The sequence below is a fragment of the Scyliorhinus torazame genome, chromosome 1 (assembly GCF_047496885.1).
Source record: "Scyliorhinus torazame isolate Kashiwa2021f chromosome 1, sScyTor2.1, whole genome shotgun sequence".
In the NCBI taxonomy this organism is placed as follows: domain Eukaryota; kingdom Metazoa; phylum Chordata; class Chondrichthyes; order Carcharhiniformes; family Scyliorhinidae; genus Scyliorhinus; species Scyliorhinus torazame.
In genome coordinates this window covers 423,909,996-424,180,062 of record NC_092707.1, presented here as the reverse complement: position 1 = coordinate 424,180,062, position 270,067 = coordinate 423,909,996, and the positions used below count along the sequence as shown (strand labels likewise).

General features: G+C 55.5%; 2 protein-coding genes across 3 annotated transcripts; one reads left to right on the top strand and one right to left on the bottom strand.

Moving 5' to 3' along the window:
* Window positions 1–43,700: 43,700 nt before the first annotated feature.
* Window positions 43,701–160,741, top strand: fdft1 (farnesyl-diphosphate farnesyltransferase 1). Of its 2 annotated transcripts, none has more exons than XM_072515516.1 (8): window positions 43,701–43,903; window positions 47,961–48,058; window positions 81,317–81,500; window positions 97,894–98,022; window positions 98,761–98,952; window positions 99,317–99,493; window positions 99,648–99,800; window positions 157,573–160,741. In XM_072515516.1, exons 1-8 carry the CDS (start codon window positions 43,823–43,825, stop codon window positions 157,786–157,788), a joined length of 1,230 nt encoding a protein of 409 aa, XP_072371617.1. In that variant the 5' UTR covers window positions 43,701–43,822; the 3' UTR covers window positions 157,789–160,741. The 2 variants fall into 2 exon arrangements, with proteins under 2 accessions (XP_072371617.1, XP_072371610.1); XM_072515509.1 differs by lacking the exon at window positions 43,701–43,903 and adding an exon at window positions 46,085–46,602.
* Window positions 160,742–206,160: 45,419 nt separating this feature from the next.
* On the bottom strand, window positions 206,161–269,013 carry LOC140428841 (cathepsin B-like). Its single transcript, XM_072515501.1, has 7 exons — window positions 268,902–269,013; window positions 254,335–254,453; window positions 215,428–215,513; window positions 213,491–213,634; window positions 212,524–212,640; window positions 212,228–212,356; window positions 206,161–206,765 (listed from the first exon to the last, which is right to left on the bottom strand). Exons 1-7 carry the CDS (start codon window positions 269,007–269,009, stop codon window positions 206,671–206,673), a joined length of 798 nt encoding a protein of 265 aa, XP_072371602.1. The 5' UTR covers window positions 269,010–269,013; the 3' UTR covers window positions 206,161–206,670.
* Between the last annotated feature and the right edge of the window lie 1,054 nt (window positions 269,014–270,067).

Here is a 270,067-nt window from a genome sequence, read left to right as displayed (position 1 = left end):
CCTGATCGGGGACCACATCGATGCTCCCATTGCACCCCGGTGCCGTCTCCACTGGCCCCAGATCCTTAGCGTTGCCGCCACCACCGGGCTCGTGGTATACTTTGTCGGCGAGAGCGGTAGCGGTGCCGTCACCAACGCCCCCAGGCTCGTTCCTTTACAGGACGCCATCTCCATCCTCTTCCATGCCGCCCCCTCTCCCTCCATAACCCACTTGCGGATCATCGCCACATTTGCTGCCCAGTAGTAGCTCCCCAGGTTTGGCAGCGCTAACCCTCCTCGGTCCCTACTGCGTTCCAGGAACCCTCTCCTTACTCTCGGGGTCTTATTCGCCCACACAAACCCCATAATACTCCTGCCTACTCTCTTAAAAAAGACCTTAGTGATCACGATGGGAAGGCACTGAAACACAAACAGAAACCTCGGAAGGACCACCATTTTGACCGACTGCACTCTACCCGCCAGCGAGAGCAGTAACATGTCCCATCTTTTTAAATCCTCCTCCATTTGCTCCACCAACCTCGTCAGATTCAGTTTATGTATGGTCCCCCAACTCCTGGCTATCTGGATCCCCAGATACCGAAAGCTCCCCTCCGCCCTCCTCAGCGGTAGGTCCCCTATCCCTCTTTCTTGGTCCCCCGCCTGTAATACAAAGAGCTCACTCTTCCCTACATTGAGCTTACAGCCCGAAAACTACCCAAACTCCCTTAGCGTCTGCATGACCTCCACCAACCCCTCCATTGGATCCGCCACGTACAGCAACAGGTCATCCGCATATAGCGACACCCGATGCTCTTCTTCCCCTCGGACCACCCCCCTCCATTTATTAGACTCCCTCAATGATATGGCCAATGGTTCGATCGCCAATGCGAACAGCAGGGGGGACAGGGGACACCCCTGCCTTGTCCCTCGGTACAGTCGAAAGTACTCCGACCTCCGCCGGTTCATCACTACACTCGCCATCGGGGCTCTGTAAAGGAGCTTAACCCAATTGATAAACCCTACCCCGAACCCAAACCTACGCAGCACCTCCCAGAGGTACTCCCACTCTACTCGGTCAAAGGCCTTCTCCGCATCCATAGCTGCCACTATCTCCGCCTCTCCCTCCTCCGATGGCATCATTATCACGTTTAAGAGCCGCCGCACATTGGTGTTTAGTTGCCTGCCCTTTACAAATCCCGTCTGGTCCTCATGGATTACCCCCGGGACACAGTCCTCGATCCTCGTGGCCAGCACTTTTGCCAGCAACTTTGCATCCACATTGAGGAGCGAGATCGGCCTGTACGATCCACATTGCAGTGGGTCCTTGTCCCGCTTTAGGATCAAAGAAATTGTCGCTTCTGACATTGTCGGGGGCAGGGTCCCCTCCTCTCTTGCCTCATTAAAGGTCCTCACCAGTAGCGGGGCCAACAGGTCTGCATACTTCCTGTAGAACTCCACCGGGAATCTGTCCGGTCCCGGGGCCTTCCCCCCCTGCATGCTCCCCAAACCCTTGCACAGCTCCTCCAACGCAATTGGTGCCCCCAAACCAGCCACCTCTTGCTCCTCCACCCTCGGGAATCTCAGCTGATCTAGGAATCGTCTCATCCCCTCTTCCCCCGCTGGGGGCTAGGTGGCATCAGACATTAAAGACAATGCTGAGGGTGTATTGTCAAGATTATCCAGAGGATTGGGATAAAGGAATCCCATTCGTATTGTTTGCATAGAACATAGAACGATACAGCGCAGTACAGGCCCTTCGGCCCACGATGTTGCACCGAAACAAAAGCCATCTAACCTACACTATACCATTATCATCCATATGTTTATCCAATAAACTTTTAAATGCCCTCAATGTTGGCGAGTTCACTACTGTAGCAGGTAGGGCATTCCACGGCCTCACTACTCTTTGCGTAAAGAACCTACCTCTGACCTCTGTCCTATATCTATTACCCCTCAGTTTAAAGCTATGTCCCCTCATGCCAGCCATTTCCATCCGCAGGAGAAGGCTCTCACTGTCCACCCTATCCAACCCCCTGATCATTTTGTATGCCTCTATTAAGTCTCCTCTTAACCTTCTTCTCTCCAAAGAAAACAACCTCAAGTCCATCAGCCTTTCCTCATAAGATTTTCCCTCCATACCAGGCAACATCCTGGTAAATCTCCTCTGTACCCGCTCCAAAGCCTCCACGTCCATCCTATAATGCGGTGACCAGAACTGTACGCAATACTCCAAATGCGGCCGTACCAGAGTTCTGTACAGCTGCAACATGACCTCCTGACTCCGGAACTCAATCCCTCTACCAATAAAGGCCAACACTCCATAGGCCTTCGATTAGGGATGCACCTAATGAGTCCACCAAATGTAGTCCTTTTCAACTAATTTTTGGTCACGAGGTAAGAGGACCACTTAAATTGATTTAGGAAAAATTGGTGGGTGGGAAATTGGAAATTACATTATTGGATTACGTGTCAAATTTTAGGGAACGATTAAATAGAGCAGGGGAATTGGCGAGACAACATTTGAAAGTTGCACAAAATGTGATGAAACGGGTAGCGGACAAGAAATCCAAAGTTCGTAGTTTTGCCAGTGGGGATAAAGTTTTAGTGTTGTTACCAGTGGTAGGGGAGCCTTTAAAAGCTAGGTTTTGTGGACCGTATCAGATTGAAAGTGAGCTTAAATTCGGTAGTAGGGAAGATGCTGGAATCTATCATCAAGGAAGAAATAGCGAGGCACCTGGATGGAAATTGTCCCATTGGACAGACGCAGCATGGGATCATAAAGGGCAGGTCGTGCCGAACTAATTTAGTGGAATTGTTTGAGGACATTAACAGTGCGGTAGATAATGGGGAGCCAATGGATGTGGTATATCTGGATTTCCAGAAAGTCTTTGACAAGGTGCCACACAAAAGGTTGCTGCATAAGATAACGATGCATGTGCGCCTGATGTCTAACTGTGGCAAAGAAGTGGTGGGGGTCTGCGGCGGGGAGGAACGGTGTGATCTTCTCGCACGCATCCCGTAATTGGGTCACTGTTAAGGGGCTGGAATATAGAAATTCCGCATCGTCCGGTGTGGCTGTGCGGTGGGTGGTTACAGGGTTCATTGGAGCCTGAACTATCTGCTGTGTGGGGGGTTGGGGTGCTTTTCTCTTTTGGGGCTTTCCCTGCGCACATGTTCCCTGAACATATCTCTGCGCTGTTTTGTGTAACTCTTCCCAATCAGGGTCGTCTTCCTGGTCTAACTTTTCCCCAAAGGTTTCCTGAAATCCTTTCTGAACAGAAAGCAGTGATTGCAGCTCTGCAATCTGCTTCCGGCACTTTGCATGATCTATGGTGCTCTGTCTTTGTTCTGTGGTGGCAGCGTGGAGCGCTCTCAAGGCTGCCTTGAGATCACTACACTGTTTCTGTAGCATCTCTACCTGTTTCTCTGTCTCTTTTCTTACCAGGACTGCACGTTGCGTGTCCTGATAGGCCTTTTCATACTGTGATTGGAAACTGCTTAAATGCGCCAGACAAGACTGGTGACCCCGTTTGGCGTCAGCCACCTCTTCATCCTTTGCTGCCAATTTCCTCCTTAATTCTAAATTCTCTTTTTCAACTTCGCTCACATCGACTTTACTCATCCGATGTATGCCCTCAACTTCTTTGCGGAGCGTCTTGACGACCTCCTCTGTGCCTCGCAATTGTGCCAAACAGGACACGATTGCCATCGGCTTGCGAGCTTTTCCCAAGCTCTTTTTGTGGATCTCGCTCAGGTTCGCCCACCAAGTATGCCCTATACTTCCGGGACCTGATTCCTCATTATCGCAGAAATCATTCCACAGGGGCCATCCTTTGCCCTTGAGATATTTCCGGATTTCCTCCTCCCAAATGGGACACTGTCCCACTCTACTGCTGCTGGTCGCTGCGACTGCAAATTCCTCAGTGTTCATGAGGCGCTGCATTGCCTGCATGGCCATCTTTCCTATCCGACTGCTTCTTCTAAATTTGGAACAGGGGCTAAAGCGGTGTTGTAAATGCGGGTACGGCTTTCGCTACTTTCCGAAAATACAGACTTCCGACAGTTTTGATGCAACAAAGATCTCTCAGTTTTACCTTATAGCCCTGTTAGTTACACATGCATACACACACTTCCGAATTATGACTATTGATCAGAACTGCTTGAACATTTGTGGTTTTCTGTTTCCAATTGGGTTTCTAATTCAAATTTCTTGGGTTCTCTCGGAGTGGTTTTCCACTTCTAGATCGGGTCCCGGCGGAGTCGCCAAAATGTTGCTCGTTTTAGCCTTAGTTTAATTGCTTTTATTCTGTCATCTTTGCTCTTGAGTCGCCAGGTATCTTTCTGATACCGCCACGTGATGCTGCCAGTCCGAGTAATGATCAATGATCCAACACACCGCTTAGTAAGAGTTAAATCAACGCACATTTATTATATACAGCAATCAATACTTCTACATTAATTCTACTTCTAAGCTACTTCCTACAACTAACAGGCCAATACTTAACTTTGGAAATGGCCCACCAGGTCAGGGAAACGAATGGCCTTTCGTATGGGTTCTGAACCTGCGGGATTCAAAGCTGGTACAGGTCGACAGTCAGGAGCGCCTATCTCGTAGCGAGCGTTGGAGTAAGACTTACGTTTTCAGCAGAAGGGTCTCCAAGGGTGCGAAGAGGAGGCGAAGGGAAGAGGGCAAGCGGGCAAGAGAGAGAGAGAGATCGATTTGACCTTGAACTCTATTCTTATAGTCCCCAGGGGCTTCCCGCCTCTCGGGGCGGACCTCGTACCTGGTTCCAAGTGATTGGACTTGGTCCCAATCACTGGGTTCGATATTCTCCAATGCTGGAGCGATCCCTTGATCGAGGGGCGGTCGTTTACCTCTCTTTGTGTCAGCTCCTGCTGGCGCCGAAAGGTCTGGGTCGGCTTTGTGGGTCTATTTTGTATCAATTGTTCCCGGGGATTGCTGCTTACTATGCAGATGGCTGGTGTGTTGTTGGGTTGATAGTTGCAGGTATCGATTCGGTCTGGCTTCCCCAGAGGCGAATCCACTGTTTTACCTGCAGCTGTCTGTTTGAGTCCTGTTGGCTGATTTTCCCATCAGCCTCTTCCGTTCGCCATTTTAAATCGGGGTTTGGCCATTCTAATCCGGAGTCAGCCATTTTACATGGCTACACTGCCAGTGCATTTTCAATTTAATTGTTAGATATATGTAATTATGCCTTTTCCCTAATTTCTTTCAATATCTGTGAATCCAATATCTGTGAATCCAATAGGTTTGGTGCACAAAAACCTATCAAATGTCAGATTTAGAATCATCAAATCATAGAATTTACAGTGCAGAAGGCCATTCAGCCCATCAAGTCGGCACCGACCCTTGGAAAGAGCACCCCACCAAGATACATGCCCACTCTATCCCCGTGACCCAGTAACCCCGCCTGACCTTTTGGACACTGAGGGCAATTTATCACGGCCAATCCACCCAACCTGCACATCTTTGGACTGTGGGAGGAAACCGGAGCACCCGGAGGAAACCCACGCAGACACGGGGAGAACGTGCAGACTCCGCACTGTTGTGGGCCAGGGTTTAGAGAACCCCAAAGTGTATCATGGAGTTTAGCTGACCCACAACTTTTACTAGATTGTGGTATGGGGAGAACACGGCCCACTCTACAGTAGAAATGGAAAAGTATTTTTTCAAGCAACACAATGTTTATTCTATGAATTCAAGTTAACCTTTTTAAAACAAACAGTTAACATCTTAGCAACCATCAATTCAAATACAACCCACAAAGCATACAACACTAAGTAATGCTTACGCTGTGCTGTCCTTTTAACATCCAGAAGACTTACAAAAAACATAACCTTTAACAGAAGCACATCAGGTTAAAGTCACTACTGAAAATATTTATAATTCTGAATTCACCAAATGATCAAGAGACAGTCTTTTCATGGCAGAGAGAACAGCAGTACACCTGCTCTGTCTGGCTTCAGCTCTAACATTGAAAACAAAACTAAAACAAACCCTGCAGCAGGCAGCCCAAAACGAAAGTAAAACACTGACAGACAGCCCAGTTCCACACACTCTCTGACATCACTGCAGTAATAAACACCCATTTCTTAAAGGTACTCTCACTACAGATATTTATATACACACCCATTTATAAACACCCATTTCTTAAAGGTACTCTCACATGACACCTCCCCCCAAGAAAAAAAATAAACCATCAACTTTAAGATGGTTTCATTTTTCACCTTTTCACTATCCTTTAAGAAATGCACACAGTAAATATACTTTTTCATTTTAAAAAAAAACACACGCCAACAGATACAACAATATAGTCCATTTTTTGTTTTTCCTCCAACTGGAAACATAGAATTTGAATTTAACATAGAATTTACAGTGCAGAAGGAGACCATTCAGCCCATCGAGTCTGCACCGGCTCTTGGAAAGAGCACCCCACCCAAGGTCAACACCTCCACCCCATCCCCATAACCCAGTAACCCCACCCAACACTAAGGGCAATTTTGGACACTAAGGGCAATTTATCATGGCCAATCCACCTAACCTGCACATCTTTGGACTGTGGGAGGAAACCGGAGCACCCGGAGGAAACCCACGCAGACACGGGGAGGATGTGCAGACTCCGCACAGACAATGACCCAAGCCGGAATCGAACCTGGGACCCTGGAGCTGTGAAGCAACAGTGCTAACCACAATGCTACCGTGCTGCCCTTCCCGATTGACTGTCTCTTTGAACAAGAAGGTCTCTGCACGATCTGTCCATTTCTCGCCGCCTCGGCATTTCTCGTTAAAGTCAGATACTTCAGTTCAATCTGATCACAGAGTCCTTTGTAATTCTCCAACATTGGTGATCACAGCTTTCAGGCAGTCAAATGCCTGTTGAAAGTCCGCTGTCCACTGAAATTTTCGATGTTTCTTCAGCAAGTCCATCAGAGGAGCAATCACGCTACAAACATTTTTCACAAATCTTCGATCAAATCCACTCATGCCAAGAAATCGCATTATTTCCCTTTGTAATGAGGGTATTGGAAACTCCTCAGTAACTGTTGTCTTCACATCCCGTGGGACCAGTCGACCCTGTCCGATTGTATGGCCAAGGAAAGTGACTTGGGCTTTTCCAAATTCACTTTTGGCCAGGTTTATCACCAGACCCGCCTCCTGAAGTCGATCGAATAACTCCATCAGATGCTTTAAATGTTCTGTCCATGTCTGGCTGAAAATTACCAGATTGTCGATGTATACCGCACAATTGGGTAATCCTGAAACAACTTTGTCAGTTAACCGTTGAAATGTGGCTGGGGCGTTTTTCATGCCAAATGGCATAACTTTGAATTGGTATATACCATCTGGAGTCACAAAAGCGGAAATCTCCTTTGCCCTTTCGGATAAAGGTACCTGCCAGTAACCTTTAAGTAAATCCAGTTTGGAAATAAAAGCTGATTGTCCCACTTTCTCAATGCAATCCTCCAAACGTGGGATAGGATAAGAGTCCGTTCTTGTAACTGCATTAACCTTTCTATGGTCCACACACAACCGTTGGGTACCGTCTGGTTTAGGTACCATCACTATGGGTGAGCTCCATTGGCTGCAACCCACTTCAATTATGCCATTTTTAAGCATACTCTCAATCTCTCTGTTAACCTGCGCCAATTTTAAAGGGTTAAGTCTATATGGGTGTTGTTTGATAGGAACAGCATTTCTCACATCTACATCATGTATAGCCATTTTAGTACTTACCAATTTATCTCTACAAACTTGCCCATGTGGTATCAATAACTCTTTCAGGTCAGTTCGTTTTTCCTCTGGAAGGTAACTCAACAATTTATCCCAATTGTTAAGAACATCCTCATTTTCCAATTTAATTTGAGGTATGTCAAATTCACAGTCATCTGGATTTGGTTCGTCACTTTGAGTTAGAATCATTAAAACCTCCTTTCTCTCTCCTTCCCTTTCAAAGTACCTTTTAAGCATATTCACATGACACACTCGGTGAGTCTTCCTTCTATCTGGTGTTTTTACCACATAATTCACCTCATTTAATTTCCTTTCAATCTGATAACGTCCACAAAACCTAGCTTTTAAAGGTTCACCTACCACTGGTAACAACACTAAAACTTAGTGTGGGCAGCACGGTAGCATAGTGGTTAGCACAATTGCTTCACAGATCCAGGGTCCCAGGTTCGATTCCCAGCTTCAGTCACTGTCTGTGCGGAGTCTGCACGTTCTCCCCGTGTGTGTGTGGGTTTCCTCCGGGTGCTCCGGTCCCACAGTCCAAAGATGTGCAGGTTAGGTGGATTGGCCAGGATAAATTGCCCATAGTGTCCAAAATTGCCCTTAGTGTTGGGTGGGGTTACTGGGTTATGGGGATAGGGTGGAGGTGTGGACCTTGGGTAGGGTGCTCTTTCAAAGGGCCGGTGCCGACTCGATGGGCCGAATGGTCTCCTTCTGCACCATAAATTCTATGATTCTATGATCCCCACTGGCAAAACAACGAACTTTGGATTTCTTGTCCGCTACCCGTTTCATCACATTTTGTGCAACTTTTATAATGTTGTCTCGCCAATTCACCTGCTCTATTTAATCGTTCCCTAAAATGTGACACGTAATCCAATAGTATAATTTCCGATTTCTCACTCACTAATTAATTTTTCCTGAATCAATTTAAGTGGTCCTCCTACCTCATGACCAAAAATTTGTTCAAAAGGACTCATTAGGTGCATCCCTAATTGCGAACAGTACAAATAGAATTCCTTTATCCCAATCCTCTGGATAATCTTGACAATAAGCCCTCAACATTGTCTTTAATGTCTGATGCCACCTTTCTAACGCTCCCTGCGATTCTGGATGGTACGCAGTTGTTTTAAATTGTTTTATTCCTAAGCTATCCATAACGTCTTTGAATAACCTTGAGGTAAAATTTGATCCTTGATCCGACTCTATTTCTGTGGGTAGTCCATATCTAGTACAGAATTTAAGTAACTCCTCCACAATCCTTTTAGCTGTAATATTACGTACTGGAATGGCCTCTGGAAACCTAGTAGACACATCCATTATAGTCAAAAGATATTGATTCTCACTTTTTGTTTTAGGAAGCAGTCCTACACAATCAATTAGGACCCTTGTAAAAGGTTCCTCAAATGCTGGAATGGGTATCAAGGGCGCTGATTTTATCGCTGCTTGAGGTTTCCCTATCGCTTGACATGTGTGACATGATTGACAAAATTTAACTACATCTTTATATAGTCCAGGCCAATAAAAATGTTTTGTATTTTAGCTTGAGTTTTCCTTAGAACAGAGAACATTACAGCGCAGTACAGGCCCTTCAGCCCTCAATGTTGCGCTGACCTGTGAAACCACTCTGAAGCCCATCTACACTATTCCCTTATCGTCCATATGTCTATCCAATGACCATTTGAATGCCCTCAGTGTTGGCAAGTCCACTACTGTTGCAGGCAGGGCATTCCACGCCGTTACTACTCTCTGAGTAAAGAACCTACCTCTGACATCTGTCTTATATCTATCTCCCCTCAATTTAAAGCTATGTCCCCTCGTGCTAGACATCACCATCCGAGGAAAAAGGCTCTCACTGTCCACCCTATCCAATCCTCTGATCATCTTGTATGCCTCAATTAAGTCACCTCTTAACCTTCTTCTCTCGAACGAAAACAGTCTCAAGTCCCTCAGCCTTTCCTCATAAGATCTTCCCTCCATACCAGGCAACATTCTGGTAAATCTCCTCTGCACCCGCTCCAATGCTTCCACATCCTTCCTATAATGCGGCGACCAGAATGCGGCCGCACCAGAGTTTTGGCCAGCTGCAACATGACCTCATGTCTCCGATACTCAATCCCTCTACCAATAAAAGCTAACACAGCGTACACCTTCTTAACAACCCTCTCAACCTGGGTGGCAACTTTCAGGGATCTATGTACATGGACACCGAGATCTCTCTGCTCATCCACACTGCCAAGAATCTTACCATTAGCCCAGTACTCTGTATTCCTGTTATTCCTTCCAAAATGAATCACCTCACACTTTTCTCCATTAAACTCCATTTGCCACCTCCCAGCCCAGCACTGAATCTTATCTATGTCCCTCTGTAACTTGTAACATCCTTCCACACTGTCCACAACTCCACCGACTTTAGTGTCATCTGCAAATTTACTCACCCATCCTTCTACGCCCTCCTCCAGGTCATTTATAAAAATGACAAACAGCAGTGGCCCCAAAGCAGATCCTTGTGGTACACCACTAGTAACTGGACTCCAGTCTGAACATTTCCCATCAACCACCACCCTTTGTCTTCTTCCAGCTAGCCAATTTCTGATCCAAACTGCTAAATCACCCTGAATCCCATGCCTCCGTATTTTCTGCAGTAGCCTACCGTGGGGAACCTTATCAAACGCTTTACTGAAATCCATATACACCACATCAACTGCTTTACCCTCATCCACCTGTTTGGTCACCTTCTCAAAGAACTCAATAAGGTTTGTGAGGCACGATCTACCCTTCACAAAACCGTGTTGATTATCTCTAATCAAATTATTCCTTTCCAGATGATTATACATCCTATCTCTTATAAACCTTGCCAAGATTTTTCCCACAACAGAAGTAAGGCTCACTGGTCTAGCGTTTGATAAGGTTCCCCACGGTAGGCTATTGCAAAACATACGGAGGCTGGGGATTGAGGGTGATTTAGAGATGTGGATCAGAAATTGGCTAGCTGAAAGAAGACAGAGGGTGGTGGTTGATGGGAAATGTTCAGAATGGAGTACAGTCACAAGTGGAGTACCACAAGGATCTGTTCTGGGGCCGTTGCTGTTTGTCATTTTTATCAATGACCTAGAGGAAGGCGCAGAAGGGTGGGTGAGTAAATTTGCAGGCGATACTAAAGTCGGTGGTGTTGTCGATAGTGTGGAAGGATGTAGCAGGTTACAGAGGGATATAGATAAGCTGCAGAGCTGGGCTGAGAGGTGGCAAATGGAGTTTAATGTAGAGAAGTGTGAGGTGATTCACTTTGGAAGGAATAACAGGAATGCGGAATATTTGGCTAATGGTAAAGTTCTTGAAAGTGTGGATGAGCAGAGGGATCTAGGTGTCCATGTACATAGATCCCTGAAAGTTGCCACCCAGGTTGATAGGGTTGTGAAGAAGGCCTATGGAGTGTTGGCCTTTATTGGTAGAGGGATTGAGTTCCGGAGTCGGGAGGTCATGTTGCAGCTGTACAGAACTCTGGTCCGGCCGCATTTGGAGTATTGCGTACAGTTCTGGTCACCGCATTATAGGAAGGACGTGGAGGCTTTGGAGCGGGTGCAGAGGAGATTTACCAGGATGTTGCCTGGTATGGAGGGAAAATCTTATGAGGAAAGGCTGATGGACTTGAGGTTGTTTTCGTTGGAGAGAAGAAGGTTAAGAGGAGACTTAATAGAGGCATACAAAATGATCAGGGGGTTAGATAGGGTGGACAGTGAGAGCCTTCTCCCGCGGATGGATATGGCTGGCACGAGGGGACATAGCTTTAAACTGAGGGGTAATAGATATAGGACAGAGGTCAGAGGTAGGTTCTTTACGCAAAGAGTAGTGAGGCCGTGGAATGCCCTACCTGCTACAGTAGTGAACTCGCCAACATTGAGGGCATTTAAAAGTTTATTGGATAAACATATGGATGATAATGGCATAGTGTAGGTTGGATGGCTTTTGTTTCGGTGCAACATCGTGGACCGAAGGGCCTGTACTGCGCTGTATTGTTCTATGTTCTATGTTCTATGTTACCGGGGTTGTCTCTACTCTTCTTCTTGAACAAGGGGACAACATTTGCTATCCTCCAGTCTTCAGGCACTATTGACCTCCCACTGGTACCTCATGCAACTCGCTACACCTCCTTTCTATACCCTACCGGCAACACTACTTGATGAACTTCTGCCCACTTTTCATCCGCCTGCATATGTACAGGTCTCCATTTTCTCATCAAGACATCACTTTTTCGGTAATAACACTCTGGTATACACTCAGATTCCTCTTCCGCGTTTGCTTTCTGATACATCTGATTCCTTTCCACATCTTTTTGTTGTAACTCTGCCAATTTTCCTGAACTAAAAATATCTGCCACATCCGCCAATTTTTCTTGTCCAACCACCTGATCAAAAATCGTTTCTGATAATTGCACTTCAACTTCATCTTCACTCTTTGATTTCTCCTCTTGTCTTAACCTGTGATTTTGCGACCTTGTTACTACACAATCCGGAAAAATCCCAGGATATTCGTCCTTCAACACTTCAGTTGTCTGAGTTTCCACTGGCTTATCAACCACAGTAGGCATCACTCCCTCCTGCGATCCAGCTATATCAATACCCAAGATAAACTGTATTCCTGGACAAGATAGTTTATCTATTACTCCTACTACCACTTCACCACTCTTCACTGGACTTTCCAACCTCACCTTATACAATGGAACACTACTCCTCTCACCCGGAATTACACATATCACCACCTTTTCTGGCAACATTCTTCCCAAACTACGTAACTCCTCATCTCTTACCATTAAAGATTGACTAGCCCCTGCATCTCTTAAAATTGTGACTTCTTTACCTGCTCCTCCTGATACACATGAGTAAACTTTACCCACACAAGTAAATTCTTTAAAGAGATCTGGCACCTTCTTATCAATCACCTCTTGAACAGGCTGTACAATCTTTTGCACCTCCTTCGCTTCCCTTGGACTTTCCTTTACCGCTCTTACAAACCCCACTGTCTTATCCTGTTTTACCACATCAGCCTTCCCAGTGCTTTTCTTCAACCACCAACACTGTGACTTTACATGGCCTAGTTTATTGCAGTGAAAACATCTGAAACTTTTCACTGCTTTTCCACCCTCCTGGATTTATTTTTTAATCTGAGGGACACTCTCTTTATTATCTCCCATCAGATCACCTTGACCTTTACCACTTGAGTATTTCTCATGTCCCCAGTTTCTCTCCCTCACCGGCTGAAACTTTTTTTTCTTTTTTGAAAATCTTTTTAGAAAATCTTTTTATTGGCTTTTCTCATTTATAAACAGTTGTTACTTATAAACATTACATCTTTCTTGCCCGCGCTAATTTGCTTTATTTTACAGAGAGGTTTGTTTTGTCCTTCATTTGACCAACTGTACGTACATTTTCCTGCCGCCTGGATCGGTCTATGTTATCCCCCCTTCCTCCTCCCCTCCCCAGTGGTTTCAGCACCCTTCCTCTTCTCTTTCCCCATTTTCTACCCCCCCCCCCCCCCCGCCCCCGGGTTGCGCAGTCCTTTGGTTCTTCATCTTTTTGGTTCCCTGCCTTACTCCTCGTTGTTGGCCTCGAACAGGTTTTTGAACAGGCCGACAAACTGCCCCCCAGTATCCAGGAAGCTTTCCTCTGACCCCCGGGTGGCGAACTTAATCTTCTCCAGGTGGAGAAATTCCGAGAGGTCAGCGAGCCAGTCTGCAGCTGTGGGTGGTGCTGCCGATCGCCAGCCGAGCGGGATTCTCCGGCGTGCGATTAGGGAAGCGAAAGCAAGGGCGTTGGCCCCTTCCCCATGTGTAACTCTGGCTGCTCCGATACTCCGGCTGAAACTGATGTCGGAAACCAAGTTTTGATTTATGAACTAATACATAATCATCTGCCATTTCTGCTGCTAATCTCGCAGTTTTAACCCTCTGCTCTTTAACATGAGTTTTCACTACATCAGGAATTGAATTTTTAAACTCCTCCAAAAGTATAACTTCTCTGAGAGATTCATATGTTTGGTCTATTTTCAAAGCCCTGATCCAACTATCAAAATTACTCTGTATGAGCCTTTCAAAATCCATGTATGTTTGACCAAATTCTTTCCTTAAATTTCTAAACCATTGTCTGTAGGCTTCAGGCACTCGTTCATATGCACCTAAGATGGATTTTTTCACCTCCTCATACGACCCAGATACCTCCTCCGGTAGTGACGCGAACACTTCACTAGCCCTACCTATCAGCTTTGTTTGAATCAGTAATACCCACACGTCCTGTGGCCATTTCATTTGTTTAGCTACCTTCTCAAATGAAATGAAAAAGGCTTCTACCTCCTTCTCATCAAACCTTGGCAATGCTTGGACATATTTAAATAGGTCCCCACCAAGCCTTCGACTACAAAGAACAAAGGAAAGTACAGCACAGGAACAGGCCCTTCGGCCCTCCAAGCCTGTGCCGACCATGCTGCCCGTCTAAACTAAAATTTTCCACACTTCCTGGGTCCGTATCCCTCTATTCCCATCCTATTGGGGAAGTTGACTTCTCCCATCACAACAACCCTGTTGCTTTTACTCCTTTCCAAAATCTGTCTACCTATCTGCTCCTCTATCTCCCGCTGGCTGTTGGGAGGCCTGTAGTAAACCCCCAACATTGTGACTGCAGCCTTCTTATTCCTGATCTCTAACCATATAGCCTCACTGCCCTCTGAGGTGTCCTCCCGTAGTACAGCTGTGATATCCTCCCGAACAAGTAGCGCAACTCCGCCTCCCCTTTTACATCCCCCTCTATCCCGCCTGAAACATCTAAATCCTGGAACGTTTAGCTGCCAATCCTGTCCTTCCCTCAACCAGGTCTCTGTAATGGCAACAACATCATAGTTCCAAGTACTAATCCAAGCTCTAAGTTCATCTGCCTTACCCGTAATACTTCTTGCATTATAACATATGCACTTCAGGCCACCAGACCCGCTGTGTTCAGCAACTTCTCCCTGTCTGCTCTGCCTCAGAGCCCCACTGTCCCTATTCCCTAGTTCTCCCTCAATGCTCTCACCTTCTGACCTATTGCTCCCGTGCCCACCCCCCGCCATACTAGTTTAAACCCTCCCGTGTGACACTAGCAAACCTCGCGGCCAGGATATTTATGCCTCTCTGGTATAGATGCAACCCGTCCATCTTATACAGGTCACACCTGCCCCGGAAGAGCTCCCAGTGGTCCAGATAACGGAAACCCTCCCTCCTACACCAGCTGTTTAGCCACGTGTTTAGCTGCTCTATCTTCCTATTTCGAGCCTCACTGGCACATGGCACAGGGAGTAATAGAACATAGAACATAGAACAATACAGCGCAGTACAGGCCCTTCGGCCCACGATGTTGCACCGAAACAAAAGCCATCTAACCTTCACTATGCCATTATCATCCATATGTTTATCCAATAAACTTTTAAATGCCCTCAATGTTGGCGAGTTCACTACTGTAGCAGGTAGGGCATTCCACGGCCTCACTACTCTTTGCGTAAAGAACCTACCTCTGACCTCTGTCCTATATCTATTACCCCTCAGTTTAAAGTTATGTCCCCTCATGCCAGCCATTTCCATCCGCGGGAGAAGGCTCTCACTGTCCACCCTATCCAACCCCCTGATCATTTTGTATGCCTCTATTAAGTCTCCTCTTAACCTTCTTCTCTCCAACGAAAACAACCTCAAGTCCATCAGCCTTTCCTCATAAGATTTTCCCTCCATACCAGGCAACATCCTGGTAAATCTCCTCTGCACCCGCTCCAAAGCCTCCACGTCCTTCCTATAATGCGGTGACCAGAACTGTACACAATACTCCAAATGCGGCCGTACCAGAGTTCTGTACAGCTGCAACATGACCTCCCGACTCCGGAACTCAATCCCTCTACCAATAAAGGCCAACACTCCATAGGCCTTCTTCACAACCCTATCAACCTTGGTGGCAACTTTCAGGGATCTATGTACATGGACATCTAGATCTCTCTGCTCATCCACACTTTCAAGAACTTTACCATTAGCCAAATATTCCGCATTCCTGTTATTCCTTCCAAAGTGAATAACCTCACACTTCTCTACATTAAACTCCATTTGCCACCTCTCAGCCCAGCTCTGCAGCTTATCTATATCCCTCTGTAACCTGCTACATCCTTCCACACAAATCGGCAACACCACCGACTTTAGTATCGTCTGCAAATTTACTCACCCACCCTTCTGCGCCTTCCTCTAGGTCATTGATAAAAATGACAAACAGCAACGGCCCCAGAACAGATCCTTGTGGTACTCCACTTGTGACTGTACTCCATTCTGAACATTTCCCATCAACCACCACCCTCTGTCTTCTTTCAGCTAGGCAATTTCTGATCCACATCTCTAAATCACCCTCAATCCCCAGCCTCCGTATTTTCTGCAATAGCCTACCGTGGGGAACCTTATCAAACGCTTTGCTGAAATCCATATACACCACATCAACTGCTCTACCCTCATCTACCTGTTCAGTCACCTTCTCAAAGAACTGAATAAGGTTTGTGAGGCATGACCTACCCTTCACAAAGCCATGCTGACTATCCCTGATCATATTATTCCTATCTAGATGATTATAAATCTTGTCTCTTATAATCCCCTCCAAGACTTTACCCACTACAGACGTGAGGCTCACTGGTCTATAGTTGCCGGGGTTGTCTCTGCTCCCCTTTTTGAACAAAGAGAGCACATTTGCTATCCTCCAGTCCTCTGGCACTATTCCTGTAGCCAATGATGACATAAAAATCAAAGCCAAAGGTCCAGCAATCTCTTCCCTGGCCTCCCAGAGAATCCTAGGATAAATCCCATCAGGTCCCGGGGACTTATCTATTTTCAGCCTGTCCAGAATTGCCAACACCTCTTCCCTACGTACCTCAATGCCATCTATTCTATTAGCCTGGGGCTCAGCATTCTCCTCCACAACATTATCTTTTTCATGAGTGAATACTGACGAAAAATATTCATTTAGTATCTCGCCTATCTCTTCAGACTCTACACACAACTTCCCATCCCTGTCCTTGACTGGTCCTACTCTTTCCCTAGTCATTCGGTTATTCCTGACATACCTATAGAAAGCTTTTGGGTTTTCCTTGATCCTTCCTGCCAAATACTTCTCATGTCCCCTCCTTGCTCGTCTTAGCTCTCTCTTTAGATCCTTCCTCGCTACCTTGTAACTATCCATCGCCCCAACTGAAACTTCACACCTCATCTTCACATAGGCCTCCTTCTTCCTCTTAACAAGAGATTCCACTTCCTTGGTAAACCACGGTTCCCTCGCTCGACGCCTTCCCCCCTGCCTGACCGGTACATACTTATCAAGAACACGCAGTAGCTGATCCTTGAACAAGCCCCACTTATCCAGTGTGCCCAACACTTGCAGCCTACTTCTCCACCTTATCCCCCCCAAGTCACGTCTAATGGCATCATAATTGTCCTTCCCCCAGCTATAACTCTTGCCCTGCGGTGTATACTTATCCCTTTCCATCATTAACGTAAATGTCACCGAATTGTGGTCACTGTCCCCAAAGTGCTCTCCTACCTCCAAATCCAACACCTGGCCTGGTTCATTACCCAAAACCAAATCCAACGTGGCCTCGCCTCTTGTTGGCCTGTCAACATATTGTTTCAGGAAACCCTCCTGCACACACTGTACAAAAAACGACCCATCTATTGTACTCGAACTATATCTTTTCCAGTCAATATTTGGAAAGTTAAAGTCTCCCATAATAACTACCCTGTTACTTTCGCTCTTATCCAGAATCATCTTCGCCATCCTTTCCTCTACATCCCGAGAACTATTAGGAGGCCTATAAAAAACTCCCAACAGGGTGACCTCTCCTTTCCTGTTTCTAACTTCAGCCCATACTACCTCGGAAGAAGAGTCCCCATCTAGCATCCTCTCCGCCACCGTAATATTGCTCTTGACTAGCAGCGCCACACCTCCCCCTCTTTTGCCTCCTTCTCTGAGCTTACTAAAACACCTAAACCCCGGAACCTGCAACATCCATTCCTGTCCCTGCTCTATCCATGTCTCCGAAATGGCCACAACATCGAAGTCCCAGGTACCAACCCATGCTGCCAGTTCCCCTACCTTGTTTCGTATACTCCTGGCATTGAAGTAGACACACTTCAAACCACCTACCTGAACACTGGCCCCCTCCTGCGACGTCAAATCTGTGCTCCTGAACTCTATACTCTCATTCTCCCTTACCCTAAAACTACAATCCAGGTTCCCATGCCCCTGCTGCATTAGTTTAAACCCCCCCCAAAGAGCACTAACAAATCTCCCCCCCAGGATATTTGTGCTCCTCAGGTTCAGATGTAGACCATCCTGTCTGTAGAGGTCCCACCTTCCCCAGAAAGAGCCCCAGTTATCCAGAAATCTGAATCCCTCCCGCCTGCACCATCCCTGTAGCCACGTGTTTAAATGCTCTCTCTCCCTATTCCTCATCTCACTATCACGTGGCACGGGCAACAACCCAGAGATAACAACTCTGTTTGTTCTAGTTCTGAGCTTCCATCCTAGCTCCCTGAAAGCCTGCCTGACATCCTTGTCCCCTTTCCTACCTATGTCGTTAGTGCCAATGTGGACCACGACTTGGGGCTGCTCCCCCTCCCCCTAAGGACCCGGAAAACACGATCCGAGGCATCACGTACCCTTGCACCTGGGAGGCAACATACCAAACGTGAGTCTCTCACGCTCCCACAAAATCTCCTATCTGTGCCCCTGACTATAGAGTCCCCAATTACTAATGCTCTGCTCCTCTCCCCCCTTCCCTTCTGAGCAACAGGGACAGACTCCGTGCCAGAGGCCCGTACCCCATGGCTTACCCCTGGTAAGTCGTCCCCCCCACAAGTATCCAAAGCGGTATACTTGTTTCTCAGGGGAACGACCGCAGGGGATCCCTGCACTGACTGCTTTTTCCCAGTCCCTCTTACAGTTACCCACCTATCTCCAATCTTTGGTGTAACTAATTCCCTGAAGCTGCTACCTATGACCCCTTCTGCCTCCCGAATGATCTGAAGTTCTTCCAACTCCAGCTCCAGTTCCCTAACTCGGTCTTGGAGGAGCTGGAGATGGCAGCACTTCCTGCAGGTAAAATCAGCAGGGACACTAACTGCATCCCTCACCTCAAACATCCTGCAGGAGGAACATTGCACTCCCTTCCCTGCCATTCCTCTAACTTTCTACCAAGATATTATTATAAAAAATAATAATAATATAATAAAATATGGTACTTACCTCAGACCAAAGGGTTTTATTATTAGGTTAGAGGAGGAGGGCGGGTGGGAGACACTACACGTGTAGTGTCTCGGGTTTCCTCTCCACCAGAATTTATTGGTGAGGGTCTTCCCAGATGTCCGCGGGTCGACTTCCTGTTCCCGCCTAAAACACTAATTTTAAAAAAAAATTCTCAGCTCCTGCTGAAATTGACTAACCAGCCAGCTCCACTCCCGCCGAAATCGACTGGCCTGCCCCTGCAAAGACAAGTGCTTTTAAAGGACAGACTTACCTCCCAGCAGCCACTTCCGCACTGCTCCCGTTGAAACTGACTCACCAGCTGTTCTCCCGCCGAAATCGAGATTACAACCCTAGAGGTCCTGTCTTTTAACTTTCTGCCTAGTTCCCTGAACTCCTGCTGCAGGACCTCATGCCCCTTCCTGCCTATGTCGTTAGTACCAATATGTACCACGACCTCTGCCTGTTTGCCCTCCCCCTTCAGGATGCCCGCTACCCGTTCGGAGACATCCTGGACCCTGGCACCAGGGAGGCAACATACCATCCTGGAGTCTCTTTCACGTCCACAGAAGCGCCTATCTGTGCCCCTGACAATAGAGTCCCCTATTACTATTGCTCTTCTGCACTTTGACCCTCCTTGCTGAACATCAGAGCCAGCCGTGGTGCTGCTCTGGCTGCTGCTGTTTTCCCCTGATAGGCTTTCCCACCCCCGACAGTATCCAAAGGGGTATACCTGTTCGAGAGGGGGACAACCACAGGGGATTCCTGCACTGACTGCCTGCCCTTTCTGGTGGTCACCCATTTCTCTGCCTGCACCTTGGGTGTGACCACATTTATATAACTGCGATCTATGACGCTTTCCGCCACCTGCATGCTCCTAAGTGCATCCAATTGCTGCTCCAACCGAACCATGCGGTCTGTGAGGAGCTGCCATTGGTTACGCTTACTGCAGATGTAGTCGACTGGAGCGCTGGAAGCCTCACGGATCTGCCACATCTCACATTTGGAGCACTGCACCCCTCTGTGTGACATTTAAGCACTAATTAATTAATTTAAAATAAACACTTGAATTATTGTTAGATTGAGTTACAATTAACTATATGGCCCTGACGAGAGATGACGAGAAATGCTAAATACCGATCTCTGCCCTCCGGTTTAGTTACTCCACTATCTAGTTAATCAATTAGATTCGTTTTGCAATGTTATTTTGTTTTCAAATTTAACAGATTCCCAACCAGCCAATCAGGTCACAGCTTTACTGGGATGTCACTTCAGTTTCCCCCCCTTCACAATTTGAAAAGGTAATAAAAATAAATACAAATCACTTACCTTCCCATGTTCTCAGATGCTCTCTGGTTCTCTCCCTGCAGATTAACAGTTACAGGCCAGACGAAAGGGAACAAAACGGTAGGGAAAAAGCACCTTCTCCCACTCTGCACCAAATTACTTCACTGCACCAACTTACCAAGTTCCAATTCCCACTCTGGATGTGTCTCACTCAGGCTGTGTCCCCTTGACCTGCGCAAAGCTTACAGAGTGCGCTTTCTGTCTGTCTTTTATACAGACCTCAGCTGACCAGGGTGACTCACACTACTTCAGCTTCAAAGAGAAGAATACAATGTACACCCTTGTGCCACTAAACAGGCCTCAGGTGACTGACAGATAATTGCCTCTCAGCAATTAGGGTGGGGGCAGCTACAGCTACAGCCAATCAGACACTAAGCTACACACTGCACTTTTAACTGAAAAACAGCAAAATTAGATTTACCACTTACCTTTCCTGATTACCTCACTGCACCAACTTACCAAGTTCCAGTTCCCACTCTGGATGTGTCTCACTCAGGATGTGTCTCATTCACCTGCGCAAAGCTATGACTATGACGCACTTTCTCACTATCCTCATCACTATCATCCAACTGTGTGTTTCCCTTTACGTCTGCCAATTTCAACTGACTGTCATGTTTCATGGCCACTTTCTGAAGTTCAAACTCTCTCTCTTTATCTTTTTCCCTGATCTGTATCTCTCTCTCTCTTTCTTTTTCCTCTCTATCTCATTCATATTCAAGCTGCTTTAATTCTTTCTCATGTTCCATTTGTTTAATTTGTGACTGAATTTTTGCCATTTCCAATGAGTGAAACTGTATCTCAGGCAACTTTAAATGCTTAACCACCGCCATAATTACCTCATCTTTTCTCATTTTTTCAGGTAATGTTCACTGCAAAGTTTTTGCCAAATCTAACAATCTTCTTTTAGTCTCTGTCCAGAAGGTACTGCGTGTGACCGCCTCCACCTCCAAAAGATTCAGAGCCTCTGAAAGAGCCATTGTCCACAACACACTCCCCACTTAAACTGGAATACCACACCTGAAAAGCAACCACAACATGCTCACCTCTCACTGTCTTTAAGTTCACTCAGCCAATCCAATAGATAGATTTTTATCCCCCTCGAGCCCCCAATTTGTTATGGGCCAGGGTTTAGAGAACCCCAAAGTGTATCATGGAGTTCACCTGACCCACAACTTTTACTAGATTGTGGTATGGGGAGCACGTGGCCCACTCTACAGGTGTGGCACAGCAGAAATGGAAAAGTATTTTTTAAAGCAAAACAATGTTTATTCTATCAACTCAAGTTAACCTTTTTAAAACAAACAGTTAACATCTTAGCAACCATCAATTCAAATACAACCCACAAAGCATACAACACTAAGTAATGCTTACGCTGTGCTGTCCTTTTAACATCCAGAAGACTTACAAAAAACATAACCTTTAACAGAAGCACATCAGGTTAAAGTCACTACTGAAAACATTTATAATTCTGAATTCACCAAATGATCAAAAGATAGTCTTTTCATGGCAGAGAGAACAGCAGTACACCTGCTCTGTCTGGCTTCAGCTCCAACACTGAAAACAAAACTAAAACAAACCCTGCAGCAAACAGCCTAAAACAAAAGTAAAAAACTGACAGACAGCCCAGCTCCACCCACTCTCTGACATCACTGCAGTAATAAACACCCATTTCTTAAAGGTACTCTCACTACAGATATTTATGTACACACCCATTTATAAACACACATTTCTTCGAGGTACTCTCACATGACAGCACAGACAGTGACCCAAGCTGGGAATCGAACCTGGGACCCTGTAACTGTGAGGCAGGAGTGCTAACCACTGTGCTACCCTGCCCCCACAAAAATTAATTAATTCAAAATTTATAATCAAACTACTATTGCTCCAATCTCCAGCATGGGACAGAACTGCTTTGAATTGAGCAATTAAACTAAATCAAAGGAACTGAGGACACAGTATAAGGGCAGCTCCTTAAAGAGATGTCAGGAACTATAACAAATCAGCATGGGAATGACATTTAAAACATCAAAGTGAAATGTGATTCAAATGGTCAATAAGGCACCCCAGCCCCTCTGCTCCCCAGTGACCATTGACACCCTCAACGGTAACAGTGGACAGCACATACTACCTTCCCCAGGGATGGGGGATGGGGTGGGTTTGGGGATGGGCTCAGTATGAGGGGTGGATGATAGGATGGGCTGGGGTTTGGGGGTGGGTTAGGTGTTAGGGGTTGGGGATTTGGGGTTGGGGGTTTGGGGTTGGGGGTTGGCGTTTGGGGTTTTGGGGGTGGGTTTGGGGTTGGGCTTTTGGGGGTGGGTTAGGGGTTGGGGGTTTTGGGGGTGGGTTAGGGATTGGTGGTTTAGGGACTGGGGGCTGGGGGTTGGGGGTGGGTTAGGGGTTGGGGTTAGGGTTTTGGGGTTGGGGTTAGGTGTTGGGGGTTGGGATTGGGGATTGGGGTTGCGGTTAGGGGTGGGTTTGGAGTTGGGGGTGGGTTTGGGGTGAGGTTGGGGGTGGTTTTGGGGCTGGGGTTAGGGTTTTGGGGTTGGGGTTGGGGGTTAAGGTTTGGGGTTTTTTGGGTGAGTTTGGGGGTTAGGGTTTTGGGGTTAGGTGTGGGTTTGGGGTTGGGGGTGGGTTTGGGGTTAGGGGTTGGGGGTGGGTTTGGGGTTGGTGGTGAGGTTGGGGGTTAGGGGTTGGGGGTTAGGGGTTGGGGGTTAGGGGTTTGGGGTGGGTTAGGGGTTGGGGGGTTAGGGGTTGAGGGTGGGATGGGGCTGAGGGTTGGGGGTGGGTTAGGGGTTAAGGGTTGGGGGTGGGTTAGGGGTTGGGGGTTAGGGGTGGGTTAGGGGTTGAGGGTGGGATGGGGCTGGGGGTTAGGGGTTGGGGGTGGGTTAGGGGTTAAGGGTTGGGGGTGGGTTAGGGGTTAGGGGTTAGGGGTTGGGGGTTGGGGGTTAGGGGTTTGGGGTTGGGGTTAGGGGGTTGCGGTTAGGGTGAGGGGGTTGGGGGTGGGTTGGGGTTGGGGTATGGGGGTTGGGGGGGTGTTTGGGGTATGGGGGTGGGTTTGGGGTATGGGGGTTGGGGTTTGGGCTGCTGGTGGGTTTGAGGTTGGGGGTTAGGTTAGGGGGTTGGGGTTAGGGGTTGGGGGTTGGGGTTAGGGGGTTGGGGGTGGGGTTGGGGGTGGGGTTGGGGGTGGGGTTAGGGGTTGGGGGTGGGGTTAGGGGTTGGGGGGTTAGGGTGGGTGTTTGAGGGTTAGGTGTTGGGGGGGTTGGGGGTTTAGGGGTTGGGGTTAGGCGTTGGGGTTAGGGGTGGATTTGGGGTTAGGGGTGAGGTTGGGGGTTAGGGTTTTGGGGTTGGGGGTTAGGTGTTGGGGGTTGGGGTTAGGGTTTTGGGGTTAGGTGTTGGGGGTGAGTTTGGGGGTTAGGGGTTTGGTGTTGGGGGTTGGGGTTAGGGTTCTGGGGTTGGGGTTAGGGTTTTGGGGTTGGAGTTAGGTGTTGGGGGTTGTGGTTAGGGTTGGGGGTGAGTTTGGGGTTGGGGTTAGGTGTTGGGGGTGGGTTTGGGGTTAGGGGTTGGGATTGGGGGTTGGGGTTGGTGGTTTGCGGTGGGTTTGGGGTTGGGGTTAGGTGTTGGGGTGGGTTTGGGGTTAGGGTTTGGGGGTTAGGGTTTTGGGGTTGGGGGTTAGGGGTGGGTTTGGGGTTAGGGGTTGTGGTGGGTTTGGGGTTGGTGGTGAGGTTGGGGGTTAGGGGTTTGGGGTTAGGGGTTGGGGGTTAGGGGTTAGGGGTTGGGGTTAGGGGTGAGTTTGGGGGTTGGGAGTGGGGTTGGGTGTTGGTTTGGGGTTAGTGGTGAGTTTGGGGGTTGGGGGTGGGTTAGGGGTTGGGGGTGGGTTGGGGGTTAGGGGGTGGGGTTGGGTTTGGGGGTGAGGTTGGGGGTCAGGGGGTGGGTTGGGGGTTAGGGGTGGGGGTTGGTTAGGGGTTGGGTGTTGGGGGTTAGGGTTAGGGGGTTGGGGTTTAGACTGTGGGTGTTGGGGGGTTTGGGGTTGGGGTGGGTTTAGGGTTTTAGGGTTGGGGGGTTGGGGTTGGGTTTGGTGGTGAGGTTGGGGGTTTGGGGTTAGGGGTTGGAGGTTAGGGGTTGGGGGTTAGGGGTTTGGGGTTGGGGTTAGTTTGGGGGTTAGGGGTTGGGGGTTAGGGTTTGGGGGGTTTGGGGTTGCGGGTTAGGGGGTTGAGTTTGGGGTTGGGGTGTTGGGGGTGAGTTTGGGGGTGGGGTTGGGGGTTGGGGTTGGGGGTGGGTTTGGGGGTTGGGGTGGGGTTGGGGGTGGGGTTGGCGGTTGGGGGTTGGGTTGGGGATTAGGGGTTGGGGTGGGGTTGGGGGTTGGGTCAGGGGTGAGTTTGGGGGTTGGGGGTGGGTTTGGGGGTTGGGGGTGGGTTTGGGGTTAGGGGTGAGGTTCGGGGTGGGTTTGGGGTTAGGGTTTTGGGGTTGGGGTTTGGGGTGAGTTTGGAGGTTAGGGATTTGGGGTTGGGGATTAGGGGTTGGGGGTGGGTTTGGGGTTGGTGGTGAGGTTGGGGGTTAGGGGTTTGAGGTTGGGGGTTTGGGGTTGGGGTTAGGGTGGAGTTTGGGGGTTGGGGCTGGGGGTTAGGGGGTGTGTTAGGGGTTAGGGGTGGGTTAGGGGGTGGGGTTGGGGGTGGGTTTGGGGTTGGGGGTGAGGTTGGGGGTTAGGGGTTGGGGGTGGGTTTGGGATTAGGGGTGGCGTTAGGGGTTGGGGTGGGGGTTGGTTTAGGGTTAGGGGTTGGGGTTGGGGGTTAAGGGGTGGAGGTTGGTTGTTTGGGGGTTGGGGTTTAGGGGGTTTGACTGTGGGGGTTGGGGGTTTTGGGGTTGGAGGTGGGTTTAGGGGTTGGGGGGGTATGGGGTTGGTGGTGAGGTTGGGGGTTTGGGGTTAGGGTTGAGTTTGGGGGTTAGGGGTTGGGGGTTAGGGGTTGGGGTGGTGGTTGGGGGATGGGGGTTAGGGCTTGCGGGTTTAGGGTTGGGGGTTAGGTGTTGGGGGTTGGGTTGGGGGGGTTGGGGGTAAGGGGGTTGGGGTGAGTTTGAGGGTTGGGGGTGAGTTTGGGGGTTGGGGGTGGAGTTGGGGGTGAGTCTGGGGGTTGGGGGTGGGGGTTGGGGGTGAGTTTGGGGGTTGGGGTGAGTTTGGGGGTTGGGGGTGGAGTTGGGGGTTGGGGGTGAGTTTGGGGGTTGGGGGTGAGTTTGGGGGTTGGGGGTGAGGTTGGGGGTTAGGGGTTGGGGTTGAGTTTGGGGGTTGGGGGTGGGTTTGGGGGTTGGGGTGAGTTTGGGGGTTGGGTTGGGGGTGAGTTTCGGGGTTGGGGGTGGGGGTGAGTTTGGGGGTTGGGGTTGGGAGTCAGTTTGGGGGTTGGGGTTGGGGGCGAGTTTGGGGGTTGGGGGTGAGTTTGGGGGTTGGGGGTGAGTTTGGGGTGGGGGTGAGTTTGGGGGTTGGGGGTGAGTTTGGGGTGGGGGTGAGTTTGGGGGTTGGGGGTGAGTTTGGGGGTTGGTGGTGAGTTTGGTTGTTGGGAGGAGTTTGGGGGTTGGGGTGAGTTTGGGGGTTGGGGGTTAGGGGGTTGGGGTGTTGGGGGTTGGGGGTGGTTTGGGGGTGGGGTTGGGGTTTGTGTTTGGGGGTGGGGTTGGGGGTGAGTTTGGGGGTTGGGGTGGGGTTGGGGGTTCGTGTTGGGGTGGGGTTGGCGGTTGGGTTGGGGATTAGGGGTTGGGGGTGGAGTTCGGGGTTGGGTCGGGGTGAGTTTGGGGGTTGGGGGTGGGTTTGGGGATTGGGGTTGGGGTTAGGGTTTTGGGGTTGGGGGTTGGGGTGAGTTTGGAGGTTCGGGTTTTGGGGTTGGGGATTAGGGGTTGGGGTGGGTTTGGGGTTGGTGGTGAGGTTGGGGGTTAGGGGTTTGGGGTTGGGGTTAGGGTGGAGTTTGGGGGTTGGGGGTGGGTTTGGGGATTGGGGTTGGGGTTAGGGGTGGGTTTGGGGTTGGGGGTTGGGGTTAGGGTTTTGGGGTTGGGGTGAGTTTGGAGGTTCGGGTTTTGGGGTTGGGGATTGGGGGTTGGGGGTGGGTTTGGGGTTTTGGGTTAGGGGTGGGTTTGGGGTTAGGGGTGGCGTTAGGGGTTGGGGTTGGTTTAGGGTTAGGGGTTGGGTTTGGTGGTTAGGGTTGGGGGTTGGGTGTTTGGGGGTTGGGGTTTAGGGGGTCTGACTGTGGGGGTTGGGGGTTTTGGGGTTGGAGGTGGGTTTAGGGTTTTGGGGTTGGTGTTGAGGTTGGGGGTTTGGGGTTAGGGGTGAGTTTGGGGGTTAGGGGTTGGGGGTTAGGGGTTGTGGGTTTAGGGTTGTGGGTTAGGGGTTGCGGGTTAGGGGTTGGGGGTTGGGTTGGGAGGGTTGGGGGTTAGGGTGAGTTTGAGGGTTGGGGGTGAGTTTGGGGGTTGGGGTGGAGTTGGGGGTGAGTCTGGGGGTTGGGGGTGAGTTTGGGGGTGGGGGTGAGTTTGGGGGTTGGGGTGAGTTTCGGGGTTGGTGTTGGGGGTGGAGTTGGGGGGGAGTTTGGGGGTTGGGGTGAGTTTGGGGGTTGGGGGTGAGGTTGGGGGTGAGTTTGGAGGTTAGGGATTTGGGGTTGGGGATTTGGGGTTGGGGGTGGGTTTGGGGTTGGTGGTGAGGTTGGGGGTTAGGGGTTTGTGGTTAGGGGTTGGGGGTTTGGGGTTGGGGTTAGGGTGGGGGTTGGGGGTTCGGGGGTGGGTTAGGGGGTGGGGTTGGGGGTGGGTTTGGGGGTGAGGTTGGGGGTTGGGGTGGGTTTGGGTTAGGGCTGGCGTTAGGGGTTCGGGGTGGGGGTTGGTTTAGGGTTAGGGGTTAGGGTTAGGGGGTGGAGGTTGGTTGTTTGGGGGTTGGGGTTTAAGGGGTTTGACTGTGGGGGTTGGGTGTTTTGTGGTTGGAGGTGGGTTTAGGGTTTTGGGGTTGGGGGGGGGTTGGGGTTGGTGGTGAGGTTGGGGGTTTGGGGTTAGGGGTGAGTTTGGGGGTTAGGGGTTGGGGGTTAGGGGTTGGGGATGGGGGTTGGGGGTTAGGGGTTGCGGGTTTAGGGTTGTGGGTTAGGGTTTGGGTGTTAGGGGTTGGGGGTTGGGTTGGGGGGGTTGGGGGTGAGTTTGAGGGTTGGGTTGGGGGTGAGTTTGGGGGTTTGGGGTGGAGTTGGGGGTGAGTCTGGGGGTTGGGGGTGGGGGTTGGGGGTGAGTTTGGGGGTTGGGGTGAGTTTGGGGGTTGGGGTTAGGGGTGGAGTTGGGGGTTGGGGGTGAGTTTGGGGGTTGGGGTGAGTTTGGGGGTTGGGGGTGAGGTTGGGGGTGAGTTTGGGGGTTGGGGGTGAGTTTGGGGGTTAGGGGTTGGGGGTGAGTTTAGGGGTTGGGGTGAGTTTGGGGGTTGGGGTTGGGGGTCAGTTTGGGGGTTGGGGGTGAGATTGGGGGTTGGGGTTGGGGGTGAGTTTGGGGGTTGGGGTTGGGGGTCAGTTTGGGGGTTGGGGGTGAGATTGGGGGTTGGGGTTGGGGGTGAGTTTGGGGGTTGGGGTGAGTTTGGGGGTTGGGGTGAGTTTGGGGGTTGGGTGTTAGGGGGTTGGGGTGTTGGGGGTTGGGGGTGAGTTTGGGGGTGGGGTTGGGGTGGGGTTGGGGTGGGGTTGGGGGTGGGTTTGGGGTTAGGGGTGGGTTTGGGGTTAGGGGTTGGGGTTCGGGTTTTGGGGTTGGGGTTGGGGTGAGTTTGGAGGTTAGGGTTTGGGGGTTGGGGATTAGGGGTTGGGGGTGAGTTTGGGGTTGGTGGTGAGGTTGGGGGTTTGGGGTTAGGGGTTGGGGTTAGGGTGGAGTTTGGGGGTTGGGGGATGGTGTTTGGGGTTAGGGGGTGGGTTAGGGGTTAGGGGTGGGTTAGGGGGTGGGGTTGGGGGTAGGTTTGGGGTTGGGGGTGAGGTTGGGAGTTAGGGGTTGGGGGTTGGTTTGGGGTTAGGTGTGGCGTTAGGGGTTGGGGTGGGGGTTGGTTTTGGGTTATGGGTTGGGTTTGGGGGTTAGGGTTAGGGGGTGGGGGTTGGGTGTTTGGGGGTTGGGGTTTGGGGGGTTTGACTGGGGGGGTTGGGGGTTTGGGGGTTGGAGGTGGGTTTAGGGTTTTGGGGTTGGGGGGGTTTGTGGTTGGTGGTGAGTTTGGGGGGTTGGGGTTAGGGGTGAGTTTGGGGGTTAGGGGTTAAGGGTTTGGGGATGGGGGTTGTGGGTTTAGGGTTGGGGGTTAGGGGTTGGGGGTTGGGTTGGGGGGGTTGGGGGTTAGGAGTGAGTGTGAGGGTTGGGGGTGAGTTTGGGGGTTGGGGTGGAGTTGGGGGTGAGTCTGGGGGTTGGGGGTGAGTTTGGGGGTTGGTGTTGGGGGTGGAGTTGGGGGTGAGTTTGGGGGTTGGGGTGAGTTTGGGGGTTGGGGGTGAGGTTGGGGGTGAGTTTGGAGGTTAGGGATTTGGGGTTGGGGATTAGGGGTTGGGGTGGGTTTGGGGTTGGTGGTGAGGTTGGGGGTTAGGGGTTTGTGGTTAGGGGTTGGGGGTTTGGGTTAGGGTGGAGTTTGGGGGTTGGGGGGTGGGGTTGGGGGTTCGGGGGTGGGTTAGGGGTTAGGGGTGGGTTAGGGGGTGGGGTTGGGGGTGGGTTTGGGGTTGGTGGTGAGGTTGGGGGTTGGGGTGGGTTTGGGCTAGGGCTGGCGTTAGGGGTTGGGGGTGGTGGTTGGTTTAGGGTTAGGGGTTGGGGGTTAGGGTTAGGGGCTGGAGGTTGGTTGTTTGGGGGTTGGGGTTTAGGGGGTTTGACTGTGGGGGTTGGGGGTTTTGGGGTTGGAGGTGGGTTTAGGGTTTTGGGGTTGGGGGGGTTTGGGGTTGGTAGCGAGGTTGGGGGTTTGGGGTTAGGGGTGAGTTTGGGGGTTAGGTGTTGGGGGTTAGGGGTTGGGGGATGGGGGTTAGGGGTTGCGGGTTTAGGGTTGTGGGTTAGGGTTTGGGGGTTAGGGGCTGGGGGTTGGGTTGGGGGGGTTGGGGGTTAGGGGGTTGGTGGTGAGTTTGAGGGTTGGGGCTGGGGTGAGTTTGGGGGTTGGGGTGGAGTTGGGGGTGAGTCTGGGGGTTGGGGGTGAGTTTGGGGGTTGGGGTGAGTTTGGGGGTTGGGGTTGGGGGTGGAGTTGGGGGTGAGTTTGGGGGTTGGGGGTGAGTTTGGGGGTTGGGGGTGAGGTTGGGGGTGAGTTTGGGGGTTGGGGTGAGTTTGGGGGTTGGGGGTGAGTTTGGGGGTTAGGGGTTGGGGTTGAGTTTGGGGGTTGGGGGTGAGTTTGGGGATTTGGGTGAGTTTGGGGGTTGAGAGTGCGGGTGAGTTTGGGGGTTGGGGGGAGTTTGGGGGTTGGGGGTCAGTTTGGGGGTTGGGGTTGGGGGTGAGTTTGGGGGTTGGGGTTGGGGGTGAGTTTGGGGGTTGGGGGTGAGTTTGGGGGTTGGGGGTGGGGGTGAGTTTGGGGGTTGGGGTGAGTTTGGGGGCTGGGAGGAGTTTGTCGGTTGGGGTGAGTTCGGGGGTTGGGGGTTAGGGGGTTGGGGTGTTGGGAGTTGGGGGTGGGGTTGGGGGTGGGGTTGGCGGTTGGGAGTGGGGTTGTGGGTTGGATTGGGGATTAGAGGTTGGGGGTGGAGTTGGGGGTTGGGTCGGGGGTGAGTTTGGGGGTTGGGGGTGGGTTTGGGGATTGGGGGTGGGTTTGGGGTTCGGGGTGAGGTTGGGGGTGGGTTTGGGGTTAGGGGTTGGGGTTAGGGTTTTGGGGTTGGGGTTGGGGTGAGTTTGGAGGTTAGGGTTTTGGGGTTGGGGATTAGGGGTTGGGGGTGGGTTTGGGGTTGGTGGTGAGGTTGGGGGTTAGGGGTCTGGGGTTGGGGTTAGGGTGGAGTTTGGGGGTTGGGGGGGTGGGGTTAGGGGATGGGTTAGGGGGTGGGGTTGGGGGTGGGTTTGGAGTTGGGGGTGAGGTTGGGGGTTAGGGGTGGGTTTGGGGTTAGGGGTGGCGTTAGGGGTTGGGGGTGGGGGTTGGTTTCGGGTTAGGGGTTGGGTTTGGGGGTTAGGGTTAGGGGGTTGGGTGTTTGGGGGTTGGGGTTTAGGGGGTTTGACTGTGGGGGTTGGGGGTTTTGGGGTTGGAGGTGGGTTTAGGGTTTTGGGGTTGGGGGGGTTTGTGGTTGGTGGTGAGGTTGGGGGTTTGGGGTTAGGGGTGAGTTTGGGGGTTAGGGGTTGGTGTTGGGGGTTAGGGGTTGGGGGATGGGGTTTGGGGTTGTGGGTTTAGGGTTGGGGGTTAGGGGTTGGGGGGTTGGGGGTTAGGGGTTGGGGGTTGGGTTAGGGGGTTGGGGGTGAGTTTGAGGGTTGGGGGTGAGTTTAGGGGTTGGGGGTAGAGTTGGGGGTGAGTCTGGGGGTTGGGGGTGGGGGTGAGTTTCGGGGTTGGGGTGAGTTTGGGGGTTGGGGTTGGGGGTGGAGTTGGGGGTTGGGGGTGAGTTTGGGGGTTGGGGTGAGTTTGGGGGTTGGGGGTTTGGGGGTGGGGGGTAGTTTGGGGGCTGGGGGTGAGTTTGGGGGTTGGGGGTGAGTTTGGGGGTTGGGGTGAAGTTAGGGGTTAGGGGTTGGGGGGTTGGGGTGCGTTTGAGGGTTGGGGGTGAGTTTAGGGGTTGGGGGTAGAGTTGGGGGTGAGTCTGGGGGTTGGGGGTGAGTTTCGGGGTTGGGGTGAGTTTGGGGGTTGGGGTTGGGGGTGGAGTTGGGGGTTGGGGGTTAGTTTGTGGGCTGGGGGTGAGTTTGGGGGTTGGGGGTGAGTTTGGCGGTTGGGGTGAAGTTTGGGGTTAGGGGTTGGGGGTGAGTTTGGGGGTTGGGGTTGAGTTTGGGGGTTGGGGTGGTGAGTTTGGGGGTTCGGGGGTGGGTGTGAGTTTGGGGGTTGGGGGGGTGGGGGTGAGTTTGGGGGTTGGGGTGAGTTTGGTGGTTGGGGGTGAGTTTGGGGGCTGGGAGGAGTTTGGTGGTTGGGGTGAGTTCGGGGGTTGGGGGTTATGGGGGGTTAGTGGTTGGGGGTTGGGGTGTTGGGAGTTGGGGTGAGTTTGGGGGTGGGGGTTGGGGGTTGGGGGTGAGTTTGGGGGTTGGGGTGAGTTTGGGGGTTGGGGTGAGTTTGGGGGTTGGGGGTTATGGGGGGGTTAGGGGTTGGGGGTTAGGGGTTGGGGGTTAGGTGTTGGGGGTGAGTTTGTGGGTTGGGGTGAGTTTGGGGGTTGGGGTGAGGTTAGGGGTTGGGGGTTAGGGGTTGGGGGTTGGGTTAGGGGGTTGGGGGTGAGTTTGAGGGTTGGGGGTGAGTTTAGGGGTTGGGGGTAGAGTTGGGGGTGAGTCTGGGGGTTGGGGGTGGGGGTGAGTTTCGGGGTTGGGGTGAGTTTGGGGGTTGGGGTTGGGGGTGGAGTTGGGGGTTGGGGGTGAGTTTGGGGGTTGGGGTGAGTTTGGGGGTTGGGGGTTTGGGGGTGGGGGTTAGTTTGGGGGCTGGGGGTGAGTTTGGGGGTTGGGGGTGAGTTTGGGGGTTGGGGTGAAGTTAGGGGTTAGGGGTTGGGGGGTTGGGGTGCGTTTGAGGGTTGGGGGTGAGTTTAGGGGTTGGGGGTAGAGTTGGGGGTGAGTCTGGGGGTTGGGGGTTGGGGGTGAGTTTCGGGGTTGGGGTGAGTTTGGGGGTTGGGGTTGGGGGTGGAGTTGGGGGTTGGGGGTTAGTTTGTGGGCTGGGGGTGAGTTTGGGGGTTGGGGGTGAGTTTGGCGGTTGGGGTGAAGTTTGGGGTTAGGGGTTGGGGGTGAGTTTGGGGGTTGGGGTTGAGTTTGGGGGTTGGGGTGGTGAGTTTGGGGGTTCGGGGGTGGGTGTGAGTTTGGGGGTTGGGGGGGTGGGGGTGAGTTTGGGGGTTGGGGTGAGTTTGGTGGTTGGGGGTGAGTTTGGGGGCTGGGAGGAGTTTGGTGGTTGGGGTGAGTTCGGGGGTTGGGGGTTATGGGGGGTTAGTGGTTGGGGGTTGGGGTGTTGGGAGTTGGGGTGAGTTTGGGGGTGGGGGTTGGGGGTTGGGGGTGAGTTTGGGGGTTGGGGGGAGTTTGGGGGTTGGGGTGAGTTTGGGGGTTGGGGGTTATGGGGGGGGTTAGGGGTTGGGGGTTAGGGGTTGGGGGTTAGGTGTTGGGGGTGAGTTTGTGGGTTGGGGTGAGTTTGGGGGTTGGGGTGAGGTTAGGGGTTGGGGTGAGTTTGGGGGTTGGGGTTGGGGGTGAGTTTGGGGGTTGGGGGTCAGGGTTAGTTTGGGGGTTGGGGTTGGGGGTGAGTTTGGGGGTTGGGGGGGTGGGGGTGAGTTTGGGGGTTGGGGTTGAGTTTGGGGGTTGGGGTGGTGGGGGTGAGTTTGGGGGTTGGGGTTGAGTCTGGGGGTTGGGGGTCTGGGTGAGTTTGGGGGCTGGGGGTGAGGTTGGGGGAGTGGGGGTGAGTTTGGGGGTTGGGGTTGAGTTTGGGGGTTGTGGTGGTGAGTTTGGGGGTTCGGGGGTGGGTGTGAGTTTGGGGGTTGGGGGGGTGGGGGTGAGTTTGGGGGTTGGGGTGAGTTTGGGGGTTGGGGGTGAGTTTGGGGGCTGGGAGGAGTTTGGTGGTTGGGGTGAGTTCGGGGGTTGGGGGTTGGGGTGTTGAGGTGTTGGGAGTTGGGGGTGAGTTTGGTGGTGGGGGTGGGGGTTGGGGGTGAGTTTGAGGGTGAGTTTGGGGGTTGGGGGGAGTTTGGGGGTTGGGGGGAGTTTGGGGGTTGGGGGGAGTTTGGGGGTTGGGGTGAGTTTGGGGGTTGGGGGTTATGGGGTGGTTGGGGGGTTAGGTGTTGGGGGTGAGTTTGGGGGTTGGGGGTGAGTTTGGGGGTTGGGGTGAAGTTAGGGGGTTGGGGTGAAGTTAGGGGTTGGGGGTGAGTTTGGGGGTTGGGGTTGGGGGTGAGTTTGGGGTCAGGGTGAGTTTGGCGGTTGGGGTTGGGGGTGAGTTTGGGGGTTGGGGGTGAGTTTGGGGGTTGGGGTTGAGTTTGGGGGTTGGGGTGGTGGGGTGAGTTTGGGGGTTCGGGGTGGGGGTGAGTTTGGGGGTTGGGGTGAGTTTGGGGGTTGGGGGGGTGGGGGTGAGTTTTGGGGTTGGGGGTGAGTTTGGGGGTTAGGGGTTGGTGGTGAGTTTGGGGTTTGGGGTGGAGTTGGGGGTGAGTTTGGGGGTTGGGGTTGGGGGTGAGTTTGGGGGTTGGGGTTGGGGGTGAGTTTGGGGGTTGGGGTGAGTTTGGGGGTTGGGTGTGGGGGGAGTTTGGGGGTTGGGGTGGGGGTGAGTTTGGGGGTTGGGGTGAGTTGGGGGGTTGGGGGTGAGTTTGGGGGTTGGGGGTGAGTTTGGGGGTTGGGGGGAGTTTGGGGGTTGGGGTGAGTTTGGGGGTTGGGGGTTATGGGGGGATAGGGGTTAGGGGTTGGGAGTTAGGGGTTAGGGGGTTAGGGGTTGGGGTGAGTTTGAGGGTTGGGGGTGAGTTTGGGGGTTGGGGTGAAGTTAGGGGTTGGGGGTGAGTTTGGGGGTTGGGGTGAAGTTAGGGGTTGGGGTGAGTTTGGGGGTTGGGGTTGGGGGTGAGTTTGGGGGTTGGGAGTTTGGGGGTTGGGGGTGAGTTTGGGGGTTGGGGGGTGGGGGTGAGTTTGGGGGTGGGGTTGGGGGTTAGGGTTGGGGGTTAGGGGGGGGTTGGGGTGAGTTTGGGGGTTAGGGGTTGGGGGTGAGTTTGGGGGTGGGGTTGGGGGTTGGGGATGGGGGTTGGGGGTTAGGGGTTGTGTGGTTAGGGGTTGGGGAGTTGGGGGTTAGGGGTTGGGTTGGGGGGGTTGGGGTTAGGGGGTTGGGGGTGAGTTTGAGGGTTGGGGGTGAGTTTGGGGGTTGGGGGTGGAGTTGGGGGTGAGTCTGGGGGTTGGGGATGGGGGTTGGGGTGAGTTTGGGAATTGTGGTTGGGGATGGAGTTAGGGGTTGGGGGTGAGTTTGGGGGTTGGGGTGAGTTTGGGTGTTGGGGGTGAGGTTGGGGGTGAGTTTGGGGGTTGGGGGTGAGTTTGGGGGTTCGGGGTTAGTTTGGGGGTTGGGGGTGAGTTTGGGGGTTGGGGTGAGTTTGGGGGTTGGGGTGAAGTTAGGGGTTGGGGGTTGGGGGTGAGATTGGGGGTTGGGGTTGGAGGTGAGTTTGGGGTCTGGGTGAGTTTGGTGGTTGGGGTTGGGAGTGAGCTTGGGGGTTGGGGGGGCGGGGTGAGTTTGGGGGTTGGGGTTGAGTTTGGGGGTTGGTGTGGTGAGTTTGGGGGTTCAGGGGTGGGGGTGAGTTTGGGGGTTGTGGGGGTGGGGGTGAGTTTGGGGGTGAGTTTGGGGGGTGGGGTGGAGTTGGGGGTGAGTTTGGGGGTGAGTTTGGGGGTTGGGGTTGTGGGTGAGTTTGGGGGTTGGGGTGAGTTTGGGGGTGGGGGTGAGTTTGGGGGTTGGGGTGGGGGTGAGTTTGGGGGTTGGGGGTGAGTTTGGGGGTTGGGGGTGAGTTTGGGGGTTGGGGTGAAGTTAGGGGTTAGGGGGTTGGGGGTGAGTTTGGGGGTTGGGTTTGGGGGTGAGTTTGGGGGTTGGGGGTCGGGGTGAGTTTGGGGGTTGGGGTTGGGGTTGGGGTTGGGGGTTAGTTCGGGGGTTGGGGGTGCGTTTGGGGGTTGGGGTTGTGTTTGGGGGTTCGGGTGGTGGGGGTGAGTTTGGGGGTTCGGGGGTGGGGGTGAGTTTGGGGGTTGGGGGGTGGGGGTGAGTTTGGGGGTTGGGGGGTGGGGGTGAGTTTGGGGTGAGTTTGGGGGTTGGGGTGGAGTTGGGGATGAGTTTGGGGGTTGGGGTGAGTTTGGGGGTTGGGGTTGGGGGTGGAGTTGGGGGTGAGTTTGGGGGTTGGGGTGAGTTTCGGGGTTGGGGGTTTGGGGTTAGGGGGTGGGGGTTAGTTTGGGGGCTGGGGTTGAGTTTGGGGGTTGGGGGTGAGTTTGGGGGTTGGGGTGAAGTTAGGGGTTAGGGGTTGGGGGTTGGGGGTGAGTTTGGGGGTTCAGGTTGAGCTTGCGGGTTGGGGTGAATTTGGGGGCTGGGGGTGAGGTTGGGGGAGTGGGGGTGAGTTTTGAGGTTGGGGTTGAGTTTGGGGGTTGGGGTGGTGAGTTTGGGCGTTCGGGGGTGGGGGTGAGTTTGGGGGCTGGGAGGAGTTTGGTGGTTGGGGTGAGTTCGGGGGTTGGGGGTTAGGGGGTTGGGGTGTTGAGGAGTTGGTGGTGAGTTTGGGGGTGAGTTTGGGGGTTGGGTGTCAGTTTGGGGGTTGGGGGTGAGTTTGGGGGTGAGTTTGGGGGTGGGGGTGAGTTTGGGGGTTGGGGGTGAGTTTGGGGGTTGGGGTGAGTTTGGGGGTTATGGGGGGGTTAGGGGTTAGGTGTTGGGGGTGAGTTTGGGGGTTGGGGTGAAGTTAGGGGTTAGGGATTGGGGGTGAGTTTGGGGGTTGGGGGTGAGTTTGGGGGTTGGGGGTCAGGATGAGTTTGGGGGTTGGGGGTGAGTTTGGGGGGTGGGGGTGAGTTTGGGGGTTGGGGTTGAGTTTGGGGGTTGGGGTCGTGGGGGTGAGTTTGGGGGTTCGGGGGTGGGGGTGAGTTTGGGGGTTGGGGGGGTGGGGGTGAGTTTGGGGGTTGGGGGGGTAGGGGTGAGTTTGGGGGTTGGGGGGGTGAGTTTGGGGGTTGGGGGTGAGTTTGGGGGTTAGGGGTTGGGGGTGAGTTTGGGGGTTGGGGTGGAGTTGGGGGTGAGTTTGGGGGTTGGGGTTGGGGGTGAGTTTGGGGGTTGGGGTTGGGGGTGAGTTTGGGGGTTGGGGTTGGGGGTGAGTTTGGGGGTTGGGGTGAGTTTGGGGGTTGGGTGTGGGGGTGAGTTTGGGGGTTGGGGGTGAGTTTGGGGGTTGGGGGTGAGTTTGGGGGTTGGGGGTGAGTTTGGGGGTTGGGGTGAGTTTGGGGGTTGGGGGTGAGTTAGGGGGTTGGGGCGAGTTTGGGGGTTGGGGTGAGTTTGGGGGTTGGGGGTTATGGGGGTGAGTTTGGGGGTTGGGGGTGAGTTTGGGGGTTGGGAGTTGGGTGAGTTTGGGGGTTCGGGTTGGGGGTGAGTTTGGAGGTTGGGGGGTGGGGGTGAGTTTGGGGGTGGGGTTGGGGGTTAGGGTTGGGGGTTAGGGGTTGGGGGTTAGGGGTTGGGGGGGTTGGGGGTGAGTTTGGGGGTTAGGGGTTGAGTTTGGGGGTGGGGTTGGGGGTTAGGGTTGGGGTTAGGGGTTGGGGTTGGGGGTTAGGGTTGGGGGTTGGGGTTAGGGTTGGGGGTGGGGGTTAGGGGTGGTGTGGGGGTTGGGGGCTGGGGGTTAGGGGTTGTGGGTTTAGGGTTGGGGGTTAGGGGTTGGGGGTTGGGGAGTTGGGGGTTAGGGGTTGGGGGTTGGGTTGGGGGTGAGTTTAAGGGTTGGGGGTGAGTTTGGGGGTTGGGGGTGGAGTTGGGGGTGAGTCTGGGGGTTGGGGGTGGGGGTTGGGGGTGAGTTTGTGGGTTGGGGTGAGTTTGGGGGTTGGGGTGGAGTTGGGGGTTGGGGGTGAGTTTGGGGGTTGGGGTGGAGTTGGGGGTGAGTTTGGGGGTGAGTTTGGGGGTTGGGGTCAGTTTGGGGGTTAGGGGTTTGGGGTTGGGGGTGGGGGTTAGTTTGGGGTTTGGGGGTGAGTTTGGGGGTTGGGGTGAAGTTAGGGGTTGGGGGTGAGATTGGGGGTTGGGGTTGGGGGTGAGTTTGGGGGTTCGGGGTCTGGGTGAGTTTGGTGGTTGGGTTTTGGGGTGAGTTTGGGGGTTGGGGGGGTGAGGGTGAATTTGGGGGTTGGGGTTGAGTTTGGGGGTTGGGGTGGTGAGTTTGGGGGTTCGGGGGTGGGGGTGAGTTTGGGGGTTGGGGTGGAGTTGGGGGTGAGTTTGGGGGTTGGGGGTGAGTTTGGGGGTTGGGGATGGGGTGAGTTTGGGGGTTGGGGTGAGTTTGGGGGTTGAGGGTGGGGGTGAGTTTGGGGGTTGGGGGTGGGGGTGAGTTTGGGGGTTGGGGGTCAGTTTGGGGGTTGGGGGTGAGTTTGGGGGTTGGGGGTGAGTTTGGGGGTGAGTTTGGGGGTTAGTTTGGGGGTTGGGGGTTAGTTTGGGGGTTGGGGGAGTTTGGGGGTCGGGGGGAGTTTGGGTTGGGGTGAGTTTGGGGGTTGGGGGTTATGGGGGGTTAGGGGTTGTGGGTTAGGGGTTGGGGATTAGGGGGGTTAGGGGTTGGGGGTGAGTTTGGGGGTTGGGGTGAGTTTGGGGGTTGGGGTGAAGTTAGGGGTTAGGGGGTTGGGGGTGAGTTTGGGGGTTGGGGTTGCTGGTGAGTTTGGGGGTTGGGGATCGGGGTGAGTTTGGGGGTTGGGGGTGAGTTTGGGGATTGGGGGGGTGGGGGTGAGTTTGGGGGTTGGGGTTGAGTTTGGGGGTTGGGGTGGTGGGGGTGAGTTTGGGGGTTCGGGGGTGGGGTGAGTTTGGGGGTTGGGGGGGTGGGGGTGAGTTTGGGGGTTGGGAGGGTGGGGGTGAGTTTGGGGGTTGGGGTGAGTTTGGGGGTTAGGGGTTGGGGGTGAGTTTGGGGTTTGGGGGTGAGTTTGGGGGTTGGGGGTGAGTTTGGGGGTTGGGGTGAGTTTGGGGGTTGGGTGTGGGGGTGAGTTTGGGGGTTGGGGGTGGGTTTGAGTTTTGGGGTTGGGGGTGAGTTTGGGGGTTGGGGTGAGTTTGGGGGTTGGGGGCAGTTTGGGGGTTGGGGGGAGTTTGGGGGTTGGGGGGAGTTTGGGGGTTGGGGGGAGTTTGGGGGTTGGGGGTTATGGGGCGGTTAGGGGTTGGGGGTTAGGGGTTGGGGTGAGTTTGGGGGTTGGGGGTTATGAGGGGGTTAGCGGTTGGGGGTTAGGGATTGGGGGTTAGGGGTTAGGGGGGGTTAGGGGTTGGGGGTGAGTTTGGGGGTTGGGGGTGAGTTTGGGGTTGGGTTGAAGTGAGGGGTTAGGGGTTGGGGGTGAGTTTGGGGGTTGGGATGAAGTTACGGGTTAGGGTTTGGGGTTTGGGGGTGAGTTTGGGGGTTGGGGGGTGAGTTTGGGGGTTGGGGTCGGGGTGAGTTTGGGGGTTGGGGGTGAGTTTGGGGGTTGGGGGTCGGGGTGAGTTTGGGGGTTGGGGGTGAGGTTGGGGGTTGGGGGGTGGGGTGAGTTTGGGGGTGGGGTTGGGGGTTAGGGTTGGGGGTTAGGGGGGGTTTGGGGTTGGGGTGAGTTTGGGGTTTGGGGTTGAGTTTGGGGGTGGGGTTGGGGATTTGGGTTGGGGGTTCGGGGTTTGGGGGTGGGTTTGGGGGTGAGTTTGGGGGTGGGGTTGGGGGTGAGGGGTTGGGGGTGGGGTTAGGGGTTGGGGGGTTTAGGGGTTGGGGTGGGGGTGAGGGGTTATGGGGGTTGGGGGTGGGGTTAGGGGTTGGGGGTGGGGTTAGGGGTGAGTTTGGGGGTTGGGGGTGAGGGGTTATGGGGGTTGGGGTGGGGTTTGGGGTTGGGGTGAGTTTGGGGGTTGGGGGTGAGGGGTTATGGGGGTTGGGGTGGGGTTAGGGGTTGGGGGTGGGGTTGGGGTGAGTTTGGGGGTTGGGGGTGAGGGGTTATGGGGGTTGGGGTTAGGGGTTGGGGGTGAGGGTTTGGGGGTGGCGTTGGGGGTGAGGTTGGGGGTTGGGGGTGAGGTTGGGGGTGGGGTTTGGGGTTGGGGGTGAGGTTGGGGGTTGTGGGTGAGGTTGGGGGTTGTGGGTGAGGTTGGGGGTTGGGGTGAGTTTGGGGGTTGGGGTGAGTTTGGGGGTTGGGGGTGAGTTTGGGGGTGAGTTTGGGGGTTGGGGGTTAGTTTGGGGGTTGGGGGGAGTTTGGGGGTTGGGGTGAGTTTGGGGGTTGGGGGTTATGGGGGGGTTAGGGGTTGGGGATTAGGGGTTAGGGGGGTTAGGGGGTGAGTTTGGGGGTTGGGGTGAAGTTAGGGGTTCGGGGGTTGGGGGTGAGTTTGGGGGTTGGGGTTGGGGGTGAGTTTGGGGGTTGGGGGTCGGGGTGAGTTTGGGGGTTGGGGTGAGTTTGGGGGTTGGGGTTGAGTTTGGGGGTTGGGGTGGTGGGGGTGAGTTTGGGGGTTCGGGGTGGGGGTGAGTTTGGGGATTGGGGGGGTGGGGGTGAGTTTGGGGGTTGGGAGGGTGGGGGTGAGTTTGGGGGTTGGGGGTGAGTTTGGGGGTTAGGGGTGAGTTTGGGGTTGGGGGTGAGTTTGGGGGTTGGGGGTGAGTTTGGGGGTTGGGGTGAGTTTGGGGGTTGGGTGTGGGGGTGAGTTTGGGGGTTGGGGTGAGTTTTGGGGTTGGGGGTGAGTTTGGGGGTTGGGGTTGGGGTGAGTTTGGGGGTTGGGGGGAGTTTGGGGGTTATGGGGGGGTTAGGGGTTGGGGGGTTAGGGGTTGGGGTGAGTTTGGGGGTTGGGGGTTATGAGGGGGTTAGGGGATGGGGTTAGGGGGGTTAGGGTTTGGGGGTGAGTTTGGGGGTTGGGGTGAAGTTACGGGTTAGGGTTTGGGGGTGAGTTTGGGGGTTGGGGTTGGGGCTGAGTTTGGGGGTTGGGGGTCGGGGTGAGTTTGGGGGTTGTGGTTGGGGGTGAGTTTGGGGGTCGGGGTGAGTTTGGGGGTTGGGTTTGGGGTGAGTTTGGGGGTTGAGTTTGGGGGTGGGGTTGGGGGTTAGGGTTGGGGGTTAGGGGGGCTTTGGGGTTGGGGGTGAGTTTGGGGGTTGGGGTTGAGTTTGGGGGTGGGGTTGGGGGTTTGGGTTGGGGGTTAGGGGGGGTTTGGGGGTGAGTTTGGAGGTGGGGTTGGGGTTGGGGGTGATGGGTTGGGGGTGGGGTTAGGGGTGAGGGGTTGGGGGGGTTAGGGGTGAGGGGTTGGGGGTGGGGTTGGGGGTGAGGGGTTATGTGGGTTGGGGGTGGGGTTAGGGGTTGGGGGTGGGGTTAGGGGTTGGGGGTGAGGGGTTATGGGGGTTGGGGGTGGGGTTAGGGGTTGGGGGTGGAGTTAGGGGTTGGGGGTGAGCTTGGGGGTAGGGGGTGAGGGGTTATGGGGGTTAGGGGTGGGGTTAGGGGTTGGGGGTGGGGTTAGGGGTTGGGGGTGGGGTTGGGGGTGAGGTTGGGGGTGGGGTTGGGGGTGAGGTTGGGGGTTGGGGGTGAGGTTGGGAGTGAGGTTGGGGTTGGGGTGAATTTGGGGGTTGGGGTGAGTTTAGGGGTTGGGGGTGAGTTTGGGGGTGAGTTTTGGGGTGGGGGTGAGTTTGGGGGTTGGGGGGAGTTTGGGGGTTGGGGGGAGTTTGGGGGTTGGGGTGAGTTTGGGGGTTGGGGTGAGTTTGGGGGTTGGGGTGAGTTTGGGCGTTGGGGGTTATGGGGGGGTTCGGGGTTGGGGGTTAGGGGGGTTAGGGATTGGGGTGAGTTTGCGGGTTGGGGTGAAGTTAGGGGTTAGGGGGTTGGGGGTGAGTTTGGGGGTTGGGGGTGAGTTTGGGGGTTGGGGGTCGGGGTGAGTTTGGGGGTTGGGGGTGAGTTCGGAGGTTGGGGGGGGTGGGGGTGAGTTTGGGGGTTGGGGTTGAGTTTGGGGGTGGGGTTGGGGGTTTGGGTTGGGGGTTAGGGGGGGTTTGGGGGTGGGGGTGGGGGTAAGGGGTTGGGGGTGGGGTTAGGGGTTGGGGGGGTTAGGGGTTGGGGGTGAGGGGTTGGGGGTGGGGGTGAGGGGTTATGGGGGTTGGGGGTGGGGTTAGGGGTGAGTTTGGGGGTTGGGGGTGAGGGGTTATGGGGGTGGGGTTAGGGGTTGGGGGTGGGGTTAGGGGTGAGTTTGGGTGTTGGGGGTGAGGGGTTATGGGGGTTGGGGGTGGGGTTAGGGGTTGGGGTTGAGTTTGGGGGTTGGGGGTGAGGGGTTATGGGGGTTGGGGTGGGGTTAGTGGTTGGGGGTGAGGGGTTGGGGGTGGGGTTGGGGGTGAGGTTGGGGGTGGGGGTGAGGTTGGGGGTTGGGGGTGAGGTTGGGGTTGGGGTGAGTTTGGGGGTTGGGGTGAGTTTGGGGGTTGGGGGTGAGTTTGGGGGTTGGGGGTGAGTTTGGGGGTTGGGGGTGAGTTTGGGGGTGAGTTTTGGGGTGGGGGTGAGTTTGGGGGTTAGTTTGGGGGTTGGGGGGAGTTTGGGGGTTGGGGGGAGTTTGGGGGTTGGGGTGAGTTTGGGGGTTATGGGGGGTTAGGGGTTGGGGGTTGGGGATGAGGGGTTAGGGGGGTTAGGGGTTGTGGGTGAGTTTGGGGGTTGGGGTGAAGTTAGGGGTTAGGGGGTTGGGGGTGAGTTTGGGGGTTGGGGTTGGGAGTGAGTTTGGGGTTGGGGGTCGGGGTGAGTTTGGGGGTTGGGGGTGAGTTCGGGGGTTGGGGGGGTGGGGGTGAGTTTGGGGGTTGGGGTTGAGTTTGGGGGTTGGGGTGGTGGGGGTGAGTTTGGGGGTGGGGGTGAGTTTGGGGGTTGGGGGTGAGTTCGGGGGTTGGGGGGGTGGGGGTGAGTTTGGGGGTTGGGGTTGAGTTTGGGGGTTGGGGTGGTGGGGGTGAGTTTGGGGGTGGGGGTGAGTTTGGGGGTTGGGGGTGCGTTTGGGGTTTGGGAGGGTGAGGGTGAGTTTGGGGGTTGGGGGTGAGTTTGGGGGTCAGGGGTGAGTTTGGGGTTGGGGTGGAGTTGGGGGTGAGTTTGGGGGTTGAGGGTGAGTTTCGGGGTTGGGGGTGAGTTTGGGGGTTGGGGTGAGTTTGGGGGTTGCGTGTGGGGGTGAGTTTGGGGGTTGGGGGTGGGGGTGAGTTTTGTAGTTGGGGGTGAGTTTGGGGGTTGGGGGTTGGGGTGAGTTTGGGGGTGAGTTTGGGGGTTGGGGGGGTGGGGTAGGTTTGGGGGTGGGGTTGGGGGTTTGGGGTTGGGGTTGAGTTTGGGGGTGGGGTTGGGGGTTTGGGTTGGGGGTTAGGGGGGGTTTGGGGGTTAGGGGGTGAGTTTGGGGGTGGGGGTTGGGGGTAGGGTTAGGGGTTGGGGGGGTTGGGGGCGAGGGGTTGGGGGTGGGGGTGAGGGGTTATGGGGGTTGGGGTTAGGGGTGAGTTTGGGGGTTGGTGGTCGGGGTGAGTTTGGGGGTGAGTTTGGGGGTTGGGGGGGTGGGGTAGGTTTGGGGGTGGGGTTGGGGGTTTGGGGTTGGGGTTGAGTTTGGGGGTTGGGGTTGAGTTTGGGGGTTGGTGGTGAGGGGTTATGGGGGTTGGGGGTGAGGTTGGGGGGTGAGGTTGGGGGTGAGGTTGGGGGTGAGGTTGGGGGTGGGGGGTGGGTGTTGGGGGTGAAGGGTTGGGGGTTAGGGGGTGGGTGTTGGGGGTTATGGGGGTGGGGTTGGGGGTGAGGGGTTGGGGGTGAGGGGTTATGGGGGTTGGGGTTGGGGGTGAGGGTTTGGGGGTTAGGGGGTGAGTTTGGGGTTGGGGGTTAGGGGTTAGGGGTGAGGGGTTGGGGGTTAGGGGTGAGGGGTTGGGGGTTAGGGGTGAGGGGTTGGGGGTGAGCGGTTGGGGGTTAGGGGTGAGGGGTTGGGGGTTGGGGGTGAGGGGTTGGGGGTTGGGGGTTGGGGGTGAGGGGTTGGGGGTTATGGGGGTGGGGTTGGGGGTGAGGGGTGAGGGGGGTTATGGGGGTGGGGTTGGGGGTGAGGGGTGAGGGGGGTTATGGGGGTGGGGGTGGGGTTGGGGGTGAGGGGTTGGGGGTTGGGGGTGAGGGGGTGGGGTTGGGGGTGAGGGGTTGGGGGTTGGGGGTTAGGGGTGAGGGGTTGGGGGTTGGGGGTGAGGGGTTGGGGGTGAGGGGTGAGGGGTTGGGGGGTGGGTGTTGGGGGTGAAGGGTTGGGGGTTAGGGGGTGGGTGTTGGGGGTTATGGGGGTGGGGTTGGGGGTTAGGGGGTGGGTGTTGGGGGTTAGGGGGGTGGGGTTGGGGGTGAGGGGTTGGGGGTTAGGGGGTAGGTGTTGGGGGTTATGGGGGTGGGGTTGGGGGTTAGGGGGTGGGTGTTGGGGGTTAGGGGGGTGGGGTTGGGGGTGAGGGGTTGGGGGTTGGGGGTGAGGGGTTGGGGGTTGGGGGTGAGGGTTTGGGGGTTATGGGGGTGGGGTTGGGGGTGAGGGGTTAGGGGTTGGGGGTTGGGGGTTATGGGGGTGGGGTTGGGGGTGAGGGGTGAGGGGTTGGGGGTTGGGGGTGAGGGGGGTTGTGACGGGAGCTGCGCTGCTCCAGCGGTGTTGACGGGGCCGGTCTCTGATTGGCCGGTTGCTGACTGGCGGCTCCGCGTCACCGCCGCCCGGCGCCCTGATTGGGCGGCGCTGCTGGTCCGAGACACACACACAGCGGGACACACACCCTCACACAGACCCTCACACACAGGGACAGAGACCCTCACAGAGACCCGCACACAGACCGGCACACAGGGACAGTCTCTCTGGCGATGGATTGGCTCCGACACCCGGACGAGCTGCTCAATTTAATCAAATTCAAACTCGGAGCCCGGAACCGGCACAGCCCCCAGGTAGGGGGGGGGGGGGGTGAGGGACAGAGAGTGAGGGACGGAGGGTGAGGGACGGAGGGTGAGGGACGGAGGGTGAGGGACGGAGGGTGAGGGACGGAGGGTGAGGGACGGAGGGTGAGGGACGGAGGGTGAGGGACGGAGGGTGAGGGACGGAGGGTGAGGGACGGAGGGTGAGGGACGGAGGGTGAGGGACGGAGGGTGAGGGACGGAGGGTGAGGGACGGAGGGTGAGGGTCGGGGGGGTGTGGGGGTGAGGGACAGAGTGTGAGGGACAGAGTGTGAGGGACGGAGGGTGAGGGACGGAGGGTGAGGGTCGGGGGGGTGTGGGGGTGAGGGACGGAGGGTGAGGGTCGGGGGGTGCGGGGGTGAGGGACAGAGTGTGAGGGACAGAGTGTGAGGGACGGAGGGTGAGGGACGGAGGGTGAGGGTCGGGGGGGTGTGGGGGTGAGGGACGGAGGGTGAGGGTCGGGGGGTGCGGGGGTGAGGGACAGAGTGTGAGGGACAGAGTGTGAGGGACGGAGGGTGAGGGACGGAGGGTGAGGGTCGGGGGGGTGTGGGGGTGAGGGACGGAGGGTGAGGGTCGGGGGGTGCGGGGGTGAGGGACAGAGTGTGAGGGACAGAGTGTGAGGGACGGAGGGTGAGGGACGGAGGGTGAGGGTCGGGGGGGGTGTGGGGGTGAGGGACAGAGTGTGAGGGACGGAGGGTGAGGGACGGAGGGTGCGGGGGTGAGGGACAGAGTGTGAGGGACAGAGAGTGAGGAACGGAGGGTGAGGGTCGGGGGGTGAGGGTCGGGGGGTGCGGGGGTGAGGGACAGAGTGTGAGGGACAGAGTGTGAGGGACGGAGGGTGAGGGACGGAGGGTGAGGGTCGGGGGGTGCGGGGGTGAGGGACAGAGTGTGAGGGACAGAGAGTGAGGGACGGAGGGTGCGGGGGTGAGGGACGGGGGGTGAGGGACGGAGGGTGCAGGGGTGAGGGACAGAGTGTGAGGGACGGAGGGTGAGGGACGGAGGGTGAGGGTCGGGGGGGTGTGGGGGTGAGGGACAGAGTGTGAGGGACAGAGTGTGAGGGACGGAGGGTGAGGGACGGAGGGTGAGGGACGGGGGGTGAGGGACCGGAGGGTGAGGGACGGAGGGTGAGGGACGGGGGGTGAGGGACGGAGGGTGCGGGGTTGAGGGACGGGGGGTGAGGGACGGAGGGTGCGGGGGTGAGGGACGGGGGGTGAGGGACGGAGGGTGCGGGGGTGAGGGTCGGAGGGTGCAGGGGTGAGGGACAGAGTGTGAGGGACAGAGTGTGAGGGACGGAGGGTGAGGGACGGAGGGTGAGGGACGGAGGGTGAGGGTCGGGGGGGTGTGGGGGTGAGGGACAGAGTGTGAGGGACAGAGTGTGAGGGACGGAGGGTGAGGGACGGGGGGTGAGGGACCGGAGGGTGAGGGACGGAGGGTGAGGGACGGGGGGTGAGGGACGGAGGGTGAGGGACGGGGGGTGAGGGACGGAGGGTGAGGGACAGAGGGTGCGGGGGTTACCCCCCCGCATTCCCCCCCCCCCATCACTCCCACCCCCTGTCGTCACTCGCCCTCCCCTCCTCAGTCCCCCCTCACGTCACTGTCCCCCATCCTCATCCCCCCCCCCCGTATCCTGCCCTCACTCCACCCTCCCCTTCAGTGGGCAGCATGGTAGCACAGTGGTTAGCACTGCTGCCTCACAGCTCCAGGGTCCCAGGTTCGATCCCCGGCTTGGGTGACTGTGCGGAGTCTGCACGTTCTCCCCGTGTCCGGGGGCTCCGGTTTCCTCCGGGGGCTCCGGTTTCCTCTGGGCGCTCCGGTTTCCTCCGGGCGCTCCGGTTTCCTCCGGGCGCTCCGGTTTCCTCCCACAGTTAGGTGGATTGTCCGTGATAAATTCGGCCAGACCTATTCCCCTATTCCAGCTCCTGCCCTGTGTCCTGTCGCTCGCAGCACATTCCGCTCCTGTTTCGATCAGTTTGATTGTCCAAGAATTATTGAAGCTGCACAATGAATGTCTAATCGTACAAAGAGTTAATACTGTGTGGGCTATCTGATTGGCTCTGCCCTCTGGGCTGTCTGATTGGCTCTGCCCTCTGGGCTATCTGATTGGCTCTGCCCTCTGGGCTGTCTGATTGGCTCTGCCCTCTGGGCTGTCTGATTGGCTCTGCCCTCTGGGCTGTCTGATTGGCTCTGCCCTCTGGGCTGTCTGATTGGCTCTGCCCTCTGGGCTGTCTGATTGGCTCTGCCCTCTGGGCTGTCTGATTGGCTCTGCCCTCTGGGCTGTCTGATTGGCAGGGCTCCTGTTTCTGGTGTTGACTCCAGGCTGTGTGGTGGGTGTGACCGACCTCTGGTTAAAGTTTCTGTGGAATGAGCGAGACGATTCCTACTGTACAGGCTGAGAGCTGAACTGATTACAAGGCCTGTGTGGGCAGCTCGGCTTTCCTCCCAACATGTACTGTGTAGCCAGAAGTGCCTGGCCCTTGGCGGTCCGGGCCATGCAGTGTGATTCGCGGCGCAGTGCTCTCCTCTGCACTGTCTGCCCGTGCCACCAAGCAGCTCGCTGCAGGCAATCCTGCTCACCGTGCCTGGCCTGTTGGGTGCGACGCGACCCATCCAGTGGGCACTTCTTGCATGTGGCACTTGCAGATGTTGAAAAGACGGCAACTCCGAGAAAGTTATTCCTCAAAACAGCCTCCCTGGTACGTGAAGTAAGAGCAGGAGTCTGTGTCTCCGGGTTGTTCAAGTTTGTATCTTTGTCTCCTGGCCACGATCTGAGGCCAAACCAGCTGTTTGCAGCTTACCCATGCTGTCTCTACAGCCGCCTTTGTTCACTGACTCGATCCCTGAGCTTTAACTCAGATGTTGCTGAAACCTTCAATCAGCCTGTTTCTGTTAACTCGGTATTTGCTCATACCGAGGTTTCCCTGGCCAGCCAATCACCACCTACTCTGCATCATCCTAAACTCTCCGATCACCCACCACGTGCCGTTCATCCACCCTCGTGTGTGCTTGCCGATCTAGACTGGCAGCTGCTCCACCACCCCTCCATGCTCTCACCTACTCCCTATCTCTGTAACCTCTTCCAGCCTTGCATCCCGCCAATTCCGACCTCCTGTCCTTCTCCGGTTTTAATCCCACCATTTTACAGTTGTTACTTCAGCTTCAGATAAGCTAAGCTCTGGAATTCACACTTTAAACTCCTCTACACCTTTATCTCTCTCTCTTTCTCTCCTCCTTTAAGATGCTCCTTCAAACATATTCCTTTGACCAACCTTTTGGAAACCAGCCCTAACCTACCTGACGTAGCTCAGTGTCCGGTCCTGTGAAGCATTTTGGAATGTTTCACTCTTTTCCGGGTGCAACATGAAAGCAATTTGTGGGGTTTGCAGAGCAAATGTCAGGGTCTCTTGGCCTGGAGGGTGTGAGGAGTGATTGGGTGAACTCGGTGTGGGGAGGGTCAGAGTGCAGTCAGTGATCTGGAGGGTGTGAGGAGTGATTGGGTGAACTCGGTGTGGGGAGGGTCAGAGTGCAGTCAGTGATCTGGAGGGTGTGAGGAGTGATTGGGTGAACTCGGTGTGGGGAGGGTCAGAGTGCAGTCAGTGATCTGGAGGGTGTGAGGAGTGATTGGGTGAACTCGGTGTGGGGAGGGTCAGAGTGCAGTCAGTGATCTGGAGGGTGTGAGGAGTGATTGGGTGAACTCGGTGTGGGGAGGGTCAGAGTGCAGTCAGTGATCTGGAGGGTGTGAGGAGTGATTGGGTGAACTCGGTGTGGGGAGGGTCAGAGTGCAGTCAGTGATCTGGAGGGTGTGAGGAGTGATTGGGTGAACTCGGTGTGGGGAGGGTCAGAGTGCAGTCAGTGATCTGGAGGGTGTGAGGAGTGATTGGGTGAACTCGGTGTGGGGAGGGTCAGAGTGCAGTCAGTGATCTGGAGGGTGTGAGGAGTGATTGGGTGAACTCGGTGTGGGGAGGGTCAGAGTGCAGTCAGTGATCTGGAGAGTGTGAGGAGTGATTGGGTGAAGTCCGTGTGCAGTCGGTGATCTGATGCCCCTGTTTTTCAGGACGCGATGAGTGAAAGCTTGAAGAAATGCTACATTTATCTGAACCAGACAAGCCGCAGTTTTGCTGCTGTGATTCAGGCGCTGGACGGTGACCTACGGTAAGAGAGCCTCTGTCTTCTGGAGGATGAGTGGGGCACCACGTAAACGTTAAAATACTGGGGAGTGGAGGGAATGGTTCTGGGGGGTGGGGAAGGACCGGCTGAGGGAAGGTGTGTTGCGGGCGGGTGGTGCGGCAGGACAGTGGTTAGCACTACTGCCTCACAGCACCAGGGACCTGGGTTCGATTCCAGCCTTGGGTGACTTTGTATGTTTGTTATTTACAGCACAGAAGGAGGCCATTCGGCCCATCGTGTCTGCACCGGCTCCAAAAAGAGCCTCCCAGCTGGTCCCATTCCCAGCTGGTCCCATTCCCAGCTGGTCCCATTCCCAGCTGGTCCCATTCCCAGCTAGTCCCATTCCACAGCCCTGGGCGGGATGTTCCGTTTTGCCGGCAGCCCGGGGGTTTCTCGACGGCGTGGGGCTGCCCCACAATGGGGAAACCCCATTGACCGGCCAGCGTAACGGAGAATCCCGCTGGCGGGGTGAAACGGAATGTGGGGCGGAGAATCCCGCTGACTGGGTGAAACGGGAATGTGGGGCGGCGGAGAATCCCGCTGACTGGGTGAAACGGGAATGTGGGGCGGCGGAGAATCCCGCTGGCGGGGTGAAACGGGAATGTGGGGCAGAATCCAGCTGGCAGGGTGAAACGGGAATGTGGGCCGGCGGAGAATCCCGCTGACTGGGTGAAACGGGAATGTGGGGTGGCGGAGAATCCCGCTGGCGGGGTGAAACGGGAATGTGGGGCGGCGGAGAATCCCGCTGGCGGGGTGAAACGGGAATGTGGGGCAGAATCCCGCTGGCAGGGTGATACGGGAATGTGGGCCGTCGGAGAATCCCGCTGACTGGGTGAAACGGGAATGTGGGGCGGTGGAGAAGCCCGCTGACTGGGTGAAACGGGAATGTGGGGTGGAGAATCCCGCTGACTGGGTGAAACGGGAATGTGGGGAAGAATCCCGCTGACTGGGTGAAACGGGAATGTGGGCCGGCGGAGAATCGCGCTGACTGGGTGAAACGGGAATGTGGGGAAGAATCCCGCTGGCAGGGTGAAACGGGAATGTGGGGCGGTGGAGAATCCCGCTGACTGGGTGAAACGGGAATGTGGGGAAGAATCCCGCTGGCAGGGTGAAACGGGAATGTGGGCCGGCGGAGAATCCCGCTGACTGGGTGAAACGGGAATGTGGGGTGGAGAATCCCGCTGACTGGGTGAAACGGGAATGTGGGGTGGAGAATCCCGCTGACTGGGTGAAACGGGAATGTGGGCCGGCGGAGAATCGCGCTGACGGGGTGAAACGGGAATGTGGGGCGGCGGAGAATCCCGCTGACTGGGTGAAACGGGAATGTGGGGCAGAATCCCGCTGGCGGGGTGTAACAGGAATGTGGGGCGGAGAATCCCGCTGGCGGGGCGAAACGGGAATGTGGGGCGGCGGAGAATCCCGCTGACTGGGTGAAACGGGAATGTGGGGCGGAGAATCCCGCTGGCGGGGTGAAACGGGAATGTGAGGCGGAGAATCCCGCTGACTGGGTGAAACGGGAATGTGGGGCGGCGGAGAATCCCGCTGGCGGGGTGAAACGGGAATGTGGGGCGGCGGAGAATCCCGCTGACTGGGTGAAACGGGAATGTGGGGCGGCGGAGAATCCCGCTGGCGGGGTGAAACGGGAATGTGGGGCGGAGAATCCCGCTGGCGGGGTGAAACGGGAATGTGGGACGGAGAATCCCGCTGGCGGGGTGCAACGGGAATGTGGGACGGAGAATCCCGCTGGCGGGGTGAACCGGGAATGTGGGGCGGCGGAGAATCCCGCTGGCGGGGTGAAACGGGAATGTGGGGCAGAATCCCGCTGACGGGGTGAAACGGGAATGTGGGGGGGCGGAGAATCCCGCTGACTGGGTGAAACGGGAATGTGGGGCGGCGGAGAATCCCGCTGACTGGGTGAAACGGGAATGTGGGGCGGCGGAGAATCCCGCTGACTGGGTGAAACGGGAATGTGGGGTGGCGGAGAATCCCGCTGACTGGGTGAAACGGGAATGTGGGGCGGAGAATCCCGCTGGCGGGGTGAAACGGGAATGTGGGGCGGAGAATCCAGCTGGCGGGTGAAACGGGAATGTGGGGCGGAGAATCCCGCTGACTGGGTGAAACGGGAATGTGGGGCGGAGAATCCCGCTGACTGGGTGAAACGGGAATGTGGGGAAGAATCCCGCTGGCAGGGTGAAACGGGAATGTGGGCCGGCGGAGAATCCCGCTGACTGGGTGAAACGGGAATGTGGGGCGGTGGAGAATCCCGCTGACTGGGTGAAACGGGAATGTGGGGTGGAGAATCCCGCTGACTGGGTGAAACGGGAATGTGGGCCGGTGGAGAATCCCGCTGGTGGGGTGAAACGGGAATGTGGGACGGAGAATCCCGCTGACTGGGTGAAACGGGAATGTGGGACGGAGAATCCCGCTGACTGGGTGAAACGGGAATGTGGGACGGAGAATCCCGCTGGCGGGGTGAAACGGGAATGTGGGGCGGAGAATCCCGCTGGCGGGGTGAAACGGGAATGTGGGGCGGCGGAGAATCCCGCTGACTGGGTGAAACGGGAATGTGGGGCGGAGAATCCCGCTGACTGGGTGAAACGGGAATGTGGGGCGGAGAATCCCGCTGACTGGGTGAAACGGGAATGTGGGCCGGCGGAGAATCCCGCTGACTGGGTGAAACGGGAATGTGGGGGGGGCGGAGCATCCGGCTGACTGGGTGAAACGGGAATGTGGGGCGGAGAATCCCGCTGACTGGGTGAAACAGGAATGTGGGGCGGCGGAGCATCCGGCTGACTGGGTGAAACGGGAATGTGGGGCGGAGAATCCCGCTGGCGGGGTGAACCGGGAATGTGGGCCGGCGGAGAATCCCGCTGACTGGGTGAAACGGGAATGTGGGCCGGCGGAGAATCCCGCTGACTGGGTGAAACGGGAATGTGGGGGGGGCGGAGCATCCGGCTGACTGGGTGAAACGGGAATGTGGGGCGGAGAATCCCGCTGACTGGGTGAAACAGGAATGTGGGGCGGCGGAGCATCCGGCTGACTGGGTGAACCGGGAATGTGGGGCGGTGGAGAATCCCGCTGGCGGGGTGAAACGGGAATGTGGGGCAGAATCCCGCTGGCGGGGTGAAACGGAAATGTGGGGCGGCGGAGAATCCCGCTGACTGGTTGAAACGGGAATGTGGGGCGGCGGAGAATCCCGCTGACTGGGTGAAACGGGAATGTGGGGTGGAGAATCCCGCTGACTGGGTGAAACGGGAATGTGGGGCGGAGAATCCCGCTGGCGGGTTGAAACGGGAATGTGGGGGGGCGGAGCATCCCGCTGGCGGGGTGAAACGGGAATGTGGGGTGGCGGAGAATCCCGTTGACTGGGTGAAACGGGAATGTGGGGCGGCGGAGAATCCCGCTGACTGGGTGAAACGGGAATGTGGGGCGGAGAATCCCGCTGGCGGGGTGAAACGGGAATGTGGGGCGGAGAATCCCGCTGACTGGGTGAAACGGGAATGTGGGGCGGAGAATCCCGCTGGCGGGGTGAAACGGGAATGTGGGGCGGAGAATCCCGCTGACTGGGTGAAACGGGAATGTGGGGCGGCGGAGAATCCCGCTGACTGGGTGAAACGGGAATGTGGGGCGGAGAATCCCACTGGCGGGGTGAAACGGGAATGTGGGGCGGCGGGGCGCAGAATCCAGCCCCCCATCTCATCAGCCCTTTAAATTCATCCCTTTCAAATATCTATCCAGCTCTTTTGAAACCTCCTATGGAATCCGCCTCCACCACTCCCCCAGGCAGCGAGTTCCAAATCCCAACAACTCTCTAAGTAAGTGAGTTTCTCCTCATCTCACTCCAGCTCTCTTGCTGACCATCTTGAAATTGTGACCCCTCGTCACTGACATGCCAACCAGTGGAAACAGAATATCCTTCTTTACCCTGTCAAAGTTGTTCAGAATTTTGAACACCTCAATAAGGTCACTTAAGAACAAAGAAATGTACAGCACAGGAACAGGCCCTTCGGCCCTCCAAGCCCGTGCCGACCATGCTGCCCGACTAAACTAAAATCTTCTACACTTCCTGGGTCCGTATCCCTCTATTCCCATCCTATTCATGTATTTGTCAAGATGCCCCTTAAATGTCACTATCGTCCCTGCTTCCACCACCTCCTCCGGTAGCGAGTTCCAGGCACCCACTACCCTCTGTGTAAAATAAGGTGCCCAGAACTGAACACAATACTCCAAATGTGGGCTGACCAATGATTTGTGGAGGTGTGGCATCACTTCTTTGTTTTTATACTCTATGCCTTTATTTATAAACTCAAGGATGCTATAAGCCTTCTTAACAACTGTTTGAACTTGTCTGGCCACCTTCAGAGAATGATGCACTTGAACCCCGAGGTCCCTCTGCCCCTGTACCCATTCTCAAAGTTGTACCATTGAGCCTGTATTGTCTCCCCGTGTTTCCTCTACCAAAATGCATTACCTCACATTTCACTGCATTGACGTTTATCTGCCAGGTGGCTGCCCATTTGGCCAACTTGTCAATGTCCCTCTGAAGTCGCTCAGCGTCATCCTCACAATTCACTATTCTCCCTCGCTTAGTATCATCTGCAAATTTAGAGATTTTGCCCTCAACACTCACTTCTAAATCATTCAAAAATATGAAAAAGCAAGGGTCCCAACACTGAGCCCTGGGGAACACCACATTGAACTGGTCTCCAGTCTGAGAAATGCCCGTCTATACCTATCCTCCGATTCCTATCAGGCAACTTCTAATCAATGCTGCCAAGGACCCAGCAATCCCAAATATTTTTAATTTGCTAACCAGCCTGTATCAAATACTTTCCGAAAGTCCAAATATACAACATCCACGGCACTATCCTCATCCATTACTTCTGTCACCTCGTCAAAGAACTCAATTAAATTTGTCAGACGTGACCTGCCCTTGACAAAGCCATGTTAAGGTTAACGTGCAGGTTCAGTCGGCAGTTAGGAAGGCCAATGCAATGTTAGCATTCATGTCAAGAGGGCTAGAATACAAGATGAGGGATGTACTTCTGAGGTTGTACAAGGCTTTGGTCAGACCCCATTTGGAGTATTGTGAGCAGTTTTAGGCCCCGTATCTAAGGAAGGATGTGCTGGCCTTGGAAAGGGTCCAGAGGAGGTTCACAAGAATGATCCCTGGAATGAACAGTTTATCGTATGAGGAACGGTTGAGGACTCTGGGTCTGTACTCACTGGAGTTTAGAAAGATGAGGGGGGATCTTATTGAAACTTACAGGATACTGCGAGGCCTGGATAGAGTGGACGTGGAGAGGATGTTTCCACTTGTGGGAAAAACTAGAAGCAGAGGACACAATCTCAGACTAAAGGGACGATCCTTTAAAACAGAGATGAGGAGGAATTTCTTCAGCCAGAGGGTGGTGAATCTGTGGAACTCTTTGCCGCAGAAGGCTGTGGCGGCCAAATCACTGAGTGTCTTTAAGACAGAGATAGATAGGTTCCTGATTAATAAGGGGATCAGGGGTTATAGGGGGAATGAGGATGAGAAAATATCAGCCATGATTGAATGGCGGAGCAGACTCGATGGGCCGAGTGGCCTAATTCTGCTCCTATGTCTTATGGTCTTAGGTTGACTGTCTAGTATTAACTTATTTTTCTCCAAGTGTATCTAATCCCGTATTCTGGCCTCCATCAGTTTTCCCACTGTTGATGTCAAGCTGACAGGTCTGTAGTTTCCTGGGTTAACCTTTGCCCCTTTCTAATGGCGTCACGTTTACAATCTTCCAGTCCCCCGGGACTAATCCTGTGTTCAGAGACCCCTGGAGAATCCCTGTCAACGGCTCCGAAATATGCTTCTTACCTCTCTCAGCAATCTTAAGATGCATCCCATCCGGGCCTGGCGACTTCTCTACCTGGAGTGCTGCCAGCCTTTTTAGCACCTTTTCTTTATCTATCACTTTTCCTGCTCAGTTGCTCAACACCCACATTTTCAACTGGGCCAAAGTACTAATTTAGTACCTCAGCCATACCCTCTGCTTCAGTGAGCAGTAAGTTTTAAAGTACTGGTGGACAAGGATAAGAGTGGTCCTAGGATGAATGTGCTAAATTGGGGGAAGGCTAATTATAACAATATTAGGCGGGAACTGAAGAACATAGATTGGGGGCGGATGTTTGAGGGCAAATCAACATCTGACATGTGGGAGGCTTTCAAGTGGCAGTTGAAAGGAATTCAGGACCGGCATGTTCCTGTGAGGAAGAAGGATAAATAGGGCAATTTTCGGGAACCTTGGGTGACGAGAGATATTGTAGGCCTCGTCAAAAAGAAAAAGGAGGCATTTATCAGGGCTAAAAGGCTGGGAACAGACGAAGCCTGCGTGGAATATAAGGAAAGTAGGAAGGAACTTAAGCAAGGAGTCAGGAGGGCTAGAAGGGGTCACGAAAAGTCATTGGCAAATAGGGTTAAGGAAAATCCCAAGGCTTTTTACACGTACATAAAAAGCAAAAGGGTAGCCAGGGAAAGGGTTGGCCCACTGAAGGATAGGCAAGGGAATCTATGTGTGGAGCCAGAGGAAATGGGCGAGGTACTAAATGAATACTTTGCATCAGTATTCACCAAAGAGAAGGAATTGGTAGATGTTGAGTCTGGAGAAGGGGGTGTAGATAGCCTGGGTCACATTGAGATCCAAAAAGAAGAGGTGTTGGGTGTCTTAAAAAATATTAAGGTAGATAAGTCCCCAGGGCCTGATGGGATCTACCCCAGAATACTGAAGGAGGCTGGAGAGGAAATTGCTGAGGCCTTGACGGAAATCTTTGGATCCTCGCTGTCTTCGGGGGATGTCCCGGAGGACTGGAGAATAGCCAATGTTGTTCCTCTGTTTAAGAAGGGTAGCAAGGATAATCCCGGGAAAGTAAGTGAGCCTTACTTTAGTGGTAGGGAAATTACTGGAGAGAATTCTTCGAGACAGGATCTACTCCCATTTGGAAGCAAATGGACGTATTAGTGAGAGGCAGCACGGTTTTGTGAAGGGGAGGTCGTGTCTCACTAACTTGATAGAGTTTTTCGAGAAGGTCACTAAGATGATTGATGCAGGTAGGGCAGTGGATGTTGTCTATATGGACTTCAGTAAGGCCTTTGACAAGGTCCCTCATGGTAGACTAGTACAAAAGGTGAAGTCACACGGGATCAGGGGTGAGCTGGCAAGGTGGATACAGAACTGGCTAGGCCATAGAAGGCAGAGGGTAGCAATGGAAGGATGCTTTTCTAATTGGAGGGCTGTGACCAGTGGTGTTCCACAGGGATCAGTGCTGGGGCCTTTGCTCTTTGTAGTATATATAAATGATTTGGAGGAAAATGTAACTGGTCTGATTAGTAAGTTTGCAGACAACACAAAGGTTGGTGGAATTGCGGATAGCGATGAGGACTGTCGGAGGATACAGCAGGATTTAGATTGTTTGGAGACTTGGGCGGAGAGATGGCAGATGGAGTTTAATCCGGACAAATGTGAGGTAAATCATTTTGGAAGGTCCAATGCAGGTAGGGAATATACGGTGAATGGTAGAACCCTCAAGAGTATTGAAAGTCAAAGAGATCTAGGAGTACAGGTCCACAGGTCACTGAAAGGGGCAACACAGGTGGAGAAGGTAGTCAAGAAGGCATACGGCATGCTTGCCTTCATTGGCCGGGGCATTGAGTATAAGAATTGGCAAGTCATGTTGCAGCTGTATAGAACCTTAGTTAGGCCACACTTGGAGTATAGTGTTCAATTCTGGTCGCCACACTACCAGAAGGATGTGGAGGCTTTAGAGAGGGTGCAGAAGAGATTTACCAGAATGTTGCCTGGTATGGAGGGCATTAGCTATGAGGAGCGGTTGAATAAACTCGGTTTGTTCTCACTGGAACGAAGGAGGTTGAGGGGAGACCTGATAGAGGTATACAAAATTATGAGGGGCATAGACAGAGTGGATAGTCAGAGGCTTTTCCCCAGGGTAGAGGGGTCACTTACTAGGGGGCATAGGTTTAAGGTGAGAGGGGCAAGGTTTAGAGGAGATGTACGAGGCAAGTTTTTTACACAGAGGGTAGTGGGTGCCTGGAACTCGCTACCGGAGGAGGTGGTGGAAGCAGGGACGATAGTGACATTTAAGGGGCATCTTGACAAATACATGAATAGGATGGGAATAGAGGGATACGGACCCAGGAAGTGTAGAAGATTGTAATTTAGTCGGGCAGCATGGTCGGCACGGGCTTGGAGGGCCGAAGGGCCTGTTCCTGTGCTGTACATTTCTTTGTTCTTTACCCTGCCTGTCCCTATAGGCCCCACTCTATCCTTCACTAATCTTTTACCATTAATATGTTTGAAGAACATTTTGCCCTTCCTGCCATCCTTTCCTCTGCTTCCTCTTCGCCTTCCTTATTCCAGCCTTAGCCTCGCTGCTGCATTGAGATACTCTTCCTGATTTTACATCAATATTCTTTGTCCTCCAAGATACTCTGTCTTTGGACACTGTTATAACCTGCCTGCTTACCATTGGCTGGGGACTAATGACAATCACACAATCCTGTGGGAGTATGAGCTTCCCCCATGAGGGGGGTCGGAGAAATCATTAGCAGACTCCCTATATAAATAAAGCTGGCCAGTTTAGGAACCAGAGGAAGGAGTAAGCAGCAAGCGAAGTTGCTGCTGCTGTTATGTATATATGTTATTGTAAATAAATGTTATTTCTTTGTATCCTTAAAACTCGTGCTGGATTCTTTGGGGCCCTCACAAAACTGGCGACGAGGGTTAAAGTGAATAGCTGTCTACACTGCTGAAGCCACCTCCCTGGATTTTTGTTGGATACAGGTTGGAAGTTGTTTTCTATTACACCATGCCTCTGTACGGACGTTTGGATGTTTTTGATGCTGCGCTGGAAAGCAGGAACCAGTACACACAACGGATGCGTTACTATTTCCGGGCAAACAACATCACTGAAAACGAGCGCCAGGTGGTCATATTGCTCACCGCCTGCGGCCCGCATACGTTTGGGGTGATTAGGAGCCTTACGTACCCAGCTGCGCCGGACACCAAAATGTTTGATGAACTTGTGAACTTAGTGGGGCAACATTTTAACCCAACCCCGTCCACGATAGTCCAGCGTTACCGGTTTAATACCGCTGAGAGGACCCCTGGAGAATCCCTTGCCGATTTTCTATCCAGGCTACGCAGGATTGCAGAGTGACTATGGTGAGACCTTGTCAGAAATGTTACGCGACCGTTTGGTTTGTGGTATTAACAATGCGGCCACCCAGTGAAAGTTGTTAGCGGAGCCAACATTGACTTTTCAACAGGCCATTCAAATAGTCTTGTCCCGAGAGAGCGCAGAACGAGGAGTACAGGAGCTACAGGGAATGGAGGTGCACGCCTTGGGGCACAACCCCTTCCGTCCAAAAGCGTCTCCCCGCGCTCCTGCGGTACCTCAGGCGGGGCGACGCCCGGATCGATGCCAGTGGCCGTCGGACATTCCTCCCCGAAGGGAGCCTTCTCCAGAGCCAATGGATGAGGAGCCATGTCCGTGTCAGACTTGTGGGCGCCGACCCCGTCGCGGATGCCGGTCCTGGGGGCGCCAGAGGCACCGTCGTTCCGACCGAAACTGGGACCAGCCCAGGGGCCGTACCTTCCATGTGGATGAACCTGCGGCGACTACTCCTGAGGACGTGGAGACGGAGGACGACTGCCTGCAGCTGCATTGTGTGGCAGCTCCCCGTGTGGCCCCCATTAAGGTGACAGTACGGGTCAATGGTCACCCGCTTGAGATGGAGTTGGACACTGGCTCAGCGGTCTCCGTGATCGCCCAGAGGACATTCGACCGCATCAAGCAGGGTATACAGACCCTTACATTAACCGACACACAGGCCAGGTTGGCCACCTACACGGTGGAACCATTGGACATTGCAGGAACTACGATGACCCCTGTTGTTTATGGACGCCAGGAGGGGCGTTTCCCACTTATCGTGGTGCGCGGCCACGGGCCCAGCCTGTTGGGTCGGGACTGGTTGCGCCATTTGCGGTTGCAGTGGCAGCACGTCCTCTAAACAGTTTCTGGAGGGTTGACAGGTGCCAGGACGGTACCCAGATGTATTCCAGTCCGGTTTGGGGAAAATAAAAGGGGCTGTAACCCGTATCCAAGTAGAACCAGGAGCCACGCCGCGCTACTTCCGGGCGCGCCCGGTGCCTTACGCCTTGCTCGAGAAGGCAGAAGGGGAGCTCACTCGTTTGGAGACTTTGGGTATTATCAGACTTGTCCGTTTCGCTAACTGGGCAGCACCAATTGTACCTGTAATGAAGCCAGATGCCACAGTTCGCTTGTGCGACGACTATAAACCTACAGTGAATACGGCTTCCTGACTCGACCGATATCCAATGCCTCGCATAGAGGATCTCTACGTGAAGCTTGCAGGCGGACTCTCGTTATCAAAATTAGATATGAGTCACGCCTACCTGCAGTTGGAGCTGGACCCTGCCTCCCGACCATATGTAACGATTAATACACACCGGGGCCTGCATGAATATACACGGTTGCTGTTCGGAGTATCCTCTGCCTGCGCTATTTTTCAACGTGTTATGGAGGGCATTTTGAGAGGTTTACCGCGTGTCGCTGTCTACTTAGATGACATGTTGATCACAGGGACGTCGGAGCAGGAACATTTGGAAAATCTGGAGGCTGTCCTTAGACGCTTTTCGGAGGCTGGAGTCCGTTTACGTCGCACAAAGTGCGTCTTTCAGGCGAAGGAAGTAGTCTACCTGGGTTATCGGGTGGACCCCGTCGCAGAGAAGGTGCGCGCGATCCAACAGGCCCCCGCCCCGAATGACACTCCGCATTTTCGTTCTTTTCTCAGCCTCGTAAACTATTACCTCCCCAATCTGGCAACTACGCTGGCTCCGTTGCACCTTCTGCTAAAGAAAAATCACACCTGGGTTTGGGGTCAGCCGCAAGAAACCGCTTTCCGGCGGGTAAAGCAACAATTGTCGTCGTCTGGGTTACTAACCCACTCTGATCCGGGAAAGCCTTTGCTCGTCACATGTGATGCATCCCCGTATGGTATTGGGGCCGTCCTGTTGTCCCACAAGATGGAGAACGGGGCCGAGCGGCCGATAGCTTTCGCCTCCCGCACATTGACTGCAGCGGAGAAAAAGTATGCGCAGATCGAGAAGGAGGGCCTGGCAGTGGTTTTCGCGGTGAAACGCTTCCACCAGTACGTGTACGGCCGCCACTTCACTATCGTGACTGATCATAAGCTCCTGCTGGGACTTTTCAGAGAGGATAAGCCAATACCGCCCATTGCTTCTGCACGGATCCAGCGCTGGGCTTTGTTGCTTGCTGCCTACGAGTATTCTCTGGAGCACAAACCAGGAATGCAGATAGCGAATGCCGACGCACTGAGCTGATTGCCTTTATCGACCGGCCCCATGTCGACCCCCACGACCGGTGAGGTGGTTGAAACCCTAGATTTTATGGACTCCTTGCCTGTCACGGCATCACAGATCCGAGAGTGGACCCGGACGGAGCCAGTCTTGTCAAAGGTTCGGCACATAGTCCTGTATGGTGGGCAGCATAGACAGCTCCCAGGCGAGTTGCGGGCATTTTCCTCCAAGCTGTCAGAATTCAGCGTGGAAGACGGCATCCTCTTGTGGGGGACGCGTATGATTGTCCCAGAAAAAAAACAGGAGCTGATACGAAGAGACTTGCACAATGGGCATCCAGGTGTGACCAAAATGAAAATGTTGGCCCGGAGTTCTGTCTGGTGGCCAGGCCTCGACGCCGACATTGAGAAGGTGGCCCAAAACTGCTCTATTTGCCAGGAGCATCAGAAGCTTCCGCCGGCCGCGCCCCTACATCACTGGGAATGGCCAGGGCGGCCTTGGGCACGCTTACATGCGGATTTCGCCGGCCCTTTTCAAAGATCCATGTTCCTTCTATTAATCGATGCCCAGTCTAAATGGCTAGAGGTGCATAAGATGGTAGGCACAACATCCTGCGCAACAATTGAGAAGATGCGTTTGTCTTTCAGTACTCATGGCCTCCCCGAGGTGCTGGTCACAGATAACGGCACTCCATTCACAAGTGAGGAGTTTGCGAGGTTCATGAAGATGAACGGCATACGCCATATCCGCACTGCCCCATACCACCTGGCTTCAAATGGGTTGGCGGAGCGCGCAGTGCAGACATTCAAACGGGGCCTAAAGAAGCAGTCTTCTGGGTCAATGGACACGAGACTGGCTCACTTTTATTTCCATATAGGACCACCCTCCATGCGGTGACTGGGGTAGCTCCCGCAGAACTCCTAATGGGCCGGAGACTTAGCACCCGCCTTCGCATGGTTTTCCCGGACATTGGCGCAAAAGTACGCCGCCCACAAGAACGGCAGGGACAGGGATTGTCTCGGCATCGTCCGATTCGGCAGTTTGCGCCCGGTGACCCAGTGTTCGTTCGGAATTTTGCTGGTGGTGCCCAATGGGTATCTGGTGTAATCTTTCGCCAAACGGGCCCTATATTTTACCAAGTGCAAGCCGAGGGCCGTCTCCAGCGCGAACATGTAGACCACGTTCGGTCCAGAAGACTATCCCTTCCAAAGATTCCCGGCCCCCGGAGCTCATTTATATAACCGCAGAGACCAGAGACAAGGGAAGGTAGTCCTCACAATCTTCCTCTGGTGCCTCACTCAAAGCCTGCGCAGGTCGTTACGGAACCGAATGGAGATAGAGACGCTGACCTGACGGAGGCAGCAGACTCTGACTCCGAGATGGAGACACAGGATGAATCAGAGGGGGAATCCTCGGGTCCACGGGCCGTGGATGTACAACCTCGCCGTTCATCACGGAAGCGCCGGTCTCCGTCACTTTACACGCCGCCTGATCCAGCGCCTCGTGCAAGTGGTGTCCAGCCTGCGGTAAAACAAGTCCGACGCCCTCCTTCGCCAGGGTCTTCGGTGGATTCTTTGGACTTTGGAGGGGAGGGATGTTATAACCTGCCTACTTACCATTGGCTGGGGACAAATGACAATCCCACAATCCTGTGGGAGTATGAGCTTCCCCAGTGAGGGGGGCGGAGAAACCATTCGCAGATTCCCTGTATAAATAAAGCTGGCCAGTTTGGAACCAGCAGGAAGGAGTGTGCAGCAAGGGAAGTTGCTGCTGCTGTTATATATATATGTTATTGTAAATAAATGTTATTACTTTGTATCCTTAAGACTCGTGCTGGATTCTTCGGGGCCCTCACAAAAGATACCCTGTTTCTGTTTCTCATGCGTACGTACCTAGATTGCACCCTATTCCTCTCTCCTTTGAAAGCCTCATTTTTCATCCACTGTTTTATCCACCAAAATGCACGTTCTCCCTGTGTGTGCGTGGGTTTCCTCCGGGTGCTCCGGTTTCCTCCCACAGCCCAAAGATGTGCAGGTTAGGTGGATTGGCCATGATCAATGTGTGCGGTTATGGGGATAGGCCGAGGGAATGGACCTCGGTGAAATGCTCTTTCGGAGGGTCAGTGCAGTCTTGATGGGCCGAATGGCCTATTCCTGCACTGTCGGGATTCTATGATTATTGGGACAGGGGCTGCGAGAGAGTGTGGGGTATGAAGCAGGGGCTGCGGGAGAGTGTGCGGTATGAGGCAGGGGCTGCGAGAGAGTGTGGGGTATGAAGCAGGGGCTGCGGGAGAGTGTGGGGTATGAAGCAGGGGCTGCGAGAGAGTGTGGGGTATGAAGCAGGGGCTGCGAGAGAGTGTGGGGTATGAGGCAGGGGCTGCGGGAGAGTGTGGGGTATGAAGCAGGGGCTGCGGGAGAGTGTGGGGTATGAAGCAGGGCTGCGAGAGAGTGTGGGGTATGAAGCAGGGGCTGCGAGAGAGTGTGGGGTTTGAGGCAGGGGCTGCGAGAGAGTGGGGTATGAAGCAGGGCTGCGAGAGAGTGTGCGGTATGGAGCAGGGGCTGCGAGAGAGTGTGGGGTATGAAGCAGGGGCTGCGGGAGAGTGTGGGGTATGAAGCAGGGGCTGCGAGAGAGTGTGGGGTATGAAACGGGCTGCGGGAGAGTGTGGGGTATGAAGCAGGGGCTGCGAGAGAGTGTGGGGTATGAAGCAGGGGCTGCGAGAGAGTGGGGTATGGAGCAGGGGCTGCGAGAGAGTGTGGGGTATGAAGCAGGGGCTGCGGGAGAGTGTGGGGTATGAAGCAGGGGCTGCGAGAGAGTGTGGGGTATGAAGCAGGGGCTGCGAGAGAGTGTGGGGTATGAAGCAGAGGCTGCGGGAGAGTGTGGGGTATGAAGCAGGGGCTGCGAGAGAGTGTGGGGTATGAAGCAGGGGCTGCGGGAGAGTGTGGGGTATGAAGCAGGGGCTGCGAGAGAGTGTGGGGTATGAAGCAGGGGCTGCGAGAGAGTGTGGGGTATGAAGCAGGGGCTGCGAGAGAGTGTGGGGTATGAAACGGCCTGCGAGAGAGTTTGGGGTATGAAGCAGGGGCTGCGGGAGAGTGTGGGATATGAAACGGGCTGCGAGAGAGTATGGGGTATGAAGCAGGGGCTGCGGGTGAGTGTGGGGTATGAAGCAGGGGCTGCGAGAGAGTGTGGGGTATGAGGCTGGGGCTGCGGGAGAGTGTGGGGTATGAAGCAGGGGCTGCGAGAGAGTGTGGGGTATGAAATGGGCTGCGAGAGAGTGTGGGGTATGAAGCAGGGGCTGCGAGAGAGTGTGGGGTATGAAGCAGGGGCTGGGAGAGAGTGTGGGGTATGAAATGGGCTGCGAGAGAGAGTGGGGTATGAAGCAGGGGCTGCGAGAGAGTGTGGGGTATGAAATGGGCTGCGAGAGAGAGTGGGGTATGAAGCAGGGGCTGCGAGAGAGTGTGGGGTATGAAGCAGAGGCAGCGAGAGAGTGTGGGGTATGAAGCAGGGGCTGGGAGAGAGTGTGGGGTATGAAATGGGCTGCGAGAGAGAGTGGGGTATGAAGCAGGGGCTGCGGGAGAGTGTGGGGTATGAAGCAGGGGCTGCGGGAGAGTGTGGGGTATGAAATGGGCTGCGAGAGAGTGTGGGGTATGAAGCAGGGGCTGCGAGAGAGTGTGGGGTATGGAGCAGGGGCTGCGAGAGAGTGTGGGGCTGCGGGAGAGTGTGGGGTATGAAGCAGGGGCTGCGGGAGAGTGTGGGGTATGAAGCAGGGGCTGCGAGAGAGTGTGGGGTATGGAGCAGGGGCTGCGAGAGAGTGTGGGGCTGCGGGAGAGTGTGGGGTATGAAGCAGGGGCTGCGGGAGAGTGTGGGGTATGAAGCAGGGGCTGCGGGAGAGTGTGGGGTATGAAGCAGGGGCTGCGGGAGAGTGTGGGGCTGCGGGAGAGTGTGGGGCTGCGAGAGTGGGGTATGAAGCAGGGGCTGCGGGAGAGTGTGGGGTATGAAGCAGGGGCTGCGGGAGAGTGTGGGGTATGAAGCAGGGGCTGCGAGAGAGTGTGGGGCTGCGGGAGAGTGTGGGGTATGAAGCAGGGGCTGCGGGAGAGTGTGGGGTATGAAGCAGGGGCTGCGGGAGAGTGTGGGGTATGGAGCAGGGGCTGCGAGAGAGTGTGGGGTATGAAGCAGGGGCTGCGAGAGAGTGTGGGGTATGAAGCAGGGGCTGCGGGAGAGTGTGGGGTATGAAGCAGGGGCTGCGGGAGAGTGTGGGGTATGAAGCAGGGGCTGCGGGAGAGTGTGGGGTATGGAGCAGGGGCTGCGAGAGAGTGTGGGGTATGGAGCAGGGGCTGCGAGAGAGTGTGGGGCTGCGGGAGAGTGTGGGGCTGCGAGAGTGGGGTATGAAGCAGGGGCTGCGGGAGAGTGTGGGGTATGAAGCAGGGGCTGCGAGAGAGTGTGGGGTATGAAGCAGGGGCTGCGGGAGAGTGTGGGGTATGGAGCAGGGGCTGCGAGAGAGTGTGGGGTATGAAGCAGGGGCTGCGAGAGAGTGTGGGGTATGAAGCAGGGGCTGCGGGAGTGTGGGGTATGAAGCAGGGGCTGCGAGAGAGTGTGGGGTATGAAGCAGGGGCTGCGGGAGAGTGTGGGGTATGAAGCAGGGGCTGCGAGAGAGTGTGGGATATGAAACAGGGGCTGCGAGAGAGTGTGGGGTATGAAGCAGGGGCTGCGAGAGAGTGTGGGGTATGAAGCAGGGGCTGCGAGAGAGTGTGGGGTATGAAGCAGGGGCTGCGGGAGAGTGGGGCTGCGAGAGAGTGTGGGGTATGAAGCAGGGGCTGCGAGAGAGTGTGGGGTATGAAGCAGGGGCTGCGGGAGAGTGTGGGGTATGAAGCAGGGGCTGCGAGAGACTGTGGGGTATGAGGCAGGGGCTGCGGGAGAGTGTGGGATATGAAGCAGGGGCTGCGAGAGAGTGTGGGGTATGAAGCAGGGGCTGCGGGAGAGTGTGGGGTATGAAGCAGGGGCTGCGGGAGAGTGTGGGGTATGAAGCAGGGGCTGCGGGAGAGTGTGGGGTATGAAGCAGGGGCTGCGGGAGAGTGTGGGGTATGAAGCAGGGGCTGCGGGAGAGTGTGGGGTATGAGGCAGGGGCTGCGGGAGAGTGTGGGGTATGAAGCAGGGGCTGCGAGAGAGTGTGGGGTATGAAGCAGGGGCTGCGGGAGAGTGGGGCTGCGAGAGAGTGTGGGGCTGCGGGAGAGTGTGGGGTATGAAGCAGGGGCTGCGGGAGAGTGTGGGGTATGAAGCAGGGGCTGCGGGAGAGTGTGGGGTATGAAGCAGGGGCTGCGGGAGAGTGTGGGGCTGCGAGAGAGTGTGGGGTATGAAGCGGGCTGCGAGAGAGTGTGGGGTATGAAGCAGGGGCTGCGGGAGAGTGGGGCTGCGAGAGAGTGTGGGGCTGCGGGAGAGTGTGGGGTATGAAGCAGGGGCTGCGGGAGAGTGTGGGGTATGAAGCAGGGGCTGCGAGAGAGTGTGGGTTATGAAGCAGGGGCTGCGGGAGAGTGTGGGGCTGCGAGAGAGTGTGGGGTATGAAGCGGGCTGCGGGAGAGTGTGGGGTATGAAGCAGGGGCTGCGGGTGAGTGTGGGGTATGAAGCAGGGGCTGCGGGAGAGTGTGGGGTATGAAGCAGGGGCTGCGGGAGAGTGTGGGGTATGAAGCAGGGGCTGCGAGAGACTGTGGGGTATGAAGCAGGGGCTGCGGGAGAGTGTGGGGTATGAAGCAGGGGCTGCGGGAGAGTGGGGCTGCGAGAGAGTGTGGGGTATGAAGCAGGGGCTGCGAGAGACTGTGGGGTATGAAGCAGGGGCTGCGGGAGAGTGTGGGGTATGAAGCAGGGGCTGCGGGAGAGTGTGGGGTATGAAGCAGGGGCTGCGGGAGAGTGTGGGGCTGCGGGAGAGTGTGGGGTATGAAGCAGGGGCTGCGGGAGAGTGTGGGGCTGCGGGAGAGTGTGGGGTATGAAGCAGGGGCTGCGGGAGAGTGTGGGGTATGAAGCAGGGGCTGCGGGAGAGTGTGGGGCTGCGAGAGAGTGTGGGGTATGAAGCAGGGGCTGCGGGAGAGTGTGGGGTATGGAGCAGGGGCTGCGAGAGAGTGTGGGGTATGAAGCAGGGGATGCGAGAGAGTGTGGGGTATGAAGCAGGGGCTGCGAGAGACTGTGGGGTATGAAGCAGGGGCTGCGGGAGTGTGGGGCTGCGAGAGAGTGTGGGGTATGAAGCAGGGGCTGCGAGAGACTGTGGGGTATGAAGCAGGGGCTGCGAGAGTGTGGGGTATGAAGCAGGGGCTGCGGGAGAGTGTGGGGTATGAAGCAGGGGCTGCGGGAGAGTGTGGGGTATGAAGCAGGGGCTGCGAGAGAGTGTGGGGTATGAAGCAGGGGCTGCGGGAGAGTGTGGGGTATGAAGCAGGGGCAGCGAGAGAGTGTGGGGTATGAAGCAGGGGCTGCGAGAGAGTGTGGGGTATGAAGCAGGGGCTGCGGGAGAGTGTGGGGTATGAAGCAGGGGCTGCGAGAGAGTGTGGGGTATGAAGCAGGGGCTGCGGGAGAGTGTGGGGTATGAAGCAGGGGCAGCGAGAGAGTGTGGGGTATGAAGCAGGGGCTGCGAGAGAGTGTGGGGTATGAAGCAGGGGCTGCGGGAGAGTGTGGGGTATGAAGCGGGCTGCGAGAGAGTGGGGTATGAAGCAGGGGCTGCGGGTGAGTGTGGGGTATGAAGCAGGGGCTGCGAGAGAGTGTGGGGTATGAAACAGGGGCTGCGGGAGAGTGTGGGGTATGAAGCAGGGGCTGCGGGTGAGTGTGGGGTATGAGGCAGGGGCTGCGGGAGAGTGTGGGGAATGAAGCAGGGGCTGCGAGAGAGTGTGGGGTATGAAACGGGCTGCGGGAGAGTGTGGGGTATGAAGCAGGGGCTGCGGGAGAGTGTGGGGTATGAAGCAGGGGCTGCGAGAGAGTGGGGTATGAAGCAGGGGCTGCGGGAGAGTGTGGGGTATGAAGCAGGGGCTGCGGGAGAGTGGGGTATGAAGCAGGGGCTGCGAGAGAGTGTGGGGTATGAAGCGGGCTGCGGGAGAGTGTGGGGTATGAAGCAGGGGCTGCGAGAGAGTGTGGGATATGAAGCAGGGGCTGCGGGAGAGTGTGGGGTATGAAGCAGGGGCTGCGGGAGAGTGTGGGATATGAAGCAGGGGCTGCGAGAGAGTGTGGGGTATGAAGCAGGGGCTGCGGGAGAGTGTGGGATATGAAGCAGGGGCTGCGGGAGAGTGTGGGGTATGAAGCAGGGGCTGCGGGAGAGTGTGGGATATGAAGCAGGGGCTGCGGGAGAGTGTGGGAGAGTGTGGGGTATGAAGCAGGGGCTGCGAGAGAGTGTGGGGTATGAAGCAGGGGCTGCGAGAGAGTGTGGGGTATGAAGCAGGGGCTGCGGGAGAGTGTGGGATATGAAGCAGGGGCTGCGGGAGAGTGTGGGATATGAAGCAGGGGCTGCGGGAGAGAGTGGGGTATGAAGCAGGGGCTGCGGGAGAGTGTGGGGTATGAAGCAGGGGCTGCGAGAGAGTGTGGGGTATGAAGCAGGGGCTGCGGGAGAGTGGGGCTGCGAGAGAGTGTGGGGTATGAAGCAGGGGCTGCGGGAGAGTGTGGGGTATGAAGCAGGGGCTGCGGGAGAGTGGGGCTGCGAGAGAGTGTGGGGTATGAAGCAGGGGCTGCGAGAGAGTGGGGTATGAAGCAGGGGCTGCGGGAGAGTGTGGGGCTGCGGGAGAGTGTGGGGTATGAAGCAGGGGCTGCGGGAGAGTGTGGGGTATGAAGCAGGGGCTGCGGGAGAGTGTGGGGCTGCGAGAGAGTGTGGGGCTGCGGGAGAGTGTGGGGTATGAAGCAGGGGCTGCGGGAGAGTGTGGGGTATGAAGCAGGGGCTGCGGGAGAGTGTGGGATATGAAGCAGGGGCTGCGGGAGAGTGTGGGATATGAAGCAGGGGCTGCGGGAGAGAGTGGGGTATGAAGCAGGGGCTGCGGGAGAGTGTGGGGTATGAAGCAGGGGCTGCGAGAGAGTGTGGGGTATGAAGCAGGGGCTGCGGGAGAGTGGGGCTGCGAGAGAGTGTGGGGTATGAAGCAGGGGCTGCGGGAGAGTGTGGGGTATGAAGCAGGGGCTGCGGGAGAGTGGGGCTGCGAGAGAGTGTGGGGTATGAAGCAGGGGCTGCGAGAGAGTGGGGTATGAAGCAGGGGCTGCGGGAGAGTGTGGGGCTGCGGGAGAGTGTGGGGTATGAAGCAGGGGCTGCGGGAGAGTGTGGGGTATGAAGCAGGGGCTGCGGGAGAGTGTGGGGCTGCGAGAGAGTGTGGGGCTGCGGGAGAGTGTGGGGTATGAAGCAGGGGCTGCGGGAGAGTGTGGGGTATGAAGCAGGGGCTGCGGGAGAGTGTGGGGTATGAAGTAGGGGCTGCGAGAGAGTGTGGGGTATGAAGCAGGGGCTGCGAGAGAGTGTGGGGTATGAAGCGGGGGCTGCGAGAGAGTGTGGGGTATGATGCAGGGGCTGCGGGAGAGTGTGGTGTATGAAGCAGGGGCTGCGGGAGAGTGTGGGGTATGAAGCAGGGGCTGCGAGAGAGTGTGGGGTATGAAGCAGGGGCTGCGGGAGAGTGTGGGGTATGAAGCAGGGGCTGCGGGAGAGTGTGGTGTATGAAGCAGGGGCTGCGGGAGAGTGTGGGGTATGAAGCAGGGGCTGCGGGAGAGTGTGGGGTATGAAGCGGGGGCTGCGAGAGAGTGTGGGGTATGAAGCGGGCTGCGGGAGAGTGTGGGGCTGCGAGAGAGTGTGGTGTATGAAGCAGGGGCTGCGAGAGAGTGTGGGGTATGAAGCAGGGGCTGCGAGAGAGAGTGGGGTATGAAGCAGGGGCTGCGAGAGAGTGTGAGGTATGAAGCAGGGGCTGCGGGAGAGTGTGGGATATGAAGCAGGGGCTGCGGGAGAGTGTGGGAGAGTGTGGGGTATGAAGCAGGGGCTGCGAGAGAGTGTGGGGTATGAAGCAGGGGCTGCGAGAGAGTGTGGGGTATGAAGCAGGGGCTGCGGGAGAGTGGGATATGAAGCAGGGGCTGCGGGAGAGTGTGGGATATGAAGCAGGGGCTGCGGGAGAGAGTGGGGTATGAAGCAGGGGCTGCGGGAGAGTGTGGGGTATGAAGCAGGGGCTGCGAGAGAGTGTGGGGTATGAAGCAGGGGCTGCGGGAGAGTGGGGCTGCGAGAGAGTGTGGGGTATGAAGCAGGGGCTGCGGGAGAGTGTGGGGTATGAAGCAGGGGCTGCGGGAGAGTGGGGCTGCGAGAGAGTGTGGGGTATGAAGCAGGGGCTGCGGGAGAGTGGGGCTGCGAGAGAGTGTGGGGTATGAAGCAGGGGCTGCGGGAGAGTGTGGGGTATGAAGCAGGGGCTGCGGGAGAGTGTGGGGCTGCGAGAGAGTGTGGGGCTGCGGGAGAGTGTGGGGTATGAAGCAGGGGCTGCGGGAGAGTGTGGGGTATGAAGCAGGGGCTGCGGGAGAGTGTGGGGTATGAAGTAGGGGCTGCGAGAGAGTGTGGGGTATGAAGCAGGGGCTGCGAGAGAGTGTGGGGTATGAAGCGGGGGCTGCGAGAGAGTGTGGGGTATGAAGCAGGGGCTGCGGGAGAGTGTGGGGTATGAAGCAGGGGCTGCGGGAGAGTGTGGTGTATGAAGCAGGGGCTGCGGGAGAGTGTGGGGTATGAAGCAGGGGCTGCGGGAGAGTGTGGGGTATGAAGCGGGGGCTGCGTGAGAGTGTGGGGTATGAAGCGGGCTGCGGGAGAGTGTGGGGCTGCGAGAGAGTGTGGTGTATGAAGCAGGGGCTGCGAGAGAGTGTGGGGTATGAAGCAGGGGCTGCGAGAGAGAGTGGGGTATGAAGCAGGGGCTGCGAGAGAGTGTGGGGTATGAAGCAGGGGCTGCGGGAGAGTGTGGTGTATGAGGCAGGGGCTGCAAGAGTGTGGGGTATGAAGCAGGGGCTGCGGGAGAGTGTGGGGTATGAAGCAGGGGCTGCGGGAGAGTGTGGGGCTGCGAGTGTGTGGGGTATGAAGCAGGGGCTGCGGGAGAGTGTGGGGTATGAAGCAGGGGCTGCGGGAGAGTGTGGGTATGATGCAGGGGCTGCGGGAGAGTGTGGGGTATGAAGCAGGGGCTGCGAGAGAGTGTGGGGTATGAAGCAGGGGCTGCGGGAGAGTGTGGGGTATGATACAGGGGCTGCGGGAGAGTGTGGGGTATGAAGCAGGGGCTGCGGGAGAGTGTGGGGCTGCGGGAGAGTGGGGTATGAAGCAGGGGCTGCGAGAGAGTGTGGGGTATGAAGCAGGGGCTGCGGGAGAGTGTGGGGTATGAAGCGGGCTGCGGGAGAGTGTGGGGTATGAAGCAGGGGCTGCGAGAGAGTGTGGGGTATGAAGCAGGGGCTGCGGGAGAGTGTGGGGCTGCGAGAGAGTGTGGGGTATGAAGCAGGGGCTGCGAGAGAGTGGGGTATGAAGCAGGGGCTGCGAGAGAGAGTGGAGTATGAAGCAGGGGCTGCGAGAGAGTGTGGGGTATGAAGTAGGGCCTGCGAGAGAGTGTGGGGTATGAAGCAGGGGCTGCGAGAGAGAGTGGGGTATGAAGCAGGGGCTGCGGGAGAGTGTGGGGTATGAAGCAGGGGCTGCGGGAGAGTGTGGGGTATGAAGCAGGGGCTGCGGGAGAGTGTGCGGTATGAAGCAGGGGCTGCGAGAGAGTGTGGGGTATGAAGCAGGGGCTGCGGGAGAGTGTGGGGTATGAAGCAGGGGCTGCGAGAGAGTGTGGGGTATGAAGCAGGGGCTGCGGGAGAGTGTGGGGTATGAAGCAGGGGCTGCGGGAGAGTGTGGGGTATGAAGCAGGGGCTGCGAGAGAGTGTGGGGTATGAAGCAGGGGCTGCGGGAGAGTGTGGGGTATGAAGCAGGGGCTGCGAGAGAGTGTGGGGTATGAGGCAGGGGCTGCGAGAGAGTGTGGGGTATGAAGCAGGGGCTGCGAGAGTGTGGGGTATGAAGCAGGGGCTGCGGGAGAGTGTGGGGCTGCGAGAGAGTGTGGGGTATGAAGCAGGGGCTGCGAGAGAGTGTGGGGTATGAAGCAGGGGCTGCGAGAGAGTGTGGGGTATGAAGCAGGGGCTGCGTGAGAGTGTGGGGTATGAAGCAGGGGCTGCGAGAGAGAGTGGGGTATGAAGCAGGGGCTGCGAGAGAGTGTGGGGTATGAAGCAGGGGCTGCGAGAGAGTGTGGGGTATGAAGCAGGGGCTGCGGGAGAGTGTGGGGTATGAAGCAGGGGCTGCGGGAGAGTGTGGGGTATGAAGCAGGGGCTGCGAGAGAGAGTGGGGTATGAAGCAGGGGCTGCGAGAGAGTGTGGGGTATGAAGCAGGGGCTGCGAGAGAGTGTGGGGTATGAAGCAGGGGCTGCGAGAGAGAGTGGGGTATGAAGCAGGGGCTGTGGGAGAGTGTGGGATATGAAGCAGGGGCTGCGGGAGAGTGTGGGGTATGAAGCAGGGGCAGCGAGAGAGTGTGGGGTATGAAGCAGGGGCTGCGGGAGAGTGTGGGGTATGAAGCAGGGGCTGCGGGAGAGTGTGGGGTATGAAGCAGGGGCTGCGGGAGAGTGTGGGGTATGAAGCAGGGGCTGCGAGAGAGTGTGGGGTATGAAGCAGGGGCTGCGGGAGAGTGTGGGGTATGAAGCAGGGGCTGCGAGAGAGAGTGGGGTATGAAGCAGGGGCTGCGGGAGAGTGGGGGGTATGAAGCAGGGGCTGCGAGAGAGAGTGGGGTATGAAGCAGGGGCTGCGGGAGAGTGTGGGGTATGAAGCAGGGGCTGCGGGAGAGTGGGGGGTATGAGGCAGGGGCTGCGGGAGAGTGTGGGGTATGAAGCAGGGGCTGCGAGAGAGTGTGGGGTATGAAGCAGGGGCTGCGGGAGAGTGTGCGGTATGAAGCAGGGGCTGCGGGAGAGTGGGGTATGAAGCAGGGGCTGCGGGAGAGTGGGGGGTATGGAGCAGGGGCTGCGAGAGAGAGTGGGGTATGAAGCAGGGGCTGCGAGAGAGAGTGGGGTATGAAGCAGGGGCTGCGGGAGAGTGTGGGGTATGAGGCAGGGGCTGCGGGAGAGTGTGGGGTATGAAGCAGGGGCTGCGGGAGAGTGTGGGGTATGAAGCAGGGGCTGCGAGAGTGTGGGGTATGAAGCAGGGGCTGCGGGAGAGTGTGGGGTATGAAGCAGGGGCTGCGAGAGAGTGGGGTATGAAGCAGGGGCTGCGAGAGAGTGTGGGGTATGAAGCAGGGGCTGCGAGAGAGTGTGGGGGTATGAAGCGGGCTGCGAGAGAGTGTGGGGTATGAAGCAGGGGCTGCGGGAGAGTGTGGGGTATGAGGCAGGGGCTGCGGGAGAGTGTGGGGTATGAGGCAGGGGCTGCGGGAGAGTGTGGGGTATGAAGCAGGGGCTGCGGGAGAGTGTGGGGTATGAAGCAGGGGCTGCGGGAGAGTGTGGGGTATGAAGCAGGGGCTGCGGGAGAGAGTGTGGGGTATGAAGCAGGGGCTGCGGGAGAGTGTGGGGTATGGAGCAGGGGCTGCGGGAGAGTGTGGGGCTGCGAGAGAGTGGGTGGTATGAAGCAGGGGCTGCGGGAGAGAGTGGGGTATGAAGCAGGGGCTGCGGGAGAGTGTGGGGTATGAAGCAGGGGCTGCGGGAGAGTGTGGGGTATGGAGCAGGGGCTGCGGGAGAGTGTGGGGCTGCGAGAGAGTGGGTGGTATGAAGCAGGGGCTGCGGGAGAGAGTGGGGTATGAAGCAGGGGCTGCGGGAGAGTGTGGGGTATGGAGCAGGGGCTGCGGGAGAGTGTGGGGCTGCGAGAGAGTGTGGGGTATGAAGCAGGGGCTGCGGGAGAGAGTGGGGTATGAAGCAGGGGCTGCGAGAGAGTGTGGGGTATGAAGCAGGGGCTGCGGGAGAGTGTGGGGTATGAAGCAGGGGCTGCGGGAGAGTGTGGGGTATGAAGCAGGGGCTGCGGGAGAGTGTGGGGCTGCGAGAGAGTGGGTGGTATGAAGCAGGGGCTGCGGGAGAGTGTGGGGTATGAAGCAGGGGCTGCGGGAGAGTGTGGGGTATGAAGCAGGGGCTGCGAGAGAGTGTGGGGTATGAAGCAGGGGCTGCGGGAGAGTGTGGGGTATGAAGCAGGGGCTGCGAGAGAGTGTGGGGTATGAGGCAGGGGCTGCGATAGAGTGTGGGGTATGAAGCAGGGGCTGCGAGAGTGTGGGGTATGAAGCAGGGGCTGCGGGAGAGTGTGGGGCTGCGAGAGAGTGTGGGGTATGAAGCAGGGGCTGCGAGAGAGTGTGGGGTATGAAGCAGGGGCTGCGAGAGAGTGTGGGGTATGAAGCAGGGGCTGCGGGAGAGTGTGGGGTATGAAGCAGGGGCTGCGAGAGAGAGTGGGGTATGAAGCAGGGGCTGCGAGAGAGTGTGGGGTATGAAGCAGGGGCTGCGAGAGAGTGTGGGGTATGAAGCAGGGGCTGCGGGAGAGTGTGGGGTATGAAGCAGGGGCTGCGGGAGAGTGTGGGGTATGAAGCAGGGGCTGCGAGAGAGAGTGGGGTATGAAGCAGGGGCTGCGAGAGAGTGTGGGGTATGAAGCAGGGGCTGCGAGAGAGTGTGGGGTATGAAGCAGGGGCTGCGAGAGAGAGTGGGGTATGAAGCAGGGGCTGTGGGAGAGTGTGGGATATGAAGCAGGGGCTGCGGGAGAGTGTGGGGTATGAAGCAGGGGCAGCGAGAGAGTGTGGGGTATGAAGCAGGGGCTGCGGGAGAGTGTGGGGTATGAAGCAGGGGCTGCGGGAGAGTGTGGGGTATGAAGCAGGGGCTGCGGGAGAGTGTGGGGTATGAAGCAGGGGCTGCGAGAGAGTGTGGGGTATGAAGCAGGGGCTGCGGGAGAGTGTGGGGTATGAAGCAGGGGCTGCGAGAGAGAGTGGGGTATGAAGCAGGGGCTGCGGGAGAGTGGGGGGTATGAAGCAGGGGCTGCGAGAGAGAGTGGGGTATGAAGCAGGGGCTGCGGGAGAGTGTGGGGTATGAAGCAGGGGCTGCGGGAGAGTGGGGGGTATGAGGCAGGGGCTGCGGGAGAGTGTGGGGTATGAAGCAGGGGCTGCGAGAGAGTGTGGGGTATGAAGCAGGGGCTGCGGGAGAGTGTGCGGTATGAAGCAGGGGCTGCGGGAGAGTGGGGTATGAAGCAGGGGCTGCGGGAGAGTGGGGGGTATGGAGCAGGGGCTGCGAGAGAGAGTGGGGTATGAAGCAGGGGCTGCGAGAGAGAGTGGGGTATGAAGCAGGGGCTGCGGGAGAGTGTGGGGTATGAGGCAGGGGCTGCGGGAGAGTGTGGGGTATGAAGCAGGGGCTGCGGGAGAGTGTGGGGTATGAAGCAGGGGCTGCGAGAGTGTGGGGTATGAAGCAGGGGCTGCGGGAGAGTGTGGGGTATGAAGCAGGGGCTGCGAGAGAGTGGGGTATGAAGCAGGGGCTGCGAGAGAGTGTGGGGTATGAAGCAGGGGCTGCGAGAGAGTGTGGGGGTATGAAGCGGGCTGCGAGAGAGTGTGGGGTATGAAGCAGGGGCTGCGGGAGAGTGTGGGGTATGAGGCAGGGGCTGCGGGAGAGTGTGGGGTATGAGGCAGTGGCTGCGGGAGAGTGTGGGGTATGAAGCGGGCTGCGGGAGAGTGTGGGGTATGAAGCAGGGGCTGCGGGAGAGTGTGGGGTATGAAGCAGGGGCTGCGGGAGAGAGTGTGGGGTATGAAGCAGGGGCTGCGGGAGAGTGTGGGGTATGGAGCAGGGGCTGCGGGAGAGTGTGGGGCTGCGAGAGAGTGGGTGGTATGAAGCAGGGGCTGCGGGAGAGAGTGGGGTATGAAGCAGGGGCTGCGGGAGAGTGTGGGGTATGAAGCAGGGGCTGCGGGAGAGTGTGGGGTATGGAGCAGGGGCTGCGGGAGAGTGTGGGGCTGCGAGAGAGTGGGTGGTATGAAGCAGGGGCTGCGGGAGAGAGTGGGGTATGAAGCAGGGGCTGCGGGAGAGTGTGGGGTATGGAGCAGGGGCTGCGGGAGAGTGTGGGGCTGCGAGAGAGTGTGGGGTATGAAGCAGGGGCTGCGGGAGAGAGTGGGGTATGAAGCAGGGGCTGCGAGAGAGTGTGGGGTATGAAGCAGGGGCTGCGGGAGAGTGTGGGGTATGAAGCAGGGGCTGCGGGAGAGTGTGGGGTATGAAGCAGGGGCTGCGGGAGAGTGTGGGGCTGCGAGAGAGTGGGTGGTATGAAGCAGGGGCTGCGGGAGAGTGTGGGGTATGAAGCAGGGGCTGCGGGAGAGTGTGGGGTATGAAGCAGGGGCTGCGGGAGAGTGGGGCTGCGAGAGAGTGTGGGGTATGAAGCAGGGGCTGCGAGAGACTGTGGGGTATGAAGCAGGGGCTGCGGGAGAGTGGGGCTGCGAGAGAGTCTGGGGTATGAAGCAGGGGCTGCGGGAGAGTGTGGGGTATGAAGCAGGGGCTGCGAGAGACTGTGGGGTATGAAGCAGGGGCTGCGAGAGTGTGGGATATGAAGCAGGGGCTGCGGGAGAGTGTGGGGTATGAAGCAGGGGCTGCGGGAGAGTCTGGGGTATGAAGCAGGGGCAGCGAGAGAGTGTGGGGTATGAAGCAGGGGCTGCGAGAGAGTGTGGGGTATGAAGCAGGGGCTGCGGGAGAGTGTGGGGTATGAAGCAGGGGCAGCGAGAGAGTGTGGGGTATGAAGCAGGGGCTGCGGGAGAGTGGGGTATGAAGCAGGGGCAGCGAGAGAGTGTGGGGTATGAAGCAGGGGCTGCGGGAGAGTGTGGGGTATGAAGCAGGGGCTGCGGGAGAGTGTGGGGTGTGAAGCAGGGGCAGCGAGAGAGTGTGGGGTATGAAGCAGGGGCTGCGAGAGAGTGGGGTATGAAGCAGGGGCTGCGGGAGAGTGTGGGGTATGAAGCGGGCTGCGAGAGAGTGGGGTATGAAGCAGGGGCTGCGGGTGAGTGTGGGGTATGAAGCAGGGGCTGCGAGAGAGTGTGGGGTATGAAACAGGGGCTGCGGGAGAGTGTGGGGTATGAAGCAGGGGCTGCGGGTGAGTGTGGGGTATGAAGCAGGGGCTGCGAGAGAGTGTGGGGTATGAAGCGGGCTGCGAGAGAGTGTGGGGTATGAGGCAGGGGCTGCGGGAGAGTGTGGGGTATGAAGCAGGGGCTGCGAGAGAGTGTGGGGTATGAAACAGGGGCTGCGGGAGAGTGTGGGGTATGAAGCAGGGGCTGCGGGAGAGTGTGGGGTATGAAGCAGGGGCTGCGAGAGAGTGTGGGGTATGAAGCAGGGGCTGCGGGATAGTGTGGGGTATGAAGCAGGGGCTGCGGGAGAGTGTGGGGTATGAAGCAGGGGCTGCGGGAGAGTGGGGTATGAAGCAGGGCTGCGAGAGAGTGTGCGGTATGAAGCGGGCTGCGGGAGAGTGTGGGGTATGAAGCAGGGGCTGCGAGAGAGTGTGGGATATGAAGCAGGGGCTGCGGGAGAGTGTGGGGTATGAAGCAGGGGCTGCGAGAGAGTGTGGGGTATGAAGCAGGGGCTGCGGGAGAGTGTGGGATATGAAGCAGGGGCTGCGGGAGAGTGTGGGAGAGTGTGGGGTATGAAGCAGGGGCTGCGAGAGAGTGTGGGGTATGAAGCAGAGGCTGCGGGAGAGTGTGGGATATGAAGCAGGGGCTGCGGGAGAGAGTGGGGTATGAAGCAGGGGCTGCGGGAGAGTGTGGGGTATGAAGCAGGGGCTGCGGGAGAGTGGGGCTGCGAGAGAGTGTGGGGTATGAAGCAGGGGCTGCGGGAGAGAGTGGGGTATGAAGCAGGGGCTGCGGGAGAGTGTGGGGTATGAAGCAGGGGCTGCGGGAGAGTGGGGCTGCGAGAGAGTGTGGGGTATGAAGCAGGGGCTGCGGGAGAGTGTGGGGTATGAAGCAGGGGCTGCGGGAGAGTGTGGGGCTGCGGGAGAGTGTGGGGTATGAAGCAGGGGCTGCGGGAGAGTGTGGGGTATGAAGCAGGGGCTGCGGGAGAGTGTGGGGTATGAAGTAGGGGCTGCGAGAGAGTGTGGGGTATGAAGCAGGGGCTGCGAGAGAGTGTGGGGTATGAAGCGGGGGCTGCGAGAGAGTGTGGGGTATGAAGCAGGGGCTGCGGGAGAGTGTGGGGTATGAAGCAGGGGCTGCGGGAGAGTGTGGGGTATGAAGCGGGGGCTGCGAGAGAGTGTGGGGTATGAAGCGGGCTGCGGGAGAGTGTGGGGCTGCGAGAGAGTGGTGTATGAAGCAGGGGCTGCGAGAGAGTGTGGGGTATGAAGCAGGGGCTGCGAGAGTGTGGGGTATGAAGCAGGGGCTGCGAGAGACTGTGGGGTATGAAGCAGGGGCTGCGAGAGAGTGTGGTGTATGAGGCAGGGGCTGCAAGAGTGTGGGGTATGAAGCAGGGGCTGCGGGAGAGTGTGGGGTATGAAGCAGGGGCTGCGGGAGAGTGTGGGTATGATGCAGGGGCTGCGGGAGAGTGTGGGGCTGCGAGTGTGTGGGGTATGAAGCAGGGGCTGCGGGAGAGTGTGGGATATGAAGCAGGGGCTGCGGGAGAGTGTGGGTATGATGCAGGGGCTGCGGGAGAGTGTGGGTATGATGCAGGGGCTGCGGGAGAGTGTGGGGTATGAAGCAGGGGCTGCAAGAGTGTGGGGTATGAAGCAGGGGCTGCGGGAGAGTGTGGGATATGAAGCAGGGGCTGCGGGAGAGTGTGGGTATGATGCAGGGGCTGCGGGAGAGTGTGGGGTATGAAGCAGGGGCTGCGGGAGAGTGTGGGGTATGAAGCAGGGGCTGCGAGAGAGTGTGGGGTATGAAGCAGGGGCTGCGGGAGAGAGTGGGGTATGAAGCAGGGGCTGCGGGAGAGTGTGGGGTATGAAGCAGGGGCTGCGGGAGAGTGGGGCTGCGAGAGAGTGTGGGGTATGAAGCAGGGGCTGCGGGAGAGTGTGGGGTATGAAGCAGGGGCTGCGGGAGAGTGTGGGGCTGCGAGAGAGTGTGGGGCTGCGGGAGAGTGTGGGGTATGAAGCAGGGGCTGCGGGAGAGTGTGGGGTATGAAGCAGGGGCTGCGGGAGAGTGTGGGGTATGAAGTAGGGGCTGCGAGAGAGTGTGGGGTATGAAGCAGGGTCTGCGAGAGAGTGTGGGGTATGAAGCGGGGGCTGCGAGAGAGTGTGGGGTATGAAGCAGGGGCTGCGGGAGAGTGTGGGGTATGAAGCAGGGGCTGCGGGAGAGTGTGGGGTATGAAGCGGGGGCTGCGAGAGAGTGTGGGGTATGAAGCGGGCTGCGGGAGAGTGTGGGGCTGCGAGAGAGTGTGGTGTATGAAGCAGGGGCTGCGAGAGAGTGTGGGGTATGAAGCAGGGGCTGCGAGAGTGTGGGGTATGAAGCAGGGGCTGCGAGAGACTGTGGGGTATGAAGCAGGGGCTGCGAGAGAGTGTGGTGTATGAGGCAGGGGCTGCAAGAGTGGGGTATGAAGCAGGGGCTGCGGGAGAGTGTGGGGTATGAAGCAGGGGCTGCGGGAGAGTGTGGGTATGATGCAGGGGCTGCGGGAGAGTGTGGGGCTGCGAATGTGTGGGGTATGAAGCAGGGGCTGCGGGAGAGTGTGGGATATGAAGCAGGGGCTGCGGGAGAGTGTGGGTATGATGCAGGGGCTGCGGGAGAGTGTGGGTATGATGCAGGGGCTGCGGGAGAGTGTGGGGTATGAAGCAGGGGCTGCAAGAGTGTGGGGTATGAAGCAGGGGCTGCGGGAGAGTGTGGGATATGAAGCAGGGGCTGCGGGAGAGTGTGGGTATGATGCAGGGGCTGCGGGAGAGTGTGGGGTATGAAGCAGGGGCTGCGGGAGAGTGTGGGGTATGAAGCAGGGGCTGCGAGAGAGTGTGGGGTATGAAGCAGGGGCTGCGGGAGAGTGTGGGTATGATGCAGGGGCTGCGGGAGAGTGTGGGGTATGAAGCAGGGGCTGCGGGAGAGTGTGGGGTATGAAGCAGGGGCTGCGAGAGAGTGTGGGGTATGAAGCGGGCTGCGGGAGAGTGTGGGGTATGAAGCAGGGGCTGCGAGAGAGTGTGGGGTATGAAGCAGGGGCTGCGAGAGAGAGTGGAGTATGAAGCAGGGGCTGCGAGAGAGTGTGGGGTATGAAGTAGGGCCTGCGAGAGAGTGTGGGGCTGCGAGAGAGTGTGGGGTATGAAGCAGGGGCTGCGAGAGAGTGTGGGGTATGAAGCAGGGGCTGCGGGAGAGTGTGGGGTATGAAGCAGGGGCTGCGAGAGAGTGTGGGGTATGAAGCAGGGGCTGCGAGAGAGAGTGGAGTATGAAGCAGGGGCTGCGAGAGAGTGTGGGGTATGAAGCAGGGGCTGCGAGAGAGTGTGGGGTATGAAGCAGGGGCTGCGGGAGAGTGTGGGGTATGAAGCAGGGGCTGCGGGAGAGTGTGGGGTATGAAGCAGGGGCTGCGGGAGAGTGTGGGGTATGAAGCAGGGGCTGCGAGAGAGTGTGGGGTATGAAGCAGGGGCTGCGAGAGAGTGTGGGGTATGAAGCAGGGGCTGCGAGAGAGTGTGGGGTATGAAGCAGGGGCTGCGAGAGAGTGTGGGGTATGAAGCAGGGGCTGCGGGAGAGTGTGGGGTATGAAGCAGGGGCTGCGGGAGAGTGTGGGGTATGAAGCAGGGGCTGCGAGAGAGTGTGGGGTATGAAGCAGGGGCTGCGAGAGAGTGTGGGGTATGAAGCAGGGGCTGCGAGAGAGTGTGGGGTATGAAGCAGGGGCTGCGAGAGAGTGTGGGGTATGAAGCAGGGGCTGCGGGAGAGTGTGGGGTATGAAGCAGGGGCTGCGGGAGAGTGTGGGGTATGAAGCAGGGGCTGCGAGAGAGTGTGGGGTATGAAGCAGGGGCTGCGAGAGTGGGGTATGGAGCAGGGGCTGCGGGAGAGTGGGGTATGAAGCAGGGGCTGCGAGAGAGTGTGGGGTATGAAGCAGGGGCTGCGAGAGAGTGTGGGGTATGAAGCAGGGGCTGCGGGAGAGTGTGGGGTATGAAGCAGGGGCTGCGAGAGTGTGGGGTATGAAGCAGGGGCTGCGGGAGAGTGTGGGGTATGAAGCAGGGGCTGCGGGAGAGTGTGGGGTATGAAGCAGGGGCTGCGAGAGAGTGTCGTGTATGAAGCAGGGGCTGCGGGAGAGTGTGGGGTATGGAGCAGGGGCTGCGAGAGAGTGTGGGGTATGAAGCAGGGGCTGCGAGAGAGTGTGGGGTATGGAGCAGGGGCTGCGAGAGAGTGTCGTGTATGAAGCAGAGGCTGCGGGAGAGTGTGGGGTATGAAGCAGGGGCTGCGAGAGAGTGTGGGGTATGAAGCAGGGGCTGCGAGAGAGTGGGGTATGAAGCAGGGGCTGCGGGAGAGTGTGGGGTATGAAGCAGGGGCTGCGAGAGAGTGGGGTATGAAGCAGGGGCTGCGGGAGAGTGTGGGGTATGAAGCAGGGGCTGCGGGAGAGTGTGGGGTATGAAGCAGGGGCTGCGGGAGAGTGTGGGGTATGAAGCAGGGGCTGCGAGAGAGTGGGGTATGAAGCAGGGGCTGCGAGAGAGTGTGGGGTATGAAGCAGGGGCTGCGGGAGAGTGTGGGGTATGGAGCAGGGGCTGCGAGAGAGTGTCGTGTATGAAGCAGAGGCTGCGGGAGAGTGTGGGGTATGAAGCAGGGGCTGCGGGAGAGTGTGGGGCTGCGAGAGAGTGTGGGGTATGAAGCAGGGGCTGCGAGAGAGTGTGGGGTATGAGGCAGGGGCTGCGGGAGAGTGTGGGGTATGAAGCAGGGGCTGCGAGAGAGTGTGGGGTATGAGGCAGGGGCTGCGGGAGAGTGTGGAGTATGAAGCAGGGGCTGCGGGAGAGTGTGGGTTATGAGGCAGGGGCTGCGAGAGAGTGTGGGGTATGAAGCAGGGGCTGCGGGAGAGCGTGGGGTATGAAGCAGGGGCTGCGAGAGAGTGGGGTATGAAGCAGGGGCTGCGAGAGAGTGGGGTATGAAGCAGGGGCTGCGAGAGAGTGTGGGGTATGAAGCAGGGGCTGCGGGAGAGTGTGGGGTATGGAGCAGGGGCTGCGGGAGAGTGTGGGGTATGAAGCAGGGGCTGGGAGAGAGTGTGGGGTATGAAGCAGGGGCTGCGGGAGAGTGTGGGGTATGGAGCAGGGGCTGCGGGAGAGTGTGGGGTATGAAGCAGGGGCTGGGAGAGAGTGTGGGGTATGAAGCAGGGGCTGCGAGAGAGTGTGGGGTATGAAGCAGGGGCTGCGGGAGAGTGTGGGGTATGAAGCAGGGGCTGTGGGAGAGTGTGGGGTATGAAGCAGGGGCTGCGGGAGAGTGGGGTATGAAGCAGGGGCTGCGGGAAAGTGTGGGGTATGAAGCAGGGGCTGCGGGAGAGTGTGGGGTATGGAGCAGGGGCTGCGGGAGAGTGTGGGGTATGAAGCAGTTGCAATGGGCGGGGGAGCCTTGGTTAGGTCGCAGTTGATAGGAAAGGGACAGCACGGTGGCACAGTGGTTAGCACAGCAGCCTCAGCTCCAGGGTCCCGGGTTAAATTCCATCCTTGGGTGCCCGGCTGTTGCGAGTGTGCACGTTCTCCCCGTGTGTGTGTGGGTTTCCTCCGGGTGCTCCGGTTTCTTCCCACAGTCCAAAGACGTGCAGGTTAGCTGGATTGGCCATGATAAATTGCCCATTAGTGTCCAAATGGTTATGTGGGGTTGCGGGGATAGGGCGGAGGTGTGGATTTAAGTGGGGTGCTCTTTCCAAGGGCCGGTGCAAACTCGATGGCTGAATGGCCTCCTCCTGCGCTGTAAATTATCTGATTCGATGAAGGGCAGTGTTGCTGGAGTTGAGGGAGGAGAAACCAGGACGGGACACAGCCTGTGGCCCAGACTGATGCTGTGCTTTCACTACAGCCAGGCCGTGTGCATCTTCTACCTGGTGTTGCGGGCTCTGGACACAGTGGAAGATGACATGTCCATTCCTTTGGATGTGAAGATCCCGATGTTGCAGAATTTCCACACCTACCTGTATCAGCCTGAGTGGAGGTACGACCAGAGTCAGGAGAAGGATCGTCAGGTACTACAGGATTTCCCATCGGTACGTATCCTCATGTCAGGCGTGTGGGGGAGGATATAATTCCAATTCTCAGTGGGGTACAGGCCCCACACTGACTTTCACTGGGGTACGGGTCCCACACACACTGACTTTCACTGGGGTACGGGTCCCACACACACTGACTCTCACTGGGATACGGGTCCCACACACACTGACTCTCACTGGGGTACGGGTCCCACACACACTGACTCTCACTGGGATACAGCTCCACACACACGGACTCTCACTGGGGTACGGGTCCCACACACACTGACTCTCACTGGAGTACGGGTCCCACACACACTTACTCTCACTGGAGTACAGGTTCCACACACACTGACTCTCACTGGGGTACGGGTCCCACACACACTGACTCTCACTGGGGTACGGGTCAACAAACAAGAACAAAGAACAAAGAAATGTACAGCACAGGAACAGGCCCTTCGGCCCTCCAAGCCCGTGCCGACCATACTGCCCGACTAAACTACAATCTTCTACACTTCCTGGGTCCGTATCCTTCTATTCCCATCCTATTCATGTATTTGTCAAGATGCCCCTTAAATGTCCCTATCGTCCCTGCTTCCACTACCTCCTCCGGTAGCGAGTTCCAGGCACCCACTACCCTCTGCGTAAAAAACTTGCCTCGTACATCTACTCTAAACCTTGCCCCTCTCACCTTAAACCTATGCCCCCTAGTAATTGACCCCTCTACCCTGGGGAAAAGCCTCTGACTATCCACTCTGTCTATGCCCCTCATAATTTTGTATACCTCTATCAGGTCGCCCCTCAACCTCCTTCGTTCCAGTGAGAACAAACCGAGTTTATTCAATCGCTCCTCATAGCTTATGCCCTCCATACCAGGCAACATTCTGGTAAATCTCTTCTGCACCCTCTCTAAAGCCTCCACATCCTTCTGGTAGTGTGGCGACCAGAATTGAACACTATACTCCAAGTGTGGCCTAACTAAGGTTCTATACAGCTGCAACATGACTTGCCAATTCTTATACTCAATGCCCCGGCCAATGAAGGCAAGCATGCCGTATGCCTTCTTGACTACCTTCTCCACCTGTGTTGCCCCTTTCAATGACCTGTGGACCTGTGCTCCTAGATCTCTTTGACTTTCAATACTCTTGAGGGTTCTACCATTCACTGTATATTCCCTACCTGCATTAGCCCTTCCAAAATGCATTACCTCACATTTGTCCGGATTAAACTCCATCTGCCATCTCTCCGCCCAAGTCTCCAGACAATCTAAATCCTGCTGTATCCTCAGACAGTCCTCATCGCTATCCGCAATTCCACCAACCTTTGTGTCGTCTGCAAACTTACTAATCAGACTAGTTACATTTTCCTCCAAATCATTTATATATACTACAAACAGCAAAGGTCCCAACATTGATCCCTGTGGAACACCACTGGTCACAGCCCTCCAATTAGAAAAGCATCCCTCCATTGCTACCCTCTGCCTTCTATGGCCTAGCCAGTTCTGTATCCACCTTGCCAGTTCACCCCTGATCCCGTGTGACTTCACCTTTTGTACTAGTCTACCATGAGGGACCTTGTCAAAGGCCTTACTGAAGTCCATATAGACAACATCTACTGCCCTACCTGCATCAATCATCTTAGTGACCTCCTCGAAAAACTCTATCAAGTTAGTGAGACACGACCTCCCCTTCACAAAACCGTGCTGCCTCTCACTAATACGTCCATTTGCTTCCAAATGGGAGTAGATCCTGTCTCGAAGAATTCTCTCCAGTAATTTCCCTACCACTGAAGTAAGGCTCACCGGCCTGTAGTTCCCGGGATTATCCTTGCTACCCTTCTTAAACAGAGGAACAACATTGGCTATTCTCCAGTCCTCCGGGACATCCCCTGAAGACAGCGAGGATCCAAAGATTTCTGTCAAGGCCTCAGCAATTTCCTCTCCAGCCTCCTTCAGTATTCTGGGGTAGATCCCATCAGGCCCTGGGGACTTATCTACCTTAATATTTTTTAAGACACCCAACACCTCGTCTTTTTGGATCACAATGTGACCCAGGCTATCTACACCCCCTTCTCCAGACTCAACATCTACCAATTCCTTCTCTTTGGTGAATACTGATGCAAAGTATTCATTTAGTACCTCGCCCATTTCCTCTGGCTCCGCACATAGATTCCCTTGCCTATCCTTCAGTGGGCCAACCCTTTCCCTGGCTACCCTCTTGCTTTTTATGTACGTGTAAAAAGCCTTGGGATTTTCCTTAACCCTATTTGCCAATGACTTTTCGTGACCCCTTCTAGCCCTCCTGACTCCTTGCTTAAGTTCCTTCCTACTTTCCTTATATGCCACACAGGCTTCGTCTGTTCCCAGCCTTTTAACCGTGACAAATGCATCCTTTTTCTTTTTGACGAGGCCTACAATATCACTCGTCATCCAAGGTTCCCGAAAATTGCCGTATTTATCTTTCTTCCTCACAGGAACATGCCTGTCCTGTATTCCTTTCAACTGACACTTGAAAGCCTCCCACATGTCAGATGTTGATTTGCCCTCAAACATCCGCCCCCAATCTATGTTCTTCAGTTCCCGCCTAATATTGTTATAATTAGCCTTCCCCCAATTTAGCACATTCATCCTCGGACCACTCTTATCCTTGTCCACCAGTACTTTAAAACTTACTGAATTGTGGTCACTGTTACCAAAATGCTCCCCTACTGAAACATCTACCACCTGGCCGGGCTCATTCCCCAATACCAGGTCCAGTACCGCCCCTTCCCTAGTTGGACTGTTTACATATTGTTTTAAGAAGCCCTCCTGGATGCTCCTTACAAACTCCGCCCCGTCTAAGCCCCTGGCACTAAGTGAGTCCCAGTCAATATTGGGGAAGTTGAAGTCTCCCATCACCACAACCCTGTTGTTTTTACTCTTTTCCAAAATCTGTCTACCTATCTGCTCCTCTATCTCCCGCTGGCTGTTGGGAGGCCTGTAGTATACCCCCAACATTGTGACTGCACCCTTCTTATTCCTGATCTCTACCCATATAGCCTCACTGCCCTCTGAGGTGTCCTCTCGCAGTATAGCTGTGATATTCTCCCGAACAAGTAGCGCAACTCCGCCTCCCCTTTTACATCCCCCTCTATCCCGCCTGAAACATCTAAATCCTGGAACGTTTAGCTGCCAATCCTGCCCTTCCCTCAACCAGGTCTCTGTAATGGCAACAACATCATAGTTCCAAGTAGTAATCCAAGCTCTAAGTTCATCTGCCTTACCCGTAATGCTCCTTGCATTAAAACATATGCACTTCAGGCCACCAGACCCGCTGTGTTCAGCAACTTCTCCCCGTCTGCTCTGCCTCAGAGCCACACTCTCCCTATTCCCTAGTTCTCCCTCAATGCTCTCACCTTCTGACCTATTGCTCCCGTGCCCACCCCCCTGCCATACTAGTTTAAACCCTCCCGTGTGACACTAGCAAACCTCGCGGCCAGGATATTTATGCCTCTCCGGTTTAGATGCAACCCGTCCATCTTATACAGGTCACACCTGCCCCGGAAGAGCTCCCAGTGGTCCAGATAACGGAAACCCTCCCTCCTACACCAGCTGTTTAGCCACGTGTTCGTCTGCTCTATCTTCCTATTTCTAGCCTCACTGGCACGTGGCACAGGGAGTAATCCCGAGATTACAACCCTCGAGGTCCTGTCTTTTAACTTTCTGCCTAGCTCCCTGAACTCCTGCTGCAGGACCTCATGCCCCTTCCTGCCTATGTCGTTAGTACCAATATGTACAACGACCTCTGCCTGTTTGCCCTCCCCCTTCAGGATTCCCTCTACCCGTTCGGAGACATCCTGGACCCTGGCACCAGGGAGGCAACATACCATCCTGGAGTCTCTTTCACATCCACAGAAGCGCCTATCTGTGCCCCTGACTATAGAGTCCCCTATTACTATTACTCTTCTGCGCTTTGACCCTCCCTTCTGAACATCAGAGCCAGCCGTGGTGCCACTGCTCTGGCTGCTGCTGTTTTCCCCTGATAGGCTATCCCCCCCGACAGTATCCAAAGGGGTATATCTGTTCGAGAGGGGGACAACCACAGGGGATTCCTGCACTGACTGCCTGCCCTTTCTGGTGGTCACCCATTTCTCTGCCTGCACCTTGGGTGTGACCACATTTATATAACTGCGATCTATGACGCTTTCCGCTACCTGCATGCTCCTAAGTGCATCCAATTGCTGCTCCAACCGAACCATGCGGTCTGTGAGGAGCTGCAGTTGGGTGCACTTTCTGCAGATGAAGCCATCCGGGACGCTGGAAGCCTCCCGGACCTGCCACATCTCACAGTCAGAGCACAGCACCCCTCTAACTGACATTGCGTCAATTAATTAAAATTAAAATTTGTCTTTTTTTTTTTAAATACTTTTTTTTTAAATTGCAAAGTTACTGTCAACTATCTGTTTGCTAGCACTAGATTTCTAATAGAAATGCGATAGCTAACTATAATATTCTCCGATCTCTGGCTTAGATATCCTCTAAATTATAATTAAGTTATTATGTTTAATTAGTTCCCAAATACTCAAATTTTTTTTTTTAAATTTAGGTTAGAATCCCAACCAGCCACTCTGGCCACAGCTTTTCTGTGATGTCACTTCAGTTTCCCCCCGACACACACAATTTGATAAAAGGTATAAAAGTAAAAATAAGTAAAAATCACTTACTTACCTTCTTACCTTCTGAGTGTCTGAGATGTTCTCAGGTTCTCTCGCTGACAGAGACTGCTCCTCCACCTCCGATCCTTGACCTGCACAATGCTAATAATATAATAATATAATATGGCACTTACCTTACACCAATGGGTCTTATTATTAGGTTAGAGGAGGAGGGCGGGTGGGAGACACTACACGTGTAGTGTCTCGGGTTTCCTCTCCACCAGAATTTATTGGTTGGGGGGGGGCGGGGACTTGCCAGAGGTCGAACTTCCGGTTCCCGCCTTATATAAAAACAAATAAAACAGAAAAGAAGAACAGACACGGGACCAGGCAAGGCTTTTAAATACACTACTCACCTCCCAGAAGGCTCCTGCGCACCGCTGCCGCCGAAATCCAAAGGGCTGCTCCTGTAAAGGTAAGAGCTTTTAAACTCACTACTCACCTCCCAGAAGGCCCCTGCGCACCGCTGCCGCCGAAATCCAAAGGGCTGCTCCTGTAAAGGTAAGAGCTTTTAAACTCACTACTCACCTCCCAGAAGGCCCCTGCGCACCGCTGCCGCCGAAATCCAAAGGGCTGCTCCTGTAAAGGTAAGGTTTTTAAATACACTACTCACCTCCCAGAAGGCCCCTGCGCACCGCTGCCGCCGAAATCCAAAGGGCTGCTCCTGTAAAGGTAAGAGCTTTTAAACTCACTACTCACCTCCCAGAAGGCCCCTGCGCACCGCTGCCGCCGAAATCCAAAGGGCTGCTCCTGTAAAGGTAAGAGCTTTTAAACTCACTACTCACCTCCCAGAAGGCCCCTGTGCACTGCTGCCGCCGAAATCCAAAGGACTGCTCCTGTAAAGGTAAGGTTTTTAAATACACTACTCACCTCCCAGAAGGCCCCTGCGCACTGCTGCCGCCGAAATCCAAAGGGCTGCTCCTGTAAAGGTAAGAGCTTTTAAACTCACTACTCACCTCCCAGAAGGCCCCTGCGCACCGCTGCCGCCGAAATCCAAAGGGCTGCTCCTGTAAAGGTAAGAGCTTTTAAATACACTACTCACCTCCCAGAAGGCCCCTGCGCACCGCTGCCGCCGAAATCCAAAGGGCTGCTCCTGTAAAACTCTCACTGGGGTACGGGTCCCACACACACTGACTCTCACTGGGGTACGGGTCCCACACACACTGACTCTCACTGGGGTACAGGTCCCACACACACTGACTCTCACTGGGGTACGGGTTCCACACACACTGACTCTCACTGGGGTACGGGTCCCACACACACTGACTCTCACTGGGGTACGGGTCCCACACACACTGACTCTCACTGGGGTACGGGTCCCACACACACTGACTCTCACTGGGGTACGGGTCCCACACACACTGACTCTCACTGGGGTACAGTCCCACACACACTGACTCTCACTGGGGTATGGGTCCCACACACACTGACTGCCACTGGGGTACGGGTTCCACACACACTGACTCACTGGGGCACTGGTTCCACACACACTGACTCTCACTGGGGTCCGGGTTCCACACACACTGACTCTCACTGGCGTACAGGTTCCACACACACTGACTCTCACTGTGGTACGGGTTCCAAACACACTGACTCTCACTGGGGTACGGGACCCACACACACTGACTCTCACTGGGGTATGGGTCCCACACACACTGACTCTCACTGGGGTACGGGTCCCACACACACTGACTCTCACTGGAGTACCGGTTCCACACACACTGACTCTCACTGGGGTACGGGTCCCACACACACTGACTCTCACTGGGGTACGGGTCCCACACACACTGACTCTCACTGGGGTACGGGTCCCACACACACTGACTCTCACTGGGGTACAGTCCCACACACACTGACTCTCACTGGGGTATGGGACCCACACACACTGACTGCCACTGGGGTACGGGTTCCACACACACTGACTCACTGGGGCACTGGTTCCACACACACTGACTCTCACTGGGGTCCGGGTTCCACACACACTGACTCTCACTGGGGTACAGGTTCCACACACACTGACTCTCACTGTGGTACGGGTTCCAAACACACTGACTCTCACTGGAGTACGGGTCCCACACACACTGACTCTCACTGGGGTACGGGTCCCACACACACTGACTCTCACTGGGGTACAGGTCCCACACATACTGACTCTCACTCGGGTACGTGTCCCACACACACTGACTCTCACTGGGGTACGGGCCCCACACACACTGACTCTCACTCGGGTATGTGTCCCACACACACTGACTCTCACTGGGGTACGGGTCCCACACACACTGACTCTCACTGGGGTACGGGTCCCACACACACTGACTCTCACTGGGGTACGGGTCCCACACACACTGACTCTCACTGGGGTACGGGTCCCACACACACTGACTCTCACTGGGGTACGGGTCCCACACACACTGACTCTCACTGGGGTACAGTCCCACACACACTGACTCTCACTGGGGTATGGGTCCCACACACACTGACTGCCACTGGGGTACGGGTTCCACACACACTGACTCACTGGGGCACTGGTTCCACACACACTGACTCTCACTGGGGTCCGGGTTCCACACACACTGACTCTCACTGGCGTACAGGTTCCACACACACTGACTCTCACTGTGGTACGGGTTCCAAACACACTGACTCTCACTGGGGTACGGGACCCACACACACTGACTCTCACTGGGGTACGGGTCCCACACACACTGACTCTCACTGGGGTACGGGTCCCACACACACTGACTCTCACTGGGGTACATTCCCACACACACTGACTCTCACTCGGGTATGGGTCCCAGACACACTGACTGCCACTGGGGTACGGGTTCCACACACACTGACTCACTGGGGCACTGGTTCCACACACACTGACTCTCACTGGGGTCCGGGTTCCACACACACTGACTCTCACTGGGGTACAGGTTCCACACACACTGACTCTCACTGTGGTACGGGTTCCAAACACACTGACTCTCACTGGGGTACGGGTCCCACACACACTGACTCTCACTGGGGTACGGGTCCCACACACACTGACTCTCACTGGGGTACAGGTCCCACACATACTGACTCTCACTCGGGTACGTGTCCCACACACACTGACTCTCACTGGGGTACGGGTCCCACACACACTGACTCTCACTGGGGTACGGGTCCCACACACACTGACTCTCACTGGGGTACGGGTCCCACACACACTGACTCTCACTGGAGTACGGGTTCCACACACACTGACTCTCACTGGGGTACGGGTCCCACACACACTGACTCTCACTGGGGTACGGGTCCCACACACACTGACTCTCACTGGGGTACGGGTCCCACACACACTGACTCTCACTGGGGTACGTGTCCCACACACACTGACTCTCACTGGGGTACAGTCCCACACACACTGACTCTCACTGGGGTACGGGTCCCACACACACTGACTCTCACTGGGGTACGGGTTCCACACACACTGACTCTCACTGGGGTATGGGTCCCACACACCGACTCTCACTGGGGTCCGGGTCCCACACACACTGACTCTCACTGGGGTACGGGTCCCACACACACTGACTCTCGCTGGGGTACAGGTTCCACACACACTGACTCTCACTGGGGTACGGGTCCGACACACACTGACTCTCACTGGGGTATGGGTCCCGCACACACTGACTCTCACTGGGGTACGGGGTCCCACACACACTGACTCTCACTGGGGTACGGGGTCCCACACACACCGACTCTCACTGGGGTACGGGTTCCACACACACTGACTCTCACTGGGGTCGGGTCCCACACACACTGACTCTCACTGGGGTACGGGTCCCACACACACTGACTCTCACTGGGGTACGGGTCCCACACACACTGACTCTCACTGGGGTACGGGTCCCACACTCTGACTCTCACTGGAGTACGGGTCCCACACACACTGACTCTCACTGGGGTACGGGTCCCACACACACTGACTCTCACTGGGGTACAGGTCCCACACATACTGACTCTCACTCGGGTACGTGTCCCACACACACTGACTCTCACTGGGGTACGGGTCCCACACACACTGACTCTCACTGGGGTACGGGTCCCACACACACTGACTCTCACTGGAGTACGGGTTCCACACACACTGACTCTCACTGGGGTACGGGTCCCACACACACTGACTCTCACTGGGGTACGGGTCCCACACACACTGACTCTCACTGGGGTACGGGTCCCACACACACTGACTCTCACTGGGGTACGGGTCCCACACACACTGACTCTCACTGGGATACAGTCCCACACACACTGACTCTCACTGGGGTACGGGTCCCACACACACTGACTCTCACTGGGGTACGGGTCCCACACACACTGACTCTCACTGGAGTACGGGTTCCACACACACTGACTCTCACTGGGGTACGGGTCCCACACACACTGACTCTCACTGGGGTACGGGTCCCACACACACTGACTCTCACTGGGGTACGGGTCCCACACACACTGACTCTCACTGGGGTACGTGTCCCACACACACTGACTCTCACTGGGGTACAGTCCCACACACACTGACTCTCACTGGGGTACGGGTCCCACACACACTGACTCTCACTGGGGTACGGGTTCCACACACACTGACTCTCACTGGGGTATGGGTCCCACACACCGACTCTCACTGGGGTCCGGGTCCCACACACACTGACTCTCACTGGGGTACGGGTCCCACACACACTGACTCTCGCTGGGGTACAGGTTCCACACACACTGACTCTCACTGGGGTACGGGTCCGACACACACTGACTCTCACTGGGGTATGGGTCCCGCACACACTGACTCTCACTGGGGTACGGGGTCCCACACACACTGACTCTCACTGGGGTACGGGGTCCCACACACACCGACTCTCACTGGGGTACGGGTTCCACACACACTGACTCTCACTGGGGTCGGGTCCCACACACACTGACTCTCACTGGGGTACGGGTCCCACACACACTGACTCTCACTGGGGTACGGGTCCCACACACACTGACTCTCACTGGGGTACGGGTCCCACACTCTGACTCTCACTGGAGTACGGGTCCCACACACACTGACTCTCACTGGGGTACGGGTCCCACACACACTGACTCTCACTGGGGTACAGGTCCCACACATACTGACTCTCACTCGGGTACGTGTCCCACACACACTGACTCTCACTGGGGTACGGGTCCCACACACACTGACTCTCACTGGGGTACGGGTCCCACACACACTGACTCTCACTGGAGTACGGGTTCCACACACACTGACTCTCACTGGGGTACGGGTCCCACACACACTGACTCTCACTGGGGTACGGGTCCCACACACACTGACTCTCACTGGGGTACGGGTCCCACACACACTGACTCTCACTGGGGTACGGGTCCCACACACACTGACTCTCACTGGGATACAGTCCCACACACACTGACTCTCACTGGGGTACGGGTCCCACACACACTGACTCTCACTGGGGTACAGGTTCCACACACACTGACTCTCACTGGGGTACGGGTCCCACACACCGACTCTCACTGGGGTACGGGCCCCACACACACTGACTCTCACTGGGGTCCGGGTTCCACACACACCGACTCTCACTGGGGTACGGGCCCCACACACACTGACTCTCACTGGGGTACGGGTTCCACACACACTGACTCTCACTGGGGCACTGGTTCCACACACTGACTCTCACTGGGGTCCGGGTTCCACACACACTGACTCTCACTGCGGCACTGGTTCCACACACTGACTCTCACTGGGGTCCGGGTTCCACACACACTGACTCTCACTGGGGTACTGGTCCCACACACACTGACTCTCACTGGGGTACAGGTTCCACACACACTGACTCTCACTGGGGTACGGGTTCCACACACACTGACTCTCACTGGGGTACGGGTCCCACACACAGTGACTCTCACTGGGGTATGGGTCCCGCACACACTGACTCTCACTGGGGTACGGGGTCCCACACACACTGACTCTCACTGGGGTATGGGTCCCACACACACCGACTCTCACTGGGGTACGGGTTCCACACACACTGACTCTCACTGGGGTCGGGTCCCACACACACTGACTCTCACTGGGGTACGGGTCCCACACACACTGACTCTCACTGGGGTACGGGTCCCACACACACTGACTCTCACTGGGGTACGGGTCCCACACTCTGACTCTCACTGAGGTACGGGTTCCTCACACACTGACTCTCACTGGGGTACGGGTTCCACACACACTGACTCTCACTGGGGTACGGGTCCCACACACACTGACTCTCACTGGGGTACGGGTCCCACACACACTGACTCTCACTGGGGTACGGGTCCCACACACACTGACTCTCACTGGGGGACGGGTTCCACACACACTGACTCTCACTGGGGTACGGGTCCCACACACACTGACTCTCACTGGGGTACGGGGCCCACACACACTGACTCTCACTGGGGTACGGGTCCCACACACACTGACTCTCACTGGGGTACGGGGCCCACACACACTGACTCTCACTGGTGCACGGGTTTCACACACACTGACTCTCACTGGGGTACGGGTCCCACACACACTGACTCTCACTGGGTTACGGGGTCCACACACACTGACTCTCACTGGGGTACGGGGTCCACACACACTGACTCTCACTGGGGTACGGGTTCCACACACACTGACTCTCACTGGAGTACGGGTTCCACACACACTGACTCTCACTGGAGTACGGGTTCCACACACACTGACTCTCACTGGGGTACGGATCCCACACACACTGACTCTCACTGGGATACGGGTCCCATACACACTGACTCTCACTGGGGTACGGGTTCCACACACACTGACTCTCACTGGAGTACGGGTTCCACACACACTGACTCTCACTGGGGTACGGGTCCCACACAAACTGACTCTCACTGGGGTACGGGTCCCACACACACTGACTCTCACTGGGGTACGTGTCCCCGCACACTGACTCTCACTGGGGTACGAGTCCCCACACACTGACTCTCACTGGTGTACGGGTCCCACACACACTGACTCTCACTGGGGTACGGGATACACAGACATTGACTCTCCCTGGGGTACGGGTCCCACACACACTGACTCTCACTGGGGTACGGGTCCCACACACACTGACTCTCACTGGGGTACGGGTCCCACACACACTGACTCTCACTGGGGTACGGGTCCCACACACACTGAATCCCACTGGGGTACGGGTCCCACACACACTGACTCTCACTGGGGTACGGGTCCCACACACACTGACTCTCACTGGGGTACGGGTTCCACACACACTGACTCTCACTGCGGTACGGGTTCCACACACACTGACTCTCACTGGGGCACGGGTTCCCCACACACTGACTCTCACTGGGGTACGGGTCCCACACACTCTGACTCTCACTGGGGTACGGGTCCCACACAAACTGACTCTCACTGGGGTATGGGTCCCACACACTCTGACTCTCACTGGGGTACGGGTCCCACACAAACTGACTCTCACTGGGGTACGGGTCCCACACACACTGACTCTCACTGGGGTACGGGTCCCACACACACTGACTCTCACTGGGGTACAGTCCCACACACACTGACTCTCACTGGGGTACGGGTCCCACACACACTGACTCTCACTGGGGTACAGGTTCCACACACACTGACTCTCACTGGGGTACGGGTCCCACACACCCACTCTCACTGGGGTACGGGCCCCACACACACTGACTCTCAATGGGGTCCGGGTTCCACACACACCGACTCTCACTGGGGTACGGGCCCCACACACACTGACTCTCACTGGGGTACGGGTTCCACACACACTGACTCTCACTGGGGCACTGGTTCCACACACTGACTCTCACTGGGGTCCGGGTTCCACACACACTGACTCTCACTGGGGTCCGGGGTCCACACACACTGACTCTCACTGGGGTACTGGCCCCACACACACTGACTCTCACTGGGGTACAGGTTCCACACACACTGACTCTCACTGGGGTACGGGTTCCACACACACTGACTCTCACTGGGGTACGGGTCCCACACACACTGACTCTCACTGGGGTATGGGTCCCGCACACACTGACTCTCACTGGGGTACGGGGTCCCACACACACTGACTCTCACTGGGGTATGGGTCCCACACACACCGACTCTCACTGGGGTACGGGTTCCACACACACTGACTCTCACTGGGGTCGGGTCCCACACACACTGACTCTCACTGGGGTACGGGTCCCACACACACTGACTCTCACTGGGGTACGGGTCCCACACTCTGACTCTCACTGAGGTACGGGTTCCACACACACTGACTCTCACTGGGGTACGGGTTCCCCACACACTGACTCTCACTGGGGTCCGGGTTCCACACACACTGACTCTCACTGGGGTACGGGTTCCACACACACTGACTCTCACTGGGGTACGGGTTCCACACACACTGACTCTCACTGTGGTACGGGTCCCACACACACTGACTCTCACTGGGGCACGGGTCCCACTCACACTGACTCTCACTGGGGTACGGGTCCCACACACACTGACTCTCACTGGGGTACGGGGCCCACACACACTGACTCTCACTGGGGTACGGGGCCCACACACACTGACTCTCACTGGTGCACGGGTTTCACACACACTGACTCTCACTGGGGTACGGGACCCACACACACTGACTCTCACTGGGTTACGGGGTCCACACACACTGACTCTCACTGGGGTACGGGGTCCACACACACTGACTCTCACTGGGGTACGGGGTCCACACACACTGACTCTCACTGGGGTACGGGTTCCACACACACTGACTCTCACTGGAGTACGGGTTCCACACACACTGACTCTCACTGGAGTACGGGTTCCACACACACTGACTCTCACTGGGGTACGGGTTCCACACACACTGACTCTCACTGGAGTACGGGTTCCACACACACTGACTCTCACTGGGGTACGGGTCCCACACAAACTGACTCTCACTGGGGTACGTGTCCCCGCACACTGACTCTCACTGGGGTACGGGTCCCCACACACTGACTCTCACTGGGGTACGGGTCCCACACACACTGACTCTCACTGGGGTACGGGATACACAGACATTGACTCTCCCTGGGGTACGGGTCCCACATACACTGACTCTCACTGGGGTACGGGTCCCACACACACTGACTCTCACTGGGGTACGGGTCCCACACACACTGACTCTCACTGGGGTACGGGTCCCACACACACTGACTCTGACTGGTGCACGGGTTTCACACACACTGACTCTCACTGGGGTACGGGGCCCACACACACTGACTCTGACTGGTGCACGGGTTTCACACACACTGACTCTCACTGGGGTACGGGTCCCACACACACTGACTCCCACTGGAGTACGGGTTCCCCACACACTGTCTCTCACTGGGGTACGGGTTCCACACACACTGACTCTCACTGGGGTACGGGTCTCACACACACTGAATCTCACTGGGGTACGGGTCCCACACACACTGACTCTCACTTGGGTATGGGTCCCACACACACCGACTCTCACTGGGGTACGGGTTCCACACACACTGACTCTCACTGGGGTCGGGTCCCACACACACTGACTCTCACTGGGGTACGGGTCCCACACACACTGACTCTCACTGGGGTACGGGTCCCACACTCTGACTCTCACTGAGGTACGGGTTCCACACACACTGACTCTCACTGGGGTACGGGTTCCCCACACACTGACTCTCACTGGGGTCCGGGTTCCACACACACTGACTCTCACTGGGGTACGGGTTCCACACACACTGACTCTCACTGGGGTACGGGTTCCACACACACTGACTCTCACTGTGGTACGGGTCCCACACACACTGACTCTCACTGGGGCACGGGTCCCACTCACACTGACTCTCACTGGGGTACGGGTCCCACACACACTGACTCTCACTGGGGTACGGGGCCCACACACACTGACTCTCACTGGGGTACGGGGCCCACACACACTGACTCTCACTGGTGCACGGGTTTCACACACACTGACTCTCACTGGGGTACGGGTCCCACACACACTGACTCTCACTGGGTTACGGGGTCCACACACACTGACTCTCACTGGGGTACGGGGTCCACACACACTGACTCTCACTGGGGTACGGGGTCCACACACACTGACTCTCACTGGGGTACGGGTTCCACACACACTGACTCTCACTGGAGTACGGGTTCCACACACACTGACTCTCACTGGAGTACGGGTTCCACACACACTGACTCTCACTGGGGTACGGGTTCCACACACACTGACTCTCACTGGAGTACGGGTTCCACACACACTGACTCTCACTGGGGTACGGGTCCCACACAAACTGACTCTCACTGGGGTACGTGTCCCCGCACACTGACTCTCACTGGGGTACGGGTCCCCACACACTGACTCTCACTGGGGTACGGGTCCCACACACACTGACTCTCACTGGGGTACGGGATACACAGACATTGACTCTCCCTGGGGTACGGGTCCCACATACACTGACTCTCACTGGGGTACGGGTCCCACACACACTGACTCTCACTGGGGTACGGGTCCCACACACACTGACTCTCACTGGGGTACGGGTCCCACACACACTGACTCTGACTGGTGCACGGGTTTCACACACACTGACTCTCACTGGGGTACGGGGCCCACACACACTGACTCTGACTGGTGCACGGGTTTCACACACACTGACTCTCACTGGGGTACGGGTCCCACACACACTGACTCCCACTGGAGTACGGGTTCCCCACACACTGTCTCTCACTGGGGTACGGGTTCCACACACACTGACTCTCACTGGGGTACGGGTCTCACACACACTGAATCTCACTGGGGTACGGGTCCCACACACACTGACTCTCACTTGGGTACGGGTCCCCCACACACCGACTCTCACTGGGGTACGGGTCCCACACACACTGACTCTCACTGGGGTACGGGTCCCACACACACTGACTCTCACTGGGGTACCGGTTCCACACACACTGACTCTCACTGGGGTACGGGTCCCACACACTCTGACTCTCACTGGGGTACGGGTTCCACACACACTGACTCTCACTGGGGTACGGGTCCCACACACACTGACTCTCACTGGGGTACGGGTCCCACACACACTGACTCTCACTGGGGTACGGGTCCCACACACACTGACTCTCACTGGGGTACGGGTCCCACACACACTGACTCTCACTGGGGTACGGGTCCCACACACACTGACTCTCACTGGGGTACGGGTTCCACACACACTGACTCTCAGTGGGGTACGGGTCCCACACACACTGACACTCACTGGGGTACGGGTTCCACACACACTGACTCTCACTGGGGTACGGGTCCCACACACACTGACTCTCACTGGGGTACGGGTTCCACACACACTGACTCTCACTGGGGTACGGGTCCCACACATACTGACTCTCACTGGGGTACGGGTCCCACACACACTGACTCTCACTGGGGTACGGGTCCCACACACACTGACTCTCACTGGGGTACGGGTCCCACACACACTGACTCTCACTGGGGTACGGGTTCCACACACACTGACTCTCACTGGAGTACGGGTCCCACACACACTGACTCTCACTGGGGTACGGGTACCACACACACTGGCTCTCACTGGGGCACGGGTTCTGTCTTTGGCCTATTTCTGATCTGGTTTCCACTATTTCTCTCTGACCCAGATATCCTTGGAGTTCCGCTCCCTGGCGAAGGTCTATCAGGATGTGATTGCAAATATCTGCCACAAAATGGGAGCTGGAATGGCTGAATTTTTGGAAAAGAAAGTTGGATCTATCAAAGACTGGGACACGGTAAGGGGGTCGCAGACTGGCTGTTGGTGAGTGTTGTGTGCGTCATGTGGAGTTACAGACAGTTGTGATGGGTGGAGAGTTGGGTGCGGTGAGTGAGGGTGGTTTGACGTTTCAATGAAGTTTGTGTTGAGGAAAGTGTTGAAAATTATGTCATTGATTGTGGGTGTGACTGGCGAGACCAGAATCTGGTGCCCAGCCCTAATTATCCTGGAACTGACGGGCGTGCCCACCATTCCCGAGGACATGAAGAGTTGACCACGACTCTATGGGTCCAGAGTCTCAGTAAGTCAGACGAGGTAAAGACGACAAATTTCCTTCCCTATCGGGCATTGGTGAACCCGTGGCGGGTTTCGAACCCTTGCACCAGAGCACGAGCCTCGCCTTCTGGTGTACTGGTCCACATTACCAGTACCCCACCATCTCCTGGCAGGTAGAGTACAGGCTGTGACAGGTATGTGTGCGTGACAGAAGAATGCAGGAACGTGAATATGAGGTGGAATATTAGCCTTATTGAAAGGTAGAAGAAGCTCAAAGGGCCAAATGTCCTCCTCCTCAGTTTGATAAGTTCCTGCACCTTGGGATAGCTTGACTGATTGTTGCAGACGGTAAGAGTGTTTGAAGATGGACGGTGATATGGTCCAGTAATGAGTAACTGAACCGTGTGCTGGATAATGGAATCAGAATGTTTCACTGTCCTGTGAACCTTCACTGATGTTCCTTCTGCTCCTTTGTTTTTAGTACTGTCACTATGTGGCAGGCCTGGTGGGGATCGGCTTGTCCCGTCTGTTCTCCGCCTCTGAGCTGGAGGACCCGGTTGTTGGGCACGACACTGAGCTGGCGAACTCCATGGGCCTCTTCCTGCAGAAAACCAACATCATTCGAGATTACTTGGAGGACCAGCAAGAAGGCCGTGAGTTCTGGCCGCAGGAGGTGAGTGTGTAGTCGGAGGGTGGGGGGCAGTTACAAGTAAGAATTGCAACTCAAATGCCGATCTGGTTTACCCTGCCTACACCACTCCCTCTGGATGTGGGGTCGGCAAAATCCTGTTTTGCTTTTCTCTCCTGTAGCCGATCTGCTCAAGTTCCGCCCTCCCAACTCTGCAAATTCTGAACCATTACCTCCTGAATTCTTTCACTGCCTGAGCTCCCCAATTCCCCCTTTCCCTCAGACTTTATCTTTCAAACTATTCCCCCAATCTTTTTTAAAAGCTGTGCTAGATCCTTGAAGATTCCTCCTTTTGTTCGGGCACAGTGTCACTGGTCCAGCTGCCGATTGTTGCCCCTGTGTGTTTCAGGTCTGGAGCAAGTATGCAGAGAAACTGTCTGACTTCACCAAACCCCAAAATATTCAGGCAGCGCTGCACTGCTTGAATGAGCTGGTAACCAACGCACTGCAGCATGTCCCAGATGTTATTAAGTACTTATCTCGCCTCCACAATCAGAGTGTCTTCAACTTCTGTGCTATACCACAGGTAGGGGTTCTCCAATCAAATACAGGTTGGTGTTTGGAGAGAGTTCTGCAGGCAAGGTCTACCTGACTCTCATCTTTCTGCTCATTTGTGTGCATTGTATCCCCATCACTCTGTACCTCGGCTATGTGTCTGACACTCTGCTTGTATATTCCAGGTGATGGCAATCGCTACGTTGGCTGCCTGTTATAACAACCCGCAGGTTTTCCGTGGTGTGGTGAAGATTCGGAAGGGTCAGGCTGTGACACTGATGTTGGAGGCGACTAATATGGAGGCTGTGAAAGGGATGATTCGGCAGTATACTCAAGTGGTGAGGATCTGACCAAACATTCTGATTTCTACTGGAGGTTGCTGTGGAATATTTTGAATCTGCCTCTAATTACAATACAGGAAGCCCCACCCCCCCTCCCAATCCCCGTCGCCCCGTCCCCATCGCAGTGTCCCCCCCTCCCCTAATCGCCCCCCCGTCCCCATCGCAGTGTCTCCCACCCTCCCCATCGCCGCTTCCCCATCGCAGTGTCCTCCCCCCCCCCCTCCCAATCCCCGTCGCCCCGTCCCCATCGCAGTGTCCTCCCCCCCCCTCCCAATCGCCCCCCCCATCCCCGTCCCCATCGCAGGGTCCCCCCCCCCCAATCGCCCCCCCGTCCCCGTCCCCATCGCAGTGTCTCCCACCCTCCCCGTCGCCGCGTCCCCGTCGCCGTGTCCCGTCCCCCCCCGTTGCCCCGTCCCCATCGCAGTGTCCTCCCCCCCCCTCCCAATCGCCCCCCCCTCCCCGTCGCCATGTTCCCCCCCCGTTGCCCTATCCCCGTTGCCGTGACCCCCCCTCCTCATCGCCCCGTCCCCATCGCCGTGTCCCCCCCCTCCCAATCGCCCCCCCATCCCCGTCCCCATCGCAGTGTCTCCCCCCTTCCCCGTCGCCGTGTCCCCCCCCCCCCTGTTGCCCTGTCCCCATCACCGTGTCACCCATCACCGTGTCACCCATCACCGTGTCCCCCCCTCCACGTCGCCACCCCTCCCCGTCGCCCCCCCTTCCCGTCGCCCCCCCTCCCCGTCGCCCCCGTCTCCCCCTCCCCCTCCTCCCGCCCCCCCCTCCCCGTCTCCCCATCGCAGTGCCCCCCCCATCCCCATCGCAGTGCCCCCCCCTCCCCATCGCAGTGTCTCCCCGTCGCCCCCTCTCCCTGTCGACCCCCCTCCCCGCACCCCCCCCATCTTCCCCCCCTCCCCGTCGCCCTCCCCCCTCCCCCTCCCCCCTCACCCTCCCCGCCCCCCCCCCGTCCCCATCGCAGTGCCCCCCGTCGCCCACTCCCCGCCCCCCCTCTCCCCGTCGCCCCGTCCCCATCACAGTGTCCCCCCCCCATCCCCGTCCCCATCGCAGTGCCCCCGTCGCCCAGTCCCCATCGCAGTGTCCCCCCCTCATCGCAGTGTCCCCACCCCCCCCTCCCCGTCGCCACGTCCCCATCGCAGTGTCCCCCCCCTCATCGCAGTGTATCCACCCCCCCCTCCCCGTCGCCGCGTCCCCATCGCAGTGTCCCCCGTCGCCACGTCCCCATCGCAGTGTCCCCCCCTCCCCGTCGTCGCGCCCCCATCGCAGTGTCCCCCCTCCCCGTCGCCGCGTCTCCATCGCAGTGCCCCCCCTCCCTGTCGCCGCGTCCCCATCGCAGTGCCCCCCCGTCGCCGTGTCCCCATCGCAGTGTCCCCCCCTCCCCGTCGCCGCGCCCCCATCGCAGTGTCCCCCCCCTCCCCGTCGCCGCGTCCCCATCGCAGTGTCCCCCCTCCCCGTCGCCGCGTCCCCATCGCAGTGCCCCCCCCCCCCCGTCGCCGCGTCCCCATCGCAGTGCCCCCCCGTCGCCGTGTCCCCATCGCAGTGTTCCCTCCCCGTCGCCGCGTCCCCATCGCAGTGTGCCCCCCTCCCCGTCACCCCGTCCCCATCGCAGTGTTCCCCCCCCTCCCCATCGCCGCGTCCCCATCGCAGTGTCCCCCCCCCTCCACGTCGCCTCGCACCCATCACAGTGTCCGACCCTCCCCCTCCCCCCTCCCCCCTCCTCCCCGCCCCCCCCTCCCCGTCCCCATCGCAGTGCCCCCTGTCGCCCACTCCCCGCCCCCCCCTCCCCGTCGCTCCGTCCCCATCGCAGTGGCCCCCCCCATCCCCGTCCCCATCGCAGTGCCCCCGTCGACCCGTCCCCATCGCAGTGTCCCCCCCCTCCCCGTCCCCATCGCAGTGTCCCTCCCCGTCCCTATCGCAGTGTTCCCCACTCCATGTCGCCCCCTCCCCGTCGCCCCGTCCCCATCGCAGTGTCCCCCCCTCCCCGTCGCCACGTCCCCATCGCAGTGTCCCCCCCTCATCGCAGTGTGTCCACCCCCCCCTCCCCGTCGCCGCGTCCCCATCGCAGTGTCCCCCCCTCCCCGTCGCCGCGTCCCCATCGCAGTGTCCCCCCCTCATCGCAGTGTGTCCACCCCCCCCTCCCCGTCGCCGCGTCCCCATCGCAGTGTCCCCCCCTCATCGCAGTGTGTCCACTCCCCGTCGCCGCGTCCCCATCGCAGTGTCCCTTCCTCCCCGTCGCCGCGTCCCCATCGCAGTGTCCCCCCCCTCCCCGTCGCCCCGTCCCCATCGCAGTGTCCCCCCCTCCCCGTCGCCACGTCCCCATCGCAGTGTCCCCCCCTCATCGCAGTGTGTCCACCCCCCCTCCCCGTCGCCGCGTCCCCATCGCAGTGTCCCCCCCTCCCCGTCGCCGCGTCCCCATCGCAGTGTCCCCCCCCTCCCCGTCGCCGCGCCCCCATCGCAGTGCCCCCCCCTCCCCATCGCCGCATCCCCATCGCAGTGTCCCCCCCTCCCCGTCGCCGCGTCCCCATCGCAGTGCCCCCCCCTCCCCGTCGCCGCGTCCCCATCGCAGTGCCCCCCCGTCGCCGCGTCCCCATCGCAGTGTTTCCCACCCCTCCCCGTCGCCGTGTCCCCATCGCAGTGTTCCCCCCCTCCCCGTCGCCCCGTCCCCATCGCAGTGTTCCCCCCCCTCCCCGTCGCCGCGTCCCCATCGCAGTGTCCCCCCCTCCCCGTCGCCTCGCCCCCATCACAGTGTCCGCCCCCTCCCCCTCCCGCACCCTCCTCCCCGCCCCTCCCCTCCCTGTCCCCATCGCAGTGCCCCCCGTCGCCCACCTCCCCGCCCCCCCCTCCCCGTCGCCCCGTCCCCATCGCAGTGTCCCCCCCCATCCCCGTCCCCATCGCAGTGCCCCCGTCGCCCCGTCTCCATCGCAGTGTCCCCCCTCCTCCCCGTCCCCATCGCAGTGTCTCCCCCTCCCCGTCCCCATCGCAGTGTTCCCCCCTCTCCCCGTCGCCACGTCCCCATCGCAGTGTCCCCCCCCTCCCCGTCGCCACGTCCCCATCGCAGTGTCCCCCCCCCTCCCCGTCGCCGCGTCCCCATCGCAGTGTCCCCCCCCTCCCCGTCGCCGCGTCCCCATCGCAGTGCCCCCCCTTCCCCGTCGCCGCGTCCCCATCGCAGTGCCCCCCCCGTCGCCGCGTCCCCATCGCAGTGTTCCCCCCCTCCCCGTCGCCCCGTCCCCATCGCAGTGTTCCCCCCCTCCCCGTCGCCGCGTCCCCATCGCAGTGTCCCCCCCCCTCCCCGTCGCCCCGTCCCCATCGCAGTGTTCCCCCCCCCCCGTCGCCGCGTCCCCATCGCAGTGTTCCCCCCCCTCCCCCGTCGCCCCGTCCCCATCGCAGTGTTCCCTCCCCGTCGCCGCGTCCCCATCGCAGTGTCCCCCCCCTCCCCGTCGCCCCGTCCCCATCGCAGTGTTCCCTCCCCGTCGCCGCGTCCCCATCGCAGTGTCCCCCCCCTCCCCGTCGCCGCGTCCCCATCGCAGTGCCCCCCCCGTCGCCACGTCCCCATCGCAGTGTTCCCACCCTTCCCCGTCGCCGCGTCCCCATCGCAGTGTTCCCCCCCCTCCCCGTCGCCCCGTCCCCATCGCAGTGTTCCCCCCCCGTTGGCGTGCCCCCATCGCAGTGTCCCCCCCCCATCGCAGTGTTCCGCCCCCCCCCTCCCCGTCGTCCCGTCCCCATCGCCGCGCCCCCATCGCAGTGTCCCCGTCCCCCCCGTCGCCGCGCCCCCATCGCAGTGTCCCCCCGCCATCGCAGTGTCCCCCCCCCCTCCCCGTCGCCGCGCCCCCATCACAGTGTCCGCCCCCTCCCCATCGCCCCGTCCCCCATCGCAGTGTCTCCCCCCCCCCCTCCCCGTCGCCATGTCCCCATCACAGTGTCCCCCCCTCCCCGTTATCGCGCCCCCATCGCAATGGCCCCCCCCCCATCCCCGTCCCCATCGCAGTGCCCCCGTCGACCCGTCCCCATCGCAGTGTCCCCCCCCTCCCCGTCCCCATCGCAGTGTCCCTCCCCGTCCCTATCGCAGTGTTCCCCCCTCCATGTCGCCCCCTCCCCGTCGCCCCGTCCCCATCGTAGTGTCCCCCCCTCCCCGTCGCCCCGTCCCCATCGCAGTGTTCCCTCCCCGTCGCCGCATCCCCATCGCAGTGTCCCCCCCTCATCGCAGTGTGTCCACTCACCGTCGCCCGCGTCCCCATCGCAGTGTCCCCCCCTCCCCGTCGCCGCGTCCCCATCGCAGTGTCCCCCCCCCTCCCCGTCGCCGCGCCCCCATCGCAGTGCCCCCCCCTCCCCGTCGCCGCATCCCCATCGCAGTGTCCCCCCTCCCCGTCGCCGCGTCCCCATCGCAGTGCCCCCCCCTCCCCGTCGCCGCGTCCCCTTCGCAGTGCCCCCCCCGTCGCCGCGTCCCATCGCACTGTTCCCACCCCTCCCCGTCGCCGTGTCCCCATCGCAGTGTTCCCCCCCTCCCGTCGCCCCGTCCCCATCGCAGTGTTCCCCCCCTCCCCGTCGCCGCGTCCCCATCGCAGTGTCCCCCCCTCCCCGTCGCCTCGCCCCCATCACAGTGTCCGCCCCCTCCCCTCCCCCCCCCCCCCCTCCTCCCCGCCCATCCCGCCCTCCCTGTCCCCCATCGCAGTGCCCCCCGTCGCCCACTCCCCGCCCCCCCCTCCCCGTCGCCCCGTCCCATCGCAGTGTCCCCCCCCATCCCCGTCCCAATCGCAGTGCCCCCGTCGCCCCGTCCCCATCGCAGTGTCCCCCCCCTCCCCGTCCCCATCGCAGTGTCTCCCCCTCCCCCGTCCCCATCGCAGTGTTCCCCCCCTCCCCGTCGCCACGTCCCCATCGCAGTGTCCCCCCCTCCCCGTCGCCACGTCCCCATCGCAGTGTCCCCCCCCCTCCCCGTCGCCGCGTCCCCATCGCAGTGTCCCCCCCCTCCCCGTCGCCGCGTCCCCATCGCAGTGCCCCCCCTCCCCGTCGCCGCGTCCCCATCGCAGTGCCCCCCCTCCCCGTCGCCCCGTCCCCATCGCAGTGCCCCCCCCCGTCGCCGCGTCCCCATCGCAGTGTTCCCCCCCTCCCCGTCGCCGCATCCCCATCGCAGTGTTCCCCCCCCGTTGGCGCGACCCCATCGCAGTGTCCCCCCCCCATCGCAGTGTTCCACCCCCCCCCTCCCCGTCGTCCCGTCCCCATCGCCGCGCCCCCCATCGCAGTGTCCCCGTCCCCCCCGCCGCCGCGCCCCCATCGCAGTGTCCCCCCGCCATCGCAGTGTCCCCCCCCCTCCCCGCCGCCGCGCCCCCATCACAGTGCCCGCCCCCTCCCCGTCGCCGCGTCCCCATCGCAGTGCCCCCCCTCCCCGTCGCCGCGTCCCCATCGCAGTGCCCCCCCCCGTCGCCGCGTCCCCATCGCAGTGTTCCCCCCCCTCCCCGTCGCCGCATCCCCATCGCAGTGTTCCCCCCCCGTTGGCGCGACCCCATCGCAGTGTCCCCCCCCCCATCGCAGTGTTCCGCCCCCCCCCTCCCCGTCGTCCCGTCCCCATCGCCGCGCCCCCATCGCAGTGTCCCCGTCCTCCCGTCGCCGCGCCCCCATCGCAGTGTCCCCCCGCCATCGCAGTGTCCCCCCCCTCCCCGTCGCCGCGCCCCCATCACAGTGCCCGCCCCCTCCCATCGCCCCGTCCCCATCGCAGTGTCTCCCCCCCCCTCCCCGTCGCCATGTCCCCATCACAGTGTCCCCCCCTCTCAGTTATCGCGCCCCCATCGCAGTGTCCCCCCTCCTCCCCATCGCAGTGTCGCCCCCCCCGTTGCTGCGTCCCCATCGCAGTGTTCCCTCCCCGTCGCCGCGTCCCCATCGCAGTGCCCCCCCTCCCCGTCGCCGCGTCCCCATCGCAGTGCCCCCCCCCTCCCCATCGCCGCGCCCCCCATCACAGTGTCCGCCCCCTCCCCATCGCCCCGTCCCCATCGCAGTGTCTCCCCCCCCCCCCTCCCCGTCGCCATGTCCCCATCACAGTGTTCCCCCCCTCCCCGTTATCGCGCCCCCATCGCAGTGTCCCCCCCCCGTTGCTGCGTCCCCATCGGAGTGTTCCGCCCCCCCCTCCCTGTCGTCCCGTCCCCATCGCCGCGCCCCCACCGCAGTGTCGTCGTCCCTCCCGTCGCCGCGCCCCCATCGCAGTGTCCCCCCCCCCCCCCATCGCAGTGTTCTGCCCCCCTCCCAGTCGTCCCGTCCCCATCGCCGCGCCCCCCATCGCAGTGTCGTCCCCCCCCCCGTTGCCGCGTCCCCATCGCAGTGTCCCCCCCCCCCCGTTGGCGCACCCCATCGCAGTGTCCCCCCCATCGCAGTATTCCGCGCCCCCCTCCCCGTCGTCCCGTCCCCATCGCCGCGCCCCCATCGCAGTGTCCCCCCCCCGCCATCGCAGTGTTCCGCCCCCCGTCGTCCCGTCCCATCGCCGCGCCCCCATCGCAGTGTTCCCCCCCCCCCCGCCGCCGCGCCCCCATCGCAATGTCCCCCCCCCCTTCCCATCACAGTGTTCCGCCTCCGTCGCCCCGTCCCTGTCGCCGCGCCCCATCGCAGTGTTCCCTCCCCCGCCCCGTCGCCCCGTCCCCGTCGCCGCGCCCCCATCGCAGTGTTCCCCCCTCCCCGTCGCTGCGGTCCCCATCGCAGTGTTCCCCCCCCTCCCCGTCGCCGCGCCCCCATCGCAGTGTCCCCCCCTCCCCATCGCAGTGTTCCGCCCCCCCCTCCCCGTCGCCCCGTCCCCATCGCCGCGTCCCCATCGCCGTGTTCCCCCCCTCCCCGTCGCTGCGTCCCCATCGCAGTGTTCCCCCCCTCCCCGTCGCCGCGCCCCCATCGCAGTGTCCCCCCCTCCCCATCGCAGTGTTCCGCCCCCCCTCCCCGTCGCCCCGTCCCATCGCCGCGCCCCCATCGCAGTGTTCCCCCCTGTCGCCGCGCCCCCATCGCAGTGTTCCCTCCCCGTCGCCGCGCTCCCATCGCAGTGTCCCCCCCCTTCCCATCACAGTGTTCCGCCCCCCCCCCCCCGTCGCCCCGTCCCCATCGCCGCGCCCCCCATCGCATTGTTCCCCCCTGTCGCCGCGCCCCCATCGCAGTGTTCCCTCCCCGTCGCTGCGCCCCCATCGCAGTGACCCCCCCCTTCCCATCACAGTGTTCCGCTCCCCCCTCCCCGTCGCCCCGTCCCCATCGCCGTGCCCCCATCGCAGTGTTCCCTCCCGCTCCCCATCCCCATCGCCGCGCCCCCATCGCAGTGTTCCCCCCCCTCCCCGTCGCCCCGTCCCCGTCGCCGCGCCCCCATCGCAGTGTTCCCCCCCTCCCCATCGCCGTGCCCCCATCGCAGTGTCCCCCCCTTCCCATCACAGTGTTCCACCCCCCCTCACCGTCGCCGCCCCCTCACCCCGTCGCCGCGCCCCCATCGCGGAACAAAGCCGCCTGGTGTCGCCGTGTGGAACAAAGCCGCCCGGTGTCGGCACGTGGAACAAAGCCGCCCGGTGTCGCCGTGTGGAACAAAGCCGCCCGGTGTCGCCGTGTGGAACAAAGCCGCCCGGTGTCGCCGTGTGGAACAAAGCCGCCCGGTGTCGCCGTGCGGAACGAAGCCGCCCGGTGTCGCCGTGTGGAACAAAGCCGCCCGGTGTCGCCGTGTGGAACAAAGCCGCCCGGTGTCGCCGTGTGGAACAAAGCCGCCCGGTGTCGCCGTGTGGAACAAAGCCGCCCGGTGTCGCCGTGTGGAACAAAGCCGCCCGGTGTCGCCGTGTGGAACAAAGCCGCCCGGTGTCGCCGTGTGGAACAAAGCCGCCCGGTGTCGCCGTGTGGAACAAAGCCGCCCGGTGTCGCCGTGTGGAACAAAGCCGCCCGGTGTCGCCGTGTGGAACAAAGCCGCCCGGTGTCGCCGTGTGGAACAAAGCCGCCCGGTGTTGCCGCGTGGAACAAAGCCGCCCGGTGTCGCCGTGTGGAACAAAGCCGCCCGGTGTCGGTGCGTGGAACAAAGCCGCCCGGAGTCGCCGTGTGGAACAAAGCCGCCCGGTGTCGCCGTGTGGAACAAAGCCGCCCGGTGTCGGCGCGTGGAACAAAGCCGCCCGGTGTCGCCGTGTGGAACAAACCCGCCCGGCGACGCCGTGTGGAACAAAGCCGCCCGGAGTCGCCGTGTGGAACAAAGCCGCCCGGTGTCGCCGTGTGGAACAAAGCCGCCCGGTGTCGGCGCGTGGAACAAAGCCGCCCGGTGTCGCCGTGTGGAACAAACCCGCCCGGCGACGCCGTGTGGAACAAAGCCGCCCGGTGTCGGCACGTGGAACAAAGCCGCCCGGTGTCGGCACGTGGAACAAAGCCGCCCGGCGTCGGCGTGTGGAACAAAGCCGCCCGGTGTCGGCGTGTGGAACAAAGCCGCCCGGCGTCGGCGTGTGGAACAAAGCCGCCCGGCGTCGGCGTGTGGAACAAAGCCGCCCGGCGTCGGCACGTGGAACAAAGCCGCCCGGTGTCGGTGTGTGGAACAAAGCCGCCCGGTGTCGGCGTGTGGAACAAAGCCGCCCGGTGTCGCCGTGTGGAACAAAGCCGCCCGGTGTCGGCACGTGGAACAAAGCCGCCCGGTGTCGGCACGTGGAACAAAGCCGCCCGGCGTCGGCGTGTGGAACAAAGCCGCCCGGCGTCGGCGTGTGGAACAAAGCCGCCCGGCGTCGGCGTGTGGAACAAAGCCGCCCGGCGACGCCGTGTGGAACAAAGCCGCCCGGTGTCGGCGTGTGGAACAAAGCCGCCCGGTGTCGCCGTGTGGAACAAAGCCGCCCGGTGTCGGCGTGTGGAACAAAGCCGCCCGGCGACGCCGTGTGGAACAAAGCCGCCCGGTGTCGGCACGTGGAACAAAGCCGCCCGGTGTCGCTGTGTGGAACAAAGCCGCCCGGTGTCGGCGTGTGGAACAAAGCCGCCCGGTGTCGGCACGTGGAACAAAGCCGCCCGGTGTCGCTGTGTGGAACAAAGCCGCCCGGTGTCGGCACGTGGAACAAAGCCGCCCGGTGTCGCTGTGTGGAACAAAGCCGCCCGGTGTCGGCGTGTGGAACAAAGCCGCCCGGTGTCGGCGTGTGGAACAAAGCCGCCCGGTGTCGCCGTGTGGAACAAAGCCGCCCGGTGTCGGCACGTGTGGAACAAAGCCGCCCGGTGTCGCCGTGTGGAACAAAGCCGCCCGGTGTCGCCGTGTGGAACAAAGCCGCCCGGTGTCGCCGTGTGGAACAAAGCCGCCCGGTGTCGGCACGTGTGGAACAAAGCCGCCCGGTGTCGCCGTGTGGAACAAAGCCGCCCGGTGTCGCCGTGTGGAACAAAGCCGCCCGGTGTCGCCGTGTGGAACAAAGCCGCCCGGTGTCGCCGTGTGGAACAAAGCCGCCCGGTGTCGCCGTGTGGAACAAAGCCGCCCGGTGTCGGCACGTGGAACAAAGCCGCCCGGCGTCGGCGTGTGGAACAAAGCCGCCCGGTGTCGCCGTGTGGAACAAAGCCGCCCGGTGTCGGCGCGTGGAACAAAGCCGCCCGGTGTCGCCGTGTGGAACAAAGCCGCCCGGTGTCGCCGTGTGGAACAAAGCCGCTCGGTGTCGCCGTGTGGAACAAAGCCGCCCGGTGTCGCCGTGTTGTACAAAGCCGCTCGGTGTCGGCGTGTGGAACAAAGCCGCCCGGTGTCGCCGTGTGGAACAAAGCCGCTCGGTGTCGGCGTGTGGAACAAAGCCGCCCGGTGTCGCCGTGTGGAACAAAGCCGCCCGGTGTCGGCGTGTGGAACAAAGCCGCTCGGTGTCGGCACGTGGAACAAAGCCGCCCGGTGTCGCCGTGTGGAACAAAGCCGCTCGGTGTCGGCGTGTGGAACAAAGCCGCCCGGTGTCGCCGTGTGGAACAAAGCCGCCCGGTGTCGGCACGTGGAACAAAGCCGCCCGGTGTCGCCGTGTGGAACAAAGCCGCCCGGTGTCGCCGTGTGGAACAAACCCGCCCGGCGACGCCATGTGGAACAAAGCCGCCCGGTGTCGGCACGTGGAACAAAGCCGCCCGGTGTCGCCGTGTGGAACAAAGCCGCCCGGTGTCGCCGTGTGGAACAAACCCGCCCGGCGACGCCATGTGGAACAAAGCCGCCCGGTGTCGCCGTGTGGAACAAACCCGCCCGGCGACGCCATGTGGAACAAAGCCGCCCGGTGTCGGCACGTGGAACAAAGCCGCCCGGTGTCGCCGTGTGGAACAAAGCCGCCCGGTGTCGCCGTGTGGAACAAAGCCGCCCGGTGTCGCCGTGTGGAACAAAGCCGCCCGGTGTCGGCGCGTGGAACAAAGCCGCCCGGTGTCGCCGTGTTGTACAAAGCCGCCCGGTGTCGGCACGTGGAACAAAGCCGCCCGGTGTCGCCGTGTTGTACAAAGCCGTTCTCTGGGTGGAGCATCGCCGTCGCAGAGAAGCTGGCCCGAGGTGGTGGCCGTGGAATTCGCTAACCACATGGAGGTGATGAGGAAGGAGATGACGGCGGTGATGAAGGTGCTGGTGGAGGAGGCGATTGCCCCGGTGAGGGCAGTGGTGTCGAGGGCATCGCCTGAGGTGCGGGAGCAAGGTGAGACATTGAAGGGAGTGGAAGAGGCCTTGTCACAACACAGCGATCAGATCACCTCGATGGGTGAGGAGCTGCGGAGGGTGGTGGAGACCAACAAGGGTCTGCGAGGCAAAGTGGAGGAAAACAGATCCAGGTGGCAGAATCTGAGGATCGTGGGTATGCCCGGCGGGCCCGTGGCCGACGGAGTATTTTGCCGCGATGTTGGTGGAGCTGTTGAGGGAGGGAGAAGATCCCTCTCAGTACGAACTGGATCGGGCTCATCGGTCGCTGAGGTCTAAACCGAAGGCAAATGAGCCACCAAGGGCGGCAATAATTTGTTTTCACAGGCTCCACGTGAAGGAGAAGGTCCTGAGTTGGGTGAAGAAGAAGCAGGAGGTGCAGTGGGCTGGAGCTGGTGTACGTATTTACCAGGGCGTAACCGTGGAGTTGGCGAGGAGGCGGGCGGCCTTCGGCTGTATAACAGCGGGGTGAGGTGCAGCATAGTGCACCCAGATACGTTGAGGGAGACCTACAACTCCAAAGACTTTTATTTTGAGACGGTGGAAGCAGCGGAGGCGTTTGTGACGGTAGAAGGACTGGGGCAGAAGTGAGAAATGGGACTGAGGGTAGGGGAGAGGGTGCAAGAGTGTATGTAGTTCTTTTTTTAAAAAAATTCATGTTGTTAATTGTGATTTAAGGGTGTGAAGTGGCCTGTTTGGGAAGGGCAGGAGTTGGGATTTTCGTACTAGGTTTGTTTGTTTGAAGGGAATTAGGATGAAGCAGGGATTCTCCAATTCATGGGATTGGTTGCCATTGAGCACGGTGGGGCAGGGGGGAGGGGCCATTGAGCACGGTGGGGCAGGGGGGAGGGGCCATTGAGCACGGTGGGGCAGGGGGGAGGGGCCATTGAGCACGGTGGGGCAGGGGGGAGGGGCCATTGTGCACGGTGGGGGAGGGGCCATTGACCACGGGGGGGCTGGGGCTATTGTGCACGGTGGGGAGGGGCCATTGAGCGCGGTAGGGTGGGGGAGGGGCTATTGTGCACGGTGGGGCAGGGGGAGGGGCCATTGAGCACGGCGGGGTGGGGGAGGGGCTCTTGTGCACGGTGGTGCAGGGGGAGGGGCCATTGACCACGGGGGGGTGGGGCTATTGTGCACGGTGGGGAGGGGCCATTGAGCACGACTGGGTGGGGGAGGGGCTATTGTGCACGGTGGTGCAGGGGGAGGGGCCATTGAGCGCGGTGGGGCAGGGGGTGGAGCCATTGAGCACAGTGGGGCAGGGGGAGGGGCCATTGAGCACGGTGGGGCGGGGGAGGGGCCATTGAGCACGGTGGGGCAGGGGGGAGGGGCCATTGAGCACGGTGGGGCAGGGGGGAGGGGCCATTGAGCACGGTGGGGCAGGGGGGAGGGGCCATTGAGCACGGTGGGGCAGGGGGGAGGGGCCATTGTGCACGGTGGGGCAGGGGGGAGGGGCCATTGACCACGGGGGGGCTGGGGCTATTGTGCACGGTGGGGAGGGGCCATTGAGCGCGGTAGGGTGGGGGAGGGGCTATTGTGCACGGTGGGGCAGGGGGAGGGGCCATTGAGCACGGCGGGGTGGGGGAGGGGCTCTTGTGCACGGTGGTGCAGGGGGAGGGGCCATTGACCACGGGGGGGTGGGGCTATTGTGCACGGTGGGGAGGGGCCATTGAGCACGACGGGGTGGGGGAGGGGCTATTGTGCACGGTGGTGCAGGGGGAGGGGCCATTGAGCGCGGTGGGGCAGGGGGTGGAGCCATTGAGCACGGTGGGGCAGGGGGAGGGGTCATTGAGCACAGTGGGGTGGGGGGAGGGGGCCATTGACCATGACGGAGTGGGGGGGAGGGGCCATTGAGCACGATGGGGTGGGGGGAGGGGCCATTGAGCACGGTGGGGCATGGAGGAGGGGCCATTGAGCATGGTGGGGTGGGGGAGGGGCCATTGAGCACGGTGGGAGGGGCTATTGTGCGGGGTGTGGTGGGGAGGGTCCATTGAGCACAACGGGGCGGGGGGAAGGGCCATTGAGCACAGTGGGGGGAGGGGCCATTGAGCACGGTGGGGTGGGGGAGGGGCCATTGAGCACGGTGGGGCGGGGGGAGGGGCCATTGCGCACGGTGGGGCGGGGGGAGGGGCCATTGAGCTCAATGGGGCGGGGGAGGGGCCATTGAGCTCGATGGGGCAGGGAGGGGCCATTGAGCACGGTGGGGCAGAGGGGAGGGGCCATTGAGCACGGTGGGGCGGGGGAGGGGCCATTGAGCTCGATGGGGCGGGGGAGGGGCCATTGAGCTCGATGGGGCAGGGAGGGGCCATTGCGCACGGTGGGGCGGGGGAGGGGCCATTGAGCACGGTGGGGCAGAGGGGAGGGGCCATTGAGCACGGTGGGGCGGGGGAGGGGCTATTGCGCACGGTGGGGCGGGGGGAGGGGCCATTGAGCTCGATGGGGCGGGGGAGGGGCCATTGCGCACGGTGGGGCGGGGGAGGGGCCATTGAGCAGGGTGGGGCGGGGGAGGGGCCATTGCGCACGGTGGGGCGGGGGAGGGGCCATTGAGCTCGATGGGGCGGGGAGGGGCCATTGCGCACGGTGGGGCGGGGGAGGGGCCATTGAGCACGGTGGGGCGGGGGAGGGGCCATTGCGCACGGTGGGGCGGGGGAGGGGCCATTGAGCACGGTGGGGCGGGGAGGAGCCATTGCGCACGGTGGGGCAGGGAGGGGCCATTGCGCACGGTGGGGCGGGGGAGGGGCCATTGCGCACGGTGGGGCGGGGGAGGGGCCATTGCGCACGGTGGGGCGGGGGAGGGGCCATTGCGCACGGTGGGGCGGGGGAGGGGCCATTGCGCACAGTGGGGCGGGGGAGGGGCCATTGCGCACGGTGGGGCGGGGAGGGGCCATTGAGCTGGATGGGGCGGGGAGGGGCCATTGCGCACGGTGGGGCGGGGGAGGGGCCATTGCGCACGGTGGGGCGGGGGAGGGGCCATTGCGCACAGTGGGGCGGGGGAGGGGCCATTGAGCTCGATGGGGCAGGGAGGGGCCATTGCGCACGGTGGGGCGGGGGAGGGGCCATTGCGCACAGTGGGGCGGGGAGGGGCCATTGCGCACGGTGGGGCGGGGAGGGGCCATTGCGCACGGTGGGGCGGGGGAGGGGCCATTGCGCACGGTGGGGCGTGGGAGGGGCCATTGCGCACAGTGGGGCGGGGGGAGGGGCCATTGAGCACGGTGGGGCGGGGAGGGGCCATTGAGCACGGTGGGGCGGGGGAGGGGCCATTGCGCACAGTGGGGCGGGGAGGGGCCATTGAGCACGGTGGGGCGGGGGAGGGGCCATTGCGCACGGTGGGGCGGGGGAGGGGCCATTGAGCTCGATGGGGCGGGGAGGGGCCATTGCGCACAGTGGGGCGGGGGAGGGGCCATTGCGCACGGTGGGGCGGGGGAGAGGCCATTGCGCACGGTGGGGCGGGGAGGGGCCATTGCGCACAGTGGGGGGAGGGGCCATTGCGCACAGTGGGGGAGGGGCCATTGCGCACAGTGGGGCGGGGAGGGGCCATTGCGCACGGTGGGGCGGGGGAGGGGCCATTGCGCACGGTGGGGCGGGGAGGGGCCATTGCGCACAGTGGGGCGGGGGAGGGGCCATTGAGCTCGATGTGGCAGGGAGGGGCCATTGCGCACGGTGGGGCGGGGGAGGGGCCATTGCGCACAGTGGGGTGGGGAGGGGCCATTGCGCACGGTGGGGCGGGGGAGGGGCCATTGCGCACGGTGGGGCGGGGAGGGGCCATTGCGCACGGTGGGGCGGGGAGGGGCCATTGCGCACGGTGGGGCGGGGGAGGGGCCATTGCGCACGGTGGGGCGGGGAGGGGCCATTGCGCACAGTGGGGCGGGGGAGGGGCCATTGAGCTCGATGTGGCAGGGAGGGGCCATTGCGCACGGTGGGGCGGGGGAGGGGCCATTGCGCACAGTGGGGTGGGGAGGGGCCATTGCGCACGGTGGGGCGGGGGAGGGGCCATTGCGCACGGTGGGGCGGGGAGGGGCCATTGCGCACGGTGGGGCGGGGAGGGGCCATTGCGCACAGTGGGGCGGGGGAGGGGCCATTGCGCACGGTGGGGCGGGGGGAGGGGCCATTGCGCACGGTGGGGCGGGGGAGGGGCCATTGAGCACGGTGGGGCGGGGAGGGGCCATTGAGCACGGTGGGGCGGGGAGGGGCCATTGAGCACGGTGGGGCGGGGAGGGGCCATTGAGCATGGTGGGGCGGGGGAGGGGCCATTGAGCACGGTGGGGCGGGGAGGGGCCATTGAGCATGGTGGGGCGGGGGAGGGGCCATTGAGCACGGTGGGGCGGGGAGGGGCCATTGAGCACGGTGGGGCGGGGAGGGGCCATTGAGCACGGTGGGGCGGGGAGGGGCCATTGAGCACGGTGGGGCGGGGCGGGGCCATTGAGCACGGTGGGGCGGGGAGGGGCCATTGAGCACGGTGGGGCGGGGCGGGGCCATTGAGCACGGTGGGGCAGGGGGGAGGGGCCATTGAGCACGGTGGGGCAGGGGGGAGGGGCCATTGAGCACGGTGGGGCGGGGAGGGGCCATTGAGCACGGTGGGGCGGGGAGGGGCCATTGAGCACGGTGGGGCGGGGCGGGGCCATTGAGCACGGTGGGGCAGGGGGGGAGGGGCCATTGAGCACGGTGGGGCAGGGGGGAGGGGCCATTGAGCACGGTGGGGCGGGGGAGGGGCCGGCAGATTAGAAATGAGCAAACGTGACACCACTGTTTAAAAAAGGAGGTAGGCAGAAAGCGGGTAATTATAGGCCAGTGAGCTTAACTTCGGTAGTAGGGAAGATGCTGGAATCTATCATCAAGGAAGAAATAGCGAGGCACCTGGATGGAAATTGTCCCATTGGACAGACAAACAAAGAACAAAGAAATGTACAGCACAGGAACAGGCCCTTCGGCCCTCCAAGCCCGTGCCGACCATACTGCCCGACTAAACTACAATCTTCTACACTTCCTGGGTCCGTATCCTTCTATTCCCATCCTATTCATATATTTGTCAAGATGCCCCTTAAATGTCCCTATCGTCCCTGCTTCCACTACCTCCCCCGGTAGCGAGTTCCAGGCACCCACTACCCTCTGCGTAAAAAACTTGCCTCGTACATCTACTCTAAACCTTGCCCCTCTCACCTTAAACCTATGCCCCCTAGTAATTGACCCCTCTACCCTGCGGAAAAGCCTCTGACTATCCACTCTGTCTATGCCCCTCATAATTTTGTATACCTCTATCAGGTCGCCCCTCAACCTCCTTCGTTCCAGTGAGAACAAACCGAGTTTATTCAATCGCTCCTCATAGCTTATGCCCTCCATACCAGGCAACATTCTGGTAAATCTCTTCTGCACCCTCTCTAAAGCTTCCACATCCTTCTGGTAGTGTGGCGACCAGAATTGAACACTATACTCCAAGTGTGGCCTAACTAAGGTTCTATACAGCTGCAACATGACTTGCCAATTCTTATACTCAATGCCCCGGCCAATGAAGGCAAGCATGCCGTATGCCTTCTTGACTACCTTCTCCACCTGTGTTGCCCCTTTCAATGACCTGTGGACCTGTACTCCTAGATTTCTTTGACTTTCAATATTCTTGAGGGTTCTACCATTCACTGTATATTCCCTACCTGCATTAGCCCTTCCAAAATGCATTACCTCACATTTGTCCGGATTAAACTCCATCTGCCATCTCTCCGCCCAAGTCTCCAGACAATCTAAATCCTGCTGTATCCTCAGACAGTCCTCATCGCTATCCGCAATTCCACCAACCTTTGTGTCGTCTGCAAACTTACTAATCAGACCAGTTACATTTTCCTCCAAATCATTTATATGTACTACAAATAGCAAAGGTCCCAACACTGATCCCTGTGGAACACCACTGGTCACAGCCCTCCAATTAGAAAAGCATCCCTCCATTGCTACCCTCTGACTTCTATGGCCTAGCCAGTTCTGTATCCACCTTGCCAGTTCACCCCTGATCCCGTGTGACTTCACCTTTTGTACTAGTCTACCATGAGGGACCTTGTCAAAGGCCTTACTGAAGTCCATTAAGACAACATCTACTGCCCTACCTGCATCAATCATCTTAGTGACCTCCTCGAAAAACTCTATCAAGTTAGTGAGACACGACCTCCCCTTCACAAAACCGTGCTGCCTCTCACTAATACGTCCATTTGCTTCCAAATGGGAGTCGATCCTGTCTCGAAGAATTCTCTCCAGTAATTTCCCTACCACTGAAGTAAGGCTCACCGGCCTGTAGTTCCCGGGATTATCCTTGCTACCCTTCTTAAACAGAGGAACAACATTGGCTATTCTCCAGTCCTCCGGGACATCCCCTGAAGACAGCGAGGATCCAAAGATTTCTGTCAAGGCCTCAGCAATTTCCTCTCCAGCCTCCTTCAGTATTCTGGGGTAGATCCCATCAGGCCCTGGGGACTTATCTACCTTAATATTTTTTAAGACACCCAACACCTCGTCTTTTTGGATCACAATGTGACCCAGGCTATCTACACCCCCTTCTCCAGACTCAACATCTACCAATTCCTTCTCTTTGGTGAATACTGATGCAAAGTATTCATTTAGTACCTCGCCCATTTCCTCTGGCTCCGCACATAGATTCCCTTGCCTATCCTTCAGTGGGCCAACCCTTTCCCTGGCTACCCTCTTGCTTTTTATGTACGTGTAAAAAGCCTTGGGATTTTCCTTAACCCTATTTGCCAATGACTTTTCATGACCCCTTCTAGCCCTCCTGACTCCTTTCTTAAGTTCCTTCCTACTTTCCTTATATGCCACACAGGCTTTGTCTGTTCCCAGCCTTTTAGCCCTGACAAATGCCTCCTTTTTCTTTTTGACGAGGCCTACAATATCACTCGTCATCCAAGGTTCCCGAAAATTGCCGTATTTATCTTTCTTCCTCACAGGAACATGCCTGTCCTGTATTCCTTTCAACTGACACTTGAAAGCCTCCCACATGTCAGATGTTGATTTGCCCTCAAACATCCGCCCCCAAACTATGTTCTTCAGTTCTCGCCTAATCTTGTTATAATTAGCCTTCCCCCAATTTAGCACATTCATCCTCGGACCACTCTTATCCTTGTCCACCAGTACTTTAAAACTTACTGAATTGTGGTCACTGTTACCAAAATGCTCCCCTACTGAAACATCTACCACCTGGCCGGGCTCATTCCCCAATACCAGGTCCAGTACCGCCCCTTCCCTAGTTGGACTGTTTACATATTGTTTTAAGAAGCCCTCCTCGATGTTCCTTACAAACTCCGCCCCGTCTAAGCCCCTGGCACTAAGTGAGTCCCAGTCAATATTGGGGAAGTTGAAGTCTCCCATCACCACAACCCTGTTGTTTTTACTCTTTTCCAAAATCTGTCTAACTATCTGCTCCTCTATCTCCCGCTGGCTGTTGGGAGGCCTGTAGTATACCCCCAACATTGTGACTGCACCCTTCTTATTCCTGATCTCTACCCATATAGCCTCACTGCCCTCTGAGGTGTCCTCTCGCAGTATAGCTGTGATATTCTCCCGAACAAGTAGCGCAACTCCGCCTCCCCTTTTACATCCCCCTCTATCCCGCCTGAAACATCTAAATCCTGGAACGTTTAGCTGCCAATCCTGCCCTTCCCTCAACCAGGTCTCTGTAATGGCAACAACATCATAGTTCCAAGTAGTAATCCAAGCTCTAAGTTCATCTGCCTTACCCGTAATGCTCCTTGCATTAAAACATATGCACTTCAGGCCACCAGACCCGCTGTGTTCAGCAACTTCTCCCCGTCTGCTCTGCCTCAGAGCCACACTGTCCCTATTCCCTAGTTCTCCCTCAATGCTCTCACCTTCTGACCTATTGCTCCCGTGCCCACCCCCCTGCCATACTAGTTTAAACCCTCCCGTGTGACACTAGCAAACCTCGCGGCCAGGATATTTATGCCTCTCCGGTTTAGATGCAACCCGTCCATCTTATACAGGTCACACCTGCCCCGGAAGAGCTCCCAGTGGTCCAGATAACGGAAACCCTCCCTCCTACACCAGCTGTTTAGCCACGTGTTTGTCTGCTCTATCTTCCTATTTCTAGCCTCACTGGCACGTGGCACAGGGAGTAATCCCGAGATTACAACCCTCGAGGTCCTGTCTTTTAACTTTCTGCCTAGCTCCCTGAACTCCTGCTGCAGGACCTCATGCCCCTTCCTGCCTATGTCGTTAGTACCAATATGTACAACGACCTCTGCCTGTTTACCCTCCCCCTTCAGGATTCCCTCTACCCGTTCGGAGACATCCTGGTCCCTGGCACCAGGGAGGCAACATACCATCCTGGAGTCTCTTTCACGTCCACAGAAGCGCCTATCTGTGCTCCTGACTATAGAGTCCCCTATTACTATTACTCTTCTGCGCTTTGACCCTCCCTTCTGAACATCAGAGCCAGCCGTGGTGCCACTGCTCTGGCTGCTGCTGTTTTCCCCTGATAGGCTATCCCCCCCGACAGTATCCAAAGGGGTATATCTGTTCGAGAGGGGGACAACCACAGGGGATTCCTGCACTGACTGCCTGCCCTTTCTGGTGGTCACCCATTTCTCTGCCTGCACATTGGGTGTGACCACATTTACATAACTGCGATCTATGACGCTTTCCGCCACCTGCATGCTCCTAAGTGCATCCAATTGCTGCTCCAACCGAACCATGCGGTCTGTGAGGAGCTGCAGTTGGGTACACTTTCTGCAGATGAAGCCATCCGGGATGCTGGAAGCCTCCCGGACCTGCCACATCTCACAGTCAGAGCACAACACCCCTCTAACTGACATTGCGTCAATTAATTAAAATTAAAATTTGTCTTTTTTTTTAACACTTTTTTTTTTTAAATTGCAAAGTTACTGTCAACTATCTGTTTCCTAGCACTAGATTTCTAATAGAAATGCGATAGCTAACTATAATATTCTCCGATCTCTGGCTTAGATATCCTCTAAATTATAATTAAGTTATTATGTTTAATTAGTTCCCAAATACTCAAATTTTTATTTTTTTTAATTTAGGTTAGAATCCCAACCAGCCACTCAGGTCACAGCTTTTCTGTGATGTCACTTCAGTTTCCCCCGACACACAATTTGAAAAAAGGTATAAAAGTAAAAATCACTTACTTACCTTCTTACCTTCTGAGTGTCTGAGATGTTCTCAGGTTCTCTCGCTGACAGAGACTGCTCCTCCACCTCCGAACCTTGACCTGCACAATGCTAATAATATAATAATATAATATGGCACTTACCTTACACCAATGGGTCTTATTATTAGGTTAGAGGAGGAGGGCGGGTGGGAGACACTACACGTGTAGTGTCTCGGGTTTCCTCTCCACCAGAATTTATTGGTTGGGGGGGGGGGGGGGGGGGGACTTGCCAGAGGTCGAACTTCCGGTTCCCGCCTTATATAAAAACAAATAAAACAGAAAAGAAGAACAGACACGGGACCAGGTAAGGCTTTTTAAATTCACTACTCACCTCCCAGAAGGCCCCTGCGCACCGCTGCCGCCGAAATCCAAAGGGCTGCTCCTGTAAAGGTAAGGTTTTTAAATACACTACTCACCTCCCAGAGGGCCCCTGCGCACCGCTGCCGCCGAAATCCAAAAATGCAGCATGGGTTCATAAAGGGCAGGTCGTGCCGAACTAATTTAGTGGAATTGTTTGAGGACATTACCAGAGGTGGTATATCTGGATTTCCAGAGAGCTTTTGACAAGGTGCCACACAAGGTTGCTACACAAGATAAAGATGCATGGCAGTACGGGTCAAGTACTAGCATGAATAGAGAATTTGTTAATTAATAGAAAGCAAAGAGTGGGGATTGATGGGTGTTTCTCTGGTTGGCAATCAGTAGCTAGTGGTGTCCCTCCGGGATCAGTGTGGGGAAGACAAGGAAACGTTCGTGGGGTGTCTGGTTGGTGGTCATACACAGCAGTGACCGGATGGAATGGAGGGCATCCGGGAGGACTTCCTGCCAGCGGGAGACTGGGAGATTCCTGGACCGTAGGGCCAGTAGGACGGTCTTCCAGACCGTTCCGTTCTCCCTCTCTACCTGTCCGTTACCCCGGGGGTTGTAACTGGTCGTCCTGCTCGATGCCCTTGCTGAGCAGGAATTGACGCAGTTCGTCGCTCATAAAGGAGGACCCCCTATCACTATGTATGTAAGCGGGGAACCCGAACAGTGCAAAGATGCTATGGAGGGCCTTGATGACGGTGGTTGCGGTCATGTCGGGGCAGGGGATGGCGAATGGGAACCGGGAGTACTCGTCAATCACGTTCAGGAAGTACGTGTTGCAGTCGGTGGAGGGGAGGGGGCCTTTGAAGTCCATGCTGAGGCGTTCAAAGGGACGGGAAGCCTTTATCAGGTGCGCTTTCTCTGGCCGGTAGAAGTGCGGTTTGCACTCCGCGCAGATTTGGCAGTCCCTGGTGGCTGTCCTGACCTCCTCGATGGAGTCGGGCAGGTTGCAGGTCTTGACAAAATGGAAAAACCGAGTGACCCCCGGGTGGCAGAGGTTCTCGTGGAGGGCTCGGAGGCGGTCCACTTGTGCGTTGGCACATGTGCCGCGGGACAGGGCGTCAGGAGGCTCGTTTAGCTTCCCGGGACAATACAAGATCTCGTAGTTGTAGGTGGAGAGTTCGATCCTCCACTGCAAGATCTTGTTGTTTTTGTATCTTGCCCCGCTGTGCATTATCGAACATGAAAGCTACCGACCGTTGGTCCGTGAGGAGAGTGAATCTCCTGCCGGCCAGGTAATGCCTCCAATGTCGCACAGCTTCTCCTGTGGCCTGGGCCTCCTTTTCGACTGAGGAGTGGCGGATTTCGGAAGTATGGAGGGTACGGGAGAAGAAGGCCACGGGCCTGCCCGCTTGGTTGAGGGTGGCCGCCAGAGCTACGTCGGACGCATCGCTCTCGACCTGGAAGGGGAGGGACACATCGATGGCGTGCATCGTGGCCTTTGCAATGTCTGCTTTGATGCGGCTGTAGGCCTGGCGGGCCTCTATCGACAGGGGAAAAACTGTGGATTGGATCAGAGGACGGGCCTTGTCCGTGTAGTTGGCGACCCACTGGGCGTAGTAGCTAAAAAACCCTAGGCAACGTTTCAGGGCCTTGGAGCAGTGAGGGAGGGGGAACTCCATAAGGGGGCGCATGCGTTCATGGTCGGGGCCTATAACTCCATTTCGCACTACGTAGCCGAGGATGGCTAGGCGGTCGGTGCTAAACACGCATTTATCCTTGTTGTATGTAAGGTTAAGGATTTTAGCGGTCTGGAGAAATTTTCGGAGGTTGGTGTCGTGGTCCTGCTGGTCATGGCCGCAGATGGTGACATTATCGAGAAAAGGGAATGTTGCCCGTAAACCGTATCGGTCAACCATTTGGTCCATCTCGCGCTGCAAGACCGAGATCCCGTTGGTGACACCGAAGGGAACCCTTAAGAAGTGATAGAGCCGCCCATCTGCCTCGAAGGCAGTGTATTTGCGGTCACTAGTACGGATGGGGAGCTGGTGGTAGGCTGACTTGAGATCCATCGTGGAGAAGACCTTGTAATGCGCGATCCTGTTTACCAGGTCGGATATGCGGGGGAGAGGGTACGCGTCTAGCTGCGTAAACCTGTTGATGGTCTGACTGTAGGCGATGACCATCCTATGCTTCTCCCCGGTCTTTACCACCACTACTTGAGCTCTCCAGGGGCTGTTACTGGCTTCAATGATTCCTTCCCTCAGTAGCCTTTAGACCTCTGACCTAATAAAGGTCCGGTCCTGGGCACTGTACCGTCTGCTCCTGGTGGCGACGGGTTTGCAATCCGGGGTGAGGTTCGCAAACAGGGAAAGCGGGTCGGCCTTAAGGGTCGCGAGGCCGCAGACAGTGAGGGGAGGTATAGGGCCGCCGAATTTGAAGGTCAGACTTTGAAGGTTACACTGGAAGTCTAAACCCAGGAGTGTAGCCGCGCAGAGGTGGGGAAGGACGTAGACGGAAATTTGTGAACTCCCTTCCCTGGACTGTGGGGTTTGCTACACAAAACCCCTTTATCTCTACTGAGTGGGAACTGGAGGCCAGGGAGATATTTTGATTAACAGGGTGGGTGAGGAGGGAACAGCGCCTTACCGTGTCGGGGTGTATGAAGCTCTCCGTGCTCCCAGAGTCGATTAGGCAGGACGTCTCGTGCCCATTGATGAATACAGTCGTCGTTGCGGTTGAGAGTGTTCGAGGCCGAGACTGATCCAGAGTCCCCGAGGCTAATCGCAGCAGTTGAGAGTTCTCTTCGGGCAGTGTGTGGTCAGCCGAGCTGGGGTCCTGGGGGTTCATCCAAGATGGCGGCTCCCTGTGGTCGCACATGGCTGGGGGTGCACGAAATGGCGACGCCCATCCCTCCAACGTGGCGTCCGCGGAACAAGATGGCGGCGCCCGGGGTCCGCACGTGGCCCTGGAATATGAAGATGGCAGCGACCGCTGGACGCACGGGGCCCGTGGAGAAGTTTGTTGTTGCGGTCCGCATTCGCCGCCGGAGACAGCGGCAACCGCACGGGCCTGGCATACCCCCACGAAATGGCCCTTTTTGCCGCATCTCTTGCGGGTGGATCGCGGGCCGGGCAGCGCTGCCGGGGGTGCTTGGCCTGCCCGCAAAAGTTGCAGCGGAGCCCCTCGGGGTTGCCAGGCCGCCTTGCAGCGCAGGCCTGTGGGGGAATGGGGGAAGTCTCGGGGTCGGCCGCGGAGGGGTTCCACGCTGCCCAGGGGGCTGCCGCGCGGTCGGGAACGTAAGCACGGGTGTTCCTGGAGGCCACGTCCAGGGAGCCTGCAAGGGCCCGTGCTTCCCTGAGACCCAGGGTGTCCTTTCCTAACAGACGCTGGCGGATTTGTGAAGATAGCATACCTGCCACAAAAGCGTCCCGGACTAAGAGTTCTGTGTGTTCGCTCGCCGAAACCTGCGGGCAGCCGCAGCTTCTTCCCAACACCAGGAGTGCACGGTAGAATTCCTCCAGCGATTCCCCAGGGGTTTGTCGCCTTGTTGCAAGCAGGTGCCAGGCGTAGACCTGGTTTACCGGGCGAATATAGTGTCCTTTTAGCAGCTCAATTGCTGCATCGAAGTCTTCCGCTTCCTCGATGAGGGTGCAAATCTCCGGGCTCACCCTTGAGTGCAGGACGTGCAGTTTCTGCTCTCCCGTGGGTGTGTTTTCGGCCATCCCGAGATACCCTTTAAAGCACGCCAGATAGTGCTTAAAGATTGCCGCTGAGTTCGCCGCGTGGGGGCTGAGTTCGCCGCGTGGGGGCTGAGTTCGCCGCGTGGGGGCTGAGTTCGCCGCGTGGGGGCTGAGTTCGCCGCGTGGGGGCTGAGTTCGCCGCGTGGGGGCTGAGTTGCAGACACTCCGGCTTGATTCGGAGCTCCATCCTTTCTTCTTAAAAAACTAGCTTATTAAACTGATGCACAATCAATGACCACTAAAGCGAGGTTGTCGTCCAACTGAAGGCTTTAATAAGCTAGATGTTTCTTCCAGCAGCTCGGGTACAGAATGAGGGCTGCTGGGGAGGCACGGGTTCTTATACCCCGCCTAGCAGGGCGGAGCTATCATACATTCTAACCAATAGAAAGCATACAGTTTCCACCAATGGTGCTTTAGCCTATCAGGTACCGTAATACCTATAATACCCCACTAAGTTTAAGGAAGAAATGAAAGTGTATGATCTGGATTAACCCTTAGTGGATTCCCAGCTACTGTTGCACTCCAGTAATGCTTAATATGATTATAGTTAATTATTCTCAATGAGTTCTCATTTAACCCTTTCACCTCTTATCGTCCTCCCTCACTCTCCTGGTTATAGCTGACTAGAAAAGTCAATTTCTATCATGTGGGTTGCCTCACATCCTTTTAAAAAGTACCTGGATGAGTAAGTACTTGGCACATCATAACATGAAGGCTATGGGCCAAGTGAAGACAAATGGGATTAGGTTGGCAGGTCAGCTGTTTTTCAGGTGGTCAGTGCACTCGATGGGCAGATGACAGCACAATGTTCAGCACCATTCGCGACTCCTCAGATAATGAATCAGTCCCTGTCCAAATGCAGCAAGACCCGGACAATATCCAGGCTCGGGCTGACAAGTGGCAAGTTACATTCGCACCACACAAGTGCCAGGCAATGACCATCTCCTACAAGAGAGGATCTAACCATCGCCCCTTGACATTCAATGGCATCACCATCGCTGAATCCCCCACAATCAACATCCTGGGGGTTACCATTGATCAGAAACTGAACTGGACTAGTCGGTACCAGAACAGGTCAAAGGCTGGAATCCTGCGGAGAGTAACTCACCTCCTGACTCCCCAAAGCCTGTCCACCATCTACAAGGCACAAGTCAGGAGTGGGATGGAATACTCCCCACTTGCCTGGATGAGCGCAGCTCCAACAACACTCGAGAAGCTCGACACCATCCAGGACAAAGCAGCCCCGCTTGATTGGCACCCCTTCCACAAACATTCAAACCCTCCACCAACACACTATTTACAAGATGCACTGCAGTAACTCACGAAGGTTCCTCAGACAGCACCTTCCAAACCCACGGCCACTACCATCTAGAAGGACAGCAGATACCTGGGAACCCCACCGCCTGGAGGTTCCCCTCCAAGTCACTCACCACCCTGACTGGGAAATATATCGCCGTTCCTTCATTGTTGCAGAGTCAAAATTCTAACATCACGGTGGGTGTACCTACACCATACACAGTTCAGGAATGTGGCTCCCCACATTCTCGGCCAATCACTGCTGGCCCAGCGACACCCACAAAACAGCGACACCCACAAAATTCTAACATCACGGTGGGTGTACCTACACCATACACAGTTCAGGAACGTGGCTCCCCACATTCTCAGCCAATCACTGCTGGCCCAGCAGTTCTTAGAATTAATTTTTTTTAAAATTTATAGTCATAGAGGTTTACAGCATAGAAACCGGCCATTCGGCCCAGCTTGTCCATGCTGCCCTGTTTTTACCACTAAGCTAGTCCCAATTGCCCACATTTGGCCCATACCCCTCTGTACCCAGCTTCCCAAACATTGGCATCCTGTATTTGCTGCTCACCGAGTGCTCTCCTGTACCCTGGGGAGACCAAACACAGATTGGGCAACACCTCTTCGGTCCACAAGCTTCCCAAAACCTGTCATTTTAATTTTCCACCTTGATCTCGCACGCTCACCGCTCTCCTTGTTCCATCCAAGCTGGAGGAGCAGCACCTCGCCTTTCAATTCGGCACTTTACATCTCCCTGGACTCAACATTGTGTTCGCAACAACCTCCGAGTGTAAATTCATCCCCACGATTTAGTCTCCTTTTCTCTATATGCTTTGGTTGTACCTGCTCGAGCACATCCTATCTCTCTTGCCCCATCTCCTTTCTCTCTTGCCCCATCTCCTTTCTCTCTTGCCCCATCTCCTTTCTCTCTTGCCCTCTCTTGGCGTCCACCCAATTTCTAATCGTTCTTTTATTCTTTTTTTCACTTGCTCAAAACCTTTTACATTTTTAACTTTTCCCAGTTGCGATGAAATGTGATCAATCTAAAACATGGGATGAGGAAGGACTTCCTCTCTCAGAGAGTTGTGACCATGTGGGATTCTCTCCCACAGAAAGCTGCTGGGGCCGGTTTGTTGGTTATCTTCCAGAGGGAGCTGGACGTGGCCCTTGTGGCGAAAGGGATCAAGGGGATAGGGGGAGTGGGATACTGAATTTGCACGATCAGCCATGACCATATTGAATGGTGGTGCAGGCTCGATGGGCCGAATGGCCTCCTGTTACTATTTTCTATGTTAACTCTCTCTCTCCACAGATGCTGCCAGACCTGCTCAGTATTTCCAGCATTTTCTGTTTTTGTTCCTTGTTTATAAAGGCCAGGATCCCATTGGAATTGCTTTCTCGACCTGTCCCGTCACCTTCAGTTCTTGTGAATATATACCCTGGATTCCTCTGCTCTCGCGCCTTTAGAATTAACCCCTTCATTTTATATCGACTCTTCTCGTTCTTCCTATCAAAATGTATCACTTCACATTTCTTTAACATCTGCCACATTTCTTCCTCCGCCATCAACATCTCACATTCACCACCATCCTCCCCACACTCCACATCTCCTCACATTCACCACCGTCCTCCCCACACTCCACATCTCCTCACATTCACCACCGTCCTCCCCACACTCCACATCTCACATTCACCACCGTCCTCCCCACACTCCACATCTCACATTCACCACCGTCCTCCCCACACTCCACATCTCACATTCACCACCATCCTCCCCACACTCCACATCTCCTCACATTCACCACCGTCCTCCCCACACTCCACATCTCCTCACATTCAGCACCATCCTCCCCACACTCCACATCTCACATTCACCACCGTCCTCCCCACACTCCACATCTCACATTCCCCACCGTCCTCCCCACACTCCACATCTCCTCACATTCACCACCGTCCTCCCCACACTCCACATCTCACATTCACCACCATCCTCCCCACACTCCACATCTCCTCACATTCACCACCGTCCTCCCCACACTCCACATCTCCTCACATTCACCACCGTCCTCCCCACACTCCACATCTCACATTCAGCACCGTCCTCCCCACACTCCACATCTACTCACATTCACCACCATCCTCCCCACACTCCACATCTCCTCACATTCACCACCGTCCTCCCCACGCTCCACATCTCCTCACATTCACCACCTTCCTCCCCACACTCCACATCTCACATTCCCCACCGTCCTCCCCACACTCCACATCTCCTCACATTCACCACCGTCCTCCCCACACTCCACATCTCACATTCACCACCATCCTCCCCACACTCCACATCTCCTCACATTCACCACCGTCCTCCCCACACTCCACATCTCCTCACATTCACCACCGTCCTCCCCACACTCCACATCTCACATTCAGCACCGTCCTCCCCACACTCCACATCTCACATTCACCACCATCCTCCCCACACTCCACATCTCCTCACATTCACCACCGTCCTCCCCACACTCCACATCTCCTCACATTCACCACCGTCCTCCCCACACTCCACATCTCACATTCAGCACCGTCCTCCCCACACTCCACATCTCCTCACATTCACCACCATCCTCCCCACACTCCACATCTCCTCACATTCACCACCGTCCTCCCCACGCTCCACATCTCCTCACATTCACCACCTTCCTCCCCACGCTCCACATCTCCTCACATTCACCACCGTCCTCCCCACACTCCACATCTCCTCACATTCACCACCGTCCTCCCCACACTCCACATCTCACATTCACCACCGTCCTCCCCACACTCCACATCTCCTCACATTCACCACCGTCCTCCCCACACTCCACATCTCCTCACATTCACCACCATCCTCCCCACACTCCACATCTCCTCACATTCACCACCGTCCTCCCCACACTCCACATCTCCTCACATTCACCACCGCCCTCCCCACACTCCACATCTCACATTCACCACCGTCCTCCCCACACTCCACATCTCCTCACATTCACCACTGTCCTCCCCACACTCCACATCTCCTCACATTCACCACCGTCCTCCCCACACTCCACATCTCACATTCACCACCGTCCTCCCCACACTCCACATCTCCTCACATTCACCACCGTCCTCCCTACACTCCACATCTCACAGTCACCACCGTCCTTCCCACACTCCACATCTCACATTCACCACCATCCTCCCCACACTCCACATCTCCTCACATTCACCACCGTCCTCCCCACACTCCACATCTCCTCACATTCACCACCGCCCTCCCCACACTCCACATCTCACATTCACCACCGTCCTCCCCACACTCCACATCTCCTCACATTCACCGCCGTCCTCTCCACACTCCACATCTCACATTCACCACCGTCCTCCCCACACTCCACATCTCACATTCACCACCGTCCTCCCCACACTCCACATCTCCTCACATTCACCACCGTCCTCCCCACACTCCACATCTCCTCACATTCACCACCATCCTCCCCACACTCCACATCTCCTCACATTCACCACCATCCTCCCCACACTCCACATCTCACATTCACCACCGTCCTCCCCACACTCCACATCTCACAGTCACCACCATCCTCCCCACACTCCACATCTCCTCACATTCAGCACCGTCCTCCCCACACTCCACATCTCCTCACATTCACCACCGTCCTCCCCACACTCCACATCTCCTCACATTCACCACCATCCTCCCCACACTCCACATCTCACATTCACCACCGTCCTCCCCACACTCCACATCTCCTCACATTCACCACCGTCCTCCCCACACTCCACATCTCCTCACAGTCACCACCGTCCTCCTCACACTCCACATCTCCTCACATTCACCACCATCCTCCCCACACTCCACATCTCCTCACATTCACCACCGTCCTCCCCACACTCCACATCTCCTCACATTAACCACCGTCCTCCCCACACTCCACATCTCCTCACATTCACCACCGTCCTCCCCACACTCCACATCTCCTCACATTCACCACCGTCCTCCCCACACTCCACATCTCCTCACATTCACCACCGTCCTCCCCACACTCCACATCTCACATTCACCACCGTCCTCCCCACACTCCACATTTCCTCACAGTCACCACCGTCCTCCCCACACTCCACATCTCCTCACATTCACCACCGTCCTCCCCACACTCCACATCTCCTCACATTCACCACCGTCCTCCCCACACTCCACATCTCCTCACATTCACCACCGTCCTCCCCACACTCCACATCTCCTCACATTCACCACCGTCCTCCCCACACTCCACATCTCCTCACATTCACCACCGTCCTCCCCACACTCCACATCTCACATTCACCACCGTCCTCCCCACACTCCACATCTCCTCACATTCAGCACCGTCCTCCCCACACTCCACATCTCACATTCACCACCGTCCTCCCCACACTCCACATCTCACATTCACCACCGTCCTCCCCACACTCCACATCTCCTCACATTCACCACCGTCCTCCCCACACTCCACATCTCCTCACATTCACCACCGTCCTCCCCACACTCCACATCTCCTCACATTCACCACCGTCCTCCCCACACTCCACATCTCACATTCACCACCGTCCTCCCCACACTCCACATCTCCTCACATTCACCACCATCCTCCCCACACTCCACATCTCCTCATATTCATCACCGTCCTCCCCACACTCCACATCTCACATTCACCACCGTCCTCCCCACACTCCACATCTCCTCACATTCACCACCGTCCTCCCCACACTCCACATCTCCTCACATTCACCACCATCCTCCCCACACTCCACATCTCCTCATATTCACCACCGTCCTCCCCACACTCCACATCTCACATTCACCACCATCCTCCCCACACTCCACATCTCACATTCACCACCGTCCTCCCCACACTCCACATCTCACAGTCACCACCATCCTCCCCACACTCCACATCTCCTCACATTCAGCACCGTCCTCCCCACACTCCACATCTCCTCACATTCACCACCGTCCTCCCCACACTCCACATCTCCTCACAGTCACCACCATCCTCCCCACACTCCACATCTCCTCACAGTCACCACCATCCTCCCCACACTCCACATCTCCTCACATTCACCACCGTCCTCCCCACACTCCACATCTCACATTCACCACCGTCCTCCCCACACTCCACATTTCCTCACAGTCACCACCATCCTCCCCACACTCCACATCTCCTCACATTCACCACCGTCCTCCCCACACTCCACATCTCCTCACATTCACCACCGTCCTCCCCACACTCCACATCTCCTCACAGTCACCACCGTCCTCCCCACACTCCACATCTCCTCACATTCACCACCGTCCTCCCCACACTCCACATCTCCTCACATTCACCACCGTCCTCCCCACACTCCACATCTCCTCACATTCACCACCGTCCTCCCCACACTCCACATCTCCTCACATTCACCACCGTCCTCCCCACACTCCACATCTCCTCACATTCACCACCGTCCTCCCCACACTCCACATCTCCTCACATTCACCACCGTCCTCCCCACACTCCACATCTCCTCACATTCACCACCGTCCTCCCCACACTCCACATCTCCTCACATTCACCACCGTCCTCCCCACACTCCACATCTCCTCACATTCACCACCGTCCTCCCCACACTCCACATCTCCTCACATTCACCACCGTCCTCCCCACACTCCACATCTCACATTCACCACCGTCCTCCCCACACTCCACATCTCCTCACATTCAGCACCGTCCTCCCCACACTCCACATCTCACATTCACCACCGTCCTCCCCACACTCCACATCTCACATTCACCACCGTCCTCCCCACACTCCACATCTCCTCACATTCACCACCGTCCTCCCCACACTCCACATCTCCTCACATTCACCACCGTCCTCCCCACACTCCACATCTCCTCACATTCACCACCGTCCTCCCCACACTCCACATCTCACATTCACCACCGTCCTCCCCACACTCCACATCTCCTCACATTCACCACCATCCTCCCCACACTCCACATCTCCTCATATTCACCACCGTCCTCCCCACACTCCACATCTCACATTCACCACCGTCCTCCCCACACTCCACATCTCCTCACATTCACCACCGTCCTCCCCACACTCCACATCTCCTCACATTCACCACCATCCTCCCCACACTCCACATCTCCTCATATTCACCACCGTCCTCCCCACACTCCACATCTCACATTCACCACCGTCCTCCCCACACTCCACATCTCCTCACATTCACCACCGTCCTCCCCACACTCCACATCTCACATTCACCACCGTCCTCCCCACACTCCACATCTCCTCACATTCAGCACCGTCCTCCCCACACTCCACATCTCACATTCACCACCGTCCTCCCCACACTCCACATCTCACATTCACCACCGTCCTCCCCACACTCCACATCTCCTCACATTCACCACCGTCCTCCCCACACTCCACATCTCCTCACATTCACCACCATCCTCCCCACACTCCACATCTCCTCACATTCACCACCGTCCTCCCCACACTCCACATCTCACATTCACCACCGTCCTCCCCACACTCCACATCTCCTCACATTCACCACCATCCTCCCCACACTCCACATCTCCTCACATTCACCACCGTCCTCCCCCACACTCCACATCTCACATTCACCACCGTCCTCCCCACACTCCACATCTCACATTCACCACCGTCCTCCCCACACTCCACATCTCACATTCACCACCGTCCTCCCTACACTCCACATCTCACAGTCACCACCGTCCTTCCCACACTCCACATCTCACATTCACCACCATCCTCCCCACACTCCACATCTCCTCACATTCACCACCGTCCTCCCCACACTCCACATCTCCTCACATTCACCACCGCCCTCCCCACACTCCACATCTCACATTCACCACCGTCCTCCCCACACTCCACATCTCCTCACATTCACCGCCGTCCTCTTCACACTCCACATCTCCTCACATTCACCACCGTCCTCCCCACACTCCACATCTCACATTCACCACCGTCCTCCCCACACTCCACATCTCCTCACATTCACCACCGTCCTCCCCACACTCCACATCTCCTCACATTCACCACCGTCCTCCCCACACTCCACATCTCACATTCACCACCGTCCTCCCCACACTCCACATCTCCTCACATTCAGCACCGTCCTCCCCACACTCCACATCTCACATTCACCACCGTCCTCCCCACACTCCACATCTCACATTCACCACCGTCCTCCCCACACTCCACATCTCCTCACATTCACCACCGTCCTCCCCACACTCCACATCTCACATTCACCACCGTCCTCCCCACACTCCACATCTCCTCACATTCACCACCGTCCTCCCCACACTCCACATCTCCTCACATTCACCACCGTCCTCCCCACACTCCACATCTCACATTCACCACCGTCCTCCCCACACTCCACATCTCCTCACATTCACCACCATCCTCCCCACACTCCACATCTCCTCATATTCACCACCGTCCTCCCCACACTCCACATCTCACATTCACCACCGTCCTCCCCACACTCCACATCTCCTCACATTCACCACCGTCCTCCCCACACTCCACATCTCACATTCACCACCGTCCTCCCCACACTCCACATCTCCTCACATTCAGCACCGTCCTCCCCACACTCCACATCTCACATTCACCACCGTCCTCCCCACACTCCACATCTCACATTCACCACCGTCCTCCCCACACTCCACATCTCCTCACATTCACCACCGTCCTCCCCACACTCCACATCTCCTCACATTCACCACCATCCTCCCCACACTCCACATCTCCTCACATTCACCACCGTCCTCCCCACACTCCACATCTCACATTCACCACCGTCCTCCCCACACTCCACATCTCACATTCACCACCGTCCTCCCCACACTCCACATCTCACATTCACCACCGTCCTCCCCACACTCCACATCTCACATTCACCACCGTCCTCCCTACACTCCACATCTCACAGTCACCACCGTCCTTCCCACACTCCACATCTCACATTCACCACCATCCTCCCCACACTCCACATCTCCTCACATTCACCACCGTCCTCCCCACACTCCACATCTCCTCACATTCACCACCGTCCTCCCCACACTCCACATCTCACATTCACCACCGTCCTCCCCACACTCCACATCTCCTCACATTCACCACCGTCCTCCCCACACTCCACATCTCCTCACATTCACCACCATCCTCCCCACACTCCACATCTCCTCACATTCACCACCATCCTCCCCACACTCCACATCTCACATTCACCACCGTCCTCCCCACACTCCACATCTCACAGTCACCACCATCCTCCCCACACTCCACATCTCCTCACAGTCACCACCGTCCTCCCCACACTCCACATCTCCTCACATTCACCACCGTCCTCCCCACACTCCACATCTCCTCACATTCACCACCGTCCTCCCCACACTCCACATCTCCTCACATTCACCACCGTCCTCCCCACACTCCACATCTCCTCACATTCACCACCGTCCTCCCCACACTCCACATCTCCTCACATTCACCACCGTCCTCCCCACACTCCACATCTCCTCACATTCACCACCGTCCTCCCCACACTCCACATCTCCTCACATTCACCACCGTCCTCCCCACACTCCACATCTCCTCACATTCACCACTGTCCTCCCCACACTCCACATCTCCTCACATTCACCACCGTCCTCCCCACACTCCACATCTCCTCACATTCACCACCGTCCTCCCCACACTCCACATCTCACATTCACCACCGTCCTCCCCACACTCCACATCTCCTCACATTCAGCACCGTCCTCCCCACACTCCACATCTCACATTCACCACCGTCCTCCCCACACTCCACATCTCACATTCACCACCGTCCTCCCACACTCCACATCTCCTCACATTCACCACCGTCCTCCCCACACTCCACATCTCCTCACATTCACCACCGTCCTCCCCACACTCCACATCTCCTCACATTCACCACCGTCCTCCCCACACTCCACATCTCCTCACATTCACCACCGTCCTCCCCACACTCCACATCTCCTCACATTCACCACCGTCCTCCCCACACTCCACATCTCCTCATATTCACCACCGTCCTCCCCACACTCCACATCTCACATTCACCACCGTCCTCCCCACACTCCACATCTCCTCACATTCACCACCGTCCTCCCCACACTCCACATCTCCTCACATTCAGCACCGTCCTCCCCACACTCCACATCTCACATTCACCACCGTCCTCCCCACACTCCACATCTCACATTCACCACCGTCCTCCCCACACTCCACATCTCCTCACATTCACCACCGTCCTCCCCACACTCCACATCTCCTCACATTCACCACCATCCTCCCCACACTCCACATCTCCTCACATTCACCACCGTCCTCCCCACACTCCACATCTCACATTCACCACCGTCCTCCCCACACTCCACATCTCCTCACATTCACCACCATCCTCCCCACACTCCACATCTCCTCACATTCACCACCGTCCTCCCCGACACTCCACATCTCACATTCACCACCGTCCTCCCCACACTCCACATCTCCTCACATTCACCACCGTCCTCCTCACACTCCACATCTCCTCACATTAACCACCGTCCTCCCCACACTCCACATCTCCTCACATTCACCACCGTCCTCCCCACACTCCACATCTCCTCACATTCACCACCGTCCTCCCCACACTCCACATCCCCTCACATTCACCACCGTCCTCCCCACACTCCACATCTCCTCACATTCACCACCATCCTCCCCACACTCCACATCTCCTCACATTCACCACCGTCCTCCCCGACACTCCACATCTCACATTCACCACCGTCCTCCCCACACTCCACATCTCCTCACATTCACCACCGTCCTCCTCACACTCCACATCTCCTCACATTAACCACCGTCCTCCCCACACTCCACATCTCCTCACATTCACCACCGTCCTCCCCACACTCCACATCTCCTCACATTCACCACCGTCCTCCCCACGCTCCACATCTCCTCACATTCACCACCGTCCTCCCCACACTCCACATCTCACATTCACCACCGTCCTCCCCACACTCCACATCTCACATTCACCACCGTCCTCCCCACACTCCACATCTCACATTAACCACCGTCCTCCCCACACTCCACATCTCCTCACATTCACCACCGTCCTCCCCACACTCCACATCTCCTCACATTCACCACCGTCCTCCCCACACTCCACATCCCCTCACATTCACCACCGTCCTCCCCACACTCCACATCTCCTCACATTCACCACCATCCTCCCCACACTCCACATCTCCTCACATTCACCACCGTCCTCCCCGACACTCCACATCTCACATTCACCACCGTCCTCCCCACACTCCACATCTCACATTCACCACCGTCCTCCCCACGCTACACATCTCCTCACATTCACCACCGTCCTCCTCACACTCCACATCTCCTCACATTAACCACCGTCCTCCCCACACTCCACATCTCCTCACATTCACCACCGTCCTCCCCACACTCCACATCTCCTCACATTCACCACCGTCCTCCCCACACTCCACATCTCACATTCACCACCGTCCTCCCCACACTCCACATCTCACATTCACCACCGTCCTCCCCACACTCCACATCTCCTCACATTCACCACCGTCCTCCCCACACTCCACATCTCACATTCACCACCGTCCTCCCCACACTCCACATCTCACATTCACCACCGTCCTCCCCACACTCCACATCTCACATTCACCACCGTCCTCCCCACACTCCACATCTCACATTCACCACCGTCCTCCCCACACTCCACATCTCACATTCACCACCGTCCTCCCCACACTCCACATCTCACATTCACCACCGTCCTCCCCACACTCCACATCTCACATTCACCACCGTCCTCCCCACACTCCACATCTCCTCACAGTCACCACCGTCCTCCCCACACTCCACATCTCCTCACATTCACCACCGTCCTCCCCACACTCCACATCTCCTCACATTCACCACCGTCCTCCCCACACTCCACATCTCCTCACAGTCACCACCATCCTCCCCACACTCCACATCTCACATTCACCACCGTCCTCCCCACGCTCCACATCTCACATTCACCACCGTCCTCCCCACACTCCACATCTCACATTCACCACCGTCCTCCCCACACTCCACATCTCACATTCACCACCGTCCTCCCCACACTCCACATCTCACATTCACCACCGTCCTCCCCACACTCCACATCTCCTCACATTCACCACCGTCCTCCCCACACTCCACATCTCCTCACAGTCACCACCGTCCTCCCCACACTCCACATCTCCTCACATTCACCACCGTCCTCCCCACACTCCACATCTCCTCACATTCACCACCGTCCTCCCCACACTCCACATCTCCTCACAGTCACCACCATCCTCCCCACACTCCACATCTCACATTCACCACCGTCCTCCCCACACTCCACATCTCCTCACATTCACCACCGTCCTCCCCACACTCCACATCTCCTCACATTCACCACCGTCCTCCCCACGCTCCACATCTCCTCACATTCACCACCGTCCTCCCCACTCTCCACATCTCCTCACATTCACCACCTTCCTCCCCACACTCCACATCTCACATTCACCACCGTCCTCCCCACACTCCACATCTCACATTCACCACCGTCCTCCCCACACTCCACATCTCCTCACATTCACCACCGTCCTCCCCACACTCCACATCTCCTCACATTCACCACCGTCCTCCCCACACTCCACATCTCACATTCACCACCGTCCTCCCCACACTCCACATCTCACATTCACCACCGTCCTCCCCACACTCCACATCTCCTCACATTCACCACCGTCCTCCCCACACTCCACATCTCCTCACAGTCACCACCGTCCTCCCCACACTCCACATCTCCTCACATTCACCACCGTCCTCCCCACACTCCACATCTCCTCACATTCACCACCGTCCGCCCCACACTCCACATCTCCTCACAGTCACCACCGTCCTCCCCACACTCCACATCTCCTCACATTCACCACCGTCCTCCCCACACTCCACATCTCCTCACATTCACCACCGTCCTCCCCACACTCCACATCTCACATTCACCACCGTCCTCCCCACACTCCACATCTCACATTCACCACCGTCCTCCCCACACTCCACATCTCCTCACATTCACCACCGCCCTCCCCACACTCCACATCTCACATTCACCACCGTCCTCCCCACACTCCACATCTCCTCACATTCACCACCGTCCTCCCCACACTCCACATCTCCTCACAGTCACCACCGTCCTCCCCACACTCCACATCTCCTCACATTCACCACCGTCCTCCCCACACTCCACATCTCCTCACATTCACCACCGTCCTCCCCACACTCCACATCTCCTCACAGTCACCACCGTCCTCCCCACACTCCACATCTCACATTCACCAACGTCCTCCCCACGCTCCACATCTCACATTCACCACCGTCCTCCCCACACTCCACATCTCCTCACATTCACCACCGCCCTCCCCACACTCCACATCTCCTCACAGTCACCACCATCCTCCCCACACTCCACATCTCACATTCACCACCGCCCTCCCCACACTCCACATCTCCTCACATTCACCACCGTCCTCCCCACACTCCACATCTCCTCACAGTCACCACCGTCCTCCAAACACTCCACATCTCCTCACATTCACCACCGTCCTCCCCACACTCCACATCTCCTCACATTCACCACCGTCCTCCCCACGCTCCACATCTCCTCACATTCACCACCGTCCTCCCCACACTCCACATCTCCTCACATTCACCACCGTCCTCCCCACACTCCACATCTCCTCACATTCACCACCGTCCTCCCCACACTCCACATCTCACATTCACCACCGTCCTCCCCACACTCCACATCTCCTCACATTCACCACCATCCTCCCCACACTCCACATCTCCTCACATTCACCACCGTCCTCCCCGACACTCCACATCTCACATTCACCACCGTCCTCCCCACACTCCACATCTCCTCACATTCACCACCGTCCTCCTCACACTCCACATCTCCTCACATTCACCACCGTCCTCCCCACACTCCACATCTCCTCACATTCACCACCGTCCTCCCCACACTCCACATCTCCTCACATTCACCACCGTCCTCCCCACACTCCACATCTCCTCACATTCACCACCGTCCTCCCCACGCTCCACATCTCCTCACATTCACCACCGTCCTCCCCACACTCCACATCTCACATTCACCACCGTCCTCCCCACACTCCACATCTCACATTCACCACCGTCCTCCCCACACTCCACATCTCACATTCACCACCGTCTTCCCCACACTCCACATCTCCTCACATTCACCACCATCCTCCCCACACTCCACATCTCCTCATATTCACCACCGTCCTCCCCACACTCCACATCTCACATTCACCACCGTCCTCCCCACACTCCACATCTCCTCACATTCACCACCGTCCTCCCCACACTCCACATCTCCTCACATTCACCACCATCCTCCCCACACTCCACATCTCCTCATATTCACCACCGTCCTCCCCACACTCCACATCTCACATTCACCACCGTCCTCCCCACACTCCACATCTCCTCACATTCACCACCGTCCTCCCCACACTCCACATCTCACATTCACCACCGTCCTCCCCACACTCCACATCTCCTCACATTCAGCACCGTCCTCCCCACATTCCACATCTCACATTCACCACCGTCCTCCCCACACTCCACATCTCACATTCACCACCGTCCTCCCCACACTCCACATCTCCTCACATTCACCACCGTCCTCCCCACACTCCACATCTCCTCACATTCACCACCGTCCTCCCCACGCTCCACATCTCACATTCACCACCGTCCTCCCCACACTCCACATCTCCTCACATTCACCACCATCCTCCCCACACTCCACATCTCCTCACATTCACCACCGTCCTCCCCACACTCCACATCTCACATTCACCACCGTCCTCCCCACACTCCACATCTCCTCACATTCACCACCATCCTCCCCACACTCCACATCTCCTCACATTCACCACCGTCCTCCCCGACACTCCACATCTCACATTCACCACCGTCCTCCCCACACTCCACATCTCACATTCACCACCGTCCTCCCCACATTCCACATCTCACATTCACCACCGTCCTCCCCACACTCCACATCTCCTCACATTCACCACCGTCCTCCCCACACTCCACATCTCCTCACATTCACCACCGTCCTCCCCACACTCCACATCTCCTCACATTCACCACCGTCCTCCTCACACTCCACATCTCCTCACATTCACCACCGTCCTCCCCACACTCCACATCTCCTCACATTCACCACCGTCCTCCCCACACTCCACATCTCCTCACATTCACCACCGTCCTCCCCACACTCCACTTCTCCTCACATTCACCACCGTCCTCCCCACGCTCCACATCTCCTCACATTCACCACCGTCCTCCCCACACTCCACATCTCACATTCACCACCGTCCTCCCCACACTCCACATCTCACATTCACCACCGTCCTCCCCACACTCCACATCTCACATTCACCACCGTCCTCCCCACACTCCACATCTCACATTCACCACCGTCCTCCCCACACTCCACATCTCCTCACATTCACCACCGTCCTCCCCACACTCCACATCTCCTCACAGTCACCACCGTCCTCCCCACACTCCACATCTCCTCACATTCACCACCGTCCTCCCCACACTCCACATCTCCTCACATTCACCACCGTCCTCCCCACACTCCACATCTCCTCACAGTCACCACCATCCTCCCCACACTCCACATCTCACATTCACCACCGTCCTCCCCACACTCCACATCTCACATTCACCACCGTCCTCCCCACACTCCACATCTCACATTCACCACCGTCCTCCCCACACTCCACATCTCCTCACATTCACCACCGCCCTCCCCACACTCCACATCTCCTCACATTCACCACCGTCCTCCCCACACTCCACATCTCCTCACATTCACCACCGTCCTCCCCACACTCCACATCTCACATTCACCACCGTCCTCCCCACACTCCACATCTCCTCACATTCACCACCGTCCTCCCCACACTCCACATCTCACATTCACCACCGTCCTCCCCACACTCCACATCTCACATTCACCACCGTCCTCCCCACACTCCACATCTCCTCACATTCACCACCGTCCTCCCCACACTCCACATCTCCTCACAGTCACCAATGTCCTCCCCACACTCCACATCTCCTCACAGTCACCACCGTCCTCCCCACACTCCACATCTCCTCACATTCACCACCGTCCTCCCCACACTCCACATCTCCTCACATTCACCACCGTCCTCCCCACACTCCACATCTCCTCACATTCACCACCGTCCTCCCCACACTCCACATCTCCTCACAGTCACCACCGTCCTCCCCACACTCCACATCTCACATTCACCACCGTCCTCCCCACACTCCACATCTCACATTCACCAACGTCCTCCCCACGCTCCACATCTCACATTCACCACCGTCCTCCCCACACTCCACATCTCCTCACATTCACCACCGCCCTCCCCACACTCCACATCTCCTCACAGTCACCACCATCCTCCCCACACTCCACATCTCACATTCACCACCGCCCTCCCCACACTCCACATCTCCTCACATTCACCACCGTCCTCCCCACACTCCACATCTCCTCACAGTCACCACCGTCCTCCAAACACTCCACATCTCCTCACATTCACCACCGTCCGCCCCACACTCCACATCTCCTCACAGTCACCACCGTCCTCCCCACACTCCACATCTCACATTCACCAATGTCCTCCCCACGCTCCACATCTCACATTCACCACCGTCCTCCCCACACTCCACATCTCACATTCACCAATGTCCTCCCCACGCTCCACATCTCACATTCACCAACGTCCTCCCCACGCTCCACATCTCACATTCACCACCGTCCTCCCCACACTCCACATCTCCTCACATTCACCACCGCCCTCCCCACACTCCACATCTCACATTCACCACCGTCCTCCCCACACTCCACATCTCCTCACATTCACCACCGTCCTCCCCACACTCCACATCTCCTCACAGTCACCACCGTCCTCCCCACACTCCACATCTCCTCACATTCACCACCGTCCTCCCCACACTCCACATCTCACAGTCACCACCGTCCTCCCCACACTCCACATCTCCTCAGAGTCACCACCGTCCTCCCCACACTCCACATCTCCTCACAGTCACCACCGTCCTCCCCACACTCCACATCTCCTCACATTCACCACCGTCCTCCCCACACTCCACATCTCACATTAACCACCGTCCTCCCCACACTCCACATCTCCTCACATTCACCACCGTCCTCCCCACACTCCACATCTCACATTCACCAATGTCCTCCCCACGCTCCACATCTCACATTCACCACCGTCCTCCCCACACTCCACATCTCCTCACATTCACCACCGCCCTCCCCACACTCCACATCTCACATTCACCACCGTCCTCCCCACACTCCACATCTCCTCACATTCACCACCGTCCTCCCCACACTCCACATCTCCTCACAGTCACCACCGTCCTCCCCACACTCCACATCTCCTCACATTCACCACCGTCCTCCCCACACTCCACATCTCACATTCACCAATGTCCTCCCCACGCTCCACATCTCACATTCACCACCGTCCTCCCCACACTCCACATCTCCTCACATTCACCACCGCCCTCCCCACACTCCACATCTCACATTCACCACCGTCCTCCCCACACTCCACATCTCCTCACATTCACCACCGTCCTCCCCACACTCCACATCTCCTCACATTCACCACCGTCCTCCCCACACTCCACATCTCCTCACATTCACCACCGTCCTCCCCACACTCCACATCTCCTCACAGTCACCACCGTCCTCCCCACACTCCACATCTCACATTCACCACCGTCCTCCCCACACTCCACATCTCACATTCACCAACGTCCTCCCCACGCTCCACATCTCACATTCACCACCGTCCTCCCCACACTCCACATCTCCTCACATTCACCACCGCCCTCCCCACACTCCACATCTCCTCACAGTCACCACCATCCTCCCCACACTCCACATCTCACATTCACCACCGCCCTCCCCACACTCCACATCTCCTCACATTCACCACCGTCCTCCCCACACTAAACATCTCCTCACAGTCACCACCATCCTCCCCACACTCCACATCTCCTCACATTCACCACCGTCCTCCCCACACTCCACATCTCCTCACATTCACCACCGTCCTCCCCACGCTCCACATCTCCTCACATTCACCACCGTCCTCCCCACACTCCACATCTCCTCACATTCACCACCGTCCTCCCCACACTCCACATCTCCTCACATTCACCACCGTCCTCCCCACACTCCACATCTCACATTCACCACCGTCCTCCCCACACTCCACATCTCCTCACATTCACCACCATCCTCCCCACACTCCACATCTCCTCACATTCACCACCGTCCTCCCCGACACTCCACATCTCACATTCACCACCGTCCTCCCCACACTCCACATCTCCTCACATTCACCACCGTCCTCCTCACACTCCACATCTCCTCACATTCACCACCGTCCTCCCCACACTCCACATCTCCTCACATTCACCACCGTCCTCCCCACACTCCACATCTCCTCACATTCACCACCGTCCTCCCCACACTCCACATCTCCTCACATTCACCACCGTCCTCCCCACGCTCCACATCTCCTCACATTCACCACCGTCCTCCCCACACTCCACATCTCACATTCACCACCGTCCTCCCCACACTCCACATCTCACATTCACCACCGTCCTCCCCACACTCCACATCTCACATTCACCACCGTCTTCCCCACACTCCACATCTCCTCACATTCACCACCATCCTCCCCACACTCCACATCTCCTCATATTCACCACCGTCCTCCCCACACTCCACATCTCACATTCACCACCGTCCTCCCCACACTCCACATCTCCTCACATTCACCACCGTCCTCCCCACACTCCACATCTCCTCACATTCACCACCATCCTCCCCACACTCCACATCTCCTCATATTCACCACCGTCCTCCCCACACTCCACATCTCACATTCACCACCGTCCTCCCCACACTCCACATCTCCTCACATTCACCACCGTCCTCCCCACACTCCACATCTCACATTCACCACCGTCCTCCCCACACTCCACATCTCCTCACATTCAGCACCGTCCTCCCCACTCTCCACATCTCACATTCACCACCGTCCTCCCCACACTCCACATCTCACATTCACCACCGTCCTCCCCACACTCCACATCTCCTCACATTCACCACCGTCCTCCCCACACTCCACATCTCCTCACATTCACCACCATCCTCCCCACACTCCACATCTCCTCACATTCACCACCGTCCTCCCCACACTCCACATCTCACATTCACCACCGTCCTCCCCACACTCCACATCTCCTCACATTCACCACCATCCTCCCCACACTCCACATCTCCTCACATTCACCACCGTCCTCCCCGACACTCCACATCTCACATTCACCACCGTCCTCCCCACACTCCACATCTCCTCACATTCACCACCGTCCTCCTCACACTCCACATCTCCTCACATTCACCACCGTCCTCCCCACACTCCACATCTCCTCACATTCACCACCGTCCTCCCCACACTCCACATCTCCTCACATTCAGCACCGTCCTCCCCACACTCCACTTCTCCTCACATTCACCACCGTCCTCCCCACGCTCCACATCTCCTCACATTCACCACCGTCCTCCCCACACTCCACATCTCACATTCACCACCGTCCTCCCCACACTCCACATCTCACATTCACCACCGTCCTCCCCACACTCCACATCTCACATTCACCACCGTTCTCCCCACACTCCACATCTCACATTCACCACCGTCCTCCCCACACTCCACATCTCCTCACATTCACCACCGTCCTCCCCACACTCCACATCTCCTCACAGTCACCACCGTCCTCCCCACACTCCACATCTCCTCACATTCACCACCGTCCTCCCCACACTCCACATCTCCTCACATTCACCACCGTCCTCCCCACACTCCACATCTCCTCACAGTCACCACCATCCTCCCCACACTCCACATCTCACATTCACCACCGTCCTCCCCACACTCCACATCTCACATTCACCACCGTCCTCCCCACACTCCACATCTCACATTCACCACCGTCCTCCCCACACTCCACATCTCCTCACATTCACCACCGCCCTCCCCACGCTCCACATCTCACATTCACCACCGTCCTCCCCACACTCCACATCTCCTCACATTCACCACCGCCCTCCCCACACTCCACATCTCCTCACAGTCACCACCATCCTCCCCACACTCCACATCTCACATTCACCACCGCCCTCCCCACACTCCACATCTCCTCACATTCACCACCGTCCTCCCCACACTAAACATCTCCTCACAGTCACCACCATCCTCCCCACACTCCACATCTCCTCACATTCACCACCGTCCTCCCCACACTCCACATCTCCTCACATTCACCACCGTCCTCCCCACGCTCCACATCTCCTCACATTCACCACCGTCCTCCCCACACTCCACATCTCCTCACATTCACCACCGTCCTCCCCACACTCCACATCTCCTCACATTCACCACCGTCCTCCCCACACTCCACATCTCACATTCACCACCGTCCTCCCCACACTCCACATCTCCTCACATTCACCACCATCCTCCCCACACTCCACATCTCCTCACATTCACCACCGTCCTCCCCGACACTCCACATCTCACATTCACCACCGTCCTCCCCACACTCCACATCTCCTCACATTCACCACCGTCCTCCTCACACTCCACATCTCCTCACATTCACCACCGTCCTCCCCACACTCCACATCTCCTCACATTCACCACCGTCCTCCCCACACTCCACATCTCCTCACATTCACCACCGTCCTCCCCACACTCCACATCTCCTCACATTCACCACCGTCCTCCCCACGCTCCACATCTCCTCACATTCACCACCGTCCTCCCCACACTCCACATCTCACATTCACCACCGTCCTCCCCACACTCCACATCTCACATTCACCACCGTCCTCCCCACACTCCACATCTCACATTCACCACCGTCTTCCCCACACTCCACATCTCCTCACATTCACCACCATCCTCCCCACACTCCACATCTCCTCATATTCACCACCGTCCTCCCCACACTCCACATCTCACATTCACCACCGTCCTCCCCACACTCCACATCTCCTCACATTCACCACCGTCCTCCCCACACTCCACATCTCCTCACATTCACCACCATCCTCCCCACACTCCACATCTCCTCATATTCACCACCGTCCTCCCCACACTCCACATCTCACATTCACCACCGTCCTCCCCACACTCCACATCTCCTCACATTCACCACCGTCCTCCCCACACTCCACATCTCACATTCACCACCGTCCTCCCCACACTCCACATCTCCTCACATTCAGCACCGTCCTCCCCACTCTCCACATCTCACATTCACCACCGTCCTCCCCACACTCCACATCTCACATTCACCACCGTCCTCCCCACACTCCACATCTCCTCACATTCACCACCGTCCTCCCCACACTCCACATCTCCTCACATTCACCACCATCCTCCCCACACTCCACATCTCCTCACATTCACCACCGTCCTCCCCACACTCCACATCTCACATTCACCACCGTCCTCCCCACACTCCACATCTCCTCACATTCACCACCATCCTCCCCACACTCCACATCTCCTCACATTCACCACCGTCCTCCCCGACACTCCACATCTCACATTCACCACCGTCCTCCCCACACTCCACATCTCCTCACATTCACCACCGTCCTCCTCACACTCCACATCTCCTCACATTCACCACCGTCCTCCCCACACTCCACATCTCCTCACATTCACCACCGTCCTCCCCACACTCCACATCTCCTCACATTCAGCACCGTCCTCCCCACACTCCACTTCTCCTCACATTCACCACCGTCCTCCCCACGCTCCACATCTCCTCACATTCACCACCGTCCTCCCCACACTCCACATCTCACATTCACCACCGTCCTCCCCACACTCCACATCTCACATTCACCACCGTCCTCCCCACACTCCACATCTCACATTCACCACCGTTCTCCCCACACTCCACATCTCACATTCACCACCGTCCTCCCCACACTCCACATCTCCTCACATTCACCACCGTCCTCCCCACACTCCACATCTCCTCACAGTCACCACCGTCCTCCCCACACTCCACATCTCCTCACATTCACCACCGTCCTCCCCACACTCCACATCTCCTCACATTCACCACCGTCCTCCCCACACTCCACATCTCCTCACAGTCACCACCATCCTCCCCACACTCCACATCTCACATTCACCACCGTCCTCCCCACACTCCACATCTCACATTCACCACCGTCCTCCCCACACTCCACATCTCACATTCACCACCGTCCTCCCCACACTCCACATCTCCTCACATTCACCACCGCCCTCCCCACACTCCACATCTCCTCACATTCACCACCGTCCTCCCCACACTCCACATCTCCTCACATTCACCACCGTCCTCCCCACGCTCCACATCTCCTCACATTCACCACCGTCCTCCCCACTCTCCACATCTCCTCACAGTCACCACCTTCCTCCCCACACTCCACATCTCACATTCACCACCGTCCTCCCCACACTCCACATCTCACATTCACCACCGTCCTCCCCACACTCCACATCTCCTCACATTCACCACCGTCCTCCCCACACTCCACATCTCCTCACATTCACCACCGTCCTCCCCACACTCCACATCTCACATTCACCACCGTCCTCCCCACACTCCACATCTCACATTCACCACCGTCCTCCCCACACTCCACATCTCCTCACATTCACCACCGTCCTCCCCACACTCCACATCTCCTCACAGTCACCACCGTCCTCCCCACACTCCACATCTCCTCACATTCACCACCGTCCTCCCCACACTCCACATCTCCTCACATTCACCACCGTCCGCCCCACACTCCACATCTCCTCACAGTCACCACCGTCCTCCCCACACTCCACATCTCCTCACATTCACCACCGTCCTCCCCACACTCCACATCTCCTCACATTCACCACCGTCCTCCCCACACTCCACATCTCCTCACATTCACCACCGTCCTCCCCACACTCCACATCTCACATTCACCAACGTCCTCCCCACGCTCCACATCTCACATTCACCACCGTCCTCCCCACACTCCACATCTCCTCACATTCACCACCGCCCTCCCCACACTCCACATCTCACATTCACCACCGTCCTCCCCACACTCCACATCTCCTCACATTCACCACCGTCCTCCCCACACTCCACATCTCCTCATAGTCACCACCGTCCTCCCCACACTCCACATCTCCTCACATTCACCACCGTCCTCCCCACACTCCACATCTCCTCACATTCACCACCGTCCTCCCCACACTCCACATCTCCTCACAGTCACCACCGTCCTCCCCACACTCCACATCTCACATTCACCAACGTCCTCCCCACGCTCCACATCTCACATTCACCACCGTCCTCCCCACACTCCACATCTCCTCACATTCACCACCGCCCTCCCCACACTCCACATCTCCTCACAGTCACCACCATCCTCCCCACACTCCACATCTCACATTCACCACCGCCCTCCCCACACTCCACATCTCCTCACATTCACCACCGTCCTCCCCACACTCCACATCTCCTCACAGTCACCACCGTCCTCCAAACACTCCACATCTCCTCACATTCACCACCGTCCTCCCCACACTCCACATCTCCTCACATTCACCACCGTCCTCCCCCACACTCCACATCTCACATTCACCACCGTCCTCCCCACACTCCACATCTCACATTCACCACCGCCCTCCCCACACTCCACATCTCCTCACATTCACCACCGTCCTCCCCACACTCCACATCTCCTCACAGTCACCACCGTCCTCCCCACACTCCACATTTCCTCACATTCACCACCGTCCTCCCCACACTCCACATCTCCTCACATTCACCACCGTCCTCCCCACACTCCACATCTCCTCACATTCACCACCGTCCTCCCCACACTCCACATCTCACATTCACCACCGCCCTCCCCACACTCCACATCTCCTCACATTCACCACCGTCCTCCCCACACTCCACATCTCCTCACATTCACCACCGTCCTCCCCACACTCCACATTTCCTCACATTCACCACCGTCCTCCCCACGCTCCACATCTCCTCACATTCACCACCGTCCTCCCCACGCTCCACATCTCCTCACATTCACCACCGTCCTCCCCACACTCCACATCTCCTCACAGTCACCACCTTCCTCCCCACACTCCACATCTCACATTCACCACCGTCCTCCCCACACTCCACATCTCACATTCACCACCGTCCTCCCCACACTCCACATCTCCTCACATTCACCACCGTCCTCCCCACACTCCACATCTCCTCACATTCACCACCGTCCTCCCCACACTCCACATCTCCTCACATTCACCACCGTCCTCCCCACACTCCACATCTCCTCACATTCACCACCGTCCTCCCCACGCTCCACATCTCCTCACATTCACCACCGTCCTCCCCACACTCCACATCTCACATTCACCACCGTCCTCCCCACACTCCACATCTCACATTCACCACCGTCCTCCCCACACTCCACATCTCCTCACATTCACCACCGTCCTCCCCACACTCCACATCTCCTCACATTCACCACCGTCCTCCCCACACTCCACATCTCCTCACATTCACCACCGCCCTCCCCACACTCCACATCTCCTCACATTCACCACCGTCCTCCCCACACTCCACATCTCCTCACATTCACCACCGTCCTCCCCACACTCCACATCTCCTCACATTCACCACCGTCCTCCCCACACTCCACATATCCTCACATTCACCACCGTCCTCCCCACACTCCACATCTCCTCACATTCACCACCGTCCTCCCCACACTCCACATCTCACATTCACCACCGTCCTCCCCACACTCCACATCTCACATTCACCACCATCCTCCCCACACTCCACATCTCCTCACATTCACCACCGTCCTCCCCACACTCCACATCTCCTCACATTCACCGCCGTCCTCCCCACACTCCACATCTCCTCACATTCACCACCGTCCTCCCCACACTCCACATCTCCTCACATTCACCACCGTCCTCCCCACACTCCACATCTCACATTCACCACCGTCCTCCCCACACTCCACATCTCCTCACATTCACCACCGTCCTCCCCACACTCCACATCTCCTCACATTCACCACCGTCCTCCCCACACTCCACATCTCACATTCAGCACCATCCTCCCCACACTCCACATCTCCTCACATTCACCACCGTCCTCCCCACACTCCACATCTCCTCACATTCACCACCGTCCTCCCCACACTCCACATCTCCTCACATTCACCACCGTCCTCCCCACACTCCACATCTCACATTCAGCACCGTCCTCCCCACACTCCACAGCTCCTCACATTCACCACCATCCTCCCCACACTCCACATCTCCTCACATTCACCACCGTCCTCCCCACACTCCACATCTCACATTCAGCACCGTCCTCCCCACACTCCACATCTCCTCACATTCACCACCGTCCTCCCCACACTCCACATCTCCTCACATTCACCACCGTCCTCCCCACACTCCACATCTCCTCACATTCACCACCGTCCTCCCCACACTCCACATCTCCTCACATTCACCACCGTCCTCCCCACACTCCACATCTCACATTCAGCACCGTCCTCCCCACACTCCACATCTCCTCACATTCACCACCATCCTCCCCACACTCCACATCTCCTCACATTCACCACCGTCCTCCCCACACTCCACATCTCCTCACATTCACCACCGTCCTCCCCACACTCAACATCTCCTCACATTCACCACCGTCCTCCCCACACTCCACATCTCACATTCAGCACCGTCCTCCCCACACTCCACATCTCCTCACATTCACCACCGTCCTCCCCACACTCCACATCTCCTCACATTCACCACCGTCCTCCCCACACTCCACATCTCCTCACATTCACCACCGTCCTCCCCACACTCCACATCTCCTCACATTCACCACCGTCCTCCCCACACTCAACATCTCCTCACATTCACCACCGTCCTCCCCACACTCCACATCTCACATTCAGCACCGTCCTCCCCACACTCCACATCTCCTCACATTCACCACCGTCCTCCCCACACTCCACATCTCCTCACATTCACCACCGTCCTCCCCACACTCCACATCTCCTCACATTCACCACCGTCCTCCCCACACTCCACATCTCCTCACATTCACCACCGCCCTCCCCACACTCCACATCTCACATTCACCACCGTCCTCCCCACACTCCACATCTCACATTCACCACCGTCCTCCCCACACTCCACATCTCCTCATTCACCACCGTCCTCCCCACACTCCACATCTCCTCACATTCACCACCGTCCTCCCCACACTCCACATCTCCTCACATTCACCACCGTCCTCCCCACACTCCACATCTCACATTCACCACCGTCCTCCCCACACTCCACATCTCACATTCACCACCGTCCTCCCCACACTCCACATCTCCTCACATTCACCACCGTCCACCCCACACTCCACATCTTCTCACATTCACCACCGTCCTCCCCACACTCCACATCTCCTCACATTAACCACCGTCCTCCCCACACTCCACATCTCCTCACATTCACCACCGTCCTCCCCACACTCCACATCTCCTCACATTCACCACCATCCTCCCCACACTCCACATCTCCTCATATTCACCACCGTCCTCCCCACACTCCACATCTCACATTCACCACCGTCCTCCCCACACTCCACATCTCCTCACATTCACCACCGTCCTCCCCACACTCCACATCTCACATTCACCACCGTCCTCCCCACACTCCACATCTCCTCACATTCAGCACCGTCCTCCCCACTCTCCACATCTCACATTCACCACCGTCCTCCCCACACTCCACATCTCACATTCACCACCGTCCTCCCCACACTCCACATCTCCTCACATTCACCACCGTCCTCCCCACACTCCACATCTCCTCACATTCACCACCATCCTCCCCACACTCCACATCTCCTCACATTCACCACCGTCCTCCCCACACTCCACATCTCACATTCACCACCGTCCTCCCCACACTCCACATCTCCTCACATTCACCACCATCCTCCCCACACTCCACATCTCCTCACATTCACCACCGTCCTCCCCGACACTCCACATCTCACATTCACCACCGTCCTCCCCACACTCCACATCTCCTCACATTCACCACCGCCCTCCTCACACTCCACATCTCCTCACATTCACCACCGTCCTCCCCACACTCCACATCTCCTCACATTCACCACCGTCCTCCCCACACTCCACATCTCCTCACATTCAGCACCGTCCTCCCCACACTCCACTTCTCCTCACATTCACCACCGTCCTCCCCACGCTCCACATCTCCTCACATTCACCACCGTCCTCCCCACACTCCACATCTCACATTCACCACCGTCCTCCCCACACTCCACATCTCACATTCACCACCGTCCTCCCCACACTCCACATCTCACATTCACCACCGTTCTCCCCACACTCCACATCTCACATTCACCACCGTCCTCCCCACACTCCACATCTCCTCACATTCACCACCGTCCTCCCCACACTCCACATCTCCTCACAGTCACCACCGTCCTCCCCACACTCCACATCTCCTCACATTCACCACCGTCCTCCCCACACTCCACATCTCCTCACATTCACCACCGTCCTCCCCACACTCCACATCTCCTCACAGTCACCACCATCCTCCCCACACTCCACATCTCACATTCACCACCGTCCTCCCCACACTCCACATCTCACATTCACCACCGTCCTCCCCACACTCCACATCTCACATTCACCACCGTCCTCCCCACACTCCACATCTCCTCACATTCACCACCGCCCTCCCCACACTCCACATCTCCTCACATTCACCACCGTCCTCCCCACACTCCACATCTCCTCACATTCACCACCGTCCTCCCCACGCTCCACATCTCCTCACATTCACCACCGTCCTCCCCACTCTCCACATCTCCTCACAGTCACCACCTTCCTCCCCACACTCCACATCTCACATTCACCACCGTCCTCCCCACACTCCACATCTCACATTCACCACCGTCCTCCCCACACTCCACATCTCCTCACATTCACCACCGTCCTCCCCACACTCCACATCTCCTCACATTCACCACCGTCCTCCCCACACTCCACATCTCACATTCACCACCGTCCTCCCCACACTCCACATCTCACATTCACCACCGTCCTCCCCACACTCCACATCTCCTCACATTCACCACCGTCCTCCCCACACTCCACATCTCCTCACAGTCACCACCGTCCTCCCCACACTCCACATCTCCTCACATTCACCACCGTCCTCCCCACACTCCACATCTCCTCACATTCACCACCGTCCGCCCCACACTCCACATCTCCTCACAGTCACCACCGTCCTCCCCACACTCCACATCTCCTCACATTCACCACCGTCCTCCCCACACTCCACATCTCCTCACATTCACCACCGTCCTCCCCACACTCCACATCTCCTCACATTCACCACCGTCCTCCCCACACTCCACATCTCACATTCACCAACGTCCTCCCCACGCTCCACATCTCACATTCACCACCGTCCTCCCCACACTCCACATCTCCTCACATTCACCACCGCCCTCCCCACACTCCACATCTCACATTCACCACCGTCCTCCCCACACTCCACATCTCCTCACATTCACCACCGTCCTCCCCACACTCCACATCTCCTCACAGTCACCACCGTCCTCCCCACACTCCACATCTCCTCACATTCACCACCGTCCTCCCCACACTCCACATCTCCTCACATTCACCACCGTCCTCCCCACACTCCACATCTCCTCACAGTCACCACCGTCCTCCCCACACTCCACATCTCACATTCACCAACGTCCTCCCCACGCTCCACATCTCACATTCACCACCGTCCTCCCCACACTCCACATCTCCTCACATTCACCACCGCCCTCCCCACACTCCACATCTCCTCACAGTCACCACCATCCTCCCCACACTCCACATCTCACATTCACCACCGCCCTCCCCACACTCCACATCTCCTCACATTCACCACCGTCCTCCCCACACTCCACATCTCCTCACAGTCACCACCGTCCTCCAAACACTCCACATCTCCTCACATTCACCACCGTCCTCCCCACACTCCACATCTCCTCACATTCACCACCGTCCTCCCCCACACTCCACATCTCACATTCACCACCGTCCTCCCCACACTCCACATCTCACATTCACCACCGCCCTCCCCACACTCCACATCTCCTCACATTCACCACCGTCCTCCCCACACTCCACATCTCCTCACATTCACCACCGTCCTCCCCACACTCCACATCTCACATTCACCACCGTCCTCCCCACACTCCACATCTCACATTCACCACCGTCCTCCCCACACTCCACATCTCCTCACAGTCACCACCGTCCTCCCCACACTCCACATTTCCTCACATTCACCACCGTCCTCCCCACACTCCACATCTCCTCACATTCACCACCGTCCTCCCCACACTCCACATCTCCTCACATTCACCACCGTCCTCCCCACACTCCACATCTCACATTCACCACCGCCCTCCCCACACTCCACATCTCCTCACATTCACCACCGTCCTCCCCACACTCCACATCTCCTCACATTCACCACCGTCCTCCCCACACTCCACATTTCCTCACATTCACCACCGTCCTCCCCACGCTCCACATCTCCTCACATTCACCACCGTCCTCCCCACGCTCCACATCTCCTCACATTCACCACCGTCCTCCCCACACTCCACATCTCCTCACAGTCACCACCTTCCTCCCCACACTCCACATCTCACATTCACCACCGTCCTCCCCACACTCCACATCTCACATTCACCACCGTCCTCCCCACACTCCACATCTCCTCACATTCACCACCGTCCTCCCCACACTCCACATCTCCTCACATTCACCACCGTCCTCCCCACACTCCACATCTCCTCACATTCACCACCGTCCTCCCCACACTCCACATCTCCTCACATTCACCACCGTCCTCCCCACGCTCCACATCTCCTCACATTCACCACCGTCCTCCCCACACTCCACATCTCACATTCACCACCGTCCTCCCCACACTCCACATCTCACATTCACCACCGTCCTCCCCACACTCCACATCTCCTCACATTCACCACCGTCCTCCCCACACTCCACATCTCCTCACATTCACCACCGTCCTCCCCACACTCCACATCTCCTCACATTCACCACCGCCCTCCCCACACTCCACATCTCCTCACATTCACCACCGTCCTCCCCACACTCCACATCTCCTCACATTCACCACCGTCCTCCCCACACTCCACATCTCCTCACATTCACCACCGTCCTCCCCACACTCCACATATCCTCACATTCACCACCGTCCTCCCCACACTCCACATCTCCTCACATTCACCACCGTCCTCCCCACACTCCACATCTCACATTCACCACCGTCCTCCCCACACTCCACATCTCACATTCACCACCATCCTCCCCACACTCCACATCTCCTCACATTCACCACCGTCCTCCCCACACTCCACATCTCCTCACATTCACCGCCGTCCTCCCCACACTCCACATCTCCTCACATTCACCACCGTCCTCCCCACACTCCACATCTCCTCACATTCACCACCGTCCTCCCCACACTCCACATCTCACATTCACCACCGTCCTCCCCACACTCCACATCTCCTCACATTCACCACCGTCCTCCCCACACTCCACATCTCCTCACATTCACCACCGTCCTCCCCACACTCCACATCTCACATTCAGCACCATCCTCCCCACACTCCACATCTCCTCACATTCACCACCGTCCTCCCCACACTCCACATCTCCTCACATTCACCACCGTCCTCCCCACACTCCACATCTCCTCACATTCACCACCGTCCTCCCCACACTCCACATCTCACATTCAGCACCGTCCTCCCCACACTCCACAGCTCCTCACATTCACCACCATCCTCCCCACACTCCACATCTCCTCACATTCACCACCGTCCTCCCCACACTCCACATCTCACATTCAGCACCGTCCTCCCCACACTCCACATCTCCTCACATTCACCACCGTCCTCCCCACACTCCACATCTCCTCACATTCACCACCGTCCTCCCCACACTCCACATCTCCTCACATTCACCACCGTCCTCCCCACACTCCACATCTCCTCACATTCACCACCGTCCTCCCCACACTCCACATCTCACATTCAGCACCGTCCTCCCCACACTCCACATCTCCTCACATTCACCACCATCCTCCCCACACTCCACATCTCCTCACATTCACCACCGTCCTCCCCACACTCCACATCTCCTCACATTCACCACCGTCCTCCCCACACTCAACATCTCCTCACATTCACCACCGTCCTCCCCACACTCCACATCTCACATTCAGCACCGTCCTCCCCACACTCCACATCTCCTCACATTCACCACCGTCCTCCCCACACTCCACATCTCCTCACATTCACCACCGTCCTCCCCACACTCCACATCTCCTCACATTCACCACCGTCCTCCCCACACTCCACATCTCCTCACATTCACCACCGTCCTCCCCACACTCAACATCTCCTCACATTCACCACCGTCCTCCCCACACTCCACATCTCACATTCAGCACCGTCCTCCCCACACTCCACATCTCCTCACATTCACCACCGTCCTCCCCACACTCCACATCTCCTCACATTCACCACCGTCCTCCCCACACTCCACATCTCCTCACATTCACCACCGTCCTCCCCACACTCCACATCTCCTCACATTCACCACCGCCCTCCCCACACTCCACATCTCACATTCACCACCGTCCTCCCCACACTCCACATCTCACATTCACCACCGTCCTCCCCACACTCCACATCTCCTCATTCACCACCGTCCTCCCCACACTCCACATCTCCTCACATTCACCACCGTCCTCCCCACACTCCACATCTCCTCACATTCACCACCGTCCTCCCCACACTCCACATCTCACATTCACCACCGTCCTCCCCACACTCCACATCTCACATTCACCACCGTCCTCCCCACACTCCACATCTCCTCACATTCACCACCGTCCACCCCACACTCCACATCTTCTCACATTCACCACCGTCCTCCCCACACTCCACATCTCCTCACATTAACCACCGTCCTCCCCACACTCCACATCTCCTCACATTCACCACCGTCCTCCCCACACTCCACATCTCCTCACAGTCACCACCATCCTCCCCACACTCCACATCTCATTCACCACCGTCCTCCCCACACTCCACATCTCCTCACAGTCACCACCATCCTCCCCACACTCCACATCTCCTCATTCACCACCGTCCTCCCCACACTCCACATCTCCTCACATTCACCACCGTCCTCCCCACACTCCACATCTCACATTCACCACCGTCCTCCCCACACTCCACATCTCCTCACATTCACCACCGTCCTCCCCACGCTCCACATCTCACATTCAGCACCGTCCTCCCCACACTCCACATCTCCTCACATTCACCACCGTCCTCCCCACACTCCACATCTCACATTCACCACCTTCCTCCCCACACTCCACATCTCCTCACATTCACCACCATCCTCCCCACACTCCACATCTCCTCACATTCACCACCGTCCTCCCCACACTCCACATCTCCTCACATTCACCACCATCCTCCCCACACTCCACATCTCCTCACATTCACCACCGTTCTCCCCACACTCCACATCTCACATTCACCACCGTCCTCCCCACACTCCACATCTCCTCACATTCACCACCATCCTCCCCACACTCCACATCTCCTCACATTCACCACCGTCCTCCCCACACTTCACATCTCCTCGCATTCACCACCGTCCTCCCCACACTCCACATCTCCTCACATTCACCACCGTCCTCCCCACACTCCACATCTCACATTAACCACCGTCCTCCCCACACTCCACATCTCCTCACATTCACCACCGTCCTCCCCACACTCCACATCTCCTCACATTCACCACCGTCCTCCCCACACTCCACATCTCCTCACATTCACCACCGTCCTCCCCACACTCCACATCTCCTCACATTCACCACTATCCTCCCGACACTCCACATCTCCTCACATTCACCACTATCCTCCCGACAGTTCCCTATTCTTCAAGTTTTGTGTCATTGTAAATTTTCGAGTTGTGTACTGTGTGCAGAAAGGCAGCGGTCCTAACCCCTGCTCTCTCCGGTTGTCTTTCAGATTGGACACAAGGTTCCAGGTGCCGGGATGTCTGGAGTAAGGACGCAGAAGATTGTGGTGAAAGTGGAATCTCTTAGTCAGTGTGATGGGGAGCTGATGTCACGCAGTCACCTTTCCCCAATATACCTGTCCTTGGCCATGTTCCTGGCTGCAGTCAGCTGGCAGTACTGGCAGACGCTGACTCACAGCTCTGAGAAGTATGTGCACGGGCAATGAAAAGCTTTTCCTCTCTTTCTCCCTTTTGCTAATTCTCATTCTACGTGGGGAAGAGGAACAAGAACTTGAGACTTGAGCCTGCACTCCCGCCAGGAGGAGGCTCGGTCAAAATTCATCCGCGATACATCTGTGCAGTAGATTCATGCAGTAAAGCTTCACATCTACACGTCACGTGACAGTGCCAGCCCATGGCCCATGCTGTGTGCTGTGGCCAGACACACAGCTCAAACTGACCACATTGAAGAGAGGATAGAATGCAGGATTCCCCTCCACTGGAAGACTTCTGATGGGATGAGTTTGCAGAGACTCAGCTGGAACATACTCACTTGAAGATGGCAACAAGAGTGAAACCTCTGTACCGACCTTGAGAGTGATTGATAGGGACAGTGTGGAGGGAGCTTTACTCTGTATCTAACCCCATGCTGTACCGACCTTGAGAGTGATTGATAGGGACAGTGTAGAGGGAGCTTTACTCTGTATCTAACCCCGTGCTGTACCTGTCCTGGGAGTGTTTGATGGGGACAGTGTAGAGGGAGCTTTACTCTGTATCTAACCCCGTGCTGTACCTGTCCTGGGACTGTTTGATGGGGACAGTGTAGAGGGAGCTTTACTCTGTATCTAACCCCGTGCTGTACCTGTCCTGGGAGTGTTTGATGGGGACAGTGTAGAGGGAGCTTTACTCTGTATCTAACCCCGTGCTGTACCTGTCCTGGGAGCATTTGATGGGGACAGTGTAGAGGGAGCTTTACTCTGTATCTAACCCCGTGCTGTACCTGTCCTGGGAGTGTTTCATGGGGATAGTGTAGAGTGAGCTTTACTCTGTATCTAACCCCATGCTGTACCTGTCCTGGGAGTGTTTGATGGGGACAGTGTAGAGGGAGCTTTACTCTGTATCTAACCCCGTGCTGTACCTGTCCTGGGCGTGTTTGATGGGGACAGTATAGAGGGAGCTTTACTCTGTATCTAACCCCGTGCTGTACCTGTCCTGGGAGTGTTTGATGGGGACAGTGTAGAGGGAGCTTTACTCTGTATCTAACCCCGTGCTGTACCTGTCCTGGGAGTGTTTGATGGGGACAGTGTAGAGGGAGCTTTACTCTGTATCTAACCCCGTGCTGTACCTGTCCTGGGAGTGTTTGATGGGGCAGTGTAGAGGGAGCTTTACTCTGTATCTATCCCCGTGCTGTACCTGTCCTGGGAGTGTTTGAGAGAGACAGTGTAGAGGGAGATTTACTCTGTATCTAACCCCCTGCTGTACCTGTCCTGGGAGTGTTTGATAGGGACAGTGTAGAGGGAGCTTTACTCTGTATCTAACCCTGTGCTGTACCTGTCCTGGGAGTGTTTGATGGGGACAGTGTAGAGGGAGCTTTACTCTGTATCTAACCCTGTGCTGTACCTGTCCTGGGAGTGTTTGATGGGGACAGTGTAGAGGGAGCTTTACTCTGTATCTAACCCCATGCTGTACCTGTCCTGGGAGTGTTTGTTGGGGACAGTGTAGACGGAGCTTTACTCTGTATCTAACCCCGTGCTGTACCTGTCCTGGGAGTGTTTGATGGGGACAGTGTAGAGGGAGCTTTACTCTATATCTAACCCCATGCTGTACCTGTCCTGGGAGTGTTTGGTGGGGACTTTGTAGAGGGAGCTTTACTCTGTATCTAACCCCGTGCTGTACCTGTCCTGGGAGTGTTTGATGGAGACAGTGTAGAGGGAGCTTTACCCTGCATCTAACCCCGTGCTGTACCTGTCTTGGGAATGTTTTATGGGGACAGTGTAGAGGGAGCTTTACTCTGTATCTAACCCCATGCTGTACCTGTCCTGGGAGTGTTTGATGGGGACAGTGTAGAGGGAGCTTTACTCTGTATCTAACCCCGTGCTGTACCTGTCCTGGGAGTGTTTGATGGGGACAGTGTAGAAGGAGCTTTACTCTGTCTCTAACCCCGTGCTGTACCTGTCATGGGAGTGTTTGATGGAGACAGTGTAGAGGGAGCTTTACTCTGTATCTAACCCCGTGCTGTACCTGTCCTGGGAGTGTTTGATGGGGACAGTGTCGAAGGAGCTTTACTGTGTATCTAACCCCGTGCTGTACCTGTCCTGGGAGTGTTTGATGGGGACAGTGTCGAGGGAGCTTTACTCTGTCTCTAACCCCGTGCTGTACCTGTCCTGGGAGTGTTTGATGGGGACAGTGTAGAGGGAGCTTTACTCTGTCTCTAACCCCGTGCGGTACCTGTCCTGGGAGTGTTTGATGGGGACAGTGTAGAGGGAGCTTTACTCTGTCTCTAACCCCGTGCGGTATCTGTCCTGGGTGTGTTTGATGGGGACAGTGTAGAGGGAGCTTTACTCTGTATCTAACCCCGTGCTGTACCTGTCCTGGGAATGTTTGATGGGGACAGTGTAGAGGGAGCTTTACTCTGTATCTAACCCCGTGCTGTACCTGTCCTGGGAGTGTTTGATGGGGACAGTGTAGAGGGAGCTTTACTCTGTATCTAACCCTGTGCTGTACCTGTCCTGGGAGTGTTTGATGGGGACAGTGTCGAGGGAGCTTTACGCTGTATCTAATCTCGTGCTGTACTTGTCCTGGGAGTGTTTGATGGGGACAGTGTAGAGGGAGCTTTACTCTGTATCTAACCCCGTGCCTGTCATGGGAGTGTTTGATGAGTGTCGACCACCATAAGGCCCCTCTCGGCCTCAGTGAATGTTTTTGACTGGGGGCCAAAGCCCCCCCTCCTTTCCCAAATCTCCTCGAGGGCTGATGCGTGTGTGGGAGCCTCCTGCCTGTGAGCGATGGTGTCTGAGCTCCCTCCCCAACCCCTCACACCAACTGCTTTGAACTTTGGTGCACGTGGAGCTCCCTATCCATGATTCCGGGATTCTTCCATTCCTGGTGGGTTGGCTTTTTACAAGGCCTTGCTGATGGTCAGAATTTTTGTTGATAATTGAATAAATGAGTTTCCATGTGTGTGTGTGTGTGTGTGTTTCAGTAATTGCCCTTTCGCTATCTGCCCCTGTTCTCTTTCCAGTCTCTAAGACTAACAGGAGCTCTGAAATTTGGTGGTGTAGTAGACATGTCACTGGATTAACAATGCAGAAGCCCAGGCGAATACCTGGTGACATGGGTTCAAATCTTGCCATGGCAGCCGGTGGAATTTAAGTTCAATTAAGAAATCCGGAATATAAAATTAGCCTTGCTAATAGCGACCATTAATTTGCTGTCGATTGTTGTAAAAATCCATCTGGTTTTGGAAGGAAATCTGCCGTCCTTGCCCAATCTGGTTGACACGTGACTACAAACCCACAGTGACGTGGCTGTCCCTGAACTGCCCCGCTCCGTCAGGGCCGAGCAAACCTCTGTTCAAGGGCAATTAGGTGTGGGCATGAACAAAAACATCTCTATTTAATTTATTTCAACACTATATATGATTTGAATAGTGAGAGTTGCTGCTGAGAAGTGGACAGAGTCACAGGAGCAACACTCTGCTTCAGTGCTGATTGCTCCTGGTCTGAAGCGGAACTGAAACCCCTGCAAACAGTGAGAAGAGAGGAACAAACGGCTGGGATGTAAAACCCTGAATCTCACCACAAACGGCAACTGTTGTCCGAAATAGTGCCCTGATCGTTCTGACTGAGGCATTCATTTCATCGCAAACCACACAGTCAGAGAACTGTTAGATTGTGAAAGGAGACCATTCACCCATCGTGTCTACACCCACTCTCCAAAGCAGCATTGTGACTTAGCGCTGTTCCCCTGCACATTGTTACTTCCATGTATCTATCGCCCTCTCTCATGCCTCGATGGGACCTGCCTCCACTACTATTCCAGCCAGTCCATTCCAGACCACATCCACTCGCTGTGTGAGAAATAATCTTCTTGCAACACATTTGATTCTTTTGCAAATCACTTCAAATCTGTGCCCCTTCGTTCTTAATAATAATAATAATCTTTGTCACAAGTAGGCTTGCATTAACGCTGCAATGAAGTTACTGTGAAAAGCCCCTAGTCGCCACATTCCGGCACCTGTTCGGGTACACAGAGGGAGAATTCATAGAACATACAGTGCAGGACGAGGCCATTCGTCCCATTGAGTCTGCACCGACCCAGTTACCCAGCGGGGAATTGAACCTGGGACCCTGGTGCTGTGGAGCCACTGTGCTGCCCTGTTCTTGATCCTTTTCCAATTGGGAACAGTTTCTCCCTATCAGCTGTCCAGTCCCCTCATGAATTTGAACATCTTTATCAAATGTCCTCTCAGCCACCTCTCCCAGGGGAACAGTCCAAACCTCTCCAATTGATCCTCTTCCTCTTCACATCCCTGAGCCATTCTTGCAAACCTCTCCTGCCCTCTCTCCAATGTGTTCACATCCTTCCTATAGCGTGGCTCCCAGAACCGTGCACAATATTCCAGCTGAGGTCTAACTAGTGTCTTGTACAAGTTTAGCATAACCTCCTCGCTCTTGTACTCTCTGCTCCTATTAATCAATCCCAGATACTCTCTGCTTTATGAACTCTCTCCACCTGTCCTGCCACCTTCATTGATCTCTGCACAGATACACCCAGCTCCCTCTGCTCCTGCACCTCTTTTACCCGTTATTTTATATTGTCCCTCCATGCTCTTCCTACCAAAATGCATCAGCATGTACTTTGCATTGAACTCCATCTGCCCACTTCACCAACCTGTCTATGTTATTTTGGAGTTCTACACTATCCCCCGTTTACAATGCTTCCACGTTATGTCATCCGCAGGCCAAGATGTAGATTATTTATCTAAAACCACATGTTCTGGAGTCAGCTGGAGAGGAGTCTATACTTAGACCTGTATTGTGCAAAGAGATGGGATTAATCGATAACCTCAAAGTACAGGCAAGCCAAGATAGCAGCGATCACGACGGGGACATGCTGAGCGGACCCACCAGAGGTGCCTCTCCTAGGTAATCGAATAAATTTAACCAAAATTAACCCACTAGATTTGGGGGGGGGGGGGGGGGGTAGGACCCCCTCATTACCCTCTTCACCCCACTAAAGAAGATACAGGCCAACAAAAGAAATGCCGAACAGCAGCTGCACCAGATGCCGGAAGTAGATGAGAGGCAACAGAAGACCAGAGAAACCAAGGGACCCACGAGGCGAGGGAGCCCCAGCCATGGCAGAAAGAGGCCAACGGGCCGAGCAAGCAATTCCCGCTCGCCAGAGGGAGGCTGGAGGAAATTCCTCACCCGAGAGCTGAAGGAATTCCAGGAGGGCCTAAGGCTCGAGATCCAGGCAGCAGTCAGGGTGGCGGCCAGGGAAGCAATGACCACCATGCAGGCGGCCGTCACAAAACAGGTGACTAGAGGCCCAGGAGCACACAATCCGAGAGCTGGAAAAATCCTCCACGGACCAAAGTGACTGGATCTTCGCGCTCGAGGTGGACATAGCAAGCTTAGTGCAGAACCAGGAGAGCCTGAAGAGGAAAGTGAAAGTCTAAGAAAACCGGTCGAGGTGCCAAATCCATAGAATAGCCGGGCTGCCGGAGGAGACTGAAAGCAAAAACCCCACGGACTGTGTGGCCCAGATGCTGGGAAGCCTGGTGGGAAGAGACCCACCAGAGATGGACGGGGCACACCGATCGCTCCGACCCAAACCCAGGGCCGGGAGCAAGCAAGGGCAATAATCGCAAAGATGCAGGGACTCGTACCAAGACCGGGATAGAATCCAGACTGGGCCAGACGGACAGAAACCTGCCACTGGGAGGGACACAGATAAGAATTCATCAGAACATTGGGGCAGACCTGGCCAGGCGCTGGGCTGAATGAAACAGAGCGAAGACGGCCCTGTTCCAAAGGGGGGTAAAATTTGAGATGCTTTACCCAGTCAAACTCTGGCTAACCGACCAGCACTTTACAGACCTGGCAGAAGCGGACAGGTTCATCCAGAGGAACGGGCTGGGAACGAAGCAGGGGGGAAACCATCACCCTGAAAGGATTGAAAAACAGACAATTTGCGTGGGACTGTGCGGCCTCATTTTAAAACCGAATGCTAAGGCACGGGGACGAGAGGTGAGAACAGCGGGGAGCAGAAATAGGGAAGAGAGAGGAAGAGGAGAAAGGGAAGGAATGCAGCAGCCAAGGGAAAAACTCAGACCTACCCCGTGGGGTGGGGGGGGGGCAGCACATTAGCGGGAAAGCTAGCGGCAGGAGGTATGAGAGAGAAGGGAGGCTGCGGCCCATCTCCTGTGGGAGGATGAGCACCTGGTGGGGTGGGACCGGTACAAATGGGGACAGGAGGGGAGGGGGAAAGATGGCGTTAAGGGACACTACCAGAAGGGGGGGAGGGAAGAGGGGAAGCACATAACCATGGGGAAAACAAAGGAACAAGGATGGGCTCGAGGCTGGCTACAACTGGCCACACATAAACGATTTGGAGGATAATGTAGCCGGTCTGATTAGTAAGTTTGCGATGACACCAAAGTTGGTGGAGTGGCCGATAGTGTTGAGGATTGTCAGAGGATACAGCAGGACACAGATATGTTGGAGACTTGGGCAGAGAAATGGCAAATGGAGTTTAATTCGGACCAATGTGAGGTAATGCATTTTGGTACGTCGAACATAGAGGGGAAATATACCGTAAATGGTCAAACTCTGAGAATGATTCCATGATCAGGGACCAAATAGTCTTCGGTATAATTGATGAAAATCCCAGAGAACAATTGCTGAGGCAAAAGGATCTCAGGCTTGAAAATGCAATTGAAATGTGTCGTTTACATCAGTTATCAAAAAATCAGTACCAAGAAGTTTTTCTCCGTGAAAAGGGCGCAAAACCGAACCTTGAAGTAGAATGTGTTAAGGCAGTGTGGCAGATGAAGAAAATGCATGTTTCGGATGGCAGCCATCTTGCATGCGCGCGTTGTAACCCTACACATGCACACTTTGTCAAATCCCAGGAAACCAAACTGCACATGCGTGAAGAAATGTAGTGCATGATGACGTGTACATCATGACGTGTGGAACCTACAACTTTCAAAAACAATGCCCTGCTCAAGGAAAGCTATGCTCACAATGTGGCAATTTAAACCACTTTGCTGCTCACTGCAGATCGACACACATTTAAATCTGCAAAGTCAAAGTCAAAGTGGAAGAAGGTTTTGAACAAAATTTCTCAAAGGATACAGATGTTTACTCTTTGGAAGACACTTTCTTTGTTGGCATCATAGAAAAGTATGATAGAACCACTGAAGTATCATCACCTCTCAGAGTCCACTCCATCAATTCTGATACAGAATGGAACACTGTATTGCAAGTCAATGATTATCCAATCAACTTTAAGCTGGACACAGATGCCTCTGTGTGGTATTATAGGTATTACGGTACCTGATAGGCTAAAGCACCATTGGTGGAAACTGTAGGCTTTCTATTGGTTAGAGTGTATGATAGCTCCGCCCTGATAGGTGGGGTATAAGAACCTGTGCCGCCCCAGCAGCCCTCATTCTGTACCTGAGCTACTGGGGGAAACATCGAGCTTATTAAAGCCTTCAGTTGGACTACAACCTCGCTTTAGTGGTCATTGATCATGCATCAATTTAATAAGCTAGTTTTTTAAGAAGAAAGGATGGAGCTCCGAATCAAGCCAGAGTGTCTGCAACTTAGCCCCCACGCGGCGAACTCAGCGGCAATCTTTAAGCACTGGCTGGCGTGCTTTAAAGGGTATCTCGAGACGGCCGAAAACGCACCCACGGGAGAGCAGAAACTGCACGTCCTGCACTCAAGGGTGAGCCCGGAGATTTGCACCCTCATCGAGGAAGCAGAAGACTTCGATGCAGCAATAGAGCTGCTGAAAGGACACTATATTCGCCCGGTAAACCAGGTCTACGCCCGGCATCTGCTTGCAACAAGGCGACAAACCCCTGGGGAATCGCTGGAGGAATTCTACCGTGCACTCCTGGTGTTGGGAAGAAGCTGCGGCTGCCCGCAAGTTTCGGCAAGCGAACACACAGAACTCTTAGCCCGGGACGCTTTCGTGGCAGGTATGCTATCGTCACAAATCCAGCAGCGCCTGTTCGAGAAGGACACCCTGGGTCTCAGGGAGGCACGGGCCCTTGCAGGCTCCCTGGACGTGGCCTCCAGGAACGCCCGCGCTTACGTTCCCGACCGCGCGGCAACCCCCTGGGCAGCGTGGAACCCCTCCACGGCCGACCCCGAGACTTCCCCCATTCCCCCACAGGCCTGTGCTGCAAGGCGGCTTGGCAACCCCGAAGGGCCCCACTGCTACTTTTGCGGGCAGGCCAAGCACCCCCGGCAGCGCTGCCCGGCCCACGCATCCACCTGCAAGGGATGCGGCAAAAAGGGCCATTTCGTGGCGGTATATCTGGCCCGGGCGGTTGCCGCGGTCTCCAGCGGCGAATGCAGACCGCAACCACAAACGGGCTCCATGCGGCCAGCGGTCGCCGCCACCTCCATATCCCAGGGCCACGTGCGGACCCCGGCGCCACCAGATTGTTCTGCATACGCCACGTTGGAGGGATGGGCGCCGCCATTTTGTGCACCCCCAGCCATGTGCGACCAATGGGAGATGCCATTTTGGATGAACCCCCAGGACCCCAGCTCGGCTGACCACGCACTGCCCGAAGAGAACTCTCAACTGCTGCGACTAGCCTCGGTGACTCTGGATCAGTCCCGGCCTCGAACACTCTCAACCGCAACGACGACTGTATTCATCAACTGGCAAGAGACGTCCTGCCTAATCGACTCTGGGAGCACGGAGAGCTTCATACGCCCCGACACGGTAAAGCGCTGTTCTCTCCTCATCCACCCTGTTAATCAAAAAATCTCCCTGGCCTCCGGTTCCCACTCAGTGGAGATAAAGGAGTTTTGTGTAGCAAACCTCACAGTCCAGGGAAGGGAGTTCACAAATTTCCTTCCCCACCTCTGCACGGCTACACTCCTAGGTTTAGACTTCAGTGCAATCTTCAAAGTCTGACCTTCCAATTAGGCGGCCCTATACCCCCCCCCCCCCTTACTGTCTGCAGCCTCGCGACCCTCAAGGTCGACCCACCTTCCCTGTTTGTGAACCTCACCCCGGATTGCAAACCCGTCACCACCAGGAGCAGACGCTACAGTGCCCAGGACCGGACCTTTATTAGGTCAGAGGTCCAAAGGCTACTGAGGGAAAGGGTCATTGAAGCTAGCAACAGCCCCTGGAGAGCTCAAGTAGTGGCGGTAAAGACCGGGGAGAAGCATAGGATGGTCATCGCCTACAGTCAGACCATCAGCAGGTTTACGCAGCTGGATGCGTACCCTCTCCCCCGCATATCCGACCTGGTAAACAGGATCGCGCATTATAAGGTCTTCTCCACGGTGGATCTCAAGTCCGCCTACCACCAGCTCCCCATCCGTACTCGTGACCGCAAATACACTGCCTTCGAGGCAGATGGGCGGCTCTATCACTTCTTAAGGGTTCCTTTCGGTGTCACCAACGGGGTCTCGGTCTTCCAGCGCGAGATGGACCGAATGGTTGACCAGTACGGTTTACGGGCAACATTCCCGTATCTCGATAATGTCACCATCTGCAGCCACGACCAGCAGGACCACGACACCAACCTTCGAAAATTTCTCCAGACCGCTGAAGTCCTTAACCTTACATACAACAAGGATAAATACGTGTTTAGCACCAACTGTCTAGCCATCCTCGGCTACGTAGTGCAAAATGGAGTTATAGGCCCCGACCTTGAACGCATGCGCCCCCTTATGGAGTTCCCCCTCCCTCACTGCTCCAAGGCCCTGAAACGCTGCCTCGGGTTTTTTAGCTACTACGCTCAGTTGGTCCACAACTACGCCAGATGCAGCAGAGGGCAGTAGAGCAGAGCTGCTGATTGGTGTTGCAAGGGAAATTGGCATACCTCTGTCGTGGTCACCCTAAATTGAAGGTGTACCTGAGCTAGAGACCCTAGCTGTTCGAGTGAAGCCAAGCATCCAGCAGAGGGCAGTAGAGTGGAGCTGCTGATTGGTGTTGCAAGGGAAATTTGCATACCTCCATCGTGGTCACCCTAATTTGAAGGTAGTTTGTGGAGGAGCTGTTGTCAAGTGACACTTAAACCCGAAACACTTCTTCAGTGTTTCCCTCCCTACCCCCTCTAACCAAAAAAAAAACAACCGCTGTGAAGATCAAGAGGAAGGCTCGAGGTTAGTGACTGGTAAGTAGTGTTTCTGTTTTCTTTTCATTGGCATATTGATATATTTTTTTCTTGGTTGTTTATTTATTTATTTAGTTTTTTTTTGGTAAATTGTAATTGTTGAAGTTAACCGAAGGTTTAAGACGTGGCAGGAGATCTCAGACCCGTTTCATGCTCCTCGTGTGCGATGTGGGAGCTCAGGGACACGTCCACTGTCCCTGGCTCCTTCACGTGCAAGAGGTGTGTCCAGTTGCAGCTCCTGTTAGACCGCTTGACGGCTCTGGAGCTGCGGATGGACTCACTTTGCAGCATCCGCGATGCTGAGGACGTCGTGGATAGCACGTTTAGCGAGTTGCTCACACCGCAGGTGAAAGGTACTGAGGGAGATAGAAAATGGGTGACCAAAAGACAGAACAAGAGTAGGAAGGCAGTGCAGGTGTCCTCTGCGGTCATCTCCCTGCAAAACAGATATACCGCTTTGGATACTGTTGGGGGAAATGGCTCACCAGGGGAAGGCAGCAGCAGCCAGGTTCATGGCACCGTGGCTGGCTCTGCTGCGCAGCTGGGCAGGAAGAAGAATAGCAGGGCTATAGTGATAGGGGACTCAATTGTAAGGGGAATAGACAGGTGGTTCTGCGGACGCAATCGAGACTCTAGGATGGTTTGTTGCCTCCCTGGTGCAAGGGTCAAGGATGTCTCAGAGCGGTTGCAGGACATTGTGGGGGGGGGGGGGGGGGAGGGTGAACAGCCAGCTGTCGTGGGCACATAGGCACCAACGATATAGGTAAAAAACGGGACGAGGTCCTACAAGCTGAATTTAGGGAGTTAGGAGTTAAACTAAAAAGTAGGACCTCTAAGGTAGTAATCTCAGGATTGCTACCAGTGCCACAAGCTAGTCAGAGTAGGAATGTCAGGATAGATAGGATGAATGCGTGGCTCGAGAGATGGTGCAAGAGGGAGGGATTCAAATTCCTGGGACATTGGAACCGGTTCTGGGGGAGGTGGGACCAGTACAAACTGGGCGGTCTGCACCTGGGCAGGACTGGAACCGATGTCCTAGGGGGGCGGGTTTGCTAGAGCTGTTGGGGAGAGTTTAAACTAATGTGGCAGGGGGATGGGAACCGATGCAGAAAGTTGGAAGGTAGTAAAACAGGGACAGAAACAAAAGGCAGTAAGGGGGAAAGTGTAAGGCAGAGAAGCCATAGTCAAAAATCAAAAAGGGCGACAGTACAAGGTACAGTGACTGAGGGGAGCTCAGTGAATAGGACCAGGAATACTGAAAGGAATAAAACGGGAAGTGAAAACATTAATGGTAAGCGACGCGGCAGGTTGTTACAGGAAGATATGGGTTCAACGACAAGGAAAATTAGGAGAAATGTTAAGAGGAAATATAACTTAGGAGAGGTTACTGATCGAGGTGTTAAGATTAAGAACAGAGGTAAAAAAGCCAACATAAGTGTACTTTACCTGAATGCTCGTAGTATTCGGAATAAGGTAAATGAGTTGATGGCGCAAATCATCGTGAATGACTATGATTTAGTGGCCATTACTGAAACATGGTTAAAGGATGGTCACGACTGGGAGTTAAATATCCGAGGGTATCAAACTATTCGGAAGGACAGAGTGGATGGTAAGGGAGGTGGTGTAGCTCTGTTATTTAAGGATGACATCCGGGCAACAGTAAGGGATGACATCGGTGCTATGAAGGATAAGGTTGAATCAATTTGGGTGGAAATCAGGAATAGTAAGGCGAAAAAGTCACTGATAGGAGTAGTCTATAGGCCACCAAATAGTAACATTATGGTGGGGCAGGCAATAAACAAAGAAATAACAGATGCATGTAGAAATGGTACAGCAATTATCATGCGGGATTTTAATCTACATGTCGATTGGTTTAACCAGGTCGGTCAAGGCAGCCTTGAGGAGGAGTTTATAGAATGTATCCGGGATAGTTTCCTAGAACAGTATGTAATGGAACCTACGAGGGAACAAGCGGTCCTAGATCTGGTCCTGTGTAATGAGACAGGATTGATTCAGGATCTCATAGTTAGGGATCCTCTCGGAAGGAGCGACCACAATATGGTGGAATTTAAAATACAGATGGAGGGTGAGAAGGTCAAATCAAGCACTAGTGTTTTGTGCTTAAACAAAGGAGATTACAATGGGATGAGAGAAGAACTAGCTAAGGTAGACTGGGAGCAAAGACTTTATTGTGAAACAGTTGAGGACCAGTGGAGAACCTTCCAAGTGATTTTTCACAGTGCTCAGCAAAGGTTTATACCAACAAAAAGGAAGGACGGTAAAAAGAGGGAAAATCGATCGTGGATATCTAAGGAAATAAGGGAGAGTATCAAATTGAAGGAAAAAGCATACAAAGTGGCAAAGATTAGTGGGAGACACAAATAACATGCCAGTGACTGATGGAAATGAGGCTATGACAGGTGAGGACCTTGAGAGGATTGATATCACCAAGGAGGTAGTGATGGGCAAGCTAATGGGGCTAAAGGTAGACAAGTCTCCTGGCCCTGATGGAATGCATCCCAGAGTGCTAAAAGAGATGGCTAGGGAAATTGCAAATGCACTAGTGATAATTTACCAAAATTCACTAGACTCTGGGGTGGTCCCGGCGGATTGGAAATTAGCAAATGTGACACCACTGTTTAAAAAAGGAGGTAGGCAGAAAGCGGGTAATTATAGGCCAGTGAGCTTAACTTCGGTAGTAGGGAAGATGCTGGAATCTATCATCAAGGAAGAAATAGCGAGGCACCTGGAGGGAAATTGTCCCATTGGACAGACGCAGCATGGGTTCATAAAGGGCAGGTCGTGGTGACTCCCGGGTGCGGCTATGCAGAGCTAGGTCGCATATTCGGCAGCTCCCGCTTGGAACGGACTTTTGGGCTCTTTTGCAGGGCCCCCACGGCATTTGTTTGACATTTCCCGGTTGGCAAGAGGACTGCAGCACTCCCCTGACAGTGTCTCCCAGGAGTGTTGTGTATTTTGGCTGCCAGGCCCGGCAGAAGCAGTGGAAGATTTGGCAGCAACAGGATAAACAGCATTTGCAGCAGTTTGCAGCATGCAAGCGGGGGAAGGGCAAGCTTAAAGCTGCAAACAGTCCTGAGGACCTTTATCAAAAGTGAATTCTAACAGCAGAGGGAACACCTGTGAAAAGATCTCACCAGGGCCACTGAAGAAGCGGGGACGAGGCTTCCGGTGGCGGCCATGGAGGAGTAGGTCACGCATTCGGCAGCTCCCGTCTGGAACGGACACTTAGACCTTTTTCAGGAGTTTCCACGGACATTTTGGGGCAGATTGGTGAAGCGAACACTGCCAAAAGGATTCCCTCTCGAGACTTTTGGGCTCTTTTCAGGGCCCCCAAGGGCACTTTTTCGAAGTTTCCCGGTGTGGGAAGGAGTTAATAATAGCTCCCCGTCAGTATATGGCTTTAACTAGGAGCGGGGTGACAAAAAAGGTGGTGGTGGACCAGAAGAAGGGAGGGAAGAGGGACAAAATGGCGGCGGGCAGAGACCAGGCAGCGTGGAGGCAGTGGGCGGAGGAGCAACAGGAGGGTATCCAGCGCTGCCTCAGAGAGATTAAAACGGACCTGCTAGAGCCGATGAAGGCTTCTATTGATAAGCTGCTGGAGACACAGACGGCCCAGGGGGTGGCGATCCGAGAGGCTCGACAAAAGATCTCTGACAAAGAGGACGAGATCTTAGTCCTGGCGGTAAAGGTGGAGGCGCACGAGGCGCTCCACAAGAAATGGCAGGAGCGGTTCGAGGAGATGGAAAATCGGTCGAGGCGGAAGAATCTGCGGATTCTGGGCCTCCCGGAGGGGCTGGAGGGGCCGGACGTGGGGGCCTATGTGGTCACCATGTTAAACTCGCTGATGGGAGCGGGTTCCTTCCAGGGGCCCCTGGAGCTGGAAGGGGCCCATAGAGTGTTGGCGAGGAGGCCCAAGGCTAACGAGCCTCCGCGGGCGGTGCTGGTGCGGTTCCATCGGTTCGTCGATCGGGAGTGTGAGCTCAGGTGGGCCAAGGAGGAGAGGAGCAGCAGGTGGGAGAATGTGGAGGTTTGGATATATAAGGACTGGAGTGCGGAGGTGGCGAAGAGGAGGGCCGGGTACAATCGAGCGAAGGCGGTGCTGCACAGGAAGGGGGTGAAGTTTGGCATGCTGCAGCCGGCGCGACTGTGGGTTACCTACAAGGACCGGCACCACTATTTTGCGTCTCCGGAGGAGGCGTGGGCCTTTGTTCAGGCCGAGAAGCTGGACACAGACTGAGGGTCGGGAAGGGCGATTGGGGACTGCGGTGGATATGTTATGCCTATTTTTGGTTCGGGGGGTGGGGGGGGGGGCCTTTGCATTGTTTTGGGTTTCTTTTTCTCTGTGTTTTTCTCTTTCGGGTTGGGGAGGGTGGATGGGGCGGGTTGGGCACTGTTTTGGTTGGTGGCGGGGCCTGGTAGGTGGAGAGCGCGGGATTTTTTTCCCGCGCCGAAGACGGGGGGGGGGGGGGGGGCGGGACCGGGGTGGGGAAGCGAGGATTGTTTCCCGCGCTTAGAACGGAGGGGGCGAGCCTGTGAATGGGGAGCGGGAGAGGAGGGTATGCCACACAATGGGAGGAGTCGAAGGGGAGGCGGGAGTGGCCGGGGTCAGCAGGAGTCAGCTGACTTGCGGAAGTGCAATGGGGGGAGTAAACCAGCTAGGATGGGTCCTAGCCGGGGGGGGGGGAATCAAGTTGCTGCTGCTGAGATCAAGGAGGAGCTAGAGCGAGTGGGGGGTGTCGAGACGGGGGTATGCCGCTGTGAGGAGCGGGCCGGGTGTGGGGTGCGGGCGCGTGGCTGGCCGAGGAGGGGTCATGGCTAGTCGGTGGGGGAGGGGGTCAGGTAGCCCCCTAATCCGGCTGATAACCTGGAATGTAAGGGGACTGAATGGGCCGGTTAAGCGGGCCTGCGTGTTCGCGCACCTGAAGGGGCTCAAGGCGGATGTGGTTATGCTCCAGGAGACACACCTGAAGGTGGCAGACCAGGTAAGATTGAGGAAAGGGTGGGTAGGTCAGGTGTTTCACTCGGGGCTAGATGCCAAAAATCGGGGGTGGCGATCTTGGTGGGAAAGAGGGTGTTATTCGAGGCGTCGAGCATTGTGGCAGACAATGGCGGTAGGTGCGTAATGGTAAGTGGTAAGCTGCAGGGAGAGAGGGTGGTACTGGTCAATGTGTATGCTCCGAATTGGGACGATGCGGGTTTTATGCGGCGTATGTTGGGTTGGATCCCAGACTTGGAAGTGGGGGGCCTGATAATGGGGGGAGACTTTAACACGGTGTTGGATCCGGCACTGGATCGCTCCAGGTCTAGGACGGGTAGGAAGCCGGCGGCGGCTAGAGTGTTGAGGGGGTTTATGGACCAAATGGGAGGGGTGGACACTTGGAGATTTGCAAGGCCGGGGGCTAGGGAATTTTCATTCTTCTCACATGTCCATAAGGCTTATTCTCGAATCGACTTTTTCATTTTGAGTAGGGCGCTGATAGCGAGAGTAGAGGATACTGAGTATTCAGCAATAGCCATTTTGGACCACGCCCCGCATTGGGTGGACTTGGAGATGGGGGAGGAGAGGGACCAGCGCCCGCTGTGGTGCTTGGAGGTGGGGCTGTTGGCGGACGAGGAGGTGAGCGAGCGGGTCCGAGGAAGTATAGAGAGGTACTTGGAGACCAACGACAACGGGGAGGTCCGAGTGGGGATGGTATGGGAGGCACTGAAGGCGGTGGTGAGGGGAGAGCTGATCGCCATCAGGGCCCACAAGGAGCAGAGGGAGCGGGGGGAGAGGGAGAGGCTGGTGGGGGAGATGGTGAGGGTAGACAGGAGGTATGCGGAAGAACCTGAGGAAGGATTGTTGAGGAAGAGGCGCAGCCTCCAGGCCGAATTCGACCTGGTGACCACCAGGAAGGCGGAGGTGCAGTGGAGGAAGGCCCAGGGGGCGGTCTACGAGTATGGGGAAAAGGCAAGTCGGATGCTGGCGCATCAGTTTCGGAAGCGGGACGCAGCTAGGGAGATCGGGGGAGTTAAGGACAGGGCAGGGACCGTGGTGCGGAGTGGGGTTGGCATCAATGGGGTCTTCAGGGACTTCTACGAGGAATTGTACCGATCCGAGCCCCCACGGGAGGAGGGAGGGATGGGCCGTTTCCTGGACCAATTGAGGTTTCCAAAGGTGGAAGAGGGACTGGTGGCGGGACTGGGGGCCCCGATTGGGCTGGAGGAGCTGATCAAAGGGATAGGAAGCATGCAGGCGGGGAAGGCACCGGGGCCGGACGATTTCCCGGTCGAGTTCTATAAAAAATATATGGACCTGTTGGGCCCGCTGTTAGTTAGGACCTTTAATGAGGCAAGGGAGGGGGGGCTTTACCCCCGACGATGTCCCGGGCACTGATCTCCTTGATCCTGAAGCGGGACAAGGATCCCCTGCAATGTGGGTCTTACAGACCGATTTCCTTGCTAAATGTAGATGCCAAGGTGCTGGCGAAGGTCTTAACCACGAGGATTGAGGATTGTGTGCCGCAGATCATCCATGTAGACCAGACGGGGTTTGTGAAGGGGAGACAGTTGAACGCGAATGTGCGGAGGCCTTTGAACGTTATCATGATGCCGGCGAGGGAGGGGGAGGCGGAGATAGTGGTGGCGATGGACGCTGAGAAAGCCTTCGATAGGGTAGAGTGGGGGTACCTGTGGGAGGTGCTGAAGAGTTTCGGGTTTGGGGAGGGGTTTGTCAGGTGGGTTAGGCTGTTGTACGAGGTCACGATGGCGAGTGTGGCCACAAATAGGAGGAGGTCCGAGTACTTTCGGTTGCACCGAGGGACGAGACGGGTGTCCCCTGTCCCCCCTGCTCTTCGCACTGGCGATTGAACCCCTGGCTATGGCACTGAGAGAGTCGAGGAACTGGAGGGGGTTGGTGCGGGGTGGGGAGGAGCATAGGGTGTCGCTTTATGCGGACGACCTGCTGCTGTATGTGGCGGACCCGGTGGGAGGAATGCCAGAGGTAATGAGGATGCTTAGGGAATTCGGGGACTTTTCGGGGTACAAGGTCAATATGGGGAAGAGCGAGCTGTTCGCAGTTCAGCTCGGGGACCAGGAGAGGGGGATTGGCGAGCTCCCACTAAAAAGGGCGGAGAGGAGTTTCAGATATTTGGGAGTCCAGGTGGCCAGGCGCTGGGGGGCCCTGCATAGGCTTAACTTTACAAGGCTGGTGGAGCAAATGGAGGAGGAGTTCAAGAGGTGGGACGCGTTGCCGCTGTCCCTGGCGGGTAGGGTGCAGTCAATCAAAATGACGGTGCTCCCAAGGTTTTTGTTCCTGTTCCAGTGCCTCCCCGTGTTTATCCCAAAGGCTTTTTTCAGGCGGGTTAACAGGAGTATAATGGGGTTTGCGTGGGCGCGAGGGACTCCGAGGATGAGAAGGGTGTTCCTGGAGCGGAGTAGAGATAGGGGGGGGCTGGCGCTGCCCAACCTCTGTGGGTACTACTGGGCCGCCAATGCGACAATGGTGCGCAAGTGGGTGATGGAGGGGGAGGGGGCTGCATGGAAGAGGCTGGAGACGGTGTCCTGTGTGGGTACGTGTCTGGGGGCGCTGGCAACGGCGCCGCTGCCGCTCCCTCCAAGGAGGTATACCACGAGCCCGGTGGTGGTGGCGGCCCTCAAAATTTGGGGGCAGTGGAGGCGGCATAGGGGGGAAGTTAGAGCCTCGGCGTGGACCCCATTACGGGGGAACCACCGGTTCGCCCCAGGAAGAACAGGTGGAGGGTTTTCGGGGTGGCACAGGGCAGGCATACGAAAGTTAGGGGACCTGATTGTGGACGGGAAGTTCGCGAGCTTGGGTGAGCTGGAGGAGAAGTACGGGCTCCCCCGGGGAACACCTTCAGGTACTTACAGGTAAGGGCGTTTGCCAGGCGGCAGGTGGTGGAATTCCCACGGCTACTGCCACACACAGTACAGGACAGGGTGCTCTCGGGGGGGTGGGTGGGATTGGGGAAGATCTCGGAAACTTACCAGGTGATGCAGGAGGAGGAGGAGGCCTCGGTGGCGGAGTTGAAAGGTAAGTGGGAGGAGGAGTTGGGAAAGGAGATCGAAGAGGGGACGTGGGAAGATGCCCGAGGGAGGGTGAACTCTTCCTCTTCATGCGCGAGGCTCAGCCTCATACAGTTTAAGGTGCTGCACAGGGCACACATGACCGGGACAAGGATGAGCTGGTTTTTTGGGGGTGAAGACAGGTGTGTTAGGTGCTCAGGGAGCCCAGCAAATCACACCCATATGTTCTGGGCATGCCCAGTGCTGGAGGAATTTTGGAAGGGCGTAGCGAGGACGGTGTCGAGGGTGGTAGGATCCAGGGTCAAACCGGGCTGGGGGCTCGCAATATTTGGGGTGGCAGAGGAGCCGGGAGTGCAGGAAGCGAAAGAGGCTGGAATTCTGGCCTTTCCGTCCCTGGTAGCCCGGCGGAGGATTCTTCTTCAGTGGAAAGATACGAGGCCCCCAAGTGTGGAATCCTGGATCAGCGATATGGCGGGGTTCATTAAATTGGAGAGGGTGAAATTCGCCTTGAGAGGGTCGGTACAAGGGTTCTTTAGGCGGTGGCAACCGTTCTTAGACTTTCTGGCAGAACGATAGACATTGGTCAATGGCAGCAGCAGCTCGGGGGGAGGGGGTTTACTTTATTTTTGTTTATGCTATTTACATTGGAGGTTCTGAGGGGGTGTATACACCTGTTGTGTTAAGTCGGGGTGTTAATGTTAATGTATTGTTTCGGTACGGGGGGGAGGGGTTTGGGGGGGGGGGGGGTTTGGGGGGTTGCTTTTTTAGATTGTGTTTTGTACTGAACCCTGTTGGGTTCTTTTTTCTTTCTCATTTTGTTATTGATATTTTATGAAAACCTTTAATAAAAATTTTTTTTTTTTTTAAATAAATAAAGGGCAGGTCGTGCCTAACGAATTTAGTGGAATTGTTTGAGGACATTATCAGTGCGGTAGATAACGGGGAGCCAATAGATGTGGTATATCTGGATTTCCAGAAAGCCTTTGACAAGGTGCCACACAAAAGGTTACTGCATAAGATAAAGATGCATTGCATTAAGGGGAAAGTAGTAGCATGGATAGAGGATTGGTTAATTAATAGAAAGCAAAGAGTGGGGATTAATGGGTGTTTCTCTGGTTGGCAATCAGTGGCTAGTGGTGCCCCTCGGGGATCAGTGTTGGGCCCACAACTGTTCACAATTTATATAGATGATTTGGAGTTGGGGACCAAGGGCAATGTGTCCAAGTTTGCAGACGACACTAAGATAAGTGGTAAAGCAAAATGTGCAGAGGATACTGGAAGTCTGCAGAGGGATTTGGATAGGCTAAGTGAATGGGCTAGGGTCTGGCAGATGGAATACAATGTTGACAAATGTGAGGTTATCCATTTTGGTAGGAATAACAGCAAAAGGGATTATTATTTAAATGATAAAATATGAAAACATGCTGCTGTGCAGAGAGACCTGGGTGTGCTAGTGCATGAGTCACAAAAAGTTGGTTGACAGGTGCAACGGGTGATTAAGAAGGCAAATGGAATTTTGTCCTTCATTGCTAGAGGGATGGAGTTTAAGACTAGGGGGGTAATGCTGCAATTGTATAAGGTGTTAGTGAGGCCACACCAGGAGCATTGTGATCAGTTTTGGTCTCCTTACTTGAGAAAGGACGTACTGGCACTGGAGGGTGTGCAGAGGAGATTCACTAGGTTAATCCCAGAGCTGAAGGGGTTGGATTACGAGGAGAGGTTGAGTAGGCTGGGACTGTACTCGTTGGAATTTAGAAGGATGAGGGGGGATCTTATAGAAACATATAAGATTATGAAGGAAATAGATAGGATAGATGCGGGCAGGTTGTTTCCACTGGCAGGTGAAAGCAGAACTAGGGGGCATAGCCTCAAAATAAGGGGAAGTAGATTTAGGACTGAGTTTAGGAGGAACTTCTTCACCCAAAGGGTTGTGAATCTATGGAATTCCTTGCCCAGTGAAGCAGTAGAGGCTCCTTCATTAAATGTTTTTAAGATAAAGATAGATAGTTTTTTGAAGAATAAAGGGATTAAGGGTTATGGTGTTCGGGCCGGAAAGTGGAGCTGAGTCCACAAAAGATCAGCCATGATCTCATTGAATGGTGGAGCAGGCTCGAGGGGCCAGGTGGCCTACTCCTGCTCCTAGTTCTTATGTTCTTATGTACGCGGACAAGACCCGTCCTCTGATCCAATCCACAGTTTTTCCCCTGTCGATAAAGGCCCGCCAGGCCTTCAGCCGCATCAAAGCAGACATTGCAAAGGCCACGATGCACGCCATCGACGAGTCCTTCCCCTTCCAGGTCGAGAGCGATACGTCCGACGTAGCTCTGGCGGCCACCCTCACCCAAGTGGGCAGACCCGTGGCCTTCTTCTCCCATACCCTCCATGCTTCCGAAGTCCGCCACTCCTCAGTCGAAAAGGAGGCCCAGGCCATAGTAGAAGCTGTGCGACATTGGAGGCATTACCTGGCCGGCAGGAGATTCACTCTCCTCACTGACCAACGGTCGGTGGCTTTCATGTTTGATAATGCACAGCGGGGCAAGATCAAAAACGACAAGATCTTGCAGTGGAGGATCGAACTCTCCACCTACAACTACGAGATCTTGTATCGTCCCGGGAAGCTAAATGAGCCTCCTGACACCTTGTCCCGCGGCACATGTGCCACCGCACAAGTGGACCGCCTCCGAGCCCTCCACGTGGACCTCTGCCACTCGGGGGTCACTCGATTTTTCCACTTCATCAAGACCCGCAACCTGCCCCACTCCATCGAGGAGGTCAGGACAGCCACCAGGGACTGCGAAATCTGCACAGAGTGCAAACCGCACCTCTACCGGCCAGAGAGGGCGCACCTGATAAAGGCTTCCCGTCCCTTTGAACGCCTCAGCATGGACTTCAAAGGCCCCCTCACATCCACCGACCGCAACACGTACTTCCTGAACGTGATTGACGAGTACTCCCGGTTCCCATTCGCCATCCCCTGCCCCGACATGACCGCAGCCACCGTCATCAAGGCCCTCCATAGCATCTTTGCACTGTTCGGGTTCCCCGCTTACATGCACAGTGATAGGGGGTCCTCCTTTATGAGCGACGAACTGCGTCAATTCCTACTCAGCAAGGGCATCGCCTTGAGCAGGACAACCAGTTACAACCCCCGGGGTAACGGACAGGTAGAGAGGGAGAACGGAATGGTCTGGAAGATCGTCCTACTGGCCCTACGGTCCAGGAACCTCCCAGTCTCCCGCTGGCAATAAATCCTCCCAGATGCCCTCCACTCCATCCGGTCACTATTTTGTACGACCACCAATCAGACACCTCACGAACGTCTCCTTGTCTTCCCTAGGAAGTCCTCCTCGGGGATCTCGCTCCCGACCTGGCTGGCAGCACCCGGACCCATCCTGCTCCGAAAACACGTGCGGGCGCACAAGTCAGACCAGTTGGTCGAGAGGGTCCATCTGCTCCATGCTAACCCCCAGTACGCGTGGCGTACCCCGACGGCCGACAAGATACGGTCTCCCTACGGGACCAGACGCCCGCCGGAACCCCACGCACATCCCAGCCACCAGTCCCACCCTCCCCTCCACCGCAGCACCTTACAGGAGGATCGGTCCTTCCGCCGCCCCCGTCTAGGCCCCCCCACCCACCGACGCCCCCCGCAGGCGCTCCCTTCCCAGGTCAGCTATTTTTCCCACCAGCGCCGGTCTAGGGGTGTCGAAGCTGCCATGCAAATCGAAGCCACGCTCTCGGAGTCACAGACGCCCCAGCCTCCACCGGAGTCACCATCGCAGCTCCGACGATCAGAGAGGACGACCAGGGCCCCCGATCGACTGATTGCTTCATTTTAACTGTAATCTGTAAATATAAACCATCAAATGTACATTGCTACCAGACTTGTAAATAGTTACTAAACACTGTACGGAGGTATTACGGTACCTCCATAACTAATTATACCCTGTTGCTATGTTTTGTAGTTTCTGGCCACCACCCCTGCTGGACTCTCTTTTTTAACAGGGGGTGAATGTGGAATTATAGGTATTACGGTACCTGATCGGCTAAAGCACCATTGGTGGAAACTGTATGCTTTCTATTGATTAGAGTGTATGATAGCTCCGCCCTGATAGGCGGGGTATAAGAACCCGTGCCTCCCCAGCAGCCCTCATTCTGTATCTGAGCTGCTGGGGGAAACATCTAGCTTATTAAAGCCTTCAGTTGGACTACAACCTCGCTTTAGTGGTCACTGATCGTGCATCACTCTGCCAATTTGCTTACCCAAGCTTGACTTCACAAAGCTAAAGCAGACCCCTAAAATAAATAAATCAGCTTGTTAACTGCACGACTTCAATGGCAACTCATTCATATCAATTGCTAGTTTCCAACAATGATATAGCGATTTCACTCAGATTTGAGATTGTGGGGCAGCACGGTGCCTCACAGCGCCGAGGTCCCAGGTTCGATCCCGGCTCTGGGTCACTGTCCGCGTGGAGTTTGCATATTCTCCCCGTGTTTGCGTGGGGTTACATGCCATTCGGGATCATCTCAGCATCTGAGATCTTCCATCGCGATGTGGAACAGATGACTGAGGGTATCGAAGATGTTTGTGTTTATGTGGACGACATAATCATTTGGTCATCTACACGAGAAGAACACATCTCAAGATTACAAAAGGTATTTCAAAGAGTGCACAAGTACGGTCTAAAGCTGAATAGAACTAAGTGTCGTTTTGGCATTTCGACTCTGAAATTCCTTGGAGACCAGATATCTGAACATGGTGTACAACCTGACATGGTGTGCGACCTGACATGGTGTGCGACCTGACATGGTGTGCGACCTGACATGGTGTACGACCTGACATGGTGTACGACCTGACATGGTGTGCGACCTGACATGGTGTACGACCTGACATGGTGTGCGACCTGACATGGTGTACGACCTGACATGGTGTACGACCTGACATGGTGTACGACCTGACATGGTGTGCGACCTGACATGGTGTGCGACCTGACATGGTGTGCGACCTGACATGGTGTGCGACCTGACATGGTGTACGACCTGACATGGTGTACGACCTGACATGGTGTACGACCTGACATGGTGTGCGACCTGACATGGTGTGCGACCTGACATGGTGTACGACCTGACATGGTGTACGACCTGACATGGTGTGCGACCTGACATGGTGTACGACCTGACATGGTGTACGACCTGACATGGTGTGCGACCTGACATGGTGTGCGACCTGACATGGTGTACGACCTGGCATGGTGTACGACCTGACATGGTGTGCGACCTGACATGGTGTGCGACCTGACATGGTGTGCGACCTGACATGGTGTACGACCTGACATGGTGTACGACCTGGCATGGTGTACGACCTGACATGGTGTGCGACCTGACATGGTGTGCGACCTGACATGGTGTGCGACCTGACATGGTGTGCGACCTGACATGGTGTGCGACCTGGCATGGTGTGCGACCTGACATGGTGTGCGACCTGACATGGTGTGCGACCTGACATGGTGTGCGACCTGACATGGTGTACGACCTGACATGGTGTACGACCTGACATGGTGTGCGACCTGACATGGTGTGCGACCTGACATGGTGTGCGACCTGGCATGGTGTGCGACCTGACATGGTGTGCGACCTGACATGGTGTGCGACCTGACATGGTGTGCGACCTGACATGGTGTGCGACCTGACATGGTGTACGACCTGACATGGTGTACGACCTGACATGGTGTGCGACCTGACATGGTGTACGACCTGACATGGTGTGCGACCTGACATGGTGTACGACCTGACATGGTGTACGACCTGACATGGTGTACGACCTGACATGGTGTGCGACCTGACATGGTGTGCGACCTGACATGGTGTGCGACCTGACATGGTGTGCGACCTGACATGGTGTGCGACCTGACATGGTGTGCGACCTGACATGGTGTGCGACCTGACATGGTGTGCGACCTGACATGGTGTACGACCTGACATGGTGTACGACCTGACATGGTGTACGACCTGACATGGTGTACGACCTGACATGGTGTGCGACCTGACATGGTGTGCGACCTGACATGGTGTGCGACCTGACATGGTGTGCGACCTGACATGGTGTACGACCTGACATGGTGTGCGACCTGACATGGTGTACGACCTGACATGGTGTACGACCTGACATGGTGTACGACCTGACATGGTGTGCGACCTGACATGGTGTACGACCTGACATGGTGTACGACCTGACATGGTGTACGACCTGACATGGTGTACGACCTGACATGGTGTACGACCTGACATGGTGTACGACCTGACATGGTGTACGACCTGACATGGTGTACGACCTGACATGGTGTGCGACCTGACATGGTGTGCGACCTGACATGGTGTGCGACCTGACATGGTGTACGACCTGACATGGTGTGCGACCTGACATGGTGTGCGACCTGACATGGTGTGCGACCTGACATGGTGTACGACCTGACATGGTGTACGACCTGACATGGTGTGCGACCTGACATGGTGTACGACCTGACATGGTGTACGACCTGACATGGTGTACGACCTGACATGGTGTACGACCTGACATGGTGTACGACCTGACATGGTGTACGACCTGACATGGTGTGCGACCTGACATGGTGTACGACCTGACATGGTGTACGACCTGACATGGTGTACGACCTGACATGGTGTGCGACCTGGCATGGTGTACGACCTGACATGGTGTGCGACCTGACATGGTGTACGACCTGACATGGTGTACGACCTGACATGGTGTACGACCTGACATGGTGTACGACCTGACATGGTGTACGACCTGACATGGTGTACGACCTGACAATGACAAGATTCCTGCCATTCAACGAATGAAAGTTCCAGAGGACAAGAAGGCCGTTCTACGTTCCCCAGGTGTCGTGAATTTTTTTGGGCAAATTCATTCCCGACCTCTCGTCCAGAACCACTGCTCTCAGAAATCTCATCAAGAAGTCCACCACGTTTGTTTGGACCAACAATCATCAAAAGGAATGGCTCGACTTAATCTCAATTAATGACTGCGCATCCTCTTTCATTCTTCCATCCGAATAGAGAGACAAAAATTTCAACTGATGCGAGTCAGGACGGAATAGGAGCAGTTCTGTTGCAAAAGGACGACAAGTCGTCATGGTTACCTGTTGCATACACATCCAGAGCAATGACACCAACAGAACGAGGATATGCACAGATCGAGAAAGAATGTCCTGGTTTACTTACAGGTGTATTAAAGTTCCATGATTACGTCTATAGTATTCGTACCTTTACTGTTGAAACTGACCACAGACCGCTTGTACATATCATACAAAAGGATCTCAATGATATGACTCTGCGACTCCAGAGGATCTTGATGAAGCTTAGAAGATACGACTTCAACCTCATCTATACTCCGGGAAATGACCTGATAGTTGCAAACGCTTTATCACGTTCGATCACTTCAGAAAGTGAACCTTTTGAATTCATTCAGCATGTAGAATCACAAGTTCAGCTGTGTGCTGAAAATCTTCCTGCTTCGGATGTGGAAATCAACCTCCTCCGTGAACAAACAAAGAAGAATGCAATGCTTCAGAGAGTCATCTACCATCTCAACAATGGTTGGCCGAAAGGGCTTTGTTCTAAGTTCAGGAATATTCAAGAAGGTTTAACAGGTGTGGATGGATGGTTACTTCGGCTTGATCGGATAGTTATACCGGTGTCTCTCCAACTCATGATACTCAACCAAACTCATGAAGGTCACCTTGGCATTGAAAAATGCAAGAAAAGGACGAGACAAACTGTGTACTGGCCGGGTATCAATTGGGACATCGCTGATGTCCTGGGATGCAAAACATGCCGGAAAGTGCAACGTGCGCAATGCAAGGAGAATCTACAACAACGTGCTTTGGAAACATCTCCATGGGCAAAAGTTGGCATTGATTTGTTTCACTGCAACGGTGATTATGTTCTGATAATCGACTACTATTCGAATTATCCAGAAGATTATCCAGAAGTCATGAAGTTATCAGATCTGTCATCAAAGCAAGTAAGGAAACTTTTGCCAGACATGGCATTCTAACCACTGTCATGTCTGACAATGGGCCGTGCTTCGACAGTCCTGAATTGGCTGAATTCTCCCGAGAATACATCACGTCGAGTCCGCATTACCCACAGCCGAATGGTAAAGTGGAGACAGGAGTTCAAATCATCAAGCAACTTGTTTAGAACATAGAACATAGAAAATACAGCACAGAACAGGCCCTTCGGCCCACAATGTTGTGCCGAACCTTTGTCCTAGATTAATCATAGATTATCATTGAATTTACAGTGCAGAAGGAGGCCATTCGGCCCTTTGAGTCTGCACCAGCTCTTGGAAAGAGCACCCTACCCAAACTCAACACCTCCACCCAACACCAAGGGCAATTTGGACATTAAGGGCAATTTATCATTGGCCAATTCACCTAACCCGCACATCTTTGGATTGTGGGAGGAAACCGGAGCACCCGGAGGAAACCCACGCAGACACGGGGAGGACGTGCAGACTCCGCACAGACAATGACCCAAGCCGGAATCGAACCTGGGACCATGGATCTGTGAAGCAATTGTGCTATCCACAATGCTACCGTGCTGCCCTTAAGAACAAATAAATCTACACTATATCATTTTCCCGTAATCCATGTACCTATCCAACAGCTGCTTGAAGGTCCCTAATGTTTCCGACTCAACTACTTCCACAGGCAGTGCATTCCATGCCCCCACTACTCTCTGGGTAAAGAACCTACCTCTGATATCCCTCCTATATCTTCCACCTTTCACCTTAAATTTATGTCCCCTTGTAATGGTGTGTTCCACCTGGGGAAAAAGTCTCTGACTGTCTACTCTATCTATTCCCCTGATCATCTTATAAACCTCTATCAAGTCGCCCCTCATCCTTCTCCGCTCTAATGAGAAAAGGCCTAGCACCCTCAACCTTTCCTCGTAAGACCTACTCTCCATTCCAGGCAACATCCTGGTAAATCTTCTTTGCACCTTTTCCAGAGCTTCCACATCCTTCCTAAAATGAGGCGACCAGAACTGTACACAGTACTCCAAATGTGGCCTTACCAAAGTTTTGTACAGCTGCATCATCACCTCACGGCTCTTAAATTCAATCCCTCTGTTAATGAACGCGAGCACACCATAGGCCTTCTTCACAGCTCTATCCACTTGAGTGGCAACTTTCAAAGATGTATGAACATAGACCCCAAGGTCTCTCTGCTCTTCCACAATGCCAAGAACTCTACCGTTAACCCTGTATTCCGCATTCATATTTGTCCTTCCAAAATGGACAACCTCACACTTTTCAGGGTTAAACTCCATCTGCCACTTCTCAGCCCAGCTCTGCATCCTATCTATGTCTCTTTGCAGCCAACAGCAGCCCTCCTTACTATCCACAACTCCACCAATCTTCGTATCGTCTGCAAATTTACTGACCCACCCTTCAACTCCCTCATCCAAGTCATTAATGAAAATCACAAACAGCAGAGGACCCAGAACTGATCCCTGCGGTACACCACTGGTAACGGGGATCCAGGCTGAATATTTGCCATCCACCACCACTCTCTGACTTCTATCGGTTAGCCAGTTCGTTATCCAACTGGCCAAATTTCCCACTATCCCATGCCTCCTTACTTTGTGCAGAAGCCTACCATGGGGAACTTTATCAAATGCCTTACTAAAATCCATGTACACTACATCCACTGCTTTACCTTCATCCACATGCTTGGTCACCTCCTCAAAGAATTCAATAAGATTTGTAAGGCAAGACCTACCCCTCACAAATCCGTGCTGACTATCCCGAATCAAGCAGTGTCTTTCCAGATGCTCAGAAATCCTATCCTTCAGTACCCTTTCCATTACTTTGCCTACCACCGAAGTAAGACTAACTGGCCTGTAATTCCCAGGGTTATCCCTAGTTCCTTTTTTGAACAGGGGCACGACATTCGCCACTCTCCAATCCCCTGGTACCACCCCTGTTGACAGTGAGGACGAAAAGATCATTGCCAACGGCTCTGCAATTTCATCTCTTGCTTCCCATAGAATCCTTGGATATATCCCGTCAGGCCCGGGGGACTTGTCTATCCTCAAGTTTTTCAAAATGCCCAACACATCTTCCTAATAAGTATTTCCTCGAGCTTACCAATCTGTTTCACACTGTCCTCTCCAACAATATCGCCCCTCTCATTTGTAAATACAGAAGAAAAGTACTCATTCAAGACCTCTCCTATCTCTTCAGACTCAATACACAATCTCCCGCTACTATCCTTGATCGGACCTACCCTCGCTCTAGTCATTCTCATATTTCTCACATATGTGTAAAAGGCCTTGGGGTTTTCCTTGATCCTACCCGCCAAAGATTGTTCATGCCCTCTCTTAGCTCTCCTAATCCCTTTCTTCAGTTCCCTCCTGGCTATCTTGTATCCCTCCAATGCCCTGTCTGAACCTTGTTTCTTCAGCCTTACATAAGTCACCTTTTTTCTCTTAACAAGACATTCAACCTCTCTTGTCAACCATGGTTCCCTCACTCGACCCTGCCTGACAGGGACATACATATCAAGGACACGTAGCACCTGTTCCTTGAACAAGTTCCACATTTCACTTGTGTCCTTCCCTGACAGCCTATGTTCCCAACTTATGCACTTCAATTCTTGTCTGACAACATCGTATTTACCCTTCCCCCAATTGTAAACCTTGCCATGTTGCACGTACCTATCCCTCTCCATTACTAAAGTGAAAGTCACAGAATTGTGGTCACTATCTCCAAAATGCTCCCCCACTAACAAATCTATCACTTGCCCTGGCTCATTACCCAGTACTAAATCCAATATTGCCCCTCCTCTGGTCGGACAATCTACATACTGTGTGAGAAAAGCTTCCTGGACACACTGCACAAACACCACCCCATCCAAACTATTTGATCTAAAGAGTTTCCACTCAATATTTGGGAAGTTAAAGTCGCCCATGACTACTACCCTATGACTTCTGCACCTTTCCAAAATCTGTTTCCCAATCTGTTCCTCCACATCTCTGCTACTATTGGGGGGCCTATAGAAAACTCCTAACAAGGTGACTGCTCCTTTCCTATTTCTGACTTCAACCCATACTACCTCAATAGGGTGATACTCCTCGAACTGCCTTTCTGTAGCTGTTATACTATCTCTAATTAATAATGCCACCCCCCCCACCTCTTTTACCACCCTCCCTAATCTTATTGAAACATCTATAACCAGGGACCTCCAACAACCATTTCTGCCCCTCTTCTATCCAAGTTTCCGTGATGGCCACCACATCGTAGTCCCAAGTACCGATCCATGCCTTAAGTTCACCCACCTTATTCCTGATGCTTCTTGCGTTGAAGTATACATACTTCAACCCATCTCCGTGCCTGCAAATACTCTCCTTTGTCAGTGTTCCCTTCCCCACTGCCTCATTACATGCTTTGGCGTCCTGAATATCGGCTACCTTAGTTGCTGGACTACAAATCCGGTTCCCATTCCCCTGCCAAATTAGTTTAAACCCTCCCGAAGAGTACTAGCAAACCTCCCTCCGAGGATATTGGTGCCCCTCTGGTTCAGATGCAACCCGTCCTGCTTGTACAGGTCCCACCTTCCCCAGAATGCGCTCCAATTATCCAAATACCTGAAGCCCTCCCTCCTACACCATTCCTGCAGCCACGTGTTCAACTGCACTCTCTCCCTATTCCTAGCCTCGCTATCACGTGGCACCGGCAACAAACCAGAGATGACAACTCTGTCTGTCCTGGCTTTCAACTTCCAGCCTAACTCCCTAAACTTGTTTATTACCTCCACACCCCTTTTCCTACCTATGTCGTTGGTACCAATGTGCACCACGACTTCTGGCTGCTCCCCCTCCCCCTTAAGGATCCTGAAGACACGATCCGAGACATCCCTGGCCCTGGCACCCGGGAGGCAACATACCTTCCGGGAGTCTCGCTCGCGACCACAGAATCTCCTATCTATTCCCCTAACCATTGAATCTCCTACAACTATTGCTTTTCTATTCTCCCCCCTTCCCTTCTGAGCCCCAGAGCCAGACTCAGTGCCAGAGACCTGGCCGCTAGGGCCTTCCCCCGGTAGGTCATCCCCCCCAACAGCATCCAAAACGGTATACTTGTTTTGAAGGGGAACGGCCACGAGGGATCCCTGCACTGTCTGCCTGTTTGTTTTTTTCCCCCTGACTGTAACCCAGCTATTCTTGTCCTGTACCTTGGGTGTGGTTACCTCCCTGTAACTCTTCTCAATCACCCCTTCTGCCTCCCGGATGATCCGAAGTTCATCCAGCTTCAGCTCCAGTTCCCTAACACGGTCTTTGAGGAGCTGAAGTTGGGTGCACTTCCCGCAGGTATAGTCAGTGGGGACACCGGTGGTATCCCTCACCACCCACATCCTACAGGAGGAGCATGTAACTGGCCTAGCCTCCATCCCCTCTTACCTTACAGAATATAGCTGCTGTGTGGACTAACTAGATCTCCGCCCTCCGACTCTGCTCCCAGTCAGCTACACTTCCTGTAAACTCCTGGCTCTCTTCGCACTCTTTGCGGAAATGTCGGAAACAAAATGAAAGGAGCACCTTACTCCCTCCTCACCTAACTCCCTCGGTCACCAAACTCTCACTATCGCACTCAAAAAGCACCAAATTCAGCACTCCCTCGGTCACCAAACTCTCACTATCACACTCAAAAAGCACCAAATTCAGCACTCCCTCGGTCACCAAACTCTCACTATTGCACTCAAAAAGCACCAAATTCAGCACTCCCTCGGTCACCAAACTCTCACTATCGCACTCAAATGCACCAAATTCCGCACTCAGTGCAAACAAAGTCTGCACTGTAGGGGATCACTTTTATACTGCGAATCTAGCCTCTGAAAAACTGGCCTAATCCAATTAACTAATTAACAAGCTCCAGCTGCAAGTGCCTAGAAGTAGAAGCCTGTTTAAAGCTTATTGAAAATTCACCTTCTTCTAAACCAAACAGCAACTTTTAAGTTAATTAACTAAATAAAAGAAAGACTAAACTTTAGATAAAAATGAAGCCTTATACTCCCTCGGTCACCAAACTCTCACTATCGCACTCAAATGCACCAAATTCAGCACTCAGTGCTCAGTTTACAAAGCTTTAGATTCTTCGTCAGATATTAATCTGGAGTTACTATCATATAGAGCGGCGCCTCGAGTTACTATCATATAGAGCGTCTCCTCAAGTTACTATCTGGAGTTACTATCATATAGAGCGGCTCCTCTTTCAACTGGACTATCACCTGCACAGATGTCAATGAACAGATTTGAGAACAATTCGACCATCAATGTCTCCACCGAATCCAGATCATCTGCCTGTGATACAAAAGATGAAACATCAGCGAGAACGACAGAGAATGTATTATGATCAGCATGCAAACACACTGGACTCTCTGCTTCCAGATGATACCGTCTGGATCAAGGCGCTTGATAGAGGTTGGTCTGCTCCAGCCAGAGTCATCAGACAAACAGCACCATGTTCTTACATAACCAAAGAGAAAAGGCTGGAAAATCTCAGCAGGTCTGGCAGCATCTGTAGGGAGAGGAAGAGGCTAACGTTTCGAGTCCAGGTGACCCTTTCTCAAAGCTGTTCTTACATAGTTCAGACAGCTGAAGGAACAATACTTAGACGAAATCGCCGAGCACTACTAAAACTCAAGCAACATACTAACATATTTCCTGATTTACAATTTCATGAAAGTATTTTTCCAAGATACTTCAGCTAATGCTCAAGTTGGTGATGACTGACAGGGAACTGTAAAAACTTCCACATCACCTCCTCGTGTTTTAAGAAGAGTCGATTTGGGCGTGAGAACAGCTGGTGAGTCAGTTTCAGCGGGAGCATTGCGGAAGGAGGTTGCTGGGAGGTAAGTCAACCTTTAAAAGCACTTGTCTTTGCAGGGGCAGGCCAGTCGATTTCGGCGGGAGAATCAGCTGGTGAGTCAGTTTCAGCGGGAGCATTGCGGAAGTGGCTGCTGGGAGGTAAGTCTGTGCTTTAAAAGCACTTGTCTTTGCAGGGGCAGGCCAGTCGATTTCGGCGGGAGTGGAGCTGGCTGGTTAGTCAATTTCAGCAGGAGCTGAGAATTTTTCTTTTTTTTTAAATTAGTTTTTTAGGCGGGAACAGGAAGTCGACCCGCGGACGTCTGGGAAGACCCTCACCAATAAATTCTGGTGGAGAGGAAACCCGAGACACTACACGTGTAGTGTCTCCCACCCGCCCTCCTCCTGTAACCTAATAATAAAACCCATTGGTCTGAGGTAAGTACCATATTTTATTATATTATTATTATTTTTTATAAAAATTTAATTTAGTTGTTAGCCAGATCTTGGTAGAAAGTTAGAGGAATGGCAGGGAAGGGAGTGCAATGTTCCTCCTGCAGGATGTTTGAGGTGAGGGATGCAGTTAGTGTCCCTGCTGATTTTACCTGCAGGAAGTGCTGCCATCTCCAGCTCCTCCAAGACCGAGTTAGGGAACTGGAGCTGGAGTTGGAAGAACTTCGGATCATTCGGGAGGCAGAAGGGGTCATAGATAGCAGCTTCAGGGAATTAGTTACACCAAAGATTGGAGATAGGTGGGTAACTGTAAGAGGGACTGGGAAAAAGCAGTCAGTGCAGGGATCCCCTGCGGTCGTTCCCCTGAGAAACAAGTATACCGCTTTGGATACTTGTGGGGGGGGGGACTTACCAGGGGTAAGCCATGGGGTACGGGCCTCTGGCACGGAGTCTGTCCCTGTTGCTCAGAAGGGAAGGGGGGAGAGGAGCAGAGCATTAGTAATTGGGGACTCTATAGTCAGGGGCACAGATAGGAGATTTTGTGGGAGCGTGAGAGACTCACGTTTGGTATGTTGCCTCCCAGGTGCAAGGGTACGTGATGTCTCGGATCGTGTTTTCCGGGTCTTTAGGGGGGAGGGGGAGCAGCCCCAAGTCATGGTCCACATTGGCACTAACGACATAGGTAGGAAAGGGGACAAGGATGTCAGGCAGGCTTTCAGGGAGCTAGGATGGAAGCTCAGAACTAGAACAAACAGAGTTGTTATCTCTGGGTTGTTGCCCGTGCCACGTGATAGTGAGATGAGGAATAGGGAGAGAGAGCATTTAAACACGTGGCTACAGGGATGGTGCAGGCGGGAGGGATTCAGATTTTTGGATAACTGGGGCTCTTTCTGGGGAAGGTGAGACCTCTACAGACAGGATGGTCTACACCTGAACCTGAGGGGCACAAATATCCTGGGGGGGAGATTTGTTAGTGCTCTTTGGGGGGGTTTAAACTAATGCAGCAGGGGCATGGGAACCTGGATTGTAGTTTTAGGGTAAGGGAGAATGAGAGTATAGAGGTCAGGAGCACAGATTTGACGTCGCAGGAGGGGGCCAGTGTTCAGGTAGGTGGTTTGAAGTGTGTCTACTTCAATGCCAGGAGTATACGAAACAAGGTAGGGGAACTGGCAGCATGGGTTGGTACCTGGGACTTCGATGTTGTGGCCATTTCGGAGACATGGATAGAGCAGGGACAGGAATGGATGTTGCAGGTTCCGGGGTTTAGGTGTTTTAGTAAGCTCAGAGAAGGAGGCAAAAGAGGGGGAGGTGTGGCGCTGCTAGTCAAGAGCAGTATTACGGTGGCGGAGAGGATGCTAGATGGGGACTCTTCTTCCGAGGTAGTATGGGCTGAAGTTAGAAACAGGAAAGGAGAGGTCACCCTGTTGGGAGTTTTTTATAGGCCTCCTAATAGTTCTAGGGATGTAGAGGAAAGGATGGCGAAGATGATTCTGGATATGAGCGAAAGTAACAGGGTAGTTATTATGGGAGACTTTAACTTTCCAAATATTGACTGGAAAAGATATAGTTCGAGTACAATAGATGGGTCGTTTTTTGTACAGTGTGTGCAGGAGGGTTTCCTGAAACAATATGTTGACAGGCCAACAAGAGGCGAGGCCACGTTGGATTTGGTTTTGGGTAATGAACCAGGCCAGGTGTTGGATTTAGAGGTAGGAGAGCACTTTGGGGACAGTGACCACAATTTGGTGACGTTTACGTTAATGATGGAAAGGGATAAGTATACACCGCAGGGCAAGAGTTATAGCTGGGGGAAGGGCAATTATGATGCCATTAGACGTGACTTGGGGGGGATAAGGTGGAGAAGTAGGCTGCAAGTGTTGGGCACACTGGATAAGTGGGGCTTGTTCAAGGATCAGCTACTGCATGTTCTTGATAAGTATGTACCGGTCAGACAGGGAGGAAGGCGTCGAGCGAGGGAACCATGGTTTACCAAGGAAGTGGAATCTCTTGTTAAGAGGAAGAAGGAGGCCTATGTGAAGATGAAGTGTGAAGTTTCGGTTGGGGCGATGGATAGTTACAAGGTAGCGAGGAAGGATCTAAAGAGAGAGCTAAGACGAGCAAGGAGGGGACATGAGAAGTATTTGGCAGGAAGGATCAAGGAAAACCCAAAAGCTTTCTATAGGTATGTCAGGAATAAGCGAATGACTAGGGAAAGAGTAGGACCAGTCAAGGACAGGGATGGGAAATTGTGTGTGGAGTCTGAAGAGATAGGCGAGATACTAAATGAATATTTTTCGTCAGTATTCACTCAGGAAAAAGATAATGTTGTGGAGGAGAATGCTGAGCCCCAGGCTAATAGAATAGATGGCATTGAGGTACGTAGGGAAGAGGTGTTGGCAATTCTGGACAGGCTGAAAATAGATAAGTCCCCGGGACCTGATGGGATTTATCCTAGGATTCTCTGGGAGGCCAGGGAAGAGATTGCTGGACCTTTGGCTTTGATTTTTATGTCATCATTGGCTACAGGAATAGTGCCAGAGAATTGGAGGACAGCAAATGTGGTCCCTTTGTTCAAAAAGGGGAGCAGAGACAACCCCGGCAACTATAGACCGGTGAGCCTCACGTCTGTAGTGGGTAAAGTCTTGGAGGGGATTATAAGAGACAAGATTTATAATCATCTAGATAGGAATAATATGATCAGGGATAGTCAGCATGGCTTTGCGAAGGGTAGGTCATGCCTCACAAACCTTATTGAGTTCTTTGAGAAGGTGACTGAACAGGTAGACAAGAGTAGAGCAGTTGATGTGGTGTATATGGATTTCAGCAAAGCATTTGATAAGGTTCCCCACGGTAGGCTATTGCAAAAAATACGGAGGCTGGGGATTGAGGGTGATTTAGAGATGTGGATCAGAAATTGGCTAGCTGAAAGAAGACAGAGGGTGGTGGTTGATGGGAAATGTTCAGAATGGAGTTCAGTCACAAGTGGAGTACCACAAGGATCTGTTCTGGGGCCGTTGCTGTTTGTCATTTTTATCAATGACCTAGAGGAAGGCGCAGAAGGGTGGGTGAGTAAATTTGCAGACGATACTAAAGTCGGTGGTGTTGTCGATAGTGTGGAAGGATGTAGCAGGTTACAGAGGGATATAGATAAGCTGCAGAGCTGGGCTGAGAGGTGGCAAATGGAGTTTAATGTAGAGAAGTGTGAGGTGATTCACTTTGGAAGGAATAACAGGAATACGGAATATTTGGCTAATGGTAAAGTTCTTGAAAGTGTGGATGAGCAGAGGGATCTAGGTGTCCATGTACATAGATCCCTGAAAGTTGCCACCCAGGTTGATAGGGTTGTGAAGAAGGCCTATGGAGTGTTGGCCTTTATTGGTAGAGGGATTGAGTTCCGGAGTCGGGAGGTCATGTTGCAGCTGTACAAAACTCTGGTACGGCCGCATTTGGAGTATTGCGTACAGTTCTGGTCACCGCATTATAGGAAGGACGTGGAGGCTTTGGAGCGGGTGCAGAGGAGATTCACCAGGATGTTGCCTGGTATGGAGGGAAAATCTTATGAGGAAAGGCTGATGGACTTGAGGTTGTTTTCGTTGGAGAGAAGAAGGTTAAGAGGAGACTTAATAGAGGCATACAAAATGATCAGGGGGTTGGATAGGGTGGACAGTGAGAGCCTTCTCCCGCGGATGGATATGGCTGGCACGAGGGGACATAACTTTAAACTGAGGGGTAATAGATATAGGACAGAGGTCAGAGGTAGGTTCTTTACGCAAAGAGTAGTGAGGCCGTGGAATGCCCTACCTGCTACAGTAGTGAACTCGCCAACATTGAGGGCATTTAAAAGTTTATTAGATAAACATATGGATGATAATGGCATAGTGTAGGTTAGATGGCTTTTGTTTCGGTGCAACATCGTGGGCCGAAGGGCCTGTACTGCGCTGTATTGGTCTATGTTCTATGTACGAGGAGACCGAACAGACTAAATTTGTAAATAATTTAAAGTCAACTTTGTGATCATTATTCATTTTTCATTACGTTACAAAGTTACATGTCATGTATTGTAATAATATTATACCTTTTTTTCCTTCGTTGTACATAGAAAAGTAATGATATGTATATAGCTATACCAGTGAAGGGTTAATTATTACATCTCAGTGCAATTCAAACACTAGAGGGCACCACCAGTTCCCAGTATAAATATCAGACCTCAGGGAATCTTGGGAAATGTTAGCAGAGGAGAGAGGTGACCACAGCTCAAGAAGTAGTTTAGATTAGAGAGAAGTAGCATGAGGACATCATTAGTTAATACTTGATTATAGATTACTATTTAACAGACTTAATCTTACTTTATTAATAGTTATAGCTCTGTAGAGTGTGCCAACTCTTTAATTTAATCGTTATTCAGTTTTTGCTTCAAGTTAGGGATTGTCCTTGAAACAGTATGTAGATAATCCAACTGGGGAATGGCCCGTACATGACCTGGTATTGGGGAATGAGCCAAGCCAGTGTAATGTCCTTGTCAGATGGCCTGATTTATATTACAAGAACACTTGTAGCTGAAGCTATAAATGATTTATTAACATTAACTGTGAGTTAAATATAACAGTATGATCATGCACAAGCAACTTCTCTCTTCCAGCTCTCCAGTTAGTCTGAGGTCACCTAACTCTAACATTCACTTGTCTACTAATGAGACTCCTAGTGGTCAGTCAGTGAATTACAACACAACCATGATATCATTGCATCCCCTTTTCTTTGAAGGAATAAATTGATACAATGTCATGTGAGAGTACCTTTAAGACATGGATGTTTAAGCAATGTACCTTTAAGAAAACAGTGATGTCAGAGAGTGGGTGGAGCTGAGGTCAGATCAGCCATTTTGCAGTTTAGTTTTGCAGTTTTAAAAACAGCTTGTGTGTATCTGTGTTTGCAGTGAGCTGTGATCTCTGCCATGAAAGACTATCTCTGGATCATTTGGGTGATTTAAACTTATAATAGTGAAGCCTTTAACCTGATGTGATTTTGTTTAAAGGTGTTAAGGCTCTTGGAAGTTTGAAGGAACATTTTAAGGAATTATTTACTGTTGCAATATTTTCTGAGTTATCTTTGAAGTAAGGGGTGTTAAGAGATCCAATGTTTATTTAAGATGTTAAGTTGAGTTCATGGAATAAACAGTGTTTTGTGTTTAAAAACCCACGTGTCCATAATTGTAATCCCACACCTAGGGAACAAGCCGTGTGCTCGGAAAAGCAACAAATCCATTAAAGGGAGAGGTTGGTTGAACTCCATGATACATTTTGGGGTTCTGAAAAGCCTCGCCCATAACAAAAAGAACAAAGAACAATACAGCATAGGAACAAGCCCTTCGGCCCTCCAAACCATTATGATCATAGCTGAACATCCAAACTCAATAGCCTAATCCCACTTTCCCACATCTCCATTGATCCCCTTGGCCCTAAGAACATAAGAACTAGGAGCAGGAGTAGGCCATCTGGCCCCTCGAGCCTGCTCCACCATTCAATGAGATCATGGCTGATCTTTTGTTGACTCAGCTCCACTTTCCAGCCCGAACACCATAACCCTTAATCCCTTTATTCTTCAAAAAATTATCTATCTTTATCTTAAAAACATTTAATGAAGGAGCCTCTACTGCTTCACTGGGCAAGGAATTCCATAGATTCACAACCCTTTGGGTGAAGAAGTTCCTCCTAGTTCAGTCCTAAATCTACTTCCTCTTCTGCTTTCAGGTTGTTTCCACTGGCGGGTGAAAGCAGAACTAGGGGGCATAGCCTCAAAATGTTACATCTGAGTGTTACATCTAACTCCTTGAAAATATTCAATGTTTTGGCCTCAAATTCTTCCTGTGGGAATGAATTCCACAGGTCGACCACCCTCTAGGTGAAGAAATGTCTCCTCATCTCTGTCCTAAATGGTCTCCCCCGTATCCTAAGACTGTGACCCCTGGTTCTGGACACAACCACCATCGGGAACATCCTTCCTGCATCGACCCTGTCCAGTCCTGTTTGAATTTTATAGGTATCTATGAGATCCCCCCTCATTCTTCTGAACTCCAGCGAATACAATCCTAACTGACTCAATCTCTCCTCGTACCTGAGTTCCACCATCCCTGGGATCAGTCTGGTAAACCTTCACTGCTCTCCCCCCAGAGCAAGAACATCCTTCCTCAGAGAAGGAGACCAAAACTGCCCAGGTGTGGCCTCACCAAGGCCCTGTACAATTGCAGCGACACATCCCTGCTTCTATACTCGAAACCTCTCGCAATGAAGGCCAACATACCATTAGCCTTCTTTACCGCCTGCTGCACCTGCATGCTTACCTTCAGTGACTGGTGCACAAGGACACTCAGGTCTCGTTGCACATTTCTCTCTCCTAATTTATGGCCATTCAGATAATAATCTGCCTTCCTGGTTTTGTTGCCAAAGTGAATAACCTCACGTATCCAAATTATACTGCATCTGCCATTCATTTTCCCATTCACTCAACTTGTCCCAATCCCGCTGAAGGATCTCTGCATCCTCCTCACAGCTCACCCTCCCACCCAACTTGGTGTCAGCTGCAAATTTGCAGACATTGGGCGGGATGCTCCATCCCAGCAGCCGGCCAATGGGGTTTCCAATTGTGGCCATCGCACGTTGTCAGGAAACCCGCGGACGTGAGTGTGCTGCTGGCGGCACGGAGAATCCCGCTGACGGAGAATCCCGCTGACACAGAATCCCGCTGACAGAGAATCCCGCTGACAGAGAATCTCACTGACGGAGAATCCCGCTGACGGAGAATCCCGCTGACGGAGAATCCCGCTGACAGAGAATCCCGCTGACAGAGAATCCCGCTGACGGAGAATCCCGCTGACGGAGAATCCCGCTGACAGAGAATCCCGCTGACAGAGAATCCCGCTGACGGAGAATCCCGCTGACGGAGAATCCCGCTGACAGAGAATCCCGCTGACAGAGAATCCCGCTGACAGAGAATCCCGCTGACGGAGAATCCCGCTGACGGAGAATCCCGCTGACAGAGAATCCCGCTGACAGAGAATCCCGCTGACAGAGAATCCCGCTGACGGAGAATCCCGCTGACGGAGAATCCCGCTGACAGGGAATCCCGCTGACGGAGAATCCCGGTGACGGAGAATCCCGCCGATGGAGAATCCCGCTGACGGAGAATCCCGCTGACAGAGAATCCCGCTGACGGAGAATCCCGCTGACAGAGAATCCCGCTGACAGAGAATCCCGCTGACAGAGAATCCCGCCGACAGGGAATCCCACTGACAGAGAATCCCGCTGACGGAGAATCCCGCTGACACAGAATCCCGCTGACGGAGAATCCCGCTGACGGAGAATCCCGCTGACAGAGAATCCCGCTGACGGAGAATCCCGCTGACGGAGAATCCCGCTGACGGAGAATCCCGCTGACGGAGAATCCCGCTGACGGAGAATCCCGCTGACAGAGAATCCCACTGACGGAGAATCCCGCTGACGGAGAATCCCGCTGACGGAGAATCCCGCTGACAGAGAATCCCGCTGACAGAGAATCCCGCTGATGGAGAATCCCGCTGACAGAGAATCCCGCTGACAGAGAATCCCGCTGACAGAGAATCCCGCTGACGGAGAATCCCGCTGACAGAGAATCCCGCTGACGGAGAATCCCGCTGACGGAGAATCCAGCTCATTATGTTTTGTTCCCTCATCCAAATCATTAATATATATTGTGAATAGCTGGGGTTCCAGCACCGATCCCTGTGCTACCCCACTGGTTACTGCTGCCAATTTGAAAAGGACCCATTAATCCCTATTCTTTGTTCCCCGTCTGTCAACCAGTTTTCTATCCAGCTGAATACGTTACCTTATCAATAGGCTGGTCCCTTATTGTTTGTGATATATATATATAAACATTATAGAAGAAAATGTGGGGGGATGATCAGTAAGTTTGCAGACAGTGAGGAAGAAGGTCTTGGATTGCAGGAGGATATAGACAAATTGGAAAGATGGAGAGAGAAGTGGCAGCTGGAATTTAACCCTGAAAAGCGGGAGGTGATGCTCTTTGGGAGGATTAACACGACAAGAGAGAACTCCATAAATGTCAGGACACTGGGAAGCTCAGGGAACTGGAGATGTTTGAGCACAGATTCCTGAAGGTGGCAGGGCAGGTGGTGAAGGTAGTTAAGGTGGTGAGGGTAGTTAAGGTGGTGAAGGTAGTTAAGGTGGTGAGGGTAGTTAAGGTGGTTAGGGTTGTTAAGGTGGTTAGGGTAGTTAAGGTGGTGAGGGTAGTTAAAGTGGCGAGGGTAGTTAAGGTGGTTAGGGTTGTTAAGGTGGTGAGGGTAGTTAAGGTGGTGAGGGTAGTTAAGGTGGTGAGAGTAGTTAAGGTGGTGAGGGTAGTTAAGGTAGTTAAGGTGGTGAGGGTAGTTAAGGTGGCGAGGGTTGTTAAGGTGGTGAGGGTAGTTAAGGTGGTGAGGTTGTTAAGGTGGTGAGGGTAGTTAAGGTGGCGAGGGTAGTTAAGGTGGTTAGGGTTGTTAAGGTGGTTAGGGTAGTTAAGGTGGCGAGGGTAGTTAAGGTGGTTAGGGTAGTTAAGGTGGCGAGGGTAGTTAAGGTGGTTAGGGTTGTTAAGGTGGTTAGGGTAGTTAAGGTGGTGAGGGTAGTTAAAGTGGTTAGGGTAGTTAAGGTGGTGAGGGTAGTTAAGGTGGTTAGGGTTGTTAAGGTGGTTAGGGTAGTTAAGGTGGTGAGGGTAGTTAAGGTGGTGAGGGTAGTTAAGAGTGTAGGGAGGTTTTGTTGGAGCTGGACAGGACTTTGGTGAGACCACAGCTGGAGTACTGGGTACAGTTCTGGTTACCGCACTATCGGAAGGATGTGATTCTAGACTACCCTTTAAAACCGAGATGAGGAGGAATTTCTCCAGCCAGAGGGTGGTGAATCTGTGGAACTCTTTGCCGCAGAAGGCTGTGGAGGCCAAATCACTGAGTGTCTTTAAGACAGAGATAGATAGGTTCTTGATTAATAAGGGGATCAGGGGTTATGGGGAGAACCAGGAGAATGGGGATGAGAAACATATCAGCCATGATTGAATGGCGCAGCAGACTCGATGGGCCGAGTGGCCTAATTCTGCTCCTGTGTCATGGATTGCACTGGAGGGGGAGCAGAGGGGATTCACCAGGATGTTGCTGGGATGGAACATTTACGTTATGAAGAGAGGTTGGATAGGCTTGGCTTGTTTTCTCTGGAGGAGAGAAGACTGAGGGACGACCTGATCGAGGTGGACAAGATTCCGAGGGGCATGGACAGGGGGGATAGGGAGCAGCTGTTCCCCTGAGTTGAAGAGTCATTGACGAGGGACATAATTTCAAGGTGAGGGGCAGGAGGTTTAGAGGGGATTTGAGGAAAACGTTTTGCACCCCGAGGGTGGTGGGATTTGGACTGCACGCCCTGGGAGGGTAGGACTGCTCGCCCTGGGAGGGTAGGACTGCTCGCCCTGGGAGGGTAGGACTGCTCGCCCTGGGAGGCTAGGACTGCTCGCCCTGGGAGGGTAGGGCTGCTCGCCCTGGGAGGGTAGGACTGCTCGCCCTGGGAGGGTAGGACTGCTCGCCCTGGGAGGGTAGGACTGCTCGTCCTGGGAGGGTAGGACTGCTCGCCCTGGGAGGCTAGGACTGCTCGCCCTGGGAGGCTAGGACTGCTCGTCCTGGGAGGGTAGGACTGCTCGCCCTGGGAGGCTAGGACTGCTCGCCCTGGGAGGCTAGGACTGCACGCCCTGGGAGGCTAGGACTGCTCGCCCTGGGAGGCTAGGACTGCTCGCCCTGGGAGGCTAGGACTGCACGCCCTGGGAGGCTAGGACTGCTCGCCCTGGGAGGCTAGGACTGCTCGCCCTGGGAGGCTAGGACTGCTCGCCCTGGGAGGCTAGGACTGCTCGCCCTGGGAGGGTAGGACTGCTCGCCCTGGGAGGCTAGGACTGCTCGCCCTGGGAGGCTAGGACTGCTCGCACTGGGAGGCTAGGACTGCTCGCCCTGGGAGGGTAGGACTGATCGCCCTGGGAGGGTAGGACTGCTCGCCCTGGGAGGGTAGGACTGCTCGCCCTGGGAGGGTAGGACTGCTCGCCCTGGGAGGGTAGTCGAGGCGGGAAACCTCTCAATCCGTAAAAAGTACTTGGATGAACACTTGAAATGTCAGAACATTCAAGGCTGTGGGCCAAGCGTTGGGATTGGTGTAGATTTGGGGCAGTTTTTCTTTCATCAGTGCATGGGCCGAAGGGGCTTTCTGTGCTGTATGAGTCTGTGAAATCCCAACTATCTCAGATGTGTAGAGGGATCTGGGTGTTCTGGTGCATGAATCAGAAAAGGCTGGTATACAGGTGTCATGTGAGAGTACCTTTAAGAAATGGGTGTTTATTACTGCAGTGATGTCAGAGAGTGGGTGGAGCTGGGCCGTCTGTCAGCTTTTAGTTTCACTTTGAGAAAAGCTTGGGTGTGTCTGTGTTTTTTTTGGTTTTGTTTCAGTGTTGGAGCTGCAGCCAGCCAGAGAATGTGTGATGCTGTTCTCTCTGCCATGTAAAGACTATCTCTGATCATTTGGTGAATTCAGAGTTATAACTGTTCTCAGTAGTGAATTTAAACCTGATGTGCTTCTGTTAAAAGTTTTTTTTAAAAAAAGTCTTATGGATGCTAAAAGGAAAGTAAGGGTTACTTAGTGTTGTATTCTTTGGGGGTTGTATTTGAATTGATGGTTGCTAAGATGTTCACTGTATGTTTTAAAAGGTTAACTTGAGTTCATAGAATAAACAGTGTTTTGCTTTAAAAAATACTTTTCCATTTCTGCTGTCCCACACCTGTAGAGTGGGCCGTGTGCTCCCCATACCGCAATCTATTAACGGTTGTGGGTCAGGTGAACTCCACGATACACTTTGGGGCTCTCTAAACACTGGCCCAGAACAGAGGTACAGTAAATAATTGGGAAAGTTAATAGAATATTATTGTTTATTGTGAGGGGGAATTGATTTATAAAAGTGGGGAGGTTATGCTTCAGTTGTACAGGGCGTTGGTGAGGCCACGTCTGGAGTGAGGCCATATCTGGAGTAGTGTGTACGGTGTTGGGCTCCTTATTGAAGGAGAGGTGGGAATGTGTTGGAAAGAGTTCAGAGAAGGTTTACCAGACTCATTGCAGCAATGGACGGGTTGTCTTATGAGGAAAGGTTGGAGAGGGTGGGTTTGTGTCCACTGGAGGATCCTGGGGGGTATTGACAGGGTGGATGTGGAGAGGATCGAGAACTCGGGGTCACTGTTTAAAAATACGGGGTCACACATTTAACCAGATGAGGAGAATTTTTTCTCTCAGAGGGTCATGGGTCTTTGGGCAGCACGGTAGCACAGTGGTTAGCACTGTGGCTCCACACTGCCAGGGTCCCAGGTTCGATTCCGGCTTGGGTCACTGTCTGTGTGGAGTCTGCACGTTCCCCCCGTGTGTGCGTGGGTTTCCTCCGGGTGCTCCGGTTTCCTCCCACAGTCCAAAGATGTGCAGGTTAGGTGGATTGGCCGTGATAAATTGCCCTCAGTGTCCAAATTTGCCCTTAGTGTCCAAAAATAAAGGTTAGGTGGAGTTACTGGGTTATGGGGATAGGGTGGAGGTGTGGGCCTGGGTAGGGTGCTCTTTCCAAGAGCCGGTGCAGACTCGATGGGCCGAATGGCCTCCTGCTGCACTGTAAATTCTATGATGATCGGGAACTCTCCTCCTCAAAGGGCAGTGGAAGCAGAATCTTCGAATATTTTCAAGGCGGATCATATTGATCGGCAGAACAGATTTGAGGGGCCGAGCGGCCGACTCCTGTTTTTCATTCATCTGTGTGTCTGTGGAAATCCCCTTTCATCTAATCTTTTATTATTGTCACAAGTAGGCTTACATTAACACTGCAATGAAGTTACTGTGAAAAGCCCCTAGTCGTCACATTCCGGCGCCTGTTCGGGTACACAGAGGGAGAATTCAGAATGGCCAATTCACCTAACAACACGTCTTTCAGGGACTTGTGGGAGGAAACTGGAGCACCCGGAGGAAACCCACGCAGACACGGGGAGAACGTGCAGACTCCGCACAGACAGTGACTGAAGCCGGGAATCGAACCTGGGACCATGGAGCTGTGAAGCAACAGTGCTAACCACTGTGCCACCGTGCTGCCCTATTAGGTCCCTAATCCTAATCGACCCGACTACTTTTACAATTATATGACACCTAAAGTGCTTTCTGAGAATTTTCAACCTGCCTGTTTTTCACCCAATAAGTGAAATTCCCAATGTTTAAAATAAGGATTTCAGCAGGATTAGGATTAAGCTGCAGTCTTAGCCTGTGCAATGCACCTAAAATCCATGTATGCACTGTACAATTTGACCCAATGTACTTTGGGGATTTATTCTTGGTAATTACAGCTCAGTTATTTCTCAAAATCATTTGAAGCAAAGAACAAAGAACAATAGACAGAAACAGGCCCTTCGGCCCTCCCAGCCTGTACTGGTCGTCATAAGAACTAGGAGCAGGAGTAGGCCATCTGGCCCCTCGAGCCTGCTCCGCCATTTAATGAGATCATGGCTGATCTTTGTGGACTCAGCTCCACTTTCCGGCCCGAACACCATATCCCCGAATCCCTTTATTCTTTAGAAAGGCATCTATCTTTTTCTTTAAAACGTTTAAAGAAGGAGCCTCAACTGCTTCACTGGGCAAGGAATTCCAGAGATTCACAACCCTTTGGGTGAAGAAGTTCCTCCTGCACTCCGTCCTAAATCTACTTCCCCTTATTTTGAGGCTATGCCCCCTAGTTCTGCTTTCCCTGACCAGTGGAAACAACCTGCCCGCATCTATCCTATCTATTCCCTTCATAATTTTATATGTTTCAATAAGATCCCCCCGCATCCTTCTAAACTCCAATGAGTACAGTCCCAGTCTACTCAACCTCTCATCATAATCTAATCCCCTCAACTCTGGGATCAACCTAGTGAATCTCCTCTGCACTCCCTCCAGTGCCAGTACGTCCTTTCTCAGGTAAGGAGACCAAAACTGAACACAATACTCCAGATGCGGCCTCACCAACACCCTGTACAATTGCAGCATAACCTCACTAGTCTTGAACTCCATCCCTCTAGCAACGAAAGACAAAACTCGATTAGTCTTCTTAATCACCTGTTGCACCTGCACACCAACTTTTTGCGACTCGTGCACCAGCACACCCAGGTCCCTCTGCACAGCAGCATGTTTTAACATCTTACCGTTTAAATAATAATCCATTCTGCTGTTATTCCTCCCAAAATCGATAGCCTCACACTTGGCAACATTGAATTCCATCTGCCAGACCCTAACCCATTCACCTAACCTATCCAAATCCTTCTGCAGACTTCCAGTATCCTCTGCCCTTTTTGCTTTACCACTCACCTTAGTGTCGTCTGCAAACTTTGACACATTGCACTTGGTCCCCAACTCCAAATCGTCTATGTAAATTGTGAACAACTGCGTCCCAACACTGATCCTTGAGGGACCCCACTAGTTCCAGGTTGCCAACCAGAGAAACACCCATTTATCCCCACTCTCTGCTTTCTGATAGTTAACCAATCCTCTACCCATGCTACCACTTTACCCTCAATGCCATGCATCTTTAGTTTATGCAGCAACCTTTTGTGTGGCACCTTGTCAAAAGCTTTCTGGAAATCCAGATATACCACATCCATTGGCTCCCCGTTATCTACTGCACTGGTAACGTCCTCAAAAAATTCTACCAAATTAGTCAGACACGACCTACCCTTTGTGAACCCATGCTGCGTCTGCCCAATGGGACAATTTCCCTCCAGGTGCCCCGCTATTTCCTCCTTAATGATAGATTCCAGCATTTTCCCTACAACTGAAGTTAAGCTCACTGGCCTATAATTACCCGCTTTCTGCCGACCTCCTTTTTTAAACAGTGGTGTCACGTTTGCTACTTTCCAATCCTCTGGGACCACCCCAGAGTCTAGTGAATTTTGATAAATTATCACTAGTGCGTTTACAATTTCCCTAGCCACCTCTTTTAACACTCTGGGATGCATCCCATCAGGGCCAGGAGACTTGTCTACCTTTAGCCCCATTAGCTTGCCCAATACTGCCTCCTTAGTGATTACAATCATCTCAAGGTCATTTCCATCAGTCACTGGCATGTTATTTGTGTCCTCCACTGTGAAGACTGACCCAAAAAACCTGTTCAGCTCCTCAGCCATTTCCCCGTCTCCTATTATTAAATCTCCCTTCTCATCTTCCAAAGGACCAATATTTACCTTAGCCACTCTTTTTTGTCTTATATATTTGTAGAAGCTTTTACTATCTGCTTTTATGTTCTGAGCCAGTTTACTTTCATAGTCTACCTTACTCTTCTTTATAGCTTTTTTAGTAGCTTTCTGTTGTCCCCTAAAGACTTCCCAGTCCTCTAGTCTCCCACTAATTTTTTGCCACTTTGTATGTTTTTTCCTTCAATTTGATACTCTCCCTCACCTTAGATATCCACGGTCGATTTTTCCCCTTTCTACCCTCTTTCTTTTTTGTCGGTACAAACCTTTTATGAACACTGATACCACCCTTGTCCAAAACCCTCAGTACTTCCTTGTGCCGTATCCCTCTATACCCGTCCTATCCATGTGTTTGTCAAGATGCCTTTTGAACACCGTTAATGTATCTGCTTCCACAACCTCCCCTGACAACGCGTTCCAGGCTCTCTCCACCCTCTGTGTAAAAAACCTGCCTCACACATCTCCTCTAAACTTTGCCCCACAGACATTAAACCTCTGCCCCCTGGTAACTGACCCCTCCATCAGGGAAAGAGTGCCTGCCCATCCACTCTATCCATACCACTTCAATGGTATGTGGACCAGCTATAGTGAGCAGAAGAGCTATTTTACTGCATCGGTAGCATTATTCAAATCGGAAGCCTCTAAACAAATTTGAAATTTTTGCTTGAACATCCGCCAGTTTACATCAAGTTTACCAGAGATCCGGATTTAGAACATAAAAACATAAGAACTAGGAGCAGGAGTAGGCCATCTGGCCCCTCGAGCCTGCTCCACCATTCAATGAGATCATGGCTGATCTTTTGTGGACTCAGCTCCACTTTCCGGCCCGAACACCATAACCCTTAATCCCTTTATTCTTCAAAAAACTATCTATCTTTATCTTAAAAACATTTAATGAAGGAGCCTCTACTGCTTCACTGGGCAAGGAATTCCATAGATTCACAACCCTTTGGGTGAAGAAGTTCCTCCTAAACTCAGTCCTAAATCTACTTCCCCTTATTTTGAGACTATGCCCCCTGGAGCTTGAGCTTTGTCCATCAATCCTGGATTCCTCGAAGTTCTGCAGTCACAGGTTGGTGCTTTGCAAGTCGAATAGCTTCTTAGTTTTTTCTACTAGATTCTTACTAAACTATACTAGGTAAGAAGTCTTACAACACCAGGTTAAAGTCCAACAGGTTTGTTTCGATGTCACGAGCTTTCGGAGCGCTGCTCCTTCCTCAGGTGAGCTACAGTAGACATCTCTGGTACCATGTTATATTACACTTTGTGGTAATATGGCATTACGCCTTGATTTATTGAATAACGATTAATTGATTTATTGAATAACGATTAAATCCCTCTGTATGGGTTCTGCCATACTGTAAACGGCTCTGTGTAAAAACCTGCCTCGCACATCCGCTCTAAACTTTGCCCCACGGACCTTAAAACCTCTGCCCCCTGGTGACTGACCCCTCCACCCTGGGAAAGAGTGCCTGCCCATCCACTCTATCCATGCCCCTCTTGTAAGCTGTAAGAAACTTCAGAAACTTTATTTGGATAAAATTTATTTTGAGTCTGTTTAAAGTATGTGTTAGTGTGCATTTCAGCTAAGAGAGACAATGGATGAAAGAAAGAAAATGATAAGCGAGAGCGAGTGTCGCAGCTCAGATCCAGTTCCCGTGTATTTAAGGCAGCTTCTTCAAGTCAGGTTGATCCACATGATTGTAAATTGGTGATTTTGTGCTCCAAAGCTCTGAAATCGGAGGCGTGTACACCTGGGTTAGTTAGGCATCTGTGAACTGTGTTGAGCTTTCCATTTAAGTCCAGTGCCACACTCTGACTCCCACCCCCCCAGGGGGGGGCGGTGCAGACTCAAAGGGCCGAATGGCCTCCTTCTGCACTGTAAATTCAATGATAATCTATGATTAATCTAGGACAAAGGTTCGGCACAACATCGTGGGCCGAAGGGCCTGTTCTGTGCTGTATTTTCTATGTTCTGGTAAACGCCAGTGATGCTCGGGGCTCCCACAATGGTGTGTGTGTGTGCAGAACATCGCACTAGTAGTTGGAATGGCTGATGTCGTGCGGGGTTCCAGCCACAATCTCCGATTCGATTCCGCACTCATTGCTGCCTCGCAAGATCTTGAAGAAACCTGAGAAGCACAAACACCAAATGAAGCGTATTGGCAGGGGGCTGGGAGTCGGGGGGGGGGGGGGGAGTCGGGGGGGGTGGGAGTCGGGGGGGGTGGGAGTCGGGGGGGGTGGGAGTCGGGGGGGGGTGGGAGTCGGGGGGGGGGGGGTGGGAGTCGGGGGGGTGGGAGTCGGGGGGGGTGGGAGTCGGGGGGGTGGGAGTCGGGGGGGTGGGAGTCGGGGGGGTGGGAGTCGGGGGGGGGGGGGGGAGTCGGGGGGTGGAAGGAAATCGGGACAGTAAGCCAGCAAGTGTAGAGACGGGATGAGCAGGGTACCAGGGCCAGGCTGACTCAGAGGCAGGGCAGGCTGGGGTAGGTCGAACTCAGTGGGCCTGGGGTGTATTTGCTTCAATGCACGGAGTATAACAGGTCAGGCAGATGAACTTAAAGCCTTGATTCACGTGCGGAACCTGGACGTGGAGCTGTAATGGAGACTTGCTTAAAAAAGGGACAGGACTGGCAGCTAAATAATCCAGGATATCGGTGTTTTAGGCGAGACAGGGAGGAAGGTAAAAGAGGTGGGGAGTTGCAAAACTGGTTAGGGAACATATTACAACTGCACAGAGGGAGGATACCAGGGAAGAATCAAGTAACGAGGCACTGTGGGTAAAGCTCAGAAACGGGCAGGGGGCAGTCACTGTGATGGGGGTGGACTACAGGCCTCCCAACAGCCCACGGGACGTTGAGGAACAGTTATGTACGCAGAGTCTGGATAGATGCAGAAATAACAGGGTTGTTGGGGTGGGAGACTTCAATTTTCCTCATAGTGACTGGAAATCTCTTCGGGCTGGGGATCTGGATGGTGAGGAATTTGTTAAGTGTGTCCAAGAAGGTTTTTTGGAACAATATGTGGATAGTCCGACTACCTAGTACTCGGGAACGAGCCCGGACAGGTCATCAGCGTTGCAGTGGGGGAACATCTGGCGAACGGTGACCACAATTCCGTAAGCTTTCGGATACTCATGGAAAAGGACGAGTGTGGTCCCCGGGTTAAGGTGCTAAATTGGGGGAAGGCTAACTACAACCAGATGAGGCCGAATTTGGAGGCTGGTGTTTGGGAGAGGCTGTTTGAGGGTAAATCCACATTTGGTATGTGGGAGTCTTTTAAGGAGCAGTTGATGGGAGTGCAGGACAGACATGTGCAGGTAAAAAGGAAGGCCAGGAAAGGCAGGATCCGGGAACCGTGGATGATCTGGGAAATTGAGAATCTTGCCAAAAAGAAAAAAGATGCATATGTGAGGTACAGGCAACTAAAAACAGTGAACCACTTGAGGAATACAAGGAAAGTAGAAAAGAGCTCAAGCAGAGAGTTAGGAGGGCAAAAAGGGGTCACGAAATGTCCTTGGCAGACAGGATCAAGGAGAATCCCAAGGCATTTTATACGTATATTAGGAACAAGAGGGTAGCGAGAGAAAGAGTTGGTCCACTCTGTCATGATATCCACATCAGCATATCACGGTGCAATCACACACACACTGATGGACAGGCAGTTGGACCAACCAACACACACATAACATCGCAGCCAATCACCAGTGAGAGCACACGCCCTATAAAACAGGGAACACCACAGTTCCTGCTCATTCTACCAGGAGATAGCTCAGAGCACAGAGCTCACAGCGTGCCACTCAGACATACACCATGTGCTGAGTGCCTCACTAAGATAGTGATGGGGCTGGGTCCACAGGTTAGCTGGTGAAGCACGTACCCAAGCCAGTAGTTACCGTTGATTAGACAATAAAACAGAGTTGTACCATCTACAGCCGTGTTGGATCATTTGTGCATCAGAAAACCCAACACGACACACTCAAGGACAAAAGAGGGAAATTATGTGCAGAACCAGAGGAAATAGGTGAGATCCTTAATGAGCACTTTGCATCGGTATTCACAAAGGAGAGGGACAGGTTGATTGGTGAAGTATCAGAGGGATGTGTGAACACTTTAGAACAGGTGGTTATTACGAGGAAGGAAGTGTTAGGTGTGTTAAAAAGCATTAAGGTAGACAAATCCCCAGGGCCAGATGGCATCTATCCCAGATTTCTGAGGGAGGCAAGAGATGAAATCACTGGGAATCTGACAGAAATCTTTGTGTCCTCATTGGCCACAGGTGAGATCCCAGAGGATTGGAGGATAGCCAATGTTGTCCCGTTATTTAAGAAGGGTTGCAAGGATAATCCGGGAATTATAGGCCAGTGAGCTTGGCGTCAGTGACAGCGAAATTGTTGGAAAAGATTCTCAGAGATAGGATCTGTGCATATTTGGAAGTGAATGGTCTTATTAGCGACAGACAGTACGGTTTTGTACGAGGAGGTCATGTCTCACTAATTTGATTGAATTTTTTGAGGAGGTGACAAAAATGATTGATGAGGGAAGGGCTGTGGAGGTTGTCTACATGGATTTTAGTAAAGCATTTGATAAGGTCCCTCATGACAGGCTGGTGCAAAAGATTAGATCACTTGGGGTCAGGGGTGAACTAGCTGGATGGATCCAGAACGGGCTTGGCCTAGAAGACAGAGGGTAGCAGTGGAAGGGTGTTTTTCCGAATGGAGGTCTGTAACTAGCGGTGTTCCGCAGGGATCAGTTCTGGGACCTCTGCTCTTTGTAATATATATAAATGACTTGGAAGAAAACGTAGCAGGTCTGATTAGCAAGTTTGCGGATGATACGAAGATTGCAGGAGTTGCGGAGTGATGAAGATTGTCAGAGAATACAGCAGGATATAGATAGGCTGCAAAATTGGGCAAAGAAATGGCAGATGGAGTTTAACCCGGACAAATGCGAGGTGGTGCATTTTGGGAGATCCAATTCAGGTGGGAGCTATAAAATAAATGGCAGAACCATCAGGAGCAGAGACACAGAGAGATCTGGGTGTGCAGGTCCACAGATCCTTAAAAGTGGCAGCACAGGTGGAAATGGTGGTAAAGAAAGCATACGGCATGCTTGCCTTCATAGGACGGGGTATCGAGTATAAAAGCTCAAAAATTATGTTACAGTTATACAGAACGTTGGTTCGGCGATATTTGGAATACTGTGTCCAATTCTGATCACCGCACTACCAGAAGGACGTGGAGGCCTTGGAGAGAGTACAGAAAAGGTTTAGAACATAGAACATAATAGCGCAGTACAGGCCCTTCGGCCCTCGATATTGCGCCGACCTGTGAAACCACTCTAAAGCCCATCGACACTATTCCCTTATTGTCCATATGTCTATCCAATGACCATTTGAATGCCCTTAGTGTTGGCAAGTCCACTACTGTTGCAGGCAGGGCATTCCACGCCCTCACTACTCTCTGAGTAAAGAACCTACCTCTGACATCTGTCTTATATCTATCTCCCCTCAATTTAAAGCTATGTCCCCTCGTGCTAGACATCACCATCTGAGGAAAAAGGCTCTCACTGTCCACCCTATCCAATCCTCTGATCATCTTGTATGCCTCAATTAAGTCACCTCTTAACCTTCTTCTCTCTAACGAAAACAGCCTCAAGTCCCTCAGCCTTTCCTCATAAGATCTTCCCTCCATACCAGGCAACATTCTGGTAAATCTCCTCTGCACCCTTTCCAATGCTTCCACATCCTTCCTATAATGCGGCGACCAGAATTGCACGCAATACTCCAAATGCGGCCGCACCAGAGTGTTGTATAGCTGCAACATGACCTCATGGCTCCGAAACTCAATCCCTCTACCAATAAAAGCTAACACACCGTACGCCTTCTTAACAACCCTCTCAACCTGGGTGGCAACTTTCAGGGATCTATGTACATGGACACCGAGATCTCTCTGCTCATCCACACTGCCAAGAATCTTACCATTAGCCCAGTACTCTGTCTTCCTGTTATTCCTTCCAAAATGAATCACCTCACACTTTTCTGCATTAAACTCCATTTGCCACCTCTCAGCCCAGCGCTGCAGCTTATCTATGTCCCTCTGTAACTTGTAACATCCTTCCGCACTGTCCACAACTCCACCGACTTTAGTGTCATCTGCAAATTTACTCACCCATCCTTCTATGCCCTCCTCCAGGTCATTTATAAAAATGACAAACAGCAGTGGCCCCAAAACAGATCCTTGTGGTACACCACTAGTAACTGGACACCAGTCTGAACATTTCCCATCAACCTCCACCCTTTGTCTTCTTCCAGCTAGCCAATTTCTGATCCAAACTGCTAAATTTGCTGTTTAGCACAGGGCTGTTTAGCACAGGGCTAAATCACTGGCTTTGAAAGCAGACCAAGGCAAGCCAGCAGCACGGTTCAATTCCCGTAACAGCCTCCCCGAACAGGCGCCGGAATGTGGCGACTAGGGGCTTTTCACAGTAACTTCATTTGAAGCCTACTTGTGACAATAAGCGATTTTCATTTTCATAAATCACCCTGAATCCCATGCCTCTGTATTTTCTGCAGCAGCCTACCATGGGGAACCTTATCAAACGCTTTACTGAAATCCATATACACCACATCAACTGCTTTACCCTCATCCACCTGTTTGGTCACCTTCTCAAAGAACTCAATAAGGTTTGTGAGGCACGACCTACCCTTCACAAAACCATGTTGACTATCTCTAATCAAATTATTCCTTTCCAGATGATTATACATCCTATCTCTTATAAACCTTTCCAAGATTTTGCCCACAACAGAAGTAAGGCTCACAGGTCTATAGTTATCGGGGTTGTCTCTACTCCCCTTCTTGAACAAGGGGACAACATTTGCTATCCTCCAGTCTTCTGGCACTATTCCTGTAGACAAAGATGACTTAAAGATCAAAGCCAAAGGCTCAGCAATCTCCTCCCTAGCTTCCCAGAGAATCCTAGGATAAATCCCATCCGGCCCAGGGGACTTATCTATTTTCACCCTTTCCAGAATTGCTAACACCTCCTCCTTATGAACCTCAAACCCTTCTAGTCTAGTAACACACCAGGATGTTGCCTGGTATGGAGGGTATTAGCTATGAGGAGAGACTGAATAAACTGGGATTGTTCTCCCTGGAGAGATGGAGGCTGAGGGGCAACCTGATAGAAGTTTATAAAATTATGAGGCGTATAGATCGTGTGAACAGTTGGAGGCTTTTTCCCAGGGTGGAATTGACAATTACAAAGGGGGCACAGGTTCAAGGTGAGGGGGGAAAGGTTCAGTGGAGATGTGCGGGGGAAGTTTTTTTACACAGAGGGTGGTGGTGGCCTGGAATGTGCGGCCCAGTGAGGTGGTTGCGGCAGATACGGTAGCGACCTTTGCGACTTATCTGGATAGGCACATGAACAGACGGGGTATAGAAGGGTACTGCCGTTTGATCTAGATAGGACACGTGATCGGTACAGGCAGGGAGGGCCGAAAGGCCTGTTCCTGTGCTGTATTGTTCTTTGTTCTTTGAGAGTAAACAGGGGCCGATCAGTCAGGTGTACCTCTTGCTGTGCACCCGGCAAATGTTACTCACCATTATCCCCCCAATCTGTGTTCCAGGAATTGGCAACCAACCAATACAGAGTTCCATCCTCCTCACCCCAGCCCAAAATCTTGATGGCGTGACCACCAACCGACTCCCCAGTCTTATGTTGGTAAACACCTAGAAAGGAAGATAAACAAAGCAGTAAACTACAAGTCCAAGGCCATTTGGCCCATCGCAGAGTATCCTATTTAGATCATTCATTGAACTGGAAGTTCGCAGGAAGACCCTGTCAAATATTGGTCACTTGCCTCCTTTGCAGGAAATACGGAAAGGCAGTAACAGACCTGACTTGTAGAGGAGGAAGTCCTTGAAAACCTCGAGGGCAGCTTCCACTGGCCCATTCTTGTAGATCTCCGTCATAATCTCAGTCACATCGGAACCAACGCTGTACGAAGTAATACCTGAAGAAGAGAGTTTGCTTAATTACTCCAGATTAGGGCAGCACGGTAGCACAGTGGTTAGCACAGTTGCTTCACAGCTCCAGGGTCCCAGGTTCGATTCCCGGCTTGGGTCACTGTCTGTGCGGAGTCTGCACGTTCTCCCCGTGTGTGCGTGGGTTTCCTCCGGGTGCTCCGGTTTCCTCCCACAGTCCAAAGATGTGCAGGTTAGGTGGATTGACCATGATAAATTGCCCTTAGTGTCCAAAATTGCCCTTAGTGTTGGGTGGGGTTACAGGGTTATGGGGATAGGGTGGAGGTGTTGACCTTGGATAGGGTGCTCTTTCCAAGAGCCGGTGCAGACTCGATGGGCCGAATGGCCTCCTTCGGCACTGTAAGTTCTATGATAATCTATGATTTGCAGCATTAGCATCTTGCAACAGCAAGGATCATGTAGAGGAAGAGATCTTACACCAGGTTAAAGGCCAAGAGCTCGTGATTCCAAACAAACCTGTTGAACTTTAACCTGGTGTAAGACTTCTTCCTGTGCCCACCCCAGTCCAACGCCGGCATCTCCACATCAAGAATAATGTAGACACTCACAGACAGGTCGACATGCATTCCCCTGTGAAATGAGAGTCACCAATCTCCCAGGTGACCCTTGGCAGCTCTCCCACCGAGAGACAGAGAGAGCTGTCTGCCGGTAATGTTATCTGAGGGTCACCACACCTCAGGCGAGGGACAAGGTTGACAAGGCAGGGTCTCCATGAATCATCCGTATGCGCACACACATGAAAACGCCTGTCATTTGGCAATTGCATGTCCTGCTGTATCTAACCTCTTCCAGCGTGTCCCAGTCTCTATCCCTACTCACCGTAGTGTTTATCTTGGCTGTACGTTGGGGTGTAACCAGCCTCACATCTCCTGGAACATCGGGGCGTCTCGATCTCTCCACTGCACTCTGGCCGAGAGCCATTAACATGGTGCTCACAGGGGGGGATGGAGTAAGGACGACAACCTATCGAGGGGCCAGGAGTCACAGTGAGAGCAACAGTGAAAACTTGTGGATTCAGAAGTTTGCTTTGGCACAGATCCCAGAGCTTAACCCAAGGTCAACCCAATATACTGTCCACCCAGCCACAGATAGTTAACAAGGACTCCGTCCCAGACACTGACCCGCTCTCCGTCCCAGACGCTGACCCGCTCTCCGTCCCAGACGCTGACCCGCTCTCCGTCCCAGACGCTGACCCGCTCTCCGTCCCAGACGCTGACCCGCTCTCCGTCCCAGACGCTGACCCGCTCTCCGTCCCAGACGCTGACCCGCTCTCCGTCCCAGACGCTGACCCGCTCTCCGTCCCAGACGCTGACCCGCTCTCCGTCCCAGACGCTGACCCCCTCTCCGACCCAGACGCTGACCCCCTCTCCGTCCCAGACGCTGACCCCCTCTCCGTCCCAGACGCTGACCCCCTCTCCGTCCCAGACGCTGACCCCCTCTCCGTCCCAGACGCTGACCCCCTCTCCGTCCCAGACGCTGACCCGCTCTCCGTCCCAGACGCTGACCCGCTCTCCGTCCCAGACGCTGACCCGCTCTCCGTCCCAGACGCTGACCCGCTCTCCGTCCCAGACGCTGACCCGCTCTCCGTCCCAGACGCTGACCCGCTCTCCGTCCCAGACGCTGACCCGCTCTCCGTCCCAGACGCTGACCCGCTCTCCGTCCCAGACGCTGACCCGCTCTCCGTCCCAGACGCTGACCCGCTCTCCGTCCCAGACGCTGACCCGCTCTCCGTCCCAGACGCTGACCCGCTCTCCGTCCCAGACGCTGACCCGCTCTCCGTCCCAGACGCTGACCCGCTCTCCGTCCCAGACGCTGACCCGCTCTCCGTCCCAGACGCTGACCCGCTCTCCGTCCCAGACGCTGACCCGCTCTCCGTCCCAGACACTGACCCGCTCTCCGTCCCAGACACTGACCCGCTCTCCGTCCCAGACACTGACCCGCTCTCCGTCCCAGACACTGACCCGCTCTCCGTCCCAGACACTGACCCGCTCTCCGTCCCAGACACTGACCCGCTCTCCGTCCCAGACGCTGACCCGCTCTCCGTCCCAGACACTGACCCGCTCTCCGTCCCAGACACTGACCCGCTCTCCGTCCCAGACACTGACCCGCTCTCCGTCCCAGACACTGACCCGCTCTCCGTCCCAGACACTGACCCGCTCTCCGTCCCAGACACTGACCCGCTCTCCGTCCCAGACACTGACCCGCTCTCCGTCCCAGACACTGACCCGCTCTCCGTCCCAGACACTGACCCGCTCTCCGTCCCAGACACTGACCCGCTCTCCGTCCCAGACACTGACCCGCTCTCCGTCCCAGACACTGACCCGCTCTCCGTCCCAGACACTGACCCGCTCTCCGTCCCAGACACTGACCCGCTCTCCGTCCCAGACACTGACCCGCTCTCCGTCCCAGACACTGACCCGCTCTCCGTCCCAGACACTGACCCGCTCTCCGTCCCAGACACTGACCCGCTCTCCGTCCCAGACACTGACCCGCTCTCCGTCCCAGACACTGACCCGCTCTCCGTCCCAGACACTGACCCGCTCTCCGTCCCAGACACTGACCCGCTCTCCGTCCCAGACACTGACCCGCTCTCCGTCCCAGACACTGACCCGCTCTCCGTCCCAGACACTGACCCGCTCCCGGCCCCAGACACTGACCCATGCCCAAATATTGACCCCAGATATTAACCCCAAACATTGACCTTGGTGACCCATATCTATCCACAAACATAGCCATGTCCAAACTCAGATACAGACCTATATGTGAGTGGTAAAGCCCTCCGGATACAAGACCATGGTTAGTCCAGAATTCCCAGGCTCCCGCTGGGTAGCCACCATCACAACTGGTGAAAAACGAAATAAATTTGGAGAACAGAAAACTGAATTTATAAAATGCCTTCTACGTGGTAAAACATTCGACAGTGCATCACAGAAATGTTAAACAAAAACATGGGATATTGGGACTTGTGCCCAATTGGTTAATATTGTGAGGTCAGGAGGTCAGAGTCAGTGTGAATCCGGAGCTGCAGAAATGTAATTAGGAACAAAAATCAAAAGATTAGAACGTCCAGAATTTGAAGAGTTGTAAAATCTGAATTGGAAGAGTTTTTTCAGGATGGAAAGAAGGGAAGAGGATTGGAAAGAGGGAACGGACGTAGGACAGAGTGTTCCAAACCCAGTTGATGCTATAACTGGACAAGATCCCAGAATGAACTTGTACTTTTTAGAAAATAAATCGTGGAAGAAGAGAGTCACAGGATCGCCAATTAATTTTAACAAGAAAGAAACACTGTTGAAAAGTGAAAATTTGGATTATTATACAATACTCCTTCGCTCCCCATAGTTTAACTGATACACAGATTTAAAGATTAACACCGATTACAAAGTATGTCTTAAGCAACAATGGTCTCATTAACACAAAATGTCCCTTTGAATGAAATGAAATGAAAATCGCTTATTGTCACACGTTGGCTTCAAATGAAGTTACTGTGAAAAGCCCCTAGTCGCCACATTCCGGCGCCTGTTCGGGGAGGCTGGTACGGGAATTGAACCGTGCAGCTGGCCTGTCTTGGTCTGCTTTCAAAGCAGCGATTTAGCCCAGTGCTAAACCAGCGCACAGGATGACGTGGTCGAATGCGCACTCTGCTCTGAACCCAAGGTAGTGCCTCTCCCCAAAATTCCCCCAGATAATTGTCAGAGCTTCCAAACTCCACTCCCAAAAAACCCGCTTTAAAATCTTTGTTCACAATAATGCTTTCCATCAGTGGTTTGCATTCCGAAATCCAGTCCAAGTTTTCCAAATGGCATTTTTAAACAAAGCTTTTGTTTAGAAAATATTTTATATATATTTTCACAGTTTACAGTTTAACACTTTAACATTCCTTAAACAACTGCGAGGGCTGACACATATAAAAAACCTAAAACTACGCCCCCCACTTCCCCGGCCTATTTCCTAATTACCCGTGTACTAAGTTCCCTGTCCTTGTCTTACACTACCATGCCTCCCATTCCCCTGCCTCCCCCTCGCTGCGGACGTTCAATTTTCCTTGAAGTCGTCGATGAGCAGCTGCCACCTCCGGGCGAACACCTGAGTTGGACCTCTCCAGGCGAACGTTCCAGCCTGAGAACCCACCACATCCCACACCCCTGACTCCGGGGGCTCCCAGTTCCTCCATCCCAGCAAAATCCGTCTCCGGGCCGCCAGGGAGGAGAAGGCCAGAACATCGGCCTCTCCCCCCCCCCCCCCCCCCCCCCCCCCGGGCCCCTGGATCTACCGATACCCCAAATATTGCCAATTCTGGACTCGGAGTTACCCTCCCATCCAGGACCTCCGACATGACGTCCGCAAATCCCTGCCAGAATCCCCTCAACTTCGGACACGCACAGAGCACATGTACATGGATCGCTGGCTACCCCACACCGCCCACACGCACAGAGCACATGTACATGGATCGCTGGCTACCCCACACTGCCCACACGCACAGAGCACATGTACATGGATCGCTGGCTACCCCACACTGCCCACACGCACAGAACACATGTACATGGATCGCTGGCTACCCCACACCGCCCACACGCACAGAACACATGTACATGGATCGCTGGCTACCCCACACTGCCCACATCTGTCCACCACCTCCTAAATAATCCTACTCATTCTTCCGGTGGCGGCTGTGAGGGAGTAAAGTCGCGCATTTGGGGGCTCTCGCTGCGGTCAGACTTTCAGACCTTGTCCCCCGACTTTTTCGAACTTTTGAGCGCTGGAGGGGAAAACAACAGCACTGTAGATCTGGATCCACACAGAGTTGTGTGGACTTAAGGGGTAGAAGGGAGTGAAAACAGGTGAAGAAGGGGCTGAACAAAGGTGGTGTGGAAGTTCAAGTGGGAGGAAAGATGGCCGATGAATGGACCACGGACCGGACCAAGCATGCTGACGGTCATGAAGGAGAGCTTTGCAGCACTGAAGCGGGATAATTTGGAACTGCTTCAGAAAGCGGTGGAGCGACTGGACCAAAGGCTGGACGCCCAGGATAAGAAGGTCCAGGTGTTGGAGAAGACAGCGGAGGAGCAGGCGGATTTCCAAACGGTAGCGGACGCGGAAATTAGAAAGTTGAAGGAGCAACAATCCAGGCTGATGGACAGGCTGGAGGACCTGGAAAACCGGTCTCGCCGGCAGAGTCTGCGAATCAGTGGGCTCCCGGAGGGGGCCGGGGAGCGGATCCACGGCGCATGTGGCAGACATGCTGCAGAAGCTGGAGGGGGAGGATTCCTTCCCGCGTCCGTTGGAGCTGGACAGGGCACACAGAGTGCAGGCGACGCAGCCACGAGGGGGTGGGGGGGGGGCCCCCGGGCGGTGGAGCTGGACAGGGCTCACCGAGTGCAGGCGAGGCAGCCGCGAGGGGGGGGCCCCCGGGCGATGGAGCTGGACAGGGCACAGAGAGTGCAGGCGAGGCAGCCGCGAGGGGGGGGGGGGGCGGTGGAGCTGGACAGGGCACAGAGTGCAGGCGAGGCAGCCGCGAGGGGGGGGCCCCCGGGCGATGGAGCTGGACAGGGCACAGAGTGCAGGCGAGGCAGCCGCGGGGGGGGGGGCCCCGGGCGATGGAGCTGGACAGGGCACACAGAGTGCAGGCGAGGCAGCCGCGAGTGGGGGGGGGCCCCTGGGCGATGGAGCTGGACAGGGCAGGGGGGGGGGCCCCCTGGGCGATGGAGCTGGACAGGGCACACAGAGTGCCGGCGAGGCAGCCGCGAGGGGAGGGCCCCCGGATGATGGAGCTGGACAGGGCACAGAGTGCAGGCCGCGAGGGGGGGGGCCCCCGGGCGATGGAGCTGGACAGGGCACACAGAGTGCAGGCGAGGCAGCCGTGATGGGGGGGGGGGGCCCCTGGGCGATGGAGCTGGACAGGGCACAGTGTGCAGGCGAGGCAGCCGCGAGGGGGGGGCCCCCGGGCGATGGAGCTGGACAGGGCACACAGAGTGCAGGCGAGGCAGCCGCGAGGGGGGGGGGCCCCCGGGCGATGGAGCTGGACAGGGCACAGTGTGCAGGCGAGGCAGCCGCGAGGGGGGGGCCCCCGGGCGATGGAGCTGGACAGGGCACAGAGTGCAGGCCGCGAGGGGGGGGCCCCCGGGCGATGGAGCTGGACAGGGCACACAGAGTGCAGGCGAGGCAGCCGCAATGGGGGGGGGGGCCCCCGGGCGATGGAGCTGGACAGGGCACACAGAGTGCAGGCGAGGCAGCCGCGAGGGGGGGGGGCCCCCGGGCGATGGAGCTGGACAGGGCAGAGTGCAGGCGAGGCAGCCGCGAGGGGGGGGGCCCCCGGGCGATGGAGCTGGACAGGGCACCCCGGGCGATGGAGCTGGACAGGGCACACAGAGTGCCGGCGAGGCAGCCGCGGGGGGGGGGGGGGGGGCCGGGCGATGGAGCTGGACAGGGCACACAGAGTGCAGGCGAGGCAGCCGCGAGGGGGGGGGGGGCCCCGGGCGATGGAGCTGGACAGGGCACAGAGTGCCGGCGAGGCAGCCGCGAGGGGGGGGCCCCTGGGCGATGGAGCTGGACAGGGCACAGAGTGCAGGCGAGGCAGCCACGAGGGGGGGGGGCCCGAGCGATGGAGCTGGACAGGGCACACAGAGTGCAGGCGAGGCAGCCGCGAGGGGGGGGCCCCGGGCGATGGAGCTGGACAGGGCACAGAGTGACGGCGAGGCAGCTGCCGGGGGGGGGCCCCCGGGCGATGGAGCTGGACAGGGCACACAGAGTGCAGGCGAGGCAGCCGCGAGGGGGGGGCCCCCGGGCGATGGCGCTGGACAGGGCACACAGAGTGCAGGCGAGGCAGCCGCGAGGGGGGGGGCCCCGGGCGATGGAGCTGGACAGGGCACAGAGTGACGGCGAGGCAGCTGCCGGGGGGGGGCCCCCGGGCGATGGAGCTGGACAGGGCACACAGAGTGCAGGCGAGGCAGCCGCGAGGGGGGGGCCCCCGGGCGATGGAGCTGGACAGGGCACACAGAGTGCAGGCCGCGAGGGGGTGGGGGCCCCCGGGCGATGGAGCTGGACAGGGCACAGAGTGCAGGCGAGGCAGCCGCGAGGGGGGGGCCCCCGGGCGATGGAGCTGGACAGGGCACACAGAGTGCAGGCGAGGCAGCCGCGAGGGGGGGGCCCCCGGGCGATGGAGCTGGACAGGGCACACAGAGTGCAGGCGAGGCAGCCGCGATGGGGGGGGGGGCCCCTGGGCGATGGAGCTGGACAGGGCACACAGAGTGCAGGCGAGGCAGCCGCGAGGGGGGGGGGCCCCCGGGTGATGGAGCTGGACAGGGCACAGTGTGCAGGCGAGGCAGCCGCGAGGGGGGGGCCCCCGGGCGATGGAGCTGGACAGGGCACAGAGTGCAGGCCGCGAGGGGGGGGCCCCCGGGCGATGGAGCTGGACAGGGCACACAGAGTGCAGGCGAGGCAGCCGCAATGGGGGGGGGGGCCCCCGGGCGATGGAGCTGGACAGGGCACACAGAGTGCAGGCGAGGCAGCCGCGATGGGGGGGGGGGCCCCCGGGTGATGGAGCTGGACAGGGCACACAGAGTGCAGGCGAGGCAGCCGCGAGGGGGGGGGGCCCCCGGGCGATGGAGCTGGACAGGGCACACAGAGTGCAGGCGAGGCAGCCGCGAGGGGGGGGCCCCCGGGCGATGGAGCTGGACAGGGCACACAGAGTGCAGGCGAGGCAGCCGCGGGGGGGGGGGGGGGGCGATGGAGCTGGACAGGGCACACAGAGTGCAGGCGAGGCAGCCGCGAGGGGGGGGCCCCCGGGCGATGGAGCTGGACAGGGCACACAGAGTGCAGGCGAGGCAGCCGCGAGGGGGGGGCCCCGGGCGATGGAGCTGGACAGGGCACACAGAGTGCCGGCGAGGCAGCCGCGGGGGGGGGGGGGGGGGCCCGGGCGATGGAGCTGGACAGGGCACACAGAGTGCAGGCGAGGCAGCCGCGAGGGGGGGGCCCCCGGGCGATGGAGCTGGACAGGGCACACAGAGTGCAGGCGAGGCAGCCGCGAGGGGGGGGCCCCGGGCGATGGAGCTGGACAGGCACACAGAGTGCCGGCGAGGCAGCCGCGAGGGGGGGGCCCCGGGCGATGGAGCTGGACAGGGCACACAGAGTGCCGGCGAGGCAGCCGCGAGGGGGGGGGCCCCGGGCGATGGAGCTGGACAGGGCACACAGAGTGCAGGCGAGGCAGCCGCGAGGGGGGGGCCCCCGGGCGATGGAGCTGGACAGGGCACAGAGTGCAGGCCGCGAGGGGGGGGCCCCCGGGCGATGGAGCTGGACAGGGCACACAGAGTGCAGGCGAGGCAGCCGCGAGGGGGGGGCCCCGGGCGATGGAGCTGGACAGGGCACAGAGTGCAGGCGAGGCAGCCGCGAGGGGGGGGGGGGGGCCCTGGGCGATGGAGCTGGACAGGGCACACAGAGTGCAGGCGAGGCAGCCGCGAGGGGGGGCCCCCGGGCGATGGAGCTGGACAGGGCACAGAGAGTGCAGGCGAGGCAGCCGCGAGGGGGGGGGGGGGCGATGGAGCTGGACAGGGCACACAGAGTGCAGGCGAGGCAGCCGCGAGGGGGGGGCCCCCGGGCGATGGAGCTGGACAGGGCACAGAGTGCAGGCGAGGCAGCCGCGAGGAGGGGGGGGGCCCCCAGGCGATGGAGCTGGACAGGGCACACAGAGTGCAGGCCGCGAGGGGGGGGCCCCCGGGCGATGGAGCTGGACAGGGCACAGAGTGCAGGCGAGGGGGGGGGGCCCCCGGGCGATGGAGCTGGACAGGGCACACAGAGTGCAGGCGAGGCAGCCGCGAGGGGGGGGCCCCCGGGCGATGGAGCTGGACAGGGCACACAGAGTGCAGGCGAGGCAGCCGCGAGGGGGGGGCCCTCGGGCGATGGAGCTGGACAGGGCACACAGAGTGCAGGCGAGGCAGCCGCGAGGGGGGGGGCCCCGGGCGATGGAGCTGGACAGGGCACAGAGTGCAGGCGAGGCAGCCGCGAGGGGGGGGGGGGGCCCTGGGCGATGGAGCTGGACAGGGCACACAGAGTGCAGGCGAGGCAGCCGCGAGGGGGGGCCCCCGGGCGATGGAGCTGGACAGGGCACAGAGAGTGCAGGCGAGGCAGCCGCGAGGGGGGGGGGGGGCGATGGAGCTGGACAGGGCACACAGAGTGCAGGCGAGGCAGCCGCGAGGGGGGGGCCCCCGGGCGATGGAGCTGGACAGGGCACAGAGTGCAGGCGAGGCAGCCGCGAGGAGGGGGGGGGCCCCCAGGCGATGGAGCTGGACAGGGCACACAGAGTGCAGGCCGCGAGGGGGGGGCCCCCGGGCGATGGAGCTGGACAGGGCACAGAGTGCAGGCGAGTGGGGGGGGCCCCGGGCGATGGAGCTGGACAGGGCACACAGAGTGCAGGCGAGGCAGCCGCGAGGGGGGGGCCCCCGGGCGATGGAGCTGGACAGGGCACACAGAGTGCAGGCGAGGCAGCCGCGAGGGGGGGGCCCTCGGGCGATGGAGCTGGACAGGGCACACAGAGTGCAGGCGAGGCAGCCGCGAGGGGGGGGGGGGGCCCGGGCGATGGAGCTGGACAGGGCACACAGAGTGCAGGCGAGGCAGCCGCGAGGGGGGGGCCCCCGAGCGATGGAGCTGGACAGGGCACAGAGTGCAGGCGAGGCAGCCGCGAGGGGGGGCCCCCGGGCGATGGAGCTGGACAGGGCACACAGAGTGCAGGCGAGGCAGCCGCGAGGGGGGGGCCCCCGGGCGATGGAGCTGGACAGGGCACACAGAGTGCAGGCGAGGCAGCCGCGAGGGGGGGGCCCCCGGGCGATGGAGCTGGACAGGGCACACAGAGTGCAGGCGAGGCAGCCGCGAGGGGGGGGGGGCCCGGGCGATGGAGCTGGACAGGGCACACAGAGTGCAGGCGAGGCAGCCGCGAGGGGGGGGCCCCCGAGCGATGGAGCTGGACAGGGCACAGAGTGCAGGCGAGGCAGCCGCGAGGGGGGGGGGGGGGGGCGGTGGAGCTGGACAGGGCACACAGAGTGCAGGCGAGGCAGCCGCGAGGGGGGGGCCCCCGAGCGATGGAGCTGGACAGGGCACAGAGTGCAGGCGAGGCAGCCGCGGGGGGGTGGGGGGGGGGGCCCCAGGCGATGGTGGTTCCATAGGTTCGTGGACGAGGAGCGGGTCCTACAGTGGGCCAAGAACACGAAGAGCTGCTTATGGAACAACAGTGTCCGGCGCATCGATCAGGATCTGAGCCAGGAGGGATCTGAGCCAGGAGGTGGCCAGAAGGAGGGCGGCCTACAGACATATTAAAGAGATCCTGTTTAAAAAGGTCAAGTTGGGGCTGCGTTTTCCGGCCCGGCTTTGGGTCACAGACCGGGAACAGCAGCATTATTTTGACGACCCGGAGGAAGCGATGGACTTCGCTAAGGGGCACGGACTGGTGCCGAACTGAGGACCCATGGACTCAAGTTAGAGTTTCAAGGGATGTTTGCCTGTGTTTGTGGATTGCCCTTCGTGTTAGCGATGTCGGTCGGCAAGTTCTTTCACTTAACATTCGGGGTGTCCTTGTGTTTGTTTTTACCGGTTTGAAAGTTTTAAAGTTAAAGCCAAAGTCATAGTTAAAGGTGAAGTTATTGGGCGCTGGGGGGCGGTACGGGTTCTTTTTGCTATTTTTCTGGTAATGTTGGGGGGGGGGGGGGGGGGGGGGGTGGTAGCGCCCACCTCATTACACAGCGTGAATTGCACTATGGTGGGGGCGAGCTTTGTTCTTTGTTTTCTCTCGGTTTTGGTCCCAGAGCGATTGCTCAAACAGGGCTGTTCTGGGGAAGTGGTGTTGAGGGGGGGGATCGCGGGAACAATAGTGGGAGACATGGTGGCGCCGGAGGTGAGAGTCACCAGGCTAGCTGCTTTGAGCTAGTCAATGGGAGCGAGATGGGGGGGGGGGGGTGTATACAGCCAGTATATGGCAGGGGTTAGGTTACAGGGGGTTGTTGCTGGGGGGGGGGAAGATGATCTGCTGACGAGGGAGGGAACTGAACCAGGTAACAGGGAAGAGGTCGGGGGTGGGAGCTGCCAAGAGGCGGACCAGGGGGGCACGGCACATGGGCAGGGGGTGGGCCCAAGAAGGGGGATGGCTGATCGGCGCAGGGGGGGGGGGGGGGGGGGCAGGGTGCCCTCCAACCAGGCTGAACACCTGGAATGTTCGAGGGTTAAACGGGCCGGTCAAGAGGGCACGTGTGTTCGCGCACTTACAGGCTCTGAAGGCGGATGTAATGTTGCTGCAGGAGACACATTTGAGAGTGGCGGACCAGATTAGATTACGGAAGGGCTGGTTAGCCAGGTCTTCCATTCGGGGCTTGACGCTAAGACCAGAGGGGTCGCGATCATGGTTAACAAACGGGTTCAATGGGGGTGGGAGATTTCTCACGGTCCGGGGGAAGCTTGAGGGGGTGAGGGTGGTCCTAGTGAATGTTTACTCGACAAACTGGGATGAAATGAATGAAAAATGAAATGAAAATCGCTTATTGTCGCAAGTTGGCTTCAAATGAAGTTACTGTGAAAAGCCCTAGTCGCCACATTCCGGCACCTGTTCGGGGAGGCTGTTACGGGAATTGAACCGTGCTGCTGGTCTGCCTGGGTTTGCTTTCAAAGCCAGCGATTTAGCCCTGTGCTAAACAGCCCCTTAATGTAGATGATGTAGATTTCAACAAAAGGCTGCTGGGGAAAATCCCCGACCTGGATTCGCACAGGCTGATTATGGGTGGGGACTTCAATACGGTCCTTGATCCCGACCTGGATCGGTCGTGCTCCAGAACGGGCAGGGTCCCGGCAATGGCAAGGGAACTGAGGGGGTTCATGGAACAAATGGGGGGGGGGTAGACCCCTGGAGAATCAGTCGGCCGACGGGGAAGGAGTTCTCGTTCTATTCACATGTTCACAAGGGTTATTCTCGTATTGACTTCTTAATTATTAACAGGGACTTTTTGGAAGGGGTGAGGGATACAGAATACTCGGCGATCACTATTTCGGACCATGCCCCACATTGGGTCAACCTGCAGGTCTGCAAAGAAAGTTACCAGCGCCACAATGGAGGTTAGAGGTGGGATTGTTGGCAGATGAGGGGGGGGTGGTGAGAGAGTGGGGAAATGCATGCAGAACTACCTGCAGGTCAACGATACAGGGGAAGTCTCAGCAGCGGTGCTCTGGAGGCGCTGAAGGTGAGAGGGGAACTGATCTCAGTCCGAGCCCAGAGGGACAGAACGGACAGGGCGGGGATGGACAGACTGGTTCAGGAGATGATACGGACGGACAGGGAATATGCGGAGTCCCCGAGGGCAGAGTTACTTAGGGAACGACGGAGACTGCAGGCGGAGCTGGGGGCGCTATCCACTGGGAAGGCCGGAGAGCAGCTCAGAAAGGCGAGGGGCGCGGTGTATGAGTGTGGGGAGAAAGCCAGATGAATGCTTGCACAGCAACTGAGTGCTGAATTTGGTGCATTTTGAGTGCGATAGTGAGAGTTTGGTGACCGAGGGAGTTAGGTGAGGAGGGAGTAAGGTGCTCCTTTCATTTTGTTTCCTACATTTCCGCAAAGAGTGAGAGGAGAGCCAGGAGTTTACAGAGAGTGCAGCTGACTGGAGCAGGGTCGGAGGGTGGAGATCCAGTTGGTCCACAGGGCAGCTATATTCTGTAAGGTAAGAGGGGATGGAGGCTAGGCCAGTTACATGCTCCTCCTGTAGGATGTGGGTGGTGAGGGATACCACCGGTGTCCCCACTGACTATACCTGCGGGAAGTGCACCAACTCCAGCTCCTCAAAGACCGTGTTAGGGAACTGGAGCTGAAGCTGGATGAACTTCGATCATCCGGGAGGCAGAGGGGGTGATTGAGAAGAGTTACAGGGAGGTAACCACACCCAAGGTACAGGACAAGAATAGCTGGGTTACAGTCAGGGGGAAAAAACAAACAGGTAGACAGTGCAGGGATCCCTCGTGGCCGTTCCCCTTCAAAACAAGTATACCGTTTTGGATGCTGTTGGGGGGGATGACCTACCGGGGAAGGCCCTAGCGGCCAGGTCTCTGGCACTGAGTCTGGCTCTGGGGCTCAGAAGGGAAGGGGGGAGAATAGAAAAGCAATAGTTGTAGGAGATTCAATGGTTAGGGGAATAGATAGGAGATTCTGTGGTCGCGAGCGAGACTCCCGGAAGGTATGTTGCCTCCCGGGTGCCAGGGCCAGGGATGTCTCGGATCGTGTCTTCAGGATCCTTAAGGGGGAGGGGGAGCAGCCAGAAGTCGTGGTGCACATTGGTACCAACGACATAGGTAGGAAAAGGGGTGTGGAGGTAATAAACGAGTTTGGGGAGTTAGGCTGGAAGTTAAAAGCCAGGACAGACAGAGTTGTCATCTCTGGTTTGTTGCCGGTGCCACGTGATAGCGAGGCTAGGAATAGGGAGAGAGTGCAGCTGAACACGTGGCTGCAGGAATGGTGTAGGAGGGAGGGCTTCAGGTATTTGGATAATTGGAGCGCATTCTGGGGAAGGTGGGACCTGTACAAGCAGGACGGGTTGCATCTGAACCAGAGGGGCACCAATATCCTGGGAGGGAGGTTTGCTAGTACTCTTCGGGAGGGTTTAAACTAATTTGGCAGGGGAATGGGAACCGGATTTGTAGTCCAGCAACTAAGGTAGCCGATATCAGGACACCAAAGCGTGTAATGAGGCAGTGGGGAAGGGAAAACTGACAAAGGAGAGTACATGCAGGTACGGAGATGGGTTGAAGTGTGTATACTTCAACGCAAGAAGCATCAGGAATAAGGTGGGTGAACTTAAGGCATGGATCGGTACTTGGGACTACGATGTGGTGGCCATCACGGAAACTTGGATAGAAGAGGGGCAGAAATGGTTGTTGGAGGTCCCTGGTTACAGATGTTTCAATAAGATTAGGGAGGGTGGTAAAAGAGGTGGGGGGGGGGGGGGTGGCATTGTTAATTAGAGATAGTATAACAGCTGCAGAAAGGCAGTTCGAGGAGTATCAGCCTACTGAGGTAGTATGGGTTGAAGTCAGAAATAGGAAAGGAGCAGTCACCTTGTTAGGAGTTTTCTATAGGCCCCCCAATAGTAGCAGAGATGTGGAGGAACAGATTGGGAAACAGATTTTGGAAAGGTGCAGAAGTCATAGGGTAGTAGTCATGGGCGACTTTAACTTCCCAAATATTGAGTGGAAACTCTTTCGATCAAATAGTTTGGATGGGGTGGTGTTTGTGCAGTGTGTCCAGGAAGCTTTTCTAACACAGTATGTAGATTGTCCGACCAGAGGAGGGGCAATATTGGATTTAGTACTTGGTAATGAACCAGGGCAAGTGATAGATTTGTTAGTGGGGGAGCATTTTGGAGATAGTGACCACAATTCTGTGCCTTTCACTTTAGTAATGGAGAGGGATAGGTGCGTGCAACAGGGCAAGGTTTACAATTGGGGGAAGGGTAAATACGATGTTGTCAGACAAGAATTGAAGTGCATAAGTTGGGAACATAGGCTGTCAGGGATGGACACAAGTGAAATGTGGAACTTGTTCAAGGAACAGGTACTACGTGTCTTTGATATGCATGTCCCTGTCAGGCAGGGAAGAGATAGTCGAGTGAGGGAACCATGGTTGACAAGAGAGGTTGAATGTCTTGTTAAGAGGAAAAAGGAGACTTATGTAAGGCTGAGGAAACAAGGTTCAGACAGGGCATTGGAGGGATACAAGATAGCCAGGAGGGAACTGAAGAAAGGGATTAGGAGAGCTAAGAGAGGGCATGAACAATCTTTGGCGGGTAGGATCAAGGAAAACCCCAAGGCCTTTTACACATATGTGAGAAATATGAGAATGACTAGAGCGAGGGTAGGTCCGATCAAGGACAGTAGCGGGAGATTGTGTATTGAGTCTGAAGAGATAGGAGAGGTCTTGAACGAGTACTTTTCTTCTGTATTTACAAATGAGAGGGGCCATATTGTTGGAGAGGACAGTGTGAAACAGACTGGTAAGCTCGAGGAAATACTTGTTAGGAAGGAAGATGTGTTGGGCATTTTGAAAAACTTGAGTATAGACAAGTCCCCCGGGCCTGACGGGATATATCCAAGGATTCTATGGGAAGCAAGAGATGAAATTGCAGAGTCGTTAGTAATGATCTTTTCGTCCTCACTGTCAACAGGGGTGGTACCAGGGATTGGAGAGTGGCGAATGTTGTGCCCCTGTTCAAAAAAGGGACTAGGGATAACCCTCGGAATTACAGGCCAGTTAGTCTTACTTCGGTGGTAGGCAAGGTAATGGAAAGGGTACTGAAGGATAGGATTTCTGAGCATTTGAAAGACACTGCTTGATTAGGGATAGTCAGCACGGATTTGTGAGGGGTAGGTCTTGCCTTACAAGTCTTATTGAATTCTTTGAGGAGGTGACCAAGCATGTGGATGAAGGTAAAGCAGTGGATGTAGTGTACATGGATTTTAGTAAGGCATTTGATAAGGTTCCCATGGTAGACTTCTGCAGAAAGTAAGGAGGCATGGGATAGTGGGAAATTTGGCCAGTTGGATAACGAACTGGCGAACCGATAGAGGTCAGAGAGTGGTGGTGGATGGCAAATATTCAGCCTGAATCCAGTTACCAGTGGCGTACCGCAGGGATCAGTTCTGGGTCCTCTGCTGTTTGTGATTTTCATTAATGACTTGGATGAGGGAGTTGAAGGGTGGGTCAGTAAATTTGCAGATGATACGAAGATTGGTGGAGTTGTGGATAGTGAGGAGGGCTGTTGTCAGCTGCAAAGAGACATAGATAGGATGCAGAGCTGGGCTGAGAAGTGGCAGATGGAGTTTAACCCTGAAAAGTGTGAGGTTGTCCATTTTGAAGGACAAATATGAATGCGGAATACAGGGTTAACGGTCGAGTTCTTGGCAATGTGGAGGAGCAGAGACATCTTGGGGTCTATGTTCATACATCTTTGAAAGTTGCCGCTCAAGTGGATAGAGCTGTGAAGAAGGCCTATGGTGTGCTCGCGTTCATTAACAGAGGAATTGAATTTAAGAGCCGTGAGGTGATGATGCAGCTGTACAAAACTTTGGTAAGGCCACATTTGGAGTACTGTGTACAGCTCTGGTCGCCTCATTTTAGGAAGGATGTGGAAGCTTTGGAAAAGGTGCAAAGGTGATTCACCAGGATGCTGCCTGGAATGGAGAGTAGGTCTTACGAGGAAAGGTTGAGGGTGCTAGGCCTTTTCTCATTAGAACGGAGAAGGATGAGGGGCGACTTGATAGAGGTTTATAAGATGATCAGGGGAATAGATAGAGTAGACAGTCAGAGACTTTTTCCCCGGGTGGAACAAACCATTACAAGGGGACATAAATTTAAGGTGAAAGGTGGAAGATATAGGGGGGATGTCAGAGGTAGGTTCTTTACCCAGAGAGTAGTGGGGGCATGGAATGCACTGCCTGTGGAAGTAGTTGAGTCGGAAACATTAGGGACCTTCAAGCAGCTGTTGGATAGGTACATGGATTACGGTTAAATGATACAGTGTAAATTTATTTGTTCTTAAGGGCAGCACGGTAGCACAGTGGTTAGCACTGTTGCTTCACAGTTCCAGGGTCCCAGGTTCGATTCCGGCTTGGATCACTGTCTGTGCGGAGTCTGCACATCCTCCCCGTGTCTGCGTGGGTTTCCTCCGGGTGCTCCGGTTTCCTCCCACAGTCCAAAGATGTGCGGGTTAGGTGGATTGGCCATGATAAATTGCCCTTAGTGTCCAAAATTGCCCTTAGTGTTGGGTGGAGGTGTTCACTTTGGGTAGGGTGCTCTTTCCAAGAGCCGGTGCAGACTCAATGGGCCGAATGGCCTCCTTCTGCACTGTAAATTCAAGATAATCTATGATTAATCTAGGGCCTGTTGTTTGCTGTATTTTTCTACGTTCTAACTTAGGAAGAGGGAGGCGGCCAGGGAAATAGGGACGGTAGTGGACGGGGCAGGGAACCGGGTTGGAGGCCCGGCAGGATTGAACAGGGTATTCAGAGACTTTTACAGCAAGCTGTATACCTCAGAACCCCCCACGGGGCCGGAGGGGATGAGGCGCTTCTTAGATGGGCTGATCTTCCCAAAGGTGGGCAGGGGGATGGTAGAGGGGCTGGGGGCCCTGATTAGGGCTGAAGAAGTAATAGAACATCGAACATTACCGCGCAGTACAGGCCCTTCGGCCCTCGATGTTGCGCCGACCTGTGAAACCACTCTAAAGCCCATCTACACTATTCCCTTATCGTCCATATGTCTATCCAATGACCATTTGAATGTCCTTATAGAATGGGGGGGCCTGAAGACCGTGCAGTCGGGTAAAGCCCCGGGGCCGGACGGGTATCCAGTGGAGTTCTACAAAAAGTTCTCGAGGATAGTGGGGCCGGTGCTGGTTAGGGTGTTTAACGAGCCGAGGGACAATGGGGTGTTACCCCCGACAATGTCGCAAGCCACCACCTCGCTGATATTAAAACGGGATAAAGATCCGGATGCCTGTGGGTCCTATCGGCCAATCTCCTTGATTAATGTTGACGCTAAACTACTGGCCAAGATCCTGGCGCCCAGAATCGAAGACTGTACCGGACGTGATTGTGGAGGACCAGACGGGGTTTGTAAAGGGCAGGCAGCTGGTAGCCAACCTAAGACTGCTACTCAATGTGATTATGATGCCCCCGGAGGGCAGAGAGGTGGAGGTAGTGGTGGCAATGGATGCCGAAAAGGCTTTTGACCGGGTGGAGTGGGACTATTTATGGGAGGTGCTGGGACGGTTTGGGGAGGGCTTTGTGGACTGGGTTAGACTGCTATATCAGGCCCCGGAGGCTAGTGTAAGGACGAACCGGACGACATCTGAGTATTTTCGACTATACCGTGGGACAAGACAGGGGTGCCCCCTCTCTCCATTGCTGTTTGCGTTGGCCATAGAACCGCTGGCGATTGCTGAGAGTGGCACGGGGATGGAAGGGAATGGTCGGGGGGGTGGGGGGTAGAACACAGGGTCTCGCTCTACGCGGATGACCTGCTTTTGTACGTGTCGGATCCAGTGGCAGGGATGGACGGGATTATGGAAATCCGAGGGGAATTTGGCCGGTTTTCTGGGTACAAGTTGAACATGGCAAAGAGCGAGATGTTTGTGGTGCAGGTGAGGGGTCAGGAGAATAGGCTGAGGGAGCTGCCGTTTAGGCTGGTTGGGGAAAGTTTTAGGTATTTAGGGATACAAGTGGTGCGGGACTGGGGCAGGATGCATAAGTTGAACTTGTCTAGGCTGGTGGAGCAAATGAGGAGTGAGTTCCGGAGATGGGATGCGCTCCCGCTGGCGCTAGCGGGGAGAGTACAGACGGTGAAGTTGACGATCCTCCCGAGATTCCTGTTTATTTTTCAGTGTCTCCCTATTTTCATTCCGCGGTGCTTCTTTAAAAGGATCAATAAAATCATCCTGGGATTTGTTTGGGGGGGAGAAGTCCCCGCGGATAAAGACGGGGATGCTGGAGTGGAACCGTAGCGAGGGGGGACTGGTGTTGCCGAACCTCAGCAACTACTACTGGGCGGCTAACATAGCCATGATAAGGAAATGGATGGTGGGTGCGGGGTCGGTTTGGGAGCGGGTGGAGGCTGCTTTGTGCAGGGGCACCAGCTTGGCAGCCCTGGTCACGGCTCCTCTGCTGCTCCCGCCGGCCAGGTACTCCACCAGCCCTATAGTGGCGGCTCTGCGGATTTGGGGCCAATGGAGGAAGCACGCGGGGGAAGTGGGAGCGTCGGTCTGGTCCCCAATATGCGACAACCACCGATTTGTCCCGGGGAAGATGGACGGCGGGTTTGAGCGTGGCGGAGGGCGGGGGGGGGGGGTGTGACTTGTTCCTGGAAGGGAGCTTCGCGAGCATGAGGGCGCTGGAGGAGAAGTTCGGGCTGGCAAGGGGAAATGACTTTCCGGGATTTCGTACGTAGACAGGTCCCGTCCTTTCCACGCCTTCCACCAAGGGGGGTCCAGGACAGGGTAGTTTCCAGGGGAGAGGTAGGAGAAGGGAGAGTCTCGGATATTTATAAGGAGCTTATGGGAGCGGAGGACGCAGGGGACCGAGGAACTGAAACTCAAGTGGGGGGAGGAGCTTGGTGGGGAGTTGGAGGGAGGCGTGTGGGCAGACGCTCGGAGGAGGGTAAATGCAACCGCAACATGTGCCAGGCTCGGCCTGATCCAGTTGAAGGTAGTTCACCGGGCCCACATGACGGTGGCCCGGATGAGTAAATTCTTTGGGCTGGAGGACAAGTGTGCTAGGTGTGCGGGAGGACCAGCGAACCGTGTCCACATGTTCTGGGCATGTCCTAAGCTTAAGGGGTACTGGCAGGGATTTGCGGACGTCATGTCCCGGGTACTGAAAACAAGGGTGGCGATGAGTCCAGAGGTGGCGATTTTTGGGGTGTCAGAGGACCCGGGAGTCCAGGAGGGGATAGAGGCCGACGTTGTGGCCTTTGCTTCCCTGGTAGCCCGGCGACGAATACTGTTGGCCTGGAGGGACTCCGAGCCCCGGAAGTCGGAGTATGGCTGTCGGACATGGCGAGCTTTCTCGGTTTGGAAAAAATCAAGCTCGCCTTCCGAGGGTCACTATTGGGGTATCGGGGTTCGCCCGGAGGTGGCAACCATTCATCGACTTCTTCGCGGGGAACTAATCGTCAGCAGGGGGGGGGGCTGCGGGTGGGAGGGGGGTAGAGTAGGGGGGGAAGAATAGGCGGGGCTACTTGCGAGAGAGGAACTGTTATTTGCACTGTGTTTTGGAATTGATACACTAATGTATATTGTTACTGTTTACAATGCCAAAAATACCTCAATAAAATTGTTTGTTAAAAAACGTGGACCCTATGACCCACCCTGAACTGGATCAGGCTAAGCCTGGCACAAGACGAGGGTGAATTAACTCTCTTCAAAGCCTTTTCCCATAGTTCGATTTCCAACTCTCCTCCCAGCTCGTCTTCCCACTTCCTCTTCACCTCCCCGCTAGGGACTCCTTCCCACTCCATCCACTCCTTATATATCTCCGAGACCCTCCTCTCCCCAACCACTGTATTTGACATCACCTTCCCCTGTCGTCCCCTCGGGGAGGCAAGGAAAGCTGGGGAGCTGCCTCCAGACAAAGTCCTGTAGATACCGAAACCCGTTCCCAGCCGGCAAGTCAAACTCCTCCTCTAATCTCTCCAGGCTCGGGAAACCCTCCTCAATGGAGATCCCCCCAAAACCTCTCAATCCCTGCCCGCGGCCACCTCCCGTCCAGCCCCCCCCCCCCCTCCTGCCACCTCCCTTCCAGCCCCCCCGTTACCACCTCCTAAAACCCCGTCCAGCCCCCCCCCCGCTGCCAACTCCCGTCCAGCCCCCCCCCCGCAGCCACCACCTAAACCCCTCCCAGCCCCCCCCCCCACTGCCACCTCCTAAACCCCCGTCCAGCCCCCCCCCCCCGCTGCCACCTCCCGTCCAGCCCCCCCGCTGCCACCTCCTCGGGCCCCCATCCAGCCCCCCCACTGCCCCCTCCTAAACCCCCGTCCAGCCCCCCCCCCCCGCTGCCACCTCCCGTCCAGCCCCCCCCGCTGCCACCTCCTCGAGCCCCCATCCAGCCCCCCCACTGCCCCCTCCTAAACCCCCGTCCAGCCCCCCCCGCTGCCACCCCCCGTCCAGCCCCCCCCGCTGCCAGCTCCCGCCAACCCCCCCCGCTGCCACCTCCCGTCCTGCCCCCCCGCTGCCACCTCCTAAACCCCCGTCCAGTCCCCCCCGCTGCCACCTCCCGTCCAGCCCCCCCCGCTGCCAGCTCCTGTCCAGCCCCCCCTGCTGCCACCTCCCGTCCTGCCCCCCCCCGCTGCCACCTCCCGTCCTGCCCCCCCCCCGCTGCCACCTCCCGTCCTGCCCCCCCCGCTGCCACCTCCCGTCCTGCCCCCCCCCGCTGCCACCCCCCGTCCAGCCCCCCCCGCTGCCAGCTCCCGCCACCCCCCCCCGCTGCCACCTCCCGTCCTGCCCCCCCGCTGCCACCTCCTAAACCCCCGTCCAGTCCCCCCCGCTGCCACCTCCCGTCCAGCCCCCCCCCGCTGCCAGCTCCCGTCCAGCCCCCCCTGCTGCCACCTCCCGTCCTGCCCCCCCGCTGCCACCTCCCGTCCTGCCCCCCCCCGCTGCCACCTCCCGTCCTGCCCCCCCCCGCTGCCACCCCCCGTCCAGCCCCCCGCTGCCAGCTCCCGCCAACCCCCCCCGCTGCCACCTCCCGTCCTGCCCCCCCCCGTCCTGCCCCCCCGCTGCCATCTCCTAAACCCCCGTCCAGTCCCCCCCGCTGCCACCTCCCGTCCAGCCCCCCCCGCTGCCACCTCCCGTCCTGCCCCCCCCCCGCTGCCACCTCCCATCCTGCCCCCCCCACTGCCACCTCCTAAACCCCCGTCCAGCCCCCCCGCTGCCCCCTCCTAAACCCCCGTCCAGCCCCCCCCGCTGCCAGCTCCCGTCCAGCCCCCCCCACTGCCACCTCCTAAACCCCCGTCCAGCCCCCCCGCTGCCCCCTCCTAAACCCCCGTCCAGTCCCCCCCCGCTGCCACCTCCCGTCCAGCCCCCCCCCGCTGCCAGCTCCCGTCCAGCCCCCCCTGCTGCCACCTCCTGTCCTGCCCCCCCACTGCCACCTCCTAAACCCCCGTCCAGCCCCTCCGCTGCCCCCTCCTAAACCCCCGTCCAGTCCCCCCCCCGCTGCCAGCTCCCGTCCAGCCCCCCCTGCTGCCACCTCCCGTCCTGCCCCCCCCGCTGCCACCTCCCATCCTGCCCCCCCCACTGCCACCTCCTAAACCCCCGTCCAGCCCCCCCCCCGCTGCCACCTCCCATCCAGCCCCCCCCACTGCCACCTCCTCGAGCCCCCATCCAGCCCCCCTTGAACAAAACAGTGATTGTCTCAGATCGGTGACCACATTGACGTTAAACAAAGCTTTTGCTCCACTTTTAACAGTGAATCTAATCCAGGTTTTACACCAATCCCTTTAGGATATATTTGACTTGACTGCTGCATAAACTGTCCACAATTGTTTTAACCCTCGATTCTCAAACTCTAGTAAAATGGCATCAAATGTTTAATTTCCCTCTGACTGTCACTTCAAATCTGGTTACTGTGGTGTTGGGTGCTCTGGTGCACAGATGAGCCAACACAGTTGTATGTGGTACAACTCTATTTTATTTTAACTCTTATAATACAGTTCGTTCTGGATACTCTGCACGTGCTGTCTCCCTGAGTGTGTTTGGTAGCAGATGTGTCCTGGTCCTCCTCTGCAGCTAATACTGACCACCGGGGGTCGTGTCTGTGCTTTTATATCTTTCTGTCATTGGTTGTGGTGTTGTGTGTTCTGATTTGTCTGTTGGTGTGTCTATCATGATGTGTGTGTTTGAATATCATGACATCCCCCCTTTTTACAAAGATATGTGCCTACGTGGTTATAAATATAATTGTGTCGTGAGTGCATCTAAGAGTGTGCGTTTGTGTTGTGTACAGCGTGTGTATATGACGTAACTATTTACATGGGGCGATGTCGGGTGCGTCACACTAACAAGGTTGTACCATAACAAAACTTGGATGCGAGAGAAAAAAAAAAACTTGAACATTGGTCCGGTCAGACGATATCTGGAACAATAAACAACAACAGGTTATAATACAGAAGTGTTTGACTTTTTGAACGTATTAACAGCGTTATAAGTCCAGACTAATGGGTGACCGCCTCAAGAATGGGCTGGTCCTCAAGCCGGTTCAGCTGTGGAGATTTGGGGTCACACTGGTTCACCTTGGACTGTTGGAGGTGATGCTGTTGCCGAAGTCTCTACTTTACCATTTGTTGTACTTCGTGCAGTGCTTGGTTTTTTCATTCGTGCAAATATAACATTCAACATCTTTGTTAGTGGTGCCTTGGCTGTGGTTTGGTTCTGGTGGCGATGGAAGGGGCATGATCCGTGGCATCTCCACGAAGTCATCCTTGGGAACCAGTGGAGGATCCGGCGTGTGCGTACGGTTCAGTTGCGAGCGTGGAAGGCGGCGCAAAGCTCGCTGATTGCGCCTACGCACCAATCCATCCGCCCTGCATGCCAGGAACAAGGTGGAGTCTTTTTTCTTTTTATGTTTGTGGTGGAAGGCATTTGGTAGCCGATGGGTCGTTGCCATCGAAGTAGCACCATCACTAATATCATGCAAGGCGATGACTGTGCCAGATGTGGAAGTTGGCCGAGACCGTGCACGCTGGTTCCGGCCACCTGCTGTGCCGGAAGGGCGACTCCGCAGAGAAACGTCGAAGCATGTCGCCTTGGAGAGAGAATTGTTGCTCGCATCAACGTCTGGCGATGGCGCGAATTGGTGTGTCCATCTTGGACCGCCGGTGCTGGTTGCCACTGCCGACCCAGTGGGACTGCCACGCGATCCATTCCCTGTCGCCGTGGCATCCGCCGTCACCCTGAGCGTGCCATCACCGAGGCCGCGACACCGCCCGTCCGGAGCAAGGTCTGGCGTGCGCAAATCAGAGTCGGCGCTTGGCTGCTCCCCATCTGGAGTCCGGTCTGCCTTCCGTCGATGCCCCCCGTCCGGAGTCCCAACAGGTTCACTGGAGGCAGCCGAGATTCCCTGAAGCTGCACTTCTGGAGTCGGAACATGCAGGAATGCACCAACCAGTGGAGAGGCTCGAGCCATCGAGGGTGGAAGCGGTGCGCCGCCACCGCAGTCGTCAGTGGTCCCACCGTGATCGTCGAGTGCCTCGGTACGCACTAGGCGAGGTCTGTCACCTTGCACCTTTTGCATGGGAAGTGGGATGCTGTCGTCACTCGTCTCACATCCCGTGGATAGATCCTCATTAGCAGCTTGCTGTTCACTAGGGTTGGATAAATTGTCAGAGTTTTCATCTGGTGGTGCACACCATGTCGGTGGACTGTCATTGTCTTGCCGTTGTCCTTCATTTGGGCTTTTCTTCTTTGGAATTTTAAATCTTCCCCCAGACATTGCAGAACCTTGTTTATTACCCCCAAATTCTCCCATATGTATGGTCTCGAATATAGGATCCAATGTTTCTATCGACATTGTACTATTTTCCAAAGAACATTCCGTTTCACTTTTCTTCTCAGGTACCTCATATGTATCTTTGTCTAATGTACATGCCTTCATGGTCTCTGGGTCTGATTTTGCTGGGACTGGCATGGTCACAGTCTCTCTTTTACTGTTCTCAATTGCCCACATTATACTCCCCATACATAACTGCTTAATCACTGGGGTTAGTGTGGTACAATGGATAATCGGGTCGACCTTATCTGCATCTTCACCATTAGTGGAAAGCACACTTGGTTCACTTGAAACTGCTGTGGGTTTTAAATTCGTTATCTGGCTACTCGATGTCGGTGTCCTCAGGATTCTTGCTCCAATGTTCTGCTCATTTATCAGTAGAGTGTGTATAGGTTCAATGCAATTAATGTTCCCCTCAAGGTTTGAAGAGTCATTACTGACTAACTGCTGGTCTCCGAAGTTGGGATTTTGCGGCGTTGTGTTGAAGGGAGACATTTGTCCCTGCTGTAGATATGATTCAGGTTGTGTTATTTCCATTACCTGAGGATCAATGTCTTGTCCATTTTTTCGATCCGTACTAAAACACTGGTAATTCTCAGTCTGCTCCTTGCAGGTTAAACATTCAATTAATTTCTTTAGCAAATCCTCAGCATCCTTCTGTGGCCGTGCAGCATTATTAATCTCTGTTCGGCTATAATGATCCTGAAGGTCAGCGCATAAACCTTTTTTCTTCGGGCTTGGACGAGGCGATTCCTTTGGCTTGTCTTCAGTTGGGCTTGAACAGTCATCAGCGCTGTGCCCTTCATTGTAGCATGAGAGACCTTCATGGTCATGCTGCTGTGTAGTGGAGCATGGTAGGCTGTTATAGCCTTCTTGCTGTTCACGTGAGCATGGCAGACTTGCATCGTCTGCCGCTGGTTGGTCAGGAGAGGTTGCTAGACCCTCATGGTCTTGTTCCTGCAAGGACTGCACATTGGAGTCTTGCGTTGCTTCTATCGTGGAGGCTGTCCACGAGCTCTCTGTGGAGGCTTGTGACACTGGAGTCACTTCTTGTTCGTGCAAGGACTGCGCTCTGGAGTCTTGCGTTGCTTCTATCATGGAGGCTGTCCACGAGCTCTCTGTGGAGGCTTGTGACACTGGAGTCACTTCTTGTTCGTGCAAGGACTGCGCTCTGGAGTCTTGCGTTGCTTCTATCGTGGAGTCTGTCCACGAGCTTGCTGTGGAAGCTTGTGACACTGGAGTCACTTCTGGTTCATGCGAGGACTGCACTCTGGAGTCTTGCATGTCTTCTTTTATAGAGTCGGGAACGTTGAGCGGGACGTGGACCACGCTCTGTGTGGCAGCAGGGCACTCTCCGTGTGCTTGCACCGCTCCCTGTCTGTTAATGTCAGGCTGCAGCATCATCCGGTACTGATAAGTTGGAACGTCATATCTGCTGGATTGAAGATCCTCAAATCCGAAAAATGAATCCGCATCTGCGTCGGATTCAATGTGGGGGCCGCCAATGTGCAACACGAAAGGTTCGTCCGAGTCATAGTCGTATAGGACCACGGAGCTATCATTGGGCTCGCGAGGTCCGGAAACACTGTAAAGATCGTCATCGAAGTATTCAAGGTCGGAATCATCGGCTTGTGCGTAGGTAACTGCTTGTCGGAGGGTTCTTCGGAGGTCAAATTCATCTCCTGGGTCAATTTGCGGCACTGTGCTGTCATTCCAGGTGAGGGAAGGTTGTTTTACAGCTTTAACAGATTTTTGTTTTTTTTGATTTGGGACGTTTCCCTTTTAAATTGGATTTGGGACGTTTCCCCTTTAAATTGGTGCAGTCTGGGGCCTCTGACATCCTGACGCTCGGTATGTAGCACGTAGGAAGCGACTGCGCATGCTCAAATCGCTGTTCCTTTACCGATGGCCGTTTTCTTGACTGCGCATGCGCAGCATTTCGCGCATGCGCAAACGAAACTTCCGGTTCTGCGCACTGCTCGCGCAACTGTGCTAGCGTGATACCTTTAGCAAGATGGCCGCCAACCTCGACCCAGCCCTCTCTCAGGCCCGGGATTTTGGCCTCTGGGAATTCGGGCTCCGGGATCCCAGCCACGAGGTGAGTACTGCAGCTTTTCTTACCTTTACTTGCCGATTGGATTGCGTTTTCTTCACAGTACTTGGTGAATTTGTCCAGGACTGCCTGGTAATCGTACCTTTGCTGCCTCCTGAAGAACCTGAACCTTGTGAATATTTCTCTTGCCCTTGCACCGGCGATGGTGAGGAGAAATTCAATTTTTGCGCTATCATCCAGGTCTTGGAGTTCAGCTGCCACCAGGAACAATTCGAACCATTACCGGAATCGCCGCCAGTTTTCGCGGAGATCGCCGTGGCACTGGAGCGGCTGCGGAACCGGGAGCTCTATCATTTTGCCTGGGCACTGCTGGTTGTCTCTGTACACTGAGGTATGCCGGCAGGTATCGATCCACTCCTGTACCATGTGGTGTTGGGTGCTCTGGTGCACAGATGAGCCAACACAGTTGTATGTGGTACAACTCTATTTTATTTTAACTCTTATAATACAGTTCGTTCTGGATACTCTGCACGTGCTGTCTCCCTGAGTGTGTTTGGTAGCAGATGTGTCCTGGTCCTCCTCTGCAGCTAATACTGACCACCGGGGGTCGTGTCTGTGCTTTTATATCTTTCTGTCATTGGTTGTGGTGTTGTGTGTTCTGATTTGTCTGTTGATGTGTCTATCATGATGTGTGTGTCTGAATATCATGACAGTTACTGCAATTATCTTTTTAACTCAGAACACTTTGTTTTACTCCTCCTTCAACTCTTCTGAACAATACCCTGGTCTCTTCTCTTAACTTCAGTCAGCTTAGATATTCTTTCTGTCCCAATTCCTGGTTACTTGCCCTGGAAGACGCTCCTTCGGAAACCTGCATCTTTCCAATTCCCTTGTCCTGTCCAGCCTCTCCTGGCAGAGTTGAGATATTCATCCCCAGTCTCTAACTGCAACATACCTAGTAAAACTAAAAAGCTTTTTCCCTTAAAGGGGCCTCCAGTTGCTAAGCGATGTCCACATGTTTATGCCTCTTATTTATTCTTCACGCCACATCACTGTTGGAATTGAAACCAAGCCCCACATATTTGTCGAGCATGAATATAACTATCGGTTTGACCCCTTTGGACACTGAAACATTAAACACATTTAAAACTATATTTCTGAAGTTCAGCAAAACAATTGTAAATCCTTCAAATGACCGTTGTGGAGAAGTGTGAGGTTCTGCACTTTGGAAGGAGGAATTTAGGCACAGACTATTTTCTAAATGGGGAAATGCTTCGGAAAGGAGAAGCACAAAGGGACTTGGGAGTCCTTGTTCATGATTCTCTTAAGGTTAACGTGCAGGTTCAGTCGGCAGTTCGGAAGGCAAATGCAATGTTAGCATTCATGTCAAGAAGGCTAGAATACAAGACCAGGGATGTACTTCTGAGGTTGTATAAGGTTCTGGTCAGACCCCATTTGGAGTATTGTGAGCAGTTTTGGGCCCCGTATCGAAGGAAGGATGTGCTGGCCTTGGAAAGGGTGCAGAGGAGGTTCACAAGAATGATCCCTGGAATGAAGAGCTTGTCCTATGAGGAATGGTTGAAGACTCTGGAGTTTAGAAGGATGAGGGGGGATCTTATTTAAACTTACAGGATACTGCGAGGCCTGGATAGAGTGGACGTGGAGAGGATGTTTCCACTTGTAGGAAAAACTAGAACCATCTCAGACTAAAGGGACGATCCTTTAAAACAGAGATGAGGAGGAATTTCTTCAGCCAGAGGGTGGTGAATCTGTGGAACTCTTTGCCGCAGAAGGCTGTGGAGGCCAAATCACTGAGTGTCTTTAAGACAGAGATAGATAGGTTCCTGATTAATAAGGGGATCGGGGTTATGGGGAGAAGGCAGGAGAATGGGGATGAGAAAATATCAGCCATGATTGAATGGCGGAGCAGACTCGATGGGCCGAGTGGCCTAATTCTGCTCGTATGTCTTACGGTTTAATGGTTGTTTTCCTCACAGAGGGACATAGGGAACTGGTCAGAGATGGTGTCTTATTGGTGATTGGCTTGGCAGAAGCAGCAAGACAAAGGTGACACCATGCTAATGAATTGTGGAATTGAGATGGAATGAGAGATTTAGGGAGGACAAGAGGGAAATGAACTCCGAGGAGAGAAAAGACGATGAGTAGAGCTGGAGGCTGGAATCAACAAAGCTGAAAATGTGCTGCGGGCAGAATCTGGGGGATGAAAGCAATGAAGCGGCAGTGAGAACGTGGGGCGCGGGGCGGAGAATCCCGCCCGTGGGGCGAGGGGCGGAGAATCCCGCCCGTGGGGCGCGGGGCGGAGAATCCCGCCCGTGGGGACGGTACGCCCACAAAGGGGAGAGATCGCCTCCCACATATTTCCACACAACCAGCTGCTGTGTTTTGTGCGTTGGGAAGAATTAGGGGACTGCAGAGATCTCGGCAACAGGGGATGTGAACTTGGTCCATGAGCAGGCCCATTCCCAACCGAGCTTCAAATCAGACTGGACTGATGGCTTAGTCCTAACCCTCAGTCTCTCCCTCCTTCTCTCAGTCTATTGGGCTGTAGCGCTCTGATATCAACTACCAAAATATTACCCCAATCCCAAGTGCTTTGATTTTACACGCCAACCTCTTCAGCACTTTATCAAAAGCTTTCTGAAAATCTAAATACACCACATCCACTGGTTCACCCTCATCTATTCTGCTCGTTATGTCCTCAAAAACATCCAGTAAATTTATCAAACAGGATTTCCCTTTCAGAAATCCATGTTTCCATTTCCATGGCCACCTTCTTCAGTACCCTGACATGTCGATTATCAGGATCTGGGGCGTTCAATTGGCTCTCAGTCCCCTTAGTTTCTCCAGCACTTTTTTTCTGTGATAATGTCTTCAGATTCTCCTCCTGACTAGACCCCTGGTTCCAGAGCATTTCTGGGAAGTTATTTGCGGTCTTTAAAAATGGTGCCCCTGGGCAGCACGGTGACGCAGTGGTTAGCACTGCTGCCTCACAGAGCCGAGGTCCCAGGTTCGATCGCGGCTCTGGGTCACTGTCTGTGCGGAGTCTGCACGTTCTCCCCGTGTGTGCGTGGGTTTCCTCCGGGTGCTCCGGTTTCCTCCCACAGACCAAAGATGTGCAGGTTAGGTGGATTGGCCGTGATAAATTGCCCCTTAATTGGAAAAGGTTAATTGGGTACTCTAAATTTAACAAGTAATGGTGTCCCTGCCCCGTCGGTTTGAGGCTGTGAGACTCACCCTGTCAAGTTGTTTAAACCAAGTTCCAGGCAATACAGCTGCCATTGGCATCATTGCTACATCTGCATAAAATAGGGAACATTTTCCCCATGTTTCTCGGTGGTCCTGATGAGTCCGGATTCTGGTTTATTCACTAGTGGACGGTCAATGTGACTGAGCTATGAATCAATCTCACTCTCTGCATCGTTCAATGGTCCACCTGTAATGTTTGCCAGCCGAAAGTGTGTCACACACCCACCAATATTCGGAGATCACAGTTGCTGCTGGCAGCGGCAGTGTTAGGTCGTGTCTGCGTTTGCTCAAGAACTCGAGAAATAGAAGCAGGAATGGGCCAGCAGACCTGCCTCGGTGGTCCAGACGGCCATAACGCCCGTGAGGAGCGGGGAGACACCATTGTCAATCTCCCCGTGCGGCCTGGGGAGTACGGGCTTCAGGGTAGGGGCGGAGAACACCCAGCTGGAACTCGTTCAAGACTGCACAGAAAATCCGGCCCAAAGCAGGGCCCGTAGTTGTTCGTTTTCCCAATAAGGAGTGGACTGGGAGAGAGTTATTCCTGTGAGCAGAGTGAAATCTTGTTCCGCTGCCGCTGGGTCCAAGTTACTAACCTGGCGACGAGAACAAAGGAAACTCGCTTTGAGAACTGCCGAGCCGCCCCGGACGATTTCTATCCCGAAAGGTCAGGACAAAAAAGTTCAAGATGACTTCTTCGGGAAGACATGGGTACCTGGCACTGTGAGACAGCAGTGTTAACCCGGGTCCCTGGCACTGTGAGGCAGCAGTGTTAACCCGGGTACCTGGCACTGTGAGACAGCAGTGTTAACCCGGGTCGCTGGCACTGTGAGACAGCAGTGTTAACCCGGGTCCCTGGCACTGTGAGACAGCAGTGTTAACCCGGGTACCTGGCACTGTGAGACAGCAGTGTTAACCCGGGTCCCTTGCACTGTGAGGCAGCAGTGTTAACCCGGGTCCCTGGCACTGTGAGACAGCAGTGTTAACCCGAGTCCCTGGCACTGTGAGACTGCAGTGTTAACCCGGGTCCCTGGCACTGTGAGACAGCAGTGTTAACCTGGGACCCTGGCACTGTGAGGCAGCAGTGTTAACCCGGGTCCCTGGCACTGTGAGACAGCAGTGTTAACCCGGGTCCCTTGCACTGTGAGGCAGCAGTGTTAACCCGGTGCCTGGCACTGTGAGTCAGCAGTGTTAACCCGGGTCCCTGGCACTGTGAGTCAGCAGTGTTAACCCGAGTCCCTGGCACTGTGAGACTGCAGTGTTAACCCGGGTCCCTGGCACTGTGAGACAGCAGTGTTAACCCGGGTCCCTGGCACTGTGAGGCAGCAGTGTTAACCCGGGTCCCTGGCACTGTGAGACAGCAGTGTTAACCCGGGTCCCTGGCACTGTGAGACAGCAGCGTTAACCCGGGTCCCTGGCACTGTGAGTCAGCAGTGTTAACCCGAGTCCCTGGCACTGTGAGACTGCAGTGTTAACCCGGGTCCCTGGCACTGTGAGACAGCAGTGTTAACCCGGGTCCCTTGCACTGTGAGGCAGCAGTGTTAACCCGGTGCCTGGCACTGTGAGTCAGCAGTGTTAACCCGGGTCCCTGGCACTGTGAGACTGCAGTGTTAACCCGGGTCCCTGGCACTGTGAGACAGCAGTGTTAACCCGGGTCCCTTGCACTGTGAGGCAGCAGTGTTAACCCGGGTCCCTGGCACTGTGAGACAGCAGTGTTAACCCGGGTCCCTGGCACTGTGAGGCAGCGTTAACCCGGGTCCCTGGCAATGTGAGACAGCAGTGCTAACCCGGGTCCCTGGCAATGTGAGACAGCAGTGCTAACCCGGGTCCCTGGCACTGTGAGGCAGCAGTGCTAACCCGGGTCCCTGGCACTGTGAGGCAGCAGTGTTAACCTGGGTCCCTGGCACTGTGAGACAGCAGTGTTAACCCGGGTACCCGGCGCTGTGAGACAGCAGTGCTAACCCGGGTCCCCGGCACTGTGAGGCAGCAGTGTTAACCCGGGTCCCTGGCACTGTGAGACAGCAGCGTTAACCCGGGTCACTGGCGCTGTGAGGCAGCAGTGTTAACCCGGGTCCCTGACACTGTGAGACAGCAGTGTTAACCCGGGTACCTGGCACTGTGAGACAGCAGTGTTAACCCGGGTACCCGGCGCTGTGAGACAGCAGTGTTTACCCGGGTCCCCGGCACTGTGAGACAGCAGTGTTAACCCGGGTCACTGGCGCTGTGAGGCAGCAGTGTTAACCCGGGTCCCTGACACTGTGAGACAGCAGTGTTAACCCGGGTACCTGGCACTGTGAGACAGCAGTGTTAACCCGGGTACCCGGCGCTGTGAGACAGCAGTGTTAACCCGTGTCCCTGGCACTGTGAGGCAGCAGTGTTAACCCGGGTCCCCGGCACTGTGAGACAGCAGTGTTAACCCGGGTCCCTGGCACTGTGAGACAGCAGTGTTAACCCGGGTCCCTGGCACAGTGAGACAGCAGTGTTAACCCGGGTACCCGGCACTGAGACAGCAGTGTTAACCCGGGTCCCTGGCGCTGTGAGACAGCAGTGTTAACCCGGGTTCCTGGCACTGTGAAACAGCAGTGTTAATCCGGGTCCCTGGCACTGTGAGACAGCAGTGTTAACCCGGGTCCCTGGCACTGTGAGACACCAGTGTTAACCCGGGTTCCTGGCACTGTGAGACACCAGTGTTAACCCGGGTCCCTGGCACTGTGAGACAGCTGTGCTAACCCGGGTCCCTGGCACTGTGAGGCAGCAGTGTTAACCCGGGTCCCTGGCACTGTGAGGCAGCAGTGTTAACCCGGGTCCCTGGCACTGTGAGACACCAGTGTTAACCCGGGTCCCTGGCACTGTGAGGCAGCAGTGTTAACCCGGGTCACCGGCACTGTGAGACAGCAGTGCTAACCCGGGTCCCTGGCACTGTGAGACAGCAGTGTTAACCCGTGTCCCTGGCACTGTGAGGCAGCAGTGTTAACCCGGGTTCCTGGCACTGTGAAACAGCAGTGTTAACCCGGGTCCCTGGCACTGTGAGACAGCAGTGTTAACCCGGTCCCTGGCACTGAGAGACAGCAGTGTTAACCCGGGTTCCTGGCACTGTGAGGCAGCAGTGTTAACCCGGGTCCCTGGCACTGTGAGACACCAGTGTTAACCCGGGTTCCTGGCACTGTGAGACAGCAGTGTTAACCCGGGTCCCTGGCACTGTGAGGCAGCAGTGTTAACCCGGGTCCAACAAACAAAGAACAAAGAAATGTACAGCACAGGAACAGGCCCTTCGGCCCTCCAAGCCCGTGCCGACCATACTGCCCGACTAAACTACAATCTTCTACACTTCCTGGGTCCGTATCCTTCTATTCCCATCCTATTCATATATTTGTCAAGATGCCCCTTAAATGTCCCTATCGTCCCTGCTTCCACTACCTCCTCCGGTAGTGAGTTCCAGGCACCCACTACCCTCTGCGTAAAAAACTTGCCTCGTACATCTACTCTAAACTTTGCCCCTCCCTCCTTAAACCTATGCCCCCTAGTAATTGACCCTCTACCCTGGGGAAAAGCCTCTGACTATCCACTCTGTCTATGCCCCTCATAATTTTGTATACCTCTATCAGGTCGCCCCTCAACCTCCTTCGTTCCAGTGAGAACAAACCGAGTTTATTCAATCGCTCCTCATAGCTTATGCCCTCCATACCAGGCAACATTCTGGTAAATCTCTTCTGCACCCTCTCTAAAGCCTCCACATCCTTCTGGTAGTGTGGCGACCAGAATTGAACACTATACTCCAAGTGTGGCCTAACTAAGGTTCTATACAGCTGCAACATGACTTGCCAATTCTTATACTCAATGCCCCGGCCAATGAAGGCAAGCATGCCGTATGCCTTCTTGACTACCTTCTCCACCTGTGTTGCCCCTTTCAATGACCTGTGGACCTGTACTCCTAGATCTCTTTGACTTTCAATACTCTTGAGGGTTCTACCATTCACTGTATATTCCCTACCTGCATTAAACCTTCCAAAATGCATTACCTCACATTTGTCCGGATTAAACTCCATCTGCCATCTCTCCGCCCAAGTCTCCAAACAATCTAAATCCTGCTGTATCCTCCGACAGTCCTCATCGCTATCCGCAATTCCACCAACCTTTGTGTCGTCTGCAAACTTACTAATCAGACCAGTTACATTTTCCTCCAAATCATTTATATATATTACAAAGAGCAAAGGTCCCAGCACTGATCCCTGTGGAACACCACTGGTCACAGCCCTCCAATGAGAAAAGCATCCCTCCATTGCTACCCTCTGCGTTCTATGGCCTAGCCAGTTCTGTATCCACCTTGCCAGTTCACCCCTTTGCATTGCGGAAGGAGGGTGCTGGGAGGTAAGTCAACCTTTAAAAGCACTTCTCTTTGCAGGGGCAGGCCAGTCGATTTCGGCGGGAGAGCAGCTGGTTCGTCAGTTTCAGCGGGAGCATTGCGGAAGGAGGTTGCTGGGAGGTAAGTCAACCTTTAAAAGCACTTCTCTTTGCAGGGGCAGGCCAGTCGATTTCGGCGGGAGAGCAGCTGGTTCGTCAGTTTCAGCGGGAGCATTGCGGAAGGAGGTTGCTGGGAGGTAAGTCAACCTTTAAAAGCACTTCTCTTTGCAGGGGCAGGCCAGTCGATTTCGGCGGCGTGAGAGCAGCTGGTGAGTCAGTTTCAGCAGGAGCTGAGACTTTTTCTCTTTTCTTTAAATTAGTTTTTTAGGCGGGAACAGGAAGTCGACCCGCGGACGTCTGGGAAGACCCTCACCAATAAATTCAGGTGGAGAGGAAACCCGAGACACTACACGTGTAGTGTCTCCCACCCGCCCTCCTCCTCTAACCTAATAATAAAACCCATTGGTCTGAGGTAAGTACCATATTTTTATTATATTATTATTATTTTTTATAAAATTTTAATTTAGTTGTTAGCCAGATCTTGGTAGAAAGTTAGAGGAATGGCAGGGAAGGGAGTACAATGTTCCTCCTGCAGGATGTTTGAGGTGAGGGATGCAGTTAGTGTCCCTGCTGATTTTACCTGCAGGAAGTGCTGCCATCTCCAGCTCCTCCAAGACCGAGTTAGGGAACTGGAGCTGGAGTTGGAAGAACTTCGGATCATTCGGGAGGCAGAAGGGGTCATAGATAGCAGCTTCAGGGAATTAGTTACACCAAAGATTGGAGATAGGTGGGTAACTGTAAGAGGGACTGGGAAAAAACAGTCAGTGCAGGGATCCCCTGCGGTCGTTCCCCTGAGAAACAAGTATACCGCTTTGGATACTTGTGGGGGGGACGACTTACCAGGGGTAAGCCATGGGGTACGGGCCTCTGGCACGGAGTCTGTCCCTGTTGCTCAGAAGGGAAGGGGGGAGAGGAGCAGAGCATTAGTAATTGGGGACTCTATAGTCAGGGGCACAGATAGGAGATTTTGTGGGAGCGTGAGAGACTCACGTTTGGTATGTTGCCTCCCAGGTGCAAGGGTACGTGATGTCTCGGATCGTGTTTTCCGGGTCCTTAGGGGGGAGGGGGAGCAGCCCCAAGTCGTGGTCCACATTGGCACCAACGACATAGGTAGGAAAGGGGACAAGGATGTCAGGCAGGCTTTCAGGGAGCTAGGATGGAAGCTCAGAACTAGAACAAACAGAGTTGTTATCTCTGGGTTGTTGCCCGTGCCACGTGATAGTGAGATGAGGAATAGGGAGAGAGAGCATTTAAACACGTGGCTACAGGGATGGTGCAGGCGGGAGGGTTTCAGATTTTTGGATAACTGGGGCTCTTTCTGGGGAAGGTGGGACCTCTACAGACAGGATGGTCTACATCTGAACCTGAGGGGCACAAATATCCTGGGGGGGAGATTTGTTAGTGCTCTTTGGGGGGGTTTAAACTAATGCAGCAGGGGCATGGGAACCTGGATTGTAGTTTTAGGGTAAGGGAGAATGAGAGTATAGAGGTCAGGAGCACAGATTTGACGTCGCAGGAGGGGGCCAGCGTTCAGGTAGGTGGTTTGAAGTGTGTCTACTTCAATGCCAGGAGTATACGAAACAAGGTAGGGGAACTGGCAGCGTGGGTTGGTACCTGGGACTTCGATGTTGTGGCCATTTCGGAGACATGGATAGAGCAGGGACAGGAATGGATGTTGCAGGTTCCGGGGTTTAGGTGTTTTAGTAAGCTCAGAGAAGGAGGCAAAAGAGGGGGAGGTGTGGCGCTGCTAGTCAAGAGCAGTATTACGGTGGCGGAGAGGATGCTAGATGGGGACTCTTCTTCCGAGGTAGTATTGGCTGAAGTTAGAAACAGGAAAGGAGAGGTCACCCTGTTGGGAGTTTTTTATAGGCCTCCTAATAGTTCTAGGGATGTAGAGGAAAGGATGGCGAAGATGATTCTGGATATGAGCGAAAGTAACAGGGTAGTTATTATGGGAGACTTTAACTTTCCAAATATTGACTGGAAAAGATATAGTTCGAGTACAATAGATGGGTCGTTTTTTGTACAGTGTGTGCAGGAGGGTTTCCTGAAACAATATGTTGACAGGCCAACAAGAGGCGAGGCCACGTTGGATTTGGTTTTGGGTAATGAACCAGGCCAGGTGTTGGATTTGGAGGTAGGAGAGCACTTTGGGGACAGTGACCACAATTCGGTGACGTTTACGTTAATGATGGAAAGGGATAAGTATACACCGCAGGGCAAGAGTTATAGCTGGGGGAAGGGCAATTATGATGCCATTAGACGTGACTTGGGGGGGATAAGGTGGAGAAGTAGGCTGCAAGTGTTGGGCACACTGGATAAGTGGGGCTTGTTCAAGGATCAGCTACTGCGTGTTCTTGATAAGTATGTACCGGTCAGACAGGGAGGAAGGCGTCGAGCGAGGGAACCGTGGTTTACCAGGGAAGTGGAATCTCTTGTTAAGAGGAAGAAGGAGGCCTATGTGAAGATGAAGTGTGAAGTTTCGGTTGGGGCGATGGATAGTTACAAGGTAGCGAGGAAGGATCTAAAGAGAGAGCTAAGACGAGCAAGGAGGGGACATGAGAAGTATTTGGCAGGAAGGATCAAGGAAAACCCAAAAGCTTTCTATAGGTATGTCAGGAATAAGCGAATGACTAGGGAAAGAGTAGGACCAGTCAAGGACAGGGATGGGAAATTGTGTGTGGAGTCTGAAGAGATAGGCGAGATACTAAATGAATATTTTTCGTCAGTATTCACTCAGGAAAAAGATAATGTTGTGGAGGAGAATGCTGAGCCCCAGGCTAATAGAATAGATGGCATTGAGGTACGTAGGGAAGAGGTGTTGGCAATTCTGGACAGGCTGAAAATAGATAAGTCCCCGGGACCTGATGGGATTTATCCTAGGATTCTATGGGAGGCCAGGGAAGAGATTGCTGGACCTTTGGCTTTGATTTTTATGTCATCATTGGCTACAGGAATAGTGCCAGAGGACTGGAGGACAGCAAATGTGGTCCCTTTGTTCAAAAAGGGGAGCAGAGACAACCCCGGCAACTATAGACCGGTGAGCCTCACGTCTGTAGTGGGTAAAGTCTTGGAGGGGATTATAAGGGACAAGATTTATAATCATCTAGATAGGAATGATATGATCAGGGATAGTCAGCATGGCTTTGTGAAGGGTAGGTCATGCCTCACAAACCTTATTGAGTTCTTTGAGAAGGTGACTGAACAGGTAGACGAGGGTAGAGCAGTTGATGTGGTGTATATGGATTTCAGCAAAGCGTTTGATAAGGTTCCCCACGGTAGGCTATTGCAAAAAATACGGAGGCTGGGGATTGAGGGTGATTTAGAGATGTGGATCAGAAATTGGCTAGCTGAAAGAAGACAGAGGGTGGTGGTTGATGGGAAATGTTCAGAATGGAGTTCAGTTACAAGTGGAGTACCACAAGGATCTGTTCTGGGGCCGTTGCTGTTTGTCATTTTTATCAATGACCTAGAGGAAGGCACAGAAGGGTGGGTGAGTAAATTTGCAGATGATACTAAAGTCGGTGGTGTTGTCGATAGTGTGGAAGGATGTAGCAGGTTACAGAGGGATATAGATAAGCTGCAGAGCTGGGCTGAGAGGTGGCAAATGGAGTTTAATGTAGAGAAGTGTGAGGTGATTCACTTTGGAAGGAATAACAGGAATGCGGAATATTTGGCTAATGGTAAAGTTCTTGAAAGTGTGGATGAGCAGAGGGATCTAGGTGTCCATGTACATAGATCCCTGAAAGTTGCCACCCAGGTTGATAGGGTTGTGAAGAAGGCCTATGGAGTGTTGGCCTTTATTGGTAGAGGGATTGAGTTCCGGAGTCGGGAGGTCATGTTGCAGCTGTACAGAACTCTGGTCCGGCCGCATTTGGAGTATTGCGTACAGTTCTGGTCACCGCATTATAGGAAGGACGTGGAGGCTTTGGAGCGGGTGCAGAGGAGATTTACCAGGATGTTGCCTGGTATGGAGGGAAAATCTTATGAGGAAAGGCTGACGGACTTGAGGTTGTTTTCGTTGGAGAGAAGAAGGTTAAGAGGAGACTTAATAGAGGCATACAAAATGATCAGGGGGTTGGATAGGGTGGACAGTGAGAGCCTTCTCCCGCGGATGGATATGGCTGGCACGAGGGGACATAACTTTAAACTGAGGGGTAATAGATATAGGACAGAGGTCAGAGGTAGGTTCTTTACGCAAAGAGTAGTGAGGCCGTGGAATGCCCTACCTGCTACAGTAGTGAACTCGCCAACATTGAGGGCATTTAAAAGTTTATTGGATAAACATATGGATGATAATGGCATAGTGTAGGTTAGATGGCTTTTGTTTCGGTGCAACATCGTGGGCCGAAGGGCCTGTACTGCGCTGTATTGTTCTATGTTCTATGTTCTATGATCCCGTGTGACTTCACCTTTTGTACTAGTCTACCATGAGGGACCTTGTCAAAGGCCTTACTGAAGTCCATATAGACAACATCTACTGCCCTACCTGCATCAATCATCTTAGTGACCTCCTCGAAAAACTCTATCAAGTTAGTGAGACACGACCTTCCCTTCACAAAACCGTGCTGCCTCTCACTAATACGTCCATTTGCTTCCAAATGAGAGTAGATCCTGTCTCGAAGAATTCTCTCCAGTAATTTCCCTACCACTGAAGTAAGGCTCACCGGCCTGTAGTTCCCGGGATTATCCTTGCTACCCTTCTTAAACAGAGGAACAACATTGGCTATTCTCCAGTCCTCCGGGACATCCCCTGAAGACAGCGAGGATCCAAAGATTTCTGTCAAGGCCTCAGCAATTTCCTCTCCAGCCTCCTTCAGTATTCTGGGGTAGATCCCATCCGGCCCTGGGGACTTATCTACCTTAATATTTTTTAAGACACCCAACACCTCGTCTTTTTGGATCACAATGTGACCCAGGCTATCTACACCCCCTTCTCCAGACTCAACATCTACCAATTCCTTCTCTTTGGTGAATACTGATGCAAAGTATTCATTTAGTACCTCGCCCATTTCCTCTGGCTCCGCACATAGATTCCCTTGCCTATCCTTCAGTGGGCCAACCCTTTCCCTGGCTACCCTCTTGCTTTTTATGTACGTGTAAAAAGCCTTGGGATTTTCCTTAACCCTATTTGCCAATGACTTTTCATGACCCCTTCTAGCCCTCCTGACTCCTTTCTTAAGTTCCTTCCTACTTTCCTTATATGCCACACAGGCTTTGTCTGTTCCCAGCCTTTTAGCCCTGACAAATGCCTCCTTTTTCTTTTTGACGAGGCCTACAATATCACTCGTCATCCAAGGTTCCCGAAAATTGCCGTATTTATCTTTCTTCCTCACAGGAACATGCCTGTCCTGTATTCCTTTCAACTGACACTTGAAAGCCTCCCACATGTCAGATGTTGATTTGCCCTCAAACATCCGCCCCCAAACTATGTTCTTCAGTTCTCGCCTAATCTTGTTATAATTAGCCTTCCCCCAATTTAGCACATTCATCCTCGGACCACTCTTATCCTTGTCCACCAGTACTTTAAAACTTACTGAATTGTGGTCACTGTTACCGAAATGCTCCCCTACTGAAACATCTACCACCTGGCACTGTGAGACAGCAGTGTTAACCCGGGTCCCTGGCACTGTGAGACAGCAGTGTTAACCCGGGTCCCTGGCACTGTGAGACAGCAGTGTTAACCCGGGTCCCTGGCACTGTGAGACAGCAGTGTTAACCCGGGTCCCTGGCACTGTGAGACAGCAGTGTTAACCCGGGTCCCTGGCACTGTGAGACAGCAGTGTTAACCCGGGTCCCTGGCACTGTGAGGTAGCAGTGTTGATCACTGTGCTGCCCTGAGCCACTCTTATTTACCCCTCGATAGTTCTTGGGGTGTACCCGCCTCCTGTTTGGGTCTCCTCTGCCCTGGCGACTTTCCATGAGTAATGGAGAGCATCGTGAAGGGTCAGTCGAAGGTGCCGTCTGTCTGGATGACGGAACCATTCAGGAGATTTTCCCAAGTGGCTGCCCAGCTAAGGAGGAGCAGGGGTGTGTTCCGGGCTAGAGTGATGGCCTGCCTCCGACACAGGGTGGACAGAGATGGTCTACACACAGTGGAGGGCAAGGTCTGGGTTATATGGGGGGCTGGAGCCCGAAGATCACCACTGAACTCCCGGCGTTCCGAGGCTCGTTAAATTGTTGTGGAAAGTTCATCGCCAACTGAATCCTTATTGGCTCCACTCCACATAATGCCTCGTGAGACAAAGCATCCGCTGGGTGAATAACCGTCTGTCATCCACACTGCTCCTCGCTCACTATGATCCAGCTTGATCGCTAGTCCTGACATGCGATGCCTTTCCCTACGGCATTGGGACGGAGCTGGCCACGGATGGGATGACACCACGGAACACCCCATCGCTTTCACCTCGAGGACTCGGACGCTGCTTAACAGGGTAGATGGCGAGATGTTTTCAGGGACACAGCTACACACGTCCTCCAATTCCATCCGCTTTTACTTGATGCACCAGCCTCTTACGTGGCACCTTGCCAAATACCATTTGGAAATCTAAACACACTACATCTACAAGTTCCCCTCTGTCTACGCTCCCTGTTACATCCTCAAAGAATTCAAACAAATTTGTCAAACATGATTTACCATTGATACAACCACGTTGACTGGCTTTGATTAGATTCAGCTTTCCTAAATGATTAGCTATTTCCTCTTTGATTATTCACTCCAGCACCTTGCCATGAAATTTAGATGTTAAACTAACTGGCCTATAATTCTCTGCCTTCTGCCTTTCTCCCTTTTTGAACAAAGGAGTCACATTGGCTGTTTTCCACTCTTCTGGTACCCACCCGGAATCTAGCAAGATATGGAAAGTTACAAAGAATTACCCTGGTAATAGTCACAACGTTTCCAGCTGAACGATACAGAGCGATGGACACAACTAACACTCAATGCCCAACTGAAATCCCTGCTCCAGGCAAAGGATCAGCTAGATCGAAGGTGTCCAGGTCCTAGAAACTGGAGGATCAAATCGGAGGATAGTGTAGAGGGAGCTTTACTCTGTATCTAACCTCGTGCAGTACCTGTCCTGGGAGTGTTTGATGGGGACAGTGTAGAGGGAGCTTTACTCTGTATCTATCCCTGTTCTGTACCTGTCCTGGGAGTGTTTGATGGGGACAGTGTAGAGGGAGCTTTACTCTGTATCTAACCCCGTGCTGTACCTGTCCTGGGAGTGTTTGATGGGGATAGTGTAGAGGGAGCTTTACTCTGTATCTAACCCCGTGCTGTACCTGTACTGGGAGTGTTTGATGGGGACAGTGTAGAGGGAGCTTTACTCTGTATCTAACCCTGTGCTGTACCTGTCCCGGGAGTGTTTGATGGGGACAGTGTAGATGGAGCTTTACTCTGTATCTAACCCCGTGCTGTACCTGTCCTGGGAGTGTTTGATGGGGACAGTGTAGAGGGAGCTTTACTCTGTGTCTAACCCCGTGCTGTACCTGTCCTGGGAGTGTTTGATGGGGACAGTGTAGACGGAGCTTTAATCTGCATCTAACCCCGTGCTGTACCTGTCCTGGGAGTGTTTTTTATGGGGACAGTTTAGAAGGAGGTGTATTGTTCACACATGCTGTACCTTATGTGTGAATATATTGTAGCCAATCTCAAAGTGTCCAATCACCAGGCGAATATACAATTTTGTCGCAGCGTTATCCAGGACTAGAAAGATCTTCATTCCAACTCCAACTTTTACTCAGTAGAACACCAGCTCCAAACTCTGCTGTTGCCATCGAGCTGCCCTTGTGCTTGATTTCACAAACACCATCACTCTGGTTGTACAGATTCACTTACCCATTCCCACAATCCGCTTTACAACAGGACAAGAGATCCTCAGCTGAAATCTCCACGTTGACCTTTCCTTGGGATTGGATGCAGATCCGATCGGACATCGCTTCCACTGCCCCAAAGGCCTGAGGAAAGGAGGCAGAATCTCGTAAACAACTGACTCGGACAAGATTCACCATCCCAGCATGCATCTGAACTCCTCTCCCCGGGCCTACCTGCGGAGTTTTGTAACGGCTGAGCAGAAATGTCCTCAAGTTAAACATTGGCAAGAACACAGCAATTATCTTTGGTCCTGGCCCCTGGATTCTTCCCCCTAACCATTGTCTCCTCGACTCTGCAATTCTCGGGGTTCAGTCACACTATTCACCACCTCAGTGTCAGACTTTACCACTTGTATCCGTCACCCATAACAACGCCTCTGTCACATCGCCCCGCTCTGCCCCAAACAGTTCATCCTCAACCCTCTCACCCCTCACCCTCGTCAACATCAACACAGCCCTCGCCCACTCTGTAAACCTGAGTATCTGAATCTCAGCTGCCTTTGTCCAAACTCACACCCAATCTCCTTCACCTCCACTCCCTGGGGGCGATTCTCCCTTTTGGGGACTAAGTCCGCACGCCGGCGGGGGAACTGGCGCCAACCACTCCGGCGTCAACAGCCCCCCCAAAGGTGAGGAAACCGCCAAACTTTCAGGGGTGAGGTGGATGCTGGGGGGGGTTGGCATCACTCCAACCGGCGCCGAAGGGACGGCGTGCGTTCACACATGCCCGGGCGGCCAGCGTGTTTCCGCGCATGCGTGGGGGCTCTCTGCTCCGCGCCAGCCCCCGGGCAATATGGCGGAGCCCTCCAGGGGCCCGACACAGAGGGGGTCAGAGAAACCCGCCCGGTCACCATTTTGAATTTGCATTCTGGTCAGTGTTTATTCCAGGTGACAGGGGCCTTTGTGCTGCATCACTCTCTGTGGGGACGGCCCAACTAATAGGCGCCAATCAGGCACTTAACTGGCCAGAGCAGGACTTTTCCTGGGATCAAGGATCCGGGGCAGAACCCAGCCTCTTCCCAAGAGCTGCTGGTCCATCAGAGGCTGGAAACTGTCCACTGGAGGCGGGAGAGGCCCAGGATTAGTGAGGGTCCCAGGCCACAGGCGAGGGCAAGATGGGGGTCATGGTGGGGGTGATGGGAGCAGCAGGTGAGTTGGTAGCAAGGGCACGATGGTCGCTCTCAGAGGGTCCCACCTTTCTCCCTCCCCCTCCCCAATGATGCTTTCCTCAGTCAGGCACTCAGTGGTTTGACGAGCTCTGTTTTCAGTGTCACTGATTGGCGGCTGCCCTGCCTTCCACTAGTCAAATACCAGAAGCAGTAGGATGAGGCTTTGAACGGTGATGGAGTCAGGCGGCCGTCCACAAGCCTTCCAGCCCTGGCTGAATTGGGACAGAGGCAGGAAGGAGAGAGGGCCTCCATTCTCCCGCTGGTTAAATGCCACCCAGCTTCCAAACATACCTCGGGGAGGGAACTAAATATCGGCTCTCGTTTTTAAAACTCTCCACAGCTTCAGCCCTCCCAAAACTGTGGAGTTCTCCTACTCGAATTCTCCCTCTTTCCTCCTTTTTAACACTTGTCACGTTGACCTGACCTTCGTCGTTTATTTAAAGTTCAAGCTCATAATTTGGTTTGTGATGCCCCATGAAGCGGATTTGGGATGATTTATTACATTAAGGGTGCTATATAAATGTAATGTTTTGTTGTTTGCTTGTCTAATGAAAATATATGGACCTCGGGTTCAAAATGATAAATTAAACTGTTACCACGTTTTACAAAGAACAAAGAAATGTACAGCACAGGAACAGGCCCTTCGGCCCTCCAAGCCCGTGCCGACCATGCTGCCCGTCTAAACTACAATCTTCTACACTTCCTGGGTCCGTATCCTTCTATTCCCATCCTATTCATATATTTGTCAAGATGCCCCTTAAATGTCACTATCGTCCCTGCTTCCACTACCTCCTCCGGTAGCGAGTTCCAGGCACCCACTACCCTCTGCGTAAAAAACTTGCCTCGTACATCTACTCTAAACCTTGCCCCTCTCACCTTAAACTTATGCCCCCTAGTAATTGACCCCTCTACCCTGGGGAAAAGCCTCTGACTATCCACTCTGTCTATGCCCCTCATAATTTTGTATACCTCTATCAGGTCGCCCCTCAACCTCCTTCGTTCCAGTGAGAACAAACCGAGTTTATTCAACCGCTCCTCGTCGCTAATGCCCTCCATACCAGGCAACATTCTGGTAAATCTCTTCTGCACCCTCTCTAAAGCCTCCACATCCTTCTGGTAGTGTGGCGACCAGAATTGAACACTATACTCCAAGTGTGGCCTAACTAAGGTTCTATACCTTTTGTGAGAGAGTTTGACATTTCACCCACGCTGTGTTAATGTTTGCTAACTTCGCTCCTGAGTAGCCTGCCTCTGAACTTGAGGTGTGTCCCCCTTCTCCTAGACACCCCCAGCAATGGAAAATGTACCCACCCTGTGCATTCGGGATCCTTAAGGGGGAGGGGGAGCAGCCCCAAGTCGTGGTCCACATAGGTACCAACGACAGAGGTAGGAAAAGGGACAGGGATGTAAGGCAGGAATTCAGGGAGCTAGGGTGGAAACTTAGATCCAGGACAAACAGAGTTATTATCTCTGGGTTGTTGCCCGTGCCACGTGATAGCGAGATGAGCAATAGGGAGAGAGGGGAGTAGAACACGTGGCTACAGGGATGGTGCAGGAGGGAGGGTTTCAGATTTCTGGATAATTGGGGCTCATTCTGGGGTCGGTGGGACCTCTACAAACGGGATGGTCTACACCTGGACCAGAGGGGTACCAATATTCTGGGGGAGAAATTTGCTAATGCTCTTCGGGAGGGTTTAAACTAGTTCAGCAGGGGCTTGGGAACCTGAATTGTAGCTCCAGTATACAGGAGGTTAAGAGTAGTGAGGTCATGAGTAAGGTTTCAAAGTTGCAGGAGTGTACCGGCAGGCAGGAAGGTGGTTTAAAGTGTGTCTTCTTCAATGCCAGGAGCATCCGGAATATGGTGGGTGAACTTGCGGCATGGGTTGGTACCTGGGACTTCGATGTTGTGGCCATTTCGGAGACATGGATAGAGCAGGGACAGGAATGGTTCTTGCAGGTGCCGGGGTTTAGATATTTCAGTAAGCTCAGGGAAGGTGGTAAAAGAGGGGGAGGGGTGGCATTGTTAGTCAAGGACAGTATTACGGTGGCAGAAAGGACGATTGATGAGGACTCGTCTACTGAGGTAGTATGGGCTGAGGTTAGAAACAGGAAAGGAGTGGTTACCTTGTTAGGGGTTTTCTATAGGCCTCCGAAAAGTTCCAGAGATGTAGAGGAAAGGATTGCAAAGATGATTCTGCATAGGAGCGAAAGCAACAGGGTAGTTGTTATGGGGGACTTTAACTTTCCAAATATTGACTGGAAACGCTAGAGTTCGAGTACTTTATATGGGTCCATTTTTGTCCAATGTGTGCAGGAGGGTTTCCTGACACAGTATGTGGATAGGCCAACGAGAGGCGAGGCCATATTGGATTTGGTACTGGGTAATGAACCAGGACAGGTGTTAGATTTGGAGGTAGGTGAGCACTTTGGTGATAGTGACCACAATTCGATTACGTTTACTTTAGTGATGGAAAGGGATAGGTATATACCGCAGGGCAAGAGTTATAGCTGGGGGAAAGGCAATTATGGTGCGATGAGGCAAGACTTAGGATGCATCGGATGGAGAGGAAAACTGCAGGGGATGGGCACAATGGAAATGTGGAGCTTGTTCAAGGAACAGCTACTGCGTGTCATTGATAAGTATGTACCTGTCAGGCAGGGAGGAAGTGGTCGAGCAAGGGAACCGTGGTTTACTAAAGCAGTCGAACACGTGTCAAGAGGAAGAAGAAGGCTTATATAAAGATGAGACATGAAGGTTCAGTTAGGGCGCTCGAGAGTTACAAGTTAGGAAGGACCTAAAGAGAGAGCTAAGAAGAGCCAGGAGGGGACATGAGAAGTCTTTGGCAGGTAGGATCAAGGATAACCCTAAAACATTCTATAGATATGTCAGGAATAAAATAATGACTAGGGTAAGAGTAGGGCCAGTCAAGGACAGTAGTGGGAAGTTGTGCGTGGAGTCCGAGGAGATAGGAGAGGTGCTAAATGAATATTTTTCGTCAGTATTCACACAGGAAAAAGACAATGTTGTCGAGGAGAATACTGAGATTCAGGCTACTAGACTAGAAGGGCTTGAGGTTCATAAGGGGAGGAGGTGTTAACAATTCTGGAAAGTGTGAAAATAGATTCGTCCCCTGGGCCGGATGGGATTTATCCTAGGATTCGCTGGGAAGCTAGGGAGGAGATTGCTGAGCCTTTGGCTTTGATCTTTAAGTCATCTTTGTCTACAGGAATAGTGCCAGATGACTGGAGGATAGCCAATGTTGTCCCCTTGTTCAAGAAGGGGAGTAGAGACAACCCAGGTAACTATAGACCAGTGAGCCTTACTTCTGTTGTGGGCAAAATCTTGGAAAGCTTTATAAGAGATAGGATGTATAATCATCTGGAAAGGAATAATTTGATTAGAGATAGTCAACATGGTTTTGTGAAGGGTAGGTCATGCCTCACAAACCTTATTGAGTTCTTTGAGAAGATGACCAAACAGGTGGATGAGGGTAAAGCAGTTGATGTGGTGTATATGGATTTCAGTAAAGCGTTTGATAAGGTTCCCCACGGTAGGCTACTGCAGGAAATACGGAGGCATGGGATTCAGGGTGATTTAGAAGTTTGGATCAGAAATTGGCTAGCTGGAAGAAGACAAAGGGTGGTGGTTGATGGGAAATGTTCAGACTGGAGTCCAGTTACTAGTGGTGTACCACAAGGATCTGTTTTGGGGCCACTGCTGTTTGTCATTTTTATAAATGACCTGGAGGAGGGCGTAGAAGGATGGGTGAGTAAATTTGCAGATGACACTAAAGTCGGTGGAGTTGTGGACAGTGCGGAAGGATGTTACAAGTTACAGAGGGACATAGATAAGCTGCAGTGCTGGGCTGAGAGGTGGCAAATGGAGTTTAATGCAGAAAAGTGTGAGGTGATTCATTTTGGAAGGAATAACAGGAAGACAGAGTACTGGGCTAATGGTAAGATTCTTGGTAGTGTGGATGAGCAGAGAGATCTCGGCGTCCATGTACATAGATCGCTGAAAGTTGCCACCCAGGTTGAGAGGGTTGTTAAGAAGGCGTACGGTGTTTTAACTTTTATTGGTAGAGGGATTGAGTTTCGGAGCCATGAGGTCATGTTGCAGCTATACAAAACTCTGGTGCGGCCGCATTTGGAGTATTGCGCGCAATTCTGGTCGCCGCATTATAGGAAGGATGTGGAAGCATTGGAAAGGGTGCAGAGGAGATTTACCAGAATGTTGCCTGGTATGGAGGGAAAATCTTATGAGGAAAGGCTGAGGGACTTGAGGCTGTTTTCGTTAGAGAGAAGAAGGTTAAGAGGTGATTTAATTGAGGCATACGAGATGATCAGAGGATTGGATAGGGTGGACAGTGAGATCCTTTTTCCTCGGATGGTGATGTCTAGCACGAGGGGACATTGCTTTAAATTGAGGGGTGATAGATATAAGACAGATGTCAGAGGTAGGTTCTTTACTCAGAGTAGTAAGGGCGTGGAATGCCCTGCCTGCAACAGTAGTGGACTCGCCAACATTAAGGGCATTTAAATGGTCATTGGATAGACATATGGACAATAAGGGAATAGTGTAGATGGGCTTTAGAGTGGTTTCACAGGTCGGCGCAACATCGAGGGCCGAAGGGCCTGTACTGCGCTGTAATGTTCTATGTTCTATGTTCTATTCCTTTCAAAATCATAAAAACCTAAAACAAATCACCACTTAACCTTCCTAATCCTCGGCAAGTGAAATCTACTTCATGGAATCTTCTCCACTATTTACGCAATCCTAATCTACTCAACCTCTCTTCATAACTAGCGCCCTCCATACCAGGCAACATCCTGGTGAACCTCCTCTGCACCCTCTCCAAAGCATCCACATCCTTCTGGTAATGTGGCGACCAGAACTGCACGCAGTATCCCAAATGTGGCCTAACCAAAGTCCTATACAACTGTAACATGACCTGACGACTCTTGTACTCAATACCCCGTCCGATGAAGGCAAGCATGCTGTATGCCTTCTTGACCACTCTATCGACCTGCGTTGCCACCTTCAGGGTACAATGGACCTGAACTCCCAGGTCTCTCTGTACATCAATTTTCCCCAGGACTCTTCCATTGACCGTATGGTCCGCTCTTGAATTAGATCTTCCAAAATGCATCACCTCACATTTGCCTGGATTGAACTCCATCTGCCATTTCTCTGCCCAACTCTCCAATCTATCTATATTCTGCTGTATTCTCTGACAGTCCTCCTCGCTATCTGCTACTCCACCAATCTTAGCGTCATCTGCCAACTTGCTAATCAGACCACCTATACCTTCGTCCAGATCATTTATGTATATCACAAAAAACAGTGGTCCGAGCACGGATCCCTGTGGAACACCACTAGTCACCTTTCTCCATTTTGAGACACTCCCTTCCACCACTACTCTCTGTCTCCTGTTGCCCAGCCAGTTCTTTATCCATCTAGCTAGTACAACCTGGACCCCATGAGACTTCACTTTTTCCATCAGCCTACCATGGGGAACCTTATCAAATGCCTTACTGAAGTCCATGTACATGACATCTACAGCCCTTCCCTCATCACTCAACTTTGTCACTTCCTCAAAGAATTCTATTAAGTTGGTAAGACATGATCTTCCCTGCACAAAACCATGTTGCCTATCACCGATAAGCCCATTTTCTTCCAAATGGGAATAGATCCTATCCCTCAGTATCTTCTCCAGCAGCTTCCCTACCACTGACGTCAGGCTCACCGGTCTATAATTACCCGGATTATCCCTGCTACCCTTCTTAAACAAAGGTCATCTCACTCCTGAATGGCTTATCCCTTATCCTTAGGCTGTGGCCCCCTAGTTCTGGACAGCCCCAACATCAGGAACATTCTTCCCGCACCTAGCCTGTCCAGTCCCATCAGGATTTTATGTTTTTCTGCGATCCCCTCGCATTCTTCAAAATTTTTACTTTGCAAAAAAAATCAAAGGTTTTCTTGAACCGCTGCAGTTATCAAGATGTAGGTACACCCAGTGTGCTGTTAGGGAGGCAGTTCCAGGACATTGACCCACTAACAGTGAAGGAACGGCGATATCATTCCAAGTCTGGATGGTGAACAATCCTCACTCTCGAACCATCGAAACCCAGTCTCTCCCCCCCTCCACAACTCCCTTGTTGGGACCTCACAACCAGGACCCCCCCCCAACCCCTGGCCTGATGCCCCAGGATTCTAAGCTGCTCCCTTTAGCCCCTCTCGTTTTGGGGACAGGCTGTGTTCTCAGCAGAGTGGTTGCCACTTCAACCTCAGGGTAGATGTGACAGATATCGGGTTATTAATACAATGAGAACCAGGCTAAATAAAGAAAGTTCAGAGAAGTGAAACAGAACTTAGAGAGGATGAGACATGCTGACAGCAAGCAGAAAGTCTTCTAAAGCACGTCACTGATTAAAGGCCACAGTGAGGGTTTGGTTCGGAACAAAAGGGGGATTTATGCTTGGAGACATCACCCTGGCATGCAACAAGCTGCAGTCAAAGTCATCCTGCAAGAGGAGGGGCCGGAGACACAGGGATGGGTTAAAATGGACAAAGAGGGCTATTAGAAAGAGAAGGCTGTACTTCATTGATGACCGTGATCAGTTGGAATACATCCAAGGATACTCACAGAAATGAGGATGGCAATTGTGGAGACGCTGCCGTAATCTTCCAATCCTCTTTGTATATGGGAGTCGGGGAGAGGTGGGGGTGGTGTCACAGGACTGGAGAATTGCAAATGTACACCCTTGTTGAAAAGTGCCCCGTAGCCACAATATTTGTATGGTTAATCCAGTTTCATTTCAGGTTAGTGATAACCCTCAGGATGTTGATTGTGGAGATTCAGCGATGGTGATGCCATTGAATGCCAAGGGGCGATGGTTAGATCCTCTCTTGTCGGAGATGGTCATTGCCTGGCACTTGTCAGCCCAGCCTGGATATTGCCCGGGTCTTGCTGCATTTGGACACGGACTGCTTCAGTGTCTGAGGAGTCGCGAATGGTGCTGAACATTGTGCAGTCATCCGCAAACATCCCCACTTCTGACCTTATGATGGAAGGGAGGTCATTGATGAAGCAGCTGAAGATGGTTGGGGCTGAGAGCACGACCCTGAGGACCTCCCGCAGGGATGTCCTGGAGCTGAGATGATTGACCTCCAACCACCACAACCATCTTCCTTTGTGCCGGGTACGACTCTCAGAGAGGTTTCTGGACACATATTTCCTCATTTCACTGAAGGACCCAGCTTCAATAATACCGTCAAATCACCCTCTAACTCAATGGGCCGGTCTCCCAGTGGTCGATGTCGGTGGAGGTCACATGTTGGGGGCTCCCGCTAGAGCTCTCGTTTTTTGGCCCTTTTCACCCAGTTTTGGGGGAAATGCGAAATTAACGTCTCCAGTAAGGTTGTGGTAATTGGACTGCATGGTAGCACAGTGGTTAGCACTGTGGCTTCACAGCTCCAGGGTCCCGGGTTCGATTCCCGGCTTGGGTCACTGTCTGTGCGGAGTCTGTACGTTCTCCCCGTGTCTGCGTGGGTTTCCTCCGGGTGCTCCGGTTTCCTCCCACAAGTCCCGAAAGACGTGTTGTTGGGTGAATTGGCCATTCTGAATTCTCCCTCTGTGACCCGAACAGGTGCCGGAGTGTGGCGACTAGGGGCTTTTCACAGTAACTTCATTGCAGTGTTAATGTAAGCCTACTTGTGACAATAAAGATTATTTATTTATTTAGTTATTAATTAGAGGATGTCGAAAAGCTAATGGATGAGTACGGGAGGAACAGGAATGTGCGCTGATCCAGCTGGGAGCTCTGGTTTGGTGCAGAGTGCAGTGAGAGTCAGGGTATCGGGAGTTAGGTCACTGGGCAGCGCTGAGCCCACTACGGTGGACGTGTTGGCCAAAGAGATGGCGATGGAGTTTGAGCGGTATGAGAAGGAGATGATGGGAATGCTCACACAGCTGATGGATGAGCATTTAGGGCAGCACGGTAGCACATTGGTTAGCACTGTTGCTTCACAGCTCCACGGTCCCAGATTAGAATTTACAGTGCAGAACGAGGCCATTCAGCCCATCGAGTCTGCACCAGCCCTTGGAACAAGCACCCTACCCAAGCCCTCACCTCCACCCTATCCCTGTAACCCAGTAACCCCACCTAATCTTTTTGGACACTAAGGGCAATTTATCACGGCCGATCCACCTAACCTGCACATCTTTGGGCTGTGGGAGGAAACCCGAGTCATTCGGTCCTGCCCATTTGGGGCGGGGTTCCGACTACAACGTCTCGCGGGGATAATCCCGAGAAGCACGGAGGCTGTTGGAAAGCTCGCTGCAGGGTTTCCTTGCATTCACCGACCGCATTGCGCTCAAGCGCGAGCTCAACACGGCCGGAGGTTGACGCCCATTGTTGCTGCTGAAATGGTCCCACAGCCGGAGGATTGAGCTGATATCTGGTTGGTGGAGAACATGACTCAGCAATGGAATGTTTGGATGGGAAATGAGAGATCCGACAAAACAAAGGTTGTGTGATAAAGGCAGAGAAATTATATGCGGTCCCACATTTGTGCGGGAAATAATGCGTGTTTTTAAAAAATTATTTCCTGGGATGATACAAAAATAGGAGGGATGGCAAATGGTGAGGATGAGACAGAGAGTCTACAGAGGGATAGAGACAGGTGAGGGCAGTGGGCAATAACTTGGCAGATGGAATATAATGTGGGAAAATGTGAAGTTCAGCACTTTGGTAGGAAGAATAAAGGAGCTGAATATTATTTAAATGGAGAGAGATTGCAGAAAGCTGCAGCACAGAGGGATCTGGGGTTCCTCGTGATTAATCCACAAAAATCCAGCATGCAGGTTCAGGTCATTGGGAAGGGAGATGGAATGTTGGCCTTTATTTCACAGGGAATGGAGACTAAAAATAGGGAGGTCCTGCTGAAACTATACAAGGCACTAGTTAGACCACACCGGGAATACCGGGAACAGTTTTGGTCCCTTATCTGAGGAAAGATAGACTGGCATTGGAGGCAGTCCAGAGAAGGTTCACGAGGTCGATCCCGGGTAGGGAGGGATTTTCTGAGGAGAGGTTGAGTAGGTTGGGCCTGTGCTCATTGGAGTTTAGAAGAATGAGAAGCGATATATTGAGACATCTCGGATTCTCAGGGGGTTTGACAGGGTCGATGCTGAGAGGTTGTTTCCCCTTGTGGGAGAGTCTAGGACCAGAGGGCAGAATCTCAGAGTGAGGGGTCACTCATTTCAGACAGAGATGAGGAGGAATCTCTTCCCTGAGGGGAGTGAATCTGTGGAATTCTTTACCGCAAAGAGCTGTAGAGGCCGAGTCATTCAGTATGTTCAAGGCCGAGAGACAGATTTTTAATCAGGGAGGGAATCGAGGGTTATGGGGTCAAGAGCGAGGGAATCGAGGGTTATGGGGTTAAGAGCGAGGGAATCGAGGGTTATGGGGTTAAGAGCGAGGGAATCGAGGGTTATGGGCTTAAGAGTGAGGGAATCGAGGGTTATGGGGTCAAGAGTGAGGGAATCGAGGGTTATGGGGTCAAGAGTGAGGGAATCGAGGGTTATGGGGTCAAGAGTGAGGGAATCGAGGGTTATGGGGTCAAGATTGAGGGAATCGAGGGTTATGGGGTCAAGATTGAGGGAATCGAGGGTTATGGGGTCAAGAGTGAGGGAATCGAGGGTTATGGGGTCAAGAGTGAGGGAATCGAGGGTTATGGGGTCAAGAGTGAGGGAATCGAGGGTTATGGGGTCAAGAGTGAGGGAATCGAGGGTTATGGGGTCAAGAGTGCGGGAATCGAGGGTTATGGGGTCAAGAGTGAGGGAATCGAGGGTTATGGGGTCAAGAGTGAGGGAATCGAGGGTTATGGGGTCAAGAGTGAGGGAATCGAGGGTTATGGGGTCAAGAGTGAGGGAATCGAGGGTTATGGGGTCAAGAGTGAGGGAATCGAGGGTTATGGGGTCAAGAGTGAGGGAATCGAGGGTTATGGGGTTAAGAGCGAGGGAATCGAGGATTATGGGGTTAAGGGAATCGAGGGCTATGGGGTTAAGAGTGAGGGAATCGAGGGTTTTGGGGTTAAGAGCGAGGGAATCGAGGGTTATGGGGTTAAAAGCGAGGGAATCGAGGGTTATGGGGTTAAGAGCGAGGGAATCGAGGGTTATGGGGTTAAGAGTGAGGGAATCAAGGGTTATGGGGTTAAAAGCGAGGGAATCGAGGGTTATGGGGTTAAAAGCGAGGGAATCGAGGGTTATGGGGTTAAGAGCGAGGGAATCGAGGGTTATGGGGTTAAGAGTGAGGGAATCGAGGGTTATGGGGTCAAGAGTGAGGGAATCGAGGGTTATGGGGTGAAGAGCGAGGGAATCGAGGGTTATGGGGTTAAAAGCGAGGGAATCGAGGGTTATGGGGTTAAGAGCGAGGGAATCGAGGGTTATGGGGTTAAGAGTGAGGGAATCGAGGGTTATGGGGTTACGAGTGAGGGAATCGAGGGGTTATAATGGCATAGCAGACTCGATGGGCCGAGAGGCCGACTTCTGCTCCTCCACCTTATGGTCTCATGGATTTATGGGATGTTGATGTTGCGGACATGGTCAGCATTCGTCGCCCATCCCTAATTGCCCCTTGAACTGAGTCTTGCTCGGCCATTTCAGAGGCAGTTAAGAGTCACCCACGTTGCTGTGGGTCTGGAGTCACGTGTGGGCCAGACCGGGTAAGGACGGCTGATTTCCTTCCCTGAAGGACATTAGTGAGCCAGGTGGGTTTTTACAAATATTTATGATTGTTTCACGGTCACCATTCCCGAGACTACCTTTTATATTTATGACCTTGGGTAGGGGGCTCTTTCCCAGAGCCGGCGCAGACTCGATGGGCCGAATGGCCTCCTTCTGCACTGTAAATTCTATGTAATCTCTGATATTCCAGATGTATTTCTGGAATTGAAATTCCACCCGTTGCCCTCCGTCTCCGGATTATTGATGCAGTCACGGTACCAATAAACCACCAACTCCTCCGTTTGCAACTACGTGACTCACACCTTTGTTGTCCTGACTATTTGTAGCAAAATTTTCCTTTTTATTTGAAATATCCTTCCCCTGATAATTAGTGTTCGAATTATGTTAAGTTTTGAAAAGTGAAATTTTGTTTCGCAATTTTCTCTGTTGACTTGTGGGGATTCTTCCTTTTTAAAAAGCTATCGATGCCTGGCATTGGGTGGGGATTCTGGGTGAGAGCTAGGGTCAGGGATGGGGTTAGGATTTGGGGTGGAGGTTCGGGTGGGGTTGGGGGTTTGGGATGGGGGTAAGGGCTGAGGTTTGGGTTGGGTTTGGGGGTGAGGGTTGTGGGTTTGGGGTGGGGGTTTGGGGGTAAGGGTTGGGGTTTTGGGGTTGGGTTTGGGGTGGGGGTAAGGGCTGAGGTTTGGGTTGGGTTGTAAGGGTTGTGGGTTTGGGTTGGGTTTGGGGGTGAGGGTTGTGGGTTTGGGGTGGGGGTTTGGGGTGGGGGTTTGGGGTGGGGGTTTGGGGTGGGGGTTTGGGGTGGGGGTTTGGGGTGGGGGTTTGGGGTGGGGGTTTGGGGTGGGGGTTTGGGGTGGGGGTTTGGGGTGGGGGTTTGGGGGTAAGGGTTGTGGGTAAGGGGGTTGGGGTTTTGGGGTTGGGTTTGGGGAGGGGGTAAGGGCTGAGGTTTGGGTTGGGTTTGGGGGGGTTTTGGGTGGGGATTTGGAGTTTGGGGTGGGGGTTTGGGGTGGGGGTTGGGTTGGGTTTGGGGTTGGGCTTGGGTTGGGGGTTGGATTTGGGGTGGGGGTTAGGGTTCGAGGTAAGGGCTGAGGTTTGGGTTGGGTTGTAAGGGTTGTGGGTTTGGGGTGGGGGTTTGGGGGTAAGGGTTGTGGGTTTGGGGTTTGGGGGTTGGGGTTTTGGGGTTGGGTAAGGGCTGAGGTTTGGGTTGGGTTTGGGGGGGTTTTGGGTGGGGATTTGGAGTTTGGGGTGGGGGTTTGGGTTTGGGGTTGGATTTGGGGTGGGGGTTAGGGTTCAAGGTAAGGGCTGAGGTTTGGGTTGGGTTTGGGGTCAGGGTTGGGTTTGGGGTCAGGGTTGGCTTTGGGGTCAGGGTTGGCTTTGGGGTCAGGGTTGGCTTTGGGGTCAGGGTTGGCTTTGGGGTCAGGATTGGGTTTGGGGTTTGGTGTGGGGGCATAGTTTGGGTTTGGGGTGGGGGTTTGGGTTTGGGGTGGGGTTTGGGTTTGGTTTGGGTCTGGGTTTAGGTTTGGGGTTTGGTGTGGGGGCATAGTTTGGGTTTGGGGTGGGTGTTTGTGTTGGGTTTGGGGTGGGGGTTTGGGTTGGGTTTGGGGGTAGGGGTTTGTGTTGGGTTTGGGGTTGGGTTTAGGTTTGGGGTGGGGGTTAGGGTTTGGGGAAAGGGCTGAGGTTTGGGTTGGGTGGTTTGGGGTTGAGTTTGGGGGTAAGGGTTGGGGTTTTGGGGTTGGGTTTGGGGTGGTAGGGTTGGGGTTAAGGGTGAGGTTGGAAGTTGGGTTTGGGCTGGAATTTGGGGTGGTGGTCGGGGTTTGGGGTCAGGTTTGGGTTTGGGGTCAGGGTTTGGGGTGAGTGTTGAATTTGGGGCAGGGTTGGGTTGGGTTTGGGTTTGGGGTCAGGGTTGGGTTTGGGGCAGGGTTGGGTTGGGTTTGGGTTTGGGGTCAGGGTTTGGGGTCAGGGTTGGGTTGGGTTTGGGGTCAGGGTTTGGGTTTGGGGTCAGGGTTTGGGGTCAGGGTTGGGTTGGGGGTCAGGGTTTGGGGTCAGTGTTGGGTTTGGGTTTGGGGTCAGGGTTGGGGTCAGGGTTGGATTTGGGGCAGGGTTGAGTTGGGTTTGGGTTTGGGGTCAGGGTTTGGGGTCAGGGTTTGGGGTCAGGGTTGGGTTGGGTTTGGGGTCAGGGTTTGGGGTCAGGTTTGGGGGTCAGGGTTGGATTTGGGGCAGGGTTGGGTTGGGTTTGGGGTCAGGGTTGAGTTGGGTTTGGGGTCAGGGTTGAGTTGGGTTTGGGTTTGGGGTCAGGGTTTGGGGTCAGGGTTGGATTTGGGGCAGGGTTGGGTTGGGTAGGGTTTGGGGTCAGGGTTTGGGGTCAGGGTTTGGGGTCAGGGTTGGATTTGGGGCAGGGTTGGGTTGGGTTGGGTTTGGGGTCAGGGTTGGATTGGGTTTGGGTTTGGGGTCAGGGTTTGGGGTCAGGGTTTGGGGTCAGGTTTGGGTTTGGGGTCAGGGTTTGGGGTCAGGGTTGGATTTGGGGCAGGGTTGGGTTGGGTTTGGGTTTGTGGTCAGGGTTGAGTTGGGTTTGGGGTGGGGGTGGGGCAGTTGGTGTCTACATAACTCTTACTTACCCAGCACGATCCACATGATCCCTGGTCACGGATCTCCTTGATGGTTGCACAATCTGGCCACTGTTCCCGAGAGTCAAAGTTTTTTGGCAGTTTCAAGGTGCTGATCATCTGAGATCTGTTGTAGAAGAAACAATTAATTCCAAATTCTGGGATTTTTGTGCAGTGTATCTTCACAAACCGACACACAGGAGGGAGGGGGGTCAGCTGGGTGGGGGTGGGGATAACAGCCAGGGAGACGGGGTGGGGGGGGGGATCAGAGGGGGCTGTTCAGTTCAGGAATTGTGCAGCCGTCCGGATGGGAGGGGGTTAGAACTGACCGGGCCGGTTAGATAGTGGGAGATGCAGAAACCGGGACCCGCGCCTGGCACTGACAGGTTTACCATATAACCGGCCAGCTGGCGGAATCAGGGTCCCGCTGCACTCTGGTGAGAAACCGAAAATCACCAGTTAAGTCCAAACCCCAGCCCTTTAATGCGAAGGACACCCGAACGTACCGCCTCCCCGGCGATCTACCCGGCGATCTACCCGCCTCCCCGGCGATCTACCCGCCTCCCCGGCGATCTACCCGCCTCCCCGGCGATCTACCCGCCTCCCCGGCGATCTACCCGTCTCCCCGGCGATCTACCCGCCTCCCCGGCGATCTACCCGTCTCCCCGGCGATCTACCCGCCTCCCCGGCGATCTACCCGTCTCCCCGGCGATCTACCCGTCTCCCCGGCGATCTACCCGCCTCCCCGGCGATCTACCCGCCTCCCCGGCGATCTACCCCTCTCCCCGGCGATCTACCCGTCTCCCCGGCGATCTACCCGTCTCCCCGGCGATCTACCCGTCTCCCCGGCGATCTACCCGTCTCCCCGGCGATCTACCCGTCTCCCCGGCGATCTACCCGCCTCCCCGGCGATCTACCCGTCTCCCCGGCGATCTACCCGTCTCCCCGGCGATCTACCCGTCTCCCCGGCGATCGAAACGCCTCCCCGGCGATCTACCCGCCTCCCCGGCGATCTACCCGTCTCCCCGGCGATCTACCCGCCTCCCCGGCGATCTACCCGCCTCCCCGGCGATCTACCCGCCTCCCCGGCGATCTACCCGTCTCCCCGGCGATCTACCCGCCTCCCCGGCGATCTACCCGTCTCCCCGGCGATCTACCCGTCTCCCCGGCGATCTACC

Coding starts and splice junctions, on each gene's coding strand:
- fdft1 (XM_072515509.1), top strand. CDS start 46,354: ATGTACTGTGTAGCCAGAAGTGCCTGGCCCTTGGCGGTCCGGGCCATG. Junction 46,603..47,960: donor TCCTCAAAACAGCCTCCCTG/GTACGTGAAGTA, acceptor CCTGTTTTTCAG/GACGCGATGAGTGAAAGCTT. Junction 98,953..99,316: donor GTGAGTTCTGGCCGCAGGAG/GTGAGTGTGTAG, acceptor TGTGTGTTTCAG/GTCTGGAGCAAGTATGCAGA.
- LOC140428841 (XM_072515501.1), bottom strand. CDS start 269,009: ATGATCAGCACCTTGAAACTGCCAAAAAACTTTGACTCTCGGGAACAG. Junction 212,357..212,523: donor CTTCCTCCTCTACAAGTCAG/GTCTGTTACTGC, acceptor CTTCCTTTCTAG/GTGTTTACCAACATAAGACT. Junction 206,766..212,227: donor CACAGATTGGGGGGATAATG/GTGAGTAACATT, acceptor TGTGCTTCTCAG/GTTTCTTCAAGATCTTGCGA.